Source organism: Polistes fuscatus, unplaced genomic scaffold, assembly GCF_010416935.1.
Source record: "Polistes fuscatus isolate 324 unplaced genomic scaffold, CU_Pfus_HIC Scaffold2, whole genome shotgun sequence".
In the NCBI taxonomy this organism is placed as follows: Eukaryota; Metazoa; Arthropoda; class Insecta; order Hymenoptera; family Vespidae; genus Polistes; species Polistes fuscatus.
This window is the reverse complement of record NW_025113096.1, coordinates 14,350,657-14,624,140: the sequence shown is the minus strand read 5'-3', so window position 1 is coordinate 14,624,140 and position 273,484 is coordinate 14,350,657. Positions and strand designations below refer to the sequence as shown.

The 273,484-nt window shown below is 30.5% G+C and overlaps 23 protein-coding genes and 5 long non-coding RNA genes across 30 annotated transcripts in view; 4 read left to right on the top strand and 24 right to left on the bottom strand.

Annotated features, from left to right (window-relative positions):
* Positions 1–5,980: 5,980 nt before the first annotated feature.
* Positions 5,981–14,786, bottom strand: LOC122516078 (serine protease nudel-like). Its single transcript, XM_043633631.1, has 24 exons — positions 14,642–14,786; positions 14,428–14,574; positions 14,288–14,341; positions 13,196–14,095; positions 12,896–13,102; positions 12,639–12,802; positions 12,423–12,550; positions 11,916–12,314; positions 11,518–11,813; positions 11,283–11,427; positions 11,042–11,172; positions 10,826–10,969; positions 10,323–10,452; positions 9,438–9,607; positions 9,240–9,353; positions 8,993–9,179; positions 8,570–8,902; positions 7,991–8,179; positions 7,766–7,913; positions 7,338–7,503; positions 7,075–7,254; positions 6,715–6,952; positions 6,428–6,544; positions 5,981–6,305 (listed from the first exon to the last, which is right to left on the bottom strand). The coding sequence occupies exons 1-24, from the start codon at positions 14,784–14,786 to the stop codon at positions 6,005–6,007; spliced, it is 5,133 nt and encodes a 1,710-aa protein (XP_043489566.1). The 3' UTR covers positions 5,981–6,004.
* A 5,658-nt stretch (positions 14,787–20,444) lies between these two features.
* LOC122516414 (neutral ceramidase) lies at positions 20,445–53,384 on the top strand. Its single transcript, XM_043634201.1, has 15 exons — positions 20,445–20,742; positions 22,310–22,486; positions 22,833–22,976; positions 23,388–23,564; positions 23,841–23,968; positions 24,242–24,440; positions 24,797–25,003; positions 49,298–49,420; positions 50,318–50,512; positions 51,094–51,327; positions 51,760–51,855; positions 52,005–52,175; positions 52,698–52,816; positions 52,926–53,094; positions 53,212–53,384. The coding sequence occupies exons 2-15, from the start codon at positions 22,340–22,342 to the stop codon at positions 53,254–53,256; spliced, it is 2,154 nt and encodes a 717-aa protein (XP_043490136.1). The 5' UTR covers positions 20,445–20,742; positions 22,310–22,339; the 3' UTR covers positions 53,257–53,384.
* Positions 28,724–33,680, bottom strand: LOC122516415 (cuticle protein 19-like). The gene is made up of 3 exons (XM_043634202.1): positions 33,596–33,680; positions 30,579–30,857; positions 28,724–29,071 (listed from the first exon to the last, which is right to left on the bottom strand). The coding sequence occupies exons 1-3, from the start codon at positions 33,602–33,604 to the stop codon at positions 28,802–28,804; spliced, it is 558 nt and encodes a 185-aa protein (XP_043490137.1). The 5' UTR covers positions 33,605–33,680; the 3' UTR covers positions 28,724–28,801.
* Positions 53,385–59,442: 6,058 nt separating the features above from the next.
* LOC122516309 (pyrokinin-1 receptor-like) lies at positions 59,443–77,741 on the top strand. Its single transcript, XM_043634002.1, has 3 exons — positions 59,443–60,359; positions 71,990–72,216; positions 76,760–77,741. Exons 1-3 carry the CDS (start codon positions 59,510–59,512, stop codon positions 77,363–77,365), a joined length of 1,683 nt encoding a protein of 560 aa, XP_043489937.1. The 5' UTR covers positions 59,443–59,509; the 3' UTR covers positions 77,366–77,741.
* Positions 77,742–80,544: 2,803 nt separating this feature from the next.
* On the bottom strand, positions 80,545–83,322 carry LOC122516308 (sorting nexin-4-like). The gene is made up of 10 exons (XM_043634001.1): positions 82,918–83,322; positions 82,466–82,572; positions 82,148–82,364; positions 81,969–82,074; positions 81,781–81,890; positions 81,568–81,705; positions 81,204–81,414; positions 80,970–81,102; positions 80,760–80,874; positions 80,545–80,671 (listed from the first exon to the last, which is right to left on the bottom strand). Exons 1-10 carry the CDS (start codon positions 82,993–82,995, stop codon positions 80,621–80,623), a joined length of 1,266 nt encoding a protein of 421 aa, XP_043489936.1. The 5' UTR covers positions 82,996–83,322; the 3' UTR covers positions 80,545–80,620.
* A 5,803-nt stretch (positions 83,323–89,125) lies between these two features.
* Positions 89,126–90,002, bottom strand: LOC122516463. The gene is made up of 3 exons (XR_006303573.1): positions 89,928–90,002; positions 89,428–89,516; positions 89,126–89,269 (listed from the first exon to the last, which is right to left on the bottom strand). It is a non-coding gene; the product is annotated as an uncharacterized LOC122516463 (long non-coding RNA).
* A 1,176-nt stretch (positions 90,003–91,178) lies between these two features.
* Positions 91,179–92,057, top strand: LOC122516462. Its single transcript, XR_006303572.1, has 3 exons — positions 91,179–91,253; positions 91,665–91,753; positions 91,914–92,057. It is a non-coding gene; the product is annotated as an uncharacterized LOC122516462 (long non-coding RNA).
* Positions 92,058–105,226: 13,169 nt separating this feature from the next.
* On the bottom strand, positions 105,227–144,272 carry LOC122516529 (doublesex- and mab-3-related transcription factor A2). 2 transcript variants are annotated; one of them, XM_043634401.1, is made up of 6 exons: positions 143,754–144,272; positions 134,688–135,027; positions 109,240–109,362; positions 107,114–107,388; positions 106,304–106,661; positions 105,227–106,063 (listed from the first exon to the last, which is right to left on the bottom strand). In XM_043634401.1, exons 1-6 carry the CDS (start codon positions 144,030–144,032, stop codon positions 105,738–105,740), a joined length of 1,701 nt encoding a protein of 566 aa, XP_043490336.1. In that variant the 5' UTR covers positions 144,033–144,272; the 3' UTR covers positions 105,227–105,737. The 2 variants fall into 2 exon arrangements, with proteins under 2 accessions (XP_043490336.1, XP_043490337.1); XM_043634402.1 differs by having other exon boundaries at positions 106,304–106,637.
* Positions 144,273–150,922: 6,650 nt separating this feature from the next.
* On the bottom strand, positions 150,923–153,034 carry LOC122516256 (protein THEM6-like). Its single transcript, XM_043633932.1, has 3 exons — positions 151,983–153,034; positions 151,453–151,667; positions 150,923–151,331 (listed from the first exon to the last, which is right to left on the bottom strand). Exons 1-3 carry the CDS (start codon positions 152,125–152,127, stop codon positions 151,095–151,097), a joined length of 597 nt encoding a protein of 198 aa, XP_043489867.1. The 5' UTR covers positions 152,128–153,034; the 3' UTR covers positions 150,923–151,094.
* A 3,752-nt stretch (positions 153,035–156,786) lies between these two features.
* Positions 156,787–158,717, top strand: LOC122516876 (F-box only protein 39-like). The gene is made up of 7 exons (XM_043635074.1): positions 156,787–156,978; positions 157,201–157,433; positions 157,510–157,674; positions 157,750–157,976; positions 158,112–158,270; positions 158,339–158,503; positions 158,566–158,717. Exons 1-7 carry the CDS (start codon positions 156,787–156,789, stop codon positions 158,715–158,717), a joined length of 1,293 nt encoding a protein of 430 aa, XP_043491009.1.
* On the bottom strand, positions 158,304–160,766 carry LOC122516877 (zinc finger protein 239-like). The gene is made up of 3 exons (XM_043635075.1): positions 160,567–160,766; positions 160,022–160,420; positions 158,304–159,860 (listed from the first exon to the last, which is right to left on the bottom strand). The coding sequence occupies exons 1-3, from the start codon at positions 160,764–160,766 to the stop codon at positions 159,341–159,343; spliced, it is 1,119 nt and encodes a 372-aa protein (XP_043491010.1). The 3' UTR covers positions 158,304–159,340.
* Positions 160,762–162,100, bottom strand: LOC122516881 (zinc finger protein 714-like). The gene is made up of 2 exons (XM_043635078.1): positions 161,888–162,100; positions 160,762–161,759 (listed from the first exon to the last, which is right to left on the bottom strand). The coding sequence occupies exon 2, from the start codon at positions 161,732–161,734 to the stop codon at positions 160,805–160,807; it is 930 nt and encodes a 309-aa protein (XP_043491013.1). The 5' UTR covers positions 161,735–161,759; positions 161,888–162,100; the 3' UTR covers positions 160,762–160,804.
* A 253-nt stretch (positions 162,101–162,353) lies between these two features.
* LOC122516077 (zinc finger protein 416-like) lies at positions 162,354–163,237 on the bottom strand. Its single transcript, XM_043633630.1, has 2 exons — positions 163,232–163,237; positions 162,354–163,088 (listed from the first exon to the last, which is right to left on the bottom strand). Exons 1-2 carry the CDS (start codon positions 163,235–163,237, stop codon positions 162,354–162,356), a joined length of 741 nt encoding a protein of 246 aa, XP_043489565.1.
* A 34-nt stretch (positions 163,238–163,271) lies between these two features.
* Positions 163,272–163,890, bottom strand: LOC122516885. The gene is made up of 2 exons (XR_006303686.1): positions 163,592–163,890; positions 163,272–163,395 (listed from the first exon to the last, which is right to left on the bottom strand). It is a non-coding gene; the product is annotated as an uncharacterized LOC122516885 (long non-coding RNA).
* A 1,069-nt stretch (positions 163,891–164,959) lies between these two features.
* LOC122516076 (zinc finger protein 454-like) lies at positions 164,960–166,468 on the bottom strand. The gene has a single exon (XM_043633629.1). It carries the CDS (start codon positions 166,466–166,468, stop codon positions 164,960–164,962), a length of 1,509 nt encoding a protein of 502 aa, XP_043489564.1.
* Positions 166,469–166,637: 169 nt separating this feature from the next.
* LOC122516883 lies at positions 166,638–168,401 on the bottom strand. The gene is made up of 2 exons (XR_006303684.1): positions 168,261–168,401; positions 166,638–168,184 (listed from the first exon to the last, which is right to left on the bottom strand). It is a non-coding gene; the product is annotated as an uncharacterized LOC122516883 (long non-coding RNA).
* A 568-nt stretch (positions 168,402–168,969) lies between these two features.
* Positions 168,970–170,977, bottom strand: LOC122516875 (zinc finger protein 135-like). Its single transcript, XM_043635073.1, has 2 exons — positions 170,891–170,977; positions 168,970–170,676 (listed from the first exon to the last, which is right to left on the bottom strand). Exon 2 carries the CDS (start codon positions 170,625–170,627, stop codon positions 169,356–169,358), a length of 1,272 nt encoding a protein of 423 aa, XP_043491008.1. The 5' UTR covers positions 170,628–170,676; positions 170,891–170,977; the 3' UTR covers positions 168,970–169,355.
* On the bottom strand, positions 170,930–173,499 carry LOC122516873 (zinc finger protein 271-like). Its single transcript, XM_043635071.1, has 2 exons — positions 173,398–173,499; positions 170,930–173,319 (listed from the first exon to the last, which is right to left on the bottom strand). The coding sequence occupies exon 2, from the start codon at positions 173,301–173,303 to the stop codon at positions 171,594–171,596; it is 1,710 nt and encodes a 569-aa protein (XP_043491006.1). The 5' UTR covers positions 173,304–173,319; positions 173,398–173,499; the 3' UTR covers positions 170,930–171,593.
* Positions 173,500–173,528: 29 nt separating this feature from the next.
* LOC122516879 (zinc finger protein 28-like) lies at positions 173,529–176,250 on the bottom strand. Its single transcript, XM_043635076.1, has 3 exons — positions 176,047–176,250; positions 175,053–175,943; positions 173,529–174,925 (listed from the first exon to the last, which is right to left on the bottom strand). Coding segments are annotated over exons 2-3 (1,101 nt in total). The 5' UTR covers positions 175,055–175,943; positions 176,047–176,250; the 3' UTR covers positions 173,529–173,826.
* A 908-nt stretch (positions 176,251–177,158) lies between these two features.
* Positions 177,159–177,919, bottom strand: LOC122516882 (zinc finger protein 319-like). Its single transcript, XM_043635079.1, has one exon. The coding sequence runs from the start codon at positions 177,820–177,822 to the stop codon at positions 177,175–177,177; it is 648 nt and encodes a 215-aa protein (XP_043491014.1). The 5' UTR covers positions 177,823–177,919; the 3' UTR covers positions 177,159–177,174.
* Positions 177,920–179,273: 1,354 nt separating this feature from the next.
* On the bottom strand, positions 179,274–182,528 carry LOC122516874 (zinc finger protein OZF-like). Its single transcript, XM_043635072.1, has 3 exons — positions 182,454–182,528; positions 180,767–180,937; positions 179,274–180,564 (listed from the first exon to the last, which is right to left on the bottom strand). The coding sequence occupies exons 2-3, from the start codon at positions 180,934–180,936 to the stop codon at positions 179,409–179,411; spliced, it is 1,326 nt and encodes a 441-aa protein (XP_043491007.1). The 5' UTR covers position 180,937; positions 182,454–182,528; the 3' UTR covers positions 179,274–179,408.
* LOC122516075 (zinc finger protein 675-like) lies at positions 182,246–184,267 on the bottom strand. Its single transcript, XM_043633628.1, has 2 exons — positions 184,224–184,267; positions 182,246–183,511 (listed from the first exon to the last, which is right to left on the bottom strand). The coding sequence occupies exons 1-2, from the start codon at positions 184,265–184,267 to the stop codon at positions 182,428–182,430; spliced, it is 1,128 nt and encodes a 375-aa protein (XP_043489563.1). The 3' UTR covers positions 182,246–182,427.
* Positions 184,268–184,309: 42 nt separating this feature from the next.
* Positions 184,310–185,615, bottom strand: LOC122516884. The gene is made up of 2 exons (XR_006303685.1): positions 184,541–185,615; positions 184,310–184,417 (listed from the first exon to the last, which is right to left on the bottom strand). It is a non-coding gene; the product is annotated as an uncharacterized LOC122516884 (long non-coding RNA).
* Positions 185,616–185,929: 314 nt separating this feature from the next.
* LOC122516070 (zinc finger protein 208-like) lies at positions 185,930–206,051 on the bottom strand. Its single transcript, XM_043633616.1, has 12 exons — positions 205,781–206,051; positions 204,726–204,899; positions 203,978–204,320; positions 203,680–203,863; positions 194,995–196,150; positions 194,824–194,843; positions 192,558–193,625; positions 190,736–191,773; positions 189,767–189,785; positions 188,080–188,910; positions 187,529–187,572; positions 185,930–187,403 (listed from the first exon to the last, which is right to left on the bottom strand). The coding sequence occupies exons 1-12, from the start codon at positions 205,910–205,912 to the stop codon at positions 186,062–186,064; spliced, it is 6,351 nt and encodes a 2,116-aa protein (XP_043489551.1). The 5' UTR covers positions 205,913–206,051; the 3' UTR covers positions 185,930–186,061.
* On the bottom strand, positions 187,265–189,851 carry LOC122516880 (zinc finger protein 239-like). The gene is made up of 2 exons (XM_043635077.1): positions 187,997–189,851; positions 187,265–187,403 (listed from the first exon to the last, which is right to left on the bottom strand). Exon 1 carries the CDS (start codon positions 189,130–189,132, stop codon positions 188,050–188,052), a length of 1,083 nt encoding a protein of 360 aa, XP_043491012.1. The 5' UTR covers positions 189,133–189,851; the 3' UTR covers positions 187,265–187,403; positions 187,997–188,049.
* Positions 206,052–213,589: 7,538 nt separating the features above from the next.
* The window catches only part of LOC122517040 (two pore potassium channel protein sup-9), a 61,219-nt gene continuing 1,324 nt past the window's right edge, over positions 213,590–273,484 (bottom strand). Inside the window, exons 2-8 of one of the 2 annotated variants that reach the window (XM_043635338.1) lie at positions 235,999–236,148; positions 217,800–217,932; positions 215,985–216,407; positions 215,479–215,634; positions 214,870–215,045; positions 214,467–214,796; positions 213,590–214,361 (exon numbers count right to left, since the gene is read on the bottom strand). In XM_043635338.1, coding sequence (XP_043491273.1) covers positions 214,047–214,361; positions 214,467–214,796; positions 214,870–215,045; positions 215,479–215,634; positions 215,985–216,111 — 1,104 coding nt within the window. In that variant the 5' untranslated portion in view covers positions 216,112–216,407; positions 217,800–217,932; positions 235,999–236,148 and the 3' untranslated portion in view covers positions 213,590–214,046. The remainder of the gene's footprint in view (positions 214,362–214,466; positions 214,797–214,869; positions 215,046–215,478; positions 215,635–215,984; positions 216,408–217,799; positions 217,933–235,998; positions 236,149–273,484) is intronic. The other variant, XM_043635337.1, reaches the window with a different exon arrangement.
* Positions 246,033–248,772, bottom strand: LOC122516069. Its single transcript, XM_043633615.1, has 2 exons — positions 246,846–248,772; positions 246,033–246,433 (listed from the first exon to the last, which is right to left on the bottom strand). Exons 1-2 carry the CDS (start codon positions 248,770–248,772, stop codon positions 246,033–246,035), a joined length of 2,328 nt encoding a protein of 775 aa, XP_043489550.1.
* LOC122516064 lies at positions 250,105–251,103 on the bottom strand. Its single transcript, XM_043633601.1, has one exon. It carries the CDS (start codon positions 251,101–251,103, stop codon positions 250,105–250,107), a length of 999 nt encoding a protein of 332 aa, XP_043489536.1.

Genomic DNA, 273,484 nt, shown 5'->3' with positions numbered 1-273,484 from the left:
GAAAAAAGAAAATTAATTAATTATGAAATTTTGCAAACGAGATTACATTTAATTTAATTCTTGTTTTTACGTATATGTAAGTTATTGTGAAATGAATAAAAAAAGAAATAACAAATCGTGTTAATGATGGCAAAGACGATTAAGTATTATACAATAACGATTAGGCAAAGTTTTGGCAGGGCATCGACCTGGATGAACCGTTCGAAGGCATTCGTCCAAAGAACGCGACGAATACAGGTGTATATGTGTCTTACCGTAATATGTATCGGAATTACGTGCAACGGCGTAGAATGATCTTTTTCATAAAAGAATTAACTTTGCTTATCAATTGCAATCGATTCGCAATCAGACATTTCTTTTTTACGAGAACTTTCTTATTTCGTATACGACCGTATAAATAAGGATAATTTGAGAATAATTTCACAATTTATATTTAACGTAATTTATTATTTTCTAGGTTGAGTTATATCCCTTTCGTGTCATGCATTTCTCTCATGCTTAAATGTATAATGACGTATTAGAGACAACATTTGACACGGTGAGATTAACTGTCGATTCATTTGACACAAATATTTTCTTTTTCTCTTTTATTTTGTTTTACATTTAATATAAACGTGATATTATACTGTGACATTTATGGTATAATTTATATTTAGTGTAACTAAAATTATTCTATATATGATAGAAAAAGATAGGGAAATAAAGGCAAAGTTGTGCTTATATATAAACTCATTTAATATATTATTAAATAATTAATATAAATAATATTGGATTAATTATTCAACAAATATTAATCATTGGATATAAACTAACGATTAATTTGTTTAGAAAAAAAAGGTGGAATATAAGATAGGACACATATGTTAGCGACTTTAAAAAACTACACATCATTACGAATAAATATATAATATTTAAATGTATATAAATAATTGTTTACTTCGATCTCTTATGCCAAGTAGGAAATAATTAAATTTAATTAGCCAAGGAAAAAATACAATATCATTATGTATGATAATTAAAAAAAAATTAATTTAAAAATTATCATTTATATAATAACAACACTAACAACATTTTGTTGTCAGTAACATGGAGAAAAAAAATTTTATTAATTACAATGTAATTTCTAATTTAATCAAAAACATTGTTTTCTTCTTTTTCTTTTTTCTTAAACTTATGAAAAGATTGAACTGAAAGTTATTCTGTTTAGAGTAACACTTCGTGTACCACGCCAGTGAGTAAGAACGTGCAACATGCAACAAGTATCACCAACCACCACCACCTCCTCCTTCTCCTCCTCTGGTTCGTTTTCCTCTCTATCACTCCTTCTTACCGTGTCCTACAAAACTCGAAGCGAATTAACGGCCGAGGTATTTACATCGTCCTCTTTTACCTCTCGTGTACACGCGCTTCGTAAATATGTATACATGTATACATATATATGTGTGTGTTTATACCTACGTACGTGCCAAGTTTTGCCGTGGAATGCGAGAAGTCCGGTGCGTTGGTAAAACCGGCGATTTAAAAAGTACCCATCGTCCTTGCTTACCTTTTCTCACTATCCTTCAAAGGACGCTTGGAATTCTGCTGCTTTTTTCTTTTTTTTTTTATTTATTTCTTTTTATTTCTTCACGGCTTGTTCCTTTATCGTTTTCCATTTCTAATCGTCGTATTAATTTATTTTTGCATTTATTGCGAATATGATTTATTCGTTAAAACAAACATTTAGGTAAAGGAAGGAGGAAAGAAGTGGGGGGGAAAGAAAAAGTAATGAAAATTTGCAAAAAGAAAAAAAACCGTGTAAATGGTAGGAACGTAGGTGTGGCATAAGATATATATATATATATATATATATATATATAAAGAATGTTGCAGCAGACTCTAATCAAGGAACGCGAGGAATGGGCACATAGTTCAGTCAATGCTACCTAACTGTAAATGTACTGAATCCAGTTAATCATACGTAGTATGACGTTCAGAAATAGTTTTTTTTTTCTTTTTTAGATATCGAGTAACAATGATTGTATAAAGATAATATATATAACAAAGATAATTAGAAATGATTTGTAAAATCATCTCCTTTATGATATTTCTTCCTTCTTAATACGATTGGTATTTTCTTAGCACATACAAAATATATATAATAGTTTCAGAAAATCAAGATATGAATATTAATTTATTTAATTGTATATAATTCTGACATAATTTCGTATAAAAAAAAATTATATAAATTTAATACTATACTTTTACGGACAGTTTACGTATATTTATTTATATTATAACTGGTCATGTGAACAGTCTTAAACAAAGTTTATAATTTGTACAATTTAATATATAATAATATTGCATTATTTATATATAATTTGATAACGAATTATATAATAAATAGAACAGTAATTATAATTATAATAATCATAAAGTAATAACATTGAAACCTATAACATTCGATAAATCACGGTGTACATATATATATGTATAAAATACAATTTTATTGTACATTATAAAAGTATAATAAAAATGAAAGATGACGTGATTTTAAGTGACTACGGGTTGTCCTAGTATGCAAATTTAATCGAGTCAAGTTCTATGATAGAAAAATTCACCATCAACCTATTGTGTACGCGTTGGTATGTGTGTTTTTGTATATTCCACGTACATATATTCAATTGAAGTAAAAGTGCGAGAAATTTAAAAGAATAGATGACAAAAGGGTGTAGGAAAACAAAATTAAGTACAATTGAGTAACTTTATACATATATATATATTGTAAATAAAATACAATTTTACTATACATCATAAAAGTATAATAAAAATGGAAGATGACGTGATTTTATATGACTACACGTTGTCCCAGTTTGTTAATCTAGTCGAGTCAAGTTCTATGATAGAAAAATTCAACCATCAACCTATTGTGTATGCGTTGGTATGTGTCTGTGTGTGTGTGTGTTTGCGTGTGTGTGTGTGTGCGTGCGTGCGTCTATGTTTTGTATATTCCATGTACATATATTGAATTGAAGTAAAAGTGCGAGAAATTTAAAAGAGTAGGTGACAAAAAGGGAGTAGGGAGTATGGAGTAGGTAATAGTAAGTAGTAGGGAGTAGGAAAACAAAATTAAGTATAGCTGGGTAACTGTGCGAAGGATAGTTGAATGATGCCAATGGAGGCCGACAATCTCTAACAGGCAGGAAACTGCTGTATGTAACGGTACATTCGGACCCTGACTACTTCGTAGCGATGCAAAGCCTCCTCCTCGTATCGTCGATCGTTTCACGTCGTCGGTAAATATAGGCAAACGTTTCTTCGTCTTTTACCGAACCCCCCCTAACCCCCTCTTACTCTCTTTCTTCCCTCTCACCTTGGAAAGTTTCTTTTCATCGAACTCAGTCAGTCGTTATCCGTTATCGTTATCTCCGCATCATTATTCAATGATTAATCCAAGATTTTTTTGTATTCTTTCTTCATACTCTTTGATTTGAGATACAATTATTATAAATAAAAAACCATTTTATATTTGGACCGTTTATTTCGAAAATGGTGTATGTAAGTCCATTTTGCGTTTTTTTTTTTTAAATCAGATATCACATAATTTGATATTAATTTAGCGTAAGCTTTTTTTTTTTATTTGTGAGTAGTTAATATTTGATATCTCTAAAAAATGCAAGTTACGTTTTTGTCTGACAATATCTTATGTTAAGTTTAATGTGATATATGAATATAAATTTTTCTCATTGAATGTTTGCACTATAATATTATAAAAAATTAATATCTTATTTAATGATTAATATTTAATAATACACTTATAATAATAATATTATTATTATTTTACATCATTTCTTTTCAATTGAAGCAACGAAATATTTCGACGAATATTCACTATTCGTAATTAAAAATAAAATAAATCCTATTCACCATTCGCCCCATTATTTCCTATTGAAATTATTTCTTACTGAAAAAAAGAAAAAATAAACTAAATTTTCGTAGATTTCCTTGAAAAAGTTCTTCAGAATTCTTTCACCAGGTATATATTATACATACTTTTATATAAGCATATTCAAATGTAATTAATTAAAGATCCATGGACGATAACTAGATCCAGTCTAACTTCATTATTCTTTTCTCCCTTCGTCCATGAAACTTCCTACAAGCTGTTTTTTTTCCTGTTTTTTCTTTTTCATTTTTTTTTCATACGTTATCTAAACGAAACCACATCATTCTACGAACCATGAATGTCATTTTCGTCCTAACGTTGATGAATCATTGAGTACGTAATAGTTCAGGATGCAAGACAGGATAATGTTCAGGGGTGGGGGGAAAGGAAAGGGTTGTGCATCTGTATTGTTGCGAATAGAAAACATCTGGAAGATGCACCATGGAGGCACGCGCTGATGTAATGTGGGTAATGCATAATGAGAAGACTTTGTACATTCCTCGCACCATCTACTGACTCGTTCTCTCGTCTTTTAACCGAGAAGGAGAAAGAAGATTTCTCTCTGAGTTCTTCGTGTCTTTTAGCCCGCAAGCCTGCCTTTCCCCTTCTACTTTTTCCATATCGGCCAACATATTCGTTTCCCATATTGGCAAGCACGTGCGTAGTTACCTGTGTAACCGCACGCTCCTGTGAACACGAAAAAGATATACACCAAACTCGATAGAAAAATTAACTAAATTTACCTACTCTTTCGATATTTCACTTTTTTTTTATTTGACTTGGTTTTTTCTTTCTTTTTTTAATTTCAATTCTATGAAATTGTTACTTTCTATAATATATGTATATATAGATTATGTTTATCCTTTATATTTATTTCTTCATCTTTATTTAATCGTAAGATTAACAGAATTATATATATAGTTTCGATATTTTACTTTTATTTTTTTTTATTTTTAATATTTATACATGATTGTATAAAATTGTTAATATCTATAAATGTCATTTTAATAATTGAATTTTTATCATCTTCCTTGTGTCGCGAGATTTTCATTTTTCTATATTTTCAATTTTTATACAAATTTATAAGATTGTTATTCATCATAAACGTTATCTTTATATTTTATACTATACATTTTTTGTTTAATAGCATTGGATTTTGTAATTTTTTAAGATAGTTACGACAATGGAAACGATATGCGAAAAACGTTATGAATAATTTAATCAATAAGTTCTATACTATGCAAGAAATGTTCCATATCGTCGAACGATGATACATCCTACGAATAATGTTTTTATAAAATTTTGAATTTTTATTTTAAAATAATTATTGAGCTTAAACGTACGACACTGGGTACATATTCTGATTTTTCTGGTTCTATGAACCATATTCTGATTTTTTCCAATTCGATCGTACACTCAGTTTTTGTCTTCGTAATTCGTATACTTTTATTTTCTAATTTAAAATAATTTTTTGCTATTTAATAGATCATCAGATCTGAAAAGAATTCATTGCACGTTACTGTTACTTCTGACAGTTATGATAGAATACTGACAGCAAAAACGAAGTTACTTATATAGACGGATCGAATAGAATAAATTTTAAAGGAAAGAGAGAGAAGAGAAGAAAAGGAGAGAGAGAGAGCAAGAGAGGGGAGAAAACGTGAGAGAGAATAAGTATTTATAAGCGGTATAGCGAGAAGCGGGATAAACGTGGATCAACGGTACTTCTTGGAAGAAAATTATACGAACCCAGTGCCGATTATACGATCGACGGTGCCTTGCACAATTAGCAAGGGTCTAGCACATATTATTATATATGTATATATATATATAATATAGCTATATCCTGAGATTAATTAAATAATCACTACTGATGAAAAGAAGGTAACTTTATTAAAGGCAAAATAATTAATTAGACATTTATTTTTTTTTCAATGTAATTCATTAAGAAATGTTATAAATATTTATCATTTACAAAATAATTAATTTTATATTTAATATTCAATAAATAATAAAACAAGAAATAAATTATTATATCAAAAAAAATATTACTGGTTTAAATTATGTAATAGCATTTTATTAAGAATTACAGGAAACGAATGCACGGTGACAGGGCTTTTGTGGTGAATTTGACAATTCTACTAAAGGTTTATCGGATCTCATTGCATACCATGTTTGATAATTTAGCCTAACTATATAAAATTCATCGTAAATTGGAACCATCGGTACGGTATTGTTTTGTATCGGTGCTAGTGTTCCGGATACGTAACCTAATGATTCACAGATCTTCGATGCATCATCGTTAGTGGTTATTGGATTTGGATAACATAATGAATGCCAGACACCGAAACTTCGTTGAATTACTTCTCCAATACCAGATCTGTGATGAATAATATTTTATTTAATTAAAAATTGATAGAGAGTAATAATAATAATTGTATTCACAAATGAAGATTAAACAATTGGTAGGACAATAAAAGTTTGTTACGTATAAATACTCACGTATTTTCCTTAAACGGTTTTATTTTTTTACATATTATTTCATCCTCATTACCAGGACAATCCTGTAGTTCGTCGCATACAAATTCTTGTGGTATACATATTTCGGTGGCATTCGGTCTGTAAATATATTATTACAATCGTTAAAAATATTTCTATATATATAAAAAAAAAAACAAATGTGAAATATAAATACAAATATTATTATATATAATAATAGAATTAATATTATATTTGAACGATATTAATATTTCATGGAAATGAAATATTATTTAACAATGTTCATTTACCCAGGACATCTAAAACTGTTATCATTGCAGGGACATATCATCGGTGATTCGTCCGTTTTATCCAGACAATTTCGTCTACCATCGCAAAGACGTTCTGGCGATGTCAATTTCAAAAAATTTGCGCAATTGCAATTTGTCATTTCGTCGCTTCCGTCAATGCAATCGATTTTTCCATCACAAAATCCTTTTTTATGTACGCAATCACCGTTTTCACAACGTAACTCTGATATAGTACATTCTGTATAATATAAAGAAAATAATAATAATAATAATAATAATAATAATAATAATAATAATAATAATAATCATACGTATTGTAATTTGATCGATCAATTTAAAGAATATTATATGATCACGTACTGTCAACATTTGAATCCTTTTGACGTAATTCTCTTAATTTTAAACAATTTTTAAGTTCCTCATCGGAACCGTCTCGACAATCTTGAATCCCATTGCAAGTTCGGTGCCAAGGAACGCATTGGCCAATCTTACAACGAATACCGTCGCATATAGGTTCTTTGTATGATTTTATTTTATCCTCTGAAATAATAAAATAAAAATAATGTTAGTCAAATTTTTTAATAATCGTTTATGTCGAAAGAAAAGAATAATACAAATTTTACCCATAGCTTGAGTAAGATATGCATTTAGGTAATCAATGCTTGTCAAAGCTTGCACTTGTTGAAAAGTGCAAGGTGCATTTTTTTCGTGAAACACTGCCGATGGATACCAGCCTTTAACTCCACGACAAAATACTACTCCGTTCCAATCGTTTGACGTGTTATTTGTCTGAAAAATATATGCATTCATTTGTTGTTGTGTGAATAAAAAATTGACAAAGGTTTATACGTGTATTGGTTAATTATAAAATTGAACTGACTGAGTTAGAAAGCTGAAATAATATTTTCCTTTTCTACTTTTTTATATAATGTAAATAATTTTTATTAATAATAAACTATAAAATCAATTAGTCCACTGTAGTCATAATTATCGGAGCACATATATTTTATGTATGTGTTCTCTTTTTTGTTATTTCATTTATAAAACTTACCTTGCAAGAATTATTCGGAGCATTGACAAAACAACGATGACACTTTGGACAATTTTTTAATACCGGTCTTAAAATAATTGAATGTATTGTAAAATCATTATCTGCTCCTACAGCTATGCAATTATCCTTAGTACTTGGTGGATAAATTCTAAAAAAACACGATACGATTTATTAATTTAATATTATTTGATATTGTATTATATATATTTAATATTTTATACATACCTTTTTTCAAGGAACAGTGCTTGCACATGACGCGTCATATTGACTGATGTCTTCAAATGAATAAGAGATGCACCAGTGTCATTTAAAACTTTGATCCCATCTACTATCGATATTTGTTGATGAGGTCCATCCGCGTAAATAAACGATGAGGAATAACCCAACATTGCTATCATATAATTTTCTGATAATCTACAATATTATTGTTTATATCAAGTTTCAATTTTTGTACTCGTAGGTAACATTAACTGTACATATTTATCCAAGCAACGTTTGTAATTAATAAATAAGAATAATTTCAATTACGATCACCAAAATGACGGGAAATGGACGAAAGAAATATGAAATATATAATGAATTCAATTTTCGACAGGTATTAATTCTATATTTATAAAAATTCTTTTGCGTAATTATTAAAGAAACACTTTGCAATAAATATTAACATAGATAAAATATCATCAATCTATTTTTGTATTAATATAATAAAAAATCGCGATAAAATGTCCCGACATTCTTCATATATATATTAATTTGAGTTTTATAAATAAAATATTACAGTAATCATATTAAACATAAACTTACTTGATATTCTTAGTACATGCTGAACTGGATAATAGCCAATTGGGTTCTAAAAGAATTGCTGAACATTGATAACGACCATCAACAAATATTGCAGCTAACCACGGCCAGGTAAAAGTACGACTTCCGGTTACTGGATCGAGAATCGAGTGTACGTTTATGCTACTACTTGGAACCGGTCTGCAACGAATGTTAAGACCTAGACAAGTTGGTAGGATTTCGCTAGGAGCGACGTACATCGGCATAGACCGGTAATAAGATTTGCCGGTTCCGTTTATAACATTCGTATCAATATCAATGTTCAATATCGTGACTTCTTCGACTTTATCAACATCCCTATGAAAAATGAATTATTTGAAATGAATTTTCATTACAATTAACATCATTATTTATCATCGTTTGTTTCCTCATTTGTATTATACTTACTTAAATCCGAAATACTCGCACATATTGTTAGCAATAAGTATAGACGATGACTGATTGCGAACTTTTATAGGAATATGACAAGTTGGATGCCATGTTCCATATTGAAATCTGGTGAGAACACCCTCGACGTTTAAAATTGGTCGCCCGTCATTGTCCAAATTCACCACTCCTCCATTACTCAATGTGACTAAAAAATTCGACAAATCTTTAATTGAAGTTATTGTTTTTTTTTAAAATCGATACTTACAACAATCTAATTCGTCTTCTTTTAAAGGACAATCGAATTTCGTATCGCATTTCTTCGACATTGGTATACAAGTTTTACTTTTACTACAAAGAAATTGATCATCCGAGCATATGTCTGAAAGATTATTATAATTTTGTTGAATAGAGAATTAATAGGAAGGAAAATCTAATAAAAAAAAAAAATACAAAAGAATTTTACTGCAATTATTTTCGTCGGTTTTATCTTGACAATCAACATATCCGTTGCAGATTGCTTCTGGTTGATATATAGATAAAATATCTTTACATGTACAATTTATTTCATCGGTTCCGTCCTCGCAATCGATAATCTTGTCACAGCGTTTACTTATATGTATGTTTTGAAGTAATCTATAAATTATATTTCATATTTTTGTCGAAATTTTGTATAAACATAAAATATTGCGCCTGAAAATACGCAACACTTTTTACTTTGTCGGTAATGTGGCGACGACGAGTGCCATCTATCGGTAAGAAATTTACTTTACATTAGCTTGTGTATTTTAAAAGAAAGAAAATTTTAACTCAATATGTTCGTGAACATTAGGAAACATTTTTAAGGGGCTTACGAATCCATGTATACAGTGTTGCCTATTTACAGGCGAGATATTTATAAATATTATAATATTAAACAATTGACAAATATTAAATAAATTTTTTAATTAAGTAATAAAAGAATTGATAAAAATTCACCGAATAATTTTGTTGTCTTGTAAAAATAATACAAAATATAAAAAAGTATTTTTATTATACAGTTTTATACAGAATGTTTTCTAATATGTTGGATTCACTTTAGAAGTGGACAAGGGATACAAAATAATGAAAAAAGTTCATATAAACATGTGTACTATTTGACCTGGTTTCAAAGTTATAGCCACTTTTGTGTTTCAATAATCCTTGACAGTTTATCACTTCATAGAAGATGATCGAAATGTTCACCCTTAATTTGTATCCAAGCTTGCAGTTATTGTGAACTTTTTTCATTATTTTTATGTTCCCCTCTGTGTCCACTTCTCGAATAGATTTCACATATTATGAAACGTTTTTCATATATATACATACTTACAGTTGGCACGTAAATACAAAAGAAGCAGAATTCTCTGTGGTAGCCGAAGTAGAAGTTTGTTCTGAAGTATCAGTATAAGAAGTTGTTATCAATGACGATAATACAATATTTTCCGTAGTTGATGCAGCTTCTGCAAACAATCAAATTCATAAAACAAATAAACATTACTTTCTATTTTTAGAATAATAATAATTATTATTATTAATAATTATAATCTAAATTAAGTGAAATCTTTGTATTGTTTATTAAAAGACAGTATAGATTTTTAACAAGATATTATGAAATGAAAAAAGTTTAAACGTCTCTTATAAGATTATAATTTTTCATTAATTATAAATAGTTAAACAAAATAATAAAGTAATTTTTACCGGTAAATGAACTTTCGATCGTAGTTTCATTAATCATCGATCCATCAGTAACAACATTATCATCCTCGTTTTTTATAATATACTTATCAGTTTTGTTAGCGGATGTTTTAAATAATTGCAAATCCAGCCAAAAATTACAATTTTCTTCATCTTCGCCATTCAAACAATGAATCTTTTGATCACACTGTTGATTACTTGGCAAACATTTTCCATCGTTACAACTAAAACCCGGACATTTGACTAAAGGTGTACCTTTAATACGATTCGTCATTCGCCCTTCTACACAATGAAATGAATTAAATTAATAACAATATATTCGTATAGAAGGATAGAACTATATAACCAATTTACCAGAAATGTCTTTGATCCAATCGAGGAAGTAGACAACTTTGGTATAAATGCCAGGTTTTCCTGGACGACCGCAACCTTCACCATGACTAACTATACCAGCTACGTAATAAGACAAATCCACCTTTGGATTCCTAAAATAAATTAGAAATTTGTAATAGAACATTTTCTTTGAATTTTTTTTTACATATTCTTCATGGAATATAATTAATCGATTATTGAGGAATATAATATTTCATCATACATGCATAATAAAGGACCACCACTGTCCCCTTGACAAGCATCTCGACCACCCATTGGATACCCAGCACAAATCTCACTTATATTATCATATATCGTATCAGAACAGTTCGACAAAATTGGTACTTGAACTTCTCTCAATTGATCAGCTTCATGCAAAATAAAATTGATTAATAATTTTGTTAAATTTATCTATCATAGTAAAATAAAGTAATTCGAATGGTTTAAAAAAGTCTTACTATCAGGACCCTGTTCTATCAAAGCACCCCAACCCAATACCACACACATAGTATCAACTGATGGTACTTGGTTCCAAATTGAACCTGATATTTTTTCTTCCGGAAGACAAGCGGGTCGTACCCATCGATTAAAACGTAATGGAGTATCTAACATTACCAATCCAACATCGTTTTTCATTAGATTAGGATCATAATCCGGATGTATAACAATATTCTTAGCGATTTTATTTTGCGTCATTGGTGAAAATGAAAAACGTCGTAATATACCAGCCTGTATTTCGTAATAATGTTTAGCCCTATGGGGAAAAAAAAATATTTCAAAATTAACATCATTAAATTATTCGAAAGATTTTCAAAACACAAAGAAAAAATAATTATGATATATTTTCAAATCTTACTGAACGAGACAATGAGCAGCAGTTAATATCCAATATTCGTTTAAGATAACACCACCACAATGAAAATAGCCGTCTTTGTACATGGCAATTAAATAAGGCCAAGCTTCTGGTGCACTGGCACGACCACCAACAATACCTAACATCGTATTTTCTTCCACTGATTCTGTCCAATTCGTTGATAATTTATTTTGTTCGATATCAACGTTGTTTTTCGTTCTATATTGTCCAGAAAAATAGGATTGGTTATCTTGTGTTGCATCGCAAGAATAAGGTGGACATTTAACGTATATTGTGCTCGTAGAAGAATTAATTATTTTAACTTCGTTATTTATCATCATCCAAAAGTTTCCTGGATAATCGTTACATTTAACATTCCTGATTTCAAGTTCCGGTTTATCACTGTAATCAATAAATAAAATATAATTATGTATAATACGTGTGTATGTATGATTATTTAATTAATGAAAAATAATGTTAAATTTGTAAAATATATATCTAAGAACGTACATGTTTTTCAACTTTAATTCATTTTTACAAGCTTCTTCAGCTAATGACATTTCTTCCGATACAACGGGATACCATGTGCCTTTGTAATTTTTATGTAAATAACCTTCAGTATAGCTTACTAAGTTAATCTGAAATAATAATTAATTAATAATTGCAACACCTAGATATAATTGCAAATAAATCATCAAATAAAATAATACAAATTAAAAACCATACATTCATATTATTGGTATATGTTGGTAATAATAAATTACAATCCTCTTCGTCTTTTCCATTTAAACAATTTTTAGATCCATCGCAACGTTTTTCAATTGGTACACACCTTGACAATACATTTCCGTATCCGGATTTGTAACAACTGAAGTAATCTTTTGGACAATCTAAACATTTAATTAAATAATGTTAGTAGTAAAAATTTAGCAAAACTTGAATAATCTTAATTAAAAACTTGTCATAATCAAACATATAAATACCAGAGCAATTCATTTCATCTTCACCGTTAGGACAATCAACGTATCCATCGCATAATCGATCTTTCATTATTCTATCCGTACAACTGCAATATTTCTCGTCACTACCGTCAGAACAATCAACTTCACCGTCGCATAATGTAAAATTCAAAATACATTTATTATTTGGAACGCATAAATACGCATTAGCAGGACAAGATCTTTGATGTTCTGTTTAACAAAATATTATTACGATAATTATTATCTACGAAATATTATTACAATATCGAATATATATTTATTTTAAATAATAAACCACATTACCAATTTTATCTTTATTCTTTCCTATATTCTTTAAGTCTGAAAAATCTCCAATATTCTCGGATTGAGACGACGAGGATTGTGGAAAGTACATGCAATAATATGGTAATGTTTTACCAGATTCAGTCAAGGAACTTTTCGAATTTGGTACAGGTAACCAAGGAATAATGTTATCAGGTGGATGAAGAACTTGAACATTTGGTGCTTGAATTTGTAAATAATTTGGTAGTAATCGATTTGACGATGATTTTTGATTTTGAGAAGAAAACCAAGGTTGTTGTGGAATTGGAGGATATGGGATTGGCGAATAGGATGCTGGAAAGTTAGGTGAATTTATATCGGATTGGGATGATGGAGGTAGTCCATAAAAACACTTAGGATATGGCATCCAATTATAAATTGACTTTGCATCAACTTGATTCGACGATGATAATTTAGTTTCATAATTCTTTGATTCGTCGTCGTTAATTTTATCCGTTGGTTTGTTGGTAAGTGTCGTTGAAAAATCATCACTCGTTTGACCTAAATTATCTCTTTTACTTTGAACAAAAGATGATTTTATTATAGGTTCTGGTATTATATTCATCATTATGGTAACGTCGGTTTCCTTTTTTTCATCTACATCCATTGATTGTAAATTATCATATTCTTCCATTACATCGTTTTTACCTTCTAATAAATTAATTATGATTTGAAAATTCTTATATTCGTCATTTTCTAAACACGAATCGTTGTCTTCATCGCTCATCGAATTATCCTCGTCATTTTCAGTTACCACGTTTTTACATTCTAAACATCTTATTATCTCTAAAAGCTTAGAATTTCTACTTTCTGTATCGCTTATATCGAAGCCTAAATTTTGTAACAATGGCGTCGAAAATAGTTCGCTGTTGGAGAGAATTTCTATAAATTTGTTTATCGATTCCAACATCGTATCGCAATTATTAGCTGTTTCTCGACAACTTTTCAACGATACGTTAGTTTCACGTTTCGAACGATTTTTAATTAGATCGTCAGGAAAAAAGGAATATAACATTTTTAACGTGTCCTCGTTAATGTCTTTAAATTCGAAATCGGAACTTTGATTTTCCTTACTTCTTTCACGAATATGTTTATACGACATGTCTGTTTTACCAACGGAGTAATCATCTACAATATCAATACACTCTTAGAAAATTTCTTTTTCAAATCTCTCTCGACGCATTCAAAATTTTATTTAAAAAAAATAATCTTACCTTGTTCTAATGACATGAAATAAATTATCGAAGCTAGAAGACACGTGATCAAAATCATAGAAGAAAGTGCAGCAACCAAATTCGTTTGGGAACGTTTTATCGCATTCAAATATTTAAACGGAACATAAATGTATCGATTTGTGTCATCTATCATTTCGAAGTTAACAATTAATTAAACGGATATTAATATTTCTTGAATAAAAATATAGCTTACCTTTTGGCGAGGATATTGTGAGACTTTCGCAACAATATGACTGATCTTTTGGAGCAAATTTTAATTTTGAAGTTAACAATTGCCAATCGATTGGAATCGATTGTAATTTTGAAGTTGATGCTTCAGGTTTATCACTTTCATCCATTTTTATACGAAAAAAACCACTATAAAATAATAATGTTAAAGATCCTTCAAAATGTTTAATTATAATATTCAATTTCTTACTTAAACGTAAACTTTTTTAAGTATATAAAATGAATTAAACAAAAAAAAAAGAAAAAACTTCAAATCGTTGCGTCGATCCTTTCGTTCGATGCTCTTAAAACGGAATAAAGAAATATTACACAAAGCAAATCTATTTGAAACTTATATAAACATGTGTCAGCGATTAAGTTTTATGTTATTTCAACATTCGATTGCGTGCTAATGACCGACCCGATTTGCACGCATTTTCCTTACGATCTTTCTCGCAAAATTTGCACAAAATAAGTGGGTGAAAATGTTTTTTAATATATGTCTAAGACTAACGAATGCATAACGTTTGATAATATGAAATTTTACAACGGATTTTTAACTATTGCAAACAATTAGTTAATAGATAAATATTTTTTTGGTGCACGTAAGTTTACACGCATCATGTTTAAAATTATAATAATTTTCGATAATTTGTACTATTTATATATATTTTATATATATATATATATATATCTATTCATAGTTCCATGTTATATGTAATGATAGTTAGGATACTTTCGTTAATGATATGCATGGAATAAGAATAAATTAAACATACAACTCAATTGAAGTTTTTAATTTCACAATAATTCATATCGAAATATGACACCTATGTTGCTCGATAAATAATTAACTGCATTTTTCATTTTTCTGATTTCCTACGGAATGTGCAGACTAGTCGATTACTCATTTCTTGACATAGTTTTCGTTTGATGAAATTAACAATAATGTTAATATGACAAAAAGGAAAGAACGCAAAAAGAGAAAAATGATTGATTTATTTAAACAGAAAATAATTATTTAAATATTACATGGAAGTTATATATTTTTTTTGTTTTAAATTTCTGCAAAAATATTTATCTGATAATGAGAAAAAGGAAAGAAAATAAAATCAGTTGGTCACAGAAGTTTAGAGCAAAAAGTGAGTGAGAATGGCCCTTACAGATGGCGCTTGACTACATTATCGACGGAGTATGAAATATTAATACATATATCAAACACGATATTTCATATTTGCACACACATATCATATATAATTAAGAATAATTTTGATAATAAATAATAAATGAATTTATGATATTTTTTTACTAACTTTATCAAAACTTACATAAGCATTGCGTTATATAAATATTATTTATATATAATAATAATATTTCCTGCATGAGAGATTCTATAATTGATCGTCACGTATGCACCTGCATTACGTTACATATTGTTTAATAATGTAGCGGAATTTTATTGTATCTATTGTATTTTATTATTTCCGCTATATAAAGATGATAAAATATGTTAGAAGGATGATTGGAAACGTATGATAACCTTCGTCGTCTGTAATGAATAATATTTGACTCGAAGGTTAGCCATTCTTTCTCTAAAAGGAATACGATTTACATTTATTATTATATTTATTATTATCAGATGAAGTATATATATAATTTGTCATTAAGTTTAACACTATTTTCAAACATTTTTGTCGATCATTTTTTATTATTAAAATTGTTAAAAATAATATATATATAATGTAAAATATTTTCACTTAAAAGGTATAACATTAAGTGTTATTATAAAATTAATGTTATAAAAGTATTTTTAATTTATTCAAGTCTATTATAATTTTTCGTGTCTCTCATATAATAAAATATATTTAATTTTTTTATAATTCTAAAAAAATATAAATTTCCTTTGCCAATTTATTACACGATAATTGAGAAGTTCAATGTCAATAGAGAAAAAAGTATCGCTTTAAAATCTCAATTTAGAATTCGATTATCGAGAATAGGCGTTCGATACGATAAATCGGCGAAACGATAAATTGTGAGAGCACGTCCCCGTCCGTTTGAATTATCGTTTATTCAAATCGTCGATGCTACGAGAGAAAATATACGTGGATGAAATTTTCTTTTTGTACTCTTCTCAAAGAAACAAAGAAAAGTAATGTGAAAATTAAAAGAAAAAATCGATTGCAACGCATTTACATTTGATTTTACTATTCGACATTTAACAAAAAAAAAAACAATTCTTTGCGTACTTTTTTGATGTATTTTTCAAATAAAAAAATAATCAAATGAATAAAATGTTACAACTCAATTTAGTATAGTATAATATTCATTGATCAGTTAATAAAAAATAACTGCTATAGTATTCATTGAGATGTTATTGAAGTTTGAATAAATATAATGAGATGTTTCGAATATGCAAAAGTTAATAGTATCGTTTTGTTTTCGTTTTTATAAAATTTGATTAATCGATTTATGAACACAAACGAATTAACAGAATACAATTAGATTCTAACTTTACACTGTAAAAAGTAAATCGAATCATCGAATGATATAGTGTAAAATATGAAATATGCGCTTATGTCAAATAAGTATAGAGGAAAATCACTATGTCGAATAAAATAAAAAGAGAAAGAGACACAGGGACATTCGAGTAAACCGATTGTGTATTACTTAGTGACGAATGTTGGTTACGTAATGTTGATTCTTTTACTTTCTCTCGAATGAGTATGATCGAAGTATATATTACTAGCATGAACGTTAGTCTGAGTTCAATAGTGTACCTAACACGTCAAGTTAAAGAATGAATCAATAGATTTTCTATATCATTTTTTCTGCAATCCGTTTTATATTTACTAGATTTAAATATATATATTGCAAATAATTCGTGATATGATAAAACTTATATTTATTTAGATCATCTTTATGTAACTTGTGAAAGTATACCGACAAATCAATTTTATTTCTCTTCAAATTATGTGTGCTATCAAATTATTCGTGTTGGAAAAAGGTTATAAAAATTGACCTTGACGTAATTCGTAATACTTCGTTGTAATGCAATTCAATTTCCGTAAGTAAATTTTTCATAGAAAACGGTGAAAGTTGCTCGCAATGAATTGTTTTATATATATAGATGAAAAGTGTTTTAACATGTGATATAGTGATTAATAATAATTTATGTGATTTTTAATTCAATATGATTTGACATTGAATTAAATTAGACATGGAAATATGTTCGCAAATCGATGTGCATAATAAAAAATAATAGATATTATAGAGTTAACGTTTCCGAAATTAAAATTAATGCACCGCGACATGATTTATAGTAATTTATATGATTTTTTACAAATATATTTAATAAAAGTAACTGATTTTAAAATACGTAAAACTATATTTATCATTGATAAATAATATCGAATGATGATGAATTCGATTATCGAATTTTCTAATTACCACAATATTTTCGTAAAATTGAACAATTTATGATGTACTAAAAAGTATAAAAGTTATCTGAATAATTTTAATAAATTCAAACTTCATTTGTATTTCTAGTCGTGTTTCCCTTCTAGTGAAATTAATGGACAGGAAGAAGATTGAAGGAAAACATGTAATGGACCTTGGCATTGGTTAAAACAAGATAATCGTGTAACCTTCCTTCCAACATCCGTGTTTACGAAATCATTGACATTTCAAACGAATTATTCTCAAAGTCAAATCATACGAATAAAACCATGTTAATGATTCCTATTAATATCCGATATATTCAACAATTTTTTGGTAAGTATGAACGTATTGATATAAAAATATTTTATTTTCGCTTCAATACTTACATATATATCACACTGTTGTAAATCCGGAGACAAAAAATACTTATGTTTATTCGTTTTAAAGCTTATCTAATCTCGAGATATAGTTTCTCTATTGATTTTGGGATTAAATAACATTTTCTCCGGAAACCATGAAAAAAATAAAATATACACGAAAAATATCTATTTCTATCCTTTGTAAATAAATTTTCTATAAATAGTACTATCGAAGAATATTTTTTTCTTATACTTGGGATCAAAATTTCAATCTCAGACTTTAACTATACTTGTAACAATTATTTCGAATAAAACGCAGGGTTTTTTTTTTAAACGATCTAATTAAAATTATAAAATTTTACATCGTCGTATACATATATGTATATAAAAGGTATACGTGATAATCAGAGTTTCCTTTTGATCTATCGTCTTTAAATGTTCTCAGAAGTAACTGATACTGAATGAGTTGAACAATTAGGAGCAATAAAATGTTTTTAACCCTTAACGTGATAGTTTCGATAACGTTATGTATGAGAATTAATTCATTATCTTTTTATTATTATTCAATGTTTCGTTATTGTCTGTTAAGGATACAAAAATTCGATAATTATTGTTAACTAGTAGATGATAATAACTCATGTGTATGTATTTTTTATTCTAATAGTACGCACCTCCGTTAGTTTAATTCACACGCAAATGTTTATAGTAAAGAGGAAATAATTGTATTTGTTAGACCATTAGGATCTGCTAGAATAGTTCTATTGAAATAGGTGTACACTATATAGGTTAAATGTTGCGTTAATGTGTGCTTTATGTTCGTAGATATTACATGCATAGCTTATACGAATGCATCGATGCAAATTAATTATTCAATTATGTATTGAATTTTTTGTTCTTTTCATTATCAAACAGTTCTAGTTTATGCTCGATTTATTTTTAATTTAACATATTTGATTTAATAGTAAATGAGAAACTGTTAATTATAGTTATAAATATGTAATGTGCATTGTGGTTATATTAATAATAATAAAAAGGAAAGATATAGAATGAAACATGAATGTATGTCAAGCTAATGCACAAATATAACAGTGTATTATTCTGACTCATTTCAAACAGAATAAGCTTTGTGTAGAAGCATTAATCATACTGCAAAATAGCTTTGAATCAACCTAAACAAGCATTCCACAGTTGATCAATGGCTCTAATCTCTTGAAATTACTCTAATAGTATAATACATCATAAATTTGTAGAAGATATTTACGATTCTAACGTATATGAGAATTCTTTATTTTTCCTTTAGAATTTATTTCCACAAATTACGAAATTGAAATTTTTATTAAAAATTCGCATAAAAAATTTTGTTCTATTCGTAACTTACTCAAGTGAGAGAAAAAATTTCATAACCCTCTTAAAATTCTTCTACCACTTGTTCAAAATTTCTTCAATTAATTTAATTTCTTAATAAAACATTCAATTAATACACATATACATATATATATATATATAAGAGAAAAATTTCTCAGACGTGAGTTCATAGATTCGAAATACCGCCTTTAAAAATTCTTCGACCACTTGACCTAGTAGCCAATTGTACCGGAGATGTAAGAGAAATTATCATCTCAACCAATCACGTGCTCGGACGAATACAGACCACCTGTCGCTTGACTCACGTGGTCTAGATAGTTGTCCTTGTTTCGCTCGTTTCGATGAATGGGGCAAAAGAACATGGTCAGAAAGAGAGAGAGAGAGAGAGAGAGAGAAAGAATGAAAGAAAGAGAAGAGAAGAGAAGTAGAGGAAAACCAAGATAAAGAAAGAGAAAGAAATATTTTATGAACAAAGCGTGTAACTGGAGCTAGTCCTGGGGTTAGAAAGAGATAAATAAAGGAAAAAGGAAAAAAAAGAAAAAATTAGGAAAATAATACCGAGGAGGTCACTAATTGATGTGAGAAGGATAAGAGGAGAGGATCTAGGGAGGGGAGAGAATAACCATAGAGTCGTTTCCGTTCCCCCTTCTCGATACACATCGCAGTATGTGAACCGAGGAACGTTTGACGCTCACGTAGTGTCATAAGCAGTTGTTAAAGGAGACTATCACGATCCTATTGCGTTCTCTGATGCTTTACTTCATAGTTCGTCTATAATTCAGTGACTACAAACGTAATTTCATTTATCCTTGATTATTATTTGTTATTCGATCAGATTTTTCGAGAAACGGATATCGACGATATGATTTGCTGATTGGACGAGAGGATTATTGATTACGAATTGGCCAATGAGAAAAGGATGGTAAGTTTTTCTTTACTTCTTATGAGAAAATCAAAAAGTTTTTTTAAAGTATTTTTGTTAATAAATAATATAATCGGTTATTGGGAAAATAGTTGTTTCTTTGTAACGCGTGTTTATAAGAAGATCCGTTTGATTATTATCGATTATATTTCATATTATACGGAATTTAAGATAAAAATGGTATAAGCAACTAGTTTCGCGCGCATTTTAATCAAAAGCGAAAGGTTTCTTTTTATTGGTCAATTAACCGGTGAAATAATCTCTGGAGTATTATGTGTATATGTATATAAACTGAAATTTTGCGAGTGAAAGATCACTCTGTTTGATTTGAACCTTCCTTGGGTAAGTATTCTTTATTATCACAAATGGGAAAACAGTGATATTATATTGCTATTTCAAATGATATTAGTTTTTGGTTTATCAGTAATTCAATCGAAAATTGTATGCTTTTCATTATCGAGGGAATTATTTTCTATATTTTTCGGGGAGGGGAATTTCGTTTGAATTTGTTTTAATTAAATCAATTTTTTTTCCGAATAAAAGGAGTTTATAAATTATTAATAATCATATTGAATAAATTCATAATAATCGTTTTAAATTTCTAATTCGAAAATAGCGAGATAACAAAGTTGAATAAGATGTTCGTGTCGTCTTGACTATATTTTTTGTGCTCACTTTATTATCGTACAATTAGTATTTATATTATAACATTTGTTAATTAATATTAACGATCCTAATATCATTTTATATCAAATTTATAGATGAATGTTAATATTTTTACTAAAATATGATTATAGATTACGTTTATCTTACAATTACGTAAACTATTATCTTGAATAAAAATATTGTTGATAATAATTAAAAACATGAAAAAATTGTGAAACATATGTATCTTTATATAAAGTAACATAAATGTAAAATCTTCGTATTACTCATCTTTTTAGTGTGTGCATGTGATTCATTCAACAATGCATATGTTACATTGCGAATAGTAACTTATAAAAAGAATTAAAGGAAAAAAGAAAAAAGAAATAAAAAAATAAGTTCAAATAAATTATTTTAAATAAAAAAATTAATTAATTAAATTAAATATAATTAACTTAAATATCATATCATCATTTCAAATAAATATGTTCTACTATTAATTAATATCAATTATATTATTTACAATGTAATATATACGTGGATACAAATACACACGTTTAATATAAGATAAATGTTAAAGAGAAAGAGTGAAAATATTTGTAAAGATTTATGTAATTACTTGCAGTAAAAGAGTGAAAGTTAAAAATTCTTTAGCACGCATGCAAACTTCAGTTAAAAGATCCGATGCTTAAACTTTAAGAAATCATTCGTGAATTTTTTTTAATATCTTATTTATGCCTTCGCGTACACTTACCTATCTATAAATCTTATCTATTACAAATCTTATCTGACATTTTTGATTATAAGATTAAAATAAATGAAAATTGAAATAATTATTAATTGATAAGAGTATGTTGATCGAAGAACGTAAACAGGAAATTTCAACTATTGATAAATCTAATGATAAATTATTTAATTACAGTTTGAAAAGGTTAGAAGTACAGTAAGCTGAATGGATACGAAGAGATTACGATTAGATGATTTATCCGCACTATGGATCGTCTTTATTTTATTCATAATATCTCCGAGCTGTCATGCATCTTACAGCATCGGAGTTGGCATTGCAGATTCAACCGGTCCATCTGCAGAAATCGTATTCGTAAGTATGCGCATGATTTTTAATCGTATGAATAAATGTTACGTCATTTTTCAATTTTTGTTTTTATTTTTTTTTTTAATCTATAATTTTCACATAATTTCGTATTTTAAATGTATATAAGTTTTCCTTATCTTATTGTTCAATTTTTTTATATAATTTATTTTTTACTATTAAATGAAATATGCCAGTAAATTATGACAGTTTAATAAATTAAATTAGTGTATGAATTATTTATATAATAATATAAATTTTTCATAAATATTTTTTTTATTTATTTATTTAGGTCACTGTCATAATTACCTGTACAAATATGCACTTTTACAATTGTTTCCTTTGTTTTCTTTAGATGGGATATGCAAAGATGGATCAAAAAGGATCAGGTATTCATCTTCGAACCTTTTCACGTGCGTTTATCATCGACGACGGCGAGGAGAGGTTTGTTTTCGTCAGTGTCGATAGTTCTATGATCGGAAATGAGGTTCGAAAAGAGGTACGTACTTAGATTGATTCATTTTTTTTTAGTGACGTTTATTGTCAGAAATTATAAATAGACACCCATGTAACGTGATAAACATGTTTCAGACGTATTACAAATTTGCATTTGATACAAATATAAATTAAAAATAGAATATTTGCATATGCGATAAAACTAAAAGTAAATCGTGAAAAAGTAACAAAATTGTGAACGACAAAGATAACAATGTTGATGTCCGATTAATGTAAATTTTTATTTTTATTATATAACGCGTTGAATGAAAATAATAATCGTAATATTTTAATACTATGTGTTACAGGAATTTTTATTTTAAGATTTTAAGAATATCTCAACGCACTGTCATGTGCATATCTAATTATATTTAATTATTATAAAATTATCTATTTGTTTCTCTTTTTATTTTAGGTACTAAATAAATTGAAATCGCAATATGGTAACTTGTATACGGAGAAAAACGTGATGATCAGCGGTACGCATACGCATTCTAGTCCAGGTGGTTTCATGATGGACGTACTTTTTGACCTTACCACGTATGGATTCTCCAAGGAATGTTTCAATGCCATTGTAAATGGTATAACAAATGTATGTAGATGTCGCTTATCTTTGACAAAAAGAAATATCTTCCATTTAAAATCAAACACTGATGCTAGATCAATTATCTATTACGACTTTGGTATTTGATTTTGTCACGAGTATTAATTTAGTTTGCAAATTAATTCTATTTCGCAACGATATGTAGTTAATTTCCTAATTTTTTTTAATTCATTTTTATTAATATGCAAATATAAATAATACAAATCTCAATAACACATATAAAAATATATTAATATTATTATTTTTGTTTTATAATATCGTTAGAGTATCCAACGTGCTCACGATTCAGTTGTACCTGGAAGGATTTTTATTACTCAAGGAGAAATTTTCGATGCAAATATAAACAGAAGTCCAATCGCATACCTTAATAATCCAAAAGAAGAAAGGGATAAGTAAGTGATTACTTTGTTGTATACAATTTTTATCTTTTTAATTAGAAAAAAAAAAACATTTTATTTGAATGAAAAAAACTAGTTTGACATTTAAGAATGATATTTGCATAAATTCGTACTACATTTACATTTCATTTAAATATATATCTTATGGTAATAAATATAAATAAACGTCTTCGAAAACAGAAAAATATTTATAACCAATTATTTTGTTTACCAACTAACATGTGACGTCATCAATAACTTACATATTTACGTCTTAATATTTTTTAGATACGATGATAATGTTGATAAAACGATAACGCAGCTACAGTTCGTTGGTGTTGATAACAGACCGTTGGGTGTCATCAATTGGTTTGCTGTTCATCCGACTAGTATGAATAATACTAATCATTTAATATCAAGCGATAATGTGGGCTATGCATCTATACTTTTTGAAAAAATGATGAATAAAGATGCTATGATCGGCAAGGTAAGAAACTAAGACCTTTATCGAATTTGCAATTAAAAATTCTTGAAAGATCTTTATGAAACTATACGTTGATTCATACATATAAAGTTTTATTACAATTTATTTTTTATTGTATTATATAAATATATATTCTATAATTACGTTTAAAATTTATTCTAATAAAATTATATGCATATTTATTTGATTATAGTAAGTGTATATATAATTTGTTCTAATACATTATTTTTTACATATAACATTTAATTATAAATCATCAATTTATAATAAAATTTTGAATTAGACCTTATGTCTATACTTTGTATAGGATATAAATATTTTTCGTTTATAATAGATTTTATTTGTATTAACTCAATTAGGGTCCATTTGTCGCTTCGTTCGCGTCAACGAACTTAGGCGACGTTTCACCAAATACTCGTGGTCCAAAATGCGAATTTTCCGGATTGAACTGTACCGAACAATCCACTTGTTCAGGGAAAAAAGAAATGTGTTTTTCATCAGGACCTGGCAAGGATATGTTTGAAAGTACCAGTATTATAGCAACAAAACTATTCAATAAGGCGACGGTGAGTACTAATTATTTTTAAGTATATTTATTATTTAAATTAAATGATTTTTCATATTAAAATAGATATTATTTAATAAGAATAATATTTAATTACGATTAAAAAGTCAAGTAAAATATGCATTTTTTCTAAATTTTACATCACAGTATCATAAATCGTATTGATCTAACAACTTTTTTGAACGCCGAGAAAATGTGAAAAAGTATCAAATTTATTTCACGTATATTTATTGTGCGTGTGTTGTTTTTTTATTATACAAGTGATTATTATGCGAGTGTCATACATATATATATATATTATATATATGTGCATACGTGTATACATTAGCATCATATATAAGAGACAAAATAAATACAACTAACGGAAATATAATTATTGAAACATTATTAATTAAGTATAGCATCGTTAGCAAAGAGAATATAAATTATTGTATCTATTGTAAATGAGAATATAAATGATGTAGAAAAATGTATAATATGTAAAACAGGAACATGTTTCAATCAGAAGCTGAGAAGAATGATGATTGAAAAGGAAAAGGTAAGTAGAAATTAAGTTAATCGAAAGAACAGTGTTTCTGAGCAGATTTTTAAAAACAATATTTATATCCTGAAAATTTATTTGTTTAATATTATTTTTATTAGTTATTCAAAGATGATCAATTTCTATGGAAATATATTAAGCTTAATTATAGATGCAATAATATAAAATGATAAGAAATTTTTCAAGGAATATTCATGATAGCTCACCTTGAAAAACATGTTGTTAATTGTTAAATAGTGAACGATACATTTGAAACATTTTATAGTTGAACTTCGTCTAGACCCTTTAATAGTTTTCTTCGATCTTTTGTTAATGCTGGTAATTCTAGAAGAACCCAAGGTTTCTCTTATTCCTTGAAAAGATACGTTTTATTATTTTTTTTTTTTTTTGACAAAAGAAAAGGTTGCCTAAAACATCTTAGAAAAATAAAATGTAGCCAAGTTTTCTTTCTAGACTATAAAACCTCTTTATACGTTGAGGTTCGATAAACAGGGAATTAGGATTTCTTCTTTTTCTATTCGAATAAAGAAACGCAATGAAAAAATTAGTGAGAAGGAATCAGCCGCACTTGAGACAGAATATTCCCTTCGTTGTATCTTTTGGTGTCTGGGTTTTCTTTTAAAGGGAATGTTTCTAAAGGATCACTTTGATTTCGAATTCATTTTGTGCAATACTTGCGTTTAACAAGTTGTTGGTTAAATGTTTTTTAGATCTTACTCTTCGAATAAACATTTTGGAACAATCTATTTGATCATTTTAATTACATGTATCCATCTATTTAACATTTTTGTTCTTTTGTTATATTTTTATTAATTCGTTTCGGGTTTACAGATTTCGATAATAAAAATCAAACCAACTAGACATTTCAATCGAGACATTAATCCAATCCTGTAATTGTGCATTGTTCTTTAATAACATTCTAGAATAACTTTTTAAACAATTCTCGTTAAAACTTTCTTCCTTCTCGGTGTTTAAAATTTTTAATTGACTTTACGGAAAATAAGATGGACAATTAAAGATGATACCCAACGAAATATTATAATTTCAAACGAAAGCGAAAGTTTACCTCTATACTTTTTATTTTCATTTACGAGAAATGATTATAATCATTCATTATACACACGACAAGTGGAAGATAGGAATCATACGAGTTGAGCAACCGTTTCTACGTTTATGAAGGGATTTTCTCTCTACCCTGCGTATTATAGTAGTCGAAAACGAATATTCTTTTTTTTTCTTGTAAATGAATCTAATTTTATTTATTATAATTTTATTCATTTGCGAAATTAGTCGAAATAAAAATTTGACAAATGTTTCTACTCTCGTTCGTCTTATCTTTTGAAAAATCGTGCTATTCGATATATAAAAAAAAAGAAAAAAAATTGTTCATCGCTTTTCTCCAACATTGTAGGAGAACTTTTCCTCATTCGAGTGGAATTTAAATATCTTCTTTGAGTCATAACGCAATTTTTATTTACATTAAGTCATTCACTCAGCTGTAAGTTAACGACACTTTACGATAATATTTTTGTTTTTAACGACTCGTTTATCGTAGTTTCATTCAAGGTTGTTTCTATATACATACTTAGGAACGCTCCTTCAAACTTTTATAGGTTTATATTAGATCTACAGTATCGAACAAAAGTATTGCAACAAACAAAATTATCCTTATCACCTTATGTAAATCTTTGCTAAAAGTACACTTGTTTTTTTTATAATTTATTGCTAAAATATATATCTCTTCAGTCGATAATTGAAAGGTGGATAGATGAAATGAATTTACGATAAAAAAAAATATTAATGAAAAATGTAAAAAGGTTTATTATTAGTTAAAAATTATTATTAATTTATAAACACATTTATTTTATATTTATTGTCAATACATTTAAACTTCAAATTCGTTGATAGATCAAAATTAAACAAACAATCGTATCTATTAAAAAATTAACTATTAACGATAATTACAGACGAATTTTTTAGTTTATGCCAATACTTTTGTCTGACACTGTATATACTATGCATTTATATATATATATATGTATAGTATTTTCTTTCCTTATCTATGATGTAAAAAACTCTCTTCGGTTTCACGCTAAATTCGTTCTACCTTACCAACAGCGTCAAATCTCTTTGATTCCAACTTTATTTCCGCTCGAATAACGAAATCAAAATCTCTTTTCTAGAGGGAATTCTTTCGCAACGAAAGCAATGGCTTTTCTATCTCAAAGTTAGATACTTTTACGTAGTAAATACTATGTCGACTGTATCGATATCGTGAAAATACGATACAAATGCACAGGAGAGCAAAAAAATAACGAGTTTTCTCGGGGGCAGGTAATGACCTGACGCTTTCTAGAATTAGATTGAAAAAGTCGCATTTTCGTAATTTTCTTTTTTTTCTCTCCCTTTTTTTTCATTTTTTATTTTCATTATACCAAATGTCATCGAGTATGCTACGATTTAATCTCTTTTAAAAGTATTTGTTACTCGTATATTTTTTCATTGATTTGTTTATAACATAAAGATATTTTCTCATAATTATTTAAATATATTTTCTTAATCGTAGATCATCACATTATCATCGGGTCAAATTTATCTAACGAAAAGATTGTGTAAAATTATTTGAAAGGAAGGGTTAATAAATCGATCATTTTTTAATTTTATCCATTTAAAATATTATTTTGGCGGGATAATTTATGTCGAAAGTAATTACTATTTGTTTATTTTTTAAATTTGTTGTCGTAAGTTGGGAAGATTTTTTCATTTATATATATAACTAACCTATAAAACCATTTCATATTAGGTTAAATAGAAAATAAGAAAAAAAAATTAGACGATATCAATATTTCTATATAAATATAATTAAATATTTTATTCGACATAAAAGAAGTACTTTCGTAAGATCTTACATTAGTAGTTGATCATTACGATGGACGGATAGTTAAACGCTCGTTACATTTACAACATTACACGAGGAGAACTCTACTCGAGTAGTCAATATGGCGGACGCCCGTTAAAACATTTGGCGCGAATTGAGGTACATTCAAAAAGGAAAAAAGAAAAAAGAGAAAAGTAGAGAGAGAGCGAGAAAGAGAAAGAGAGAGAGAGAGGGAGAGATGGGAGATAGAACAAATTAAAAAAGTATGTAATGTTTTTTCTTACAAGACATTGCGCACTGTGTGAATAAAATTAAATAAACAATATCTTAATTAATCGTCTAAAAATAATAATCTCCGTTTCTCTCACTAATCATTACGATTAGTCGTAATGATTGTAATATGCTGGCGATGATACGTATTTAGCGATTGGTACGGATTTTGGATGAATAGCTGGTCCAACCTTTTTAACTATAGCATTGAATCCGTTATGATCGTCTGCAGTATACTCGACGATTCTTACGCTTCCATCGGGCTCGTTGACGCTGTAAGAACCGTGAACTACATCACCGTCACGGACTTCGTGTTGGGTCTTTACATCGCCAGTGTGCGGATCGTGTACACCATAGTTGAAGGTGTATTTAGGGTGCGACTGAAACGAAACGTGTTTGCGTAAGATCAATGTTGTTGCACTGGGTGCGCCCCAATCGGCTTCGAAGATCAAACGATCGACTTTTATTGGGTTTTTTGTTTATCATTTTAGGCTTGTATCTTTTATAATCACGAACTTTTGATAAATAATAAGATTTCTTTGACAATATTTAATTTTTATTTTATCAGTATTTATTCTAATAATAATATCAAATATAAATAAACCATTTATCATGTATTTAAATTAATTATAGTCAATTATTTTTTTCAAATGTATGATAATAACGCGTTGAACGATTAATTGTATTATAATTAATTGACCGACACGAGTATTAAGATTCAACCTCGAACTTCGTAATTTATAATTTCAACATTCACCTTATTTAGTTGATCTAATCATTTAAGTGAGATTTAATACAATGAGAACGAATAGATTTAAAAAAGAATGAAACGAATGAATGAAAATGTCGTGGGAAAAAGTTTCAACGTGATATTTTTAATGTGTGCGTGTGTCTAACAAAGTTCGTAACTGAAAATCCAAAGAAGCATCTCGGCTTGTTGTTGTTGTCGTTATTACTCTCGCGAAACTATAGTAAGTTCGTTCGGTAACGTTCGCCAACGATATTTCGCTACTGGTATTCAATTAACATCGCGAGAAAGCGACGACAATGGGCGTCGCGAAACGTCGTCGACGTTAGAAATGAGATGCAGCACGGAAAAAGAGGAGTTACAAAACAAGATAGCAGTCAACCTGCCTAGTCTCTTTTTCTTTTCTTTCTTTTTATCTGTGTGAGTTCTTATGGTGACACACAGTGGAGTCTCTATTTAACATATGTGAAAACAGCGTGCGTTTTAAAAAGAACACGCAGCAAAACACGTTATAAAACCTGACTCTTTTTAATTTTTTTCGTTTCGTAAAAAAAAAAAGAAAAGAAAGCACCAATAAGCGTGTCGTACGTATTTTTTGAAATTTTCACTTTTAGCGATATTTTTTTTTTTTGGGAAACCAATCTTAATTAGGATTATGTTGATTTTATGAACGCGGTGTTTTTTTTTCTTGTCTTTTTCATTAATATTTCATGCAAAAATGCTACTTGATCGTTAACTGATTATATAATAATAAGATATCGATTGCTTTCTCCTGCCCCTACCCTTCATTTTAAAAATCAATTATTTAAAGACGAGTTTAGAGAATATTTTATGCAAATTGTGATAGGAAATATTTTCATTAAATTCGATAATAATGAACCTAAAAGGTAAATAAGTAATTCGCTATTATTTTTTGTGGGGGGAGAGAAAAATATAATATATAAATATAAAATAAAATAAATATAATATATAAAAATATAATATATATATGTGTGTAAACGTATACCTAGACGGAAAGTAAATATTTTTTTAATGGTGATATAAAAGTTTTCTATATAAGCATACTATGATCTCAATGATTCGATAATATTAATTGACGGAAGTAGACAAAGTAATAAAAAAGAAAGAAAGAAACTTACGTAATAGTCGTGGTCCTTGTCGGCGTGATGCTGTTTGTAGGAATGGAAAGTATGATCGAAGGATGAATCGGCGTGTAACGGTGCGGCCGAGACCGCGTGCACCGGAACTGCAATAGTCGGTAGAACAGCGTGTCTCTCGTAATCCGAAGATCCAGCATATCCCCCATCGAAGCCTTCGTAATCACCGTAAGGAACCGTGTGACCGGCTGCTCCTCCGTTGTAACCACTCACGAGAATCCCTTCGCACCACGCGAACATGGCACAGACCAGGTACAAAATCTACGAAAAATAAAAAAGAAAAGAAAAGAAAAGACAAAACAATAATAACAATCAAAGTACAATTCCAACGCGTTTGTCTCCGCTCCTTGTTTCTTTTTTCTATTTTTTTTTATTTTTTTTTAAACGAATATTCATCTGCCATTCACATTATTTTAAAAAGGTACAAAATATTTGTCGAACAAAAAATTGCCATGATTTTTGTTTTCATCGTATATTACGAGCGTAGATAAAAGTAAGTCCGTTATATTTATTTCTTATTATTTTTTTAATTAACAATAAGGATAATATTTTAACAAATTTCTATATATATTTCTTGGTTTTGTCAAATTACGTAAGTTTACGCGTATGCATTTCGTATGTAAAATATTTTATATTTAATAAATTAATTATCGATGCATTACGTACGAACGTTTATAATATACAAGTATACGTTTCTTATGGTTATATTATTATTATTATAATTATTATAACTATTTATTTAATCAATCTGGGAATCTTTTTAAAAAAGATCATTTTCTTTTTTTCTTTCTACGAATTATCAACGATAAGATATTTATCGATCCGTGAAAAAGAACCGCACGTATGCTATAAAAGCAACACATCGTCTCTATGGTGGAACCTTACAACGGAAGAAAGGGAAGGGAAGCGAAGGGAAGGGAAGAGAAGAGAAGGAAGGGAAAAGTTTCATAAATTTCATAGTATCTCTTCGCAGCAAGTTGTTTCAAACTATGCATCAAATATTCTCCTTGAGAAGTCTATTTACGAAGAGGCATTAGTTTATCCATTTCCCACTTTTGATTTATCACTTTCCCGAAGGATTCGCATAAAGGAATAAAGGAAACTTCTTTATTCGTTATTTCGCGAAAGAATAAAATATATCTTTTCGTATTCTGACGTTGAATAAAAACTAAATATGTAGCCTCTTAACGCGAACTTTTTGTTCCCCTTTTGTCTCATATCTTTTTTGGATTATTTTTCTATCATGAAAATGTAATAACACTTGAATTATAAAGAAAAGTAGAGAAATGTCATTTCCTATTCACGTGACACGTTGATATTCCTTTAATCGAACTTCAACGTTTGATATGAGTTTCTTTTTTTTTTTGGAAAAAGTTAGAGAGGTCTATCTAGTTTTCTTTTTCTCTGTCTGTCTCTCTCTCTCTCTCTATCTCTTTCTCATTATTTTATTGGGAAAATCATAAGAAATTTGTTTTCACGATTTTACAATAACTGTGTCAAACCTTGCACTTTGATTTAAAGCGAGAGGATTTATTGCTTGGCAATTTTTTTTCTTTTTTCTATTCTTTCACTCCTAGCAGTAATAATTATTGTTTTGTACGTAAATGGTGTACACGTATAGAATACAATCGAAAAGTATACTACGAGGAAGATATATCGGTGAGAAAGATTTGTTACAGACTTTCCTTTGGACTATTCGTTTGAAATTCAAATGGTTAAAATACCTGCTAACTATCTTTCTCTTTTTTTTCTTTCTTTCTTTCTTTCTTTCTTCTGTCATATTACACATTCTTATTTACATTTCTATCTCATAATCACACGTACTACGTTACTATATATCTATACGTATGCATTATGGAGAAATAAAATTAGAAGAAGTAATGAATAACTTGTCATTCGAAATTAAAATTCAATAAAAAGTTATTAAAAAATAAAAAAAACATATGGAATTAATTATGACGTATGAACTATTTTTTGGAAACAGATTTGAAATGAAACAATAAAAAAAAAGTAAAAAAATATATATATATATATATATATATATATATATATATCAACCTGATTTAATATTATATTCTCGAATATAATATATTGGTGTTGAAGAGGTGTGAAATGAAAGATGGTGGTGTAGAAAAAAAGTGAAAAAAATGAAGGAAAGAAACGCACACGCGTTTATAGTAAGAAAACACAACATCCGGGTAACGATTTTTCTTTCTCAAATATATCTAATATGATTTGTACGAAAAAGAGAAAGTGAGTAAGAGAGAAAGAAAGAAGCAATCTAAAGAAAAAGGAAGAAGTATTATATGAGTGAAGCACGAGGGTTGAAATGACTATTGACAAGAACAAAACGAGGGTTCTAAATCTTCAAATAATTTCGTCTTTTGTGTGTCACCCATAAGTGAAACACAATAACAAAAACATATTTTCAAAACGTACTAAAAATTCGTAAAAAGAAATGTTAGGAGAAAAAGAAATAAGTAGTCGTTATAAATTCATATGTGTCGATAGTTACCAATATTGGACTAACAATAAGTGAAAAAGAAAATTATACAGCAATTGACTTTACTATTTATAATATCACAATTATGTTATATTATTCTTATCTTATATTACTTATAATGTAAGATAAGAATTCGTATAATATACGATTAGAATTAAATAACAATTTGTAATATAAGAAATTGTTTACAGTTTTTATAGAAAAAAAAAAAAGTAACGAAAGTAATATTTTGGAATAAAGATTTATACGCACACATGATACATATATATGTATATTATTATAAAAATTGTTATCTTATTGTTAGTCAATTGCCATAATTACAGTCACGCATGATAATAAACATTGAAATATTTATTTGTATAAAAAAAAATAAACTAATATATTGTATAGTTGCATTAGTATATTGTATATGTGCGATAAATTAATTTTAGGTATTAAAAATTGAAAAATAAAAAGAAAGAAAAATGACAACGAATATGATGATATTTGTTCGTACCTTAAACATGATGTTTCTTTTCACAAAAGAAAAAAAAAAGTTTTCAGTTTTCTATCTTAGGTTATTTTATGCGAGAGAACACGAAGTCACTGATAGCATTATTCTCGAACCGATGTGCTTATATCCATCTCCCACCAACTATGCTTTCGTTCCGGGCAAAAGCTCTCCTTCGAACCTCCTCTTTTTACTCCCTTCCTCTTCATGTATTTTCTTTTTCTCTCTCACTCCCTCACTCTCTCTATCTTTTGCTTGCAATCACAGCCCCTTCTTCATTTTTTTTTTACCTGTGTTAGGTAGAACGTTTAGTGGCACGTGGTACACGCAACTAAAATGCGATGAACCACGTTAGTATGTAAAACTTTTCCCTTCTTTTCGAACGTGAACGATTCTGTGTTTTTAAATCTTATTTTTTTATTCTTATTTTTTTCTATTTTTATGGAAATTCTCTTCGTTTGTATTCTGGGGGGAGAAGGGAGAAGGGGGAAAAGAAAAAGTTCAAAAGTTTTATATACAATACAACTAACGCAGAAATTTTTGGAAGCAAGAATTAAATAATAAAAAATTATTTTTCATTGTTTAGAAATATTGTGATCTTTTCCCTTTTTTCTTTTTGTTTTTAATAATTTGTTAATTCTTTACGATTTATAATATACGAAATTGTCTCTATCGGTTTAATAGGAAAGAAAAAAGAAAAAGTAATATTTTGCAATAAAGATTTGATTAGCACAGTAAACGAGAATATTTTCACTCGTCAGCAGCAAATTCAAATTCTCAAAAATCTTATTCAACGATCTCATTTCGTAATTGGCTTTTAATCGAAAGACAAAAGATTTCACATTTTCGGTTCATAATCACGGTTAATAGGACTACCTTAAAAGTTCATAAACTAAAAATAAAGTTTCTTCGTATAAATACGTAACATCGTTCGAATTTTAACGAACCTAACAGGAAGAAAGAGAAAGAGATGAGATTAAACTCTATGAAGGAAGTAACTTTAGTTTTCTGAACGTTCTATTGGCAAATAACTTTTAACTATATTCATGAGTTTCGAGTTAGCCAAAAGTTGAATCACGCGTTCCGTTTGTATTTTTAAAAGTTCTCGTTATCACGGACACGTTATACAACGAACGAATGAATTTTGTAATAATTTCTTTTTTTTTGTACACACAAATTTCGACGCATGGGAAATGTAGACGACTGGTTTGGGAATATTTTATTTTGAACGCGTAATAGTCAATTATTCCTACTTCTTATTAAATTGTTACGAGTAGTAGATTTTATTACGCGAATGACATTGCTATGAGAATCCTGTAATTGAACGTTACTCTCTTATACGTTTCCTTGGACGATTTCGTTAACTTAAAAGAAATATTACAAGCTTTCTTCCAACGTTAGCCTCGATAAAATATTTCTTCCTTTTTCTTTCTTTTATTATTCTCTTACGCAGTTACTTATTATCCGTTGGCGTTCTTACGTCCTGTGGGCAATCATGTTTCATAAGGTATACAATTCACTACTCCACCGAATTAGTTTCAATTTCGTCAACTTTTTATTATTCCTTACTTTCTTCAATCCTCGCATACGTATAATAAACATATATATACGAATGTGTTGTTTAAGAAAATAAAATCTAACAAATTCTATTCCATTTTTCTTCCTGTACGTCCTCTTCCTTATAATATATATGTACATCATTTCTTTTCACATATCAATCCACTTTAGTTAACTAAAATTACGACAATATTATAATTTCATTCCAAGTCTTCGCGACCTTAGAAAGAAAGAAGAAAAAAAAAGAAAATTCAATTGTCGATAGTGGAAGTAGCTTTTCATTGAGTAGATATCTAGAACGAGGAAGAATGTGAATAGAATAAAAGAAAGACAAATAGAAAAAGAAGAAGATAGATCTTTACTTCGTTTCTATTCACTAAAAGGAAACTTTATTTTTTCTTTTTTTTTTTCTATATTAATCGAACTATTCCCACTAATAACTGTCTTGCCGCTCTTTGTAAAATTAATTTATTCATTATTTCACGTTAATCTTATGAGTACGCCAAAATCGACCTTGACGATGATGATTATTATTTTTTTGTTTTGTTTGAAATTAATAAAAAATCACGAACTTAATATTCGATGGATTTTGCAACTACAAATTCGTTGTTATTCGTTTTAAAATTGTAAGATTGTAATTTTCCTTTAAACAGGCATCTCATTTCGTCGTTTCACCTAACAATTTGCATTCTTATGTTATAATGCAAAGGAAGTATGTATATTTGCTTTCATAACGTTTCAAAATCGGTTAGTATCAAAAGGCATGGAAAACAAAAGGCAACAGAAGTAACCAGGTATATTCTTATTTAATGACTACCTCGCACCAGCTTCTTATGGATATTATCTCGTTAACTATACCCAACCCAGACGGCAATGTCCTTGCATGATGAAGATCGAATATAATAACCGTTTCCACGTTTACTCGACTTATCGTTTTATAAGGAAAAGATTCATCCTACCGTTTAAAACCGCACCCGTTGTTGTGTTGTCGTTTAGAATCTCATAAACGATACAGGGAAAAGTATACTTTTCAATGGTGTATGTATTATTATATGTATGTGTAATACACATCTGCCATTCAAGTCTTTACTTTCGAACTAACCGTGAGTTAAAGTTTACGGGGTGTATATAAATCAAACACCTATCGAAATTATGTTCTGTTAAAATGGTAAATAAATATTATTTGTTTTATTATTTAACAGATTTAATTAGATATTAATAATATATGATTTTATTGATTGATTAAATTATTATAACGATTTGTCGTTTATCTTTTAAATTAAACGAAGTTTCATATCTATGAGATAATTAAAATTATTACAGTCAAAAGTTTGTAATTAGTTATAAAAATGATTCTATTTTTCTATTTCACGATTAATAATCTTATTTACACCCTGTATATAAATATTTATATATATATTTTGCTTTTGCTTTTTATTTCTTGCTTTTACTAGTAAATGAAAGAGAAACAAAAAGAAAAAATATATTCTAACGCGTTCTTCGAAAGATTTAAATAAAAATAGAACAGTCTTATAAATATTAATCATTATACGTGTATTTTCTTAGCTCGTAGTCTCTCGTGAAAGTGTTTTATTGTCCGAGCATTGGCCGGAAGATCAGAGTAGTAACTGTATATACTAAATAAGTATGTACATAACACGTTTCCTACGTCATTTTCGATTTCGAGAACGGAATTGTGCTTTTGTTCTCTTTTTTTTATGTTATTTTTCTTTTTCTTTATATTTTTTGTTAATCCAGTCAAAGTAAATATATCGATCCGATTTTTGAACGAATTTCCGCGGGGCCGTGAAAGCTACGAACAATATCTGAATCCACGAGATGTATCGAATGTTTCCGTATCACGTTTGCTATTAAACATATGTGAGTGTATGTACTCAATCATTTCCAATGTATATATACATATAAAACAAGTAGGTGTTGCGGTATGTCACGAAGAAACCACGTTCGTGGTGTTTCGTTACATGGGGGATTGACTTGGAAAAGAAGACAACAACAAAAATGAAAGCCTTTACGTATGCTTTTATCATCAATGTCAATGTCCCCTACGACATAACAGCATCACACCACTTACTTAGAAGTACACTTTCATCTAACAATAAATGTAAGATTTTATTGTTAAACGTTTTTTTTTTAAAGAAATTCTTATTCTTCGTTCGATATCGATTCGATGAATTAACATTCGAAATTGAATATTTTCTGTATAAGAATTTGGTTACAATGATTTTTGAAGACAAAAAATTAATAATAAGAAAAGAATATTTTCGATAAAATAAAAAAGTAACACGTTAAAATAAAAATATTTCCAAGTTTAATTACGATATTTTCATACTATTCACGATACAAGTTTTCAAGTAATTCAAAAGCGATACGTTAGAAAAGAAAAGAATATCTTCGATGAAATAAATAAATTACGTACGAATTATTTTGTTTTTTTTTTTTTAATTAGATACTCTCGAAGTTAAATTTTATCGAGGGATAAATTATTTTAGATAATATACAATAAGATCAAAATTAATTAAATCTTTTTTCTATTAAAATAAAACTAGGATTCTATAACCGATAATAAATGTTTCCATCGAATTTTATTTATTATAGATCGATCTATCGATCGATATAAGTTTTTTCTTCTTCTTTTTCCAAAGAAAGAAAGAAGCTCTTTTAAAAATCGCCCACACTGTTACGATTCTAACAACCGTGAAAGGTTGCCTCGTGACCGTAATAGAAAAGAGGGAGGATCACAGTCACAGATATAGTTACATATCGATAAAAGGAACGTGACATGTATGTCGAAAACGTTGTGCACGGTTACTTACGGTATTTAGTAAGTATGGCAAACTTCACCATAGCAGCGCCAACTCGAATACACACACACATATATATACGTGCATCGTACTAACATTATAAAACCTATGGAAAGCTTAGCTCCCACGCTGCATTCGACAACACATATGAAATGCAAATAATCTATTCCTCCTACTCTTATTCTTATCTTTAAGATCCTTTCAATAAAATATTCCAACTTATAGGACCCTGAAAATCTACGATATAATGATACATCAAATACTCTTGAAGCATAACATCAACAGCTCGTTTTCGTATCGTTTTAAGATTAAAAGATTGTTGATTTAATGTAACTTCAATCTCATTACCAGATTCTTGATTATGAATCAACTTAGATAGACCGATTAAAAATGTTGGAAAAATAATTATACTACTATTTAATCAATTGCTAGATAAAGATACATTTATTAGAAACGTTTTATAGTACGTCGAAGTTAGATCGGTGTAGTAGCGTTTAACGGAAGCAAATATGCGTGTAATATCGTCGTCTTGATGTTTGTTATTTTTTTCTATCGTTCTCTCTCTCTCTCTCTCTCTCTCTCTCTCTCTCGTATGTCTTGAAAATCATATAGGTTTTTATCTTCGTTGCACTTACGTCGATTGAATTACACAATGCATTGTTTAATGTTGTAATTTCAATACAATCGTGTGAAAATAAAAGTCATCCAAGAGAGAGAGAAAAAAAAAGAGAGAGAGAGAGATAAAATAGAAGGAAGGAGAAGAAGAAGAAGAAGAAGAAGAAGAAATGTTTCGACGTATCCTTGGCACGGGCCGATGGAACGACACGAACCGTGTATTTGTGTGTGTATCCTTTTTTTTTTCTTTTTTCTACTCTAGTACCTTGCCTATAGTGTATGAAACGAAGGCTTTGCTTCACCGAGGCCAACTTTTTCTACCTTGCCGTTTAGTTTAGTCTAACATAAAGTCAGTGTCGAGTAATTTTTTTTGTTCTATCTATCTTTCTTTCTTTCTTTTATTCAAGGATATATAAGGTGCGTGAATTAAAAGTCGTTGACAGTTTTCATGCAATTTTATTTTTTGAATGCGATTTTTGATCATTTTTATATAATATCCTCCTTGTTGTCTTTGAAACAATTAATTTCTTTTATTTTTCTCCTACCCATGCTTTTATTTATTTTACACATTCCATAACATTAATTTTTATTACCTATGCAACGTGTTTCTCAATTTTTTCTTGATAAAATTGATATATTTTTTATTTTTTTTTTTAAGTTATTTAAAATATTTTATAATATTTACTACCTATAATATATATTACTATCCGAATATTTATACTATTTATGTCTTTGACGAATTGTTTTATATATTTATTGCTTAGTACGAATTATTGATATATACTCTTATTGTAATAGGTTTGTTTCATCAAGTTAGTTATCTCAAGTTTAATCTCACGTTTCAACCAGTTCTCCTTCGTCTTCTTTTATTACTACCTTTAAACTCGTTACTTTGTCGAAGCGTGAGAAGCGAGTATATAATCGATCGTTCGATAGATCATGACACTTCGTTTTACTACTACTCGTCGTTGATTTCATTGATCGAGCACGTAGAATAAATATGATTCATTGTGATTCGTATCACGTATACACGGTATGTCTTCGATCATCCGTTAGCATTTCGTTTTTCTTTTTATATCATCGATAATATTTGTTACCTATTAAAATGCGATTATTAATAAAAGAAAAGATTTATTTCAAACTAACAAACAAATAAAAGAATTAAAATAAAATTTACAATTAAATAACAACTAACGTGATATTAGAGACGAAGTGTTTTGTATAATATAATATAATATAATATAATTATAATAAATATATATATTAATTTTTACGATGATATAGTATTCAAACATAATGACTAATATACAAATGTATTATTTCAAAAATAAAAAAAAAATAAAAAATATTGCATCGAATCTAAGTAAAAGGAAAAAACGTAAATATATATTTCATTGAATTGTGATATAGAATTGATTTAAATTTAAATTGCACGTAAAAAAAAGTTGGTGATACTATAGTAACGTTCGAAACTATCACATAAATTTTAGTGAAAACGTGGAAGGAAGAAGCATGCCAATATTCTCGTTAGATATGGCCAAGATTAGAAAAGAGAAGTGCAGGCTGGAGATGATGATGTACACTTGTTATTCAAAGCCGGTTAAGAAAGGAAGCGTGTGTAACGTACGAGGTTGTGAATAGTTAATGTATGACTGCTCCCTAGTTCGATTTCATGCGAGACTAACACAGCAAACACTTCTAAACTACTTTGTAAGAAGTGAAACCAACAACAACTACTACAACTAATACTACTATACTATACCAATTGAATAACCATAGTTGTCTCTTAGTCGTTGACAAGAGGAAGAAGAACCACTTCCATTATTTCTTTGTTTATTTGTTTGTTTGTTTGTTTTCTCTGTTTTTCTCTTCCTCCCAATCACATCACTTCCCGATATCCTTCTTCTTTCGTATTCATAGCGTACGCACAAAATTTCCAACGAACTATCACAGTTACGTGAAGATTTCGTAACCCTTTCTCGAGCATTTCACTAGTAGAAAGGGAGAAGGAAAAAAAATTAGAATAAGAAGGAGGAGTTGTAAACGCATGATCAATTTGTGTCGTATTAGTTGAATGACATCTTTTAGATTTATGTTAAATTTTATTTATTGAGAGTAAAGGAAAAGAAAAATTAACGAACGACAGTTGGAATTTGTATTTACTTGGAATTACATTGTTTTTTACATTTGTGTGTCTAATTAAATAGTTATAAATAATTCATTAAATTAATTAAATATAAAATTATATATATTAAATATATATATATAAATATTTTTTATAAACTTTTTGATATTATCGATGAAAAAAATCGATAAAACTAAGAAATTGTGAATTACTTCAACGTTCTCACATGAAACATGACTTTTCTTAACATGCATCGAAACCTGAATTGCATAAATCAGATCAACGTGAATTTAAAGACCACCAATTGCGCTCATGAAGAAATTTCGTCTCACGATGGTAAGAAAATAAACGATAGAAGTTAGAAATGAGGGTTATACGTTTTGATATTAGCTTGAAGCCGCCTTGTGCAAGGGTCGATTAGCATAGGGTGGCCGTAATTCTCCTAGAAAATAGTCTTCTAAAGTAGGGATAAGATGAAAATGAAAAAGAGAGAGAAAGAGAGAGAGAAAGAAGTCGAGAGAAATAAAAATGGAACGAGTCACCACTCACTCACTAACGATCCGACGTATTTACACGTTCCTGTTCCCACGTCTTAAAGCAGGACATTGCAATCATGTAGCACCTCTGCCTTCATTATAAATCGTATCTTAAGATCTATTCCAGTTGGCACTCAGCTTCCGCGCTTAAAAATCCTTACTACCAAGTTTTATCTCGTTATTTAAATATTTAATCTACCAATGATTTATATATATATATTAGCGATCATACGAAATAAAGTTAAATTTGTTTTTTTTTACAATTGAATACAAATGATAGGAAATTTTGTACTTGTTTAAATAATACAATATTTATGATAATTATAATTTTATCAAACTGGACGTACACGATTGATCCTTAATAAATAAAATTATATTTCTTTTTTCTTCACAATTGAATACAGATGATAAGAAATTTGTATACTTGTTTAAATAATATAATATAATATTTATAATAATTGTAATTTTATCAAATCGGTCGTACAATTGGTCCTTAATAAATAAAATTATATTTCTCTTTTTGTTTACAATTTAATACGGATAATAAAAAATACTCGTTTAAATAAAATAAACATTTTTAAAAATAATAATAGTAATATAATATTCATAATTATTATGATCGTAAAAAGTCTTAATGGCAAGAACAAAGGAATAATATCAAATAGAAAATTTTAATTAAAAATTCCAAAATAATTTGAATACATTTTGATATCAAATATCCTCTTTCTCGATTTTTTAACATTTGCTTTTTTCTTTTCTTCTGCAATCCTTTTTATTTCTTTTTATTTTTTTATTTTTTACTTTAAATGTGTGGATTTTCTTTCATATATTTACTCCAATCTATCTTTCTCTTTCTCTCTTATTCTTTACCTTAACTGTTTATCTCTGTCTAAAACCGTCTAATCTATCTATCTCTCTTTTTCGTTTTATTTATTTATTTCTTTCTCTCCCCCTCTCCTCGTTTTATTTCATTCCCTTGTTTATTTGTCTCTGTCTATCTGTATACTCATCTCTCTCTGTCTCCTTGTCTCTCTGTTTATTTATTTGTTCGTGCCTCTGTCGTCTGTACTTCCCCTTCTTTACTTTTCCTCTATCTCTTTTTCTACTATCACAATTGATTTTATCGAATTGTCACGGTGATATTTCGTTCTTACCTATTTAAAGAGTTAATAATTATCCCATCGAATCGTTTTCCAACCATAAATATAATCACATTCAAATCATTTTCGTAATTTTTGCAAAGTTTATCGATTTCATTTAATCTCTTCGTAACATTTAATTCGTTGTTATTTATTACATTGCATTTATAAAATATTAATATGTCAGATATAAATCCATTTTTGCTTATTTCTTATGGTTTTAATTATCGTTTCAATTACATGAAATATTTAAACGACTAATTACATTTTCATTTCACGCACATCAGATATACCTTTCCCCCCTCTCGTAGTAGAAACGCAATTTTTTTAATAAAGAAAGCATACGAGAAATAACGAGCTGGAAAGGATGAAAAAAAAAGTAAGGAAATGAGAAAAAGAAAGGGAAAGAAAATGAAGATCGAGATAGTAGTAGGCGATGTGCAAAATGAAATTAATGGATTACTCTAATTATTCGAAATATCTTCAGACTTATATTACTATTTTTTTGTTTTACAGATATATCTATCTGTATCTGTATGTATGTAAGTATATATATGTATGTGTGTGTATATTGATTTACAAAAGAATGATTAGTAAGCAGCTTGAACCATCGCATAATCAACGTGTCTCATTAAAAATGTTGAAATATTTACCTGTTAATATAACTTAACGTGTATTTGTATCTGTTTGTGTGTGTACGTATGTGTTTACGTGTTTGTGCTCGTTGTCTCAACGAACGATAAAAATGTAACTCATACAGGACAACGAAAATGAAATAGTTTCGTGATTCATTTTTCAATCCTTCTTTTTCTTACCTTGCCCCTTCCGGGAAAACAAACCACACCTTTAACTAGACGAATCACAAAACGAATGGTTCTTTAACAATTAACTTTTACAACGGATTGGAACGATAGGATAAATGACGATCCAATATTCTCGCGAGAATTACTATGATGACCTCGTGCTGCAAACCTTAATGACGTTAAAATCGAATGAGACTTGGTGAGTACTTCATTTTCAGTTCGTCTCTGATCGTTTACGTTAGCAAATAATACTCTTTGAATGGAAACAAGTGATATATACATTACATTCATATATTCGAATGTATATTATCGGTCAAAATTATTTTACTGCATTACAAAATGATATAACATTGATTTAAATTAATGTCGTATTCAACATTCATACGTAAATCGATAGTTTGTACAAAAAAACATTTAAAATCACATTTAATTAATTATCATATAAAAATGTCGTAATATATAATAAATCATTCACTTTTTTTACAATAATCAATAAATAAAAATTTGTGTTTTAACGTTTTAGATTTTATAGTTTGAAAAAGAAGTCAAATAGGATTAATAAAACATTACGCAAATTAAAGTGTATTCCGATTATTCTGAGATAAATTAAAAATAAAATATATATATATATAAGATGTTGAAAAAAAAAAACAAAATAAAAAAGCGATCTATTGATTGGATTTTCTCACGACTGGCTTCATCGCGGAAACCAGCTTTACGACATTAACGTGAAGGATTAACGCGTAATGTAATAACGTCCTTCAATGACGAAGAAAATTGCAGAAGCGTAACAGGATTGAATAGTATCGATAGAAATAGTGAAATAGTTCAATGTCGAACGGAAGGAAAGTTACGAAGTATAGTAAATGCGTAATAGATTAATTAAAAGTATATGCGTGTGAACGAGATGACTCCATTGCACTCGCTTTGTTATTATTAAATATAAATTACGATTCGATTTGTCATTATTATTACGATATTTTATAGTTATCAATGTTCATGTAAAGTATCATCATAGATGTGATTAGAAAGAAAAGAATCGTATGATTTTAGCATTGCATTGATAGATTTATAATCAGATAATTTGAAAATTTGGAATGGTCCAATTTTTATGCGTGAAATATTTGCTGAGCTTTTTTTGTCTTTTTTAAATGAACAGAAACCATTAAAAAATAATCACGCGATCTCTATAATTATTATTTCGTAATGATTTTTATATACGTAAGAAAGTAATTGAAACGTTCGATCGTTTGTGAATGTATTCGTGCTGAAAGTAATTAATTTAGCGGAGTTTTTTTTTTTAATTTTAAATAATACAATTGAATTCGGTCATATTATTTCATGAAGATATTTTTAAACGAATACAAAGATAATTAGAACATTTCGTTGAGTTTTTATTTTAATCGATCTAATGGGTTTTCAAAAGATTTAAGCTAATTAAGAAATTATATAAATTAATAATATAATCGTATTTTAATATTATTTGCTTGGAATAATTTGTGTCGACTTTTTTGTTGATAATTAAATAGTGAAATTTTAGTTATTCTACGTTCATCGTACTTTAATCGTTATTCATGTACTCGATATCGAGCTTACACACCTGTGTTGGAAATTTTTCCGAGCAACATGCTTTTTCAAGTGGTACTATAAAGTTAGTTGAAGTATATACCATTCCGCAAATTTTCCACCCCGACATAAATTGCGAATTCCGAGTTTTCGCACGACCCTATTAGAAATTTAGAGAACACGTTTTAGGGACTAAGGTAAAATGTTTTTCGGTTTTGAAGTTACAATGGTGAAAGAAATTTAACGAATACATACTACGATATACGAAAACGCAAACGATCGATAGAGTTTTTTTCGTAATACGATACGCCAATACGACGGAAAATTTTTTTAATTGAAACGATTTAAAAAAAGAAAAGGAATTCTAATTAACATTGGATCGGATTAATGTCGGTTAATATAAAACGAATCTAAAAATAAAAAATAAAAAAATTGAAAAGTACTAGGATACAAAGACAACTTTATCATCGTAAAAATAAACAATTAAATTGACCAATCTTTTTCTTATTATAAAAATTTGTTCACAATGCAAAATGTACTTACATTAATATATATACAAAACTTATATACATATTTATACGTATATGAAAAGAGATCAGTGTTCGTTACGGTGATCGCTACGAATACACGTTTCTTTCCTGTTAATCAAAGTTATACTCTAAGAATAATTAAAACCAAGGAAGAAGAAAAAAAAAAGCAAGAATATGTGGACCAAGATTTCACCAAGGTTTCTCGAGCGTAACTTACATTAGTGTATTATATTGAAGATGCGTTATTCGTATACTAGCTTCTAGATACTTTGGCGTAATTTGTTTGTTAATGACGTTAAAATCGTATACCAAGACTGTCTAAGATGTTCATCGTAAGGGATTAGTAATCGAATTATTATGCTGGGTACTGGTGTACGTGTCTTGTTTTGCAAATATATAACCTTTCACCTTTCACCGATACGATCCACGAATTTCAATAAATCCATTTAAACCCAAAATTTATTCGTATGACTAATTTAACACTGCTTATATTCATTCTTTGACGTTTTTCACTACAAACAATTATTTTTTTTTTTTTGTTAGTATTATTTGTACCTTCTACTTGACGCTAAATTAAATCGATGACATGAAATTTGGACAAATGCGTCAGTAAATCTTTTATTAATGAACCGTATCGAATATGGTAAAACCTCTATATAAAAAACGTATATATAAAACTCATTTATAATTTTTTTCTTTTTAATTGAAAAAGTTAAAGTTAATAAAAATTGCATGAAAAATTCCTCATAGTCGGGCGTAAATAATATAATGAAAATGTTACAACGAGAAGTGGCACGCCCGTGCGATAAATCATTTTTAAATTACATATTTAAAATAATATATTACTTTTTTTTTTATTTATAAATCATGAAACTTATTTATCCGTATAATTTATGAACACGGCTGGAATTCTTAGATTCGACGTATTATTTTTCTTCGACATCATGGTCGTTCACTTTAATTTCGTTCGAATCCATATTATTTCGGTGTCTTATGAAAATAAAAAATATGATAAATGAGTTGAGTATATTATAAAACAATTTCTAATGTTTTTTCCTTTAAAAGAGATATTTTTTTTTTCAAGAACATTAAAATTCATGAAGAGAAATGTAAATGCATATTTCTTTAATACAACCATTGATATAACCAAACGAAATTTTATTTCTTGCTAAACAATCATTGTGAATTTCATTTATATGCTAATCATTTAAAAAGCATTACGTTTGTTAATATAAATTTTATTAATGAAACCTCCAATAGGAAAAAGCAAAAACGTCTGAATGATTCTTCTTTTTTAAAGTCTCACCCCTTGTTACTCCTACTCGTTAATACTGGAACGAAAATTAAATTACTTAAGGAAAGTAATTAGCACTGATCAATAACCAACATCGATCACTATTCTGTCGTAGGTAGTTAGAAATGAACCGGTAACATTTAACGTTATTCACCGATTATTTTACATTTTACATTTATTCATTCACAAAAAAAACAAAATATACAATAAAGAAAAGTATATATATGAACTATTTAAATATAATATCCAAGATTTAGTTTATAACTTGTTCACATAATTACCATACTAATTGTTTGCTTCCTTTAACATAATAAATCTCACTTTTACATCTTCTATTTTAATTCTCGTTAAGAAACCTTTACTTTTGCATAGATTCATTAAGAATTTTTAAAAATATTTCTACATTTTTTATTTTTTCTAGAGATTATCTTTTATTATTCCTCGAATAATGGCATATTGAAAAATATTTAATTAAGTTCTTCTTTCTCTATTTAATTAATATTATTAATTTTTTTTTACACAGTACTGTACGATATAATTCAAATTTGTTTTATAAAGTTTGGAGTAAAGTTTTGTCATCTTGCAAGGAACGTTAAATTATCTTAAGAATCTCTGACTTCAGCTCGGTACTTCGTTTAAAGTTTATAATGATCTGTCTCTTAAGACGTGCAAAAAACACTTAATGTGGTTGTGCAAGGGAAAGTGGTGTATCGTATGTATGATGTTCTCTTTCTCTCTCTCTCTCTCTCTTTCTTTCTGTATTTACTTTTATCTGTCTCTTTTCAAAGTGGTGGTCGGATCTCTTCCAACACGATCTTTACTTAGGTCACTTTCCCTTTGGGTGTTGTGAACTTCGTCGGAAATGGTATCGATAGACCACTTCTCGTGAGACCACGAAAATTTCCAGTTGCTAAGAAGACTCTCTTCGTACGACCAATTGGCGCAGATGATTTTCCCCGCTATTTGATCATTAAATGAAAAAAAAAAAAAGAAAAAGAATATATCCTTCGTTTATTCCTTCTATGTCGTTTTTATTTCAAACTGTTCATACTGTTCAAATTTCTTGTATACATTCTAAACATAATCATCAATTTAAATGATTTCATTATTTTTCCATTAAATTCTATATAAATTAATTTTTTGTTTCTTATTTTTCTTCCGTTCTCTCGTTTAATCGTAAAATAATACAACGTAAGGATCGTAAAAATAAATTTTGATACGAAGTAACGATAGAATATGAAATTACATTTAAAATCGTATAACATAATGTAATAGATTAAACATTGATTCATATAATATTATTACAAATGAATTCGATCATTACAAAATAATCTTATGAAATTACAACTAATAAAGTAATTTATTTAAAAACACGTATAAAAGAAAACAATATTGTAAGACATATAATATATCTCTACATTGTTTTTATATAATAGGTACTCATAAAAACGATCCGGTCAACGATCGGATTGATTATTTTTCGATAAGATCAAATAATTCTTAAATACGTGGTAAAATGCTGAGTAATTCGGAAAGAAACCGTATTTTTTTTCTTATAACACATCCCCTTGAAATAAGAAGAACGTTTTGCGTTTTCTGTTTATACGCATACTCTGGCTTTAGTTTGACAAGCAATGGGTCGAAGTTTGAACTAGGTGGGTGTCTATACCTATATATATATATGTGTGTAAGATTCGCAAAGGGTAAATGTGTCAAGCATTGAATCCTTTATCATCCTAATCCCCCATTTCTGTGGAAAATTCTTCGAGCTGTATACGTTATGCGTTATAAGCCTGATTCCTTCGTCACGGATGAGAAACACTCGAATGTATGTTAATTACAAAGCCATTGCGTCGAAGCTTCTGATTCGTCGATTTCAGATCTCTCAACATCCGTTTAACAAAGTCTTTCATAAGTGTTTCAATTTTTCACGATTATTGAAGTAATGAAAACAATATAATAATACGTATAATTATCTAAATAAATAATATTAATAATAATAATAATAATGATAATAGTATGATGATGATGATGGTGGTGGTGATGGTGATTGTGTTAATAATAATATTAAAATAATATTGTTATACAAATAATAATAAAATATTTGAGAAATATATGATGTAATAATATTATAGTAATCATGATTAGAATTAAAATAAAATTGTTATAATAATAATGTAAGGCTTTATGTGAAACATTAAAAGTAATGAAGATGGAAACTCATAAAACTTGTCGGACAAGTTTAAAATGTAACCACAATTGTACTGGTTTTTTTTACCTCGTACCGTTCAAAGATCGGAAACTCTATCATACATTTATCCGGCAAGTGTTACACAAGAATTATGCTAGTACCTCAGTAAAAAACCTATGTTCTTGAATCATTATACTTTGAATAACGTTGATATAGTCGAGTAAACTATAGCATTACCATGTAATACATACAATACTTTTTTCTTATTCTTTGATGAATTAATAAATAATAATACTTATATTAAACATACATCAATCTTTACAGAAAGATGGAAGCAGGAAATAGGTCAAAAAAATATTACAATACATAAAATTGTGTAATAATATCGATATCGCATAATCATATATATATGATAGTATCATTTTTTTAAAATAACAAAATTAATTACGTTAATTCAAAGTTTTATAATAAAAACGCGAAGGAACTATTGAGAAATTGTAAAATAATAATTGTTCGTTTGTTTATTGCAGGATCTTTGGAAGAATGGTCGTCCGAAGGAAGTAGTCGGTCCGATACGTGTTGTACATCAATTTGTTGATATGCCTAAGGAATCTGCGACGTTCTATAATAAAACTACAGAAGAATTCGAGAAAGTAAAGATATTTTTTTTATTAGAAAAATTTAAATACTTCTTAGTAAATAAATAATTCATATTAATTTAATCAACACATTTCTACAATAAGTCGAAAAGAAACAGAAATTAATTTGTATTTCTATGAGTCATTTTAATTCAATATATAGTAAAACAATATATTTACATAAATATTTTAATTTCCAAAGAAAAAAAAAAAAAGAGAATTATTACATGGTTGACCAAATATTTTTGTCATTTAAACGTTCAATACGAAACGTTTTCATTTGAAATTGTTTTATTAATTTTTATAGCCATTTATTTACACATGACAAACATTCAATTTATTTTGGTATTATATTGTTCAATCATTTTAACAACAAACGTATCAATTTACATTCGATCGCGCGATTCTTGCTAAACGTTATTATTTTGAAATTTTTCTATAAAACCTTTCACGCGATTCATCGGTCGGAACATGAAATATATAATATATATAATAAACATATATGTACATACGCGTTGCATATAATAATGATATCGATTAAACCGTACGTCTTTCTTAATTCTGCGAAAATTTCCATTTGTATAGAATTATAGCGTTTGCCGAGTCGATGATCTCGGATTACATAAAATCATTATACTTCACCGTACCAAGCGCTAGTAGTATTGGTATTTGTGAGATAATTATTATACCGATGAATATTTTTTTCTAATATTTGAACTAAATAAGAGAATTCATATTTTTATTACCATTATTGTATTTAGAGCAAAGCGAAGGATAGAGAATAAATTCCTAAGAAAGAAAAAAAGAAAGTAAATAAATAAATAAACGGGACTAAGGCTCTTACTTATATAAAAATGTTTTTATTTTCTTCTCTTTTTTTTCTCTTATTCTTATTCTTATTTTTTATTTTAGGTATATGGTTGCTTACCAGCAATGGGTTATAGTTTTGCTGCTGGTACAACTGATGGGCCAGGATCATTTTCTTTCGAACAAGGTACCACGACTTCTAATCCTTTTTGGAACGCAGTACGAAATTTTTTAGCTGCTCCTACGGATGAAGATGTTCGTTGTCACAGTCCTAAACCTATTTTACTTGCCACAGGTCGAGTAAGTATAATATACAATAATAAAAAAGTCAAATGATAATTCGTTCATCGATTCGTTTATTTCGATAAAAGTAATATGTAATTAAATTATATAGTAAATGATAGGATGACATTCAAAGAATAAACATATTTTACGTAATAATATTTGATAAATTATATAATTTAATTCTTATTTAATTGTTTTATTTTATTATATCATAAACTTTATATATGATTTAGTATTGAACAAACAAAATTATATGAAAGATTAAATTCGAAATTGATTTTTTAACGTATCGTTTGTAAATTTAATTACAATAAATCGTCGCAATTAATTCATTATCGAATGACTGTTAAATAAAATATATTATCTTTATATAAATGAATTCATAATACGAAGTATCGAATGAATGAAACATTGTTAATTACAATTATATATATATATTTATATAATCGAATAATAGTATTTAATGAAATAACGAAAAATCAGTCTAACAACAATAACGTCATTCTTAATATCTTTGTGATTTCTCTTTTCTCCGTTTCTTTATTTTTCCTCTTTTATTTTTCTTCTATATAACACATTAATCTTGTTTGCCGAAGATGAAGTTCCCGTACCAGTGGCAACCGAGAATCGTTTCGACGCAGGTCGCTTTTATTGGAAATGTTATTATCGCTGGAGTACCAGGTGAATTCACGACAATGTCTGGAAGAAGACTGAGAGAGGCTATTAAAACTGCTACGAATAGCGTCACATACGATGAGGATTACACTGTGATAATCGCAGGCCTTTGTAACACTTACAGTGATTACATTACCACCCCAGAGGAATACCAAGTACGTCTATTAATTTAGTAAAACCTCTCGGTGTAACGAGCATTTCTCTAACATCAACTCTTATGATTCTTCTTCTTACAATTCAGGATTAAAATTTTTTTAGTTTTGTTCGTTCAACGTTATCTCACAGATTTTTCCTTTTCTTTTTACATTAACATTTTTTCCCCAACGAATACGTAATATTCAATTATTAATGACTCTTAAATATTTGTTTTAAAAATTGTCTTAAGTATGAAAACCGGTTAAATGAATAATTAAGATCATGACATTTTTATCTTGTTTCACTTTGAATTTTGATAGATGAATCTATCATGTATACTTTTACAGGACATGAAAGTTATTATCGTACCAAGAATGTTAAACATACTTTTATTTTGTTTTATATCATTATCATTTTATCGTTATAAAGTGTTGTACTTTATTGATTTTTAGATTCAAAGGTATGAAGGAGCATCCACTATATACGGTCCACATACATTAACTATTTATCTTAAATTATATCAAAATCTTGTAATGTCTGCCGTTCAAGTAAGTAATTAATAAAAAAAATAACATATATTATAATTCGTTTATTTAATTTTATCGATTATTATAAAACTTTTTTTCTTTGACTTATTATATTCCAAATCAAATCTGATATTGGCTAACAAAATAAAAATCTATTATATTATTCGCAGAAGAAAGAAGTTAATCCGGGTCCAAGCCCGCAGTATTTAAGCTCGAAAAAAATGATCAGCTTTATCACACCGGTTCTTTTCGATGCGGCAAACTGGGGATACAATTTTGGCGATTGTGTGGTACAACCGAATTCTGTCGTTTATCCCGGAGATATCGTCAAAGCATCATTCGTGAGTAACAAGTTGGAAATGTTATTTATTTTTTTTTCTATAGCGATCATTTGAGACAAAAAAATATGATTATCATTCTTCGAATAAGAAGTTGCAATAAAAAGAAATAGATATGTAATCAAATCATTATAATGGATTTAAAAAAAAAAAGAAAACTAAATAAAACATTTTATATAAATCATAAATTTTAAAACATTTTATATAAATCATAAATTACATAACATCCAATCGTATTGAATTTATAATTTCAATACTGTTATCGTTTCGTATTACATACATACGATTGTTATGAAAATGAATGAATAAATGTTGAATAGTTCATTATATATATCAATACTCTTTTTAAATGATATAAATCAAATATAACCACATTTACATATTATCACGTAAAATGTAATAATACAATTTCTCGTATTTTCAATGGGCGTATTAACGAGATGATAAAATCGATAGAATAATAATGTTTAAAACGTGTATCATTTATTGTTTATATCAACATTTGATCTAATTTTCATTTTCCAGATCTCGGGACATCCGCGGAATAACCTAATGACGGATGAAACGTATTTGATAATCGAACGATTAGCGATAAATAACAATACTTGGATTACTGTTGCTACGGATGCTGACTGGGAAACAAAGTATGCGTTTCAAATAATTTAATAAACAATTTAGATTAAACGAATTATTTTTCGAATTTAAATATAGAAAATAGACACGACTCGATTATATTATTTTGTTTTATCGTAGATTCGAATGGGTCAGAAAATCTGTTGTCCTTGGTTCGAGTCAGGTTTACATTACCTGGGAAATTCCAAAAGATGTTAAACTTGGTGAATATCGTATCAAACATTTTGGATATTATCGTTATATTCTAGGAGGCATCTATCCTTATCAAGGAACCACTAATAGCTTCAAAGTAAGTCAATTACCTTATAATAATAATGATTTAGAAGTATGATTAATGGATTAACGGATTAATTCATTTTTTTAACTTTTCGATTAATTAATAATTTTTTTCTTTATTTATTTTTAGGTGGTCCAACCCGATCCTAATATCAGTCGAATAAGATATGCCTAGAGACCATCAATTTGCCACGTAACATTTGTTATAATCATTTAACAAATGAAACGAATTACGCTTAATTATCTTGTCTACGAATGTATATATTATATATACATATAAATATGAACAAAATATTTACCTATTGTGGGCATTTGTAAATTTTAATTAACTTTCGAAACACGAAATTAATTCTTTTATCTTTTCGTTACAAAATTGAGTAAAGAAAATAATAATAATAAAAAAAAAAAGGATATCTATATATATATATATATAGATGCATAATTTTTTTTTCTAAATAGAAAATTATTTGAAATACAATACATTTCCAAAGAAACTAAGCAGAACGGTAGCACGTAAAAAGGAAGAAAGTAAAATGAATACGAAAAAGAAGACAGGAGTGGATTACACGCGATTAAAGGGGGAAAGCTTTCTCGTGATTCATTTTAATAATATCTCCAAGTTTTCTTATCTCCAAGATAAATTTATTTTAACTCACAGAAGAAAATCTTTTGATCGTTGTAGAAAAGTTTGATTTAATTCTCATTGCGATAAATATTACTCTTTTTTTTAAATATCGAAGTAAAAATAAGTATTGCCGATATGATTGATTTTTTCTGTTGTTATTTTTTTTATTCTTGCATTTCTAACATTTATTACTATTTAATATCAATTTTTACGAAACACTTTTTTTTAAACTGGTAAATAAATAATTACATTACATATACATGTAAATATGTGTATGATATACATACATAACTCTCTATATTAAATATGCAAATTATACAAATTATGCGAATTATCGATGGGAAGCTTATCGTTGCTTAATTACGTTAACCTATATAGATCTTTTATTATAATTATTTCTATCCCCTATGTCCTCTCATTTATATATATTTATTTATTTATTATTTTTGTATAGATTATCTTATCATAATGTTCTTTACTGTTGTCCGGTCTTAAAATGTAATTTAATTTCGTTATTGCTTTTTAAAGTTCGCGTCGTTTTATTTTGTTACCGTTGGAATTGTTTGTAGATTTCATAAAAGTTTAATACGAGAAAGAGTAAAAAGAAAAAAAAAAGAAAAAGGTACAGAGAAATATATAAATATAAAAAGACAAGATAAATAATACGCATATCTCTCGTTGAAAACGCAAAATGGGTTTTATACTTATAGTTTCCTGCAACGTTTTAGGTCCTTCACTCATGTATTCACACGTGAGTTTGTATTTAAGTAAATCTAGGTTTTCGTGAAAAGGAATCTACTGAAAATTATATATATATGTATATAAAACTACGATGTATGTGTGTCACATAGAAAACAACATTCAAAAACGTCATACGAGATGACTATAAAGTAGTCACAGATGTTTATTAAAATTCTGTGAAAATACGATTGCGAATAACGTCAACTCTTGGCTATTTTTAAAGAATATATAATGGAAAAAAAAGAAAACATTCTTAGCTGAGACGAAACATTTTCATCAATTAATTTATGAAAGCAGCCTTGTGTTTCTGTCAATTTATTAAAAAAGATTAATTGTAACTTCGAAATATTTTTACGGAAAAGAAAAAGAATCCTACTATTATACAATAAGTTTTACGATCAATCTTATTTTTGATTATTGTTCTTTGGGATAACAAAAGTATATATATAAAAATATTTCAGAACATTAAATCTTATCAAATTAAATTAATGAATATTATTAATAGATTATTCGAAGGTTTTATCGAGAAAAGAAAAAATTAAAAAAAAGGAATTTCAAATTTGGCTAAACTTAGACATGCAATAGCCTTGATTGTCCCAATGATTCAAAAGTTTCCATCGTTATTTTAATTACATTAGGTATCCACGGCGACACGAAATTATTACTTCATTTGCACACAAACGGTATGAAATTTTTTGTCTGCATTAATTAATTTCCTTTTATCGTCGCAACACAAAATTTCTATCCCCCTCTTTTCTTTCTTTTTATTGTAAAATTCTTAAAAAAATAATACGAAAGAAAAGATTGTAAATTTTCAAAGTCCTAAAAACTCGTGAAACGTTTTATAGATAGATAAAATTTTATTCTAACCAAGTTATAAATTATTAATAGTATAAAATTTTTAGAGAAAAACTTTAGGAAAAGAAATTCCACTTTGTTAACGCAAATATTTAAATAGTTTTATATATATATATATATGGTTTTTTTTTATATTTTCTTATATAACACCTGACATTTATTATCTCGATATCTTTATAGGTAAGTTATATCTACTTTTATAATATCCATTATTCTGATTCGATGAATCGTTGAAAAAACTTGAACTTTTTTATTTTCATTTTTTAATCCTCATCATTTCGAAAACATTTTTTGATACTTTTTTGTTGACCCATCTAAATATAGCATATTGAAAATATTTAGACAGTTATAGATGATATAAGATGATATCATATCTCGAAATAAAAATGATTAAATTTGACCCTTTCTCTTACGTTGTGTTTTATCCATTCCCCCATAAAAAGACGCATCCACAAATAAAAAAAAACAACAAATTTTAAAAAACTGACAAATCTATTTTCAGAGCTATCCAATTTAGTCGTTTCTCAACTTTAAATGACTATTTTATTTTAGCGAGAAGGAAAAGCACGTGCGTCTCGGACACGTGCTACTCACACTAACTTGTGTTTACATATGAACGAATTCAACTAACCAATCGAATATTACAAACCCATCGTACGTGAAATGCAATTACTTTACCGAGAAATTAATCAGTGAGTTATGAAAAAAAAAGTAATAATTCTTTTTTTTATATTATATATTATAATGGAATAATAATATCTTAAATAAATGTTACTTTTTTTTTAGGAAATTATTCTTGGATACTTTTTTTTGTAATATTATGCACTCAGCAAATTTTATCGTTTTACTATAATAAATTTCAATTTATAACTTATTAACATATTTTAATTATGAATCAATTTGATATACGTAGAAAATGATTAATTCCTCAAATATTGTTTAATATTAAGAATTTAATCCCTATATATTAAATTTCTTCTCGTTAATAAAATATCGTAATTTATAAATTTGAATTCATAAATAAATGTTCATTTTATTGTAAGAAATTCATTTTATATATAACGGACACTTGATTATAAATCAGTGCAACATATTTATTTCTGCATCTATCCTAATGATTTATTTATTATTATTATTATTATTATTATTACTATTATTATTATTATTATTATATTTATAATATTAATATCTGTCTATTTAAATCCACATATACGATATCGTATTATGGTCGCTCAAGTGCACGAAATCCAATTTACAAAGTGTCAACTAAGTTTTAACCAATACTGATACAATACTATCACTAAAGTTTCATTATTTAGCTGAGGAAAGATTAAGAAAGATTTGGGACACTTCCTGAGACCTTTCAAATCTATCAATCTTTCCTAAACAATGATTGTCATGAAAAAATAAAAGCTTTCTTCTTTATAAAGGAATCAGACGAAAGAGTTAAGAATGCAATTTGATTTACAATTTAGTGACGTTAAACCTTTGAAATTCTTAGGACCATATTTTGAAGAAAAATAAGAATAATTTCGAACAGTATATAAAAAAAATATACTTATTCTAACGATAATTGTTAAATAATAAAGTTACACCTTATTTTATTTTAACACGAACTTTATTTTTACACGATCGACTCAAATTTTAAGAAGATAATTTTGAAAACTCATGATTTATCGTATTATTTTTAGCCGATTTCTTAGAACCGAAACTACCAATCTTCTACTATTCGATAGATGTGATATATTATTTTACACGAATACTTTTAAACGTATTCTTCGAAAAAGTATCTAAAAACAGAATTAGATGTATAATATAAAATAAAAATGAAACGTTTATTTTCCATGTGTGTGTGTGTGACCTGTGTCTATTTTAAATTTTTCCCTGAAATGTTTTTTTTTACGACAATTAATTTCCAATTGTAGATATTATTACGGTCAACAATAAAAATATTAAAATGGACTTAGGCAACTTTTAAAATAAAACGGTTGCCATATGATGATACGTATTAAGTTTAGAATTTTAAGTTTAATTTTAAGTTTAATTTTAAATTTAGAATAGCTCTCAGGCGTTAGAAACTACCAACATCAGCTGATCGAATCTTCGTGTGCACTGGAAAAAGATTCATGGTCCAATCCGCAAATTGTGGAACTCTGTTACTTCGTTACGCCACATTCATTAACCCTTTGACTGTTATGGACGCATATATGCGTTTGGTAAAAGTTTTCAGCGTAGTTTATCAACGCATATACATGTTCGTCAATATGAAATGATGTAAAATACTGTAATGTTACGTATTGATTATTGTCTTGAAACTTGTCACACGAAAATTATATATAAGAAACAAAAATTTTAATTATTAAATATAATTTATTATTAGAATCTAGTTAATAATATCAATCAACGGAAACAGTCGCATTAATAATAAACTATACTGTTTCTAAAAAACATTTAAGCTAAAAGTATTCAGCACTCACATAATTTAATTTAGCTGCAAATAACAAACGTAGGAAGGTAAAATCGGTATTTGACTGACGTGTACTGATAAGTTGCAACCCCTTAGGGGGTAGTTACTGATCAGAGAAATTAAATTAGAAATTAACATTAAACGTATCGAAATTCAATATATTATGCCTATTCCTACCGTGAACAGTTAAATGACCATTTCAATTGGACAGTGAACAATATATACTTTCTTTTATTTCAAACTGATTAATGTATTTACATTATATGCGTTTTCAAAAAAATTTTTTTACAAATTATTAGAATGAACCAAAGTTCGTGCTTTTTTTTTATTATTATTTCCAAAATAAATTTTACACAAACAACAATCCATTATGCAGTTTATAACACAATAAACTCACGAACTTTTGGTTCAGCTTAATAAAAGATTTTTACAAATTCTAGGACGCGATCATTTGACCAAACCTGTTGGTACGTTTAGTGTTAAAATTAAAATTAGTTAGTACCTTCGTCGTATTGAGTTGTTGGTTGTTGGGCCTGAATAGGGCATACGACCCATTAACCGCGGGTTGGGGAGAGTACTGATTTATTACTGATAAGTGGAATACCCCTCTTCGCGAAGAAGAAGAAGAGGAGGTGGTGTAGAAGGAGATGGAAGAGGAGGAGGAGGAAGAGGATGGTCAGAGACGACGCAGAAAGTGCCGGCCGGTATTTCCTCCTCTTCGCGGTTGTGTTTAACGTCTCAGTCGCGATTCGTGCGGCACTCGTGACGGTCTCGTGTGCGATATTATAAAACGATAATATCCTTTTTTATTTTTTTTCAGCTCAATATTCCTTCCTTCATATTTCATTTTTCTCATTATTTCCGCGTACCTATCTTACACATCCGAAGAAAATCACGTTTGCTTTAAATGCAAATTTCTTGTATAGAATTATATAACATTTTTTTTTGGGAAAGGGGGAAAAAATTCCGATTAGTTTTCTAGTTTCCTTTTTTTCTATTTGTTTTTTGTTTTTAGTCGGTCGTTGTTGTTCTGTTTTTTATTTTTAAACGTTCTTTTTTTCTTTTTTTCCAATCCCCCCCCCCTCGTCGTTACTTTATTTTCGTATTTTTGTTGAATATTGTGTATTTGTAAGAGAAGTAAAATAATTTATTTATATATATATATTTTGTATAATAGAATTATAGTTCTCTTTTTGTTTTCTTTCCTTTTTTTCTTTTTTTATTTGAACTATTTTTACTTTATCTTCTCGAGTGTCATTCTCGAGGTGTCACGTGGATATCAAAATCAATTTACAAAGGGGGGAAAAAAAAAGAAAAGAAAAGAAACGATCTCGATCTCTTTCGTATCCCTCCTACGTATTTTTACCAATATCACGTGGGAGCAAAATCAATTAGAAGGCAACAGAAGAAAAATAGCAGAAAAATCCTCTCAACTCTTCTTCGAGATCTTAAATAACACAAAAGCTACGTTTATTTTCGAACGAATCAAAAGAAAAAAAAAAGAAAAAAAAGAGCATTGCTTAACGGAAAAAAAAATCATAAGTGAAATTAAACGTTCATTTCGACCGGCTACAAGTTTTAAGTAAAGAAAAAAAAATATTTATATATATATATATAAAGTGGAGAAAGAAAAATAACGAAAAGATCGAAGAATGTTTATAGAAGAAAAATCAGAAATAAAAATCAAATGTCAATTTGAAAAGTTATGATCTTAAAGAAAAGAAGATAAAAGAAACGATGGATAATACTCTGTCAGCTAGTTTGGTAGCACCAACAAGTACATTTTATTCAACGCTTAAGGATAATATTCTTCCACAATTAAACTGTGAATCGTGTTATCATAATAATACTTCAAGTTTATTAAACGAAGAAAGTTCATCGACGATAATACGAAGGGATTCTTTGTACATAGTAATACCCGTTACCATAATCTATGCATCGATATTCATAAGTGGTACTATAGGTAACATAAGCACGTGTATCGTGATTGCACGCAACAAGTCGATGCACACGGCAACGAATTATTATCTTTTTAGTTTAGCAATATCGGACTTGTTGCTTTTAATATCCGGTTTACCGGCCGAAATGTATCTGGTATGGTGCAAATATTCGTATATTTTTGGGGAAGGTTTTTGTGTTATTCGTGGATTGGCTGCTGAAACGTCAACCAACGCATCGGTTCTAACGATTACGGCATTTACCGTTGAAAGATACGTTGCTATTTGTCATCCATTTTTGTCACAGACCATGTCGAAATTATCACGTGCCGTTAAATTAATCCTAGTTATCTGGTTAGTTGGATTGTCATTCGCGTTGCCTCAGGCATTACAATTTGGTGTTGTTAATCCTAATCAAGATATCGTTATGTGTACGGTGAAACGAGTTATAATAAAACATTCCTTCGAGATGTCAACTTTCCTATTCTTCATCGTACCTATGAGTTTAATAACCGTTCTATACATTCTTATTGGTCTTAAATTAAGAAAATCTAATATGATGAAGAGAAAACCTGGAAACGGTGGAGAATCACAGAGGAGTTGTAGGCATCATCCTGGCAGAAATTCGAAAAAAGTTCTTAAAATGCTCGGTAAGTTTTTATTTCATATCTTAATCCTCTAATTAATTGTCTTCAATTTTTATACAAAAAAAAAATGCACATATAACGTGAAACTTATAAAAAATATATTTATATATATTGTATAATATGTAGAATTTCGATTATACAATTACTCGCACTGAAACATTTTGTCATAAAAAAGTTCGATAATGCTTGTAAATTAGATAGGTTTATAGAAAAGTGGGGAAGAGAAGTAGGGGTAGAATAATAATTTTTTCTTTAATTGTGAAATTGAATTCCAAGCTTTTGAATCATTTCCATTGTCGCAAAACATCGCTGATAATAAATGATATAAATTTCTATTTATTTTTTTACATTCAATATTAGATAAATATTTAAAAATGAACTATTTAAATGATTTTAACACACATAATTCGATTGAACAATTAAATTTTATCCTTCACATATCGCAACCAAATCCACGATTACTTTTTATATCTTCGAAGTTTGTTTTTTTTCGTATCCTGGAATTTCTTTGTTTTTTTAACAAACAAATTTTAATTACGAATAAAAAGCAATACAAAGATACGTTTGTAACGATACGCCAAGGAATTTTCTCGTCACACACACACACACTCTTGCTTTATTTATTTTAATCAATCTCGAAAACAATAAACGAGTTTGTTGATTGCTTTGCATTATTAACTACTAACAATAAGGTCAAGAAAATAAAAATTTATCTTTAGTTTCACCAATAAAAGTAATTTAGTATATTTAAAAGTAATATATTTTTTTTCACTCGAAAACGATTCGAAAGGCCAACACGTTCGTTCGAATTTTTTTGAGATAAATTTAAGTTATTCGATGATTTTAATTTCTCTCTTTCTCTTTCTTTTTAAGACTTGATTGTCACAACATGTTGAGTAGTTTTGAAATCATCGGTGAATAGTACTTAAATTTTGAGGCATAATTTGAAAACATTTTTTTTTAAATTACCTTAAATTAGCGAGATTTAATAAATTAAAAATATATTTTTTGATGATGAGGGTAAAATAAAAATTTAAAAAAAAAGTATAACAATGAACTGTCTTATATCTTTCTGTCTAGAAACAATTACGATAGTTATTGTATAATTCAATTTTAACGTGTTCATTATTATTATCAATTTTTTTGAATTTAAGATATATTTATGAAAATATAAATAATCAATGGAAAAACCTAATCTGAATCTGAATCTGAGTTTGTCATCAAACGATAAATTGTCTTCTCGATAATCCATCTCAATTTCATCCTCCTTGAATTTGCTTCTAATTGTTAGTACGTACTCAACGTACATGAATTGGCTTGCTCGTTAGTGGTTTGGTTTAATTAATATATAAATCATCCTAATCAAATTGAACACAATGAGAATTTAAATCGACCGCTTAGTATGTCTCGGATTTACAATTGATTAAATTAAAGTTGATTATTTGTGTGCAACATTTGTAATTTACGAATTTCACTTATGCCTGCGTATATAGGTAATAATATACATTACTATCGTTAAGTAATACTCGAATTTATTTCGATAAATCGAGGAAAATTATTTTTACGTCTTGTTTGTCAATTTAATATCTCGAAATTTCATTCCCTTTTCGGGAAATGTAATACTGACATTTATTACGTAACATTCGAAATAAATTTACGCTATTTTGTAATAATAATAATAATAATAATAATAATAATAATAACAACCATGCCGCGAAAACATAACCGAAATTTATTCAACTCGGGCAGATTCTCGATCGATGCTTCGAAGTTACGAAACTAACGGATAAAAGGAAAGTAAATTTGCGAGGATTTCGAATAAACCGGAAAAAGGAAAGGAAGATATTTGTACGCTTTTTATTTCTTGTTTACTTACGTTCAAGCATACGAGTAAATAGTGAAATACGGAAATATTTCTGTTCATTTCTTTTTCTTTTTTTTTTAGGATGGAAATTATACAAGAGACATATATGTCGATAATTATTGACAGTGGAATATGTCAATGTTTTTAATATCATTTTGGTTAAATTTAATAGTCATTCAATTTTTGATTGAATAATAATCATCAATTGAAATTATAGAAAATTCGTTTCATTTTTGGGAGATTAAAAAGCAACGGTCAAAGGTCAAAGATCGTATTATTCTTTATAAAGGTATAAGAGAAGAGTTCGTAAAAGACAATGACCTCGCTAAATAAGTTTCAATGGTAAAATTATTAACAATGTTGTAGTATGCTCGTTGTCAAAGACAATCAGATGGAGACAAGATAAAGAGTTAAATGATTTCACCTTCTCCACTTTTACCCTACGCACGTAATAGCAAGTAATTGTGAACAAAGTTTCACACATGCTTATAATTCATATATATATATATATATACGGATACCCCTACAGAAACATCTATCTAATGTTAAAGGAACTTGTTTAGGCCGCTAATGTGTTCGCAATATCGATTAGTTTACTTCTACGACTCACCTTTTCTACGGATGAGAATGCAATGAGAATTAAATGGGTAAAGTTCTTTCCAAATTAACCTGTCTCTTCGATCACATGACCCTTTATCTTGATCTATTGACACGATTTTATTCGATTAAATAACGTAATCAAGTTCATCGATGAAAACTAATAGTCCTTAATATGAGAAATTTCTACATCCATATACGATATAAATTTAAAGATATGATTATTAAAACTTCATTAGAAATAATATATTTTAATATTTTAAAAGTAATATATATATATATATAAGTATTTTGTATATATAATATTTCTTGAAAATTAATTATTAAATTGAATATTGATTAATACATATGACTCACAGGTATGATTTTGTGTAGAAACTATTTAAGATTTAGTATCATATAATTTATAATTGATGAGTTTAAAGAAAGTGAATACAAAATATTATATAGTACAATAGATTTAAATATAATATATATATATATATATATCAAAAGAGTTAACGTATATCTATTTTTATCAAAAATAACAGTGTAAAATATTACCAATGTAAAATGTAACCAATCGTAATACGTTTAATGTTCGAGATTAACCATGAAATTGTCTATACATGAAATGGTATAAATATGGTTTCTTCCTTTTGAAAAAGAAATTGGAACGTTGATTTTTGTATTTATATTTTTACATTAGCAACCCTAGTAGACCTAGTCGATGTGAAGTGTAAATACAAAGAAAATGTAAATATTATAACGGAATGGTCGACATCGATCGGCCAAAGTTTTCTAACATGATCGCGATCTCTTATGATTAGTAAGTACCACGTTATGTATATATATATATATAAGAAAAAATGAATATAAAGTATTATATTCGAAGATGTTATACGTAGAACAAAAATGCATCGATATTGATTTTTAATTCTTACAATTTCTCTTACGTTCTTTTTCTTCTTGGTAAGAAAACTTCTAGTACGTCTTAAAGTTACGAAACAAAATTACGTACGATAGTTATATCGGTAAATGTAATACGATATTAAAAATGCATACTATAATAATATTTCACTCATTAAAAATGCTTCTTAAATTAGATGATAAGAAAATGACAAAAATAATAAAATAAAAATAATTAGCCCTTAGAGTGTATCATTTTTATTTTTTATTTTTCATGTATATTAAACTAACTAATAAATAATGTCACAAGTTTTCATATTTTATATCGACAAATATAAAAATTTTATTATATAACATTATTTTTATTATATAATGTTTTATTTAATAATCAATTGTAATATTAACGAGATTTTTATATATTAATATAATATATTATGATATAATATAATAAAATAGAAAGTTGACCTATTACTAAAAACGGAATTTCTAATAAAACCTATTATCTATCATTGTTTATTTAATCTTTTAGATACCTTTAAGAGTGTATATGTGTTCCACATTACTTGAAGCAATGTATAAAAAGTGCATGTTTACACGCTATAGTTGGGACTTGAATTAAAATAATTAATCATTTTGTAAAATAAAATAAAACAAATTTTGCAATTAATCAAATGCTTTCTTATATTATAAAAAAAAAGAAATAAATAATAACATTAATTTTCAATTATTATTAATTTTTTACTTCGGTGCCTAAACGAGTACCAGATACCGAGACAATATAATAAAATATTAAAATTAAATTCAAGACAATATTAAAAATATATTTTTAATATTATTCCATAAATATTTTCATATATGTATACCAAAAGAAATATGATTTATTTGATAAAGAAAAAATTAACGATATATATGTAAATATAAAAAATAAAATCGTATTTTATAATCTTATCAGAAAGTTTCGAATAATAATAATAATCTTATTTTAAATGACGCGATTGAAATTTATTGCTTAGCTTCCCTCGTAAGAATGGCACTCACACAAATCAAGAAATCTAGCATAAGAAGAAGAGGGTTCATTTAACAGGAAAGAAAAAGGTAGAAGGGAGAAAAGAATGTTGGTACGTTGATAGAAAAGGAAACAAAAAGGAAAGAAAGAAAAATGTTGGTCCTTTGATATGTTGGAGAATCAATGTGCTATTACACGTTGGGGGTGGGTTAGACATGTGGACGGAAAAAAAAAAGGGATAAGATAAAATGTTTTATCTGGAACAATCGTTAGCAATTTTTTTTTTTTTAACGTAACTTAAAAAGCTCGAATGCCATTCGGAAATCGATTTTTTGTTACTATTTCAAGCTATTTTATTTCTTTCCGTTCTTTTTTATTTTTATTTTATAATAATACAAATGTACTTTCTTCCATTTCAATAAAGTTATTGTATATAAAATTGTTTTCTTTTTCTTAAATTTAATATATATACAAGTTATATAATTATACTAACACGTTACATTCATGTTTCACATTGTATAAATTTCTATTTAAAATATAAATTTTTATTTTTTTCTTCTAATTCCAACTATAAGATTTACTTTTTGATTTTGTCTTTATGATGAATTCGTTAATTCGCATTGACATTATGTTCTAGTTCGTAAAATTTTATTTCAAATTGAAACACACATTTTCCATAGATTTACATACCATCCGATTATTTTTCCACTTAATCGATTGACACGTAACAAAGATATAATCTCTGGTATTTAAAAAGAAAAATAGGAAAAGAAAAAAGAAGCTATAATTTTCACTAACAAGATATATGCATCATTACGTAACTATATCTACTAAAGAAATTAAGAATCGCGAAGACGATAAATGCATTGAAGATCTCGTTCGTATCTTTTTTTTTTCTAAGTAGATACATGAAGTGCATAAAAATTAATTGCTTTGAGTTGCAGAAAAAAAATTGATTTAGTACTGAAAGGAAATGGGTAGCGATTCTATGAACGCGATAATGTGCTATTATTATAGTCATTATATTATAGTACTGGCTTTTGTTAAAAAATCGCGTAAAAATTGTTTCATATTGTATTTCATTTATTTTCGTTTCAATATTAACATTTAATATGTATATATATACATTTTTTTCATTAATGAGTAAATGGAATGTTTCATAGAATATTATTATCGAATAAAAACCGAGTATTATTTTTTTACTAATGTATCAATGTATGTCTAATCAATCATGTAAATCTCGTTATCGGATTGTTAATAAAATTAAATAATAGTCCTGTAAAATTTTTTTATGTAGTGTAATTAAAGAAGATAGATAAAAAAATAAATATATATATATATATATATATATAAGATGGGACATTGCAACTGTCATTTTCAAAAAGATTACAAATGAAAACGAAAGCTATCGATTATTATATTAAAATTGTTTTCAAGTATTATCGTGCATCTATAAATTTACAAATGCAAGTATTTTTAATTAAAATACACCCACCCTGTAAAAAGAAAAGAAATATGTATATGTATAATAAGAAAAAGAGTGTGTTATCGTTGTGATAAATTTTTAGAAGGAAATAATTCATACGTAATGTATGGATAACAAAAGTCAGTATAGCCATATATACCGTGTGTATCGCACAAATATAAAAGAATGAAATGGTGAAACGACAATGTTATATAAACACATGCATTAATTCAAAGTCACGATCACTTTCTCATTCATAGAAACACAACGGTAGCATAACGTATCTGTATTTTCAGCTAGATCCATCATTCAAGTTTCATCGAGATTTAACGTAACTTTAGTTCAACTCTTTGATCATTCATTAAATTCAGGAAATACGTATCGTTTCATTGACACTTACGTAATTAATATTACGTATATTTTGTTGGAATAATCTAATTTGTTATTTACTTTCACGGTAATCGAACGAAACAATCTACCAATTACGTTCGAAATTACTTTTATTTCAATTAGACGATTTAATTGCCATGTGTCGTATAATACAATAGAAAGAAACAGAAATAGAGAGAGAGAGAGAAAGAGGGAGGGAGAGAGAGAAAAGAAAAATAACGATATACTTTGAAAATATATACAATAAATAATTTTAATATTTATTTTTTAATAAATTACATATTAAAATAACTGTACGAATCAGATTAGATTAATTATGTAACTTTATTAGCCCTTTGCGAACGAGTATTGTAACATCGTATACTAAATCAAAAAGTTCCAACGTAAAAAAATAAAAATATTTCAGATAATACTGATAATAATAGCGATAACAAAATCATTCTCGCAAAATATTATTGCATATAAATGACACTGCATAATTTCACTTTATATACAACAAAAATATATTCAAAGAAGGAAAAAAAAAATAATAATAAAAAACATTCTTATCCCGTAAAGCGTTTTTAAATTAGCGATAAGATAGATAGTATACAAAATTAAAAAAATATGATATAAACTAAAAAAGATATATCTCCTGAATATTTAAGTATCTTTCGAATAATAAATATTTATCTTGAATTTTAAAATAAATATTTTTTCCCCGAGAAAAATTAAGTAAATTTGCAATTTTAAATAATTTTTTTAGTAAGACAAATAATCAACACAAATAAAAAAATATGATATATATAAAAATTATCTATTGCAGTGTTAATGATACTATACAATATCTTATCAAACGAATAAATCGAATTTAATTCAATGCTAACATTTCCATTGAACCAACGTGGAAATTTTTCTTCGAAGTAAATTTTCGAATTCCACTTCGGAGCCATTGTTATACAAGAATCGGTATATGCAAGTACATGCATATTCATCAAATACACTTTGACATAATGTCGAAGAAGTCGATATACAAGTTTAGTGTATAATATTCAACGAATCATCATGTTAGCTTTAAAAGGAATTGTTGTTTTTATTTTTGGACCATTTTACGCGTAAATAATCGATGCATTTTTTATTTTCTGTTTATTTTTATTCTTTCTTCGTCGCATTTCAAGCTTGTTGAAGAAGTATACAAGTTTTTGCCGTTCAAACTTTGACTTTGCGTAACGGTTAATTAGCATAAAAAAACAAACGTTACTTACTTAATTAGCTTATCATTACTATTAATTCCAAGGCGTTACTTTCAATGATTTAACTCGAAATGCACAGAAGAAGCGTTTAAACAATGACAATTACCAATTTGTGTACATTAATTGCCATGATTTAAAAACGAAAATAAATATTATAATGTGCTCTCTTTTAATAGATTTATATTATTCTAAATAAATTCATCTGCATTCTTTATACGTTATAAAAAATTTTTAATAAATATTTATATTAAATAATTTATTTATACATATCAAGATCTCTGTTACATATTTCTATATATTGTATATAAAATATGGATATAAATTTTGTTTGTTTTTTTTCTTATATATTTCTTTTTCTCTCTTTTGAAAAATATGGTAATTAAAAACGAACGTTGGAATTGTTGAAAATATAGAAAACGTTGTTAACGATCGAAATGCAATCGATAGACGCAAAGGTCGCTGAAGTGTAATATTTTTATTATATTTCTTATACATTATCTTTTCCTATTGTTTTACATAAAAACTTCGATCGCGATAGTTGTTATCGTCTTGTAAAGTAGAAATGGGAAAAACAATATAATTTTCTTGAAATAGATACCTTCTTATATAAAAATGTAAACACACATCTAAGTGCATACATGTACATACACACATATATATATATGTACTATATGTAAGTAGCTATAATTCGAAATGTCGATTTGCATAACACGTTATATCGACCTAGTTACGAGAACGGATGTAAATAATGTGATACAAAAAAAAAGTAGATAAAATTATAAAAGTTTAATAATAAGCTGATGACAATTTTAAATTTTTGCGCCATTGGGGATCAACGCGCTTGTGTGGCCCTCATTTTAATGAAACGCGAACGCGCGCGAGAACAAAAGCTTTTTTTTTTTGCGAATCCATATTGGATAAATCGTAAAAAAAAAGAAACGGAAAAAAACGAAGAGAAAAATAAAAAATGCACATTAAAAAAGGTTCATGATTTATTTACTTTTTATTCGTGTTGCAATCTGTACACCTAATAATGTTCGAGTCATTTTATTTTTCACGCTGTTATATACGGTATCCGGTCGAATAACATATACGAGCGGACAAGAGGATAATACCTTTTAAAAAAAATAAGGATATGTGGAATAAAAATTTTTCTTATTTTTTGTTTGTCAATGATCATTTATATAATATTCAGACGGATCTTGTATATAATATGAATATAATGTACTTTTATTATATATCCACTATATATAATATATATAGTATTCATTATATATATTATCTACTATATATCCTAAGTACGAAATAATTTTTGTCTACCTCTGTTCCTACATTTCTTCTACGAAAAATATTGCATTATTCTACACGAGGTCCTGACTACTATTCCTTCTTCGTGGTAATGCATAAAATTGGTTGTTTTTTTTTAACATATATTTTTTATTTCTTTTTTTTTGTTTTTAAGAGAATGGAAAAAAACCTTCGGCAATGTTATGCATACGTATGTAAAAACATATTTTGGAAATTTTTGTACCGGTGAGCTTTAAAATAAATAATATAATTTTGTTGAGTGAGAAGCATCCGAAAACAGCATTTGGCGACAAAAAATGTTATAGCACGAATATAAATGATATAAACGTATCAAGAAGTACGTGAATATTCAAGTCACGGATAATACTCTCTGGTCGTATAATTTTATATCATTTTTTTTCTATTTTTTCCTTTTAATTTTCATTTCCTCTTTTTCTCCGCGTAACGTTGAACCCATCTTCGTTCGTAATAATTGCGAGAAAACGATTGCACTTTCTTCTTTGTTTTTTTCCTAATTGAAAATTATTTCTCGATTTAACCGTATTATAATGTACCGTCGATTTTTGTTTCATAAATTGAACACAATCATTTATACATACAGTATTAGTATATATATATCAATTATATATTATAAAAGAAAACTTACTTTTAATATAATATTAATTTATTCGACGCTATATCTTGATTGTTCATTTTTAGAAGTTTCCAATACTTTCGAGTACCAATTTATTTTTAGAATTATTTGCACAGATACTTTCTTTTGTCAAAAAAAAAAAAGAAAAGAAAAAGAAATTTGATAGAAAAAATAAAGAAACATATTAAAAAAAAAGAAAGAGAAAGATAGAGAGACAGATAAAATATAAAAAAACATACGAACACATAGTTCAATTTCATATCGACTTAGGATCGGAAAAGTTGAACGAGTTGAATTAGGTTGAGAGCTCGATTTCCACATCGGAAATGCGAATATCGTTTGGGGGTATGGGGGTACAGCAGGTAGGATGAGGTCAAGAAGAGGTCAGCCTTGATTCGAGTGGCCGACGGAAAAGAGGCAGAATAATAAATCGAATAAAAAAGGGAAAAAGAGAAAAACGATTGCGATAAGAATTTTTTTACAGAAATTACAACGAAAAAAAGAAAAGTAGAGAATAATACGCGAACTATATAATTTTTATTTTTTTACTTTTTTTTTTGTTTTATTACTTTGGTCCGAGTAAATTCACTTAAGAGATGTAATACTTTTTTTTTATCTACTATTTTGTACATTAATAATATGGTTAGATAGATCATCGTCGTAAGGAAAGTAATGTAATTGTATATAAATTATCAATTTAGAGAGATTAATATTTTATTTATTTCGTACAGAAATTATTTCAAATGAAACTAAATATTCAAATTATTTTTTCGTGATGGGTTTTTGAAAACAAAAAAATAAATATTACGTATCGATAATATATATAAAGGAATAGTAAACACAACTTGCTATGCATCATCGTTTACAACCCCAGTGCATTCTTGATGAAAGAAAAAAACAAACTTAACAAAAATTGAAGATCAAAAAGATTGTCAAGAATATAATCAAGTGTTGTGCGCTCTTACCTTCAAATATTATTCCTTCCTTGACACTTGATATTTAATATCAATAATTTAATCTTGTTGACGACATTGGTTTGTGACTCGTACATGAACAATAGGTTCGTTTACAACAAAATCTTTGAAATGGACTTTAAAAGGATTTCGTATAATCCATTGTAGAAAAATAAGAAAAAATTAGAGATAAATAACGATACGTAAAGCTAGTAACAGATTACCCATTTGATTTATTGATCACATCAAATGTCTTTCAACGAGTTACTGATTTATTTCAATCGTTTGTAATTCAAAACTAGAGAAGAATAAGAAGAAAACTAAATATTTTGTTAATTAAACCCTTGACATATGAAACTTGAATACGTTTTGTTCGTGTAATATTTTCGTCTTTAAAAAACATTTACATCTTTGAAATGACAAAAAAGTTTTTTTATATCAAAAATTAAATTTACTCTTTGCGCGCTTATAAATCAAATATTAAAAGAAATACAATTATATATGAAGCTACGGTGACTAGCATAAATATATTCCGACAGCATCTAAATCCGAAAAATCATTCCCACATATACATATATATATATGTCTGTCATTTATAAAAATAATGACTTTTCTCTACTTTAATAAGTTAGAACATTTGTTTTAGAAGCTACAAATATAACACTTATTTATATAACTATATTTTTTATTAATAAAATGTAATTAAAATTATATTCAATTTTAACAAATCGTAAAATATTCTATTTATTGCATTTCAAATAAGTATTCTTACTTAATTAAAAAACAAAGAAAAAAAAATCATTATTTCCATAAAATATAAAGATATAAGATAATAATTCTTTAGATTACATCGTGTCCGAATATTTATACCAGCCACCGTATACATTTACATTTATTCAGTATCAAAGTATGAACATTATAAGAATAATTCCTGTAACTTATCCTAAAAAATTGTTATGTAAATTTTCTATTATTTGTAAAGCTTACATAAACTTAAATTAAGTCAAGGTAAATTAAATACAATTTTGTTTTTTTAAACAATCCATTGTATTTCATATTATATATACAGACAACGTGAAAAAAGTTGACGAATGTAAAAAAAAAAAAACAAAAAAATCTCGACGTATAAAATTTTTTTCTTGAACTCGTATCGAATGGTAATATTTTATAATACAAAATCCAAAAAAAAAATCCACCACACACAAAAAATTAAAATTTATCTCTCCTGCCAAGAGGAAGAAAAAAAATTGATATGTATTTATTTTCTAAGAGTGTATTTATTTTGCATGATTATAGTCGCGGTCGTCGTCGCATTCTTCATCTGCTGGGCGCCATTTCACGTCCAACGATTGATCGCCATTTATGGTACCAATAGCGAGGATCACTTCACGTCCTACAGTAAATGGGTAGAATCCCTTAATCTGTTGATGACCTATGTGTCTGGAGTCCTCTATTATGTCTCCACTACCATCAATCCGATTCTTTACAACATCATGTCGAATAAATTTCGAGTGGCTTTCATGGTGAGTTAAGAAATCCTCGCACACAAGATCAAGTTCATTGAATTTCCTCTTTCTTTATTTCTTTCGATAGAATATTTAAAATAATCGATAGGTAGGAGATAACATCAAATTGCTTTTTTTTTCTTTTTAAAATAACACGCGAAGGTACATTGTTATTCAATTTTTAAAGATACTCGTTCTGATCTTTCAAACGAATTGCAATAAAAAATATTTAAAAAAAGAAAACAAGTAAGTTGATTGGTGTATTGAAGACAGGATTATTATTATATCGATATATTTTTTCATTAGATCAAAAAAATTTTGTTTAAGCCTTAATTGAATGATATATAGCGTAGAAACCTTAGGAAATAAAAGTGATGTAAATTATTTGATAAAAGGAAAAGATAGGAAGAATAAAAAAAAAAAATAAAATAAAATAAAATTTTGAATTTTCTTATATACTGTAATTTAAATACCATAATCCTGATCGCGTAGTTGTGATATTTTGTTTTTCTGTTGCATATATTAGAATATTGTTCGAAATTTGAATACGTAATGCGTAAATCGGAATATCAAATTTAAGGATGTATCCTGGAGAAAATTCTGAAGACATGTTCAAGTGTGTGCATAAGTATAATACAAAGATGATTTACATTTTGTCGAATCTATAGAATAAATAAAACTTTTCTCTCATTCTTTCTTGTAATAAATCTTATTTTATACGTTATCGATAGAATTTAATGATTTTTTGCGATTTACGACGTTATATGGAAATATTTATACAACCTTTAAAACGAAAACGTATTTGTACGTACATATATATCGAATTTCAAATACGTGAATTTCTATACACATACATATAACCATAGATTTTTCCTTAACTTTTTCCAAACTCGACACAAACTATGAAACAGACGTTAACTCACATATATGTATAATACGTATATGTATTTCATATATTTACGGGAGAAAATATAAGAGATCAAACTTTTTTCCTTACATCTGCAATGTTTCGTTCTTTTCTTTATCCCTCCCTTCTTGTTTCTTTCTTTTTTCTTTTTCTTTTATTTTAACAAAATTTTACTTTGATTTTCATATAACTGAAAGTGCATTAGCGGAAATGATAAAAATTAATATAAAAAAAATCGAATAATCAAAGAGGAAAAGATTTATCGATTATTATTCGAACTTTTAAATTCAAAAAAGAACAAAACAAAACAAAAAACAAATAGCCAATATATATGTAGTTATTCGTATACCATCTTGCAAAATGTAAAAATAATTAATATTCGTAATCGAATATATATATATATTAGACTGTGCCAAATAAATCGACTATTTTTTTTTTTCGGTCCCACATCAAAATTTCGTTGAGAGTGACGAAAAAAAAATTGTGTCAAAATTTGAGCCCCCTATCTTCATTTTTCAGTTAGCGCTCGCTAAAATAAGAATTTTCGCCAAAAAAAGTTTTCTTTCACTTATTTTTTGGTTATAGACAATTCAATATACCAAATATTAAAAAACCCTTGGTATGGTTTTGCAGGAAATTAAATTCTCTACAAAGATGATTTTTTATCGAACTTAAAAAGTCAACAGCTTTTTTTTTTATAGCTGATTAAATTATATTTCGTTCTATAATTTTCATTTTTAATTATTGATGAACACTTATTAAACTACTTCCTAACGAAAAGAACATACTAATGCAATTTTTCTAGGAATATTTATGATCTAAAAAAATAGTTTTTATGCTGTAATGAATGTAAATACTGTTGAGTAATTTATATTCTTTACTTTTAAAATAATGAATTACATGTCAATTCTATTTTTTTTTGTTTTTCACCTTATTGATTCAAAATTCGGTGAAATTTTTCTGTTTACAGTGAGAATTGCACAAACCTATGATTGTATAAAAAATCATTAGTATTTTAATAGAAATAGATAATTACTAAAAACGAAATATCTTAAAAAATTTTAATAAATTAAAAAAATGATATGCTAATCTTTATTATTGTCTTTATTCATATGTTTTACTAGTTTTAAAGAGCTTACATTTTTTAAATAAACATTAATATAATTATGATAGACACACTTTTAATCTTGTTATATATAAATGAAACTAATAAGATCTTTACTTGAATTATTTTAAAATCAGTTATGAGATTCGAGTAAACATATTACTCACATAAATTTCGTTTGTTACAATTGGGATATTTTTTGCGATGCTCAGCAACAACTTGTAATAAAAACTGTTTTTGTTCTTCATCACAAGTGAGACTATCATTATATTTATCAATTAACGCTACAGCTCTTTCGGCAATATCATTTACAACTTTTATCGATCGAACAATTTTTAAAGAAGCCTGGTACTCGTCATCGAATTCCCATTGATCTACAGGTAAATCAAGAAAACTTGTAGATAAACCGAACTTCTCGAATAAAACCATCGACTTTTGAGTAACAAAATCACTTATATCTTTTGAGCCGAATGATTTTAAATCTTCTTGTTTTGTGTGTCTATCATAATTATATTAATGTTTATATTCTAATTATATCATAATTATATTAATGTTTCTATTTCTATTAAAATACTAATGATTTTTTATACAATCATAGGTTTGTGCAATTCTCACTGTAAACAGAAAAATTTCACCGAATTTTGAATCAATAAGGTGAAAAACAAAAAAAAATAGAATTGACATGTAATTCATTATTTTAAAAGTAAAGAATATAAATTACTCAACAGTATTTACATTCATTACAGCATAAAAACTATTTTTTTAGATCATAAATATTCCTAGAAAAATTGCATTAGTATGTTCTTTTCGTTAGGAAGTAGTTTAATAAGTGTTCATCAATAATTAAAAATGAAAATTATAGAACGAAATATAATTTAATCAGCTATAAAAAAAAAGCTGTTGACTTTTTAAGTTCGATAAAAAATCATCTTTGTAGAGAATTTAATTTCCTGCAAAACCATACCAAGGGTTTTTTAATATTTGGTATATTGAATTGTCTATAACCAAAAAATAAGTGAAAGAAAACTTTTTTTGGCGAAAATTCTTATTTTAGCGAGCGCTAACTGAAAAATGAAGATAGGGGGCTCAAATTTTGACACAATTTTTTTTTCGTCACTCTCAACGAAATTTTGATGTGGGACCGAAAAAAAAAAATAGTCGATTTATTTGGCACAGTCTAATATATATATATATTTTTTTTTTTTGGGTCGATTCACAATATCGATTGATGAAACTTTTTAGGGTAAAATTTTACGCGTCACGTTTAATATTTAACTTTATTTCGCGGGAAACGATACGAAATAGGGTGAAAAATTCGTCAAGTGAATAGTAATCGTGGAAACACATTTTTCTCTTTTTCTTATTTTTTTTTTCTTTGAAGAATACTTCACAAATAGAAAATTACATTGAGATTACTTACTTCTAGCACGAACTAACTCCACAAATATTCGAACCGAGGAAAACCGAGTGTTAACGAACCTGATATGGAAATAAGATCATACGTGCTAGGAAATTTCTTTAGTCCTACTTGTTTCGATGAAAAAAAGGAAAAATATCGATGAAAATTAATTGAAAAGAAAATGTAAGATATAACGACATTACAGAGAAATATTCGATTGATTAAAGGAATACGAAAAAGTCAATTAAATAATTACTATTATTTCTTATAATCACTATTACATTTTTTCACTTGTCGGATCTCATTTTTCCCTGAACGATTTTTTTTACTTTTAACAATTTCGTAAGAATCTAATACGATGGTATTTTAAAAATTAAAAACCAATCACTATTTTTTTGTTATTCATTGTTGTAAAAGTTCATAGTTCAATATGCATCCGTAGTATAAATAATAAAAATATGAGAGAAAACGTTTCGATTTAGGTGTCCTTGAACGACACAAGATCTGTTTAGATAAAAAAAAAAAGAGACAAATGGTTCCGTATGGTCTTTCTTTATCAGATGATCTTAGGCCAAAAATGGATAGAGATCGAACCTACTTAAGAAATATGAGTGAAAATGAGAGAGAATGATAGTATGAAGAAAGAAAGACATATGTACTTGGTTAAAGAATAGACGAAGGACAATGCTAACCTGAGATGTAGTCACGTACGCATCATATTGAATAAATTGAAGATCATATTTTAGAACATAAGTCAGTTAATATTCCTCAGAAACCCCTTCCTTAAAGTATCTATCATAATATCATTAACCCTTTAGCTACTGGCCATGACAGTACGGTGGATATATGCTTTCGTACGCCATATAAACGAAAATAAATATGTAACTAGAAAAAATATTTTCGACAAAAAACACTTTACCAAAATGAACAACAACAGTTTTTCATTATTTATGTACATAATTTTTTATAACAATGAAGATAAATAAAATTAGTTTAAAAATATTGCTTTGAAACAGAATGATTTATAGTAAAATCATTTAAAGTAGTTTAAGGATTAATGATATTTTCAATGAGTATCTTTCTGAAAATATATTAATAAAACTTATGACAAATAAAATAATATAAATATTTCGATCTCTTTTTTATATAGGAAACTTTATCAAGAAGCTGCAGGATGTCAGGTCTTAGACAAAATCAACGTTTTTATTCAAGTCTATCCCGTTCCCAACAAAGAACAGTTGGTTCGAGAACAGCAGCAACAGCAGGAACAGGTATGGTACAGGATAGTACCGAATGTTCTGGAAATTCGGCAAGAGATGACAGTCCACGTCGTTCTTTTAAATCGTCTATTACTACTACATTGGAAAGATCCACGAAACAAACGACGGGGTTGAACGTAAACGAAAAAACAAAACGCGACACGAGAGATACGAAAATGACCAAGATCGAAGAAAGATGTTCTTCTGAAAATAAATCGACTGACGAACGATCAAACAACGAACTTAGGTGGCCTGAATCAACGAGATATACAACTCTCAAGGTCACCAATATTGATGATCAAGATAAAAGATGGCGACGTTTTTTTAAATGGCTACCTGGCTTAAAACATCTCAAATTTCCACGAAGAACAAATTATTCTTTGTCGTCCAACGACGAAAATATATCGAACGTCATCAATACAAATCGACAATGCGAATTTTCAATGACTTTGTGGAACATACGCGAAGGCAACGAGCATGATCGTGTTAGAACGTAAATAATAATTAAATATGCGTTCGAAAAAAAGCGCTCATTCATTTAATCCGAGGGATCTGTTTTATCGATAGTGCATCTAATTTTCAATATGTATCATTAATAATAAATTCCTGCAATTAAATATCTCGATAATATTCTTTTTTTTTTTTTTTAAAGGAAGCGGCTTGAAAAAGATAATGAACTTTAATGAACTTTAATCAGTGCGAATGTCAATTTCGAGTCTAATTATATGTACAATGTGATTTAAATAAAGTATTACAAGCTGTTCTTTTTTATAAACTAATTAAGATAACAATTTCATTTTTAGGATAATTAAATAGTACAAGGTAGATAATGATAGTATGCAATATATTTTATGAGGTAACTTTTAAAGAGAAAAAGGTAAGGGAATGCACAATATATAATAACAGCTAATTCGATTCGAACAAAAAATTAATACTACGTTCTATGAAAATAAAATCTAGGGAATCACCGTATCATTTAATTACTGCAAAACTGAACTAGATATCTTCATAAGTTTCTAAGAAAATAGTACGTAATACTTTATTTGAGCCACACATAAGTATACTAATAATTATATATATATATAATATATATGTATGATTAATTAATATCACTGATAATGAATTTATTGTACGAATGTTTATAACAAAAATACTGTAAAGGAAAAATTATTAAAATGACAATTACTCACTGTGATAGTTAGAAAATATGTGAGAAAGATTTATCGTTAGAATTAGGAATATAATGTAAAGATAAAAATGAAATCACAAATATTATTCAGAAAATTGTTAATTAATAACACTCGAAATCACTTTTAATGAACTTTAGTTTTATGAGCTTTTCATAACAAATTTTTCGAGTTTAAATATTCGATAGCCGCATCATCGTCCCGAAGACTGAGCATTCTCGAATTATAAAAACACAATAACGTGTAATATACGTAATTTAAGGATAAGGGAGTGGGAACGCAATATACACAAGATTATAACCTTTTCTTTTTTTTTTTTAAATAGCTAGGGAAGGAAAATCGATCGGCTTAAAGCCCACCCTTCGTATTTTTTCTCACGAGTTAGTTTTCATTTTTACTTTAACATTTAACGCTCAGCATTATGTATATGTTATTATTTATATAAATAAAAAAGTTAGTTGTAATAAGCATTATACTACGTATAATAAGTAAAATAATTTTTTCTTCTTTCCTTGCCAATAAGAGTGGTATCTCTCTTTTTTACTATACTTGTTTGTATATTGTAAATAATCAATTAAAATAAAAGAATTTTTATATAAAGTCATTGTTAAGTAAGGATTTGAAATAATCGCACGCTTAGAAAAATATTGTTACAATTGAAAAACTATTATTACACTGTCATAAGAGAAATTAAAAATTCTAAAATACTGAATTATAAAATAATTATTTGCAATTAAAATTGCGAACATTTAGATATAATGAAATTTATGGAATGTTCTCTATCAAAACTCGTCACGTTTAACTTGTGACAGTATTCTTCTATGATGTATAAAATGTATAAAAATGAATATTTTTAATGTAAATATATATAATTATATGTTAAGACGTTCTAGATCTCTGACACTCTCCTTTTCCTCGTCGAATGTATTTTAAAAAAGAAAAAAAAAGAGAAACATGTCGTTTACAATACACTGAGGTGAAGAATATGTCAAGGATAAAAAAATAATTATGTTAATTAATAAGCGCACGTGTATCATTTATCATCCTACAAAAAATTACTCCATATAATGCTTAACAACAAATCGATTACATTGGTCATGGTGTTGCTAAAACAAGTATGCCAACAAAAAAAGGAAAATTAAAAAAAAAAGACTGCAAAATAAATTTTTTGTTCTTAGCGTTACAATAAAAAAACGCTTCTGTGTGATAATGAGTTCTGAGAATATACATTATTTTTTATTTTTATTTTTATTTTTATGTAAGATTGAGAGAAACATTTTTTTTCTTTCGTGTGAAATTAACAGATAAAATTTCTTTTTATACGTAAATATAAAATAACTCATAACAAAAGGATAAATAAAGACATATTTCACAAATAAACAAAAGTATCATTCATTTGGTACTTTTTCTCCATAGGAATATATATATATTATATATACATATATATACATATATATACATACATACATATACATATACGTAAATATATGTACATATATATATATATATATAATTATTTATATATTCACTGACAATAAAGATTAGAAACATTGTGACATATGTATAGGAGATTGTCAGACGATGCCTGATGGAAACAAATTTCGCAAGATTTTTCGGAATTTATAACGAAAATGATCAAAAATCTATATTCGTAGATTATTTATTATTTTTTTTTTGTTTTTTTTATTATATAAAACAATTCATTTCAATCAGGCATCGTTTATTTGCTTAAAGCACTGGAGGTTACATAGTGAATTTTGTAAAAATACACTTAGTAAAATGCGCAGCGTTTGCTTTTAAATAAAATAATGATATAGAGATTTGGAATTATTTGCTATGCTAAATACAACAAAGTTTGACTCGTATATATCAGAGATTTAACGAAATATACGAATATACGGAGACATTGAACGTGCACGAGTTTAATTAAACGATTTTTTTGTTTTTTTATAATATATAAAGCACAAAATACAAAGCTTTTTCTTTTAGCGTTGTTGGAGATAATGATAAAATGATTAAAAAAAAAAAAAAAAGACAGATAAGTACCGATAAATTTGGTACGTCGTATTAATCTCGAACAAAAATTATGTATGTTTTTATGCATGATGTATTTTGCAGATTCTGCAAGTAAATTTACTAATAAATGTGATAATGCTTTTCCACATATTTAACATGATTAAAATGTGTGATCTTAATATAATAATATCTTCTTTTTTGTTTTTAGCGTATTGATTAACGAATACGTCACGTTCGATTAAATGCATATAAATACGAAATAACATTGTATCATAAATTTATACATCCAAACACGATGGTAATAGTATACACACACATATGCCTGTGTGCGTACAAAATAACCAGTACGCACGCACCCATATGGAACTAAACTAATGATAAAAAAATTCTTATATATCAATAATATTAATAAGCGTACAGTTCAGTGAATCCATAAATATATATATATATATATATATATATATATTTATATATGTGTCACGCGAAAAATTGGAATGATTAATTTTATTTTCACATCGATTAAAAATCGCGTTTTAAAATTACTTTTACTTACGGTATACTTTCCAGACATTCCTTAATATGCTGCCAAGTTTGGAGACTCTGCAAATAATGATAACGAGATTATTCAATAAAATTCATACATAAATTTATAAATGAATACATTTGTTTGTATAAATTCAACTTTTACCTTTCTAGCTAGTTTAAATTGTAGAACACAGTAAGCTGCCAAGGTTTCTTTTAAATCGACAACCTTTTGGTGTTGAAATCTTTCTATATCTACCATAGCTTTGCTGGAAAATGATCTACGCATATGTTATAAATAATAATTATATTATTGTACAATTTAAAAATTACAGATAAAAAAAACGAGTAGAAAATAAAATATATGTGTATATACTTTAAGTCCTCATCAACTTGTTTCACCATCTCATTTTGCTGTGTGATTCTATGCTCCAATCGAAGAATTTTTAATTCTCTTACTTCTTCTGTATCGACCGATCCAAAAAGTCTGGACATTAATCCTGCTTTTCCTGTAATAATTTCCATGTATTTTACATTTATATATTTTCATAAGATATTAAAATATTATGCACTTTAATGAATATATATTCACAATTAGACAAAAATGTACCTTGTATCACCCTGTCCTTTTGTTCGCATGCAGCTATTAACGCATCTTGAGCTTCATCCCTAGCCACTTGTAAAGCTTCTCTTCGTCTAACGACAGCTTGTAAAGCTGAAGCACCAAAGAGCCATTCTTTTAATTGGTCTGCTATAAGTTCTTCTTCTTCAAGCGTGGTGTCAATCGTAGCTGCTAATGAGTCCAAGTAATGGCCTGATTTCTAAGAAAATATGCTGTAATGCAGTGTGCTTATAACCATCTGATTGTTTTTAATAAATTTTCATATTGTAGATGCATGACAGCGTCTGTTTCAAGATTTTAAGAACAATAAGGTATCATATATGTATACATATATATATTAAATTATTACTACCTGCAAACCATCTCCCATTTCTTTCTCTATAGCACTCCATTCACTGAACACACGACCATAATTCGCATGTAGTTTATATAAGCTGTATTGCTTTTCCACAAGACGGGCTCGTACTCTAAGAAGATTGCAAAGGTTGTTCTAAAAAAAATATTACATACTTTTAGAAGTATTATATTTCATAACTTTATTGTATTGAAATAAATTAAAATTTACCTGAAGTTCAATTCCATAATTCTTTAATGTTTCAAATCTCTTATCTGGTTTTCTTAGACGAACAGCTACGCTAAGAGCTTTTAACTTGGACTCTGCTAAACGTAAATAACCTACAAAATAAAAATGGATCATATTTAATATCGTAATAAATGTAAAAGTAATTTTAATAAAATTATTTGACTACTTACTTATCTCTTGAATATGTTCCCTCCAGCCTTCCCGTTGTTGTAAAAATCCCATGAAGTGTTCATTTTGAGAGAGAACAGGATGCGATGCTACTCTTAATAAGAAATTCTGCGCATAATGTAAGAAAATTTAATTAAAGAATAGAAGATAATAAAATTAGTTAGAATGATGAGTATCATACCTCTAATCCTGCTCTTCGTCGGTCTACAAAATCTGGATCAAATGTATCTGTTGTGACTTTTTGCCATGCATATAATACTCTTTTCTCTGGCAATGGTGGTAAAACTATATATGGATATGCAATGTCTAAGTATGTTCTTAATAATTCGAAATCAGTATAACGTCTCCATAAAGAACTTGTGATACTTAGAGCACCTTTGAAAGTAAGATCTGTAACTCTATACAAGTATGCAACTTTTAACTTGCATTGCTCTTGCAAATTGAAACTATCACAAATATATTCTACGATAAACATAATGTCAAATACATTCATACATACTTGGTTTCGATAAGGTACACAGTATAGAATTCTCTTAAATTTAATGGTCCATTAGGTCGCTTTTCAGCCTCTACTATTAAAATTTCCATATGATCCAATAAAGAATCCTAAAATAAATATTTTCATGTACACAATTTTCATTTGTATAAAACATTAACACACCAAAATGATATTAAGAATAACGATAAAAATTAATGTAAAATAATATGTAATAAACAATTGAACAATCCAAAGTGTTTTAAAATAAATGTCTTTCTAACTGAATAAAATGTGAAATAAATGACTATCGACGAAATCAATATCGTGTATATTACATATACAGTCAATAAACACACAACACGTTTGTATTCTATGTGAAATGAAGGGTAATGAACGTATTGATTTTACCACATAGATTTACTAAAGTTAAATGTAGCACGCACGTATACATGTTTAAAAATATCTATGCGTACCTCTTTCGACGCCTCCGAAGTGCTCATATTTGCGTTAGCCTCGTTACAATAATTACCGTTTTGAAATACGTCTTCCATGACTCCGAACGTGGAATTAAACAGTTCGGTAATAATTGAGGACTCGTCAAACAGCTTTCATATCACTCCGTTCTAGACGCGGGACAGAGCGGGATACGCAGGGACACGTACGTGCAGGCTGACCAAACGTCAAACTTCAAGGGAGTCAAACTTGTGCAACATAAATCTTTAATCAATGAATACAGAAGTACAAAGAAGCCCACAAATCCTTTTTTATCTACCCAGTTTAATTTTAGTTATTACCGGGACCACCAGTAAGCGGTAGTAAGCAGAACAGTGTATTCATTGATAGTATTATACCGTTTTTTGATATTATTGTACCGCTCTTTGATAGTGTATTCTCATCGCATTAAGTACATACTATTGCCTACTGGTGGTTCCGGTAGTAACTAAAATGAAACTGTGTAGATAAAAAAGGGCTTTTGAGTTTCTATGTACTTCTCTATTCTTTGTTATCAGCAGTATAAAAAAATTGGCATAAAACTTCATAAACTCAAAAATATGAATACATGCACTTAGTTGCTAGCTATTCGCTAATTCAAAATCCATAACTGATAATCTTTTTAATTATCTATTTAATTAGTTATTGATAATTGAAAATGTGAAATCTTTTTTTTTATTTCTAAGTAAAACAACGTAGTTTGCAACAGCAGAAAAAAATGAATAAGTGCGCTAAATTGCTAACAAACTGCTTAATTAAAATCCATAATTGCTAACTTTGTTAATTAATTATTTAATGAGTTATTGATAAGTACAAATGTAGAAACGTCATGAGTAGGAGATTTTTTCGAAATGCGCTTGCGCCTTGAATTTGTGGTTGCGCATGAGTATAACGTATTTTTAACAACTTTTTAATGCAAGACAGAAGTACATAGAAGCTCACAAGTCCACTTTTCGCGTAACCACATCCATCTTAGTTACTAACCTGACCATCAATGGGCGATAGTAGATACTTAATGCGATGACGGTACAATACTATAAAAGAATGCAATATTCTTTGATAGTATATGATAGTATATGACATATATTTTGATAGTATATATAGTATAGTTATATTGTAATATAGAATTTTATATAATTATATTTAATTTTTAATATATAAACATGTGTGTGCCTTCAGAAATGCATTTCTATATATATTTTAAAATGAAGCAATTTAAGACACTCAAATAAAAAAGAATCCAGAAGGTTTGATGATAAATCCAACGATGATCACCTGTAACAAGAAGAAAACTATATTAATCATACAATCAAGTGATACAATAGCCTGACATATAAGTGGTCCAATTCGCAGATGCACTTTTCAATTGAATCCTTTATTTACTTTTATCTAATCTCAAATTACCTTTGCAATAAAATTAAATTTAAACGCGTGATTTTACATTTATATAAAATAAATAAAAATCAAGAAATAGGAAAAATAAGAACACTAAGTTACTGAAAAAATAATATCTATTAATTATTTTGAAATATTTTTAAACTGCATTATATAGAAAAGAAAAATTGGAAATTTAATAAAATACAATCAAAGTGAAAAATTTTAAAGAAAAAAACAAGAAAAAAAAACAAGAAAAGAGAAATTACTATAATATTTACCGAACGTTATTTAAGCTTCAAAATTTAATAATACAAAAATTTTAATATTTCTGACTCTAACTAAACACATATGCATCTTTTGGACGATATGGCACACAGATTTGATGTGCCAAGGAGATGGAATGATCCATCATCTCCAATTATAATTACAAATTAATGACGAGCAAATATAATACAATAGAATATAAGATATGACTAAAGAGCTATTTTCGAAAAGTTCGAACTTATTGTTGAACCTTTGAAAATAACTTAATAGTCTATGTAGTTGCCCTCTTCAGCCACAATTAAGTGGGGGCCTCTTCGGCATAAGCCTCTTCGGCATTTAACCTCTTCTTTCTTCATGCCCTAAACTCTGCTGTGAGGCCTTTTTTAAGCGCATTTTACAATAAAAACCGTAAAATTACATTTACTCGAATGCCTCAACAGATATTTGATCTAATCGATGTACCTATTATTAACACTTTGCATTTAAAAAATTAAATAATATCGAAGAAAAGCAGAAACTTTGTCATACATCATATATGGTCTTATTTTTTTACTGGACCACTTTTATCTTTTATCTTTACTCTACTTTGTATTTACTATACATATATAACAAATAAAGTATTCAGTAGGAATTACTAAAGAGCAAAGCGTTAATATACTTAATATTAAGTAAGTATCCAACGTATTCAGCTATCTTCGCTTTTTCGAAAAAAAATTAATTTTTAAGAAAACGCAAAGACTTTTAAATCGTTCGATACTGATTTATATCTCGCGGTACAGAGTATCAGCAATATATGGAAAAAATACAAGAAATATTTAAATGAGATAAATGAATCTAAAAGTTGCTGAAACTTTGTATAATATTCGGAGAAGAAATTGTCCACTCCTAAGTGGAAATTACAATCGCGCGACTTCTCCGGTCTCTACCTACTTACAAATTAAATAAACATTCACACCTAAGTATGCTACCTGCCTATATATTGGCAATATCTAAAAAGATCAAACATACATGCATACCCACCCACTCACTCCACGATTCTCTCACATACCACCAGGGTGCAAAAGCCTAAACTAGAGAGCATGCCCCGGGGCACCTCCGACACCCTAGTTCAAACGCGTGTTTTCTAAACTTATGGGAGTACGTACCAATTGCTGTAATCGTCTGCCAAGGCTAATGATTATTGCATAAATGACTAATGCAAAAATACAAGTATAAACTAGTATATATGCATACTAGTTATATACGAGTATATTATAGTTTCCACAAATAAATGCGGTAAACTCTACTATGCAAAACGATTGTTAAAGAAAAAAAAAGAAATTCGTATCGTACGCGTGACTCTACAAGTTATTTTATTCAATAACTTTAAAAATAATAAGCGCGGTATTACGTATCGCGAAACGATGTACAATGCACACACCTAACGCACACACAAGTGCAATGTACACCGTGCAATCACTAGCATAATGACAGTCGCCAATAGGGGGGGGGGGAAACTTAAAACTAAACCCATACTAACCGTTTCTCACCCATACGCGTAGCACCTGGGCACACGTATAGATGAGAACGCAGAAAGTATAGGGGGGAGAAACGGGAGATTAGTACATTAGAAGCTGAAAATCCTGATCTAAAAAATATGATTAAAAATACATATATACATTACATATAAATACATTTTTATAAAAATTCATCTAAGCGGCTAAGGACTCTACAATTTATTTAATAAATAATGACTTTGAATATCTTTTAATATCTTGTAATATATTTTAAAACCTCGGACGACTCCTTTCATTAAGTTGGCTGTTCTAATAAAAGAACTGGGCTTTGAGCCACCACTTAACTGCTAGAATCTATCCGCCGCGAATGAGTTTGTCTTCTTGCTCATTTATTTATAATATCGAAGTATCGATATATTAAAATTAATCGCGATTAGATAAACTAAGTACAGAGCAATGCATGTAAGACATTTATTACATGCTTTTCTGGACGAAAACGAGTAAATAAATGCTCGATCTCATCACTACTAACCACGAACAAAACACGTAATAAAAAGAAAGTGCATTATTCAATTGCATTATTAATTAAATGAATTTAACCGGTGAGACAAGAAAACCTATCCTGAACTAATATAAAATATACAATTCAATATACAATACAATATACAATTTTCATGAGTAACTCCTAGAAAGGAATTATTCATGTGCTCGTCACTAATTTATTGGAATAATTACAACCAGTACCTCGTGCCGATTAGGACCTTTCATCCTCGACATGATTGAGCACCGGAGGGTCTTTAAACTTTTTGACTCACTGCGTAAGAAGTTCTACGATGGCTCCAAAACACTCCTACTTCGCAGCAAGTATCGTAGTCTGACGATCGAAGAATGCCTCGATTTGGTATTGAAAAAAATCCATCGAAGATCCATCGATGATCCATCGAAGAATTTATTCCACATCTTTGCAAAGTAAGGAAATCCATTGTCTTATCTGTAACATAAAATAGAATATAACGATAAGTTATCTGCAATATAATCCAAAATCATATTAAAATAAAATCAAATAAAATGTAAATAAAAATAGATACTTACAATGCATTCCAATGGGATGAAATTCAATTGCACCATGGCGATGCACCTCGCGTGAATCTAAAAACGCGGTATAAACGAAAACAAGAAACTATAGATGAGTTTCTTATCGCGAAACCGAAATTTTATTATACGGCGAACAACACTGGCTCTAATTCGCGTATGATTTTAATTTATTATGCGCCCGATCACTGATTCTACAACTGCTTCCAAATACTGCTTTGTACACAGTCAATGCAAGTAAAAAAATCTTCATTGATGCACTGACTCTAATACGCGAACAGTCTGTGCGACTGTTTTAAAATAAAAATACAACTTTTGTCGAACAAAATCTAATGCACTTACTGCTTTGGTCGCAGTTAATTTAATATGAAAAATTTCTAATACAATCGCGTAACACGAATGAATTGAAATGAGCGAACGAACGTGCTTCTAATCCGTGATTTTAATTATATTCAATCGATACAACACTCCCGTATATTGCTTCGCGCACGATTGCAATCTGAAACAGAAATAAAAAACAATACTATTAATATCATTACTATTACTGAAAACAATTAAAATGTTTGTTGAATTATTAAATACAAAAATATACTCACTTTGTATCTCCATCGATGAATGCACGATGGGTCTCCTACCCTTAGGATGACGATGACAATGCACTAACACTGATTCTACAACTGCATTACATGCAGTTAATTCAATTAACACTAGATTAATGGACTAACAATAAACCAATTTGACTCATATCAAATTTCTTTGCTACATATGTAGCATATATATAAAATTTTAATATTATTTTTTTAAAATATACGTTGATTTTTAATACCATAATGAAATATATGTAAATATTAATTCCTCCCCTCTACCCATTTCTTCATGCAAACAATTTTTGTAAGTTTTTAAAAAATAGTAAATGAAATAATAATGAAAAAATCTAGTTTTAAACGAATTTCCAAATGAATTTAATTAATAAATTGTAACACTATTCCAACGATAATCTGAAACAAAAATAAAAACAAGATTATATAGACCATTGATATAAAAACATTATTATAATTATTGAGAAATAGTTTAATATAAAAATTGACTTACGTTTATTCTTCAGTGATGAATGCACGATGGGTATCCTACCCTTAGGATGACGATGAGCACACGTTTAAACTGAATAAAAGAAACTTACGGAGTTTCTTAACCGAGCAAACGAAACTTTAACATGCGACGATCAACACTGATTCTACTTTCCGACTTTTTATATTTTATTTTAACGATGCAACACACGAGTACAAGTCATTGCCTACGCGCTCGATTGCAATGATGTTCTGAAACAGAAAAAGAAAAAGAACAATTAATGTCATCGTCGTAATAAAAAACCATTGAAGTTTTTATAGAAATTTTTGATAAAAAAATATACTTACTTTTAGTCTTCATTGATGACTGCAGGATGGGTATCCTACCCTTAGGATGACGATGAATAAAATAAAATTAAATAAAACTCTGAAAAGCTGAAACATACTAAAAATTATATTATAATACAATATTCCCTGTGAATCATTTCTGAAGGTATAGCACACTTTAAAAAATATTCTATCATAAAGAATTAAAATTATTAAAAGTAAAAGTTAAACGATATTTAAGGAATTTATCAAAGTATGCAACTATTTGTTTGATAGTGCTTGCTTTGTATTTTAATATACAAACCAAACAATATCAGTTGCCTAAATCTCATTACTTGTATAAAATTGCATATAAAATATAAAATATTATTAATAACTGATAATAAAAATCTTTAAAGAAGTCTAAAGAAGACAATAACGTAGTAGTAAACTCAATAAAGAATAACCTAACAAGTGTATTAATTATTATGCTGTCCAATGCTATAATAAACTTTTTAAACGATTAATTCAATAATGATAAGATTAGAAATAAATTAATTAAATTGTTTATATATATAATACGTCACGTTCGTTAGATCTTTACTTGTCGAAGGACGGAAGAGGAATGATGATCTCATACTGTTTATCCTTGAGAGTATCTAACGTTCGGTGCTTGGCTGTTTACGTTTTGTTTTCGGTTGTCTTTCTTCTGTTTTCACCTCGAGAAATTCCTACAAATGTACATACACATTCATAGTTGCTTGTAGGTGAATGTTTTATTTTCTTTCTCTCTCTCTCTCTCTCTCTCTCTCTCTCTCTCTCTCTCTCTCTCTCTCGTTCTCACTCTTTCTGTACATTCTATATGGGTTAAAAAAAGAATAACGCTTACCTCGATGAATATGAAGATAAAAAAAGAGTAAACCCAACTGTTAGACTGAGTATATGTATTCCTGTTGGACTTTCCCAATGAACGATAACCTAAAAAAGGAAAAAACAGATTACATTAGTATAATATAAAGGAAATTAAATATATGAGTGTGTGTGTACGAGCAATCTATACTTATGTATATATGCCTGTATGTGTGTGTGTGTATTAATTTAATACGAAATATTATCTTTGAAGACACAGTTATGAAAAATAATTAATTAGAGAATCATTAGAGATGGTAGTAAGTACAGATATCGTGAAAAAAAACTGGAAATTAGAAAAAACTATTGTTAAGTAACATTGGTGAAATTGGCGGGACGCCGAGATATATCGAAGTTACATTGTCACAGATATCGTTCGAACTTCTTAATATTTCGTTTTGAAAACACTCACGTATGAAAATCTTGTGTATAGCTATCGTTTGATATATAATAGGAAGGTGTAAAATACTTTGCAATTACCTGAATTAAACGAGATAACGCAGTACGCTGGAACATACACAGCTGACAGGTTCTTAATATGGCGGTGCCTACGTCACAGTGATCGCCGCTGTGACGTACAGTCCATGCACGTAGTTGTATACGGGGTAGTCACCCGCAAAAAGACATAGCGTCATCTGCTGACGTCACGGCTGCATGATGATTTTGCATTTTTTCCATCTATTATAGAAAAATATCGAATAGTTAAAAATAGTATATAGGAACACAAAAATTGTCGAAATATATACTTTATTAATCCAGACAATCAAAATTGATCATTATAAGTCGATATCTATAGAAATGATGCCGTATATATATGATTGCGTAGAAAAATGCATACCAATGTACATGGAATTTTTTTCTACGCAAATATTCTTTATCCTCGACATTATCGTAATCTTTCGATTATATCATTTGAAAGTCATTTGTTAGAATAATCGATTAGTATATAGGAAAATTATTTACGTTAGAAAATATTTTTGAGATTAACGGGACGACGTAGCATCCGTGTGAGTATCAAGTATCCGTAGCAAATATTTGAAGATTTGGAAAAGCACAGCATCTATTAGGCTTTCTTATTGTTTTGCGTATTAAGTACATACATAAAAGAAAAGTTTACAAGATTTTAAAATGAATCCAGGCAACTTTTTTCGTATTTAAATGAGCAAACAACTCAGCTTTCTTCTATCAATATGGTAAACTTTAATAATTCACATTTTCCATTAGTATATGGTTTATTAATTGTTTTAATATATTTGTTGTATAATTGTTTAGAGAAATGTAATCTCATTTTTAATCTCAGGTAATTAAAAAATATTTTCTAACGTAAATAATTTTCCTATATACTAATCGATTATTCTAACAAATGACTTTCAAATGATATAATCGAAAGATTACGATAATGTCGAGGATAAAGAATATTTGCGTAGAAAAAAATTCCATGTACATTGGTATGCATTTTTCTACGCAATCATATATATACGGCATCATTTCTATAGATATCGACTTATAATGATCAATTTTGATTGTCTGGATTAATAAAGTATATATTTCGACAATTTTTGTGTTCCTATATACTATTTTTAACTATTCGATATTTTTCTATAATAGATGGAAAAAATGCAAAATCATCATGCAGCCGTGACGTCAGCAGATGACGCTATGTCTTTTTGCGGGTGACTACCCCGTATACAACTACGTGCATGGACTGTACGTCACAGCGGCGATCACTGTGACGTAGGCACCGCCATATTAAGAACCTGTCAGCTGTGTATGTTCCAGCGTACTGCGTTATCTCGTTTAATTCAGGTAATTGCAAAGTATTTTACACCTTCCTATTATATATCAAACGATAGCTATACACAAGATTTTCATACGTGAGTGTTTTCAAAACGAAATATTAAGAAGTTCGAACGATATCTGTGACAATGTAACTTCGATATATCTCGGCGTCCCGCCAATTTCACCAATGTTACTTAACAATAGTTTTTTCTAATTTCCAGTTTTTTTTCACGATATCTGTACTTACTACCATCTCTAATGATTCTCTAATTAATTATTTTTCATAACTGTGTCTTCAAAGATAATATTTCGTATTAAATTAATACACACACACACATACAGGCATATATACATAAGTATAGATTGCTCGTACACACACACTCATATATTTAATTTCCTTTATATTATACTAATGTAATCTGTTTTTTCCTTTTTTAGGTTATCGTTCATTGGGAAAGTCCAACAGGAATACATATACTCAGTCTAACAGTTGGGTTTACTCTTTTTTTATCTTCATATTCATCGAGGTAAGCGTTATTCTTTTTTTAACCCATATAGAATGTACAGAAAGAGTGAGAACGAGAGAGAGAGAGAGAGAGAGAGAGAGAGAGAGAGAGAGAGAGAGAGAGAGAAAGAAAATAAAACATTCACCTACAAGCAACTATGAATGTGTATGTACATTTGTAGGAATTTCTCGAGGTGAAAACAGAAGAAAGACAACCGAAAACAAAACGTAAACAGCCAAGCACCGAACGTTAGATACTCTCAAGGATAAACAGTATGAGATCATCATTCCTCTTCCGTCCTTCGACAAGTAAAGATCTAACGAACGTGACGTATTATATATATAAACAATTTAATTAATTTATTTCTAATCTTATCATTATTGAATTAATCGTTTAAAAAGTTTATTATAGCATTGGACAGCATAATAATTAATACACTTGTTAGGTTATTCTTTATTGAGTTTACTACTACGTTATTGTCTTCTTTAGACTTCTTTAAAGATTTTTATTATCAGTTATTAATAATATTTTATATTTTATATGCAATTTTATACAAGTAATGAGATTTAGGCAACTGATATTGTTTGGTTTGTATATTAAAATACAAAGCAAGCACTATCAAACAAATAGTTGCATACTTTGATAAATTCCTTAAATATCGTTTAACTTTTACTTTTAATAATTTTAATTCTTTATGATAGAATATTTTTTAAAGTGTGCTATACCTTCAGAAATGATTCACAGGGAATATTGTATTATAATATAATTTTTAGTATGTTTCAGCTTTTCAGAGTTTTATTTAATTTTATTTTATTCATCGTCATCCTAAGGGTAGGATACCCATCCTGCAGTCATCAATGAAGACTAAAAGTAAGTATATTTTTTTATCAAAAATTTCTATAAAAACTTCAATGGTTTTTTATTACGACGATGACATTAATTGTTCTTTTTCTTTTTCTGTTTCAGAACATCATTGCAATCGAGCGCGTAGGCAATGACTTGTACTCGTGTGTTGCATCGTTAAAATAAAATATAAAAAAGTCGGAAAGTAGAATCAGTGTTGATCGTCGCATGTTAAAGTTTCGTTTGCTCGGTTAAGAAACTCCGTAAGTTTCTTTTATTCAGTTTAAACGTGTGCTTATCGTCATCCTAAGGGTAGGATACCCATCGTGCATTCATCACTGAAGAATAAACGTAAGTCAATTTTTATATTAAACTATTTCTCAATAATTATAATAATGTTTTTATATCAATGGTCTATATAATCTTGTTTTTATTTTTGTTTCAGATTATCGTTGGAATAGTGTTACAATTTATTAATTAAATTCATTTGGAAATTCGTTTAAAACTAGATTTTTTCATTATTATTTCATTTACTATTTTTTAAAAACTTACAAAAATTGTTTGCATGAAGAAATGGGTAGAGGGGAGGAATTAATATTTACATATATTTCATTATGGTATTAAAAATCAACGTATATTTTAAAAAAATAATATTAAAATTTTATATATATGCTACATATGTAGCAAAGAAATTTGATATGAGTCAAATTGGTTTATTGTTAGTCCATTAATCTAGTGTTAATTGAATTAACTGCATGTAATGCAGTTGTAGAATCAGTGTTAGTGCATTGTCATCGTCATCCTAAGGGTAGGAGACCCATGGTGCATTCATCGATGGAGATACAAAGTGAGTATATTTTTGTATTTAATAATTCAACAAACATTTTAATTGTTTTCAGTAATAGTAATGATATTAATAGTATTGTTTTTTATTTCTGTTTCAGATTGCAATCGTGCGCGAAGCAATATACGGGAGTGTTGTATCGATTGAATATAATTAAAATCACGGATTAGAAGCACGTTCGTTCGCTCATTTCAATTCATTCGTGTTACGCGATTGTATTAGAAATTTTTCATATTAAATTAACTGCGACCAAAGCAGTAAGTGCATTAGATTTTGTTCGACAAAAGTTGTATTTTTATTTTAAAACAGTCGCACAGACTGTTCGCGTATTAGAGTCAGTGCATCAATGAAGATTTTTTTACTTGCATTGACTGTGTACAAAGCAGTATTTGGAAGCAGTTGTAGAATCAGTGATCGGGCGCATAATAAATTAAAATCATACGCGAATTAGAGCCAGTGTTGTTCGCCGTATAATAAAATTTCGGTTTCGCGATAAGAAACTCATCTATAGTTTCTTGTTTTCGTTTATACCGCGTTTTTAGATTCACGCGAGGTGCATCGCCATGGTGCAATTGAATTTCATCCCATTGGAATGCATTGTAAGTATCTATTTTTATTTACATTTTATTTGATTTTATTTTAATATGATTTTGGATTATATTGCAGATAACTTATCGTTATATTCTATTTTATGTTACAGATAAGACAATGGATTTCCTTACTTTGCAAAGATGTGGAATAAATTCTTCGATGGATCATCGATGGATCTTCGATGGATTTTTTTCAATACCAAATCGAGGCATTCTTCGATCGTCAGACTACGATACTTGCTGCGAAGTAGGAGTGTTTTGGAGCCATCGTAGAACTTCTTACGCAGTGAGTCAAAAAGTTTAAAGACCCTCCGGTGCTCAATCATGTCGAGGATGAAAGGTCCTAATCGGCACGAGTTACTGGTTGTAATTATTCCAATAAATTAGTGACGAGCACATGAATAATTCCTTTCTAGGAGTTACTCATGAAAATTGTATATTGTATTGTATATTGAATTGTATATTTTATATTAGTTCAGGATAGGTTTTCTTGTCTCACCGGTTAAATTCATTTAATTAATAATGCAATTGAATAATGCACTTTCTTTTTATTACGTGTTTTGTTCGTGGTTAGTAGTGATGAGATCGAGCATTTATTTACTCGTTTTCGTCCAGAAAAGCATGTAATAAATGTCTTACATGCATTGCTCTGTACTTAGTTTATCTAATCGCGATTAATTTTAATATATCGATACTTCGATATTATAAATAAATGAGCAAGAAGACAAACTCATTCGCGGCGGATAGATTCTAGCAGTTAAGTGGTGGCTCAAAGCCCAGTTCTTTTATTAGAACAGCCAACTTAATGAAAGGAGTCGTCCGAGGTTTTAAAATATATTACAAGATATTAAAAGATATTCAAAGTCATTATTTATTAAATAAATTGTAGAGTCCTTAGCCGCTTAGATGAATTTTTATAAAAATGTATTTATATGTAATGTATATATGTATTTTTAATCATATTTTTTAGATCAGGATTTTCAGCTTCTAATGTACTAATCTCCCGTTTCTCCCCCCTATACTTTCTGCGTTCTCATCTATACGTGTGCCCAGGTGCTACGCGTATGGGTGAGAAACGGTTAGTATGGGTTTAGTTTTAAGTTTCCCCCCCCCCCTATTGGCGACTGTCATTATGCTAGTGATTGCACGGTGTACATTGCACTTGTGTGTGCGTTAGGTGTGTGCATTGTACATCGTTTCGCGATACGTAATACCGCGCTTATTATTTTTTAAAGTTATTGAATAAAAATAACTTGTAGAGTCACGCGTACGATACGAATTTCTTTTTTTTTCTTTAACAATCGTTTTGCATAGTAGAGTTTACCGCATTTATTTGTGGAAACTATAATATACTCGTATATAACTAGTATGCATATATACTAGTTTATACTTGTATTTTTGCATTAGTCATTTATGCAATAATCATTAGCCTTGGCAGACGATTACAGCAATTGGTACGTACTCCCATAAGTTTAGAAAACACGCGTTTGAACTAGGGTGTCGGAGGTGCCCCGGGGCATGCTCTCTAGTTTAGGCTTTTGCACCCTGGTGGTATGTGAGAGAATCGTGGAGTGAGTGGGTGGGTATGCATGTATGTTTGATCTTTTTAGATATTGCCAATATATAGGCAGGTAGCATACTTAGGTGTGAATGTTTATTTAATTTGTAAGTAGGTAGAGACCGGAGAAGTCGCGCGATTGTAATTTCCACTTAGGAGTGGACAATTTCTTCTCCGAATATTATACAAAGTTTCAGCAACTTTTAGATTCATTTATCTCATTTAAATATTTCTTGTATTTTTTCCATATATTGCTGATACTCTGTACCGCGAGATATAAATCAGTATCGAACGATTTAAAAGTCTTTGCGTTTTCTTAAAAATTAATTTTTTTTCGAAAAAGCGAAGATAGCTGAATACGTTGGATACTTACTTAATATTAAGTATATTAACGCTTTGCTCTTTAGTAATTCCTACTGAATACTTTATTTGTTATATATGTATAGTAAATACAAAGTAGAGTAAAGATAAAAGATAAAAGTGGTCCAGTAAAAAAATAAGACCATATTATGATGTATGACAAAGTTTCTGCTTTTCTTCGATATTATTTAATTTTTTAAATGCAAAGTGTTAATAATAGGTACATCGATTAGATCAAATATCTGTTGAGGCATTCGAGTAAATGTAATTTTACGGTTTTTATTGTAAAATGCGCTTAAAAAAGGCCTCACAGCAGAGTTTAGGGCATGAAGAAAGAAGAGGTTAAATGCCGAAGAGGCTTATGCCGAAGAGGCCCCCACTTAATTGTGGCTGAAGAGGGCAACTACATAGACTATTAAGTTATTTTCAAAGGTTCAACAATAAGTTCGAACTTTTCGAAAATAGCTCTTTAGTCATATCTTATATTCTATTGTATTATTTATTTGCTCGTCATTAATTTGTAATTATAATTGGAGATGATGGATCATTCCATCTCCTTGGCACATCAAATCTGTGTGCCATATCGTCCAAAAGATGCATATGTGTTTAGTTAGAGTCAGAAATATTAAAATTTTTGTATTATTAAATTTTGAAGCTTAAATAACGTTCGGTAAATATTATAGTAATTTCTCTTTTCTTGTTTTTTTTTCTTGTTTTTTTCTTTAAAATTTTTCACTTTGATTGTATTTTATTAAATTTCCAATTTTTCTTTTCTATATAATGCAGTTTAAAAATATTTCAAAATAATTAATAGATATTATTTTTTTCAGTAACTTAGTGTTCTTATTTTTCCTATTTCTTGATTTTTATTTATTTTATATAAATGTAAAATCACGCGTTTAAATTTAATTTTATTGCAAAGGTAATTTGAGATTAGATAAAAAGTAAATAAAGGATTCAATTGAAAAGTGCATCTGCGAATTGGACCACTTATATGTCAGGCTATTGTATCACTTGATTGTATGATTAATATAGTTTTCTTCTTGTTACAGGTGATCATCGTTGGATTTATCATCAAACCTTCTGGATTCTTTTTTATTTGAGTGTCTTAAATTGCTTCATTTTAAAATATATATAGAAATGCATTTCTGAAGGCACACACATGTTTATATATTAAAAATTAAATATAATTATATAAAATTCTATATTACAATATAACTATACTATATATACTATCAAAATATATGTCATATACTATCATATACTATCAAAGAATATTGCATTCTTTTATAGTATTGTACCGTCATCGCATTAAGTATCTACTATCGCCCATTGATGGTCAGGTTAGTAACTAAGATGGATGTGGTTACGCGAAAAGTGGACTTGTGAGCTTCTATGTACTTCTGTCTTGCATTAAAAAGTTGTTAAAAATACGTTATACTCATGCGCAACCACAAATTCAAGGCGCAAGCGCATTTCGAAAAAATCTCCTACTCATGACGTTTCTACATTTGTACTTATCAATAACTCATTAAATAATTAATTAACAAAGTTAGCAATTATGGATTTTAATTAAGCAGTTTGTTAGCAATTTAGCGCACTTATTCATTTTTTTCTGCTGTTGCAAACTACGTTGTTTTACTTAGAAATAAAAAAAAAGATTTCACATTTTCAATTATCAATAACTAATTAAATAAATAATTAAAAAAGTTATCAGTTATGGATTTTGAATTAGCGAATAGCTAGCAACTAAATGAATATATTTATTGTCTCGATTTCTTGATGTTCTTTGTCAACTTTTTTTCGCTGTTGTCACCATATTTTCCGATCATATTTTCATCCGTATTTGAAAATAATTTTCGATTATTTTTATTTATTTTAATTATTAATGATAATAAGTACTAATTACAGTTTAAAATGATGCTCATTATTAAAAATATTTATAAATATTAAGAAAAATTTCGATCTAATCGAAATACTGATTGGAAGTTTTTGTACTTAATATGCTAGTTCAAGGTTTAAATATTAAATGACAGGACAGTTTTTTAGATCATATTATTATCTGCAATCGATCGATAAGTTATCTATGCATATAATAATTTATGAATACTTTTTATTAACTGTATTGTTAAAACACATATGTGCACCCTTTGAGTTAAATAAAATGTACTGTATTTTCTAGTTTGTAAGAGGATTTAAATTGAATATAATTTAAAATTTTTCATATATATGTATATGATAAAATGTTTTGCGTTATTAATCGGTAAGATATTAAAATATATACGAATCATTGCAACAGTAAATTCGCTTTAATTAATATTTTTTCAAAATGCATTTTTCTCGAAGTTCGAATAAAATGAAATTCTATTATTATTATCATTATATTATTTACAATACTCATATTAATTAATTACAACAAAGAATAATAGAACGCGAATGAAGCTTTTCGTTTTCCTCATAAACAAAAACAAAAGAAAAAATATCTGACTCTAATGGCGTGAACGATAAAGAAATAAGGAAATATGTTAGTGGCGGTGGAAAGTTGGCGCTAATTTACCCATCGATCTCCATTAGAAAAGCGGCTTAATTATAGTACAAGCTCGGTGGGGGAAAATTCCCTATTACTTCTTCCCGTACCCGTTCCCATCCGCGCTTTGAGTTGAAAGTTCAACTTCATAACCTTGGCGAGGATAGATATAAATCTCAGGACTTTATCCCCGCGAACCAACCTTTCTCTCCGCGCCACGGCCATAATTTGAAAAACTTTCGACGGGACAAAAGTGAAGACTTTCCTTAAAAGTTTAAACTCTCTTCCGTCGTCCTTTGGGTTTAGACGCGGTGGCCCACCACTACCGGCGGAGTGTTTGCACCAGGGTGACACCCCGACAGTATTTTGTTCCCTTTGTCTCCTTCTTCCTATTACTTACATTACAATACCTGCTAGGACTACTACCTCCGCAATCTTCTTTTTCTTATAATTTTTTTATTTTTTTTTTGTTTTCTTTTAATTTCTCTTTATAGGCCTTTTATACTCATCGAGGAACAATACGCGTGACTGTAAGAACGGTTTAGATTATTAGAAAAGGATTAGATAACATTGAACATTTATCTTCCTTTTTATAATCCTTTTTATAATCCTTTTTTTCAATTGTACAGGTAATTACGACAGCGAATTGATTAATCGTTCATCGAGAAATTACAATAATAACTAATTTTATGATTTATTTTACGGCATCAATAATTGCAATATAATATAAATTACAGTATGAATTTTCTTTTGTTATTTATTTTATCGTCATAATTACCTTTACAATTATCCGAAGAGTTTAATTACTTTAATTATTTAATTATTTCTTTTCCCCCACCCCTTCATTTAAAAAAAGAGATAATTGATTTAAATCAGTTTTATCGCGTTACGAGTACTATACAATATTATATCTCGATGTACATATATATATAGTACATATATACATACATATGTATACATATATGGTATACATATATCCATATGAATGATTAATATCTGAAGCGTAAAATGCATAATAAATAAGTGACAAAAGAAAAAGAGAAAGAAAAACAAGAATATGCGTCGAGGTGAAATGATAGGAAGAGGGGGAAGTATACGAAGTGAGATACATAAGGACAAATAAATGGAAAGATAGAGAAAGCAAGAAGGGACAGAGATATTCGCCAATTTAATTAATATTTCGTTTATACGTCGTTTCTCGCGCCTTCGCCACCTCCAACCCCCTTCGTATCACCACGCTACTACTACCGTCACTAACATTACCACAACTTTCACACTCTCACCCTCAAATGTGTACTCGTCTTGTTCAATACAACTATATTAGGATATAGAGAAGAGACACAGAGAGAGAGAGAGAGAGAGAGAGAGAGAGAGAGAGTAAATGCGGACACATCAATGAAACGGAGATTAGTAAGCGACTTGTGCATGAATACATGATATACACGCTGTGTGTGCGTGCGTGTGCATTCTATCGTACGGTTGTATGAGAAGGGTGATCAGGACAATGCTGAATTGTCTGTATTTCAATTTAGCACGCCCATTGTTAGACATTAATATTATCGAGTTTGAAAATTGTTTCGCGTAATCCCTTTTCTGGGGGTTGAATTGTCTCATGTATACATGGACACACAGATAAAGACACACAAACTCGTGAAGTAGGATTGATCTCTCGAAAGATACGCATAATTAATCTCTTTTCTTGATACTTTATCTTTTATATTTCTACTGTTCATTAGTTGTACATCTTTGTCAAACAAAATTGTTTTTTTTTGTTAATAAATAATTAGGAAATTTATTTTTGTTAGATATTCATAAATTTGATCATTTCACATTATACTTTTGCAGAATTCTTAAAATTGATTCGGATTATTAATATCCGGGAATGGATATTATTTTTTGTTTTAATTGTTTTTCAAATAAAATAAATCGAAATGTTTTGTATTCTGAAATTTAATTATTTTAATTTTAATAAAAAGAGAAATTTAATCTTTTGATTACAAAAGAAAAAAGGAAACTAAAAAAAAAGAAATAAATTTGTATTTAATACGTTTTTATTTCTTTCCTTCTTCTTTTATTATATATATATAACCAAAAAAAAGGATAATAATAAAGAGATAAAGAAAGTATTATCATAATTAATTAAATAATTAATTGAACTCGAGAAAAAGCACCTTTCTTTTTTTCCGTTATCTTAGAAAGTATAAATCTTTTAATGTATTATAAAATGGATAAAACGTAGACATTCGAAAATTGTACATCGATATACACCGAAGGACCCGGTTGTGTCGGCACGTACCAATTCATTACATCAACAAGAGAAGGAAAGAGAGACAGACAGACAGACAGACAGAGAGTGAGAGAGAGAGAGAAAGAAAAAGAGAAAAGAGTTGGGACGAAAGGGAGGGAAGAGGTTAGCGCAAGAGGCAGATGGAAAATCCAATATAACCGCACATACGTTTATAGGGTCGATAGGAATATATTGGAACGGATATTGAAATACTTGTTGGTAGTTTGAGTCGAGGGCGAGAAATGCCTTTCTTGATGCCACCTTGATTGCGCCATCGTGGAATTGGTCCGGGATATACAGAATTTGTCGTTAATGAATCGTACAGATTATATAAATCAATGATGAACTATTCTCTCATACTATTTCCTCTCTTTTTCTTTCTCATTCTTATCGGGGGGGAAAAAAGGTAAGACCAAGAAGTGGTTCACCCTTTCTTCCTATTTTCCACTAGCGTTCCAATCGACAATGAAAAAGTCAAATTAATGTGAGAACAAGTAAGCGAAAAAAAATAATAAAAGAAATAAATCTAATTGTAAATCGGGGAGGAGCGGTGGAGGGTTGGGCGTAAGAAAGAGAATCATTTTACGATGTTAAAAATAAAAACCAATCGATATAAATATAATATATCGATATAAAAGATCGATATTACATTATTAATCTTCATTATAATGTATTATTTAATAACGATCGAAATTAAAAAATCTATAATAATTATTTGAATCGATTTTATTGTGAGTTTCGTAACACAGTAATATCATCTCAATATGACGTATTTTAATTGTTAAATATTATATATAAGACTGGCAAAAATGTGATGAACGAAAGAAAAGAAATATGTTATTATATTGGGGAGAAAAGTGTACGGAAAAAAGAAGTAGTTTTGGGCTTCTGTTGTTAAAGATGATGAAAGAAGGCACGTAGGCGTTGCTTTCAACACGATTTGCATGGAAATCTTTTAACGTTAAGGCCAAAAGCAATATCTGGCAGATGCATCCGAACGCCTTTCGTTCTCGATGATAATACTTAGCTATATATATATATGCATTTATATATATATACATATACATATATATAGAAACGGTGCGATAATGTTGGAACGTGTGTCGCTAATAGGTTCAGTCGATTATATTCCTCTGAGGCGAGACTATACCCGTTTTACTCTCGCGTTCAGTGTTGAGAAAGATCCAGAGTGGGAAAAGGGAGTTAAAGAGAAAGAGAGAGAAAAAGAGAGAGAGAAAGAGAAAATAAAAGAGAAGGAAAAATAAAAAGTAGTGGCGTAGCAACTGGAACCCACCCTTATTCTGTTCCCGGTTGCATGGTGGAAAAAGAAATTATGATACCGCATATACTACTTCAACGCTACATTATATATTAATTTTCGTTCCCTTTCTTCCTACTTCACCCTCTCGTTCTCTCTCTCTCTCTCTCTCACTCACCGCTCACTCACTATTCTTTTGTCATATTAAAAGCGGTTTTCTACACAGCATAAAACTATTCACGGAAACTCGCGCGTAATTCGTCGCCGTTTGCTTACACGAGGGTCGTTCAAAAAGTCACGTTCACTCTTGCTGTTCCTTATCGGCTAATTTTTCTTTCTATCTTTTTCTCACTCTCACTCATACATTCACTTTCTCTCTCTCTCTCTCTCTATCTCTCTCTTTCTCTGTATTTCTTTCTTTCTTTCTTTCTATGTTTCAGAGGCACGCACGAAAGTCGTTCGAATTACGCGAATATTCTTTTCATGCCACTCTGTGTTACCCTTTGAACAAATACAAGTAAAGCTTACGAAGAAAAAAAGGGAGATTATTGTATTTGAAAGTAAGCGAATTTAAGAATTCTTTTTTAAGAGGTATACACAGACGAATTATTTTTAATTTGTATATATATATATATATACTTACTTTGATAAGACAAAATATAAAATAAGAATTATGAAATAATTATTATAAGGATTATAAAGGCTTTTGTGTTAACGAAAGAAATATGTGAAACTATAAATAAATAAATAAAAAATATAAATAAAGAAAGAAGAGAATAAGAAATGAGATAAGAAGATTAAGAAGGAGATCAAGAAAAAAAAGAAATACCTACAAAAATTGACAAATAAGAATAATGTACGCACTTACCTTTTTCTTTTTTTTATTTAGAAGATAAGAAAATTAAGAGTGCAAGATTAAATTATTTAGAAAGAATAGTATCAGTTAATGTAATTAATTCATCATTGAGTATCAATATGTTTATTCACTTTTTACGTCCGATCTATACATTTTTTCTTTCTGTTGTTGTTGCTGCTGGCTGGCTGGCTGTTGCTGCTGCTGCTTTTTCTTTAATCTTTTTTCTTCTTTTAATTTTTCGTAACATATTTATTGGTAACTACAAAGTACGACGTGCGTTCTCGAGGCCGTATAGACGGAGAAGTATAATCTAAGTATATTGCAGATACATAATTATGATGGCGCCGCGCGTCTCTTTCGTAAAACATGTATTTATGGTATGTATAACGAGTGTTGTACATGGTCGTCAAACTTTTCATATTTTATTTTAATTTATTTTTTTTCCTTTTTTTCTTTCTTTTTTTCGAGGGGCAGAAAGGGGAGGATTACTTTACTGCATTTTTATCCACCTTTTTTTTCAAGAATATTATTTTTCGATTAAACATTTTGACGCTTTTCTTTCTACTATCCAATTCTTCTCTCTCTCTCTCTTTCTTTCTCTCTTTCTCTTTCTCTTTCTCTTTCTATCTCTCTTTTTCTTTATCTTTATCTTTCTCTTATCTTTTTATTCTTAGCAATTTTATCGAATAGTAAGGGCGTTTAATCGATAGGCTACACGCAAAACCTTGTACCTCGTTATTACGAGATCTCGGCCAAAATTCTAAGGATTAGGATACGGAAATAAATGAAATAATGATAATACATATAACATTCTCCTTGTTCGAGTGCTCGCACGTACTTTCTCTCTCTCGCTCAATCATTCTTTCTCTTTCTCTCTGTAATTTTTTTTTAAATGCATACATATTATACATACATACGCAAACATACGGGCACGCGCGTAACAATTATACTGGTCGAACATGTAGAGAGAACGTCGTACTACAAATGCGACAAATCGCGAAAAAAAAATCAATCTCAAGGTCGTCCTCGTAACATAAATCAATCGGCAACACACACACACACACACGCATAGTATTATATTTACAATTCATCTCATTTTTGGGCCTATTTTTATATTATATCCAACATACGTACTTATTAAACTTTAATATTACGAATATGCGTACTTCGAATAACGTAGTTCGCATTCTCTTTATACATGTATAAAGTATAATAATCTTTATAACGAACCGAATCTATATGTATAATTATAGTATACTATTTTTCTTTTCTCTCTCTTTCTCTCTCTCTCTCTCTTTCTCTCTCTTTCTCTCTCTTTCTCTCTTTCTCTCTCTCTCTTTCTCTTTCTCTCTTTCTCTCTCTTTCTCTCTCTTTCTCTCTTTCTCTCTTTCTCTTGATCGTATATCTTCGTGATCAAAATGATTTTCCATCAACGAGATCGATCATTTATTATTATTATCGGAATAAAATTTCGCATAAAGCATCGCGCTATTTTTTTTATCTCTCTCGTCAACATTTGTATTTTTATTTAATTTATTCATGAGTAAGTACGAAAACGAATCGTTCGTTCGTTTGTTCGTTCATTTCTCGTAGAAATGACGGCGAGTTTTGCGGACAATTTGGGTTGACAGGAAGTTATAATATTTATCGCTTTACTCGGGCGGATTGTCATGTGCACATCCAGACGTAATCGTATCGAGGGGGGAAGGGGCTTCATTCGATGGTAATTCATTCATTGCTATAATATATATATTAACGAAAATTAATCATAATTATGCTGGGGGAGAAATCTAAGAAAATTTCTTTAACATTTTTATAACAAAAATTATTATTTATAATTAGGGAATTATGCAGTTTTGTTGTTTTTCCTTTTTCTTTTTCTTTTTCTTTTTTTCTTAAAGCGATAAGAAATAGGATCGTATAAAAGTCTTTTTCTCGTTTATTTCGTAGCCATTTGTAAAAAAAAGATAATAAAAATAAAAAGATAAAAATCTTTAATAATAATAATACATTTTTCTCTGTAATAATAATAATAATAATGATATTTATTTCCAACAAAAAAAAAGATTGATCGGATTAATTTCTTTGTCACAAAAAAAAGAAACTTATTATAGTTAAACGTTGTTTATCGTGCGTAAATCTATCCTTATCGAAATTAAAACTAGTACGAAACTGTTTCTGACATTGGTACGGATAAAACCAGCTTTTCCTACGCGCAAATTCTAATCCCTTTGATGTTGAATAGAGATCTACTCCGTACGATTTAAAATCAGCTCGCCCGTAAGCAGACCAGTCGATTTCGTTCGCGCGCATTAGGTTCAGTGTCGCGGACAAGTACGAAAGGGTGGCCACCCCTTCTTTTCTTCTAGTCTTTATTCACGTCAAACCACGCGTGTCTCTTCAAATCTTTGTTTCCTAATCGAACGCGAGAGTAACTTATTATTTTTCAGAGTGCCGTAAACGTAAATCGAAAAAATTCAATAGCAAGTTCCATTATTTTGTAATGTGATTATTATTATGAAAATAAAAATATCGATAATAACAACACGATTAATATTTTACTAAAAATTTTGCGAAAAGAAATCTATATATATATATATAAAAAAAAATACAAATTCGATGGGGGTAGGACGTGATTTCTTCTATACAACCGCCATATTGGTATCGAGTCCGAACCAGAAGAAAAGTTTGATCGGAGAGAACGATGATAATTCTTTCTTTTTTTTCAAATAACGGCTCTCCTTTTTTTTCTTTGATTTTTATTAGAATAGCCTAGGTATAGCTCGTTCTTCTCGGAAAAAAAGAATAATGAAAAAATGGCGGTCGAAATACATCTTCGACTACTGCAAATACGACCAAACAGTGGTCCTATCTTGTTCAGGTCACTCGGAATAACTGGTCTTATCACTGGCATCATCCGGTGAGGTTTCTCGATAAGCATCACCAGTACCATTTGCGTGAATACTTTGATTAGGTGGTTTTATCACGGTTGGTAGGTAACCGGTACCAGCGTAAGGTGCTGCGAGAAATCTATGTCTCGTTGATGGGATCGGAGTTGTACAATAAGCACTGCGTGTCGTGTAACCTGCTGAAACTGATGCCGAAGCAGCTGCTGCTGAAGCCAAAGCACCCGCCAATGGTGAGAACGCTGATTTTGGTTGAAGACTGTCCTCGCATACAAGTACTTCCATCGCTGATACCACGTCACCTAATGGTATACAATTTTATTTCATAGGGTTTCTTTTTTCATTTTTTTCTTCCTTTTTTCTTTTTTCGTTTAATTAGACAAATATATTTGTCCACTTTTTATCAGTTTTTCTAACTATTTATGTTAGATAGAAATTTTACCAATATATTGATTTATTTTAATTGATGGTAATATAGTTGATAGATGATTAATAATTATATATTAATATCTAAAACGTTATTCTCGAATAATAAAACTCACCCTTATATCGATGTAGAAGGGCTTCTACGTCGGCTCGACGTCTTCCAGGAAATACGCGAAGTAAAACGTCGACTGGAGACCTTTGTTGTTGCTGCTGCTGCTGTTGTTGTTGCTGTTGTTGTTGTTGCTGTTGCTGTTGTGGTTGTTGCTGTTGAACTTGTATACCGCATGGTTGTTGAATATTTTGCATTTGCATTTGCATTTGTATTTCTCGTGGCTCGTGTACGTTCGGATGATGTTGATGTTGATAGATTGCCGGGGAACAATAAAGTGAACTAACCGCTGGTCCATAAAGTGGTGCATATGTAGGAAAATGTACCGACGTTGCTGCTGCCTGAAACATAGAATACGGATTTTCCTAACAAATTTTATTGAAAAAATTCAAGAGAGATAAAAGGGATAAACGAATTAAAGTTATTTCAATTATTATTTAACGAGGACATCGTTTTTATTTTATTCGAATATAGACGAATTAATTCATGATTGTTTGTAATTAGAAATATTGTTGTTGAAAATATATTTTTATATCGCTCTATATACTTTGTTCATAATGTTGCTTATAAACGATATTTATAAATGAATATTATTAACGAACAATAGAATAATGTTTAATTTCATATGCAACTTCGAATAAATTATTTGTAAATTAAAAAAAATCAATAAATAAATATAACGAAATAACGATTAATTTGTGAATAAGATGTTATATAAAAAAAAATGTAAGTATTATAATTCATAGATCGATGACGTTAAATGAATAATTTTCATAATTGTTGACATAATAACATTAAAATAATTTATTGAACTCACTGCCAAGGATGCTAATGGCGGACTTGGTCTGGGTTGTACGAGATCGACCGCTTGCGGAGTTTGCTGTGTCTGTGGTGGACTTCCGCTTTTACGCAAGCTTAGGTTCTCCGGTGCTGGTGTACTTTCTCTTTGTGGTGTAAGTGCAGGCGTTAGGGGTGGTGTATGTGTGGGACTCGATGAACCCGGCTCCGGGCTTCCTTCTTCGGAATCGTTTAGGCTGTTTGTACGCATTCTTGCTACTTCAGCGTCTTGACTGTCAACGGGACTGGAAACAACTATAATACAAAACAAAAGTAAATTTAATTAAACATTAGAATATACGAATAATTATGAACGAAAAAAAAAGTACATATTATATTATACAAAATAATGATTTTAATCAGACATAGACAAACTTATTACAAATGATCAAATATATAATAAATAAAATTATTTATATGATTACACATTATCAAAGATAATTAAAAAATCGTAGAAGAGTGTTAATAAGAACTACCCCCTCGTAATTTCTATATTAAAAATACTTTCACTTTACGAATAATAAAAGTAATACACTTTTTTTTATAAAAGATCATCGTAAGATATTAAAATTATATTTAAAAATAAATAAATAAAAAACAAAAAGGAGGGTAGGGAGAATAAAGAAGAGGAGTAATAAAACCGTATCGGTTGAATGTAACGCGAGAACTATTTCGAAGATGTACTGTACCATAATATATACCTGGAACAAGGATAGGACCGACACGACCAGTCTAAAACCCTTTTGTACCCACCGGGGTTCTTTTCTTAAGAACGACAAGGGGGTAGAACGATCTTCAAAAGACGAATAGGGAGAGGTTATGGGAGTGCCGGGGTTTACCTCGGAAGGTGGGAACTCGAAGGAAGAGGAGTAGCTCGAAATGGGATTTCCTCCACTTGTTAGAGCTTCCGAGAGAGAGGATTGCTACAGTATCAAGGGAATTTGCTATTGGAGGAGGTCGGTAGACGAGATTGGCGCAAACTCGCGTAACCGCCAATCATGTGGCTTCGTCGAGGCCGCGAGAATGGCAGAGAATCACGAGTGTATGTGTGTGTGTGTTTTACGTGAACGGCGAACGTGTACACGAGTGAGCTTCTCTTTAAAATGGTATTCGTGTGTGTTGGCCGAATTGTGTGGAAAGGGAAGGGGAGAGAGAGAGACATGTTAGAGGGAAAAATTACCTTGCCTAGCTGCCCACGTCAAACTTTTCACACTCAAATTTTAACGCCGTTCGCGCATCTATTCGTCATGTTTGCGAAATCAAGGGGCTTGGCTCGAAGATAACGCGCCTGCGCGCACTGCAATTTTTTCCTTTCTATTCTTTTTCTCTACCTTTTTCTTTATCTTTTTCTTTTTGTTTCAACGATGTTACGGATTTATTACATCCTTTATCGTATTTGATTTCTCTAATTGTAAGATAAGTAATTTTATTAAATTTCATTTTATTGTAATTACGTTGATTGAATTTATATTATGATATAATATTAATATATCAGGATTAATATTCATATTATTCCTTAATATATATATAATATCTTAATATTAATCCTTAATATATTATATTAATATTAATAAAATCTAATATATTAATATTAGGATTATATTAATATTATAGGATTATATTACAGAGTTTAATTCAATTGAATTTTCATTTTTTATGAAAGGAAGTTAGTTAAATTTTTATTACAGTACCGATAAGTCCTCATGTATAATATATATTGTATTACGTTATTAAACTTTGTGTTTTGAATTTATTGCGTTCTTCTAACTTACTAACGTCATTTAAACTGTAAAAAGATTAAATATATCGCAGGAAACTCATTTAATTGCATTCCTCTTGTATGACCCAGTTTGCTAAATATTTTATTACTTTAATTAAAAAAATAATAATCACGAGCGAAGTTATTAAAGCAATCGTACAAAATGTATTAAACGTTGTGTACAAATAATACATACTTCTTTAAAATGAATATATAATTGGTGAAAACAAATAAGGTTTTAAATCGATGAAATAAAATATTGATGAAATTGTACTTTTACGATATCTTTATTTATCGGTAATAATAATAAAAATAAAACAAATCTTAAATAAGATGAAACCACTTACCGAGTGGATGATTGGCACGTAGCTCGCCACCTGAATCTGATTCACGATCGTCTTCGTTTCCCGTATCATCCCCAGCTAATATCGTTCCTTTAGCATGATCGGAAAGTCTCGTTCTCTTTGAACCTAAAAAAAAGAACATTCATTATTCACATACGATTTTCTTTTAATAATTAATTAATTAATTTCTTCGTTCTAATACAAATGACAATAAAAATGATCGTAATATAATATCATAATATATTAAATAACAAAAAAATTGTCACACATAAGTGAATTACGATTAACAATAAGTTAGGATTTAAATTTAAAAATAATCTTTTATCATTTATTCGATAAAAATAAATATAAGTAATTTGTATTGTCAAATGAATCGTAAAATAAATTTGTGTTAAAATTTTTCGGATTAATAATTAGTCAACTATATTATAATTATCAGACACATACTTATGCCTTCGTTAGAATTTGGATAAAAAGGTATGAAAGATATTATTTGTGATAAAGTATCTCATCTAAACAGTAACTTTCTCTCTCGAAACGCGGTTTCGATCCCTTTCGTTTCTCTGTCCTTATCTTTCTCGGTGTGCTTTCAAAGAGCCCGTTATTCTAAGCATTACCCACTCGAAGGTACATCCTAAGCAAGGGGAGGACACTTTAGTTAAGAAGCTATACCACATTCCGTTTCTATAACAGCACTTGAAAGTTAGACGCAACGGCACTCGTAGGAAACTCATCGAGCGACTGCTCAATACGATAATCGTATAATGCTTATTCTCGGCTACTAATATCTTACGATTAGTATAATGATTAGTGGAAAAAGAATGAAATAAAGTTGAATCGAGATAATTCAACTTTTACTTTAAATAATTATCTTAAATTGAACTATACACGAGTATAGTTTGCTATTGTTAATAATAAATCGTGACAGTATTATAAGTATATTAATATTCATTTATGATATTATAGAAAAAAAAGAAAAAGAAAAAGTGTATAGAAATAGTAAAGTTAGTATTCACGTTTTAAAAAAAAAAGTTGATCACCCTATATACCATTCATATCTATCCCTGGCTATAAATTAACCCCACGCTTAGTTCCACCCTTTTGTCCATTCGAACGGAGACAAAAGACCAAATGTTTAGCAGCTTCGCTACTCTCTACCATTCAAAACCTTCCTTTATCATTATATTTATGATAAGAAATGCAAAAAGTTAATTATTATAAATTATGATTAATCGAATGAAATATTTCAATGATCATTTTAAATAATATAAACATATTGCTATCGAGACACAATGTCAACTGTTTCTCACTTATAATCATTTTTGTAATTAATAAACATTAAAACTTTTATTTAAAATTAATCAAATTATTTGATTATATCATATATATATAAAATATGTACAAATACTTGTTTAAAATAAATATAAAAAAGTTGACTAATTACAGGTTCAATTTATATAAACACACACACACACACATATATAGTAGATATAAAATATAGTAAAGAAATATTATGCTATTACTCGTAGGTAAAACGTGGAAAAGTACTCGTGGTTGGGGTAACGAAGAGAAGAGGTTAGAGGGTAAGTTAGAGAGAAAGAGAAAGAGGAAAGAGAAAAGAGGAAAAGAGAAAAAGCTGGCTTAGACTCTAGCTACATTTCATTCCACCCCCAGGAACGCACTTCTCGTACTAATAAACGAACGGTTAAACTTTTTAACGAGCGGTCAGCCGAGTTACGTTTCCACCACCTAACACAGAGAAAGCCGAGTCTTTCAGGCATTACCCATTTATATAAACTCGATGGCCGTGCACGTGCACAAGTGGCCAGAACAAGTTCGATATTATAGCGTTATTCGCAATGGTTATATCCTTTTCTCTCTCTCTCTCTCTCTCTCTCTCTCTCTCTCTCTCTCTTTAGATTTCTCATTTACATTGTCGGTGAGTTCATGAGGCGCCTCGACTTTGCCAGTCTATACAGCAATTATTTCTAATAAACCAACCCTTGATAATCCTTGACGTGGTTGTGTTGTTGTGGTTGCTATACAACTCAGCTCTCGATTTATTAATACACAGATAATGGTCGATTCTTAAATTGATGCCTGATATCACGGTCACGATAACGATTAGAGCAACCCCTATCAATATTGGCAAGCTTTTATTTGAGTATTTTTGTTTCCTCCCTCTCCCCCCACCCGGAGGAAATAGTGTTACTTTTTTTTCATTTATGAATATCATTTAAGTTACGTTCAATGTGTATGCATAAATAGTACGATTGAATAATAGAATTTCTGGTTTACAGGGATCATTCAATCGGTCATCACATAATTTGTTAATTAATAATACTATCGTAATCAAAACTTTCCGAAAGAAATGATAATGTATCAATTATTATTATTATTCTAATTCAGACTTTTTAATTTTGAATATTTAAAATTGAAGGGAAATATTATCCGACAAAATTAATAATAGTACATTAGTATTGAATATATTTACTATCAATAATGGGCGATATCAATCGATTTATGACACATCGATAAATTCGCATTGACTCGGGCACCGAAGTTTGTCGGATTAACCGTTAAATTCCAAAGTGAAGAAAATTCCACCATCCACTGTGTATTTCTCTTCCATTTCTCCTTCTACGTGAAAATGATTTCCACGTTTCCTATCGTGTGCCAGCATTCAGATAATGATATTACTCTACGTCAAAGGAAAGGAATGTAATATCGAGGCGTAAATGTAGCTTCTGTATTTGAGACACAGATACATGTACACACAGCACCCACAGATGCCTACATATATATATATATATGTAAGAAAGAGAAGAGAATCATTTTGAAGCAGCGTACTGTGTATCCGTCTATTCTCTGTTCGCGTACGCATAAAATTTCAACGCAGACAAATGCATACCCGTCGTGCCTGCAGAATTATATGCATTATGAACTCTTATTAAAATGTTGTCCACGTATTAAACCGACACACTACCGTATATCGTGGATAACATAGAAGAGACACAACCCCCTTTACTACCCTCCCTCACGTATATACACTACTTACGTATGTATATGTATAATATGCTGGTGGATAGGGTCCTAAACCCTCATTCAATACAAGAATTACGATACGTTGATTCCAAGTATTCTGTGCGCATCTAATACAGAGATAATGAGCATATGCTAATCGATTAATCGAGGAGTGTAATTAGTGGTAAATATTTCGTCTAATATTGTGATAACATTTCTTTTTGAAATTGTTATTGAATCAAAAGTTCGTGCGTTTTTTTTTTATTAACATTTCCAAAGTAAATTTTACAAAAAACAATCCATTGTGCAATTTCAAAGTAAAGTTTCAACGCAATAAAACGCACGAACTTCTGATATACCTTAGTATTTATTTTTAATTTTATAAAATTTCTTTTGTTATTATTATTATTATATACAACTCCTTTATTATCATATTATCATATGTACTCTCTTAAAATGAACGATCTATTTTTTTGATATTATTTTTATATATTTTACAATTAATAAATAGATATATATCGAGTATAAATATAAATAGAAAAAATAAAATTGTAATTCAAGTAACTTAAAACATTTCTTTTTATATTTCATAGAAATGAATAAGATCAATGAACTTTTAAATCGTTCGATATAAAGGTATATGTATATAATATAAAACGACGAAAAGAATGAAGATTGAATGACTCGCCTCCCTTTTTTTTCCGAGTTAGAGTCTCTTGAGAATTTTCGAAAGAGAAAAGATCATCGGTAGGAGGTAGCAAAGCTTTCTTCTCACGCGAAAAGGTTAAATGCTTTGGGTATTAGGAAATCGAAGCGACTGATATGCCTGGCCTATGCTTTTTTTTCTTTTTTTTAATTCTTTTGGAATCTTTTTCTCTCATCTTTTTTTTATACGAATGTATACGTATATAAATATATATGTGTGTGTGTGTGTGTATATATATAGAAAGTATGTATATATAAAAGGATCATCCTCCTCATCGCCCTCTCAAACGTCTAGCCGTACCTGAAGAAAAAGCGAGCCATTATACCATCGCAGGGCTTGCCCTTCGGTGAGGGCCAACGCAACGTATCATAAAAGGAAGCACATTATAGTAGTGAACACGAGTGTTTTTCGTCTTTCACTTTTAGAAACGGTACTCCTCTTGTATTTCAAGAAGGGTTCGTTCGTGCAATTTTATTCTGATCTGATTCTCTCCCCAGGGCATATATGCGGATATAGAAAGAAATTTAACTTTTATCGTTTCTTCCCTCTTCCCATTCTTAAAAATCTCTTTTTTCATCTATTTTCTCTCAATCATTTTCTATTTCGCGTTCTTTATTTTCAAACAAAACATTGAGATAAAATGTTCCTGACAAAAGGAAAGAAGAAAAAGCAAAAATAACAAAATAAAAATACATATATAACAAAATATCGATCGATTTAAACAAATTTTACACTCAATGGGAAATCTTTCTATTACGATTGTCAATTGATAACGTAATGTAACGTTAGTCTATCGACAATCAATTTATTAATTTTCATCGAATATCATTCAAAATTTAACATAAGATAATTAACTCGTATTCATTAATCTTTCGTTTCCTGCTTTATTCCCCCCCTCATAATGTAACCTAACTGCAAATATAAAACTTAAATATTAATAACAAAATAATATATATATATATATTGATTTATGAGATTGGAAAATGAGTGAAACTTGATGGAGAAAAATGAATTTACTTTCCAGATCGGTTGTATAAGCCAAAGAGCGTGGACGTATATAATAGAGGCACTTCTAAACTCCGAATTTCGTTTGTGTAAAAGGGAGGAGAAACAGATAGAGAGAAAAAGAGAGAAATATATATAGATATAGATATACACAGAATAGTAGGGGGAGGAAAGAGGTAGATAGAAAGAGAGAGAGAGAGAGAGAAATAAACGAAAGGCACGATACCGAAGCAATTGACACGAGCGAGGAATGAAAATGCGTGCGAATGACGACATCGGCCTGGGGTGGATGACGAGTGTCAACGAAGAAGAGCGTAAGGTACGCTCGTGTTCTGCGATAAAAGAGAGACAGAGAAAAAAGAGAGAGAGAGAGGGAATAGGTAGGGTAGGGGGAAGAAGGGGTGTGAAAGGGAGAGGATGGTTTGAAAGATCAGGTGATCGTGTGAGATATGAAGAGTAGCTAGCTAGATGGAAAATTATAAATCAATCTTACTCCCATTTGATTCTTCTACTTTTTCTTAATTTTCTTTCATTTTTTTTCCTTTTTTTCGTTATTATTCGTCTTTTATCCGTTCGATTTTGGTTTGGTTTTGGTTATAAATATATCCTTTCTGTATGAATAATTTTTCTTTGTATCTGGCAACCAATTCGATCGGGTACTAATTAATTTTATTAACCTTGCAATTTATTTCTAACGAAGAAAAGCAACGAAGGTGTTTAATAAGGGTTGGTTGGTAGGTGGTGATACAAGTGGAAGTAGAAATAATGGCAATAAAAGGAGAGCTTTTGTAAGGATATCTTAATTCAAGTGCGTCCTCAAAACTACCGTCTCTAGCCATGTACCATTTCTTTCGCATAATTTTCTCAAGAATTAGAATCTTCCAAGAGTGTTTTTGTTGTTTTTTACGATTAGAAAGAGGACGATAAAATTTGTAGAAAACTTCGATAATTCGAAACTTCTTCTAAAACTTGTTTCAATTAATTAAATTCTCACGGTGATTGAGTTTTCGGGTTTTCTAAGTTCAATACAAATAACAAAGTGTTTGCGATATCTTAGTAGTACGGGATAATATAAAAGGAAAATATTTCTCTAAAGAAAATAGTTTTTTGAATAGAACCAACCCCTTTTAAAGTTAAATCTAACTTTTCGTAAGATCCCCGTTCATTATATATCAAAAGGATAAAAACTATATAAGATCTTGGTAAGAAACTTCAACTTGGAACTTTTCAATCACACTTTGTATGGTAAGCGAAAGGAATAAAAAGAAAAAAGAAAAAAAAGGAAATATATTGTAATGTACATAGGAATTTTTACTTGTATAAAAAGAATTCCTTAAATTTTTAATTTCACATCTATCGATAATTCGAAACGAAAGAGGTCAAAAAGACATTATAGAATCCCATTTTGATAAGACAATGCAGTTAACTATTATAATCTCGTGTTTAAATTAACAACGAATAAATACATATTAAAAAAAAACACGAATGATTTTGGAGATTAAAAGGAAATAGAAATACATAGATCGGTGTTCGTGTAGCTCATTCTCTCTAATTCTTGATCGATGACAGCGGTATACTCGAAACAAACATAGACAAGAGAAGGACAACCTAGAGATATTATAGTTGGAAAGGACTACGATCAACACACTCAGGTGTGTTATACTATATGGTTGTATGTAGAAACAAGCACATATATATCTATCTATATATCTATATATACATATACATACATACATTGAAGTACTCGAGGTTCCGTCGGAGCTTGCGTGTCGTTGTGGGTCTACGCCCTAACTTGCGGCATTGCGCATCACCGTACGGTGGTGGAGACAGACGCGGACAATGGAATCATGCGAGTACAATGCCGAATAATTTAGAATGGCATATAGATATCGGGTGCTCTCCAGCCTACGATGGAACTGCATAATAGAGGATAGGAGTAATAGGACACAGCCTGCGGGGTAACTGTGGAGGACACGAAACATCTCTATAAATTAGCCTAAGCCAAGCTTACAATAAGACTAAGCAAGCACGCATAACCACACTCCACAATGATATTCGACTCTCTCTCTCTCTCACTTTATAGATATATATATATATCTGTTTCTCTCTTTCTCTTTCTCTTTCTCTCTTAATCTTCTTTCTTTACGTATACTCTATCTCTTTTTCTACTTCCCTCCCTCTCGTTTCTTTCTTTCATTCTTTCATTCTTTCTTTCTTTCTTTCTTTATTTCTTTCTTTCTTTCATTCATTCATCCATTCTTTTTCTTTTTTCTTCTTCTCTCTCTTTTTTCTTTTCTTTTCTTTTTTTTACGCCCACCCTTACCCGCCCTTTTGGAACCCCTCTTTTACTAGAGGGAGTAATTTGAAATTAATAAATACTCTTTCGTTAACTGCCTTCCGGATTTATTACTTCCGTTTGGTACAACTACGTACGGGAAAATTTATATTTCAATTTTACACATACACGTTTAGTTTCACGAACGTTCATTGGAAATTAATTTGTAATTAATAAATGTGTCTCGTTGGATATCATTCAACAAAGTTATAATTTTTATTTTAAGAAAGGACAAATGGAAATTTATATTAGAATTGAAGTACTCATACAATTTCGAAAACGTCATTGGAAGTATGAAGAAAAAATTAATAATTTTTTTCTATGCCAGAAAATTGGAATTTGAAGTTTGTACGTAATGATTTCTATAAAATAAGATTTAGAAATCAAAAGATTTCGTATCTTTTTCAAAAGTGATAAAAGAAAAAACGATATTTTGACATTGGGAAAAAAATACAAGTAAGAAATTATACGTAAAAATTCTTTCGTTTTTTTCTTCTTCTTCTTCTTCTTCTCGAATCTTATATTCGAGAATTGACAACGAACCGAACACCTTAACGGCGACAGCTGCAGAAAATCGTCGGCAATTTTTGTTCAACTTCCTCCTCCCGTCACCGACTCCGGGGTCTCCACCCACTGACATAAAATTTTGCAGAAGGATTATCATAAGAAAGGGTCTCAGATCGATTCGGTTCGCGTTATCAATCTCTTTTCCCTTCTTCGTGGGTATCTTACTTACGACTTTCTCGCGCTTTGTATTCCGCATAAAAAAGAATATGACATAGAAAACTATAAGAAGAAGATGAAAGATTTATTTGATATTATTATTATTAATAAATATTAATATAATTTTAATGTGTTTTGTAAAAATAATTTTGGAATTTAATTTAAATCGTATTAGTATATAATAAATTAGCTTAATTTGATAAGGTTAAATATATATGTATATATGTGTATATATTTGTATTGAAAACCAACCCTTCGGATTGAAAAGGGACAATAGGTGACAGTAGCCGTGTCACTTCACAGGAATCATATGACTTCACGATCACGCGGGCTTGACGTATTGATACAGAGGACGACCAAGGGTTGTGTGCGCTTAAGGGCTATAGGAAATGCGGGGATAGTGAATTATCTCGGACTTATTATCCGTAAGGGTTCCAAAGTATCACTGGTAGCGAAAAATTCGAACCATTTTAACCCCCCCAGTTTATCGACTTCCCATAGAAAATATTTTATTCGATTACGTATAATACTATATAAAATAGGAACAAATTATTTTTTTTTTCATGTATTGAGTTTTATATTTATCTATATATTCGATTAATATATTTATTAAATATTTATAAATATTTCGTGCACACAATCCGAAAAAAAATTCGGGCCGATTTTCTACAAGAAAAAAAAAGAGAAATTATAATATAAATTAAAACTATAAATCTATTCCCTAACTTTTCTCCAAATCTAATATAAATATATTTTGTAAGTTTTAAGTATCGTATAAATAATTTAACGAATACTTTAATTGAATAATTGTGTTTAGTTTAAAAGAGCAATGAACAAGAATGAATACAAAACTAAATAGAATGAAATAAAAAAAGTTGCCAGGTAATCCGATAATATTTCAGTAACTCGAAACGATTCGGGGAAAAATAGATTCATCTTCGCACGAACCTTAAATCATCATCTTGTTCAGGTACCTGCGTGTTTTTGAAAAGCTCTTTCACGGATACAGGATAAAAAAAAATACACAGAAGGGTCTTTCTTCTTTCGGATTAAACCGCGTGTAAAACCAAGTTATTCAAGTTGGAGATTTAATACTATTTCGATCGACACCTTGACGGAACTTTTCGTCAAACTATTTCATATTAAAAAAAAGATCCGTCGGAAGATTTCCGGTCCGTGATATCGGAGTATCGTATTGTGGGAAAAAAAGTATCGAAAATTTTCAAATTATAATCAATTATCGATTCACACATTTTTTTTTCTTTTTCGAATGCGATAATGTAGCAAAAAAAAATTATTGCATAATTACAAGAATCAGTTTACTCGATATTATCTAATATTTTTCAATTTAATTTCATTCCTTAAAATGTATTATATAATTATCTCGAAATAAAAAAAATTTTTAATAATAATATATCGCGAGCTTTTACATTGCAAATTCCCATGAAGAGTCAAAGATATTTCTTTCTTCATTTTTTTTTCTTTTCTTAAATTAAAATTTGCATTAATTGTGCATTACATTCTTGTTTTCTTTTATAATTGTTTTTTTTTTTTAATTATTTCTGACCTAGTATATTATTAATAATAGTTTGTAGAAAAAAAGAAAGAATATTTTCAACATTTTTATCCAATACATAAATTCTCGTGAAAATAATAGTGACTTATAACGAAGAAAAGAAAAATTTCTAATAACAAAAATTCATTAACAATGTTTAATATAATAATCGTTTTATACAAGATAATCTATTGTACATTCATATTTGCTATCAATCATTCGGCAACACTTGATACATTCTCATAGTTGTAGGATTCTGATCGAGTATATCGTACATTTGTACGTCATAGCAAATTGGATTGACAAAAGTGTATCACGTCTATTGTAAACGATGTGTTCGATTGCAGCGAGGGGGTGCACTGAAAATGCACTCGACGTAACCTGATCCGATAATATAAACGTCCAAAATATCTCGTCATAGAGAAGAATGATCGAGGTTGAAGTGTGGGCGTTACGAAAGCGATACCCAGTCGAGAACCAGCGAAGTTTTCCGCATCATTAGAGACAATATCCATATAATTCCAAGGTACTACACTAGGAGAGGAATTCTGAGGTTACGGACTAAACCGGTAATTATCGGCAGCTGTGTCGAGGTACCGTAATTGGAGTAGGATCCAAAAACCCCTATAGTAAAGGAAACTTCTTCTACTTTTCTTTTACTTCTTATTCTTTTTTTTCTTCTTTTTTTGATAAACGACATTGCGTTTAACCACCGACTAAAACGATCCAAAATGGAAAAAAAAACGTATTATTTTACCTCATTTGTCCCCATGTGATTTTTTTCTTTCTTGACGTATAAAACGATATTCATTTCAATGATCGCGTATAGATTAAAGAATCGTACTGACAATGACAATATTTGTAAATGTAAAGGAAAGATAGATGTATGAATAGATTCTAAATAAAAAAGAAAGGTAAAGATTTAATTCTATTTGATTACATTGACCGTCTTACAAGTTCGACACGTTTTGCCTAGAACACCGCACAATATTAAAAAATAATATATAAAAAGATATAATAACACCGGTCATGGATGAATCTCAAACCGCCGATTATAAGTAACATAAACATGTTAAAAAAAAGAAAATAATTAAATCATTTTAATCGTAAGTTTTTCAATAGGAATAATCTTATTATTACAATTTTGTATTACACGCATAAATACATACATATATATATTGTTATAATTAAATAAAATGATTAAATATATGCTACCCCTAAAGGTCAGTATGATTCGAATAAAAGTTCTCTAAACGTGGGTAGATTTTTGTTAGCATGAGTTTATAAACGTATAAATGTGTACGTCGACAACTCGAGTTTCTCCTTTTTTCACGAGCGGGCTATCTCGAGTACGTAAAAATTCGTGTAGCTTTAGAAACGAAACGAAACGACGACTCCTCGAATCTCACGCAAATTACTAAACTCCATTTCTCCGTGCATTAATTATACCTCGTTTCGCAAAAAAGCTTGTTCGTATCGAGCATACATAATGATCGTTCTCTCTCTCTCTCTCTCTCTATCGCGCGCACACACACACACACACATACACACACACAGAGATACATATACACATACACCCACCACACATCCACATGCTCGCACACTATTTCTGTGTTTTTTTTTCTCTCGTCGATTAGAAAAAACGTCGTTTTTACGGGGGACAGTGCAACTTTTCTCTACGTCTCTGTATTTGCAAGCGACAGAGCAGAAATCGACCCAAGCAATCGGGCGGTAGTTGCTTGAGCTCAAAAATAGAAAATCCGAAGGCTTTTTAGACGAATAAAAAAGTCTTGATGATGACGGTTCTATTCACGTGTGTTGGTACAACAAAAGCTTCTCATTATCACGTATCGATAAGCCTGTACAATAGCAGCTGCTGGCCGATATCCTCCTCCTCCTCCTCCTCCTCCTCCTCACCTCTTCTTGCTGACTTCGGAAAAAAGTCAAGGCTTCGCGGGAAAAGAAGAAGGAAAAAAGGGTGAGAAAGAAATCAGTGCCGGAAAACAGAAATTCCTTATTCCAAGGGAAAATAGGAAGAAAGAAAGGTAGAGAAAGATGGAAAAATCCTAGAAGAAGAAGAAGAAGAAGAAGAAGAAGAAGAGAAGTGAAAAAAAGAAAGAAAGAAAGAACGACAGAAAGAGAAAGAGAATGATAGAAACAGAACGAGAGAGAAACCGAGAGAGAAACCGAGAGAGAGAGAGAGAATGAATGAGAGAAAAAAACGTTGAGATCCTTGAAGCCAGCAACGACAGCAACAGCGAGCAACAGCCCGATCAGTCATTAAATCGACGCGATTCCCTTTTGTTTGTTGGGCGACAGTGCGCGCGGATCGGCAGTGGTGGGAGTTTACGACCAAGAGTGGGGGGAGGGTTAGTAGGAGTGGGGGAGAGTAAAAAAGAGTAGGGGGAGTAGCAGCAGGAAGAAGAGGGGGTGCAGGAGAGCGCGCAGACATTGCTGTGTTTTCGTTATTGTGCGGCCAAAAAGGGTGAAAACGAGCGGGGGGTAGGTAGGTAGGTAGGTAGGTAGTCCACGAGCTGGCTAGGGTTGCTGCTTTAAGGGGGTGGGAATGAGACACAGAACCGCAAAGAGAAGGAGAGTGAAGCGTGGCGGGGAGGAAGGGAGGGAAGAGAGCGATCGGGCGTAACGTTTTTAATTGTTTCGCACCCAGCCGTCTTTTGTTTCGGCGTTTATGCGTCGTAAACGTTTGCCCTGAGCACCAGGAGGGATTGCGGGAACGGGCAGGAAGGGCAGAAGAAGTCGCCCTTCCGCTTTTCCTTCTATTTTGTCGATTTTATGTATATATATATATATATATATATATATATATATATATACATGTATATATGTATTTACTTATATATATGTTGAAGAAAAAGAAAAAGAGAGAGACGAACATGTATTTACCTATGCATTCGCGCGTTTTCGCTTCCCCAAGCTTGGAGTGACTTCGTCGCGAGTTTTACGAAACCTCTAACTTCTCCTCGATGGAGGAAAGTCGAGATCTGTAAGTAAGTAAGTGTATATATACGTGTATTCGTTATACGTGTGCGTGCGTGCACGCGTATTGGGTTGTCCCGAAAGTTAATGAGAAGGATTTTTCGAACGATTTTAACGTTTTTGACAATTCTATTATTCTTGAAATAATGTAATTAAGTTTTCAAATTAATTCGGTATCATTTTATCATATCATTTTGTTAAGTTTTCACCGTTGAGATTGTATTTAGATTGGCAATACAATATATAGTTTTATTTTTTTAAGTAATAATCTCGAGTTTTTAGAAATAATTTCAAAGATGCTTGAAATATGAAATTTCGTATTTTAATGATACCGTACATTATACTTAATCTCTTTCGATTACTTCTCGTTATATGATACGTATCAAATGTAACAACTAGCCACTTCTTCTAACGAAAAGAAAAAATGCGAGGATGAGAAGCACCCCCCGTGGTAAGAGGAGCAGCAGCATCCTTATTTCGATAGCTTTGGATTTCTTCTTCATGGATTTTATATGGCTTTCTTGGAGTTATATATACATACATACATACATATATATATATATTTATACATTTTTCGAATTCTTTGAAAAATTCTAAGAATCGACAAACTTCGTACACAGTCTATTCAATATTAGATCGTAAACGTACCGATCGAGAGAAAAAACGAGAATTCTATATACTTTAAAATCTTTGGAAAAAGAAACACGTAAATAAAAAAAGAAAAATAATAAAAACGTCGATACATTTATTTTACAATGCTCGTGGAGAAGAGAACTTGAGATAAAAAAACTCCGGCGTCGATTTAGAATTGAATAAAGTAGAAAAAAAAAGAAAGAAAGAAGAAGAGAGGATCTGACTGGTAAGAACATAGTCAGACCTTACTCTTCAAGTTCAGCGGGTTGGAGGTTGAGGGGGTTGAGGGGAGTTCAGGGGGGTGGATACGCGGCGTGATGTACCGGTAGAAAACGGTACTTCTGGTCCATCAATTTGTAGTACTCGAGCGTACATTGGCTCATCATCCTGGACTGCCTTCACATAGAAAAGGAGTGTTCCAGATATAGAAGAACTTGAATAGACGTGCTAACCCCCCTATGCATACTTCGATCGCAGCCACCAACCAACTCTCTCTCCCACCCTCCTTGCGACCTATTATGCTTTCGAGATCTGACAATCACAGAATTCCGTATCGAGTGCTGTTTTCTCTCTCCTATCACATTGACACAGGCGCTCGCGACTAGCACCCACAGTACTCAGTCGATAATAATGTGAACGATCGCCGAAGCATGGACGTCCATGATCGCCACCTCCTACGTCTCCGGCGTTAACGCGTTTAACTACTACCTCTATATATATATATATATATATACACAAGAGCATATGCGTATATATATACAGACGCGTGTGTGTGTGTGTATATATATTTATTTCGCGTGTATGTATATATACGAGAACCAACATTTCGATGATAATAACACCGCACTCGAATATCACCGGGAAATAATATTCAATATTCGAAATAGAATAATAATTTATTATAGGGACGCGTGCGCGCGCTTTAACCATCCGTCTCTTCCCCTCTTCCCCTGCCCCCTTTCTACTACTCCTCTTAACTATTAACCCCTCTCTCTAACCCTTGTTTTCAGCCGTCACTATTGTTCGAATAAATCGCGAATCGAATTCGTACCTCTATATATATATATATTTATTTATTTGCATTCGAACCGAAATACGTATTAGATATGTTAGTATGTAAGTACACGCGTATCTCTCGGGGGGAGGGTGGAAGAGGGGTGGGACTGAGGGAAACAAACAAAAAAGAATAGTATGAATTTCAAATTTGACTTTTATAATTGTTCGTTAATTGTAATTAAAGATAATTGTTGATCATCGATATGATATAAATAATTTATATCGTAACTTTGCTTGAGTAATCTACACAATTGATTATGATTAGTTCGATCAAGGTATAACGTAAGTTTCTTATTATACAATAATATGTTTTTTGCTCATAAACTAAAAAAAAAAGTTGAATTATCTAGTTTATTGTTTATTGTTTTAAATGCAATCCTTGCTTCTTTTACTCATACGTACAAATAACACGATCCTTTTTTTTTTACATACTATAATAATAACCGGGTAAAAAACGAGCGTAACAATAGAATAAACGAATAAAATAATGAAAAGAAGAAAGAAAGAAAGAGTAAGAGGAAGAGAGAGAGAGAGAGAAAGAGAGAGAGAGTGAGAGAGAAAAATCAGAAAAAAATTTCAAGCGGAATTTTCTATTGGAATATTTATTCAAGAGAAGTGTATCTTCGTTTCTTTCATTCTTTATTTATATATATATATATATTTTTTTTTTCTTTTTATTTCATTCTTCAGGAAGAGACGATCTTAGCGTGTGCGCGCGCGAGCGCGCACCTACCTACTCTCGCACTTACTCGTATTCAAAAAGACGAAACAAAGAACAAGAGTGCGCTCTGGTTTTCGTTAACAATACACACCATGAATAAGAACCAAAGCGTAGGACTATAAAAATATGTTCTCTCTCGTAGTACTTGAGAAGGAGGAGGCTTTTTTTCAAAAGAGAAGCCACGCGTCTGAGAGTAGTAGTGGTAGTAGTAGTAGTAGTAGTAGTAGTAGTAGTAGTAGTAGTAATACGCGTTCGAAAACGTGCAAAGGGCAAAGAAAAAGATTTTATTATATGATCCGTCGTTGTTGAATAGAAACGATCCGTTTTTTACGAATCGTACCTTACGATTATATTGGTACGTACACACGCGTGTGCGTATACTATTTTTACTTATATTTATATATATATATTGTATGTACCACACGTATTTTACATTTCAATTGTAATTGACGATGATATTAAAAATATACGTATAAAATGATGAGGAGGGAAGTTTATTCGACGGAAAACAAAAATTTTTCTTCAATTTCTATCTTCAGATCTGGTATTCTTTGTTTTCTGAAGAACGAAATTTAAAAATTATTCATTTAATAATGGAAAAGAAAGAGATGCAATTTATCCTTATTCGTTTTGTAATATTTGATATTTAAAAAGTAGAATTAATGAACCTGTAGACTTGACAAATTTTATAAATATTATTTAATTAATATTATTTTTTTTTTGTTCATTAATTTTTATTGAACTTTAATACGAATGACAATGGGCTAATAATACGTCAATGTGCAATGAATAATATCCGTAAATCTGTCTTTTACGTGAAAAAAAGAGAAAAAAAATTATCTTTGAATAATGGACAATTTGTTGAAAATAGTTAAAAAAAAGTATAACTCGTATAGATTGAAAAAAAATAATGTAGACACAGACGTGCGGTTGGTAATATTGTATTACTTTAAAACGCGCTTGCAGAGCACGTCTTTATGCATACAAAAGTCGAAGTACGACTAAGTTAGCGAAGAGTCTCGCCGAAAGAAAGAAAGAAAGAAAGAAAGGAAGGAGACGTTAACAGAAGTTTAGTTCAAACACACAAGGAAACGTGCTCTTCCCGTGGCGGTGCACGTGTAAACGTTCGTACCGAGTAGGTACACCTATGCAAACAGGTAAAAGATTCTAACTCAATTGTACACGTCAAATCTCTTTATATTTTCTTCGGCTACAACTACAACGAGGACATATCGATAATCCTGAATCTTTGCAAATAACGCCATCGGCAAGGCACGTTTTTAAAATATAAATATATGTATGTATACGTATATGTATACGTACGCGCAAGGTGCACGTGTTTATCTATCATTCCAGCAGTCAAGTAGCAATCGTATTTGCTTCATTAAACTATTGAACGTAGAAAATAACCAAAGAGATAATAGTTATTTGATCTACGATGCAATATAGCATATTTCATAGAGTACATCAAGAACGATGATCTTTTAAAATATTCTTTAAAATAATGTATTATTTATCGACAAATATCATTATTAGAAACATACATACATACATACATACATACATACAAAAACGAAAAGATATTATTCAAACATATATATTTAATACTATTTTGTAATATTATTTATTAAAAAATTATTAATCCTATATAATGACGCAATAATACTAGTTATAAATGTATATATTTTAAATTTAACATTCAATATAATTGATACACATAAATACAAAACGATTTATAATTTAAATTCTCATACAATTTATTGATCTATTTTAAAGAGACATCAGTTATTTCAAAGAGATGAGGAGATCAAAGTAACTAAGATAAATTTAAGTCTATAGTAAGATAGGGTAAATAAGATCACGATCGATAAAAAAGAAAGAAAAAGAAAAAGAAAATAAGTTTAAAGTCCAAAGGTATCCTCCTTTCGCTACCAGCATAGTTGAGAATACATAAAGAGAGAAAGGGGGAAACAGAAAGAGAGAGAGAGGAAGAGAGAGAGAAAGAGAGAAAGAGAACGAGGACCACCAAAGTATCGGTGGAATGGAGTTTCTTGGACACTGGAAGGAGCATCTCTCCATCCACCCACCTCCTTTTGGTGTTCCCACTCAACCATACGAGATAATGGTCTACGAAAATGGAGAAGGAGAGATAGATCCTTCGGAATAAACAGCGTAACCCCGCACGTGTATACTCGAAGGTAACCCTCTGCGTGTGCGCGTACCGTGCAAAAGAGAACAACCAAAGAATAAGTGAATGAGAGTGAAAAAGAAAGAGAGAGAGAGAGAGAGAAACACACATTCACGACATATCTTCTCTCCCTACTTCGAAGAACTCACTTGGAAATCCAAGTTCTCCCGTGTTCTCTCTTTCCGACGTAACGATTCTCTCTCTCTCTTTCTCACTTCTTGTACATTTCATGCGTGAAAATCGATGCACCTTAACGGTTAAGCCATCCAAGGAACGCGAAAAAAGTCGATATGTTTATACCTTACAATGGATTCTATAATAGGGAATGAATGGAGAGTTTTTTTCTTTTTTTTTTGAAGAACTTCTTTTTTGTTCCCAAATTTTTATTCCCTTACGAGATTGTTTAGATTATTAGGGTGAATCAAAAGTTCGTACGTACTTCTTTTTTGTTTTTTTTTATTAATATTTTTCTAAAGTAAATTTTAAAAAAATAACAATACATTATGCAGTTTATAACACAATTTGTAATAGAAAAAAGCACGAATTTTTAATTCATCTTAATATTTATTTCATACAAGACTTATTACGTCGGGGCCAAACGTAGTCTTTAAGTTTGTAAGAAATGTGTAGTTAAAATGTATAAAATAATACATTTTCGTTTGTTAATAAAAGAAAATATATATTCTTGTCACTATTCCGATTGGATTCGAATTTTATTCTATATTAAGATATATGTTTTTCTTTCTGCTCACGATAAGAATAATTATACGTAAAGTTTTCGATAGGTTTAATATTTAAATATTTCGAGAGATCACGTTCATATTAAATAAATACAATCCAGAAATATTCTATACTTATTTTAACGCAAATAATAAGAACAAAACTTAAAGATTTTCGTGAATTTAACAACGATATTAATTAATACCGATGGACAAGATACTATATATTGTTTAGCATTGTACTCTCGTTATGACTAAGAAAAGTAAAGAAAGAAGTAATAACACAAATGGTTTCAAAAATGAAAAAAAAAAGCAGAATACAAATAAGAAGAATTATAGAGAGAGATCCGAGTATGATCTCGCGGAAGATTAAAAATATATACGAATTAACCAGTTTAAACATACGTTTTTACCTACTTACTTTGTGCGTTCGATACCGAATGGTGGCACGCTAGTCACTGTCCTCTTCCACCGACTCAAATATTTACTTTCACTTAACGGCGAATGTTAAAAGAATGCTTCAAATGTAACCAGACACTCTTACGTTGGCTCTCTCAAAATATCACTTCTTCACGTTTTTTCCTCCTCCTCCTTTTCCTTCATTTTTTTCTAAAAGTGTCAACTCTTTTTGACCTATTCGAGATGAATGTGCATACCACACTAACGTAACTATACATCTCCCTATTGGAAACAATAATCGAATCAAATATAAAGAATAGGAAATAGAAAATATGAAAAAGATCAAAGAAGAAATTATCAGTTTGCTTAAAATTGAGAAATCTAAAAGCGCCGAAGGATAACTAGAATAAATTAGATACATAAATTCGTATCTTCGTCAGTTAAACTTGCTGTAAACATTTCGATAGATAATGTAGTTTGATCAAGTACGAAAAATAGGAATAAACAATAAGAATTAGGTTTTGAAAAGGTAACGATCAGTTAGCAAAGAGTTAAGAAGTCAGGAAGTTCAGGGAACCAAGGAATACCCAAACTTGTTATTACATACATACGATCGTGTTTTCGCCAGTTAAACTTATTATGGACATCTAGAAGTGTCTCCAGAAACGGCAGTACCCCCTTGTGCAAAACCGTAAGAGCTCGATTTCCGTAGCGGTCCTAGTAGAATGGAGAATCACCGCGTTTCTCTCCTATAGATACCTACAGGAGAGTACACACAATACAAGTACTTCGAAAAGCTCGTTTCTCTTTCTCTCTCTCTCTAACTCTCTCGATTTCTCTTCTTCGTAGGTCAGAGATCAAGAGAGAAAGAGAAAGAGAGAGAGAGAGAGAGGCAAGCAGCCAACCAGCTAACCAGCCAGCCAAGCAACGAATCAACCAAGCCCCGACATCCCCCGCGGTCGAAGGCACTGGCCCGAGAAATTCAATTACTGCTGAACTTCTCGACTGAAGTCTTGGTTCGGCTCGTACTTTACTGTAAGCATTCTGTTTCGGAGATCGAGTGAAAGACATCTTACGCGCCGTCTCGTCCTAGTGTAGAAACGTGTATACATCTTTATAAGTAATGTATATATATATATATATACATATACATGTACGTGTATATGTGTGTACTTCGTTCGCAAGCTTTAAGCGTCTGCGTGCCCTTATATAAATTGAAATGCGATATATATCGCGCGTAGTCTACTCTTCCTTTCCTTTTCCTTTTCCTTTCCTTTCCTTTCCTTTCCTTTCCTCAACTCACCCTATCATCTACCACCCCACTACCACCACTACCACCATCAACAGTCGGAGAATAAGCAAAGGGAAAAGAAAGGAGATACGAGGAAGAAGAAGAAGAAGAAGAAGAAGCAAAAGGAGGAGGAGGAGGAGGGGGGAGAAGTACCACGCGATCTCCTCCTACGCTCTTGAGAAGAGCCCTGAGAAAGTGTTCGTACCTTTTAAAACGCGATATTGCGAAAGCAAGGCTAACGGAAACCACCGAGGGCCGCGAAAGAATCTGCCGTTGTCAGAGTCTTTTCTCTTCACCTTCACCACCCTCCCTTAACCCCTCTCCCTCCTCCTCCCCCAGTTCTACTCTTCTTCCTCTTCTTTCTTTCTTTCTTTCTTTCTTCTATCCTTCTTCCCTCTTCCCCTTTTACTCTTCCCCTTGTACTTCTACTTTTCTTTCTTACCCTGCCTCACTCCTCGATGAATTCTTCCTTCCTTCCTTCCTCGTTTCCACCCCGTTTCTTTCTTCGTTAAAACGTGCCGCGAGATAAAGTTTCAAAGAACGATAGAGATATTCGTGATAGTACTTTTCATTGAGTTCTTCGATCAAGTAATCGTGAGAATCACGGATTGGTTAAACGAATTTTTTGTATATCCTTTGGGTATCATTATTTAATTACAATTATTGAAACTTATTAATGAATAATACAATTTAGTTATATTATTTTTGTCAAATAAATTAATAGTTAATATTTTAAAACCATTAATTTGACGTATTTAACAAGTGTTTTATGATTCCCATAATACACATGTTATTTGATACGAAGTTTATTTTTTAAGTTTTGTTCACGATAAATCGAACTGTATTTATTATTACAGATTTATTATATTTTTTAGTTTTAAAATAATTTGATCTTTTTTTCGATTTTTTTTATTCGGTCGAAATTTATTTTAATTTTTTGCTCGCATTAGATAATTTTTTGTTGCTTTTACACAAGTAATAACAAAAATCGGTTAAATTTATTTTCAATTCGATTTGGATTTTGTCTTAGATTGATACGGGATAGAAAATAAATTTCTTCAAAATAGATATCAGATTAAATATGTTGGGAATTTGCATATCCACTTTTTTTCGTTTGTTATCCTTTTCTCATTCTTAACGGCACACGTCTCACAATGCCAAAATGAGAATGGAACGGAGAACGAATGGTGAAAGAAGGTGAAAGAAGAAAAAAGATATCCGATGGTAATCGCACTCCGGGTGATTGTGGAGTGTACAAGAAAGAGGTCCACAGTGACAAAGAAAATTATGACCGAACATTTTCTTTCTGAGGACTTAATCTCTTTCTCTTTTTCTTTTTCTTTTTCTTTTTCTTTTTGTTTTTTTTATTCTTACGGAATACCATATTTTTACCAAGATATTCGTCCAATTACACGCATTTATTCCTAATTAACATAATACTATTTCTACAAATTGATCAAATTAAATAAAAAAAAAATATAATTTGCAAACATTTGTAATATCGTTCATTTATCTTGGTTCAATTAACTATTATTATTCCAAGAATATTTTCTAGCTAATTTTCTATACAAATGTCTCAAGAAAAGATACTACAATTTTTATATAATTTTTTTATAAATACAAATATGAAACAAAAAATTAAATCTTAAAATACGGTCGACTAAATTATTATCCAAATTAAATAATATAATGCATTAAAAATGTATTATAAATAAAATAAAACGAAATAATTTTGACAAATTATTTTTATAATAAATCGAATAAATATTAAACCTTAATTTATACAAAATTTGCGCCAATCAATCAATTATTACGTTCCTATCATTTGCATCAATATCTACCCCCGAGACCAATCTCACCCCCTCCATTTTTAACCGTGACCGTACAAAAAGTCGCATTAACTAGTATTCGTTTAATTCGAATCAAATGTACACCACCCTGAGAAAGTAATTGAAGCGCGTTGCCCACGAGGGGTAGTAGTAGGGTAGTGGATTTAAACGGCACGCGTCCTGCTATCTTCGCGAGGGCAAATCGTACGGCTTCCTTCCTCACGGAAAATACAGAAACTGGACGGTGAATTTGTACAGATTGGTTTCCCCTTCGTAGATGAAAACACCGTTAAGATTCAATGGCAAACAACTTCCAATTAAAGGGACCATCTTTTTCTCTCTCTCTCGATTATTATTTTATTTTCTTTTTCCTTATTTTATATCTACCGAAGAAAGGCATCAAGATTCTTATCGTCATCTAATATTTTTTATTCCTAATTAATGTTAACACTTTTGATAAACGCGTTTTACTTTAAAATGACGATCGATTTTTTCCTTTCTTTATAATTCTAATTGTAAGATTAATCGTAAAATATCTCAGCGTGAAATTGTTCATATTTCGATAAATGAGATAAAGGTTTATTTTTCTCACAATAGTTAGTATATCGGTCAGCTATATTTTTTTTTGTAGGCAGAGTTACAATTTTTTTTATAAATTTTTCTATTTTATATTACAGACAGATCTCATCTCATATAATTAAACATGAATCTTTATTAAAGATTCTTCCTTCGAAAGTTTGCAAATAGAAATTGCGGTTTATTATTATATATATATATAAGTAACTAATTATTAACACGTTACCCCAACGTGAATTCTCTAGGGGACACTTCAGATTTACATGCTAATAGACTTTTCACGTGGTAGTATCGATTGATAGCGAAACGAAAAGGGGTTGCCGAGTTTTTCGAGTGTTTCTTTCAAAATGAAAAACAAAAACAAAAAAAATAGAAAAAAGGAAAAATAAATATGGAAATCCATGGTTCGAACGAGGTATTGAAAACATTTCTTTTAGACAAATTTATTAAAAAAAAAGAAAGATAAATATACAATTCAGGTATCCGATGAAAAAAGAAAAAGAAAATAAAAACAGTTTAGCATTAACGGATAATTTTGTCGAAGTTTCGTGAAGGAAGAAGGACCAGTGAGCAACAAAAAAAGAAGAAGAAGAAGAAGAAGAAGTAGAAGAAAAAAAAAGAAAAAGGGAAAGAAAGAAAAAAAGAGAAATAAAAAAAAATAAAAAAAGAGAAATAAATTGAATTTGCGCGCGCGCAATGCCAACGAGCGAATGTGAATTGAAAGGAGGGTTAAAGGGGAAACCGAATAAAGGAAGTCGGCTATAGTGAAACGACGCTGACGTATTCTTTTGGAACACACTACTGCGTGTCGTTAATAAAGATGTCCTTGTGTTTATATCGCGTAGAATGAAATTCAGACAAGTGTCTTAGAAATATATATATTTCGGTTTGCCCAAAGAAAGAAAACTGTCATTCTTTTCTTTTAAACGCGTTTCATCACACAAAGGTTAGGAACAAAATGATGATGATGATGATGATGATGATGATGACGACGACATTCGTAAATATTCGATTAATAAAAATAGAAATGAAATTAATCATAAAAGGGTGTCTCGCGAATTATTATAAATAATTTAAAAATATAACTCGAAATATATATTTTTTCTACAAAGTATGATATAACATTTTAATTCTTACATATGTTAACTATTCGTAGGAAAGTATTTATAAGAATATTCGAAATAATTAATATTTTATTTATTACAATTATAAAATATTTACTAATTACTTATTTTTCTCTATGAATAAGTATTCTTTATATCTTTTTTATTTAGGTTGAATTTAAAATACTATATATCAGTAGTTCCCAAACTTTTGAATCCAGAATTTTCTCAAGATAACCTATGTGTGTCAAATTCGAACAATTACACTTTAGGAAAATAGCCTAGACTTAAATAAAAATAAATACAAAAAAAAATCCATTGTAGGGAGAGAGAGAGAAAGAGAGAGATACATAAAGAATTTAATTAAAGAAATTCAACTAATTCCAATAATTACTGAGGTAGATGAGCTCGTTGGTCGCCTAGACGCATACTTTAAGAACCACTAGCACAAATATTTCAGAATTGTAATAAGAGAGACAGAAAAAGAGAAATAAATAACTTTCCTAAAATAAAACAAAAAATAAAAAAAATATATAATACAACCAAAATTATCCATATTAATCAAGAACAATAAACTAAACAAATCCTCTTATACTGACAACCAATATATACATAACTATCAGAATCAACCTATAACAATTGATCTCTGTAAGATAAATTTGTAAAACTCGTGACCTTGAGACTCGAAAGCTAAAGAAAAGAGCAGCTTACTTAAAAATGTCTTATCTTCGTTCGCATAAAATTTCTTGGTAGCAGTAGTAGTAGTACCACTACTACTACTACTACTACTACTACCATTACTACTACAAATATAAGTACCAGTTACCAGAATAAGTAGTATTAATCGTTGAGAACGTCAAGCAATTAAGTTATTAATGTAAAGGAGAACGGCGATAAGAGCAGCGAGCAAGCGTTGAGATTTGGAACAGATTGAAACGAAAGCAGCAGCAACAGCAGCAGCAACCAAGTCCTGGCACGCGACCGTGCAAGTATACGCATGCGTTTTAAGGCTCGCACGCTTTAGTCTCGGAATATAAGTGCCCCATTAGGAACGTGCGTATATATGCATAAGTAGACCAAGTGGCTAGGGCCATAATGTTAAGTAAATAATGGCCAAACTCGTGGCCTCTTATTATACCACTCAAAGCAAAAGTCGCACTCGTTAGTGACGGCGTTTAATTCTTTCTCTCTCTCTCTCTCTTTCTCTTTCTATTTCTTTCTTTCTTTCTTTCTCTCTCTCTTTCTTTCTTTCTTGCAATGTACCTCTACCTCTCCGCTCCTTTATCGAATTCCTTCCAACCTGACTCATTCTCACCCTTCCTCGAGTGCGCACACGCGAGCCTACGCACCTAAGTGACAACTAAGAAAATGAGAGAGAAAATATATATATTCCCCCCTTCATACGTATACGTATATTGTTATTCTTACTTTTCCTCGTCACTTTCGCTAACAAATATATGGCATTTTTTAATGGTATGATTGAAAATAATGAATTTGGATATTTTTAATATGTGTAGACGTAAATATGATTGTAGTATACATTAAATTTGGAATATAATGGTTATTCTATTATTGGCTTTACAATTTTCGCTTTGGAAAATCGGATTTGGATTGAAAGAAATTGAACCTCTTAAAATGATATAAATTGTTATTTAGACATTAAAAGTAATCGATATATTCATGTTTTCAATTTTCAATTCAATCAATATACATATATACTTTCGGATAACAATTCAAATTCTAAACCCCTGAAGTATGTACTTGAATGTTGTAGATACTAAATAGAAATATTCAATATTAAGAAGAGAACATCGATATCGATTAAATAATAAAACGATCTAAATTAAAATGGTTCGTTATAAATGATGAATTAAAAAAAAAAGCATGTCCTCCAGGGTCGTTCGTTGGTCGTCATACAAAATATTCCGTCAATTTAAGAGTTCCCATTCGACGAGGATCTTTGAAAGTCGATGCCACGAGTCTCGTCGTCGTCGTTCTTTTTATTTCAAAAAAAAACCCGGGAAAACGATCTATGTAAGCCCCTACCCCTAAGTTGTGCGCGAGACCCGTCGGGTACACTTATGTGTAATGACTCACAATTGGTACTCCGTTCAGGCGGAGCTAACCTACAGCAAATTTACATGGCTGCTACGATACGAGAGTTCGTAGACTCTTACGATTATGCAAGTTCCACAGTAATTGCTTCTAATTCTAACAGAATAGAGACCAGAATAATATTCTCCATTGCACATTATTATTTATACATTATAGAATAGACCAAAGATTACACGAGCTTACTAATCCTATACGTTTAATATCGAATATGCGAAAAGAAGACATAAAATGGTATTGTCGGAATGATCGAAATGTTTCTATGTTGAAATTGTACTTAAAAAAAAATTAAAAAACTGAACGAATTGTCCGGTCTTGAAAAATGAATAAAAATCGTAAATGTGTACCATTTGAAATGAAACAACTTTAAATAACATTAAATAATAAAACAAGCAAATATTTTTCCCACCTATGTAGAAGGAAAAAAAGAAAAAAATGATTGAAAGAATCACAAAGATCAAATGGAAATTGGTACTCACCGCCAACGATCATGTCGGGTTTTTCTTGCTTAGGTTGTCTGTAATCGTCTTGAATCGATCTTTTTCGTTGTATCATACCACATTCAGGTTGAGTCAATTGCGTTTGAATATGTGCCGCTGCAGCAGCTGCAGCAGCAGCCGCGGCCGCTGCTGGAATAGCCAAGCCCGTCGGATTCGTTACGTGGACCGGATGCGGTGATGGACTATCGGTTGGTGTCGTTGCTGTGGCTGATCCTGACAATACCGGTGTACCAGTGCAACTACCGGTATTGTATTGTAATTGTAATCCAAGTTCACGTGCTTCGCTCTCTTCTTGAGCCTGTTGTCTTCTTAACGCGACCTGGGCACAAATATTTCATTCATTTACAATTAAATCTGTTGTTTCTTTATACGTTAATGATGAAATTTCTTACAATTAGTTGCATTTGTTTGGTTTGAAAAATAATCTTCATTCGAATGATTTTGATCGGTGATAAGAAAATTATGTAAGTTTTGATATGCTGTATTAATGTTTAGAATAATATCAAATTTCGTTTCCTATTCATTATTTTGTTATTAATATTTCAAACGATATTCAATTTTGTAATAAAAAATCAATCACGTATTTGAAAATATTTTCAATCAAAATATATTTATTATATAATATAGACAAATATTTTCATAAACATTACATTTACAAAATCATAAAAAGTACAATCGATTAGATAATATTTGATTACATATATAAAGTAGTCAAAGACACGATGATAAATGATTTCTTATGAATTTTCAATTAGATATTAAATTTATGAGGAATCATCTATAGAAATTATATCGATATGGTTACAATCGTGTCTTAGAAAGAAGAAGGAGGAAGGAATAGGCAAGCAATTTAGAAGTCAATAAACGAGGACGTGCCTCGTGTGCAAAGATGAATTGGGGGCTTTTTCATGGGAGGCCGCAAAGTTTCTGTCAAGGGAGGATCACGTCTCCTAGTCTGTAGTGGTGGTGGTGGTGGTGGTGTTGTACGACCCTTCCGGCAATATTCCGAGCCCTTTTCAAAGAATAGATACATGCACCCACACTGGTGTTAATTGTACCGAGTAGAGATACCTCATCTCCGAAAGGTAGTTTGGTATGCTGGAATGCTGCACGTTTCAAGAACGATCTCTTTCTCTTACTTTTTCTTTTTTTTTTATTTATCTCTTTTGCTAGGGCAACTCCCTCGAAAATAATCCCATCATATTGGTGAGAGTACTATCAAGAGATACTACACTTAAATCTCTTGTAAAACGTTCCCCACTTGCTAACTTATTTCATTATCCACTTCATTTTCTCTCTTTATTCGATCACGACCTAACCGTGTCACGTTATTAATTCGATATTAATATCATATCCGATTATTTATTGAAGTAAACTTAATAAGTTATCTTGGTAATTGAGGGTTATAATCTTGATTTTTATATTTTTTATCAAATAATTATTACTATAGATGATCGGAGGAATGATTGCAAGACAAAATATGTTCAGTTAGTTTTTAACTGCATTTGAGATAAAAATGTTATTTATTTAAGATATTTATATTTAAATGTGAAAAATTTCGAAATGAAAATAATTGTCATCAATATTTGACAAAAGTTTATAATATATTTTCTACATTTTACAAATATTTTAATAATATTGCTAATATAACCTTTCGATGGAAAAGAAAATAGTGTATACCGAATTCGCAATATTAATTATTATTAAATTTCTATCTCCTGTAAAACCAATTACAATAGCAATTGAAATGAAAATAAATGAAGATAATATTCCATTGAAAACGTTAACCGTTAAAGTAAACAAAAATCTCGAATAAATAATTTCTTCTATAATGGAACAAACAAACAAAAAGTGGTGTTATCCAAAATGGCGTGACGCGAAGAAACTTTTCAACAAAAAGAACATTTAATACAATAGAAAACGCGATACCCATGACACGTCAAGAACAAAACTCCGATGATCTTTAAAGTAGTAAAGATCGATGACTCTTACCATTCTTCTTGCCATTCAACTCCGATCTAAACGAAATCAAAAGCTGGCTGGTTTACCACACCACTCCTGGGTTTCGAGCAATTTTCGCGTCTAAAGACGTTCAAACCTTCTTTTCTCTTTTGTATTAAAATGCTCGAGAACAATGGAAACCAGGAAACGAGCTGAAGAAACATAACGACGGAAAAGAGAAAGAGAGAGAAAGAGAGAGAGAAAGGGATGGTCAGAGGGCGAGGAGAACATTGTTAGAAGAGTCGAAACTGGGGTGACTGGCCCGCTTGCTGGGACTATTGCGTTTCTACGATTGCCTGCGTTTAAAAGTTTTAAACTCGACGTATATATATATATATATATATATTACTATCCCCCTAAAAAAAAGAGAGAAAAGAAAAAATTAAAAAGAGAAAAAGAAAGAATGAAAGAAAAAAGAAAGAAAAAAGACATATGTTCCTTATTCATACGCATATACCTATATACGTATACATATATACATATATATACCAGACACATTTTTTAGAGCAACACTGATGAATGATCGCTTTTGTATTCGATTTACGAATAACCATGGCGCCACGGGGGATGGGTGGAAGGGTGTTTTTCGTTAAATACCAAGGATCTGAAAAAAGTTTATACTTAGGCCCGATAAATTTCACCTATTGAACGATCTACAGATATATATATGTATACATATTTTACATACGCCAATGAGCGACGCATTAAAGCTCGAAACGGAATAGCGAAACGATTTGGAAACTCCGTACAAATTGAACAGACCATGGTTGCTTTTGAAAGGAACGCGCTACTGCACCCTGGGTTGGGTTTTAACAGCGAGAAAAAACGAGAGAGAGGGAGTGAGAGAGAAAACACGCACACGAAAACAAAAACGAGAAACGAAAAAAAAAAGAGAAAAAAAAGAACGCCCGCGCGGAAGCAACGATTAAAAGTGGATCATTCATCGCGTTGGCCGCCCACTTTCGCGGCAACGAGTTTTTATTTTCATCCATTGGCTGAAAATGCCGGCAAATTGGTGCGCGCGCGAGAGAGTGAGTGAGTGAGTGTGAGTGAGTGAGTGTGAGAGTGTGAGAGAGAGAAAATTTGCGCGGACGCGCACCGTCGGCCAGAAAAATGAAAGTCGATAGAAATGCAATTTACTCTTTCTCTCTCTCTCGCACACACAACACACACACGCACATACACGACGGATGCATCGCGTACGCATACAAACTGTACACATTTGCCGATTGAATCCAGTAGAATTTAAATTTTTAGCGTTTTCTCGATCAAACTCGACGATTTTTGCGAAAGCAGAGCGAGGCCATTTTTCTTTTCTTTTCTTCCTTTTCTTCCTCTCTTGTATTTTTTCCTACTCGCCCCCCCCCAACTCTCTCTCTCTCTCTCTCTTGCCATTTTTCTCGTTAATGATTATTTTTTCCTTTAAAGATGAATCTCGATCGAGTGGTTGTGTGATTGCAAGGAATGTGTAATGGGTTTCATGAGAAACATGATCGATAAGGATAATGTTAGAAAGAAATAGAAGAATGATTTTTGAAGACGATAATGAATAAGTATGACGAATTAAAATGGGTCATTTAACAATTGAACGAATAGTTTCGAATAAATGCATTTTGTCCAAATTTTTCGAGTTATGCAGCCAAGTGCATGCCGTCGGACGGGGTCACGGACGATAATTGGATATTCTTCATTTCGTGCTATTTCGTTAAAAAGAAAAGAAAACGTTTCTTTCGTATATTGCGATGCAACGTAAATTACGACGAGGATTAATTATTTTAAAATTAAGTATGTTTTATAGGATTTTGATTTAAAAATTATATTTAAATGAATGATTTCCAATAATAATACGAAATAATTATTCTATTCAATATTATACGAAACGTGTGTAAACATTTTATACTATTATTTGACTAGTGTTAATTTTTTTCTAAAAAGTTTTATAAATGTCGTATCAGTAAAATTGATAACATTAGTGCAAATATATGAAATATAGTAAATACGCGTGTGTTTGGAATTATGAAAATAGAAAAATGAAAAGAAAAAAAGAAAAGAAACTAATCCGCATGATTCTTATCAGAAATAACAATTGTTCATTTGATTAAGATATAAATCATAAAGTTAACGTTTAATATTGTTTCATTTAATTACCTGTCATAATTATCAACACGTATATGCACTATCTCAGTATCTATATCAATAACAGACTTAACAAATTAAAAAATACCAAGCCTACAAATGTGTTATTTAAAATGCATACAATCCATTTATAGATTTATACCCACCCTACAAAAAATAAAAATAAAAAAAAAGCCAATGTCCAATTTGATTCTAGTCAATGAAACTTTTGTGTATAAAAGAAAAATAAGAGAGAGAAAAAAGAATAGAAGAAAAAGAAGTGTTGGATGCAGCAATGTGGCATGGACCAGACCGCAATAGAAGAGGAATGTTCACTTTGATACGCGACCGGGAGAAGAGTAAGAAGAAGAAAGAGAGAAAGAGAGTAAGTGAGAGAGAGAGTGTGAGAGTAAGAGAGAGAGAAATGAGATGGTGAAATGGTAGTAAAAAAAGAGAGAGAGAATCACGTCTTAGAACGTGAGGCACTCTCTACTACTGGTTCCGAGGAAACGAAGATTCACGCCTACCCATGAAACGTTTCACCCACCTTTTGAACCTACCCCCTGTCGACGCGCCTACCACTTTGCGCATCGCCGACGTAGTCGATGGCGCAATTATTCTTCGAGTATCGAGCATCGGGTGACGCCGATCGATGGCATTGGTAACGGTGCATGAAACGACCGTTCGTTCGTTCGTTCTGAAACATCGTCGACGCATATCCCTGATATTACTCCAAAGATAAAAATATTCGCACGTAATAACTACCCCACCACCCACCAACCACCACCCCCCGTCGTCTCTCTTTATTTCTTTCAGGTTCTTTTTTTCTCTTTTTTTAATCTTTTCTTTCTCTCTATGTCACTCTTTCTCGTTTACTTTCATTTTATTTTCCTTTAACTAGGTCTCACGATAAACCTGTATTTATATTGTCGAGTATTCGCGTATTTCACGTATGTACGATTCATTAAAATGTAATTAACATATTTTTATTAGCTTTTTTACGTAGCTTCTAAATTTGTTTTTAACAAATGTAGAATACGAAATACAAAGATCAAGAAACGTAATAGATTGTAGATACGTATGTCTACTTCTAAATAATATTGATCAATATTAACGCTAAATTTAGTGAGCTTTATGTATACTTATTTCTATCATAATGGATCAAATGATCCATCTTCAAAAAGTCATATATTTTACGATTTATGTATAGCAAAAAATATACCATTTGTGCAATAAGAATTTTTGACTCACGTCATTTGACTGGTCATAGTACGTTTGATGTTAATTTCAATTATTACTGATTTTTTTAAGACGTTATTCTAATTTTACTCGTTCAAATAAAAAATAAAGATAATAGTTCTAAAGTTGCATTGTCAATGGTTGTATATTTGACATTGTATGCTCCTAATCTCTTTTATCTTTTTTCTTTTTGTTAAAAGATCGAAAAGTGAAACTATCTTTTGCATGGATATATCATTCATCCCACGATACTCTAAAATCACTTCCTTTTCTTCATTGTCATTGATGTGAATTTCCAAAGATTTCTTATAGAAAATAAGTCCGATGAAAACGGTGAGAGAAGATGTTTATCGTATTCGTTTGACTACTATTTGGACTACAGTGTAATAACGTTTGAAACGTGATAGAGGGTGGATTCTTCGATCGGATTCTAAAGTAGTATTTTCAACAGAATAAAAGATGTATGGAACATTCGTTGAAATAAACTGTAATACTAGTCTGACAATTATGACGTTAGATAAATATCAAACGATAATATTTATATACGTATTTGCAAATAGTTTGACAATATGAAATAAATTATTAAATCTAAAACATTATTAAAAATCACATTCGAGATATATTTGTATAATACGATTCTTCGATTATATCAATTTAAACGGACAATTTGTAAAGATATATAAACTCCTACTATATACACTCGCGGAAATCATTTAAGTAACTTAAAGCAAAACGTAATGTATACGTACCGTTTAACCCCCATAGACAAAGTGCACACATGCGTTAAATAAGAGGGAGAGAAAGAGAGCGAAGGGTTACACGAACCATAGTAGGGAAAAAGAGAAAAAAAGAAAAGACAGGGGTCATATATCTATTACAAACCGAAACTAGGTCCTTACAAGCTCGATATATATCATACATCAAAATATGAGAACGGTACGCGTCGAGATGAATATAAGAAAAAGAAATATAGAATGAAAGAATAGAAATATGAATATAAATAATATACGACGATTGTCAAAAGCGACTATGTAAATGTGAATTCTTATGAGTGACATAATATATTCTGTGAATAAAATTCAAAAAAAATATAAAAAAGATTTGCTTTTATGATCACCAACATATCAAACAAATAAATACGGTGAACATCTAGCTGAAGATGTTTCTAAGCTACTAAAATATTCTTGTTTCTACCATCGATTTAACTGAACCTGTTTTCTTTTTTTTCAATTTATTTCGAGGAAAAATCTGTTATTGTAAAAATTTCATATCATTCTAATACAAATTAATGAAACGATATACGATTTTTTGTACACAAATTCTATATTAATTAAAGATTCATCGTCCTGTTAACAATATCACAATGTTGCATAAGAAACCAAAATTTTCACATCATTTTATCAAAATTATATTATTAAAACACACACACGCACACAAGTCATATAAAAATGATTGGTTATTTGGTACCAGCTGTTTCACTATTCCTACATAAAAAAAAAATATCATAATTTAATTTTATATTTTTCTTTTTATTTTTTTTCCTTTGTTGTACCCTACATCAAATCTCACCAGAGCAAATTACATCCGATCCTAAAGCTATAGGTCTTATTGGTCCTAGGTGAGGGTGAAACAGATACAATGAAGAGTTGCGAGGAAAGGATATTAAGGTTTCGAATGAAACGGATCACGGCTGCTGAGAATAAGCCTATCACCAAATGTAAGTATACGGTGTCACAAGTAGGTCAATAAACGTTGCACGAGGGAACTCTCTACTCTCTCTACTCTCTCTCTCTCTCTCTCTCTCTCTCTTTCTCTCTCTCTCTATCTTCCTTTCTCTCTATCTTTCTCTCTTTCTCTCTTTCTTTCAAGGACGTATAGTATTACGATCCTGTAACGTTACGCGAGGCGGTGTGCCAAACTTTGCTGGAAATTTTACCCATCGTTCACCCCATGATCATCTTTGTAACGTTTGAATAATGCTAAGAAGTTATATAGAATGTCAAATAATTCAAAAATACAATGGTGGGACGGATCCTTCTAAATATTTGATATATTTTTTTTCTTTTTTCATCACAATACCAGAGTGAAATGCAAGATCTATACAATTTTCAATAGACTTTAACAATTGTACGAATAATACGATAGAATATTATTATATGTGTAAAATATATATCTATATATGTAACAAAAAAGGTGTATTCATACTAACATTTTGTAATTTATTAATATCAAAATGAAATAAAAAGATAGAGTTAGATGAAAGGATTAATATATAAAAATGGTACTTAACACATTTGACGATGACAGAACAAAAATATAATTGAAACAAAACGTCTTCCAAGAGTACGCAATGGGCCACCTGAAAATTCGTGAAATCACCCTTACGTACGTACACCTACTACCTTGTAGGAAAGTTAAAAAGGGTATCCGATGCAAAGCTTACATTATGGTATGCCGATATTTCATACTCGGTTGACTACGTAAGGGCCAAGGGAGAGCTCAGTAGAGTCTTTATGCACGGCAGAGAAGTGGAAAATGCACGCTCGACGGTGCAGTAACACCGAACGCTGTTTTATTAATTACTTTGCAAATGTAGAAAGAGAGAGAGAGAGAGAGAGAGAGAGAGAGAGAGAGAGAGAGGGAAAGAAAGACGTAAACAAAAGATCAGGCAAAATAAAATGCGAAGCCCTACGATACACGCTTCGTTACGTAACAAACTTTTCTTGTTTTTTGGTTCGCTTTTTTCTTTTTTCATATTCTATCTATCTTCCTTGATTACTCTTATTAAAATTTTTTAACGAAAGGAAGATGATACGGTGTTGTCATTTTTCATGATACCAAAATATGTCACTTTTGAAAATTACAAATAAATTTGATTTACCTCGATTTTTTAATGTTATATTTGCAACTAAAATATATCGAATATCTTATCTATTAGGATAGTTAAAAATACGTAATTTTAAATTATTCTCCATTTTCTCGAGAGACCAATAAGATGAAAATAAAATAAGACAAAACTTTTTTAACGAGATGTTCCACGGGATGTTATATAAAAGAATAATCAGTTCTTGGAAGTTTTATCTTCGGGGGGGGGGGGAGTTTGTAAGATCAGTTACATTTGATTCATTGACTTTGTATACTATGATAATAAGAAAAAAGAACAACTTGGCTACCCTCCAAGTGCTGCTATTGCCACCCTCGAGCATTCGCATATCTATATCACGAAAAGTAAAGAACTTTTTTGCCACGGTAACATCTTCCAGACGTTTTCATGAGCTTTTTTGTTTCGTGCATTTACAGAACTTACACGGATTTAAAACAAATCGTTCTTATTTGTTATTCGAATATATTATAAAACTAAAATACGAGGAAGAAAAAAGAAATGACGCTATTAAATATTGTCTAAAAAATAATAGATAAAAAAGAGAAACAAGCAAAGCTAAGGATGAAAAATCTTCATTTTAACAAAAAAAAAACGTTCAATACAACTCACGTCAATTTGAAACTTAGTTTAAAAAAACATTCTTACTCATAATCGTCGCGAACAAAATACGTTTGCAGAATGATCTAATCTTATCTTAAAATAAGTTAAACGTTGAAACGTTGAAACTCGGACTCTAACTCGTTAGGGAAGGAGAAAATAAAATAAAATAAAATAAAATAAAATAAATAACATAAACGTTTTCTCACCTGAGCTGCCATGACGCGTTGTCTCTCAGCGATAAGGGTACATTTCGCACACACGCAGTCCCTCCATCGACAATAACGCTTGTGTCCCTTAAGGGCGGAAACGACTCCGTGATTACGACATCTAGCACACTTCGGTGTCCTCTGATATCTTTCGGCACTGGCCCGTAGAAAAAAAGCTGCCGGTAATACGTGATGCTGTTGTTGATGATGTTGTTGTTGCTGATGTTGCATCAATTGACCGACATCGACGCCGAGTCCGACACCTCGCGGCAACGACATCCTTCCGAAATCTTCTCTTTATATTCTTCTTAATCAAAATATTCCTCCTTAATTCTCGTGTCTTCGGTAAGCATTGAACAACGAAATCCTAGATCTCCAATCTCTCTCTCTCTCTCTCTCTTTCTTTTTTCTTTCTCACTGTATTTTCCTGTTATCCATGAGCGATCAAAGTTCACCCGACGGAAACGCGACACTTCGTTTGACCACACGAATATACAAATAAAAACGATGACAGATGTATATATATTTATTTATATACATATATAAATATATATGTAGAGATATGTATATATATATATATATATATATATATATATATATATATTTATGTGTGTGTATGTATCTATATATAATATAATATATATATATATATATATATATATGTATATATTATATATGTATATATATAGATATAAATATATATCTGCCACGTACTTAGATCCAGCTCGGAGAAGAAATGAAAGTGACTATACGAGAAAGATAACTATGAGCCAGGAGGGTCGCGCACACTTTTCGAAAATGTCTCGGAAGTAATCGGAGAGAGAGAAAGGAAAGGACCCGCGCGTTCGAGTGTCGGGGAGCAAAATGCGGGATCGGCGGGTCACCTCGTTCTGTCTCTCTCTTTCTCTATCCCTGTCTCCCGGTACCTACTCCCTCTCTCTCTCTCTCTTTCTCCCTTACACTCAGAGTCTCAACTCTACTCGCGCTCCGCCACTGTCAACAATTGCAGCATCTCTCGGCTGAGTCGATTCAGGTATCGTGCGCCGGCAGAGGGAGGGGGTGAATGAGAGATAGAGATAGAGAGAGAAAGAGAGAGAGGACAAGGAGTAGGTGGAAGAGAGGGTGGAAGAGGAGGAGGGTGGATGAGGAGGAAGAGGGTGTTGAGACTGGTATTGCTATTCGGAGGGTAAGCTAGTGATAGTCTGATGGTGTGGTAGTGTCGACGGTGACCGCGTAGAAAGTGGAATCTTTCGAGTGGGAGAGGGAAATGAAAGAGGGACGGGGGAGGGGGGAGGGGCGGGAGAGAGGAAGGGAGATAGAGAGAAAAACATTACCTAGAATGATATGAGAGGGGAAGGGAGGGGGGGGATTGGTTTGAACGCAACGAGAGCCACCCCGATAGAATTTATCGGTGTGGGATAGGGCCGAGAAACCGCCAGCCCCTCCGACAACCTCTCCGACAACCCCTCTACGCAGGAGAGAGGCGCGCGAAATAAAACACTGTGCCACAGTGTTCCACCCCAAGCTCTCAGCCAAACACAGGGACGGTTGCCGGGGACGCCACGCCCGTGGCAAGCTCCGATTGGTTCTCCGAGTGGTTCCCCGGAGATGTTAAGAGTTTATATCTGCCAGAGTTAAAAGGGGACATACCTAGTCGCGTACCCACCTCCGACCCCACTCGCTTTCTCCCTCTCTATCTAACTCACTTATAGGTGAATACGTGTGTAAGTATTTCTCTCTGTACAATATACATCATCAATGTGAGTATTATATTTGTAGAGAGAAAGAGAGACAGAGATATGTATATATATATATATATAGAGAGAGAGAGAGAGAAACATTCGTACCACTACCATCATCATTACTACTGGCAACGTCTTTCTTTCTATTTCTTTCTTTTTCTCTCTCTCTCTCTCTCTCTCTCTTCACCACCCCCGGAACGATGCAACGAACCAACACATTACTCTTTTATTTAAAACCCGTTTTAATGTAAAACACACAATGCGGACCGATGCTCAGACGTTTCTGTATGCTCCGCCTTTTGTTTCGACCAACTGTTTTTAACTATACACGCCTTCGTCGTTCCTTCCAACCTCCTCCTCCTCCTCCTCCTCTTCTTCTTCTTCTCTCACTCACTCTCTCTCTCTTCTTTTCTTTCTTTATTTCTTTATTTCTTTCTCGACGTTACTAGTTCCTCTCTCCCTCACCTTGCCTCTCTTACCAACGTTGCACCCCGTCGGCAACAACACTACCACCGTAATCGTAGTCCTCGTCCTCGTCGACGTTCGTCGTCGTACTGTATTGGACGAACGTATATTTTTTTTCTCCTTTCTTCTCTCAGCGCGTACTATAAATGTTCACCTATAAACCACCACCACACCACCACCACCACCGACACACTAGCATAAGCGCCGTCATCCTAGCCGAGGACGAGGACGACGACGAGGACGACGTCGACGTGCCTTTGAATCATACTTCAGAAGAGGAGATTTTCAATGGTCGCTAACCCCCCATTGTCGTTACCAATGACGAACGATTTTATAGTGATCTAATGTACAGATGTTATTTACCCGCAATAAGAATGAAATAAAAGCATTGTACGCATTATGATCCCGTATCTTTGCTTACCTATGTCCTTTTTACCTGAACCACCACTATTCACTACTCTCAATTACTCGCACACACACATACGTTTATATACTTTCGTATATGTAAGTATGTATGTTCTCTCTCTCTAAACGCGGCCAACCACGAACGGCTACCGTTCACTGAACAAGGATTCACATGAGAAGAGGCTCGTGGCTTTACGAGAATCAGATTATTTTTGAATTTAATAGGCGTGAGGGAGATCCAAACCGGAAAACCGATACGCGTTATGTATATATGTATAGAGTACTCTACTCATCATGGTTCTTTTCTATCTTATAACTTTGAGAAAGCAGAAAAGGGTAGCATGTTTGCGTAGATGTTACGGAATGATAATTTATTATTCGCTTCGGGAAACGAGATAAGGATCAAAGGGTTGACCGCGAAAATAGAAGAGGCGTTACGGAAGGCTCATCGTCGAGAATTATAATAATGGCGGCGTGGAAAAAAGGGAAGGGAAACGCTTCGATGACTTTCAAAAGGGAAAAAACTTTTTATCCGAAACGAGGCTAGAGAAAGCTTTCCTTGCGTATTATTCTTTTTCTTTTTCTTCTTCTTCTTCTTATTCGTTAATAAGAAAAGACGCTTTTGAGAATGTTTGCTTATCTCTATCGATACAAAAAACCTTATGCTTTGTGCATTATTTTTTTCTTCTTCTTCTTCTTCTTTATTTCATTTAAAAGTGCAGTTTAACTTTATGTAATGGTGTATAGTTCTGATGTCACCTATATATACTATATTTCTATATATAGGTTATATGTTTTGAAAAAAGTTAAAAAAAGGCACAGAAAGGGAAAAAGAGATCTTTTTGATACTCTTAATAATGTGGCTACTTTATTTTTCAATTCGAATATTTCCACGAAATAATTTAATTAAATGTAAGAGTTTTTCTACGAATGTACTAATTGCTCGACGTAATCCTATTAAAAATACCTTAACGAAATATTATTTTATTTAATACGCAATATCTCGATGAACAATTTTAGATAACAACGATTTAATCGGCAATTAAATTTTATCGATATCCGAAAATATTGATTAGCTAGGAAGTATTTACATTCTTTCTCAAAGAAATTATCTCAACTATAGGGTATTACCTCGAGTCAGGAAAAACAACTTGACAGCGTTATGCAAACAATTATTGATATAAGAGTGCATTTTAGTGCGCATTAAAATACGTTTAAAATACACAACACTAGGACAATCAAGATTATGTTTCAATCCCGCATAAAAATCTATTTTTAAATGAGTCCGTTAAATTACTCTTAACAAAAAAAGATAAAAGCAGAAAAAAAATGAATCATTACCCCGTCTAGTTTTACAAATGACACTGCTACGAAAAAACTATCGAACGTTTTCTCACCTTTCGGAATGTTCTTTCTCTATCCACCCTCTTTTCCATTCCTTCTTAAGGGAATAAAACGGCTTTTACGGCGAGCATATAGGTGTGCCATCTATAGATACAATTATGAAACTTCCACGTAAGCGGCATTTGAATTCTTTGAAAATGCATAAAGCAAATACGAACTTTGTATTGTAAAGGAAAAAGCAAAAATAAAAAAAAAATTGCAATACAATTTGTCGCACTTTTGCGATAACAGTAAAGTTTCTGATAAACGAGAAACATTTAACTGAAATTTATTATAATTAGTTAATGATATCTATCAAATTTAATGTTCCATGAATAATAAGAGATACTTATAAGAAAGAATAAAAAAAATAAGTAAAATACATATACACAGAAAAAGTATGGAATAAAAATAAAGAATGAAAGAAAATCAAAATTTATCTTCGTTTCTACGAATTATCTACATCTTAAATATTTCATAATAAAATTAAATTTTTACATGAATCTCTGTTTCATAGATCATACTATATATACATATATATATATATATATAGGACAGACACATAAATACACATACAAAAACGCATATACGAATCCTACGTATCATTCGCTGCTCTTCCGCTGGCGATGCAGCTGCAGTGTCATCGGGATTCACCGTTGCAGTGAAATATCGTATGACTTTTTGACGTGCTTTTAACAGATTGAATTGAAAATGGCTCTCTGGCTCCGACATATTTGCGGGCATATCCATATCCCGGAAACGACTGTACGAACAGGCAGGCGACGAGGGAGATGACATGCGTATATATATATATTTATAAGTATGTGTGCATGCATGCGTACGAAGTGTGTGTGTGTATATACTTGTCACATATACATGTATATGCATGTACAGACTGATACATATATGTAGATCGTATGTATATGCATATATATATATATATATATATATATATATATAAATACATAGAAATACACATAGAAAGTTCTCTCTCTCTCCTTTTTATTTTTACACATTCGCTGATGCCGCACATTGCAAGCTATGCTCTGGTAGAAACGACGACGACGACGACGAGGAGGAGTGGAACTGGACAGGTCCATCGAATTGGCATCCGTAGAAGGGTGGAAAAATAATGTCCTGGCTTATTTTTTTAAAGTTCCGAGGTCAAAGCTCAGAGAACGTAGTAGAGAGAGGACCAAGCTTGCGAACCTGTCTCTCTTTCTCTCTTTCTATCTTTCTCGGGGGGGAAAAAAAAGTGATAGATATCTAGACATATATATATATATATATATATACATAGATAGATGTGTGAATATATATATATATATATATATATATATATATATATATATATGTCGATATTACGATGCCCAGTAAGCATAGACCAAAACTACATCCGAGTGAAACGCGCTAAAAGCTAAAAGCTCGGCTGGACCTCGGTTATATATCTTCGGCAACCCTTCAAACACAGATAACTAACTAAAGCCACGCGTATCCTATCCACCGTTCAATCTTCCATCTTTCTCTATCACTTTTTTCTATTTCTTTTTTGTTTCCCCCACCACCACCCTCCAACCTAAATTTCTTTTATACGATCACCAAAAGTCACGTGCATCGAATTGTCCATCGAATTGCCCAATGATGTTTCAATATCACCCTTTGTGCGAAAAAGGGTGTACACACACGCGCGTGATAAGATTTTTATACACTCCTACGTCAGAATAATTCTGAGAATTTAGGGTTTTTTATGTCCACGCCAAAAACAGATATATTCCTCCCACCTCCCCCTCCCCTGCTCCTCTTCACGGCAACGCCTTTCCTCGATTTTTCAATATTTTCCTTCCTTCCTTCCTTTCGTCCTTTCGAACGTACAGCATATTAATTTATTAGGGAGTTTTGTAAAAGTTTTGCAAAAGTCTTTTTCATGATCGGACGCGACATGAATTAGACATTTCGATGAAATTATTTTGATACACGACAAATTTTTTAATATAATAGTTGTTTTTCAATGTGTTACTGCTGTTTAAATATCAATTATTAATTTATTATATCATGTTTCATTGTAAATCTAATATATGCATAACATAAAATATTTACATTTACGATATATATTTTAATACAAAGTTTTTTTATTATGTATCTCTGTAAATATATATGTAAATGAATTTTAAGTTAGTTCTCTTCTTGATCGAACATCGTACTCCTAGTGTCATTTCTCGATTAATTGCTGAAATTAATTTGAAATATTTATTATATCTATTGGTGATAAACAATATCTATCTTTAACAAATATATTGGTATTTACTTTCAGACAATTAAAGATTTAGTTCACTGATAGAATTTATCGATAGATAATTTTATAGTTTTCATTTTAGACAGCAGATGGAACTGGTAACGTATTCTATAAAACAAGACGAATTTTAAAAGTCTCGGGTTTATGTAACATTAGGTTGTCGCATAAGTTCCTTTTTTTTTTTGATGCGACTTCAATAAACGATACGATAAAGAATCGTAAAATTTATTTACATTAAAATATGTTAGAGTATGTTAGATTGAACAGTTTTCCAGATATCAAATCATATATTTATTATTATTAGGAAAATAATTAAATATAAGGAAAGAAAATATAAAGTTCTAAGGTCAACATGTGGAGGCTTTTCATAGAATGACCTGTTATTTCCGATTGAATGAGAAGCTACATTTTATGAAATCACAAAATCGTTTCGAGTTGCTGATTTATTCGAATGAAAAAGGTCATAAGTGTAAAGAGTTAATAAGATGTCAGCTCGCAAAATAATATTTTATAAAGAAGCGAATCTCGTCGGGTCAAATTTAGGTAGCCAATTATTATGATTGAGAATTGTATCAGTCAGAACATATTGTTTGTATAAAACAGATTTCGTTAAATATAATAAAAATTCAAGCTTTTGATTTTAAAAATATATATCTACAATACACAAATACAAAAATATACATCTAATCATACCCTGGGAAAAAATATTTCCTTCATTAAATAGATATAATTGCTTAACATTCGTAGATAAGAAATAAAAACTGCAACGATTTAATACAAATTATAATATTTTAATTATTCCCTCTATCGTAAAAAATGTATACCATAAGAATAAGAAATAATACAATATTAATTTACATTACAAAGATAAAACACATTTGTTTTTTTCTTACATTGGAAGAAAAGTTTATTGATTAACAAAGAGACACTTGATAAAGAAGATATGTTTAATTAAAAATAAATAGATATGCTAATAAAAAAATAGAATATATATATAATCTAAAAAACTTTGTAAAAAGTTTAAGAAAAAGAAAAAAAAAGAAAGAAAGATCCCTAATCCTTTTTTCTTAGTTTTTGAGAGGAATATTCCATTGATTCCATCCATAATCGGAGATCTTCTTGTAATTCAGGTAAACGAATTTCAGGTTCAAATGTTTGTAGAAACTCGTTAATTGGCATCTTCATGCCTATCGTTGTCTGCTTAGAAAGAATGACCGTATGAATGAAATTATTTCGAAGATTTATGAACTTATGCTCGAAATAGAATGATTTCTCGTCCCAATAAATCAACTGCAATGGAATAATATCATTTTTTTAATCGCTACAGTTCTATCAATATGGATATTTAATCTATTTCTTTACGAGATTTCTGAAATTTTTTTATTTAAAAAAAAACATGTTTAATCTATACCTTAGTCGTGATTTTGTACATCATGAGAAAAGGAATCGGTCGTCGATATCTCGCGTTCGATCCACCGAGAACTGCTGTTATACCTATTTTTCTCATAGCAGAAAACAATTCGGTTTGCATAAGATAATGGAAACGAGAAAAATCTATTTCACGTAAATATCTTGAATTACTCATATTTGATAATATGGCATCCAAGTCTTGAGGGGTACATATACCTGCATTAGAAACAAACAAATCGAATCATTGTTGTGTTTTATCTTTAATTAAATACATATGAATCGTATCCAGTATTTTCATGAGATAATAGTAATTTTAAGTAACCTCGAAAATAAAATATAAGAATATTGTAATAATATTACAATGAAAAATTAATTAATTACTTCGTGCTTTGTTATAATGAATAATATTGTGAATATAAAATTTGTATGATTATCAAATAATAATTTTGACGTCGAGAATAATTAAAATTAAACGAGACACTAAATTTAAAAAAAAAAAGGAAAGAAAATTTGAATTTTTTAAACGCTTACCGTAGATCGTAGTTTCGTCCATTATTTTTGCCTTTTTTTGGAAAAACTTAGTCGTAGAGAGCGTGAATAATAGTCGGAGAAAATAATTAATGTCCAGCAAAAAATACAAAATGGGAATAATCACCAAGAGACAACAGCACACCATTTTTTATTATTTTATCGGAATATTTCAAAAAACAGAAAATCATTAAGTTTACTTTATAGAGGTAAAAGAACGAATGAAAGTATTTTCTGCGTATAGAAATCAATTCAGCAGAAAAAAACAGTTACGTAACAACACTTTCATTAATATTCCGGACGGTGCGTAAAAGAATACAACATATTTACATTAATTATAATAATAAGCCTACATAGTTATTCAAATACATTTATTTATACTTTGTGAATATATTTGAATATTACTTATAAATATTTAAATAATAATCACAATTCTGTTCATGTAAACCTGTTTTAGAAAAAAAGTAGAAATTACCAAATAAAACTGATAAAAATTCGCATTATATTTGTGTAATACTACAATAAAACCATCATTTTTAATATTTAAACATGTTTTAAATTGAATAAAATAATTTATAATACGTGATTATTATTAAGTAAAAAAAAAAAGTAATTATAGTAGGAAAGAGAACAGAGAAGAAAAAAAAGTGAGAACGAGGGGATATACACATCCAAATAAAATTTAAGTGAAAAAATTATCCACCCACGAGCCCCTCATAAGGGTCCCCACCCTTCGTACCATCCAAAAATTTAAGTGTGAAGAACTAATTGTAAGAACAACGATACATTGAGTGCAAATTTTTCATAGATAACGTTTGTAATTGTAAAGTGTGTTGAAAATCTACGTAACCGAGATCCCCTTTTTTATCTACCCAGATTCATCTTAGTTACTACCGCGATAACCAGTGGGCGATAGCAGGTACTTAACGCGGTAACAGTACAAACTATAGCGCAAAAAAGTTGGTACACGACCACCAGAACTAAGAAAAATGAAGATATACATTTTATTGCTAGCTATTTGCTAATTCGAAATCCATATGTTTTAAAATTTTTTATTAATTATTTAATTATTTATTGATAATTAAAAATTTTAAAATTTTTTTGTATATAAAAGTATATATTGTAAATATAAAAGTTATTAAAAAACATTATAAAGTAATTAGTTTCTGTATATTAAATGGATAAATGAAAGCAAGGAAAGAAGTACAAGAATATGGTATTAATTAGGAAGTAAAAAGAAACTAATTACAATTATAATGTTTATGGTAAGCGGTCTTTGGCTAGATTTTACTTGCAATGGAATGAATAACATATAAAATATGTTAAACATTATACTGAAAGTAAAACACCATTGCCCAGGTCTAACCACGAGGAGGTAACCGCTTCTGAAGACCCGGGATGTGCATCCTGAAAATGTCCCCATCCGAATTAAGTCGAAACCATAGAGAATGAAAGTCCCGAGAAGGGAAATCCTTGAAATTATTATCGAGAATGAAGAGAAAAGTGGAATACCAAATAACAAAATGATAAGCGAGAAGTGAAAAATAAATAGAATCGAAATATCATGGAACCTGTGAACAAATAAAATACATTAAAAATAAATATCACACGCGTGCGATGCTAAAACTAGAAGAATAAATAGATAAAAATTATACATTTAATTATACAAATAATATTATCTTACTCAATACTTAATTATAACTAAGTCCTCGTGCTGTTCTGGTGTGGTCTTCGACTAGTTCTCTTCTGGTCCTCGTGTGGTCCTCCTCCTATGTAACCTGCAACAAAAAAAACAAAAGGATAGGGAAGAAGAGGAAAAGTAGGCTCTTTAAAGTGAAACATTTTACGTTTTTTTTTAAGTGGTATCCCACCGGTTGGATTAATCCACTGATTCTAATCTATATTACGAGGAACTTACGCTGCACGTACAGTTTGCCCACCGGTACTATATTTACTACAAGCTTAAGGAACTGAATCCCTGGGCCCGTCTTACTAATAGCGGTGGTAGACATCCCTTCTAATGCAGTTTCAGTTCCTATGCTACGTGCACATCTATGCTTGCAAAATCGCGAGTTAAAAAAAGCAAAGTAAAATAAAAAAAATAAAAAAAGAAGGATAGGGCGTTTCACTTTAAAAAGCTAAGGGAAGGACATGATTCTATTCTTGGAAGTAAGATAGAATCAAGGCTCGCGTGGGCAGGGTCGCATCCCTGAAGTAGACTCTTTCTTAGCAAATGGCACCCTTTGCGAAGAACAAATCCACCCGCTACCCATTAAATTGCTTCTAAAAAAAGAATAAAATTTTAATAGACATTTAAAGGAATTTTATTTAACTAGTAACAATGATGAAAAAACAATCTAAGTAATTGGAGAAGTTTAAAATTATGTTTCAATCTAAGAACGCAACCAAATTGAAGACACAGTCATCTAAAATCATAAAAATAAATTCATATTAAAATTATTTTCTATTCAAAATACGTCAATAGGAGAATATGTAATATTTAAAATAATGTATGTATATGTTTAAGCAATTATAAGTATTATTAGAGAACAATACTTTGTTCAATACATCTTAAATAATTGTTAATTAATCGATGGAAATGTATATTGTAATCTAAAAATATGGATGTACCTTTTGATGTACCTTCCTCTTCGAAATCTATTGTAAGACTGACATGATGTCATATAAAAAAGTTTTTTCTATTCAATGTTGTTTACATTGCTTTCCGAAAGTTTCTTATGTATGTAACGAGAAAATTAATTGTAATAAATAGAAATTAAAATTATATAAAGTTATGATTTTAGCTATATTTCAATTTTTATGTAATTGTTTAAACTAATGTAAATTTGTTGTAACTGTCCTGTGCAGTGGTGACTTCAGAGGGAGAAATTTTCATCGAAAAAAATATCATATAGAAATTATTTAATATTCAAAGTATGTTAATAAGTATGTAATGCTTATATATATATATATATAAACTAGTACATATATGTATCTAAATAGTCTGAAATATTAAGAGAGTGTATTAAAATATTAAAATAATTGTTAATTAATCGATGCTAGTGTCTAGTGTTGTCTAAAAGCTCGGAATATATGATCTGTGTACCGTTACTACCGTTGAATTGAATCATTGTTTTCTATGAAATTTCTTTTATTAAATGTTGTTTATATGATCTTCCGAACATTGCGCATGTGTATAAAGGGAATAATGTACCCAATTAATAAAATTTAAGACTATAACGTTCTGATTTAAGCATTTTTTATCATTTTTATGCAATTGTTTAGATAAAACTACACTATAAAGATGTAATTATTATATATAAATTACAGCTTTATAATTGTAAATATTGGATCAATACTAACTAATAGAGTAACATGAAAGAATTAAATTACTTTTCGTCGCATTTATTAACGTATATGTAAATGAAAAAAAAGTACATTTCTTTAAACAATTATACGACCAATATATTAAAACAATGTATAAAGAATATACTAATGGAAAATGTGAATTATTGAAGTTTACCATTATGATAGAAGAAAGCTGAGGTGTATGTTCGTTGAAATACCAAAGAGATGAACTTACCACGACGAATATGAAGGTTTATTTATTTATTATATATTTATTAAGTGTTCACGTTCCTTGTTAATATTTAAAAAATAACGAATAAAATAAAAACAATATACACTAAAAACTTTGTCAAATCGCACAGAAAAACACAATCGTATAGAAAAAAACCTCGTTGCTGATATTTTTAAAACAATTGACATAAAGTAATCTAGCTATCCTTAAAAAAATAAAATAACAAGACTAACTGGAGTAGTAATTTGGTACCTAATCAATAAGACAGATCAATAACACGAATTTTTCAATAATTTGTTATTGTTATTGCAAGTGTAGATGATTAATATAGTTTCCTTTTATTATAGATGATCTTCGTTGGATTTAAAGTCGATTTTTTTAAAGCGGCTTAAATAGCAACTTTTTTTAAATACAAATGTTTTTTATTTTTATATGCATTTCTGAAGGTAGACAAACAAACAAAACAAAATTAAATGCAATTACCTATAGTTTTATAAAAAAAAATATAACTTCAAATATTTATGGATGTACTAAAGATTTTGAAAATGTTTAATCATATGATTTGTAATTAATTTTATTTTCACGGCTAATTTAATTTTTACTTTTAAATTTCGAGTGAACGCGCGAGGGGTATTTAAATTTTATATTAAAAGATAGCCCTGGAATCATAGATGATAATTCATGCGAAGCTACTATTCTATGTTTTGTGAAGATATTTTATGGTGCAATGTGTTTTGATAAAAGATTTGAAATTTGAAATGTTGTGTTCATATGCGCGAACGATTACATTGGAGGTAAGGTGTAAATTAATTTTAGAAATTTCATAAAAATTCTTATATTTACTTACGTTTATTGCTTGGATAGCGGAACGGGTAACAGCGCGGTCTTGTATCCTTGATGTCGCCGGATCGAATCCTCATATTTTTTATGACTATTTAGTGAAAATTATACTAATTAACGTTATACCTAATCATATTTTTTATTTGATATTTTTTGTTTCTCTCGTAATTAAAAATTTAAACTTGTAACAGTATTCATGATTACTAATGGTTCAATTTGACATATATCACGAATTATTCATTCGTATTTATCGTCTGTCTTATGTTTATAAAAAAAGTAGGAAAGGATCGCGAAGGCCATAAAATCTGACAAGAAAATACAAAGTTGTTATGGTAGTAGATGTTTTAGTTTAGAAGAAATGAAGAAGGGCCAAGCTGAATCTGGGAGATGTGGGATCAGCTGCCGGAGCTGATATTAATACAAATATTTAGTCATCTCGATCGTGGAGATCGTGCCAGTGTATCTCAAATTTGTCGATCATGGAATTCAGCGCTTTCATCACCTGTTTTATGGCGTTCTGTCACAGTCCTCATTGATCGTGATCTTAGAGGAAATTTCCCTTTGGCGGGAGAATTGGCTGTACGTACGCGACGATTTTGTAATTTTCATTATTTTATATACTTGTTCATTATAAACATTTATTAATAAATAAATTTATTTTCAATTAAATTTATACATGTAGTGCTTTTCATTATAAATATTTATCTTTATCGACGATTTCTTTTTTATCTACCATCAATAATATCGTTCAAAAACGGCAAATTCCAAATAATTAAGGGAAAATTTGTTTTAATTTTAAAGGTAAAATATGGACAATATATGAGAACTTTAGAACTCGCTTGGTCAAGATCATATACCTTACCACAAGAAATACGAACTGCTCATCATATTCAGGCAGAAGCAGGCGCAGATTTTCTTGCAGTCGTACGAGCTAAGAATGTACAATTAAAAGAACTTATATTAACTAATTGGGTTTTCAGTTATAAATGGGGAGATAGAAGCAAACTATTGTACGCTCTTGCAAATTTTCTCGGGTAATTTAATATAATTTCTATAGTTTTTTCTAAATTTATTAAAGTTAAAAGAATAAATATCCGATACTCTTTTCAGTTATCAGTATAATCTTGAAACTTTGAGTTTACTCAATGCTAATTTTGGAGTAAGCGATGTTCTGCGTCTGTTAGGAACTGTTGCAAGAGGAAGCAGTGAAAAATTAGCATCTTTGGATCTTCGTGGTGCATTCAGACAATGGCAAACTCCTCATAGCAATCCTAGGTTTGAAATATACATTTATAAAATTTACTAGTATTCTTTTACATAAAATTAATACGTTTTACTTTTCTATTTTAGATATTTACGCCTATTGGGTCGTCTTCATGCATTAACTATATTGAAACTAGATTATCCAGCGATTTCGGATCATACTTTAAATGCTTTGGCTAATGGTGCTCCAAAAGTTCTTAAAATTTTGCATATATCCATCCGTGATTCTGATTCCCGACAGCATACTGTTACTGATAGTTCTTGGAATAATCTAGCACGTTCCTGTCCAAAATTAACAGTTGCTTATACCATAGGTAGATATATCTTATTATACAATAGGATAAACGTTTTTACATGTATTTATTTGTTAACTTTTATTCTCCAATAATATGCATTTATATATATATATATATATATATGGTACTCAGCTTTTTAAAATTTATTTTCAGTAAATATTTCACATTATGAAGACATGTGCTACTTGTTGCTCCCTAGTGTTCCACTTGCCAAGTTTCAATTATTCAGTGGATATGTTTGGGACCAAAGTAGATCTCGTAATTTTCGAGGCACTGTTGGGCTGTTAATTTCTCATTACACAAACACACTAGGTATCTCATTAGGAAAATAATTCATTAAACAAATTTGTAAAGAATAAAAAAGTAATTTTTATTTTCAGCCGAAGTAATGTTACAACTTAAAAACAATCGAGAGTTAATTGATGATTTACTCATTTCTATGCTCATTCAATGTAAAAATTTAACTAAATTGCAATACGATGGAATTATGAGAAGTCTTGATACTTTGCGTGATATTTGTCAATTACAAGCAGAACGCAAAACCTGTGAGCTTAACATTAGCTATTAATTTAAGTGAAATTATAAATTAAGACGTTTTTTGTTACAGACTTTCGTACGATTCACATAAAGCCACGTATTATAAATGTCAAGAATCGTGCCATATTGGACGATGTAAATTATCAATATGTTCATAAGATGTTTGAGCAAGAAGTCGACTTTCGTATAGAAGATACAGCTTCTTTTTTTATGTACTATTGATCACACATTATGTGATGTCTCTGTAACGATCCCCGATCTATTTATCCACGTCTCTCTAAATTTCTAACATCAGAAAATAAAATACAGCCAAATGCCATTTCAAAGTGTATGTTTAGGTACTTTTTTAATTTACTATTTTTCTAAATGTTTGTTTATATATATTATGCATATATTCTATTTTTTACGTTACTTATTTCATTTTAATAGTAAAGAGAGTTGCACGGAAACAAGTTTAATATAATTTACAAAGATCATTTTTATATTTAATATCAAACTTATATAATTTTTATTTGTTTCGTTGAATTTATACGAAAATTTGAAAAAATTGCACCTTGTTTAACTTCTGGTATATTTGTTTTACTTTCCGATATAATTAATACTTTAGTTTAATTAGTACAAATCAATATATATATATATATTTTTTTTAACGATTAAATATCATTGTACACATAATATATAAAAAACTTAATTAATACGTTCGATCGTTCAATTTCATCTGGGAAGAATTTTCATGTATTGTATACAAATTTATTTGGCAAGTATAAATGTAGTTATCAAAATCCATATGCATGGAAGTGTGAGTAGAAAGATCAGATTTTTTTAAATTACAAAAGTATAATTTTTCATCGACACGATTTCATGTGAGTATTCAAAACCGTTCTAGTGACAAAACCCTTACCACACTGAGAACACACATAGGGCCTTTCACCTGAGTGATATCTTTTGTGAACAACAAGTGTGGATCTTTGCGTGAATGCTTTACCACACTGATCACATGAATATTTTCTTTCACCCGTGTGGGTGACATTATGAGTCCTTAAAATAGTTTCGCAAGCAAAACACTTGCCGCAAATTTCGCACGTGTATGGTTTTTCACCTGTATGTGATCTGTTATGAATCTCGAGACCTTTTGCTGTTTTTAGTTCCTTGCCACACAAAGCACAAAGATATCGACGTTTCTCATAGTTCAACGAATTGCCGTGGGCCTTCACTTTGTGCTGTTTTAAAATGGATTTGTATTTGTACATTTTTCCACAAATTTCACATTTGTGATCCGAACTTTGACGATCCGATTGCACATGCTTGTTGTCTATCATTATACTGTTGGGATCGTAATGATGCAAACGATTATGTTCTTTCAAGCTGGAAGAACGATAACAGTAAACTTGCTATAAATTTTTTTTTAAATTTTAAAGAAACTTTCACAAGTTAGAATTAGAAGAGATATATTATGTTAACATTTTTTACAAAAATAAAAAAAATATGTATATGATTGATAATTATTAAAGAAATAAATTGGATACCTTAAAACATCATTAAATGTTCCACCGCATGCATTACACTGATGATGCTTCATAAAATTATGCATAGTCGTATGAGCGATGAGTGCATCCTTCTCAGTAAATATCTCATTACATATCTCACAAGTAAACTTTTCTTCTCGATGATGACGCTTTTTATGTCTCTCTACGTCACTCGTATCAACGCCCATAAAGGTACATTGCGTACACAGTACAGTTTTTGGTGTGTGACATTTTTTTACATGAGCATTTAGCATAAATTGTTGAGGGTAGTTTTTTTCACAGATCATACATTTAAATGGTCGATGAATCCCATGAATAATTCTTAGATGAGCAACCAGTCTTGTTACGAAGAGGAATTTTTGTTCGCATAGATCACAGACTTTCTCGTTCGTCTCGTATCTGTAAAAATGCGATATTAGTTATTTAGACAATGAAATTATTAAATTTTGATTGTATCATCTTCTGAACATTCATTTTTATACATTATTTTGCTCTAATCTTATAGTATTATAGCTTGTACTTGAAGATGAAGAAATAAAACTTACAATATTTGAATTGTAATCGCAGAGTTAATTGAATCCTTTCGATCGATACGTAGAGATATTTTATTAGCCAGTGCATTAGACATCATTCCATTTATCAAGGAGGTAGATCGATTATAGAGAAGAACATATCTATTTAATTTGAACAAGCCGTTCAAACGAAGGAAATATTTAACACTGATATGAATAAAAAATACATGCATGTAAATTGCTTTTATTTAGATAGTATCAGATCTTTTTTTTAAATCAATGGATCTAATTCTATACTATTGCCGTCCCTTATAAGTACTTTGCCAGTATTGATAGAGCCCTTGTCATGTACTTTACGATGGTTCTTAAGAAACGTACTGGAAATAAAACTCTTATCACAATCAGGACATTTAAATGGTCTATCTCCCGAATGATAACGAAGATGCATAACCAAAGATGTTCTTTGTGTAAAACGTCTACCACATTCGGAGCAAATGTGTGGTTTTTCTCCAGTGTGAATTCGCAAATGAATTTTTAAATTCTCTTTACTAGTAAATTTCTTAGCACACATTTCACAATTGGCTATTTTTTCACCAGTATGTACACGTCTATGAATCGCTAGTCTATTATGCGAGGATAACGCTTTACCACACAAATCACAAAGATATTTCCTAGTGATTACCTTAGAAGATTTGTTTTTTAACAACTTTTCATCGGACAAGTAGATTTTGCCAATGAGTTTGTTCGTTGTTGGACTTAGAACATTTGTATTAGACGATAAATTCGCATGTTGAGTTTTCAAATGCCTAGTCAAGTTTTTCTTATATAAATACAATTTTTTACAGTATTCACATTGATAAAATTTATCTTTTACATGTACATTAAAATGTTCTTCATATTCTGCCCTATCGAAGAATCCTTTGTTACACTTTTCACACTTGTAAACGTAATCCTTTCTATGCCTGCGAAGATGAGACTCTAAGTTTGATTTTTGATTAGAAGCGTAATCGCAAATATCGCAAGTAAATTTTTTTTGACCAGTATGGATCAGTTTGTGACGAGTTATGTTCATTGGACTACGAAAAGCTTTTCCACATTCGTCACAATGGAATGCACGTTCAATACTATGAAGATTTTTCAAATGTTCGACTAATTTCATCATGTGACGGAAACGAGCACGACACTTGATACACTCATGCATATCTTGCGATTTCTTCTTCTGTTGCCTGAAACAAGAGACATATAATATACATATGACATAATCATCGTTTAATATTATTTGATTGTCTAGTAATTAGGATAATAATGGACTTGATATATGAGTACATATATATATATATACATATGTACCTACCGATCAAATATGGATGAGGAAATGGTATAAATCGTATCTTTTTAATTATTTGCCCCATTAAATATAGAGTTAATAAAAACTAGAAAATAGTTCGTTATAAGATTATTATAAAAAATAATAATTTTGAAATTAATAGTATATGTACATTGTGATTTAGTCACAATCTTATCACTCGGTGTATTATTTACAAAAATATGAAATAAATTAACTTACTTATTAGACGTTTGTGAAATAAATTTTTATTTTTGTTGTTGTAGTAACAAAATAAACATATTGTTATCTGCATTAATTTAAAATACCAATGAAACTATTATAATTAATTTTTGAAAAAATGATTATTCTAAACAATTTTTATGACATATACTCTAAAAGAATTTAATTTTTTTCAGTGTAAAAAAAGAAATGAAAGTAGCACTAATTGATCGAAATCCAAACCAGACACACAATCAAAGCTCAACGACGTAGTTCATTCTATCTTTATCGTATTTTTCGTTGAATATTCTCTAGTGAATTCAGTAACTATATTTTTCACAGACACTACAGGTAGAGGTGGTAAAGGACCAGGATGTCTTTTTCTATGACAAATTAGGCCAGGTTTTTGTGCAAAAGCCTGTCCACAAATATCACAAATGTAAGGTCTTTTTCCAGTGTGTATAAGAACGTGTTGTTCTTGAGCAGTTTGTCTTCTAAAAGATTTACCGCAAACTGGACAAGGAAAAGGCTTAACACCAGTATGTATTCGCATGTGAGAATCGAGATCACGACCTCGAAATCTTTTCCCACATGTAGGACAGAGAACCTTTTCTCTGTTCTCGTGCCAAGCTAAATGTTGTTCAAGATTTTCACGAGTGGTCATACCGCGTCTACAAATACGACACACGAACTCAGGTTTATAATGTCTATACTTCATGTGAGCCTTCAATGCATGAAGATTCTTGCTGAAGTGTCCACAAACATCGCATACAATGGGCGGTGCGTCACTGTGATTCTGTTTAACATGATGATTCAAAGCCTTTTTGATCTTGAATAATTTGCCACAGGTATCGCAAGAATAATCGTAACTGTTGGTGTGTAGACAAATATAATGATTCTTTAGGGTACCTTTGTTATTACTTTTATACTCGCAAACGCTACACTCGTAGATCTGACGATGATGAATTCTCTCAATGTGAGAGATTAAATAACGTCGAAGACTAAATGTCTTCGAACAATCGGTACATTTATGTTTGTGTTGTTTTAAGTGTTCTATCAGATTACTTTTTTTTCTGAATCTTCGTTGACAATGATCACATTCCACGTTTTTATCTACTTTCTTTTTCGAATTTCCTTTGTTATTTAATGTACTCTCATCTTTGAAGCGATCTACAAAGAGAACAGATATTTCTTTTTGAGAGTTATCGTCGTTATCAGCTTGTTTCAAGGATCTTGTTTCGTTGTGTTCGTCATATTCAAGTTTCAATGAAGACAGATGAGCGGATTTAATGTCCACACTCAATGGATCGGATACTCTAAAACATACAAGCGAAGTACTTCATTATTGTAAGTTTCAATTATACTAAGAAATAATTTCGTATCTTTTGCTTTTTTACGATAGACGAAAAATCTATAACAAACGAAACAGTCTCATTTTCTGTTTAAGAAGTTTGTGATAATCATATTTGTTATAACATCATGCAAGACAAAAACCTCCCCTTACTTACTTACTTTTATTTTTTTTTTATCTGGAAAAGATGATTTTTGATAGGTTTGGGATTCGCTATATATATTATTATTACATTTAGAAATTTAACATCTTTAATTTGTCTACATGTTTCAAATACACATTCAAACGAGTGTTAAAGGTACATTATTATCATCGCCAATTATTCCATCATTTGCAAATATTCGATAATTTGGAAAATTGTATTCTTATCGCTATCGCGTGGCATCAAAATTATTTTTTAATAGAATAAAGTAGTTTATCTTTCTTCTTCTTCTTTACGTTCTTTTTCTGTATTAAAAATTTATCCGTGTGTCACATTAAAATAAAAAATCTTTGTCATCGCGATCCTTAATAAAAAAAAAATTTGACTCAATTCGTTCATACTAATGAACAATGTTCTACTTTTTACATAATTATACTCTGGTAAAACGTAACTATATTAACAGGAAAAGACGTTTATTATTATTACTGTTCTTCTTCTTATTATTACTATTCTTATTATTATTATTATTTTATGGTAACAAAAAACCCAAGATTCGGTTAAACGATGCTGTCGTTATGTGATGTTCGCTAAACTTACAATAATAATTTCAAAATTATTAAATACAGCTCGCCTTACTATTTTAGTATAAAATCTGCTTGAACTATAAGATGAATGCGATAGGTTAAATTTTCACAAATCTATATACACTTATAATCAAATATATTAATTAATCATATAACTATAAAACGTTATTCTTTACTTTTATTTCAAAAGAAACCAAGTTTTAAGATTCAATCAGTTTTCTTTTAATTTAAAAATTATAAACCCTTTGGCTGCTCCGGGCTAATTTATCAGTACCGACGTGAAAACAGCCACGATTAGAAACCAGCAGATTAGAGATTGATACTTCTATAAATTGTTTTATAAAGAAGAAAATTATGATTTTTGTCTTTATTAATAATACGATATTACATATTAGAGATACATACTAATAAGCATGAAGGCGAAAGGGATTATGCGTGAATGAATGTAACCTGACAATCAAAGGGTATTGAGGGACTATAAATCAGCCCATGAAAGCCAAAGAGTCAAACATTTTTTTCTTTATATATTTTGTAATCAGAAAAGGATCGCGAGAGAAAAATTACATGAGAATTTAAAAATGGGATAAAACATTCATATATTTGTATATGATATATGCATATATAAAAAGAACAAAAAGTCGTCTTTTTAAACGAGTTTGATTCAAAAGAAATTGTTCCATGGATTTTTATATTTTTCGTAGATACCATGTTTAATTATCTTAAAAAAAAAAAACCTTCGCTTGACAAACCCGAATTAATATGAATTATAATTAAATGATCCGAATTAATAGAATGAAGACACTTTATGTTTCTTCCTCAACAATTCTCTCATCATTTTCACGAGCATTGATTTCTTGAACATATTCCTCAGTAAATTCCTTAACGATGTCAGCAATTGGCATCACAGGTAATGGTGGATGAGGACCAGGATGTGTCTTTCTGTGACATATTAGACCTGGTTTTTGAGTAAAAGCTTTTCCACAAATGTCACAAACAAATGGTCGCTTTCCTGTGTGTATTAGCAAGTGCTGTCTTAGTTGCGATCTTCTTGCAAAAGGCTTTTTACAAATTAGACAAGAATGTGGTTTGCATCCAGTATGGACAGCCATATGTCTTTTAAAGGAATCTTTTTTTGTGAAGGTTTTACCACATTCCGCGCATACGATTTTTTCTCTCTTTTCATGTTGCATTAAAAGATGCTGATCAAGATTTTCCTGAGTCACCATTCGTCTTTTACAAATATGACATTCGTATTTCGGTTTATAATGAGCCCATTTCTGATGAACATAAAGAGAACCACTGTTTTGACAGAGCTTTCCGCAAACGTTACAATTTAATGGTTTTTCTTTATGATGGAATCTTACGTGATTCGTGAGATCACCCTTAACTTTAAACTTTTTTGGACAAAATTTACATTGATGTTCATATCGATCTGTATGTTTTCTTATAAAGTGTGACTGTAATGAGTGTTTGGACCTACATTCGAATCCGCAAGCATCACAAGGAAATAATATATTGTTCTGTCGTTTCCTAGACCAAGTTTCGTGTTTTCTTTCAAGATGTGCTGCGAACAAGCTTTTCTTTAATGTTCTATAATCACACACAGCGCATATGTAAGCACCGTCCTCCTTTATACACACTTTTTTTTTGTGAGTCCATGCAACATGCTTTCGAAAGGATATAGCTGAGTTGAACATCTCCGAACAGAGTTTACATTTTAATGCAGTGTTCGAAACTTTCTTTTTACTTTTCGTTGGAGATACGGGATTATTAGTAGATCCTAAAATTTCACTTTCGAGGTATTCTACTTCTCCTTCATCTTCAGCATCTTTGTTATAAGTTTCCTCAGTTTGAAAAATATTTTCAGATTTTACATTGGCATCTGTAGAGAAAAGCTTTTCGAGAGTTACTGTGCTACCTTGGAGTTTCAACTGATATAAATCTCCCACCGTGTTTTTACTATCTATTCTGTTACTACCATTAAGTATAATCGGTTTTACATCCACTTCTTCTTCCTTTTGCTCGTAACTCCCATTAAAAATATTTCCTTCTTCATAAAGGCTCTCATCTATCGAATCATACTGTAAACTTTCTTCTGCATAAAAGCATTCAACTTTTGATTCTTTATTATATTCTTCACCTTCTTCTAATTCATCTTTCATTTTGTCCTCTTCTTTCAAAAATTCTTCTCCACTCTTTGTGATCTCCTCCAATTCTTCAGGAATATTATCGTCTAGTAAAGGTATGTCATCCTCTGGTACAAATGCATAATACCGCTTTCCATCGAACTCTAAAATCTGCCATTTCCTCATTATCACTGATTCTTTATCGTAGAAGAAAATACCGCGACAGTCGTAAGTAGCCTCGTGATCATATCTGAAACATCGATGGATTAAACGTGTTATAAAAGCGTATAAGATAAAAGTTATGATCAGGTTTTGTGATGTCGAATGTATGATTTAACGACAGTAGTTTCTTTTGTTTTGTTCTAATTACGTTAATACTAGGGATTGTCAGATTTCTCTTTTTTTTGTTTTTTTTTTTTAATTTATGCAGGTGTACGTTTCTAGCTAAAGTTACGTGTGAATAAATTCTATATCGAAAAATACATTGTAGATGTGTTATCGCCTAGTTTTTGTGCAAGAATTGGTATATTCTTGTGAAAAAGAATCATAATGCGAAAAAAAACTCATATTACCAAATTCGGCTTCATGAGTTTCTTTAATAAGTTTTTGATTTTTATGCAGAAGACTTTATACGACGTGATAACGCATGAATTTTTATTAATGATAAAAAAAATATCAAAAATAATTAAAACGTTTCCTTGAACATGTCTTTTTATGTTTGTAAATCGCATTCTTTCGAAGAATAGATTTTCAAACTATTACAAGTGTTACTAACTACAAAGGCAATTACGATTAAATTATATAAAAATATGATAATTAAATATAATATATAAATATGATAATGAATAAATTCGTTGACAAAATAGAAAAATGTTATTAATTAGGAGAATTCAAGAAATACAAGACAAGAATATTTCGATCGATTTCGTTTCTTTATGAACTCTTTTAAGATGTGATCGATTTGTATAATATGTAGTGGTAGTAGAGTTCCTGAATAGATCTTCCTGTGGCATATAAGATTTTGTTGAGCGAACGACTTGCTATAAACGTCACAGGTGTAAAATTCGTTCGCTGGTATGTAGGAGAAGATGTTGGTTGAGACTACTATGAGTAGTACAAGCTTTGTTCACGAAGATTATAATTTTCAAAGTTTTTCTACATTCTTCACAAACCGATTTTTCTTCTTTCTCGTGTTGAGTCAAAACATGTTGGTCCAGGTTCTCCTTGGTGACCAATCACCTATGACACATTGGATATTCAAACATTGCCTTATAATGAACATGTTTCCGATGAATATACGAACTACTGTTTTTACAAACTTTTCCACAAACATCACATATCACTGGTAATTCTCGATAAATTTAGTCTTGTATGTGTCGAAAGATCACTTTTGATTTTGAATTTTTTGCTACAGTATTCGCAGAAGTAACAATAATGTTAAGTATGGTTTCGTACAAAGTGTGACCATAGCATTTCTTTTCTTGCCCATACCAAATCACAAACGATACAAACAAATTTACGTTTCTTCTAGCAACTTTCATTTTTGCTCGTTGTACCATCTCCATTAGAATTCTCCGCCATAAGCGACCATGATCGATCTTTTGCTGCATCTGAAGTAACATATCACATAAGTCAATGCTTCTTGATTTCCAGCAAAATCTGAAATGTCCTTCGTTGAAGAAAATTTTACTAATTATTCTCCAATGTCAGTCTATGTTTTCATAAAGAATATTTGTTTTTCTCAACTCTCTTATATAATTATAATAAGATATTTGCTCTGATTTCTGGTCTTTTTTTATGTTTAATTTAATATGTTGAAAATGATCAGTTCTTTTTTAGACACTAATTTGAAGTATTTTTGTGTTTTTCAAGTGATTATTATTTATTTACTTTGATGTATCTCTAAAACAGAAAAGAGAGTATAACAAATATATGATGATTTCATTCTAATGGCAATTTCTAATCTATAATTACTTACTTTCATAGTAATAATTAACGAAGATCATGATAGAAATGATCTCATTCCCTGAATTAAGGGCTGTTAGATTGTTTTTTGAAAAAATATTAGGTATTATATTAAGGTATTTATTCTTTTATTTTTTTGTTATTTTTTTTTCTATTTGTGGTAATAAACAAATAAAATATGATACATAATAGCAAGTAAATGTATTATTTTACACGTGATAATAATAATAGTGATGCTTCATTTTTCACATTTGTATCTTTTTCTCACCATTTGTAAGGTTCTTGAATGATTATTTTCGTTGAAGTCATTCATAATTTTGTCAGTCACTCTGAAACAAAATTTGTCTAAAATATCTGTTATTAAAATAATATATAACATTAAAAAATTACTTACATTTTCCAAAAACCACTTCTAAAAAAAGCCAAAGAAAATAAGCTGCAACATTCTTAAAACTAATTAGTATCAGTTTTATTGTAAAGTTTTAATAAAAAAAATGTTTATATATACATCAAAATATATTTTACTTACCATAAAAATAAATTTTAAAAACTTACTCTTATTTGTTATATAAAAAAACGCATATTATATATCTGTCTAAAATCATACTTTATTAAAAACGTCTTGAATTAATATTTTCATACTAATTTATATGATTACTATAATTAAATATGTTATAAATGTAATATAATAATATTTCTTATTACGATAGAAGTTAGAATCAACCAATTAAAATATATTGTAGCTCATTAAATTTACAAATAATATTATCACAATTAATTACGTGATCAAAAATGCCAAATCCTTGCTTTTTCTGATCATATAACTTAGCTTTTCTCAAAATACAAAATTTCAGAAAGACTTATATAACTGAAGAAAAACAGTAATTTTAAATACTTGAAATATGAATATATATCAAATATAAAACTTATTTTTTGTCATCCTAAATAAAAATCTTTTAATATAGTTAAATCTCATATTGCTTTATAGTAGATCTTCTTTTCTGCCTTAAACATTGCAATTTTCGAGAACTATATTAAATATTAAATAGTTCATTGTTTTATATAGAAACTAAGTACGATGGACTGTATTTTATCTTATAAATTATTATTAATCCTTTTTCATAAAATCGCTAAGTATGTGTTTGATGTGTACAACTGGTAAGGGTGGATGAATTCCAGGATGAGATTTCCGATGACAAATCAGTCCAGGTTTCTGCGTGAAGGCCTTACCACAAATATCACAGATATATGGACGTTTTCCTGTGTGTATAAGAAGATGTTGTCTGTAAGCAGTACGACGAGCAAACGCTTTGCCACAAATGTGACAATCATAAGGTCTATCTCCTGTATGAGTCATCATATGTTGCTTCAATCGATGATTTTCAGAAAAGGATTTTCCGCATTCTTCACAAACGAAACTTTCACGTCGTTCGTGCTGAAGAAGTATATGCTGATCAAGATTTTCTTGGGTCACCATTCTTCTCTTACAAATCGCACATTCATATTTGGGCTTGAAGTGAGCCCACTTTTGATGGACGTACAAGGAGTTACTGTTGGAACAAGTTTTACCGCAAACGTCACACACTATTGGGCCTTCTTTATGCTTGAAACGAACATGTAATCTCATATCTCCTTTAACTTTGAACTTCTTACCACAAAATTCACAATCATACTTGTATTCTGATGCATGCTTACGTTCAAGATGTTCCTTTAAACGTCTTCGAGTCTGACATTTGAATTCACATACATCACAAGCATACTCTTCCTGTTCAGAGAGAATTCCACGATTAGTTTTTCTTCTACCAGTTCGACGAGTTGAGTGTTTTCTACTAATATGAGAATAGAGAGTAGATTTATTTGTACTCTCGTAATTACAATAATTACACATATACGTTAGGCTCTCCACGTCATCGATGTTCTCTTCTTGCTCAGGTTTATGTTCTAAGGCTACATGCATCTTGAAAGCTATCAAGCTACGACAAATTTTAAAACAGACTTTGCACTTGTATCGCTGGGCTTGTTCATGTACGGCATTTTTATGACGTTTCAACATTTGGATTACTGGAAAACAAATGTTGCATTCTTCACAAGCATACATTTTGCTATCTTCGTCGTATGTTTCTTGATCGTTTGTAATTGCTTGTTCATCCATAAAAGATTCTTCTTTCTTTATTTTCATAGTGTAAAATGTATCATGTTTTTCAGTGTACGGAAGATCCTTTTTATTTGAAATTCGTAGTGATTCCTCGAAAATTTCTTTTTTAATCCCCCGAGTTTCTGAATTAATTTTGTTTCTTTCAGTTAACTTCTTTTCTTGTTTAGCTGGAATAAATGCGTAGTAAAGACAGCCTTCCAAATCGACGACTTGCCATGGTTGCATTTGGATCGATTCTTTGCCATACACAAAACGTCCATCTCCGTTTAGAATCCTGAAAATTATAGAGAAATATCAGACTAGTATCGAATAGATAAAACAAAGATTATAATAATGCGTTAATATTCCTTTATTTTAGTTTATCATAAAAACATTTAAGACTATAATGGGATCTTTCTGCCTTTGAAATATTCAAAGTTTATAATTTTTCTATTTAAGTCACTTATATTACAATAAATTGGTAATAATAATGATGAAATTAAAGTTACCAGGGTGAAGATGTTCGTTAGTAATTATTAAACTAATTGTTCGCATCTGAAATAATTTGGAGAAATTTTAATTTCCATTGATATATCGTACATGCATAAATATACACCCAGAAAAATATTTGTATATCAAAAACCAGTGTTCTAATCAGTGAAAGACGCTAGTTTTACTGTATATATGTATATATATCAAATAATTATTTTTTTTCAGTTAACTTTTTATCACTTTGCGAATGATACATTATATTTAATTAACCATATACTAGTTCACACATGAATGTAAATATAGATATAATAAATGTAAAATATGATTTCCTCTTTTTTTAAATGTGAAGAACATCGATAATTCAGAAACACTGTAAAACAGATGTGGATATGTTACTATAAGAAAATCCGTGAAAGATTACAAGTGAACTATTAAAATGGATAATAGTCAAAACCCAATAAACCCTGTAAACGGTATTTTAAACATTGCACTTTAAGTAAAAAGATATCTATACACGTATGTCTATCTAAATATTAATAATAATTAAAGAATAATAACATTAACGTATTTTCCTTTCGACACTTTTCTTATCTACGTTTTTTAAAATGAGCTAATAACAAAATATTGTAAAAAGCACAGGTTGGGCCATATGGCTATATTGAAAAAGCACTAGAAAAGTAGTAATTTGGAAACACGTAATCGGTGGAAAATCAAGCAGTCTTAATTGTTCATAACGTCATTCAATATATGATCGATGAGAACTCTTGGTAAAGGTGGATGAGATCCAGGATGAGATTTCCGATGACTGATTAATCCAGGTTTCTGAGTAAAAGCCTTTCCACAAATGTCACACACGTATGGTCTCATACCAGTATGTATGAGAAGATGTTGCTTCAATGCAGTTCTACGTGCAAAAGCTTTGCTGCAGATGGTACAAGTATAAGGCTTATCTCCTGTATGAATTCTCATGTGAACTTTTAATCTGCTGTTTCTAGAAAATGTTTTACCACATTCTTCACAAACAACATTCTCCTTTCTCTCATGCTGTCTGATCATATGTTCATTCAAGTTTTCTTGGCTCACCATTCGTCTCTTGCATACTTGACATTCGTACTTAGCTTTGTAATGAGCAAACTTTTGATGCACGTAAAGAGAATTGCTATTTAGACAAGTCTTTCCACAGACGTCACAAATCACTGGTTGTTCTCGATGACTGAATCTTATATGATTCGTCAGATCACCTTTGACTTTAAATTTCTTTCCACAGGTTTCACAAGAGAATTTAAAATCGTCAGTATGCTTTCTAGCTACGTGAACCTTTAGTTCATATTTGTTCTTATTTTTGTAATCGCACTGGTTGCAATAAAATAACTCTGGTTGGTCATTACCAGTACAAGATCTTGTAGTTTTGTGCTTTCTTTTAATGTGAGAATACAACGACGTTCTCTTAATCGTTTTGAAGCCGCACTCGTTGCAAGCATAAACCTTGTTCAAGGCTTCAATTTTATGTTGACGTTTGTGTGAGTAAAGTGTACTCTTCTTTGCACATTTGAAGTCACAAAGATCACAGCATTCTTCTAGATTAGTTTTGTTGTTGTGCTTCTTGGCAACGTGACTCGTCATAGTTGATCTCTTTTTACAACGGAATGTACAACATGAACAAGAAAAAGTCGGAGAATTTTGTTGTACTTCTTTATCGTACTTTTCTTCCTCAGCTTTTGTGACTCCACAATTCCACTTGGTTGACCTGCTTGATAAATTTTTTATTCTCTTCTCTGATTTTCGATGGCATTGTGCCACATGTGCAGCTAGAATGTCACCCTGCTTACACTCAAAATCACAAATGTCGCAGAAGTGATAAACTTTTTTATTTCTCGTAGATCTTCGTTTGCTTGAATTACCTTCGTTGGAAGAATATTTGCGACTTTTCGAAACAGATTTAACTTCATTTATTCCGTGTTTTCTTTTCAAATGTACGGTCAAATTGATACTTTTTCCACATGCAAAATTACAGAGATTGCAAGTGTAATCGCGTTTTTCAACTTGTCCAAATACAGATTTACTGTACTTCAGTAAATCCGAGTTTTTAGAGTATCCATATTTTTCTCTTGAGCATTTGATCCTTGGAATAGAACGTTTGATATTGTGGGACAATCTGTGTCTATTCAACATCGTTTTCAAAGGAAACTTCATTCCACAACGATCACAATTATGGTACTTTATAATTGCATTTCCTTGAGCACTAATGCGATGTTCCCCCGTTTCTTTCTTCACAGATAACAATGATGACATTGTGTTTATTTGATTCTCCACTGTTCTTGATATAGATGAATATTGCAATTTGATGCTGGGGCAATCATGTTGTAGTAATAAAAGAGAATCCTTTTCTTCAACTGGTTGTCCAAGTTTATCCATTTCTGAATTCTCCATTATAAAATTTTGATCTCTAAAACAGAATGACAAAACAATGATTATTATCTTGTGAAATTATATGATGTTGATTACATATTGAGACATTACTTACTCCGCGACTATAAGAGCCAATTGTGCAAAATAATTGTCGATGAGATCATTTAACAAAAAAAAATTGTAAGTAATTTCTGTTTGTTATACTTAGTTTTCAGAATCGACCACTAATTCTTAAGAAATCATACATGTATAAAATATATATATTTAATTTATATCATTACAAGCGCGCACACGCGCGTAAATATAAATACATACGTAGATATTTAAGATATGACAAGTATTATGATTTAAATATATATCTAAGTATGTACAACTGTGATATTTATATTATAAAATACATCATATAAGCACATTAACTAATTTCTATGTTGATTTATTAAATAATATAAATATTATTGATAAAAGAAACATTAATGAAAAGCATTATTAAGTTACATTCTCCGATTTAGAATCAATATTGACTTCTAAAATGTTTCTATTTTTTTCAAAATGGTATAGGAGGTGAGGATAAATGAGAATCTGGATGTTTTCTTCGATGTTCAATCATGTAGTATCGTCTTTTGAAAGCTTGTCCACAAAGATCACAAACATGAGGCCTGTCCGCCGAATGTGTTAATAGATGCGTGTTTCTCATGTGAGATGTACGAAAGTTCTTCTTACAAATTTGACAAACGTAAGGTTTAACACCCGTATGAGTGGTCGTGTGTGTAGCCAAATATCTTTTTGTTGCAAAGATCTTGCCACATTCTTTGCATTCGTACGTTCTATCGTGTTGACGCATATGATTGTCAAGATTTTCCTGAGTTAAAAGCCTTTTGTTGCACACGTCGCATTGAAAATTGTATTCATTCAAATGAGCAACCTTTCTGTGTTTATAGAGCGAGTAATCACTAGTGTAAAACTTTCCACAAATATCACACATATGTCGTGAATTACTGTGAGTACCAATATGAAACTTCAAATCCCATTCCATTTTGAAGCGTTTGCCACAGTGTTCACATGCGAACTTGTAATCATCGGTATGTCTTCTAATGTAATGAGACTTTAAGTTATTTTTCGTTTTCGTACGATAGTCACACTTGTCACAGCAATGAAGCAAACTGATGTCCAAATCCTGATGAATCAATTTATGTGCCTTCAAATCACATTTGTATTTGAAAGATTTATTACAGCCGTTGCACTTGAATGGTCGATGAAAGCTATGCTTACTCATTATATGTCGTAATATCTTGCTCTTTTGCTCAAATATTGTTTGACAAATGTCACATGTGTAATTACCATCGTTTCGTTTCTTGTAAAGAACTTCCTGATTAGTACGTTTTTCATTACTTGCTGATTGCGATTTATTATCGTTTTCAGTATTTTCTTTTACACGATTTCTTTTCGTTTTCAGTGTGCTTGATGACCTCAACATTTTTATTGCTGCTTTACGTTCGTATCGAAAACTGATGCTTTTGAGATGAGAATCCTTTGAATAGGAAGTTTGTGATTCGTCCAGACATTTCTTAACATTCCATTTCGTGCGTATTGCCGAATTTCTTCTTTTGACCAAACTTCTTTTGTCTAATTGATGAATCGATTTCCTAAAACAAGAATTATCAACATCAGTATACGTATTCTAAATAAATTGCTACGTCATATGATTAGAAATATTAGCATCGTTTTCCAGAAATAAGGAGTATTCTTCTTATGATAAGGACGTTTTCTTACATTCTGAAAATAGCACACACAAGTACATTAACTTTCTTAAATCAATAAAATACATTCTTAGTATCTGCAAGTAAAGGTCTAATGAAACATATCAAATGTGTTAATCATCCTCTTGCTCATATTTATTTTCATCTACAATGAAAATTGCATATTGCACTACTTAAATCGTTAAAGTCAAAATATAAATATTAAAATCTTTTTAAATGCAATACAGAATTATCAAAGTTTACAAAAAATATAAAAATATAAAAAGACTGTTCTTTTCTTTGAGAAGACATCTGAGTTAGAGTAATTACTATATACTTCTTTTTATTATGAATTAAACGTTCTGTTTTTGCATTTCATATAACACTCTCAAAGATGTCCTTAATGGACATTAATGAAGTAGCCTCTGAATAATCAATATGTTTTTTTCCTCATTATCCAAAGAATATTGGTTAAGTGAAATTTTATCCATAAATAGAAAAAAATAATTTCTGATATATGTGTGAGTCAAGAAATGAACTTTCTTGTTCATTGCATTTCCAAATGTAATAGAAATATGATTTTTCATAGGAATATGTTTCAATGTTTTTCTTCACTTTCTTCGTTTTACATGTTAATTCCATTCTATGTTTATCGCACATATATGGTAATTGAAGTTGACGTTAATGAGTGTTTCAGATTCTTTTGAGACTTAAATTTCCTGTTACACATAGGAAATTAATACTTCAAATCTTTTGTTCTGTCCTCATAATTCTTATAGAAGTACAAGAATATCTTGTTGGATAAAAGTGATGATGCATTGATCACAAATACAATTTTCTTTCTCGTAAGTAATCAAATGTTTCATATTTCGATCACATATATTGTATGCGAAATAAAAAAACTATTGTTTCATACGAAGTGTACCTACAAAATGACTTGTCGTTAAAGAATAGTTTCTTTAAAGTTGTGATAGATTTTTATTTAATTTTTTTGTAAATAAAATTATTTAAGGATTAATAGTTCTCACCTGTAGGTAAAAGCAACGTATTATGGTAAAATTATAGTATGGACATGTATAAATTGGTGTCTCTTCGTGTACTTTCACTTTGAATCTCTGCATATTATTTTTATATTGGTATTTCTTAGCACAAACGTTTAATTGTGCTAAATAAAAATTGTAATACTTTAATATATGTTTATGATATTTCGATCTTTTTTTTATTAAACATAATCTTTGAGATATTAAAAGAAATCTGTTTTCTCCTAATTTATAAATGTTCGTTTTTTCTTCAATTGTCTTAAAAATTTATTAAATTTCTCGATCATATTTTAATTTCTTTTATTTGATTGTGTTGCATCCATCAAAATTTTTCTTTCTTTGTTCCACCTTTATCTTCTTCATTTAATTTGAACAGGAAGAATGTAATTGTTGTATCAATGTTAAAATTCTATTCAAACTTGTATATACATATATAGTATCTTAAATATTTTTTGTTCGTAATAATTATTCTACCGTGCAAGTAGTTATTCAATTACTTGCACTATATGCTATTGGTTTTAGTAACATTTCTAACTACAATTTTTTACATGTAAAAATTTGTTAATGCGTAATATTTGATGATAAAAATACAGAAAAACAAAATCAAAATTGAACGTTGAATCAAGATATGTATATAAAATATGTATTGAAGTATTTTATATTACAATATCCTTAAGTAGATAAACACAATAAACGATAAAACAGATTTGCGTAAATATGTGGGTACTATATACATATTATATACCATGTAAATTTGTATTCATATTATAATTTAAACTTACAAGGAGACATTAAACTGAAGCACTAACGGATTTTAACGATCTTTGGTATTAAAAAAAAAAAAAAAAAAAAAAAAAAGCTCATTGTCACAAATACCAAATACCAAATCCCGCCAGCCAATGCTTCCATTCTTGAGCAAGATCCCTCTATTCGCGATCCTATATTATCTTTCCACCTACGTCTTGGTCTACCCTACATTTTTAAATATTACAACAATAAATCAATAATTCGAACATTCTAAAATATCAAATTTCTTTCGATTAATTTCTTTTTAGTCCTTTTTATAGAATTTCTCCTACCAATAACAATATTTCCTTTTCTCGTAATTTAATTTTTTTAAATCTCATGTAATGCTTTGTGCTTCAAAAAAGAACCTTGATATTTAAATTTCGCTTTACAGATGTCGCATGAAAAATTAAGCGAATATCGTAGCTTATGTTTTTCGAGAACGGAAGCATTTTTGAAAGACCATTTACAATGAGGACACTGATGATTATTTTTAGATTTATCTCTCTCGTTTGCTCTTAAGATTTTATGTTTCCAACCAATAGGTAATGGATTTGTAATGAGCTTACTATTCTTATCAATATTGTCCATAGGATAAATATCTTCCATATACTTTTTTAAGACATGTTTTATATGTATATGTCTCTTTACATCTCCTTTGAAATTATACTTCTTCGGACAATATGGGCAACAAAATCGAACTACTACTTCATCTCTAACAAGTGTATTCTCTGGTGAAATGCAATCATTTTGGTAATGCTTCTTCCTTACATGTCTTAGTAAATCTTTTTTGTGATTATAAAGATTGGGACACTGCGGACAACAGAATCGAGAAATTTTGAAATAAGTACTCGTTACGTTTTCTTTCCTTACAGATTTGAATTCACAATTTTTACAATAACGCATCTCAGATTTGGAGCCATTTGTTTTCATATGAAGTTTCGAAGACTTTTTGTTCTTCAACAAAATATTACACATTGAACACTTGTAAAAATTCTTGTAATCGTATGTTGTGATCCATCAGGTGAAACTGCAGGTCCGAATTTGTATCAAAAAACTTCTTACATACGTAACATATAAATACATAGGTCACATTCGTTTTCGATTGTTCAAGATGCTTGGTAGTTATTAATGGATTTGGCACATCTGGAATAATGCACTCATCTGCAGGTTGTTCTACTTTTATTTCGATTACGGCTTTTTCTGAGTTCATTATTTGTTCATCTATCGATAACGAGTTGTTCATCGTTATTGGCACTGCATAGTACTCGTCAGTTCTGTGTATTAAGAGATAATTTTGCTCGAGTGGATCTTGGACTGCGAACCTAAAAATGTAGGATGATATATTACTATTAATTTCGTTAGAAAAAAGAAAATATACTAGTAAATTAATTTAACTATGTATGCAATAAAAAATAAATTGTATATATAGATAAATATTCTTACTAGAACAATAAATTTGTGTATATGTATATTAACACACATATACAAATATACGTAGATAATAGAGAAAGGGACATAAATTCTCTTACGTCAGAAATTTTATAATGTTAATTGGATTATCTTAGGATCAGAGAAAGATACCAATTTAAATTATGCAGAAGATCACAAACACTTTCCTCACTTGCAATTCGAATAGTCGAATAGCTATGGAGCAGCTGTAATAAATCTATTTTGTAAATTTTATTGTTATATTAAAAGTAAATGTATTTAAGTGCACTGTAAAAATTGTAAAAATCATAATAATCAATTTCATTATTTTTAACATAAAATATTATAAAGATTTCCTATTATATTTTATAATTTTTCTAAATAATAATAGCGAATAGTTAGGATATAGAGTATTTACAAAATTATATTTTAAATATAGACCAATGTATTTACAATAAAATGATCATCAATGGCAGGGTACGAGCAAATATCGCAAATGATATCCTTTTTAAAAATCTTATTTTATATCGACTTATTTACGTAAGAAGATATAATATTCCACTGTTTGTATATAATAAAAAATAAATACAAACATAAAAAATCATAAAGATATTCGACAATACAATTATTTTTGCGATAACAGTAAATATTATTTTCATTTATCAAAAACATACATTTAATTCAAATACATATCACATAAATTCTATGCTGTACATTGCATCATCCCAGAGAAATATATTTTATTAAAACATATTTTACTGTTCCTTTTTTTCTTTATACGCTAGAGAAAATAAATTTACATTTTATGTATATATAGCAGTATAAAAAGTCATAAATTAAATTCACAAGTCATTAGAAAATATTATAGTTTAAGAGCGTAGGCTTAAATAAACTTGTGACGATTTAATGAAAAAAAGAATTAAGTAAAAATAATCTTAAACTTTGAAATTACGAGTTACTTATCTGCATCTTCTTTTTTTTTCTAAGCACGTTTTTTCTTTTTGTGTAATTTTCAGTTAATAACAATGCTAATAAATAGATCATAATAATTTTTAAAGACATTAAGCTTAATGTACATACATAATGAACTTTCTTTGTGCGTTTATCTTGTTGAGAAAAAGATATTACAAATCTTATTTTACATTCGTGTTTATGATGATCTTGTCTTGTACACCGTGCAATAGATTAGTGATTTTGATTGGAGGTGGTGGTGGATGCACACCAGGATGTTTTCTTCTATGCAACATCATTGGAGATCTCTGTGTGAAACTTTGACCACAAATATCACAAACGTAGGGACGTTCGCCAACGTGTTTGAGCAGATGTATTTTTTGGGAACTCAAACAACCAAATGTTTTCCCACAAATCGCACAGAGATAAGATTTTTCACCAGAATGTGTTCTCAAGTGTTTCGTTAGGCCATACTTAAATTTAAATTCCATTCCGCATTGTTCACAAACATATTTCATCTTATGTAACTCTGCATGATTATCAAGATTCTTTTGACTTTTAAATTTCTTTCTACAAGTCGAACACTCGAATTCCTTGATTTTGGTCTTATGTTTGTAATGTTTATGAAAGTAGAGAGAGCTTTTGCTTGGATATGAAGATCCACAGATATCACAAACGCAAGATTCAGTATCATGATCCTTCATATGTGTAGTATAGTCTGATTGAACTTTAAACATTTTTCCACATTGTTCGCAACTGTAATTGTAATCCTCCGTGTGTTTACGAATATAATGAATTTTAAGATATGGCTTTGTTCTCGCTTTGAAATCACACAATGTGCATGCATGTAATTGTGCCGGTTCGTCATGTATTTCCATATGTCTTGATAAATAAGCACCAGTTTTAAATCCTTTCGAACAAATTCGGCACTTATGAGGCCTCGAATTACTATGTTTGAACATATGACTGGTGAGTTTACTCTTGCGATCGAAAGTAAAGTGACAAATCTCACAGGAGTATGGCTTTTTTTTTAATCTAGCCAATCTATCAGACTTTGTTTTTAAATTCTTTTCTTCGCACATTTTTCTAAAATCAAGAGGAGTATCGTCCAAATCATCCGTAATATCAATATTTTCTTTAATACGTTTTTGTTTACTTCTCGTTTGTATAGAACTATCATTGTTCTTTTCTTTCACTACATTTTTCTTTACAGAATCATTTTCGTTTGGGTTTGGTTCCTTCATCATAAAAACGCTTAAAGATTTTGGAATGCGAAAGTAGTCATCTCCCAATTTCACTGTGAGAAAAGATGGACCGAGTGAGTTGAGTGAGTTACACCTAAAAACATTTCAAAGCCAATTTTCCAATCAGTAATTATTCTAAAGATTAACTCATCTGATTTATCGTCATGTATGTGTTGACTTCTTTTACAAAAAATTAATATCATATCTAGCATGTGACAATTAACAAAAATCTCAGTTTTCACATTTTATTTCTTTAGAAGAAAAAAATGAAATTTCTTATTAATCAATCATCCTACCTTTCGGATTGAGCTGCAATATTACTTGACGATGTATTAGGAAGTTCTACTGTATTATCATCACTGATATTCTGTGCTCCATTCTGAGTAGATGCTATGTAGAATGGCTCATTACCCACCGTCATCGTTACACGTGGTTGGATGTATAAAGGATCGTTGTTATTGGTCATCCTAAAACAATGAAATGTAATTAGAATCGAATGATCACAATTTTATTTTCATTTTTAAATCATCCGGTCAATGGACTCACAAGTATCTGCAATTTTTTTTCTAAATTATGATACTTCTTATACTTGTATATATATATATATATATACAAATATATACATATACATTTATAATACTCATAATTTCACAGTAGTAATAAGAAAACTTACGCTTAAAACGTTTATTATTCATATAGAAATGTAATACTTGCAAGAAAATCACCATGTTTTTGTCATATATGTATTATCAGCAATCTATAATATAAATATATACACATTTAATTTTTTTATTTCATAATACATATCATTAAACAATATATAACACAAATAAAATTCATATAATGCATACACAAAATAACATTTTATGACCGTTCATTCTTATATTTTATTTTTATGCGTATCTGTAATCACATGTATGTTTTTTTCAAAAGTCTGAATACTTTTATGAAATATTTATATATATTACGGTCAATGTAGAAAATCCAGATATTGTATAGAATGCCCAAAGGCAATCTAGAATATATGCTTAGGTTGGCTATGTTAAGAACATTGTGAAAAAATTTTAAAATTTTCGGTTTATTTCAGTTACACGAGCTTAAAAATACTTCCCTCCCCCTTAACATAGCCAATGCTCTAAACATAACCAACTGAAGCATAAATTTTAGATTGATCAAAACCCTCTAGGCATTCTAGAGCTTGGCCGGGCAAGGTACGAAAAATATTCTCAAAATATACATTGCCCAATCTTAGTTGGACATTCTATACAATGCTCGAATTCTGTACATTGACAGTAAACATACATATATATATCCAACTATAGATTGTATAATAATTGTAACCCTAACTATAATCATACATGATAATTAACTTGAGTTTCATTCTGTACATCTTCATTTAAGCACTTGTGGTGAAAAAAGGAAAAATATTACACTTCGAACAATTCTTATGCAAAAATTAATTAAATAATATTGTTTGATATATTTATACTTATTAATTGTTAATTAGACCACTTAAAAATGATTTTGATTTCATCAATCTATTTTTTTCACAAGTTTTAGTTACATTTAAAATATAATAAGTTATCAGAGAATATTTCTTCATAATTCATTTTGAACAAATCTTTAATTTAAGGGATAAAATAAAAATTGACTAACTTTAAATGTATTTGTATAGATCAACAAAAAAGAAGTTTTCTTATTAATAAATTTTCTGTTATATAAAATTTAAATATCTACCGACTTGAAAAAAGACAAAATCTCTTCTTTTTTTTTACTGTCACTATTAATTGATTCATTGTGTAGTATACAAACACACAAATACAAAGAATATTCTGTATAGATTAAAATTTTAAATAAAAGTAGATTCCAAAATATATATATATATCTCTTTAAAAAATAAATTATTCCAATCGAAGCACGTTTCTATGGAGAGAGACTCGTAAACGTGTATGCACGTTTAATGAGATGTTTTGTCTATCTGACCGTTTTGAAATTTCTGCATATAACTTCTGGCAAGTTCTGCAATTTGTGGACTGGGTAAGACCAGCGGTGGAAGTGGTCCTGGATGATTTCTACGATGTCTTAGAAGGCTGGATCGTTGCGTAAAATCTTCTTCACAGATGTCACACTTATATGGTCGGATTCCAGCATGAGTTAGAACGTGTTGATGAAAATTGCTAACGCATGTAAACACTTTTTGACAAAAAATACAAGTAGAACTACTTGGTCTACTGTGTTTAAAACGTTTATGACTTTTCAACTCTCTACTTCCAATAAAACTTTCACTGCAATCTGTACACTTGAATCCATTTTCGTGTTGCAACAAATGTCTATCCAATCGACTTCTATGACAAAATTTTTGAGGACAGAGATGACAAGGAAAGTTGTAGAGCTTCTTATGAGCCTTCCTTTGATGAATATATTCATGTCCCTTAACATCTCTTACCTCCTTACCGCAATACCGACAAATTTGTAACTCAAATGGATGAGCTTTCTTTATATGATTCGTTAAATCTATCTTTAATTTATAACTTCTACCACATTGTTCACAAACAAAAACTGGATTATTCCTGTCATGAGCACGTATATTATGCCGTTTCAAACCACCCTCGCTTTTATACTTCACATGACATTCCATACACTCGAAGAAATAATCTGGTCTATGTATCACCTTGTGCACATCAAGAGCAGTCTGCGTATTGTAAGATCTCTTGCACATATCACACTTGTATTGTTTTTGATGGACTACCATTACATGCCGTTCAACATTCTGTTCGTTACTAAATTGTTTATCACAGAATGGACAAACGTTCCGTATTTTATCCAATAAATCAACTTCGACATTTTCTTTGTACATTTTTACTGAAGAATCCATTGTTGTCCTCTTCCTTATCAATGTATTTGTTTCTGAAATCGATTCACCGGCATTAACAAATTGGAAAATCACAAATGTACTTTCCTGATGCACTCTTTCCTCTTCTTCTTCTTCTTGTTCTTCTTCTTCCTCCTCATCCTCATCTTTTAAATCTTTCAAATCTTCTTCTTCCTTCATTTTCTTGATATTCATTTTTCCTTCTTCTTCTTCTTCTTTTGATGTTTTTTCTCTTTCAACGTCTCTTCTTTTTCTCTGCTTCCTGATATATTTTTCTCTGAAACAAGTATAAACACCGTTAGTAGAATGAAAATCACCAAATTAGGGGGGAAAAAAAAATACGTCTCAACATGCAAATATTAAAAAAGAAATCAAAATTTCGTATATGTACACGGGTACAATTAATTTTATTTAGCCTTTACGTCCAATCTTTCTTTCTTATATGTGAGTATCTGAAAAAAGAAAATTAATATATTTTGTAACGAAGAATATCATTTTTGTTTCAAATTCTACCTATTTTACTATTTATTATTCTAAAAACTTTAGAAAAATTTTGAAAAAAAAGATAAAAAAAAAAATAAAATTAATACATATTAATTAATAAAGAAAAATAGTATTCTTTTCCACTCTCTCTCTCTCTCTCTATCTCTCTCTAATAGATTTATAATAAAGAGAAAAATATTTTAAACCACTTCACAATAAAATCAATCTATTCTGTCAAAAAAAAAAAAATTTAATGTACTTTTACTTCTATTCTAATTATTCTTGCCTGAATACTTCCTTGGATGTTCAAAATTTCATCGTCCATCTATAATTTCATTTAATAATATTTCAAATTTCTTTTAATAATTTATAAGTTATAAAATCAGATATGCTTTAACATTGCATTGCTAGAAGTTTTATTTTCATTCGTTTTTTCTGTCATCTCATTTCAGATTACATCACGAATAATGAAAAATATTATATATTCCTTTTAGTACTCAATTTTATTTCTTATTTTCTTTACAGTAATACTATGTGATTACATATTCTTCTCGATATTTCTTCTTATCAGTTCTCAATAAATATCAATTATCTGAAACATCCAATTAATTTAGTAAATAAAAAAAAGGAAATAAAAAAGATAATACAATCGTAATAATATGTAGAAATAATGAGAAGCTTACTCTTATTAGGAATTTTTCTAGGATCTACTAACCTTTTTTTTTAATAAATCTTCTGGGTTTGGCCTGAGAAGATTTTCATAACTTATTTAATAATCTTTTTTCTTCTTTTCCCCTTCTCTCTCTCTCTCTCTCTCTAAATCTATATATATAGTTTTATATGTTTACTTTACATAACTTACTTTATACAAAGCTAGGGAAAAAAATTGAAAATTTCTAATTGACCAAACAATGATGGATCTTTAACAAAATTTTCTTAATTACTTATATTAATCATACAAAGTATTTCAAATTAGAACTTTGCAGTTTTCTTCTTTTCTTGGCAAAATAATATTAAGTACAACGCAAATTAGTTTACTTTTTTTTCCTTTACTTAAGCGCAAAAAAGGACTTATTTAACTTTGCATTATTATTTATATTGATAAACTGATATACCTTACATCATCATCGTAACTATCTAACTGTTAAATCTAAACTTCTGTACATACATTCAAATATGTCAATTTATGAATACTTTCACTCACTTATACAATACTTTAGTGCCATTCCTTATTCACTCCTTTTATCATACACTATGCGAATTTATATAATAGTATAAAATCTTGTGACTGCTTTGAATTATTAACCATTCTAAAAGCATACATACTTCACTCTTAACATACATTCGACTGATCACTAGCATGAACGAAATTTTTATTTATTTCTTACGTACTCTAAATAATAATAATTATAATAATAATAGTAATAATAATAATAAATTTTTAATACATAATGAAAATCAAGTGCACCCTGTTTAACTCTCTTCGTTGTGTCATTGAAGGCATGTTGAAATATTCTTTTTAATTCTTTACTAATTTTAAAGAGATTTTAATTTTACTTAATAGTTCAAAATTAACACAATTCCTTTTTCTCTCAAAGAATATGTATTATTCCTTCCTTTCTTCCATTCATTCTTTACACTTTCTCTTTCCCATTTGGAATTTCTTTGATTTCTGATATATACAATAATCGATGAATTACTCTTCAGGAAGACTCAAGAAGATAAATTATTTTCATAATGAAAGCATTCTGTGATATAAGCACATAATAACAATAGTAATAATAATAATAATAATTTATATATCTAAATAATTTACAAATATTGTTGTCGCTCGTCTCTTTATTATAAAAAAATGTTCTCTACAAAGAATACAAAAAAAGTATAATTGTTAGATGTAACAAATATACAAAAAGAGAGTAATACAGTGTAATGTATGAAGAAAGCCATGGAACACAGTCTTACAAAGTAATGGCAAATATTTGAAACATTGAAAAAGCAAAGAAACTTAAGAAAATGAATACAGGTACGAATTAATATACAAATCAATAACTAAACTATAAAATTTGTTAGAGAAAATGAATTTGATCGATTTTGTTAAATTAAATTTTGTTTAGCGAACATATACGTGCATACATATGCGCAATCTTACACACCAAACATACTCACATACATGCCTGCCAAATAAACAACAGAATCGAACCAAAAATGTCATTGTTGAATGAATATTGTTTCTTTTCTAAACGCAGGTGGACTTCTGGTGTGCCGTGAGATTACCCTGACAGGAAAAGCCACGATTACAAATTTGACAGACGTAAGGTCTCTCCCCGGTATGTCCGCGTCTGTGTATAGTCAGAGTCGATCTTTGTGAGAAAGCCTTAGGACACTGATCGCATTGGTATGGTTTTTCGCCTGTATGAACGCGCCTGTGCATCCTAAGATTTTCTGAATCGGTGAATCCCTTTCCACATATGTCACATACGTAAGGTTTTTCGCCGGTATGAATTCGTCGATGTTTCTTCAAATGTTCAGCACTGCTAAGACTTTTGCCGCAATAATCACAGAGATAGAGTTTGGTTGGATTATGACTCTCTTTATGGCGAAATAATGATCTCTTGGTAGCAAGAACGCGACCGCATATATCACAAGCAGTACTGGTCACCTTGTTGGCCTTCATTTCTGGATGCATTCGACGGCAATGTGCTGAGAGTTGTCTTCTTAAGAAAAAGGCCGTTCCACAGATTTGACAGACAAACGGCTTGTCACCAGAATGAATATTATAGTGTTCCTGCAGATCAATAGCCTTGCGGAAATGTTTGTCGCATTCGTTACACTTAAACGGTAGATCAGCCTTGTCTGTGTGCCGTAACATATGAATGCTGAGAGCAGCTAATACAGTAGTCTCGTAGTCGCATTGCTTGCACATGTAACTTGGAAAAAAATGAGTCTTCTCGTGCCTAGTGAGATCACGAAAGAGACGGAATTTTTTTGGACAGTGCTTGCAAGTGAGATCACCAACGGTATGCCGTAACAAGTGTTTTTGGTAATTGCTCTTGTGCCGGAAAACCTTGTTACAGGTTTTACAGAGTAACTCCAATTCTGGTTTCTCTTTTTTCACTTTTTTTAAAGACGCAGATCGACTAACCATCTTAGTTCCATTCGTTTTACGTGTCCCTTTACGACCGTTGTGCTTTTTCATGTGTTTTCGTAGATTAACATAAGTTCGAAATACTCGGCCGCACTGAGCACAAGTATTTTTACGTTTACCCTTGTGCTCGATCTCATGATTGTCTAAAAGAGTTTGATTGGCAAAAAATACGCCGCATATTTTGCAATTATATGTAAACGAAAGATTCTCCTCTTCATCATCTAAATCTACTTCCTGTTTTATCACCTTCTGTTGTCCATGATTACTGTCGGCAGTAACTGTTAAATTCTTTCCTGCTTCTTCGCTCCCACCTTCTTTCGGACCCTTTGCTACGGTTGATCTCTCGGGCTCCACATCCTTCTTTACCAGGTCGAGTTTCGTTAACATTACCATTTCGTTAACATTACAATAGGGCGGTAGCCGGTTGTGGTACCTGAAATGTGAAAATTCAAATGGCCACATCAGTATCTCATATCTCCTATTATCTGATGATCTGTATGTGTTTGTTTGTTTCTTTCTTAGTGATTCTGGCATCCGACAAATTGCAAGAAATCATACCTCCTGAACATTATTTGACACAATTCAATATAAGTAAAATGTAACTATGTATTTTAACTGCGATTATAAATCCATACTAGATTTATTTTACGGTCGCAATATTACAGGACTTTGATGATGAATATCGATCGAAATTCTTCGATATCGATTCAAAATATTTCTAAGAAAATATAAATATCACGTCATATTATGTTACAAAATTTTGTTTACAACAGATTTTTTTAATTCAAAACTTTTTTCTTTCTTTTCTTTTAACAACACCTCGTATTATAAGATATTTATTCTCTCTAATTTTAAAAGGATTACAAAAGATACAAATATATTTGTGATTTTTTTTTCTTATGTAATCAGACAGAGTTAAGTTGGTGATCAAAAAAAAGAATAATATTGTAATGCGAAACGCTGTTTAGACAAAAAGAAAAAAGAAATCGCTCGAGATCCATAGATATAGTAGAAGATACGAATCACCTTTTCGACGAAGATTTACACTTTCTCGGTAGCACTTAGTAAAAATTGGAAGTTTATTTAGGTTGAACAATCATAACATTGACCACATGTATTTTGTTATGAGCATTCAAGAGTGCTCTAGAGACGAAAGATTTGTTGCAAAGAGTGCACTGATAAGGTCTTTGTCCAGTATGATATCTCTTGTGAATGACCAAAGTGGAATGTTGAGTGAAAGATTTGCCACATGTATCACACGAATATGGCTTTTCTCCGGTATGAGTTCTCTTGTGAACAACGAGAGTAGTCCTCTTGTGAAAAGCTTTGCCGCAGACATCGCAAACGAGTGATTTCTCGCCACCGTGAAGTCGAAGATGATCTTGAAGTGAACCTTTAGAGGAAACTGATTTTCCACAAAGATGACAATCGTATTTGTTTTCGCCAGTATGTGATTTCACATGTACAACCAAAGAATTCTTATAAGCGAATATCTTGCCACAAAATTCGCACTGATGTTTCATAGGCTTGAAATTAGGATCGTGTACCTTCGTATGTCGTACTAATGTATGATTATTAGGAAACGATTTTCCACAAGAATGACATACGTGTTCCTTGGCACCATGCCTTACGTTCATATGACCATGTAACTCAGCATTCGTGAAGAAGCCTTTATTACATACTTCACAGTATCTAGTATATTTTTCAAAGTGTCGTCTTTGATGTGTCGCCAATTGTGAAGCCTGAACGAAAGCTCGACCACAAACGTCACAGACGTAATTCCTTTCTCGTGTGTGTATTCTTTTATGTACAGCTAAAGTGTTAGTTCTCTTAAAAGATTTGCCACAAACATCACACTGATATGGTCTTGCATCACTGTGTGCAACTAAATGTCCTTCGAAGAGATTTTTCAATTTGAAACGTTTAGTACATTTGTTACACTGATAATAATGTTTTTCTGATTCTTTTAACAAAGTAACTGTACAATCTTCGACATTTTCCTTCCTCATTTCTTCTTCTTCTTCATTATCATTATCATTATCATTATCATTATCCTTATCATTATCATCATCATTTTCATCATCTTCATTGTCATCTTCATCATCTTTTTCTTCTCCTTCTTCTTCATTAATTTTTTTCATCGATGTGTCCTTTTTTATCATCCAATCGTTTTCCTCTAAAGTGATTTCTTCTTTTATGATGGATTCTATCAGTAACGTATCTTTAGTTGTTTCTTCGACATCTTCGTTTTTTCCCAATAAGCTTTTACATCTGGAATGAAAATAAAATTTGCGTGGGTCAGTCGTTAAACGTAATGATAACTTTTCTTTCTTTTTCTCTGGATCGTTTATAGTTCTGGATGGTCAAATACAACATTGGAATGATTGTTAAGGACATATACGATTTTTAGGGATGTTATTGGGGAACATAACTTTTTTTTCTTATGTTTTAATCAATACTGTACTGTAAATCTATATATATATACATCTTCTTTCTTCTTTTTTTTTATTCTATCAGACTCGCTGTGTTATCAGCATTTTGATACAATAGTTTCCTTAGAACTATTAACTTCATCAAAAGTTACAATATAAAACTTTTTGTTTAGATTAAATGAACAGTTTAATCAGTTACATCAGTCGATACTCGTTTTACTTTTAGTATCTGGAACTTTCATTTAGGAATCTTATCGAATCTCACGAGTTAGCTTCCTTTTATTACACAATCTAAATCTGAAAATACAATTATTAATAAATATACATGTTTTATCTAATTGAAATATTTACAATAAAAACTTACCTGATTATAACGAACAATACTAATTGAAATCGAAATAATGATATTACGGGTTATAAAATCAAAAGAACGTATTGGTATATATATATATATTTTCTTTTTTGATGAGTCGCTTATGATTTTTATTGATTGATTACAAAATATATCATTAAATAGATTAATCTATACAATTAGAATTTGTTATTTGTAGAAAAAGCACCATAAGAGTAATTATCTAATATTATAATTATAGATCTAATATAATGCACTTTATAAAAAAAAACAATATGCATCGAACAAGTATTTCTAAAATGCTATATGGTGAAAAATTGTTTCTGTAGTGGCCATTATTTAAATTATTCATTATCGAAATGAGTCTAGATAAAATTAAAAAAAATAAAGTGACACAAGAAAAATGCATATTTAGAGAATACAAATAGTTTTGTATACAATAGAATATTTATGACTCATAATATCTATTTCAGATGCATAATATATATTTAATTTATGATCTTTGCAACATAATCCTAATGTTTTACATCAATCTATGATTTAATCAAATACTTTACTATAAAAATGTGAAATGAATATTTTTTTATAAAGAATACGAGCTAGTAAATATATTTTCTGTTTCAATGATAAAATTAATGATAAAATTAACCATATTTCTTTATATATATAAGGCACTATATAATTAATAAAATAATCAAATTTCATTATAAATCTAAATTTGAAGTTAAGCTAATAAACCAAATTTTGTCAAAAAGATAAAATAATAATAAAAATAAATAATAATAAGCGCCTTTCACACAATATACGAATTTCATTAGTTGTAATAAATTTAATATAAATGATATAATATGCACGGTAAGAGAAATTCGTTTATCGTTTTTATATGCTACATTTTACATTTACAATTTACATAACATTTGCGAGCAGAATCTTTTATCAGAAAATACTACTAATTCAACACAGATTCTTTGGTTTAATTACTTGTTGTCATTGTGCGACTTCATGTGAGAACTCAATGATCCTTGTTGGGTAAACCTCTTCTGACAGACTTTACATTCATACGGTTTTTCTCCTGTATGCGTTCTCAAATGAACAACGAGATATTTCTTAACACTAAACGCTTTTCCACATACTTCACAAACGTGTGGCTTTTCACCTGAATGTATTCGCATATGAATTTGCAAATAAGTTTTACTCGATACAGATTTTCCACATATTTCACAAGTTATTTGATTTTCACCATTGTGTATCTTCAGATGTACCTTCAAAGCAGCCTTCCAGTGACTTTCAAAACTGCAGATATTACACTTATGTGTCTCACGTTGACCATGAGACTTGACATGCATATTTAAATAAGCTGAACTTGCATAACAAGTATTACAAATTTTACAAACAAATGGTTTCTCACCAGTATGCGTTAATAAATGTCTCTCTAGTGTCTGATTTGTGTAAAATCCTTTACCACAAATTTTACAATAAGTCACATATTCCTGATTATGCTTCTTTTTGTGCAAGCGCAAATCGTATCCAGACACTTTTGAGATACCACAGACATCACAAGTAAAACGTTTGCTGTGTTGTTTTAAATGTGTCTTCAAGAATTCTTCGGTTTTGAAACATTTACCACAGAGAGCACACTGATATGGCTTTTCTTGTTGATGAACCTTGATCATATGTTTATGTAACTTCTTTTCATTAAGAAATACCCTATCGCATTCTTCGCAACGATTATCGTAGTCCGTAATTTCTTCAGATTCATTTTCATGTTCATATTTGTGCTTATCAAGTTGAAGTTTCTTTCGGAATTTCTTATCACAAATATCACATTGATAAATGGTTAAATATTTTCGGTTTGGTAAACATTTGCTATGATGACGTATATTACTTCTTTCTAGTTCCGACTTGCAATATATTTTTCTTGTTTTCTTTGAATATTGCAAAGGATCGTTCATTGTAATATCTTTATTTTCGTGTTTAGATAATTCCATTGTATATCCATCATGTTTTGTCTCGTCGCACCTGCAATAAATAACATACATCAACATATGTGAAGAGTTTAAAAAAAAAAAGAGAGAAATGTACATGTTCTTGGTCAAAATCTTTTCTTCCTGCTGTTCGTTTTCTTCCAATAAAAATTAGATTTTCAAAGTGGGCATCTAGAAATAATAGATGCTTCTTTTTGATGTGTTAATGAACAAACATCACTTCTCTTGATGGTCAACATCAAACAAGTAAACTTCTACTTTAAACTGAAATTTTTTTAAAGAGTTGACACATGTCTTTTTGTGGATTAAAATGAAAAACTAAAAAATACAAAATAATGTATACACCAATCTTTTGAGAACGTTATCAGAATTTGTTTCTTAGCATTCTGTCCTTTACAGTGGCGTATTATTTAAGTAAAATAGTAATACGAAACCATTTACAGATTATAAATAATACTTATAATTTATTTTAAATGTTATCAATATGATTGAACTATTTACAAGGTCTTTTGAATACAATTTACAAAAACAAAAGATGAAATTTTTTTTTCTTTAAATAGATCATAGAAAAATATGTTTGATTCCCCTTCAATAAAATCAAAAAGTATACGATTTAATTCAGCAATTATTCTAATAAATAAAAATATTTATAGTTTATAAATGATTGTTAGTCAATGTTGTTAATTAAGTCCATGCAGAAAAAATATATATTACTTTACTTCAAAGAATAAATAAACGTGTATAAATGAAATATTTTTTGTTTAAATATTATAAGATGATTGTCTGAGTTCTAATTACAAGATCAACTATTAAATCACTTAATGCCGTCGTGTCTACGGAGATGTGCACTCAAAGTACCACGTTGTGTGAATCTCTTCTCACAAATCTTACATTTGTATGGTCTTTCACCAGTATGAGTACGTCTATGCTTGATCAAATACTTTTTCGAACTAAATGCTTTTCCACAAAACTCACAAATCTCAGGCTTCTCGCCTGTGTGTATTCTGATATGAGTCTTCATGTATTGCCTTCTTATTAATTTCCCACAAACTTCACAAGCAATTTGACTCTCGCCTGTATGTGTCCAAAGATGTTCCTTATAGCAATAACTATAGAAAGTCTCGAATCCGCAAATATCACACTTGTACTTCTTCCTGGTACCAGGATGACTATGAATTTTCATGTGACTCCTTAAATAAACTCGATTGCCAAATGATTTATGGCAAATTTCACAAGTGCATGGCTTGTCATCAGTGTGAACGCTCATGTGAGTTTTTAATGTTGCTTTCAGATAAAATCCTTTGTTACAAATCTTACAGAACTCAGTGAACTCCTTATTGTGACGTCTGATATGAATTTTTAGGTAATACTCGGAGGTAAGCTTGGCCCCACACACATGACAAATGTGTGGAGCACCATGAAGAGTTTTGTGGACATTCAAATACTTTTTTTTTTTAAATACCTTATGACATATGTTACATTCAATCGGTCCAACACTTGGTTCAGTTATCAGTCGTGGCTTCGATTTCAATTTTGTTACCTTTTCTTGATTACTTTGTTTCTTTCGTTCAATAATATCCTTGCAATGTGTACGCCGATGCTTGATTAACAACAATTTCTTGACAAATTTTTCACCACAAGTATCACACTCATACTTCTTTTCAGCCATACGTAAAGCTTCTCTTGTTCTAAGAATTGATTTTTCGGTTCGATGCACTAACAAATTTGCTTCAGTATTAAATTCCTCATTACAGGACTCACACTGGTATGTGAAATTAAAGTCAGTAGTATTTTCTTGATGGACAATGATCGAATATTTATCATTTCCTGTGTTCTGTTGTTGATGCGATGATCTCGTTCGTACTGTTGTTGCTATACTTGTATATCTGAAAAGACGAGAAAATCGATTGAGAGTGATTACGAATCGTCATTGATTTGACTTAAGTGTGTTGTCTTAAATGTTACTTTTATTTATTTTTTTTATCTTAAGATATCACGATATGTGGATGCCTATATAAAAAAAAAAAGGAGAAAATAAAAATTTCGTTCTTATTTCAATCAAGGTAATTATTTACTTAAAAATTATATCACGCAGTGTATATTCAATTTGTATTATTACTTACTTCGACGTGTTTGAATAACCTTCGGTCAACGATGAATCTTAAAAGCCTTCTCTAAAAGTATTTCTATTTCTTAGAGAGACTATAAGAATATGGATCGTATGATTGTTATAAATATCATAAACGAAGTGTTACATTCAATTATCGAAAGTATTATATTAAATCATAATTCATAAAAAATAAACTTTCTTTTTAAAATATAACTATTTATTTAATAAAAAAGAATACGGTTGTGACTTTATTTAAGATTTTCCTTACATTAAAGTACACCATAATATAACAAAATATATGTATGAATAAATATAGATTTATTTGTAAAGACAATTTTTGTTCTACTTGTTTTTCTATTTTCCGCCACTTTGAAATTTCGTGTAATTTATAATTATTATTTTTATTATTATTGTTAATAATTATGAATAAATGTATACGTGCATTGTAAAATACGATATTAGAAATGATATAATCGAGAATATCTCGATAGTAAGGCACTATAGTTTTTAATCATTCGAAAGAAAAATGTATTCGATAGAAACTTCTATTAACGCTCGAGTAAACAAAGTGGCATTAAATAAATTAATTATCGCTATAGAAATAGGAACGAAATACGAGTATGCATGATTCTAAATCTACTACAATAACTAGAAGCAAAATTGAGTATTAAAGATAAATAGTGTATGCATAAAAATTAAAGACAATATGGACGGCTCAACACTTGGAATAGGCCAAGTTAATAACATCTGTCAAAATAATTTTTTTAATAGTAATAAGAAATACAATAAATAATCTTCAATAAAACAAAAGATAATAACTTGGATAATCATTACGTAGATTATTGCTTATCCTTTTTTTCACAGATTCTCATAGCACGTAAAATTGTTGTTTTTTTTTTAAATAATTTAAAATAAAATATAATAAATAATAGATAATATTACAATTTAAATTTAAATTTAGTGTCAGTATTAACATTATACTTTCAAGTGGTCCCTAAAGTGAAAATTTAACAAATTTACGTCTTTGACGTATAACGATGTGAAGAAACATAACATAAAAATAAAAACAAATTTATAAACAATGAAAAAATACCTAATTATTTAAATGAAGCAACATTTCGAGCCAATCTTTTAGTATTAATTTAACTTGGCAACAAAATCGTCACAGTATCAAGAGATTGTTGTTCATGTTGTTGAAGCTGTTGTTGATATTGTTGCTGTTGCAATTCTCTTCTTTGCTGTTCTTGTTGTTGCCGTGCATTTTGTTTAGCGTGAGTCTTCAAATGAGAATTCAACATGGTCTTAGAAGCAAAAGATTTGTGACAATAAGTGCAAGGATACGGCCTGTCTCCGGTATGTCCACGTAAGTGTACAACCAAAGAGGTACGTTGTGTGAATTTTTTTTCACAATGTGTACACTTATGACGTCGTTCGCCCGTATGGGTGCGTCGATGAACACTTAAATAGTTTTGCGATATAAAACCTTTCCCACAAAAATCACAAACGTGTGGTTTCTCACCGGTATGTTTACGCAAGTGTACCGTCAAATAAGTTTTACTGGAGACAGCCTTACCACAGATAGGACAGACATATTCATTGGACGGTCCTACGTTTCCATGTGTCTTCATATGTACTAATAATACTTGTTTTCTAGAGAAACGCTTATTACACAATTCGCAATGATGTTTCTTCTGAGGTGGAATGTAATCAGGCTGATGAAGTTTAGCATGCAGTCTAAGACCCTGACAATAACGAAACGTTGCATTACAAATCTCACATTGGAATGGTTTTTCGCGAGAATGCAACAGTTGGTGGTCTTGATAGCTATTACGTGTCGTGAAATCAAGACCACAGATCTCGCATTGAAATCTTAATTCAGGATCGTGACGTCTTTTATGAATAACGAGACTGTGTCGATGTATAGTGACATAATCGCAAAATTCGCAACTGTAGTTTTTTTCCGGTGTCGCGTGTTCCTCCTGATGTTCTATCAGTGCTAATGACGTTGGATAATTGCAACCACAGTGCTCGCAAACAAACGATTCATCCGGTACCTGTTCGTGACTTTGTAGATGTAAAACTAAAGCGTGTTCATTGACGAATACGTCACCACAGAAAGTGCATCGAAGTATTGTTTCCTCAGGCATCATTGCTTCGGCATTTTCCATCTTTGCTACATCCAATGGATCATTCATCAACGTGTTGCTGCTTTCAACGCTAAAGACGTTTTTCATTTCGTTGATACCACATTGCTGTTGTTCCTGAGGCTGATGATGTATCGTGATCTTTGAGTCAAAATATCTGGAAAGAAGAGAGACACAAATAGGAATCAATCAATGCTCTAATTCTGTCAATCTTTCGTGTACTTTTTTGACTTTTTTCTTCTTTAAAAGGATTCTTACATCTTAAGCAGGATATTTACAAGGATGATTACCGTATACACGAAATCGTTTTCATCGTTGGACAATAAAAAGTACTTTGATAATCTTATACCATATTTTGTGTTTAATTAATGTAGCTCTCTCTCTCTCTCTCTCTCGCTCTCTCTCTCCTTTCTCTTAGTGCATACCTGTGTCTCTCTTCTCGCATTTAAAACTTGTATATGTCGTAAGGATTTGGAGTAGTACTTATTTATAAATCGAGGAAAAGAAATTGTATCTCTTGTATTATCTCTTGAGTATTTATTTATTCATTCATCGTAAAGAATAGTTTAAATCTGCTTAGCCATCTATTACCACGAAAAACTGAAAAATATTTGTTAATATTATTAAATTATACATAAAACTACATAATATACGATAACCGAAGAAATAAGATGATTTCTACTCATTCTTTTGAAATAGTAGATATACTCTATATATAGATACGAGTGATTACCATACGTCGATAATTGCAAGTGACTTTACCGACGTACTATTTAACAGTAGAATACTTTACTTTTTTTATATTTTAAAAATTTATAACTTTTTTTTATATTACGAGCTTAAATTTAAAATAAATAATAATACTTATTCGTGAATATATTTATGATATAACATTTACAATAACTTTAATCCGACATAAAAGGTACATCGATAGGTGATGAAAATAGTTTTTAACGATTATTCACCACCGATTATACGTATATATAATTATATTAAATTTTTTCTTGCAGTTACTAATACTATCAATTAATTAGGTACAAATGTATAAACATTTTTATACTTACGTTTTATAACCACTTAGTGTATTATAGCGGCAAAATTTGGCCCGCTTGCAGTCATGAAAAGCACCTAATTTTGTCGAAAGTTTATTTACTGCTCGACTATTGTGATACTACGCAGTTTAAACCTAAGAACGTCGCGTCTTAAATTCGTATATATATACTGCACATGTCAAGTTAAATTGCATTTAACTTCATAAACTTCTCATTAATTCCCGTAATCTCAAAAGTTACGTACACAAAACGTACGTGTCGCTCTCTTATATATTCATTAGTTTTAATCCACATGATGTTTTAATAAGATAATTAAGAAAAATTAGGCACATGTCTTAGGCACGTTAAACTTCAAATGAAACCTCAATATATCCTATACAGGTACAAAACACAATTCTCGCGAGTAATTAACACACTCGAGCGAGATAATTACCTAAACGTATATTACTCTGCATTATCCATTAATATTCCTGTTTAGTTATTTTTGCATTTCTACCTAAACATGTATTTTATTATATGCCTCTTTACGTTCAACGATAAAAATTTCTCATTTGATTGTTTAATAATATGATAGAGGCATTTCAAACGATATCACAGAGATCATATTAGACACTAGAAGCTAAGTATCAAATAATTATCTCATTTTTTGACGATATTGTATTACAACTAACACAACCTGTTAGAGTCTTCAAAACTCCTTCTTATAAAGTTAAGATCGTTATATACAAAAGACAAATAAGAAAAAAAAAATAATAATAATCCCAGGTACTTCGAATATAATATTAATAAAAAAAAACGTTCAAAATAATCATTCTATCGATTTATCTTACCTTAAACTTCCTTGTTTTTCCAATTTTATATGTGTGTATATGTATATACACATAAATATGTAACCAAAAAAATCTTCATTTAAGCTATCACGAGAAACAATTGTTTAGATAAAATATTCTTTTCAATGTTTCTTCATATGATTAAGCATAATAGTTCTAGTAACGAATCCCTTCCCACAAAGTGTACAAGTGTATGGTCGTTCTCCAGTGTGATAACGACGATGAACCGTGAGGGTAGATGCTTGAGTAAATGATTTACCACACATGGCGCATAAGTAAGGTCTCTCACCGGTGTGAATACGTTGATGAACGACATAATATTTGCGATGAGTAAAACCCTTGCCACAAACATCGCAGACTAATGGCCTGGACCTGTGTACAGCCTTGTGACTGGTGAGGGATTCAATGGTGGTGAATTGTTTTGAACAAGAGTCACAAGGATAAGAGACTGTTGTCAACGATTTGTTGACATTAGCAGCAACCACTGTTGAAGATGGAGGATAACTAACAATGGAAGGGTTAGTTCCAGTAACCGTAAGATTAGGATCTGTTAAAGAGACTGCATTGCTGTCTATTGCGAGTCTGTCGTTGACATCGATGCTAGGTTTGTGAGTTTTAGCATGATGATTGTAAAGATTACGCGTTTCGAAACGCATAAGACATCTTGGACAAGAGTAGGGTTTCTCCTGTCCGAGTTCATGCATCCTTCTGTGACGTTCCAAGAGTGTACGGTATCGAAAACTCGCTTGACATCGATCACAGCCAAAAGTTTTCTCGACATTACCAGTAGCAGCACCAGCAGGTACAACGACGGACATACCGGACATCAATCCGGTAGTAGAGTTCGTGCCACGAGAAGTAGATACGTTCGACGGAGGTGCACTTAGCATCGATGAGGAATGCGGCGCGAGTTCGTGTGTCGTCTCGTGCATCCTTAGGTGCGCAAGAACGAAGAAACTCCTCGGGCAAACGGAGCACGAGTACCTCGCCGTAATTTCAACATTTTGTTGCTCGTACTCCGGCCGCCTCGGGTGACTCGTTTTCACGTGATAATTTAATTTCAGTGTACTACGAAACTCAAGACCACAGGTAGGACAAGGATAGGATTCCGGGAGGATGAGTTGCGACTGATCCATCAGAAGACCACCTTGATCCGGATAGATCATTGAGAGATGAGATGGTATCGTTTGTAAAGTCGCCGAGGATAAAGTCAATGGCATCATCGACGATTGATTCGGAAAGATCGAATTTGTCTGGAGAAAATTACAACCGATCGCCGTCATACCGGCCTCTCCCGTCTCGGGTGAAGGCGACGGTGAGAGTATTTGACGTAGCATCCCTGATAATCCTCCGAAGGTTTCGCCACCCCCTCCTTCTCCTCCATCCCTGAAATCGACAAAAGCCAAAGATATTGCGGCAAAGAGAAATAACCTTCAATTAACGCAGATGGTATGCTTTTTGTTTCACATTTGATTCTTCGTGTTCTTTGCTTGCTTTCATCTTGCAACAAACAGTGAGCCAGAGATAGATAGAAAGAAATAGAAAGAAAGAGAGAGAAAGAAATAGAAAGAGGAAAAGAGAGAGAAGAGAAAGAGAGAGAGGAGAGACAGAGAAGTGTGAGAAAAAGAGTTGATGCTTGAATACGTGTTTTTTCAGTTTCATCCACGTGTATGTGTATCAATGTAAGTGTATTATTTTTGCAAAGTGATCATAGTGCAAAGTGCGTAAGTGTTATTGAATTATTTAAAAAAAAAAAAATATATATAAGACATGTAAAAAACGAGAACACATGTGCGAAGTTGGAAAAGTCACTGTCTAGTTTATCTTTGCCCGTTATTGACTTATGATTAGAGCTCGAATTATTATATTCAGCAAGGGGAAACTGCGAGGGGAGAAAGATAGTATATATGTAAAGAAAAGAATGAGAAGTAAATAGAGAGAAAAATAAAAGAGAATAGTAAAGAATAAATATAAATAAGAATTGTAGCATAATCCGATATTAAAAGCGAAATTTTAAAATATTGCCTATTGGTGGTATTCTTCGATCCTTGAAAGAGATAGATTATATATAAAAATATGTTAAATATCAAATAATCGAAAAAAAAAGAGCAAAGTCTCACCTTTGGTATGGCATTTCTTGTGTAATCTTCGACTGGTAATTCTTAAAATAGACTGCATATCAATTTTTCTTATTCGAACACTTATATTCTTCTTTTCACTACAACCTCACGATTGAATACGTAAAACGTAAAAAAGGTACGTCTTAACGCTTCAGTGACGGATTACATAATACAATTGTCAAGTTAGCTCTTATATTTGTCGGAAGGGTGTGGAAAAAAATTACACCGGTATAAAACCGACGAGACAAATTAAGTTCGTAAATAATTACAAACCAAATTGTCGTCGAAAAACGCGTTCGTTCTTCGCTAATTTCGAAAAGCGGAAAAGTACCCGAACGCTGCTATCGCTGCCAAATGAAATGCGGCGCGAAAGCGCGAAAACGCGAGAAATATAAAAATGTTATAGATCAATGTATGGCGCAAAATGCAAGCCACGTGTGGACGAAAGATTAAAATAAATTAAAATAAATCGGATGCTCGTAAGATTTTTTTTTTAAATGGATTAACAAAATGAGCGTACTCGCGTATTGTATATTGCAATCGGATAAAGTCCACGAATTAGTTGATATCTCAACGTCAAGATGATGAACAAAATAAAAGATCTAACGTCAAAATAGAGACGTCACGATCGATCACCTTCTTGGAGATATCAATAGAAATATATAAAACAAATATATGCATACGATTACTCGTTAAGCATATAATAATATAAATAAACAAAAAAGAAACAATTGAACTAATAAACACTAATCACCTTGTAGATTAACAACATAAATTAAAGAAATACTCGCCTGAAATAAGAGTTTCTCCATGTAGAATCCTAGTTTATATTTTGTTTAGAGTGACGTATACACTAGCTTGTTTCCTCTTCTCATCTATCTTCCTGCACTTCGAGCAATTTTAGTGTCGCGTGCGACTTCCTTCGGAATTCTCGTCGAGTGAACGTATGTTTATATCAAGGGATACGTTTCATTCTTATTTTTTCTTTCATATGTTTTGGTTTCTTTTGATTTGCAGATTACGATGCACTATTATCATATTTAATTTCTTCATATTCAATAAAATAGAATTTAACGAAAACGTATTATGTTATATATGTATCGTATGTAAGGAGACAAATACATCTCTCGACGAATGACATGTCTCCATGTATATTCAAAGAATCGTCGTCGTATATCAAGTGATTGCACTTAAAATATAGAGCGCAATAAAAAGAATCAATGTGATCTTTGACTATAATTGTAAAAGCGGAGGCATTCGAAAGCACGAGAATAACGATATATATGTATATACAGTCGCGTTGGTAAATAAGTTAACGATCAATATGTAAAAAAATTGAAGAAATGAATGGAATATGTTTAATGGGATGATTTAAAAATATATATATAGTATAGAATTGTATTATGAATAAATGGGTATTCAAAGATAACAAATTTGTATAGATAAAGAAAATAAAAATAAAATATGCAATATAACTACAATAATAAAATTGGAAGTAAGTTAACGCATTTTCTTAATTAATTTCATAAATGCTCGGTGAGACTCAAGCCTAAATATTGTAGTAGTACTTTCAATACATTTGTATTGGTTACATGTTTGTATCTTAACAAGCTAGTATTGTTACCTTGGTTTTATGCTTAAAATCATTTCCCTGCTGGAAAACATAATTATTTTGTACTCCAATTTTCTATATAGAAGAAAACAAATAATTTAGCAATTATTCTGCTATCAATGATTACCAGGTTTAGTTACCAGGTGTATATTAAAACATCATGACATAACAGAATTATATCTGTGATTAATCATTTTTTTCCTTTCTTAAACATACTGATGTCTATTATTATTAAACATTTTTAATTGTAACTTGTCATTCCAAAAAAAAATAGAAAAAAAATAATTTCAAATACTCAATTGGATTTTCTAACTATTTGTGGCTGTGAATTTTAAACGTTTCAGTAATAATTATTTTTTAGCTTATAGTCATGTTTTCTTTCTGCTTTTGGGATTAAGTGAAACATCCCTTCTCTTTAATATGATCATATATTTAATGTGAACTCCTAATTTTTTAAATTTATATATTTACTTTACTTTATCTTATTGAAGATAAGAAATATCCATCTTTATTGGGCTTAAGCATCCTCAATTTCACTTTAGCAAATCATTCTCTATTTCTTATCATATTTAACAAAATAATAATCATTAGTATTTAAAAGTAAGTTATAGATATGATGTGTTCAATGTCTTGATAAATATAAAAATAAATGTTGCAATGATTATTTAGAACAAAATCCAAAAAAATTATACAATCGTTAACTTACTTTCCGATGATTAAATGCATTTTTTCCTGAATGATCGATTTTACAAATTTTTTGTACTATTATTAATAACAGAGTACATTCTGTCATTACTGTCAAAATTAATAATTGACTTCAATTATTTATTACATAATTAATAATTTTCAAATATTGCATTAACATACTTACTGGCGCGACTATATTGAAACGAACGTTATATTCATATTAATGTGGAAGAACTTGGCGATATTTATTCCTCTGATCGACCAAGCATTCATAATGAGCGTGAACGATTAAACTTATACTTAATCAATCGATTTGTGACTTTTTGAATCGACCGATTTGACGGTCGTGTGCGGCATTTTGTGCCTTCACGTAAGCGTGGGTATATTAATATCGACAACATGTAAACATCTTCCTTTTCGACTGGACAGAGAGTGCCATAATATGTTTGTTTATTCTAAGAATTCAGTATATTATTCCGATATAATATTTCATTTGTAAAGTTTCTACATGTTTTCAAAATAAATTTATATGGAAGAACCCTCTGTCCACTGATCATACACGTATATACAATAACTAGGATAGTGATCGTTTTAATGAGAATTAATAAATAATTATGTGTCAATCCCTGGATATTATATTTCGCGATTAATATGGAAATATTATTCTGGTTCCCCTTAGAACGAGCACTATATACATGCGAGAACATGTAAATATGAGAAGGTATTTAGCAATTTAAAATTTTTATTTGATATACTTTTTTTTTATAGAATTTCTATGTTTTTGATTGACATAATTTATATAGAATAAATAAATTACAAAAACTTGTGAAGGATTATTTTTAATAAGAACTTAATCAAATTGCTAAATATCCAGAGCCAAAGGTGGTTGTGGTTAGTGTAAGAACTTACCTTAAGTTTATAAGAATTAACCTCTTAATATATATATGGATATCTTTTTTAATTACCTACGAGTTTAACTCGGAGAATTTCTATACAAAAATAAAATTAAGAAATTAACTATTTGTATATTTTTAAATTCGTATAAATCATTTATATAGAAATAATTTGTTCACCTATATATTTTCTGTACGTAATTAGAGTTCAATGAACATTGCAACGTAAAATAAATAAATAAACACCATATAAATATTTTATAAAGTTACAATGATCAAATGATGAATATAAACAAATTTTTTTTTCTTTAAAATCATTAAGTCATTTAATCTGAAATATTGCCTTTTTATTATATGAAAGGCAAAATTTGGAATGTGAAATGAAATAAGTTCAATGGTTTTTATATAAATGTTTGTGTGATTGTTTGTAATTGCCACAACCTGTACACCTTTGACCTTTATATAATTAAATTATATAAAAAAAAAACTCACCCAGATTTGGGATCTCCTTCTGCATTTTGTTGCATTGCCATTTCAGGTATCTCAGTAACTTTCTGCTGTTGAAGCCCCGAAGGTCCAGCTTCGTCACACGCTAATGAAACGTTTACAAATGTTGTTGGTTCAATGACTCTGCTATTGTTGGGATCTTCTTCATTTTCTTCTTTAACAGGTAGGCCTTAAATATAAACATAATGTTCGCATTTAGACAACTAAATCCATTCGTGCAAAAATATTATTTGGACTTGAAAACAAATAGATAATATTGATTAAAAAATAATAATAAAATTACCTTCATCTCCATCACATTCATCTTCCGAGTTTTCTTCTTCTTCGCTACTCTCTTCCTCTTCTTCTTGTTGATTACTCGTGTTAGTTTGACTTTGTGTGATTTGTTCGTGTGTAGATTGAGTACTTGTACCAGGCATTTCTTGCACAGATTGTACAGAACTAACGCTTGTGTCCATAGGAACTGAGGTTATTTGTTGTTGATTGGTCGAGGACATTATCATGGGGATACTCAGATTTATGTTGTCCATCATACCCATACCTATATTGTTTTGATGCTCACTTACTTGTTGCATCATACTTCCATCTAATCTGTTACCACCGTTTGGATCTGATTTCATTATGTTCTGTGTAATCAAAAGAAAGAAAACATATTTTAGTAATTAATTTCGTTTGCGAACAAATCACTATATAAATAATATTTACAATCCTAATTGAAGAAAAAATGATTTTCTGTATTGTATTCTTGTGAACACACTATATAGAATGAACTATAAGATGGACAACAAAAGAAGAAAAAAATATTATTTAAAGAATTCCCACTTAAAAGAGACAACTATAAAAATGTATTTTATCCACTGCTTATAGCAGTAGTCAAGGGAACTATACAAAAGAATATCCGAAAAACAAAAAAATATCTATAATTTCTAATGCTCGATCGATAACTTACTTTATTGTATTTTTTTAATCTTTCATATAAATTAGAAAATTGTTTATAACATTCAATATCCCAACAAGTAAATATCACGTACCTGATTGAGAACATTTGTAGCATAATTTGGTTTGTCTTCCAATCCATCTTCTCCCAACAATTCTAAAAATTTCTTTTGTGAACTAGCAGATGTATTCCAAAAGTCATAAATAAATTCTACTTTATACACGCAGTCATTACATATTTTCTTAGGTAACTTGTCTTCTCTATCAACCTGTAAATAAAAAAAAATAAAAAATTGTTGAGCTCAAAAACATTTTTAATATACATAGTGTATATAGTTTACTTCTGACCGATTAACTTATTTGTAATATGTGTACAAAATGCTTAGGAACAATCGATTTTGACCACAGTAAACACTTCTACTTTGAGCATTTCAAGTATGTTTATGTAGTGATTAAATCAAAATCTGATCATTTCTCTGAAGAAATTAAAACATTGGATTAAAAATGAGAAATAAAAAACCATTAATTCCTATTTATACAAAAATGAGCATATTTTTAAAATAAAGAGTATGCATCTGATTCAACAAAATGTCGAAAACATTCGCAAGATCAATGTCCTCCATTTCTCAATTTTGCCAAAGTAAATATTTCATGGAATGATTATTCTACGTTTATATTAAGAAACGAATTATTAATTTGGCAAGACGAATCGTATAATAAGAATGTTAGAAATGTATCATGAATAATTAAAAAACAAGAAAACAAAATGCGCGGTAAAAATGTATCAAGGAATTTGTGGCGTAGTGAGGAAAAGAAAGATGAAGATATATATACATACACAAGTATGAGTCGGATAAAGATAGATAGCTAGATAAAAAGAGAGAGATAGAGAAAAATGAAAGGACGTATCCACAGCATAACAGCATTGTCGTTGTTGGATCGCCTTAATTTCGCTTAAAGGCATTTGAGGCGCGTTTCGTGTCTGAAATGTATTTGCATCTGGTAGAAATATACCGGGAGTCCAAAAAGTTAGGACATTGATTATAAGAGCGTTGAAGCGGTAAGGCCGCGAAAAAGGCAACACCAAGATGGCGATTTCTTTGTGGAGGGAGGGTTCACGTATGCGATGACTATGGCGCAGTTAGCTTACCTTGACCGGTAGGCAGGCGGTTATCTTGAGATAAATTTGTCTTGTATCACCCTCGCCCTCAAAAATCGGCACAGTAACACGTTCCTTCACGAGACAGAGTCGACACAAGTCGAGATAGTTAAGGGAAGACATTTTCCCATGTAAAACGCCAGCTCGAGACTCAAAAGCCGCGCCCGTAGACGCGAACACTTTCTTTCAACCGAAGCCGAAGAAGACCTCACAGCGTCGTTCGCATACGCGTCTCGTTTCCTCCCTTCTACGTTTCGTTAATGCTCGGTACTTTCCGTAATACTTCGACTCCCTTCGGTACTCTTCGTTCGAATTCGTTACTCCGACGACGTTCGTTTATCGATCGGAACTGCTTTGTGATTCGTTACTTAAGCCAACCGCCTTTATACACGAGGCTTTCCAAAACGACGTGTAATGTTCCTTTTTCCTCTCGTCCTACTTTTGACCAATAGCGTCGCTTCTCTGCGCATTAGTTTTACGCGCTTTTTTTTAAATTTATTTTTTAATTGTTACTTGTTTTCTTTATTTTATAAAATTTTTCTTTATATTCTGCTAATGTAATTCTATATTGCGTTTGACAATTAAACGATGTTATATTACAAATTATTTTTCGTATAATACAAATTATAAAATTACAATAATTAAAACGTATTTAAGTACAAAAGTAAAAGTAACAAAATATATTGAAATATCGTTGCAATTGTAATACTGATGTAAGGAAGAAAAAAAACGAAGAAACTAGCACATATCCATTTCGATTCCATCGATCGAACAGGTGTTTTAGAGGTTGTCCGAGTTACCGCTGTATATTAAGTTTTCATGCCCTATTACTCCCACTGCGAGAATATGTACGATCGAATAAAGTCTGTCAGCAACGATTTTGTCAAAGCTTCAGCATGATAAATCGTCTTTCTCTCGAAGCATCGTAGAAGTATAAGAATTTATACGTATTTAAAATAAAAAATCTAATTACCAATAAAAACGAAGAAAATATTATTAGAATGATATTTAATAAAATAATAAAGATACGACGCCACGTCATTGATGCACAAATAAGTGTCTCAGGATCTCATAAGGTTGAGTACGGTACTGCGCGTATAATGATTCAACAATGGCTGCACGGAATCGTGGGAGGAGGATAAACATAGTACCGTCACGTTTCTTTGTCATTGCGGCTCAGCAAGTAACCTCTCTCGATGCTGTTAAAGATATCAATGACCTGTCCTGCCCTTTCCAACTTGCCTCAGCCTTGTTTTCGCATTCATAATACTTGTATTCATATACTGTATATATGTATATAAAAATCAAATGCGAAAAATCTGATAAATTTTGGCTGACTTGCATCTTTTGGATTTATTTCTGTTTGGGTCACGTAAAGCACAACTGCATTTTTTTTAGATTAGAAAAAACTGCTTTATTGTGGCAGAGCACATGTATTTACGTATAATATATATACGTGTATACACATATACAATTTTATATTCGTATTTTATATGTATGTGTATACACACATACATACATATATATAATATGTATATATATACCAGCATATAATTAGGAAGTCCATAGTAATTTACAAAGTACGATCCACTTAAAACGTCAGTACACGTGGCGGTGTGTGCAGGCAGATTTTTGGAACCTATTTCGAATCGCACGAACGCGTTTTTAGCCTTTATCTCCTTTCCCGTTTTATTTTTCTTTATTTCTTTTGCCTAATAATTCAGTTGTTCAACTCGATGTTTTTACATAATTTATTTTATTTATTTATGTACGTATTAATATGTGTATGTATGTATGTATATGTACGTTTGTATGTATGTATTTATATGTATTCATGTATTTACGTTTCCCTTTTTTTCTGTTTCTTTTTATTACGAATATTCGGCGTTGATGCGTTATCATTGTCTTATCATTTTGTGAAACATCGTGTTTTTTTTAAATAAAAATTACATGAAAGTGAGGGATATGTGGTTTCCTATCAGATTTTGTTTATATCGAAATCGCTCTTTAAGGCGCGTAAGCTGAAAGAATTAGATTTCTTTTTTAAAATTTTCTTCTTTGTTATCATTCATCTCGTTCGTTCGTATATCCAGTAAAATTTGTTACTATTCTTCTTTATCTTACAGATAATTATACGGATAATATTATAAATACGTAATGTGTTGTGTGTGTGTGTGTGTGTGTATGTGTGTAAGTTTTCTTTTTACAAGTTTCGTTTTCCGAAATATAATTTATGTATATATGTAAATTATCGACTTCCTTTTCTTTCTTTCTATTTTTTTTCTTTCGCAATTGTCGGGGAGAGGAAACTGAACGAGATGAATTTTACTATTTCTAGCGTTATAATGAAAAATGTTGCATGGTTTTTTTTTGTACAAACTATCCATCTATCATTCATTTGATCGAAATAAGTACCGTTAATAATTCTTAATAAGTCTTAATTATATCTGAACATATTTTTCTTTTAAATACAAGGTCTGGAAGATCAAATATGGTTTTTCTGTCTCTTTTTGTTCTTTTTTTTTCTTCATTTTCTTTTCCTTTCTTCACCTTTCTTTTTTTATTTACAAAAATCGTAAAATAAATAATTTGTCGCAACAGCGAACAATGTAAGTATTATATGTAAGTATTTTTATATATATATAAATATATAAGGAGAGAGAATAATATTAGATAATAAATGAAAAAGCATACATAATTTGTAAGGAAGCATAATAGATTGTATTGGCAAAAATTGTAGTGATACGATCACCATGAAGATATTGTTAATCTTATTATTATCATCGTGAACTAATGGTTGTCCCTTTGCACGAATTTTTTTTAACATTTGGTCTTGAACACCCTCTCCCTTCCCTCAGCATTTCTCACATTCTCATCCTATGAACGAATTAATTAAGATTACAATAGGGTTTGCATGCTTTTCTTTCAAATGATCGTGACGAATACATAATTAACGAATTTGTTATTTTTGTTCTTTCTTTTGCTCGTTTTTACTTTTTTACTCAATTATATTCGTTTCACTTATAAAATTTCATAACTAGTTATTTTCTTAAAGACTACTTATGCTATAACACTAATAGCAACATTGCGCGAATAAATGTGTCTTGATTATTCATGGGTTCCTTTTTTTTGTTTTGTTTTTTTCCTTTGATAATTAATTTTACACACTCTTCAACAGTTTTAACGTAAATTTACAGCAATCATAAGTATTACCGTATTACTGCGTGTATGTATGTAATTATATATATGTGTATGAATTAATGCAAATAGTGCTTCTTATATTTTTTATCTTTTCTCTTTCTCATTTTTTTCTTCTCTTACTTTCTTTCTTTATGGTGTTCGTTATTTGCTAATGTAAGATTCAAAATTTTAATTTCTTTTTATTTTCACATTGCTAAATATTGAATTTATATCATTATCGTTATTTAATTTATATAGATGCGTTTACGTTTTTGTGCATTAAGAAAAATGTGTGTAATGTTTGGTTGATTTAAAGAAATTTTGGCGGAAAGTCTACGAAAGATTCAATCAATGATTACTCTCTTTTTTTTGTTTTTTTTTTTAGTTCACGTTATCGCGATATGGTAATCGAAAAAGGAACATTATCTTACAGCGAGACGAAAAGCATAATAGAAACTAGACAATTTTTAAATGCAAATATTATTAACAATTTTTTTTCTTTCTTTTCTGTTTTTTGAAGTGCACATAATATTTTCATTTAAAAGTTAAAATTTTCTTTTTAGATGAATTATTTAAATTGTAAAAAGGAAATATTTATGATTATTATAATAACTTATTTTTTTACGATTGCATTAATAATATACATATGTTATGTAGAATTGTTGAATTGAATTACATAAAACGCACCCAAAGAAAAAATTTTTATATATCAAACGATGAGAAATTTTGAATCGCTCCAATCATTAATTGTTTAATTATAACATACGATGTTAATAAAATATCTTATTTTCACATTTTTTAGACAAACAATTCGACATTTTTCTTTCTTATAAGAATCCATTTTTACACAAATTTGTTTAATAAAACTTGCGAAGTGACTCATTAAATATTCTCAAAATACATTGACGACGTACTCAGATTCTTTGAACATTTCTTCTTTTTTTTTTTGGTATTTTTTTGTTTGTTTTTTCGTTTTTTTGTTTTTTTTATAAGAGAAATTTAAATATATTATATTAGAGATAAAATGCGCGGCGATCTTTGCCTCTTTGTCTCGAGTAAGCGGTCATCTATGATTTTAACATTAAAGTTTAATTGTAATTACTAAAAAAAAGAAATTTGAAGAGTGAGCTTTACGTTTACATTAACATATATATGTATATATATATAGAGTTATATATATGCATATACATACATGTATAAGTCATAGAATTCTAAATATATCGGCATATTTTATTGTACATATCTTATTTCTGTATCTTTGAATTATCCAAAACGCTTATTTACAAGTTGTCAAACTAGATTCGAAATTTTAACTCCCATTCCTGTGTATCTTAATAATATATTACAACATTATATTACAATCGATAGGTAGCGTCTTACGAAGAGCATATTTTATGTATTCACCCTGGTTGTAAGATTATTTTTAATAGATTTGTTCTTCTCTTTTTTCTCTCCTACTCTCTCTCTCTCTCTCTTCCATCTCATACGTGATATTTCATCATGGTCGTTTCATAATATTGCGATAGATAAAAAATCATTTTTTTTTCTTTTTCTTATAACTACCCTGATACACTGAAACATAGTAAATTTCGTTTTATAAATACTAAACGTGTAACGTTCTATTTTATCAGAACTGATAATTCGAATCCTATCTATAATGAGAATATGCGTACGTTAATTGTTGTAAAAAATAATGAATAAATTAATTTTATGTGAACTGTAATCAATATAAGAAATATATTACATATATTTATATATATTGTTACTGTTGTTGTTGTTGTTGTTTTGAAGTAACAAGACTTTACATAGGAATCATTACGTAACGCAATAATTGATTATTTTGATCGATTTGATTGATATATATTTATTATATTAGAATATCGAAATTTTTCACAGGAATAATATCATTTTTTAAGTTTGTAAAATGGTGTAATTAATCAGCTCGTTAATTAATCAATCAATCAATTAATCAATCTCTCCTAATAATTGTTTATCATTGTCACATGACTTGTTTTTTGTTAACATGGTGCAGGAAAAATTCGGATTAATTTGTCGCGAGATTCGTTTGTATGTATATATGTATGCATGTAAGAAGTTCGTATCAATGGGAGATATAGATTTTGATTGATATATTTAACTTTAGGTTAGCTATACGTTTCGAATGAACGTCCGAAATAAAATAAATCGATAACAATGATTAATCGGATGATTAACTATAAATTCGCATACTCGTGAAATTCTTTATCTTCTTTTTCTTCTTACTATCTACGGGTTCTTTTTTGTACTTGCCCGCGCTAATAATATAATCATTTAATCATCGTTCACATGTTCTTTTTTTTGTTTTGACATTTAAGCAGGCACATCATTTATAAATTGAACGTGATTTTGTTTCTAAAGAAATTCTTTACGTATAAGCCGATTACGCGGCCTTTTTTCTATTTTAAACATTAAGCGAAGAAATAAGATTTGACTTATTAGCGTTAAATAACGATTTCTGTGTAGCAATCGTTCTTTCTTTCTTTATTTATTTCTTTCTTTTTATCGTTCTCTATATTTTTTATTTTTTATAATTTTTTTTCTTCATTGTTTTCATTATTATTCTGGATTCGGATTTTAAAACGCATTTCGGAATCTTATTTTAAAATATTGTGTATTATCGATCGATTAATATTCATCTTAAATGGTTTTTAAAAAGAAGGCATTTGGTGCTACCAATAATAGAGAGATATTTCCGGGAAAACGGGTTCCAGGGTAGACAATTTTCGATGGTCGTTCTATTATTATTATTATTACTATTATTAGTATTAGTATTATTATTATAATTATTATTATTTTCATTTTCTTTTCTTCTTCTTTTGCATCTGGCATCGTTTTTATAAACGAAATATCGTACTATAAAGAAAAATTATTCACCGTATATTTTATGCGAATCTTATTATTTTCTTGTATATTTTGTCAGCTAATTATTATAAATAAATAAATAAATAAATAAATAAATACTGAAAAAATATATACATATAAATAAATAAATAAATGAAAGCAAAATTATCCGTATATATATTTGGTCGTTTTATATTATCGATTTAAAACGCCGTTTAATATCTGCGTTCTATTACTTTAGTTCGATCTCTAATTTTAAGTAATGAATAATTGATAATGTTATTTCTCCTTGTCTTTTTCTTTTTATTTTTCGTTTACCGATCGAATAATAATTATTTTATGAATCTAATTATAAAAAACAGATAAATAAATATAAATATTATTCGTTAAAAAAACTGGGCTATTAACGTCAAAACGTACTTGGACTTAAGATATTACATAAAACGTAAATGAATTACAAGATATCTTGATTTTCATATGAGAGAAAAGAAACGAAGTGCCTTTTATAATAAGTAGAACGAAAATGAAGATGTACAAAGAGTGTAAGCTAAAAGTTCAAATTTGTTCTATCTCTTAATTTCTTTTTCTGTTTCATTTATTTATTCATTTTTTTTTCTATTTTACTTTTCTTCGTAACGCTCGTGTGTATCTTTGTATTCATAAAAATGACTTTCGACCTGTAAGATCGTTGTGTTTCATATATGTAACTATAATCCTAATATATTACAAATCTTGAATTTATACGTCTCTTGCTCTTTTCTTGTTGTTGTTGATTTGTAGTCAATAATAATGAAGAATAATTAGTTGACTTCGTCTCTCTCTCTCTTTCTCTTTCTTTCATTTTATTATTATTTTACTATTATTATTATTATTATTATTATTATTATAATATTACTATTATTATTATTATTATTATTTTGTGATCGAACGAAATAACGATAAGTGACAAGTTCAATGCATCGAATCGTTTGGCTTTTCATCGAATTCTATCGATCACGAATCGGTGCACGATGCACGACATAGATAAATACGAGTTCTCATTAGAAACATACTGAATACCGTTATCAGTAATTTTTTTTTTATTCTTTTTTTATTTTAATATATTGTTTTTTTTTTATTGTAACGAGTCATCGAACGATCCGGGATTGTTATTTATTAGATTTTTTTTAATTTTTTCGGTTGGTCGTCTTCATTAAAGCTTTCTTTTTTTGGTTTTTCTTTGGTTTTCATTTTTTTTTCCTTCCTTGAAATTTTTGAATTTCGTAGCTATGATACACGCGTGAAAAACGTTCGGCTGGCTCGCTACTACTGCTCTTCACATGGATACTACTTACGTATACCTCATATACATATACCATGTCGAAATTTGAAATACTAAAGATATATTCTTTGACATTAAAAAATATTTAAATAGATACTACTTCTCGATGAAAGGCAAGAAAATTGCTCCGCATGTGGAACACCTATCTTTACCATGTGTGTTACATATATAACACGCCTGAGCTTTATAATCAGAGAAACTCGAACGATTGAATTTCTATTTCTTTCTATTTTATACTTTACTTCTTCACAATTATCTTGTTCATTGACTTGTTAATTTAAATAAAATATCAGATATTTACCGTGATAACTTGTGACACGCATAAGTATGTACATATATACGTGTATTAGAATAATTTTTGATAAGAAATGAATTTATTTTATCGGATGTAAAATGAAATAAATGATTTAACGTATTAATTCGAGTGAAATGACATATCTTTATTGAATATCGTTTGACCGAGTAGAAAACGAAAGGAAGAGCCGCTAGACTGTACGTTATTGTTTCACACTCCACCGACGTTGTTTCTTTGACGTTCGAGCACAAGGTGCTGCTATACACAGCAGATAGAACAGACAATTTGTTTATTTTCGGTTTGTTTTGTTTTCTTTTCTTTGCTCTTGTCTTATCTTTTCTTTTCTTTTTTATCCATGAAAAAGCTGAAGTTGAACCGTTGACGTTACAGTGCAGATTTTTAAAAATGACATTGGAACTGTTGACGGCAACGACTAAAAGAAAACAAGATATTGGACTTGATACGGTCGTCGACTTAATTATTGATCGAACATCGAAATAGTTAACTTCTACGGTGGATCAGACGGACTCTCGTCTCGGCTGAAGTTCTATGGAAGTTAACGAAGAAACATAAGAACGTTGTCAGATACTGGCACGATGTTGATGCAACGTTTGTAATTGTAGCAATGGCGTCAGCTGAGGTGATCTCAATTCGGTTTCTTGAGTTGGTTCTGGAAATTGCTGCATCGGTAAGAGGTGAGAAATCTTGCCGGGTGAGCGACGAACCGTGAAACGTGGTCTCCGGCGTTTCTTTTGAAAGCCGCTACAGCGACAACTACATACTGACGGCTCGTCGTCAAATGAAACTGTTTCACCGTGATTACCGACTCGCCCTGATAGTATCGAGCCGTTTGCTGTTATCACATCACCTTCCAAGCGTACTGCGTCCTGTGCCGCCTATATACAGTTGACAATAAATTCTAATATTTCTTAACAAAGAAGATAAACAGGATTTGCGTGTTAATTATAATTTATTAATAATGAATAAAATGAAACTATCACCTGCAAAGCCTCGGCCTCGTCTCGTCTCTCGTCTTCGGTATTCATCGTGACGAATCTCAGGACCAATAAATTAAGGGAGGCCGCAACGATCGCCAACCCGAAGAGAATGAAGATCAAGGCAAACATTACGTACTCTGGCTTATTGTTCAGAGCATTGTCCTTCTGCAAAGCTACCATATCACCGAAGCCAATGGTTGTCAGAGTGATGAAGCAATAATAGATGGAATCGAAATAAGACCACCCTTCGTATCTGGAAAACGCTGCTGCACCACCAGCGATAGTCAGACATGACAAAGTTGTCACAACGCAGATCAGATTTATTTCTGAAGCCTAAAACAATTAATCCATTAATTCATTATTCACGTAGAATAAAACAAAGATGAGAGATCTTAATTATCTTTACCTGGACATCCTTACAATTGAGAAGCATTTTTACGTTCCGTATTACAACGGATGAGAACTTGTTAAGGCGTTCACCTATGCTTTGGAACATTACGAGTCCTAACGGAATTCCCACGATTCCGTAGAACATCGTGAAAAGCTTACCGCTTATAGTATTTGGCGTAGAATGTCCGTAACCTATTCAATAACAAGCTTATTAGGAAGATAATATCGTTTAAAGAATAAGATAAAAACGTTCGGGAGTACCAAAGTTAATTTATGTTTTAAGTATTAGAGATCTTATTACTTTTTCATATTTTTAGTTCTTTATAATTGATCTGTTACAATTATTAACATTTGTAAAAGTCACATAAAACGCGTTACCAATTTAAAAGACAGTTTTTGAACATTCGCATATCCACAGAGTAAAAGAAGTTCGTATGCAAAGCTTTTTATATCCTCTATCAAACTCGAGTTCTTGAACAAGCTGAGAAAAAAGTTTGTGGGAAAGATTCACAAAGCTAGACAGACATTCATTTAACGATAGTGCCATGACATCGACTAAAAGTTTTCCTGTTTAAGACTCTTTCAAGTATAACATTAGAATGTACTCCAAAATAGTAATAATCACCAATTGTGGTGAGAACCGTGGTTGCATAGTAGAAAGCACCCGCAAACTTCCATTGTTGGCCTGCCTTGTGCGGCTCCGTTTTCAGAACCACGGTTTCCATGATTTTAAAATCATCCTCGCTGATATTGTACTTGCGTATAACCATTTTCTCAATGGCTGTTAAACAGATTAAATATAAAAATTAGAATCTCGCAAGTGATCACTCTTTTCTTCTTCTTATAATTAATTTTTGTGAATTATGAGTATTATATATTTCACCTGTAAAAGGGTGAATTTGATTTACAATAAAGTGAACATGATCTGCATGAATCTTAATTTGGAGTGTAGAAAGGATTGATTGCATTGTTCCTTCATCTAATTTTTTGTACAACCAAAGAAACATTGGTAACAAAAAAAAGCGTGTTTCTGAAGGGGATGTAGAAAAACAAAGTATGCGTCGACATGTTAATTTTACCATGCTTCAAATAGTTAGAAACTCGATATGATATTTTTCTTTTCTTTTTTACCATCCAGTGCTTCCTTGCGTCGTTTCTCCGTCTCGGACTCGAGAACGTCGAAGATTGCAGCGCCGACGAGGAGGTAGGTGAATGTGGAGACGATTAACGATAGGGTCCGGACGTTTTGTTTCTTCATTCTCTAGTGAGCCACATGCTCACTAGCAGGGCCCCAGCCCCAACTACTTGCATCGCTCAGTGAGTTACGTTTAGCTCTTTTGGGCCCATAACGAGCCTCTTTTTCTCTCTCTATCTCTTTCTCTTTTTTTCTTCTTTCAAAAGACAATGCCGAAAAATAAAAAAAGAAAGGAAGCACCCTCCAACCACTTTCCAACGCTATAGTTCCTGTTCCTCTTCGGTCCACTTTTTAGGTCTGCTGTCTTCTTCCTTACCAGGATTGTTCTGCAGTCGTTCTCGTTTATCTGTAATACAGATCTTACGATTCGATTTTATGATAACTTAATAACATATGATCATTTCGGATAAAAAATAAATTGCAGAAAAGATGAACACATCATTGTAGAAAAGTATTCATTTGATTATTTTTAAATTAAAATATATATATCATATTTATATAAATGGAATCAAATGATTGATCAAAGAGTTGGGATTAAAATGTGTATTCGTTAAAATATATCATCTTGAAAGGAAAAATAGAACTTTAACAATGCAATTTATTATACACGTTATAAAAAAGAAATGGAATAAAACTACTAATAGTTTTTATCATGCATCTTAAATATACTACTAATACTTTTGATAACAATTTTTAGAGCGAGTCACTTTATTTGGATATATTTTCGAAAGGATTTTTCTTTTTTTCTTTCTTTCTTTTTTTTTTCTTCGTTTTTAATCATTTTCTGCAATATATTCGCGCGCAACCAATTTCGAATACGACAGACTCCTTTCGGCGACGAAAACAAATTATTTTTATCGCACCAATCGAAGTGATCAGGTGGAATTGGATTCAAGTAATAATCTTTCCGGTTTTGCGCGTTAGAAAGATTGAATTTGATTGACGACAAGAAAGAAAAAAAAATAGAAGCAGTTGCAATGTTTTCAGAAGTCCATTACTGTTTCTATTCTTTTTTTCCGATTAAAACACATGCCGTAAAGAATAAGAAAAGGATAAAGAGTTAAAAAAAGAAAAACCTGATTAAGTGGACTTCTTCACTAATATACAATATTGATTATTTTAAATTTTAAAAACGCTTTTAACTGTCAATGTAAGTAATAGTTATCTTTTATTTAAGATGCAAGTTAAATCAACCGACCGATCGATGATAATTATTATTAGAAAAAATAAAATGTATTGCAACACTTTATTTTTATCATCCTTCTATAGAAACAAATTAAAAATAAAGTTGAACATTAGATCGGCAGACTGTTTCAATCGTCAATTTACTTTTTTCATACAACTTTTAAATTAAAAAAAAATCGATCGATCGATGGATGCATTTAATATTTTTATCCTATAGTCTAGACTTACCTTACTTTGGTCTAGGAAACCTATATGAATGGTGTCTGGTAGAAAGGCCCATGTTAAATTTACTTGTTGCATATGTCACAAGTTTGTAATACGTAACATAGGCTTTTCTTCCAGACAATCGTTCATATAATATATTATTATTATTTATAATATAATATATATATAGGGTATCCTGTAATTGGTGGTACAAACAAGCAAGGGATGACTCTACATGAAAAATTAAATCGAAAATGTAAAATAAAGTGCACACGTAATTGACAAGATTTCACAATTAATTATATTTTTCTCAAAAACAAAGCCTCATATGAACAAATTTTATTCTTTATTTTTAATCTTACCTGCAACTTGTCTTGGATTTGTCTTTACACGCGACCAAGGATTAAGCAAAATAATATGGCAGTGCTTTCGCTGCTCCCACTGCCACGTTCCCTCCATTCCTTAATTTAGAGTGCCGGACGGTTTTAGTGTCGACTAAAAATAATAAGATTAGAAATTATTAGAACAAATGAAAAATACCAATTTTTATCATTCGATATATTGCATAATATAATATATATGTCTTCAAAGTATTTCGTAATATTTATGAAAAATATTTCTACTTCTAAACTTTGTTCGTACGAAGATAAATTGAAACGAAATTGTAAGTTGGTTTGTAAACTTTCAAAACATGTCTGACCACATAATGCTTATACTACTTAAAAATGTTTGAACATATAAAGATACTATTTCTTATACTACTTAAAACTGTCTGACCATATTCCCTGTTCATACTACTTAACATTCCGCATGTCATCTTATTTCTATTTCGACTTTCCTTCACCTTAATGGATCTATCGATTGGCAAAAACTTACTCGAAAGATTCAACTATCGGTGGATTCCGATGACGTTTCTCATTTAAAACTGATAGAACTTTTAAACTTCGATCATTGCTATATATTTTCTTCATTTCAAAATTAAATATTAGAACGAAGGAAATGAATTTTACTTTACGTACCTAAATCCTATTTCTTTTTCACAAAGTGTTTCAAATTAAAAATCCAAACACTTGAATACTGTGCAATAATATATATACGTACATAAATTTCGATCGGTGTAACACATCATATACACATAGTTTTGAAAATGGTCGATCCTTTATTTGCTCTCCTTGTCTCTCTGACTACTCGAAAAGCTTGATTAAGTAAACGTTGCTTGAGATTCGAAACAGGAGGGTAACGTTTCTAGTAGTCGTTTCTTCCTTCTTCACAATGTATATACGACATATACATACATATAAAGAGCTCAACTCGTTCGTATTACAAGTGGATGTTTGCGGTTCGCTAGCCAAGATCGCATCTTGTGATATCAAAGGGCTGAAACTACGGTTTTCGAGGGAAAGCAGGAATGTTAAGGCACGAATGAGAATCTCGGTAATTGGCACTATTTGGATCTTAAGAGATACCTTCTTTATATCCTATCTCTGTCTCTTTCTCACATACACATACAAACACATATTCTCCAATTTAACAATGTATATAAAATTAAAATTGTCGATTGAATTGCATTCGAAAATAATATATTTCTTTGATATATTAATTTTCATTTTCGTAGAATAAGACAAAAAAATGTTTAAGTAAATATACTTACTTAATTACTATTGATCTTGAACCATTTTTTTCAAATCCATTCATTTATTCCAATTCTAAAGTTGACAGACACTAGGCAGATTCGTTTCATAAAAAAGTACCGATATTTTCTTTATCGAATTTATGTCTCAAAATCTTAGGTCGCAAGCTAGGATAAAAACTTCAGGGGGTGCATATTTTAAGGGGGTTTCGAATTATATAGAAATCCTCTTATCCCGGTCGGTGGTATAATTTCGGAAGCTAGAAAATTCGATTTTACGCCTGGCAGCATATTTATCGAAGAAAAATAGATATAAAAATCATTATAGATAATGGTCTTCTTATTTCTTTCTTTTTTTTTTTTTTCATAAGAAAAAGACAAAAAATAAATAAAAATAAATTGTCATCCCTTGTTAAAAAGAAAGCTAAAATAAAAATTCAGTACAAGAAGAATAAGAATAAAAACAAGAATAAGAAGATAGAAAAGTGAAACAAGAAAAAAGGAGAATATAAAAGTGCAAGAAATATCACTTGAAAAGTTGCGACGACATTGCCTTGCAACTCGTCGAACGAACGATCTATTCCCAAAGAGAAATGAGTAAGTTTCAACGACCTTACAGAGAAGAGTAGAGAGATAGAGAAATAGTTAGAGAAAGAAAGAGAGAGAAAGAGAGAGAAAGAGAGAGAGAGAGAGAGTCAAGAAGTTTTAAAGTCATAACTCTTTAGGAAGTTGCACATATATTTGGTAACTTCCGTGAGAAAGTTTATACGATTCATTCTACGAGTAAAACTGAAAGAGGTGCTCGTCTAATTTGACTATCCTTTTGCCAATTGACTCTTACTATTGCCTAACTTTTACTACAAGAATTTTATCTAATCAAAAGTAATTATATTTTCCACATAACGCTTTCTCATCTATTCTATTTTGTTTTCAATTGGATTTTTAATGAATAATTTTGTATTAGAAATATGTTAGAGATAGGATATCAATAGTTAATATTTATCATACTCTTTCTTATTAATATAATTAAGTGAATTTGATACTAACGTGCCCGAAACAAGATAATTCATGAATTTTTGTTTAAAGATTGTAATCGACTACATTAGTCGCTTGAGTCTTTATCATAAATCTGTCAGATATAGTATTATTAATATTTAAGGGATATAATACTCATATTCGAATTAGTATAATCAAATGAATCTGTTAATATGTGACATAAACGGTGCCACCCCAACATTAATTAATCCACGCTTTGAAGATCGGCTTAAGTACTCATCATGTATAATTATAGTGAACGTGTTAATGACATACGGTATTTATGTATTGAAAATTACGATTGATTCAACGTCAGTTCACAAGTTACAGGATCGAACACAATAAATGTAAGAACCGTTGAAATGATTTACTTTCTTTTTTTTTTGATTATTTTTTTATAAAAGACGATAATTATTTTTGGATGATGAATAAGAGTAATAAAAACCAAATCTATCTTTGTTTGCAGTAATATTTATTTACTCCTTTTTATCCGTCACATTTTTCTTCGTACAAAAAGGACAAAGAAAGAAACCCACTTTTCTTTTTCTTTTCCTTTTTCTTTCGAGATAATACTCGAAGTACCCCGTTACAAAGTTGTTACATTGTATCGAATGGATCTTTACTCGTATTAACTGAAACTATTAACCTACAATCTCACGAGTTACGTCTACAAGAATGATACCCCAAGACGTATCCCAACTATTGCATATTTTTATGTTTTTATAACTTTGAGAGAATACCTTGGGTAAAAAGTATTTTTCCAATAAAACTTATTCCCTCGCACATACGTTCTATTTCAATATACAAAATAAATTCAAAGAAAATAATACAGAATTATATAAGTATAGGATAAGTCAAAAGTTTTTAAATTTCTTTTTTTTCTTTGTTTTTAATAATAATTATAACAAGTTTCGAAAAATAGTACGGAAATGTTTAAAAATTATCTAAGAACTTATTAGTCCACAGTGTAAGGATAAATAATTTTTGACATTGTGGTTTTTTCTTTTATTATTATTTTTTTAATTTAATTCATTTTATATTTATTTTGCGAAATTTATAAATCTCGATTTATGTTCGTGAACGAAGGAAGTCGGATTCAAGTTTGAAAACGTAGGAGATGAGAAGGCGTAGCTTAAAATTGAGTTTTGGGGTAGTTTAAATTAAAGTCGTCTCGTCTTATTGAATGTAGGATTCAAATCTTCCTTAAAAGTCCGAGGCCACGTTTTCCTCTTTCGGTTCTTTCTTTCTTTTTTTTCTTTCTTTCTTCTATTTATTTTTATTGCTTTTCTCATTCTCATCCTCGTTCATGTTTTCCCAGAACAACAAAAAAAACTCTCTTTTTCTAGAAAGTAGTTGGAAAACGAGCGTACAGGATCGTTCGCTCGCATAAATCAGAATAACGGCGACGATTACTGCAGAACTGTAGTAAACGATTTCTCGGCTTCTGGAAGCTTGATATAGTTGAAAGAATCTGAAAATGATACCGTCTCTCAGTGGTTTCCCCTTTCTCGACATCCTTAAATAATGCCTGATAAGATTGCGAAACTAATACCCTAAGGATAACGTTCTTACGACTCGTTTACGAAAACTTACTTTTGAAATGTGTTTAATGTTTTATAGGTCATTTCTCGTTTTTCCGAAAATAAATTAAAAATCATTTCTAATTTGATTTTTATTGAGGTGTAATTTCGTTACTTATTGTTAGTTACAGCTGGAATTTTTGAGGTGAATTCAGCGTTTTCTCCCTGCCAAAACACAAACGAAAAATTGTAACATTTTTGATATCGACTGAACAGACTGCACGTACTTGTGCACAGGTTATTGTACCATATTTCTACTTGTAAAATGTGTAAAAAATAAAATTATGAAAGTTTTGTAACATTTAAAGTTGACGGGATACCGATTCTTTTTAAATTCTACACGATTAATTGTAGAGGTCTATCAGGATAATACACTGTGCAAGCAGTAAGATACAAAATTCAACGTTTCCAAGAAAACCAAGGGAAAAATTTCATATGCATTTTTATATACTAGTTCGTTTCATGTTAGATGGAAGAATAAATTTTGTACAGTTTAATTAAAAAGAAAACCAAAAAAAAAAACAAATTATAGAAGAACATGGTTAGGCTGAAAAAAGTTCTGAACTTCTAAACTTAATAAACGACGATAAATTGAAAAGTTTCGTGCCTAACACGAGGAAAGCTGAAAAGTTTTGAGCTTAACACGAAACAGGGTTGAAAAATTCTGACAATGATCCTAACACAGCGTGAAAAACTATAAAGCTTTAAGTAACATACGGTATAGTAAAATGGTAATATAGTAAAATTGATCTATATTATTCAGTAAAATTATATTAAATAGAAAATAGTATGCACGTAAAAAAATTACTAAGAAAAAGCAAGAAACTTTCAGGATGATTTGACATTATAAAGATTTGTTTATTTTTCATGTTATATAATAATGAAAATAATACAATAGTATAGTATAGTGCAAGTAGTAATAAAAAATATAATATTTTCTATAATACAGTATAATATGTAAGTGTCATATTTAATAACAATAATAATAACAATAAAAATAATAAATATATATTATTTTACAGTATAATATATTAATATAAATTCAATGAATATAAACTTTAGTTACCAATTATGAAACACAAATAATTTGTTTTTATTTTCAATTTTAAAATCATAGTTGTGGGACATATAATCATGAGCATGTGTATGTAAACCAACACATAAATATACATTGTCATAGAAGGAGTATGGGACACAGTACTGCAGCATATATACTCGATAGTCGATGATAACGACAATGTAGCGTTTTACGATATCGGTTCGCCATTATTCCAACTACCTCAGACATATCGTCGGTTAAACGACATTGGCTGTTGGTAGCTGTTACATACCTACATATGTAACTTATATACCTTGGACAATGAAACGCTTCGGTAATATCGCTTATTATTTGCCTGATTGCACCTCATCAGATCTCGTTACTTCCGATAAAGAGTTATTAGCTCCGTTAAAGTGACTAAGAGAATAACTAACAGTGTTGCTAATTGAAAGACGTAAGTCAACCATTCTGATTTGAGAGTTCTTTGTCTTTAATCAAGATAAGCTTCATCCCGAGTTTTCATCCCGAGCATTTCAAACAGTATCTTAGCTTTGTCATTGTGTTTCTACATATTCAACAATACATCTTAAAATAATTCTAATTCACAATTTTACCAACATTTTTATCATTTCAATCTATTTTTTCCCGTTAATTTGCATTTAAAAAAAAAAGTATATTTCGAAGCTCGTTTATTTGATTTTCTAATTGATTTCTAATTGATTTTTATAATATTACGATAAATATGTAAAATGGTGTATAAGACGGTGTATAAACGACATACACATACCTGGTTAGATTGAATAATCTTGAACATAACATAAAAACAATACTTTATTTCGATTACTTATTTTTATCTTTCGACGTAGTCTCAAAAATTTTCAACCAACCCTAGTATGTATATTAACGTAAAGGTTAATTATAAATGATTCATCGAGGTTTAAGAGATGTATTTTATCAATAAAATACTGAATGACGTATGGAACAAAAGAGAACGAGAGAAACCCTGACGCAACCCCTATGGATTATTTGTAATTACCTCGTATATATCATATTGTAATATGTATTATATTTTTTATTTGTATTTTTATATTATATACTATAGTTATACCAATTAAAAGTATACTAATTGCAAATACTCATATCGATATACGAATTTCATAAAATGCATTTGATATAGAATGTTAAAGCTCTCATTCATCGTTTCTGACAGATATCAGCTTGTCTTTATGGTAAATCTTTCGTTAAATATACATGGATCCGGTGTAATCCTAGCGAATTCATTTTCAGCTCTTTGACAATATTTCATTTTGGGCCAATGCTTCTTCTATCGTGTGTGTGTGTGTGTGAGAGAGAGAGAGAGAAAGTGAGAGAGAGGGGGAGGAGGGATTAAAAACAATCAAAAATATTTGAACTTTTCTCTCTCTCTCTCGGATTTTGTATAAATGTAAAATGATTGTGATACAATTTAGATGCAATATTACTTTAGAAAGTTTACGTTATATGTTAATTGAATCCTAATTGGTAACGTGTCTTTTATAAATTTAAAACAAACTAAATTATTTCCATTTGATATAATTTTAATAAGTGTTAGAACAATATTTAAATCCTAATTAACCAGTTAGCTATGGTGATCTCTTTTAGAAAAGTGTCTACCTAAATTGTGTCGCATAAAATGAAACGATGACACCAAATATAGCCATTTTTTTCATAACGAGTTTTTTGTCTACGAAACAATTTAGACTTAATACTACTTTAAATAGTAAGTCCTAATTAATGAATTTCTAATAATGAATATTTTTTTGTACAGAAAAAAAAGTAAGAGAGAGAGAGAGAGAGAGAGAGAGAAGAAAAAGAAAAATAAAGAAATTACTAGCTCAAGGATGGCCTATTAATCAATAGTGATAGCACTCGAAGAAAATCGGTGCAAAATAAAAGAGAGCTTCGAGTTACCGATTGAAATACTTGCAAAGTCTGCGCGTCATCCTACCATTGGCAGATATTTTTCGTCGACAAAGAGAAAAAAAAGAGAGAGAGAGAGAGAGAGAGAGAGAGAGAGAGAAAGAAAATAGTTACGTAATCCCATCTATGAGCACTCACAGGCTTGCAGGGCATCTTTCAAAGCAAACTCGAGTCGTCTAATGATTAATGGTTCTCATGAACATGAGAAAAAAAGCTTTCGTGTTTTCTTTCTCTGTGGCGGCTATTTCATTTTCTTTCACGTATCTCACCAATATTCCAACGTAAATCAACATCAACGTATGGTACGTTTCTAAATTATCTTACATTAGATGAACTGAACCATGTGTTACGCGATCCTTTTTTTTTAATTTTTTTTTTTATTATTTGTATCTCTACCCCTAACCTTACCACACTTTTTCCTTCCCTCCTTTATAGATATTATCTTCGAAAAGTAGATTCATTAAATTGGAATAAATGGAGAATGAAGGATGAAGAATTGGAGATGAAGTATTTGCACGAAGTGAGGATGCTTTCATAATAACGTAGAGAAATGAAAAAGAAACTTTCTCAACGATATCGCTCGGAGTCTACAATTTTACTTGAAGAGAACTACTCGGGAAAAAAGGAAAAGAGAAATGGAGAGGAGGAGGAGGAGGAGGAAGAGGAGGGGGTTGAAAGAGGGTAGGCTCGGGAAGACATAATCCCGCAATGCGGCATCTTTTTCTTAACTTGTCAAATTATTTCGCACAATGATAACTTTTCTGGAATACATTTTGGTTCGAATAAGATGCAAGGATGGGGAAGTTGTTGAACTTATCAAATCCAATTATTTCGTTTCTCATAAACTTCATTAAAATTAATTCTAATAAAAAAGAAAAGAAAGAAATATAGAAAATATTTTAACAAATAATATCTTAGAGTTAATATCGTAAAGACAGCAAACTTAAATAAATTTCATGTTAAGTTAAGATTTAAATCTAATAAACTTTTTCTAAGCTTCAAACGGAGACGCTAAGTATGTTAAGCTATTTGAATACAAATTACTTTTCTTTCTTTTTCCTTTCTTGAAAAATTACCAGAAAAAAAACAAAAAGAAAAAAAGAAAGAAAATGAAAAGGGATATTTTCATATGAAACGATACCTTTGAGCTTGCATTCAAAAGAGTAATGGTATCAAGTAAACGTCATGTAAGCTTTAAGTTAAATACGATAAACTTCTCTTTTTCTAATTTTGAACACCTTTACACGAATACACACAAATGCTAATTGTAAGTGATGTTAAGCCGTCCAGATCCATGCAACACAACAAAAATTTATTCACTTACATTTTTCCACTTGTTCTACTTTACTTTTGAACGTTTGAACAACGTTTGGAAACGTTGACGAAACGATTACCTAACTATTGAGACCACTTCCATCATTTCCAATGTGCAAACTTATCCTCAGATTTGGACTCGGTCCAAAAAGTTCATTCATCATTTGCATCTTCATCATAAAGTTTTGCCATGATTTTACAAAATATACTAACTTTCTATCCATTATTATTCCTGTAATTTCTATATTAATCATAAATTCTATTAAATAATTGATCAATTATTACATGTGAAACGAATAGACTGTTCCATTTATTAGTTACAAAATTAATATCATGTAATACTATTTCAATGTGTGTGTGTGTGTTATTATTTATATAAGTAATTTATAGTTTATTAATGTATTATTCTATACTATTATATTGGTAAATAGTATAGATGTAAATACTAACAATGAGTATTCGAAATAAATAAAAATAATTAATATAATATAAATTAACACACACACATTTTCTCCATCTTTATACTCAATCCATTGTTGTAATTATCAGGAAAAATAAAAATCACAGAATACATAAAATATCTATATAAATATTTCTTATATATTGTATAGAATAATATTTAATTCCCGTAAAGTTCGTATTAATTTGTTAATGGGTAAATATATTTTTTGTTAATCAATTTGTATTATATAAATGTAATGTATAAATAGAATATAAAAATGGAAACTAAAATCGGCATAAATTTTCCGGGCAACTCAATATTAAATTACTAAATAGTAAAAATCGTACTATTTTCAACAGATATCTAAGATATGTGAAAATTTAAAGCAAAAATAAAGATTAAGTGTTAGATCTTCTAGTTTACTTCTGAAACTACAACTTGCCGTAATTCATTCGGTCAGTCGAACATCAATATTGATAGTACTTTCAGAATCTACTCCATCAATTTGATTTTTGAATACCCAGTTATCCTACTGGCGAGCGAATACTATACTGAACTAATTTCTTTTTATCTTATTTTAACTCTTTTTCACTGATTCAAACAACATTAAAGGGGGAATAATTTATTCTTTCTTCTACTCAATTTATAAAATCATTTTAATATGTGATATTGAAATTGATCTACTCATTAAAAAATTGACATTAATTTAATACGATCGTAAAACTCCAAAAACTTTTTCTGGTTTTCATTTAATTCTTTCAAAAATGTCCAATAACAAAGATGTAATAATATTCTTGTAAATAAACAAATTTTTCGAATCAATGTAACTATTGTACTGATGAAAGATAATTTCAACTAGTGTGTTACCTTTATATGAATGTATATTTGTGAGAAATATGACCACAAAAGATTGATAACAATTGGATATATTTGATAAATAAAAAGTAAAAATATATTGATAACTTCAGTGAGCGATATGAATTGAATTTTTCGAATTTATCGAATTATTGATTGCATGTTTAGTCTAACACACAATGGTTATTAAAAGTTAAAATATTTACTTTTCAAGTAAAATAAAACAATAACTTTTTAATATATAAATAATTGAATATGTATAATAATATTTGCGTAAACATATACATTTTTGTATTAAAATGTAATCATTCTATCGATTGAAAATAATTCCAATCAATTTCATTTTCATGGTTTTAGCAAAGAATTTGATGAAATCCAATACATGCGCCATTGTGAAAAATGCGTTCGATTTTCGAGTCCTGTTCAATACGTGAAAAGTATTCAACTCTTCTGTCAGCATGAATATCACGTCTGGTAGAATTTCTTTGGAAAGCAACAAGACATGTAGTGACATGTGCGATAAATGGTTACACGCTTTCAGTATCAGATGTCAATACAAGACTCCTTTATTTTTTTTTTCCTATTTTTTTTTATTTTTTATCCTCCTTTAGTTTTCTTGAACTGACAAGAAGTTCTGGGTTACGATCGCAGCTAAAAAGATAACGAGTTTTCTTGCTGGAATAATAATAATAAGAACTCTCTTAAGTCAGCCATTTTCACGATTGGCATAATCCCAAATTGGTCGTTTCGTATATCTCAAAAGCACAATAGCAGCGATGTGTTTAAGTATGTAAATAAACGTTAGCTAGTTTCTATGGACGCAACAAAAGAAAACAAAGTGTTATTTTGCAAATTTTACAAAATTAGAGCGAAAGAGTAAGCTAAGGAGGTTATAGTGTATCCAGTTCACTGATAACATTAATCAAACCATTCTTACGATGAAAGAAACAAAGTTAGGAGTATCTACAGTGAACATTCGAAGGAAATTCAAGCAACAATGTTTACCCAAGTAAAACAAGATGTATTTGAACTCCAGGGAGGAGGGGGGATGGGTGTGCTTTGTTGAGAAATTTCAATAGGAAACAAACAAAAGAAAACGGATAACTATCGGAATGATTAATAGCGGAGTCAACGGAGAGAAGTTCGTTCCTAAGGTGAGACTGTCTCGATTTTCATAGATCCATGAGAAACGTTATGCAAGAAGTCCGAGAGTGTACTCTCTTGTTCAGCTTGTCGAACGTGTTTAGCGTAGCGGGGGAGTCAACAGCATTAAGTCGTACAGTCTGATGCACTAAGTGCACCCATGTTTGTGATACGTCTCGTTCGTTTCTCGCGTGCATGGTCTCGTCAACTGGAAACTTCGTGTTAATCCTAATCCTAATCCTTTTGTCTTGGTCAAAATAGCAGATAAATTCGAGTAGTTTAGTTTACTATTGATATTCAAACTTGTAACGAATATGTAAGTATTTAATTAGGAACGATCGTTTATAGAACATTATTTGTCTCTCGATAATAAAACACATTCATTTTAATCTAACAATTATGCTCTTGTAATATAAATGTAATATATCAAAGTGAATATTAAGACAATATTTTTGTGATGGTTTTAATGAAAATTATTGGTCTAATCTTGTATGAGCCAGGTTGTATATACAAGCGAACTTATTGTGTCTATATACACCTATATCATAGGATCAGATTTATGTAATCTTGATAAAGGGCAAGTGTATTTAGGATATTGGCCCGTGACCATACGAAAACACAGGTCTATGGCTACTCACCAAAATTAATAATCAACTTTAGATAGAGAATATTAAGCCTGAGTCACTAACGAAGTTTCCGTTTCTATCATGTATTTAATAATATCCTGGAGAATAGATGAATCAGTATTAACGTTCTAATGAACTATTTAATAAACAACACCCGTTGGGGCAATAACTATAATGTCTTTTATGATACTACGTTACAGTCTTTTAACCGAATAATTAAAATTTATTCTTAAGTAATATAAATCATTATTCAATAAACTTCAAACGTCAGATAATAACTATTGCATGATTCATAACATAAAAATCAATAACGTGTTCGACGAATAATTATTGTTATTACTCTCCTTTTGTTTTAAAAGAAAAAATTGTTCTTGGTTAAGGAAAATTCGAGTTTCTTTATTCGAGGAATAAAAAAGCTCGACAGAATGTTTTTTACAGACTATCGTGTTTTCAAGACCATTTTATAAAATTATCTTAACTTTCAGCGAGGAAATACGAAGTAAGTACAACATGGAAGGTTCTCGTGGCCATGTAGTCGTTGTTGTTGTTCGAGAAAAAGAGAGGCAAGAGATTTAATTCAATCCTAAGGTAGGAGTGCCTTTGGAGCATGCATCCGGTTCTTATGTGTCCTGTAGCGCAGGACTGGGATTGAATGCTAGTTACAAAAAAAAAAAAAGAAGAAAGAAAGAGAAAGAATAGAAGGACAAGGGGTAAACGCAAAGAACGAAGAAGGAAGGATAAGAGAGTTGGGACGAGTGGGGGCTTGTACCAGGGGTCGGTAGGGGGTAAAGTGGGATGGGTACGGCCAGAGGGGTGGAACGTGCAGAAGGGAAGCAGGGGACGGCTTACGAGGCTGTGGCCCATTTTCACGCAGTGACGTCAAACCGTATCCGAGGATACGTCACCGGAAAAGCGGTAAAACGCGTTAAATTTTACTCACCGGTTTAATGCTGAGGTTTGGATTCCGGAAGGATTCATTTCTTTCCTATCCCACCCCTTTGATAACATTAACAGCTTTTTTTAAGCTGTCGAACATTTTTCCGTTTATCCAGTGACATTGTTTTCTTATCTAATTGTAAGTATATCCAAGAATTTTAGTTTTTAGTATCAAAAAAAATTGGATGAACTAAAGTATTCCGAAAAGATGTTGATCGGTGTCTCACACTTTCTGTATATTTCTGGAGGCACAGGGAGGAAGGTTGGTTCATTGATTTGTTTAGTTGTACCTTTGGAATGTCTTTAACACAATAAAATCCCCTCAGTGTCGTTTATGTTTTGTCTTATTCTAACTTTTTTGTTCTCTCTCTCTTTCTCTTTTGGATTTTATTCAACATGTATGACACGTCGTGTAGATTCCTGATACCAAGGATTACTCGACTTACTTCAGATTTATCCCCAGAAATCCACTTGGGTTAAGGAATTTGGTCTTCTTCTTCTTCTTCCTTTGCTGCTATTGCTGCTGCCTCTTAGTTTTTCTTTCTTTTTCCTTCTATCCTTCTTTTTTCCTTTCTTACCATCGTACGTGCTTCGTAAAATTATCAAAGATACTTGACTTACACAAATCTATCGGTACGTTTTCTTCGTCGATTATGGACGAGTTCGTTGCAATTTCTATCTGACCCTTTGGCCCAGTTCTTATTAGGATGTTAGTATATCGTTATTACTCACGTACGACGTTTCTTCAACATATAAAATACATGCATGTATGCATCTATGTGTACACGTATATACGTTCGAATATCTCGTACAAAATTTATATCCAATCGACTGAATCGAAAGCACTGCCCACAGAGACGAAGTTGGCTGAAAGATTGAATTCCTTTTTCTCTTTCACCTTCAAAGATTTATCGTTCACATTGTAAGGGTACTCAAATGACCACCGTACCTATTCTATTGGCAAGAGGGACGATATTTTCCCATCGTTACTCAATTGCATAAATTATTAACAATTATACAGAAAGAGGGAGGGGGAAGAGAGAGAAGATAAAGATAAAATAAATCAAAATAAATTTTAATTATCATAATAAAATAAATTATTATAATACTCTCTAAAACGTTATCATATGTCCTATTGGAGTTTAACTATTAGTAGATAAATCCACCTATCTCTATTTTTTTCTCTTTGTTATAACATGAGGAAGCTTTATGATTTAGGTATCCAAAAGGTTGGTCAACCGAATTGAATGAAAACAAGGGAGAGCCGATGGACGTATTGTATATAATCGAAAGATGATGCTCGATGGTGTGATAAGGTAGCCGCATTGCGGCATACAACCACCATGCTTCGGGCAACGTACGTAACGAACACGAACGGCGTCGGCAGTGGCGGCTGTAGAAACTTCCTCGACCTCTACGACTCCTACTCTCCCTTTTTCATACCCTTCTACTTCATTCGGAAGGGGATTGGCTCATTCCACTTTCCTTCGACCTACCTGAAAATGCCTAAATTGAGCAACCATGCCACCATATATACAGGGTATACACGCGATCTATCACGCATCAACTAATCGATCATTATTTCAAATATTAATAATCAAGACAATATATCAACGTATCTTCAAATGAATTGCAATAGATAGAGTACTATTTATTTAAAGAAAAACCAACCAAATTAGAAATGCAATTAATTATCACGAAGTACGATAAAGCTTCATCTCCTTCTGGAGAATCGAGTACGCTCGTTAAATGAGCAGATGAGCAGATGAAGAACGTGAACGGTACGATGTAAACCACTTAATGAACTATTAACTACAACTCAAGGTGTTAACACATCTTTAAATAAGAAATAATTTTAATTATAATAACGATGAATTTTTATTAATAATAAATAAAACGATTAAATATCCTCAATGTTTCGAACGAACTTCATTATTAGATCCAATTTATAACTTTATTTCCTTTTCGATGATCTTTCTCCAAACTTTGATACTTTAGACATCGAACGATTAATAAACGCAGTGAGCACGTAACTCCTATAATTGGATACAGGTGTAGTAATTCAATCACGTTGATTCATGATGGATCGATTCTTAGAGCGAATCTTGCTTCCAAGAAGAGATAGAGGAGTAGGTTGATAATATTGAGTTCAACTGGATGGTGACAAGTCTCCAAACGAAATGAAAGATAGAGAGAGATAGAGATATGGGAAGATAGATAGGTAGATGATAATGATGAGATGAAGATGAGAGAGAGAGAGAGAAGAGAGAGAGAGACTGTTATCTCTCGTAATTAAACGGATTCGAGCTTTTCCTATCGATCGTAGCTCAACGAATTACGTGCGCAAGAGTATATAGTATATACATACGTACATATGTTATAATAGTACATAAGCATTTGGACTATTAACAAATGTGATAATAAATGGACAATTTATTTAAATGGTAGCAATTCGTTCTTTTTACAGAGTCGATCTTTTAGCTGATTTATTAGCAGCTGCTTCCAATTTTTTTGCCAAAAGATAGCTCAATGAACTTCGATGGGATCCAAGAATAATTAATCTTTGCAGACGATATCGCATATATACATGACACATATGCATTCTATGCAAGAGAGTCCACGTGTGCTATAGTCATTTCTATTTCTCTCTCTCTCTCTTGTTCTTTATTCTATCGATCGTATATTTATACGAATCCAAATATTTGGGCCTGACGATGACGTCAAGAAAGAAGAAAAAGGATCTTTTTGGAATGAGAATGAAAGATTCATGCGAAAAGTTATCTATTCTATTCCTATCTAGAAACCAACCGAGAAATAGAACTTCTTATATATATACATATATATATATGCATCGTACGTGGTACATAGAACAGGTAAATTCTGTTAGTATCCTTTAACACTGGAGTTGTTTACATACTCATAATACAATTGCTAAAGCGGCATACATATATACATATATATTCGCACGCATACACACTATGTATACTACAGACTGTTTTCTTTACACAATTACTTGATTTCTTTCTTATAGTTACATCATAATATTCGTCTAACTAACTAAAACACATATAATAGAAAATAATAATTGTCACTATATAAAAATCATCTCACAAATAATTCAAACTCGATCCTATTTATATAATAAATGTAACCAATGAAACATAATGAAAATAACTTTCCCTTAAAAACGTGAATACATACATCTATGTATACATCTCATTGAAAAATCCGAAGGAAAAATAAAGCTATATAATACATAAATGTATAAATAACATGTATCTCGAAAGATTCGAGTCAGGGGCAAATGTGTACAGTGCTTAAGGACGCTGAATGGGGACTGTATTTTCGCGTAAGAGCAGAGAGAGAGAGAGAGAGAGAGAGAGAAAGAGGGAGTGAGTGAGTGAGAGAGAGAGACGCATTGCAAGGAGGGTGGGAGAAGCTGGCCTGGTTTCATTGAACCTGCAGCTACCCCTGTTACCGCGTAGCACCCCTCTATGTGTGTGCTGGCTGCGTTCGTAGCAGCAGTGTGGTGCAACGTTGCTGCTGCTGCTGCTGCTGCTAGTAGTCAATCTCCCCTTCTCATTCCCTCTTCATTCCCTCCTATCTCTCCTCCTCTCCTCTTCACCCACCTACACAAGGAACTTGTGAGCTGGCTCGAGCTCACAGTGGCGTTTCCGACGGTACGAGGGGGTGTATAATCTCTTCCCCGGTTGGCGGCCGGGGGCAAGCTATGCATAGCCCGCGACGTCTATATATAGGTCGTCGTTTCTATAAATAGAACCACCGCCGGTACCCTTCACCTTCCACCCTTAGCCGCGGCCAACTTGAGAGAGTTTTACAACACCGGTCACGACAGTTTCAACGTGTCAAACTTTGCACACACAAATGCAATTCTTTTAAATAAATCGCTATCTTTAAGTGTACAACATTCATTGCGTGTTTGTTATTCATTTTGATAAGCTTCATTTGTCGTATATAGTTTTATTCTATTTCTTTATCTTCAATTAAGGTTTCAATTAGTTTTCGAATAATCAACTGTCTATATGTTAATCATCAAATATTGATTATATTTATATTATAATAAAAAGTAAGTTTGAAATTTAAAAAAAAATATATATATATAATGAAAAAGATACAAAAGAAATCTTTTAAATGATCTTCGAAACGAGAATAATATTCGATGTAGAACGCAAGATAGTTCGTGAAAGCAATTGTGTTGCTTACTTGCTATCACTAACTTGTACAATGCTTTGTCATTTCAAAACGAGTTTGACGCGCCCCTATTGCGTATATAATACAATACGCATTTTGAAAGTTTTCTATTTTACTTGGATACGATAAATTTGGCCTAATTAACGTTTACCCCGATCATGCGTACCAACTTTCAGCTGCGGCAATTTTCCGCAAAATGTTTGTCGATCAAACGTGGCTCGATGGAACTAGAATTGTTTGTTTAAGTGTCGCTAGATACGACAATGACGTTCAACATTTCTGCTTTTTTTTTATTTATTTTCTTTTTTTCCTCCCAACTTTCAAACTCATTCTGATTTGACGATCGACTAGAAATTTGATGAGAATTTAACAAAATAAAAATTAAAAAAATAAAGAACGTATAAAATTAGTTTTTAAATATATCGAAGATATTCTCATGAATATTCTTATCTATATTTATTGTATATATCATATTGCTGGTAAGTATACACATACATACATACTTATTTACTTACGTAACATGTATTCTTCATCATTTTAAGTACTTTCCGAACCAAAAAACTATCTTACAATAGTGGCAACGTTTTAACGTATCGATCAGAGCTAGTAAGCGATAAATAGAGTCGAGCTGAGAGTCTGACGCCCGTGAGCCTGATTAAACTTCACTCTTCGCTAATGGTTTATAAATAGCTACCTATTTTTTTCTTCTTCTTTTTCTTTTTCCTTTAAACACGATAACGAAGAAGGGAGTGCACCAAGCACACGTCCTTCTTGCTCTACTTTTGCTGCACCCACGTTTCTTCTCTCTTATTCACTCACTCACTCACTCTCTCTCTCTCTTACTTTCTCTCTTTTCCTTTCTCTTTCTTTATTTTTTTATCCTTTTTTCTTTCACGTTTCCACCAACTTTTATTCCTTCGTCCTTTTCGATAGAGTTCCTCCTATACTGGCAAATTTACTTCCTTCAAAATCTAACGCGCACCAGAAAAGCCTTTGTTCGATCGTCTTCTTCATCTTCTTCCTTATCCAAGCAATTTCCATATTACCTTCTTACGTAACTTACCCTCAAGTTCGAATAAACTTTCAACAAAATTTTCAGATTTTTTAATACGTATCAAAAGTACGTATATTTATATTTCAATTTGTTTTTATCTAAAGTATATATGAGTATTAACCGATCACGTATTGGCCTTCTATAGTGTTACAATAAAACATTTATTAAACTTATTTCAAGTATTTTTAGTCTCTCAGTAATATGATTTATAGTAATCCATCTGAATCCGAAGTTCATTATTCTATTCTGAATTGTTCTTGAATTTCAGGATTGATTAAAATGAAATGTTACAAGCTTACTTTCTCTTTTCTAAATGATTAGATCGACTTTATCGATCGATCAATCTTCTATTAGTCACGTACAAGATTTATAAATAGCTTTTAAAAGGCAGTGCATTTTTAAGAATAAGGATTCAGGCTACGTTTATGACAGCAACCTCTTATAAAAGGAAACAGGTGGCCTGATTTACGCGTACTAAAGCCGATGTTCTACGTTTTATATGTAGGTGCGCAAGATAAATACATACACACATATGCACATATATACACATACACATATACGCATACATACTTAAATACCCGCAGAGAAAATTAATTCATTATGTCGTTTAATTCATATTTGCTTTTAACCAATTATTACTTCGTACGCTATTGTATTCACTTGATGTATGTATTTTATTGAATTGTTAATATAAACTAATTACTTTATCTTTCATATGAAAAACTTAACAACTTACTTTCCAGTGAAAAGGATTTCTTCTTCTTCTTTCACGTGCCATGTCAGGCTCTCCTGACGCAGTTTTGTCTTCTATTATCCTGATAAGATGCTCGACCTTTCGAATTTCGATTCAATCGTGGATATTTCTGATCCAGAATATCTGAGATGCCTGAAATAAATAAATTTATTATTTTCCGATAACATTGAATCAATCAAAATAAAAAGAATAATCGTTATTATTCAATAATTTCGTCTTTAAATGAGGAAAATGAATGAAATGAATTAGTTTGAGATGAATTATTATGGAATGAATTAATTAATAGAATTAGTTTGGATTCTGTCAGACGAATCAAAAATGTTTAGAGAAATGTTAACGAAGCATATTATTGAAATTATTTAATGAATTTGTTTTTAAATGAAAAAACAAAAAAGAAAACGATTTAAAATTTACTTATCACAAAATATTATTGCTCGTTTATGTACATTAAAATGTATAATTTTATCCGTGCTTCTATGTCTCTAGTTGTTCACGGATCGTGTCTCACGAACCACAGATTTTCCGGTTCGACGTGCTCACTGTCGCTAGTAATTTTCACTATCGATCGATCCCATCCACTTCCGACCACATCACGAGTACCAAAATATATTTGGATTAACGGGAAGCCAAATCCCAGTGTGACTCGTAACCGATCTCACGATCGTTTCGAATGCAAATTGAATCGAGAATGGCCGATTTCTAATAATAAGTTTAGAGCGAAAATTAATCGATTATTTATTCTCTCCTTTTTTTTTCATTTTACCTTTTCAGTTAAGAAAAATATGTCACGTTTAAATCAAAATGAATTATTATTTATCTATATACAAAAATATATTATGATTATGATTATTATTATTATTATTATTATTATTATTATTATTATTATAGAAATGTAATTAATTCAATTATATATATTTATACAGGTAACTCTCCTACAACACGGTTTCGCTTTAACACGAAAAGAAAATTGCGAAAACCTTTGTATATAGCACTGGATATCATGATTTTTACTTAACATATTTAAAAACTAAATTACCTTAAAATAATGATGCGAAGGAATAATGAACTCTGGATTTCATATGACACGGTTTTATACACACGGCATTTTCTAGGAACCTATCTACCGAGTTATTAGTTATCTTAAGGTTACCTGTATATATAATATATTTCTTTTTCTTTTTATTTGCATTAAGAAAAATATTCAATTTCAAGATCATCATCTTTTTTCTTAACGTTTTTAATTTTACTCATTATCAATTATTTTTCAAATATTCGAAAATTGTCCTATACATTTTGAGATAAATAACAAAAAACGAAATAATATTTCAAATCTAATCGAATGATTTATGCTTTATTTTTATTTGCGTTATAAGGCAACAAATTCCATAGATCATCAATTAATTATACTTTTTTCGAAGATTTTTAATCCTAAATATTTTCATTCTCTTCTTATACTCGAGATCTTCGTTTTTGTGCATATTTAAGATTGAAAGTTATGCATATAAAAGTTACTTCTTCTTCTTCTTTTTCTTTTTTTTTCAACGTTTACAATCACAGATATTTTCTTTTTTTCTGTATAAATATAAGTAAATAATAAAAATATGTTTAATCGGGACAATTAATATTTCGAATATCTTTTTATTCCCGTTAAAAAAGAAAAATGATTAATTTCAAGATCATCACCCTGTTTTCTTAACATTTTTAATCCGTTAGCAGCCATTTTCATTTTCATCCAATACTCGAGAGCTGCAAATAGGCTGAATATATAGGGGCGTAGGTCGAACGATCGCGAGATAAAAGTGAAAGCAAAAGGGTGATCGATAACGGTCGTTAGATAGCACAACGAATAAGTCGTTCGATAAAAGATTAGGATAGGGGTAGGAGAGATAGGAAAGATAAAAACAAAGAAAAGGTTGACTGATAGTTGAACGGATGGAAAAAATGAAAACGTTGAATTGTCTTTTGTCAACAATTTTTCCAACATGGACTTCAAAATAATTGAAAAAAAAACTAAAAACCAAAAAAGGAAAAAATAAAATACTTGGTTATTTGATTTAAAATTCTTTTCGAATACAAGAATATTGAATAACATTCAAGACGCGAAGTATTAAAAAATTGACAGAATTTTCTATTTAATTGATAGTCGAATGCGTCGAAGTGTATAAACTGGACTAATGAAAGCACGCTAAGTGCTTGAACGGATAATTTGATTGTCTTCTAACTGCCGTTGAAGAGGTTGTTAAGATTTTAATTACAATATAAAACTCATCGAAAGTACATCATTTATTACATATATATATCTCATACTTTCTTTCTTCTTTTTCTTTCGTTTTTTGTCTACGTTAATTTCTGTAATAAGAAAACGTATAGAAGATTCGTTGATGGAAATATAGAAGAGGTAAAAAAACACAACAAAATAGAATAAATAAATAGATAATAAAAATGTAATTTAAAAAGAAAAGGATAAGTCGTCCTTGTATATACATCGAACGTACTTGATAAGTCGCAATTATCTTTCGATGGGGCTTGGCTGTTTGTTCGTTCGACCGTGCAAATATGACTTCCAACGAACTGGAGAAGAATAAGAAACATAATAATAATAATAATTAAAGATAGAATAATTAAAAAAAAATTAACTTTTTATAAACATCGACCTTCGACTCTCTTGTTAATTATTATGATTATTATATTAGGTTGTTCATAAAGTTTTATTATAAGATTCATATGTAAGGATGCATTAGATATTTCTTTTTTATTTATAATTATGTACATACATATTTATTTGTATATATATATATATATAGAAAATAAGAAATAAAATGAAATTAATTTAATTTATAATATTTATCTTGTTATAAATCGGTGCGAATAGTTCGAAAAAATACAAAATTATTATTATTATTAATATTATAATGTTATTGAACATCAAAAATGATAGTCTTTCGATCTTGACAAATTTATTTAGAAAAACTTTTCTTTCAATGAAACGTACATTCTCGTTAAGCAAATGTATTAAATAAACGTAAAGAAAAGAAAAGAAAAAAAATTCCTGGTAAAATTCCAACGTAATTCAATGTAAAAATGTTAAAGACGATAAAAGTGATCGACATTAACCGGTCCAACGCGTTTATTTAATCAGAGATTATTATTTTTCCAGGGCAAACGTTTGGAAGTAGTGTGTCATCGAAATAAGGACTTATCGTGCTCTTCCAGTCGAACGAAGCTTGCTCGTCTCGAATGGACCCGCCGCTGTTCAAGATACTGCATTGCTCGAAAAAGAGGAAAAGAAAAAAAAATAGGAAAGAGAGAGAGAAAGAGAGAGAGAAAGAGAGAGAGAGAGAGAGAGAGAGAGAGACAGAGAGAGAGAGAGAGAGAGAGAAAGGACACGATTTTTCATGATTTTTCACGCTCCCTTCGAAGGACTTTGATGTTTTTCTTTCAACATCGAACGAGAGCGGACGTAAAAGAAATTAAAATAAACTAAAATATAACAAAGAAAAACTTGTATTTGGTTTCTTTTTAAAACTTGTCAAACACGAACGTCGTATTTCTTTTAGATCGAAAAGAAAAACATTTTTTTTTTGAAAATGGTTCAATATTTTCAGATTTATATTTCATTCCCTTCGTATCTTTATATATCTTTATATATATTTATACTTTGACAAAAAATAATTTTTAAGCTAAAAATTGGCATCAATTTAGTCAGCACCGTAACGAAATAACCCGCGTATCAGTACTAGGTAAAATCAAAGTCGATGACATGCAAAAACTGACAATGAGTTGATTTTTTTACTTACTTTCATCATGCATTATGTTGACAGAAATAACAAACAAATTTATATAGCACACAATACTTTTTTGTTTTACATTAAAAAGAAGATGAATCTCACTGAATATTCGAGAATATGGATTTTGTTGCCTACGATTAATCTTGAAATAAAATTTAATACGAAATAATATAGCAAGTAAGCATGTTTTTGAAACATTTGAAAGTCCCTGCTTAAATAGGAGAGCGAACGGGAATAAAATAAAAATCTGAAAAAGTTAGGGAATTGTTTCTTTTTTTTTTACCATTCGGAACCGATTAGACAACATGAAATTTAGTTCAGTCCTCATATAAGGATCACCCTAATATGCATATACACGTATGGGTGATACATATATGCATGTATCATATATGTGAGATAGAATCGTAGATATTAGTGAAAATATTATTTCTTTTCTGTTTATAAATAAATCAAACTTTCTATCTATGTTGACTTTTATTCTATTAAAAATGACAATAGTAGTAGAGATGGATGTTGGTTTATTGAATGTTGATTTAAATATGGAAAAAAAAGGAAAAAAAAAAAAAGAGAAAACCCCCAGTTGGCGAGTAAAAGACTTTTCGTGAAGTCACCGATATTCCGTCAAACGCCATTGTGTGATCTGATAGGTCGTTCCATAGAAATATTATGACACGAGAAAGGAGCGAAGAATCGGGAACAATGAAGTCGAAACTTGGAAGCGACCTTGCCTTTTTTTATCGCCTTTAAATATTCATCCCTCGTGTCGAGAAAAGAGAACGAGTTTGTGTGGACGGTCAAAAGTAACGAAGAAGGGATGAGAGAAAACGAAAGATAGAGAAAGAAAGAGAATAAAAGAGAAGAAAGAAGGATCGATGTACCACCAGACTACTACGTAATTCAACGAAAAAAAAGTTCATTGTCGGTAAAAAGAAAGATAAAGACGGTTGTATCGTGAAACTTTTAACTACAACGTGGGTACAAACTTCCTAAACGGGCTAACAATTTTTTCTTTCCGTGATTTGACAAATCAATTATTTGTTTACAAGATTCTTTAATTTTATTTAGTTTCATTTATAATTGTACATTCTGTTAAAATCAATTCCACTGAAAATTCAATCGAGAAAAGGAAAAAAGGAAAACCAAACTTGTAATTGATTCGGCAAAATTATATAAACAATTTTGGCCCGCCCAATATTATTAAATTGCAGATGAAATCCTAAGATTGAATTTTGTTTTACTTTTAATTAGAGATGTTTTTCACCCTTTTTATGATATTATTCTTATCCTTTTATTTTTATATACCCTTGAAAAAGGATAAAACGTTAATTCTTCGTATTAAAACTTCACATTTTTCAATCTGCGACTGATGGTATAAACTTTCAATGCAAGCCAAACGAGATTCATTATTTTTTATATTCTATGGTAACGTTAACGATCCAACATATCTCTTGGTCCTTGTAACATTCCTAGAATATTATTAATTGGGTCCTATGATTCTCAACGTATCTCGTTAAATAAGGATATTTCCTTTTTTAAAAGAAAGTGTTACCTGCACGCAAGTGCTTCGTTAAAGATCAAAAATATGGATCGTTTGTATGTTCTATTTTTAGTATTCCATTTCTTTTTTTCTCTTTCCATAATTTATTTTTCAAAAGGAGGATCAAATTTTCTTCTCAAAGGAATGCTGAGAAACGTGAAAGAAAATTTTTATAAGATAGGATCCTTTGAAAATAAAAAGAAAAAAAAGAGAGGGTAGAAAAATATCGACGAATGGAATCGATTTTTGTCGAATTATTTTCAAAGTTTTTCTGTTCTTTTTTTTCGCCGATTAATTTCGTAGAGAACGACAGCCATTACCAACTGATTAGTTTGGAAAACATCGGAAACGAATTCCCTTAAGAAGATCGATGCTTCTTTCTCCTGCAAAGGACACTTCTTAAATTAGGCCAACACAGACCAGATTGGTGATCTATTATCTTTACGGTAGAAAACTTTGACAAATTTCGTAAATGAAAATAATGAATGTAAACGGTAATTAGTTAGGTTTAAGTTTTATAGGGTTTATCGTGTGTCTAACAAATTAGAGTATCAGTGGGTATCGACCGAGAAGGGAGGACAATTAAACAAAGTTTAAACTCGTATGGTGATGCTATGCCGAGCTCAAACGAATAAACGTACTTTGTGCCTCGGGCAAATTAATTATTCTTATTATTTTTAACTATCCGCTTTTTCTTTTTTCATATTTTCTCTTATAAAATTACATATACCGATTGTATTCAATATTTATTTATACTTCGTTCAATTAAATCTATGAAAAAATTATATTTTTATTTATTAAAAATTTTCTATTGTTTTACGATAACACAATTATTAATATAACTTAATGAAAAGAATACGATAATATCAATAAAATAAATAAAAGAAAATTAAGAAATAATATTGGAAAATCAATAAACACGGTTGTAGGCTAAAAATCCGAAGAAAATAATATTGACCACAAAAAGAGGTCGCTATCGGATGAGAATCGATATTAGTGACAGTTGTAGAGTGATTACGTAAAAGTTCTCTTCATTGGTGGACCATGAAACAGGGTAAAGAGATGAATAGAAAAATTCTGGATTGGGGATTAGGGGATGTGTTTATAGGTTAGAAGGTAGGGGGTAGTAGGCTTGAAGAAAGTTCCAAATGGACGAGTCGTTAGATCGTGACATCATTGTGGCGCCTGATACGCTTCACTTCCGTCCATCGAGTTGAGTGAGTGAGTGAATGGGTGAGTCAGTGAGTAAGTTGTGCTTCTCGACTAACCCCTTTTACCTTACTACACTACTACTATTACTACTACTACTATTACACAACTACTGCAACAGCTACCACCAGTACCACCACTTTCTGGTTAAAGTCTCGAGGATAAGAGAAACTCGAAGAATAAACTAGCTTCGAGAGAAAGAGAGAGAGAGAGAGTAACTTTTTCGTAGCAACTTGTTATACTCCAAGCTTTCGAACGCCTGTTACACGTTCTTATAACTATCGATACTATAACAGCTACTGTTTACTTCGATTCGATACAAGACACGTGATAACACGATCTTTTATTTTCTTTCAAGAAATGTTTCAAGTGTTTTTTCTCTCTCTCTCTTTCTCTCTCTGACAAATGAGACTTAAAAGTCCGCTACCTTTTTCTATCACGCGAATACGAACCGACTAAGATATAGACTCTTCCAAACTGTTACGATCAACTTTTTTCAATTAAAAACTAAAGAATATCATTCGAATTTTCTTGTTTTTGTTATTTTTTACATTTCGATGTGACAATTTGTAATTATTATCCAGGTATGTGATTTATTTTCAACGTAAATAAGATGAAATATAAAAATCGTTGTTTTTTCTTATCATTTATAAAAAAAATGCCCTATGTGAATCGTTGTTAGGAGGTGTTAAATTTTGATTTTTTATTAATTGAAAATAAAACGAAGACGAAGAAGAAGCGATTGCACAAAATAATTACGATTTGGAATAGAATAACAAAATTTGTGTGTGTGTGTGTGTTTATACGTTTAGCGATTAATGTAACTTATAAGACTTAACGGGAATCTATAAAGGACGTTCAGAAATATGTACACGTGCTCGTAGTAATACGAATAAAATTGTTAGATTTATGAGTTCCCATTTCTTCGAACTCGTTTCATCGGCTAATCGACGATTGCTCTATAGAGTAGGTGTAGGTTGAAACCAGTGTCGTTATAAGGAGTCCATTAAGCATTTGTAAAAGAGAGGAAGAAAGAGAGAGAAAGAGAACGTGGAATAGAAATATTTTGCGTCCCACTCGGAGCTTTTAAAGAGTTTCAAACCGTCACTAAAGAGAGTACTTTTTAACACTTTCCTTCTCTCTCTCCCACATACACATACACACACACTCACACACTCTCTCTCTCTCTATTTCTTTCTTTCTGCTCACTTCCTCGTGTCCCCGGAATTTAAAAGGTTCACCCAGTGAAATTGCGTACCAGTTTCCCTCGTCTTTAAGACCTCTTGACTCATTTTTTTTTCATTTTTGAATCGCTTGATATTTTATAACCGATCGATCGATCAATGTCTTTGTTGAAAAATTTTCTTCAATTTTCTAACGTGTCGCAACGCGTCGAATAAAGAAAGTATTATATCATTTTCTAATAAAAATAACAAAGTTAATATATTTTAATTAATAAGATTAATGTAACAATAGTATAGTATAGTATTGTATATTTTGTATTTTTCAACTTTCCTTTCATTTCTATTGTCGCAAAATATTATATAATAACTTCGGTCATATAAAGTTTTAAATATTGTTTAAGTATTAATCGCATTAAGAGTATATAAGTATAATTATATTTATATAAATAATATTATAACTTTCTCTCGAGTAGAAACTCTAACGCGATCCCTCGTGTAATGGGAATATTTTGAAAAATATATGCGTATAAATAAGTCAACACGTAAAAGAATAAATTGGTGGAATCGTATGTGAGAGTTTACGAAAAAAGAAAGGAGGAAAGAATAAAACCGGGATGAAAAAAAGAAAAAAGAGAGAGAGGGAGAGAGAGAAAAGGGAAGATAGTAAAAGAGAATAAATTAGGGAAAGTTATGGGAAGCCTGTTTCTTTTCTCTTGCGAGTATGGTAGAACTCAGCTTCCCTTTAGTATCGGTTGAATGTGCTTGGGTCGATATCGGGCCGCAGGGAAGAGCCAACATCTACTCGAGTGCCGCGTCGCTTTGGCATCCCCCAACATTGCCCCCAACATCACCCCAGATCCCCCTACACCACTACCACCACTAACCTTACCATCCACCCTCTACCTACACTTCCACATTCACCACCTTTACTTCCTCCACCCTCAACATTTTTCTTCTCTTCTTCTCACCCTCGCATCTTCCGAACCTTCCCTTTCCCTTTTGCCGCTCTTTCGTCTCCATAATCTCGCGAACTAAAAGGTAGAAGGTAAAATACGGAAGGTTCTACTACTACTGCCACTACTACTACTACTACTACTACTACTACTATTACTACTACCACGGAAAAGGATACGAAAAAGAAATAGAGGGAAAAAAAAATTGGATGACCCTCTTTCGTCGGCTCTTCTGTTTTTTCTTTTTTGCTTTTTCTTTTTTTTTTCTTTTCTTTTATTTTCTTTTCTTCATCTTTTTTTCGTTAACTAAACCTCCCACTATTCTTCCCCTTCTTCTTTGCCCCATTCTTCGTTTGCTAAGAAAAATTTACTTTCACCTGGTTGGACAGTTTCCAAGAATTTTACTATTGGTACGATTAGTTAAAATATTTCTATATACCTGTATGACCAGTGTGGTGTTCAATGTTGGTCTTTCGTATAAAGGAAATGTATTTGCCAAAATTCCTCCAACACGGAGTCCTCCGGCGATTGGATTAAGCTTATTATAAGGAGGTGAAAAGGTGAATTAGAATAAATAAAAACACGTGGTTGAGCCAATAAGTGCAATGCTTTATTGGCTCGTCAGGGAAAAAGCCTTGCGGCAAAAAACCCTGGTTGTTATTAATACAATGGACGACGATGGATAACGGACATAGTCCGTAATCACTTCTCGTCACGATCACCCGGATGGGTAATCAAGTTGAAAGAAATAAAAATTATATCTCTCACCGTTAATTGTCGCCTCTACCTCTACTACCGGGTTACCACCTCTACGTCTATTACCGGGTATATCTCTAAGACGTATTCGTCTCAACAGATGAATTCTTTGCCTCTCTCTCTAATATTCCTCTCGCTTGTAGTCTCCGATTAACTTGTCTCCAAGTGTCCTCGTAGGCGTCCAGCGGTTGAATAGACCGAATGTCTTTTGTAATGAGCCCTGCAGGGTGCTCTCACTCGACGGTCGAGTGGTGGGTTATGCATGCTAGTTACTAGTAACTCTCTATCGAATTAGTGGGCGCATAGTAATCTCGTATTTTAGTTACAATCGATTTTCGGCTATGATCGATTCCGATCGTACATACTCCCCCCGTTGAGAGGGTACCTATCAACAATATTCTTAACCTACGTAGGTATGACGTTAATTTCTTAATTTAGGTTACAATGGGTTTGTCGTAGATCGTTTAGCGTCGTTATAATGTCGCTGGCCAGGCGACTTATATATCTTGTATATCTTGTACGTACAAGCTTATCTATTGCAAATTACATTATGTCTTAATATTTCGTTTAGCGTGCATATTTAAACTATTCATCTATCACTTAATAAAGGACAGATGGTTGTCGCGTTTCGCTTGATGTTTCCGTGAGTAGTTTTTATGGTTACTACCCGAACCACGTTGTCTTCTCCGGGATGGACGTCTATGATCCGTCCCAATTGCCACCTCATGCAGGGTTGATTTTTATCGATGAGGATGACTATTGTGTCCTTCTCCAGTTTATATTGGGAATTATTCCATTTCTGTCGTTTCTGCAGCTCGCGTAAATATTCGATGTACCACCGTCGCCAGAAGTCTTGTCGCACCTTTGTAATGTGCTTCCATGACGATAGTCGATTTATCGGCGTGTTTTCGTAGTTTTCTTCTGGTAGCATATTAAGAGGTCTTCCTACTAAAAAATGTGCAGGTGTTAGAGCTGTCGCATCGTTCGGATCTGACGAAATAGGGCATAAAGGTCTCGAATTTAATATGGCTTCGATTTCGATCGCGAATGTGTTCAGTTCCTCATATGTAAATAAGGCTTCTCCTACCACCCGTCTAAAATGGTGTTTGAATGACTTAACCGCGGCCTCCCATAGACCTCCGAAATGAGGTGATAATGGGGGGTTGAAGTGCCACGAGATTCTTTGGTCGGTCGCGTAATTATGGATCTTTGTTTTGTACTCTTCCGATTCGATTAACGCGTATAATTCCCTTAATTGGTTGTTCGCCCCGACAAAATTGGTACCGTTATCCGAATATACGTGCGATGGAATCGCTCTTCGCCCCGTGAAGCGTCGAAAGGCGGCCAGAAAAGCGTCTGTTGTCAATCGCTGACTAACTCGATATGCACGGCCTTTATGCACATGCAGACGAAGATGCACCCGTATACTTCACGCGACCCTTATTTCGGTATTTCTTTTCTTTCACGTAGAGTGGACCAAAGAAATCCACTCCAGTGTGGGAAAACGCGATGGTTTCTTGGACTCGAGATCTCGGTAGATCGCCCATTTTGTATTGTATGCCAGATGCACGGAATCGAATGCAACGTACGCAATGACGTACGATTTTTCGCACTTGATTCTTACCGTCCAAAAGCCAAAATCGTTGGCGTATAGCGTAGAGAGTAGTTTGTATGCCGGCGTGAAAATTTTGTTCATGGAATTTCCGGATGAGGAGATCGGTCACGTGGTGGTGCGATGGTAATAATATTGGACATTTCTCCTGGAAAGGTAAGTTCGCATTCTTTAATCGGCCTCCTACGCGAATCAAGCCCGTTTCATCGATGATTGGGTTTAACGCGGCGAGTCTTGCGCCCTTTACTCCCCCCGATTCAGTTAATCTATCCTTTTCGGCGCGAAATTGTTCATTTTGTATGAGCCTGAGTACGTGTCGTTCTGTATCTATTATTTCCGCGGTCGAAATTTCTCCGCGATATGAATTGGTTTTGACCCATCTTCTACATCTAGCTGTGATTCGTAATAATCGCGTGTAGTTAGAGAATCGCCGAAAGATGCTCTCCGGTTCGATCCGTGTCATCAATAATGGAATTTTTTTAAGTTCGGGTAGTTCGTCTGTCTCTGTTTCGGTCTGAATTGGCCATTCAAGTTCCGGTCGGTGAAGCCAAGAAGGGCCATGAAACCACGAATTGTTTTTTATGAATTCGCGTGGAAGTTGTCCGCGAGATAATGCGTCCGCGGGATTGTTCTCTGTACGTACGTGCCGCCACGTGATCCCTACACAAATTTCCTGGATTTCGCGTACGCGATTCGCCGTGAATTGTTTCAACGTGTTGGGATCCTTTCTTAACCAACCTAATACAATCGTGGAATCGGACCAAAAGATTATCTTGTTAGGTCTTATTCCGCAAGATGCCCGTATCTCTCTATATAGTCGAGCAAGCGTTAATGCTCCACACAATTCTAATCGCGGTATGGTCGTGTCCTTAAGTGGAGCCACGCGGCTCTTCGCGCAGAATAATCGTATGTGTACGTTACCAACTTGATCTCGCGATCTTACGTATAAACTGCCACCGTAACCCGCCTGACTCGCATCGCAAAATCCGTGGATTTGTACTTCAATGTGATTATCAATGATCAAACGTCTTTCAATGGTCAAATTGTCAATTAATTTTAATTGTTCTGCGAACCTTGTCCAGGAGGAATGCAATGCATTAGGTACCGACTCGTCCCACTCGACCTTAGTTTTCCAGCAATCTTGGATCAAGATTTTAGCTGTTAAGATAATGGGGCCTAATAATCCCAGTGGGTCATATATTTTCGCGATTTCCGACAGTATCCGACGTTTTGTGATTTTCTCATGAAGGTCTATCGGCGCGACTGTATAGATCAAATGATCATGATGTGTATTCCATGAAATTCCGAGTGTCTTTAGGATCGATGTTTCTCCGGAGAAGAATTCGACGTTAACCTTTTTTGTATCTAATTTATCGAGAATCGGCCTATAATTGGAAGCCCATTGCCGTATGTTAAAACCGCCTCGTTTTAATATCTCGATGGTCTGGTCTCGTATTCTCCCGAGTGTCTCTACATCGTCGGTTCCCGTGATGAGATCGTCGACGTATAAATCTCGGTTTAGAATCTCAGCTCCGAGGGGATAATTGACGCTTTCATCCTTCGCTAGTTGCTTTATGGTCCGAATGGCGAGAAAGGGTGCTGACGCTATACCGAATGTAACCGTATTGAGCTCGAACGTACGAATTCGATCCTTATGTATCCAAAATATACGTTGATATTGCCGATCGTCCGGATGTATCCATATCTGTCGATACATTTTCTCTATATCCGCGGTTAACACGTATCGATATGTACGAAATCGCAGTAAATGTTCCACTAATGTGTCCTGTATCGTAGGCCCGACTAACAATGTACTATTAAGGGAAATGCCCTGACTATTCTTTGCAGAAGCGTCGAATACGACTCGAACCTTGTCGTTGTGCTGGTTGATTTAATAACGGCGTGGTGGGGAAGATAACAGCCGCCCGTCGGGTCGTCCTCGACAAGCGACATGTGTCCTAATGTTAAATATTCCTGCATGGTGCGCTCATACTCTTTCCGAAGTTCCGGGTTCGCGTTCAACTTTTTCCATAGGTTGTGGAAGCGGCGTAAAGCTATATGATACAGCTCGCTGTAATCGTGTCCCTTTTCGCGGAATGGTAAACGCACTATATATCGTCCCGTTTCGTCGCGTTTTGTATTTTGAGTATAATGGGTTTCGCATTCTACTTCCTGTGTTCCTTCCGTTCGCGTCACGATCGCGTCCTCGATTAACCAAAACCTTTCTAATTGGTCTCTCAACTCTGTGGTCGCGAACAGTGCGGTTTTTCTTTTGATTCTTCCGAGTCGATTCCGCCGACGACTACCCAACCTAACTGCGTCTTTTGAAGTATTAGATCGCCGCGGGCGCGTGACAAACGAAATTGTCCAACGGACATAAGGGATAACGTGGCTCCGGAACCTATCAAAATATCCACTGGTCGCGGTAAGTGAAACTGAGGGTCTGCTAATTTTCGATCGATTGGAATCTTAATAAGTTCTCGAGGAAAGACTTCGCTTGGAACTTGGTCGGCTATCTTGGGTACGATGAGTAATGAAAGGTTCCGTTTATATCGACTATCTAAGGATTGAATTGTTATCTCGATAATACCCGTCGATCGAGTTCGTGTATCATTAATGGCATTGATAGGAATTGAATACGGTCTGATTGGTAAACGTAATTCCTTCGCGACGTCTTCGGTTATAAAATGCGCTGCTGCGCAGGTGTCTAATAGTGCGCGGCATTGCTTATAAGTTCCGTCCCCCCTTCTCACGCGACACATCGCGCTCATGAGTAATTGAGGCGTTGTGCCTCGCGGGTTAACATGAAAAACTGGCCTAAGTCACAATGTTTTAGAATCGGTTTGAGACGCGGTCGCGACAGCTTCCCTTTTTGGCGACGGGCTTTCATAATTTTCCGCGTGATTATTTGAATCAGTTCTATGTAACGATGTATGATGCGGTCTGCAGCAAATCTGACAAAGTGGACCTGAACAGTTTCCTACATGTCTTTTTAAACAATTTGGACATAATCTCCGAGATTTTACTACTGTCCATCGCTCGAGCGGTGTCATGCGTCCGTATCGACTACAACGAAATAGTGCGTGAGAATTCTTTTACAAAGGGTGCATTTCTGTTTAATCTCCGTGAGAAATGTACGCGTGGGTCTTACAATTTGTCGTTTCCGCGGTCGTAACGCGGTCGGTTCGGTGCGTTTACGTTTTTCGCGGGGCTCGTCTTTGATATCCGTCGTTAGCTTCTCCGAAGCACTGTATCGGTGGTCTATCTCTTTTAAAAATTTATAGAGTTCCTTGAGGGTAGGGTAATCGTCCGAATTGAGTTGTCGATCCCATTCTTCCCGAACGCGACGAGGTAAAAGGCGCTCGATAACGCGCACTGTTAGGGCATGAGGCTCGTTAAACGAATCAATCATGTTGAGATATGCCTCCGTATCTCTTATGAGTTTTTGAATCCCTCTTGCCGAATCATCCTCGGAGTGTGTTAAATCCAGAATCGCGTCGAGAAGTCTTGCTAGCAGTACGCGTTTTCTATCGTATTTTTCTAATAATGCTTCCCACGCGAGTTTGTAATTCGACCCGTCCCCTGAATATAGTGTAATCACTTCGAGTGCACGGCCCTGCAATGCATCTCGAAGATAGGCGTGTTTTTCTAGATCGGATATGTCCGACCGCGCGTCTATCAGAGTTAAAAAACCTTTCTTAAATTCTAACCATTTTTCTAATCTTCCATCAAATTTAGGTATCTCAATTCGTTTTAATTTAATCGGTCGGTCGGTCGTACTCGTCTGATTTGAAATTATACTGTTATCGTTCGGAATGTTAGCCGCGGGTATTGGATTTGGGTGAACTCTTGCTTCTATGGCATGGTACCGGCGTAATATTAACATTACTTCTTGTATTTCTTCTTCCCCTAAATCCTCATCATCACACTCCAGTTGTGCCTGATCGTATGCTTCTAAGTGTTTCGTGATTTTCTTAAATCGACCTACTAATGTTGTTTCATCTAATCTCTCCCCTTCAATTTCTTGTTCAAAAATTGTCAATTGCATTTTTAATGTCCTTCGTAACCGATTCAAACGTTCCTTCGGTTCCATCGTTTACCGGTTTTAATTATCTTACTTTTCGAAGATGGGTTAATGTAAATTATGTTGAATACGAAGATTTTAATATATGAATTTTTGTTATAATGCGTCGGGTTTCCGATTACGCGGTTACGGTCCTGAGCTGTGAGTTGGTAAAGAAGGGGGTGGGGGTCCCTTATCTATCGGCTCTATCGACGTCACGATTTCGTCGTTGCTTAATCTTATGTTTGAAAAAGTATCGTTGCTAAGCGATGTAACCGTGGAAACTGTTATCGCTCTTTGTCCGAAAACAAAGCGATTTGAAAATATGTATCGTTGCTAAGCGATGTAACCGTAGAAACAAAGCGATTTGAAAATATGTATCGTTGCTAAGCGATGTGACCGTATAAACTGTTATCGCGCTCTTTGTCCGAAGACAAAGCGATTTTCAAATTCTATTAATATACGTTACTTCGGTTAAAATTTGAAGTGGATTCGAATGAGTTGTTTCCGATTTTAATATACCAATTTAGTAAGAAAGATGAGAGAAAATAATAAAATTTATATTAGAAATTACGAACTTCTACGGGGTTCGAAGACGTAATTTCCTATAGAATATTTTATAATATTTAAAGTGGATACGCATAAACGTATGCACAAATGATGCAATCTACTTATCTCCCTTTCGAATCCTTTGTGATGACTAGCTCGACGTGGCAGCGTGTATGTTCAGGAACTAGATTTTCTCAGTGGCGATTCCGTATACGCAGCTTCACTCAAACCAGGAATCAGAAATTCAGACCTCACAGGAGGCACCAAAATGTATTTGCCAAAATTCCTCCAACACGGAGTCCTCCGGCGATTGGATTAAGCTTATTATAAGGAGGTGAAAAGGTGAATTAGAATAAATAAAAACACGTGGTTGAGCCAATAAGTGCAATGCTTTATTGGCTCGTCAGGGAAAAAGCCTTGCGGCAAAAAACCCTGGTTGTTATTAATACAATGGACGACGATGGATAACGGACATAGTCCGTAATCACTTCTCGTCACGATCACCCGGATGGGTAATCAAGTTGAAAGAAATAAAAATTATATCTCTCACCGTTAATTGTCGCCTCTACCTCTACTACCGGGTTACCACCTCTACGTCTATTACCGGGTATATCTCTAAGACGTATTCGTCTCAACAGATGAATTCTTTGCCTCTCTCTCTAATATTCCTCTCGCTTGTAGTCTCCGATTAACTTGTCTCCAAGTGTCCTCGTAGGCGTCCAGCGGTTGAATAGACCGAATGTCTTTTGTAATGAGCCCTGCAGGGTGCTCTCACTCGACGGTCGAGTGGTGGGTTATGCATGCTAGTTACTAGTAACTCTCTATCGAATTAGTGGGCGCATAGTAATCTCGTATTTTAGTTACAATCGATTTTCGGCTATGATCGATTCCGATCGTACAGGAAATTAATACATTGAGAAGCAGATATTTACTTGTTGTAGCAGTGTTTTTTTTTATAATACAAGGTAATTACAAATTATTCATCCAGTTGTATTTTGTAAAGTATTATCAATAAAATATTAAGTGACGTATGAAAAAAAATGAAAAAGAAATCTCCCTAAATCAACCTGCAATTATTTTGTATTATATTTCTATATTCAGTTATATCGAGGTATGTATATTAATTTAGATCGTAAAATTTGTTAAAAAATATTATATTCCCTTAAAATTTTACCTAATATCCTATGAACTATAATATCAATCGTTTATTATAAAAATGGTATAAACCCATTTTTTAAAAAAAAGAAAAAAAAACATTTGACAAAACGCATAATTTAGATAATTTATTCATAATTAATAAAAATTATCTGCTTTATTAACGTTTTTTTCTCCCACGAAGAATTAACACCACTTTCATAAACGATCCAATTATAAAATTCCCAACTATACAACCGATAGTGCCTCAGAGACTTGGATACACTCGAATGAAGTCAATGGTTGGATCAATACAATGTAAACTGATCTTGATAACAATTGTGTTTAGATTCATGTTTACGTGATTGAAGTATTTGTCACGCAATCCTAAATCCCCAGAGTTTACCTTCCAGATCAGTACAATGTTTGCATCCATGAGCTTTAAATTCGTGTAATTTAAAAAATTTATAACAAATACTAAATGAAATAATATTAATAATAATAACATAACAATAATATTATTATTGTTTTAATCTAATCATGATTTTAGGTTCATCGATAGTAAAGATTTTTGTTTGTTTAAAAGAACGATAAATTTACAGCTACAATTACAAGAAATCGATGATCAAAAACGTCTCAATGGATCAGACTTTTCAAACGTGACCTCGATACATATAACCAAATCGATGAACAGAGAAAGAGAGAGAGAGTGAGAGAGTGGAAGAGGAGAAGAAAAATATCGGAAAACGATCCGTTTCGTGCAGTATAATTCAAGCCCCACGGATTGCAAGATACACCTTTCGGTGCAACGAACATGAGATTCATTAGAACTTCTTCTACTCGATAGAAAAAGAGAGAGAGCGTTTCCTTTTTTTTTTATCGTTTTAATAAACAACCGTAACAATTTCTTTTTTGGTTGATGTTAACGTTTAAAAGATATGGTTTAAAAATATTTCTTGTATAATTTTATCCAATCGCAAATCGTTTAATCTATCTTCATATTATTTACCCAACCCAGAGTATATTATTCATACGCGTATATCATATTAAATTACAAATAAAATTCGAATATTTTGTAAATATTTATTTTGTTTCTAATTAAATTTTATATATTTTATCGGTGACTATTTCGTATTTTTATTTGAAACAAAAACATAGCATATATACAAAAATACATATATAAATGTTTTCTTTTAATTTTAATATTTCATACAATATTTTAAATAAACGTTTTATCTGTTCCTCTTTTAATGTAAAATAATCGTTATTATCGGTGAATGAGTAATCTCTTTTACCTCTTGAAAAACGTTTCCCTCTTATCAATATTCAAAGATTTGATTTAATATCGGCTAATTGAATTTTTACCTTTCAATGTGCTTATCCTACTACTACCGGCTACTTATCGCACGTTTTCTCGACGCGAGAAATAAAAAAAAAAAAGTTAGATGTTAATGAAGCACTCTGAGGCAGTTCTTGATAACGGGATGGTCGATAGCTATCTTTGTTAGATACAGAAGAGATCGGATAGAATGGTAAGAGTGGTGGAGGAAGGTGATCTATTAACTTGCTGATATTGCTGTGAAAAGTTGAGCGATTTTTAAGTGTACTCTGGAAAAGATAGTAGAAACACTAGAGCAAACGAGTTGAAGGGCTACGTGTTCGAGGAAACATAAAAAAAAAATAAAGATAGAGACAGAGATTATGCGTCTGACAAATAAACAAATTTTTAAATAAACTTTAATTATATTTCTCATAAAATTATCTTAAATTTACGAAATAATTCTATTATTAGATCGTCATTTAGAATAATTACGTACAGTGAGTAACGGGAGCATTAATCAACTTTCAAATTGATATTAATTTTACTGTAAAAAAAAATCATTTTCTTTGTAGAAAAATATAATGTTACATAAATGATAATAAAATTGATCTCGTTAGAATATTTGCATCTACGTGAAATATAATAAAAATACAATTATTATTTGTATAAGTAATACTTGATTGATCTTCCTTTGCATCTTATAATGCTTTCATGACGATTAGACATATCTTGTGAAATCAATTTTCTTATCAGCTATCTAAAAATTTACTTTTCTAACAATAAGAATAAAATATTTTTTAACAATATAATTGATATCAATTTAAAAATTTAATAATCCTAACATATATATAATATATCTTCGTATAAGAATTTTAAAAACAATTATATTACCAAAAAAATATTGAATATTTTCAATTGACAGTTATAGTACGAATAATTCCGTGACTCCAATTGTACTTCGAATTCCAAAAACGTACATAGGTGATGAATTAAAAAAAAATTATTTTTTACACAAAATTCTAAATTCTTTGTAGATTATTAAAAGCATTGTACTGATTAAATAAGGTAGGAAAAAAAAAAGAAAAAAATATATATCTGACAAATTGAAAATAATAAGTATACCGGACTCATTGTCAGAGCCAGTAAAAGATGCTTATCCCGTTGCTTCGTTAATTTCCGCTTAATTATCAGAGACTTGCTAAGCGTATCCATCGTGTACGTGAGTTTCTGTCTGCGTATGGATGAGAAAGAGAGAGAAAGAAAAAGAGGAGGAGGGAAGAAAGAAGGTGTGTAAGAGTGAGATGGGGGGAGAAGAGGGTGAGGGAGATATGGAAAACAGTAGAGGAGTATCTGCTTGGTCGGCAGGACGAAATGTGAAAGTAGATAATTCAACGTGCTTTAACGGACTTCTCGTTAACTCGATGACGGGGCTAACGTCCACGAAATTTACCATAACATGCCACAAAGCCGCCCGTATCTCGACATTAGTGGGCCACTTTGTCAATATCCGAGAGAAACACCGACGCCTCTCGATGTTCATTTAACTACAAGGAGAAGAGATGAGAGAGAGAGAGAGAAGGAGAGAGAAAGAGAGAGAGATAGGAAGAAAAAATCCTTAATTTTATTTTATAAGAATAAACTTTAACAGCACCGTTTTTCGATCGAAATTATCTCAACAAGTTAATAATTGGTAAACTCGGCTGACGTCATCCAACGATATAGTAACATGTTTCGGAAAAACTGGTTTCGATGATGTCGTTAGAAACTTTGTAAAATAATTATGAAACAGGATAGAAGTAATATCCTGGAATTTTGTGTTTTTACCACGAGGTATAACGCTGAATCGAATGATAAATTATATTTTCTTTTTTTAGATCTAACCGTAATAACTAGGTCAGTGGCAAATTTAAGTAAATAAATTTTTGAACAGATAGTAAAAGGAAAAAGTGATGCTCGCAGATATTGCATTTTATATTAGTCATTTACGTAATTAATTTATTACACTGTATCATCGAATAGCGTGGGATTAATGTTCATGAAAAAAGAAAAAAAAAAGAGAGAGAGAGAGAGAGAAAAAAAATATATTAAATAGATTAATATTCCTTTGAAGTTTATCTTTACGTACGAACGTATTTTTAAAAAGAATCAAGAGAAAAGAAAAATTAGATGATTATTAAAGAAAAGATATTGTTTTCTTTGTAATATTATTTGCCATTGTTGAGAACAGTGATTCAAGCGATCATTAATATACTAATGACGAGTTTGACGTGGTAATAGTGAGCACGTGTGCTGTTCGTGTTACCAGCCAATGCCACTGTTAACAGTTCCCTTTCTCTCTCTTGTTCTCTCTCTCTGTCTCTCTCTAATTCAACAAGCAAAGTGAAGCTGAGAAGCTGAGAGAGCCCTGGCAAAGCAAGGCAAAGCCTTGAACAGTGTTTGCACGATGGGTGAGGTTTATTGACATTCGTACACTCCCTTATGTTCACCGAAAGATATGCAAAGGGCCAATGCGTAAACGATCAACTTGTCAAACGGAATATGTCAGTTCGCTGCCGAGTACTTAGTAGTCTCGAACAAAAAGAAAAGAAAAAAGAGAACAAGAAAACAGAAAAATACAAATAACGTAATTCAAAAATTATTTTCGATCAATCGATTATATTAAACTTCCGAAAAAACATAAGTAACAAAAATTTGTGTAATAAAAAAGTACACAATATCGAAGAAACGAAAAGAACTTGTTTATCGATTTCAAAAACCCATATGGGTAGGAGGACTACACTTGTTGAAGAACAAAAAAATACAAAAAAAGTTTTATTTTTAGGAAAGGATAAGTACTCAGGATATGTGAACAAGCATGCGCATACTTACTTATAAAATAGTTCATGGCGTTACACCACTTCAGTGCACGATAAAACTAGTATCAAAATTTTATTCTTATGCTAATATTTCCGAATATCAAGGTGGTGAAACTCACGCAAACGTTTTTAACGTTAAAACTATTATAACCAGTCAAAATGATTGGTTAAATTACAGCTAGCCTTCATTATTTTTTTCTTTTTTTTTCTTTAATATTTTTACACTAAAAATGATAATTTACAATAAAAAAAAAGAAAAGATATGAATGAATATTTTGATTATTCTAGTGTTAATTAATTGTATTTAGAAAACCAAATCGTTGTTCGAACCTTAAATATATTATTCCGATACGACGAATGTATAATAATAGGAAAATGAGGGATTGTTTGAGATGGTCAATATCTATCCGTTCGTTCATATTTAAAGGCATACGAAACGACATAATTGACTAAAATGGAAGAATGTGACTAATGAAAGTGGAGATGAAGGGAGACAATCGTAAATAAGGACGATCAATTTTCTCTTCTCTTTGATACAATATTCAAATACTCTGAGGGATAATTTCACAAAAATAGAATATTGTATATACAACATATAATTGTACGTATCATTGATACTGTTCTATTTAATGACACTCATATAGTTGATTACCCTAAATCTCTCGAGGAAAATTATATAATGGAAAATGGAAATTATAAATAAACTCCATTACTCTTTTGTTATTAATATTAGCAAACCGTCAAGTGAAAATCGAGAGAGAGAGGAAGAGAGAGAGAAATTCTTCTCATTCGTACCGTACTATCAATACCCGGATCTTCTTGGTAAAGTTCGTGATCTAAGGTGCTATCATACTCGGTTTAATACCTAATTCCTCCTTTAGAATTGTACGAGACGATCACAATTAAGAGCAGAATAATCTTGATTTCTCTATTGTTATCACCGACACTATGCTGAATTATTATGTTCCATTTATATATCAATCTCCTCTTATAGTGTTATTACTCCCTTTAATACACGATTCTTGTTTTTGTCTTGGATAATTTTACCAATCTTACCTATTAAATTTTAAAATTTATCGGTAATTCTTTTTCTTTCTTTCTTCCTTCCTTCCTTTCTGTTCTTTTTTATACATATTACATATCTTAACGAAAGTACATTAACTTCTATTTTATAACAATAGATAATGGTCTCTCGGATGAAGAAACTCTTGCGATTAGTCGTTTATGCAAAGTACACATTTGGTTTTTGAATGATAAAAAATTGGTCTAACTAAGTACTTACGTTTTGCGAAGTTACCGTCCAATTACAACGCGCTTTTGTTCCATTAAAGAAACTCAACGACTTTCGTAAACCTTGTAAGTTATTATTCCAAGCTCTTTTATAAACATAAGAAATTTCTAGAATTCCTACCCTCTTCTCCTCTCCTCCACCCCCCTCTCTCACTCACTATTAATCTGTCTGTCTGTCTCTCATTCGCTCACATTAGTCTCTCTCTTTCTAGTCGAAAGAGAACTCTTTTTAAGTCCTCTTATCCGTCTGACCTACAATACGTGGCTTTGCGTCTGAAATTTTCCCTACGTCAAACGCAAGTGAGAACAGATTCCCACGGGGATATATCCTGACTTACTTTTGATTGGCGCTTTAAAGAATAATAATTCTTACTTACTCGAAGGAAAAAAAGAAAAAAAATTAAATTAAAACATAAATAAATCTATCCTATTTGTCTTTTTTTTATGAATTATAGAAAGAAACGAAAGAAACGTTAGATATTTCTAACGGAACGATTAAATATCAAGAACGAAAAACAATACAATCTATTTAATAGGCCAGTCAACGCGGGCCTAACTTCCAGATTCTCTGGCAAACGCGTGCATCTTTGTCCTAAGGGTAAGTTGACGACGCTGAATCGAATGGTGCTAATTTTATTTAAATTTGATCCCGAGGTTTTGAGAAAAAGGGTAAAAAAGGGTAAAAAATGGCCTTATCTTAGAATCTAGGCATTTAATCGAAAAAAGTTTCAAACAAAAGTTGTAGAGAATTGAAAAATACTAAAAAAATGTTCTATGAGTTATCTTCGTATTTTCAAAAATAAGCGCATAAAATTGGATTGAAGATGGGAACAAAATTGTAAGAGTGGGAGAAAGCAAGCTTATCCCTCCGTCGCGTTTTACACGCGAGCGAGCTAGTATGCGTGCGAGCGTCCGTGTGCACTAATACACAAACGAAGGATCTTCGGCAATCTTCGGGACTCTCGGTCTTGAATGAAAGTGCGAGTGAGAGAACAAACCAATACTTCTCTCTTTTATTTATCATGCGATAACGAGTATTATTGTCCTTGGCCATCGATTGTTGTGCGTTCTGATATTTCTCTTTTTATATTTTTTCTTTCAGTAGCAAGAATTTTATGTCTTGGCCATCGAGCGTCGAGCGTTTTGTATACGAGTGCGAGTGAGAAAGGAAACCGATATTTCTCTCTTTCTATTTTTTCATTCGGTAGACAGAATTTTACGTCTTGGCCATCGTGTGTCGAGCGTTTTGTATATCTATATATATCGGCGTATAAGCGCGGCATTTTTAAATCGAATCTTGATGCTTATGGCACGCCGTTTTTTTATTTATTGTGAAAAATAATGAACCTTGAGTAAAAAAAAAAATAATTCATTTTAACAGAAACTATTATTATTTAGTTGAGAGTAAAAATAATGAATTAATTTTGTGTCTCGCCATAAAATTAATTAGAATAATTAATTGATATAAATTCTTTGCCTCACAAAAATTTATTTCTATATCAAATTGAATACGTATTCTCTTTAAGACGAAATTTAAAATTTAAATATTTTTCCTATTAAATTATGTATTTTATAAAATTTTAAATTACTGACTTTTTGTCTCGTAAAAATTTATTAGTTTATCAATTAAATACATATTTGAAAAAGAAGAATTTTTATCCACACATAAAATTAATTCAAGATATATATGAAAGGATATTCTAAAAACGTGGAATTTATTTTTTGTCTATACATAATTTTAATTCATTTTTATTATGTTATAAGAAAACAGTAATGCATTCTGATTCATCTTCGAAGTCTTAAGAATTGTACGAAAAAATTGAACAATTACCAAGTGGTGCGTTAGCGTAAGTAGTAACGTCTTCGCTTCTCGCGCTGGGTATTTAACGTTCGATTCTTCGTGGGGGAATTATTTTTTTTATAAGTTTTTCTATCCTTAACAAGGAGACGGTCAGTGAGTCCAACCTCAGATTTTTTTCAACTTTTGCAATAACGATATAAAATTTATTAAGAAATCAACATTATTACGCGAGTAATAAAGTTACTAATTATAAATTAAATAATATCCAATAAATAACAAAAATTAATTTTTAATGTGCCGAAACGAGACATTTTTTAGGATGGTATTTACAGGATGAATTTGTAATTTAAGTAATAAATCTTCCTTTATTTGTGCAAGATGTAAAAAAATTTATTGCTTTTAATTTTTTTGTAATAATTTTAATTTTTTTCTATATATAATTAGAAATTAGGAAATTTATAACAATTTATATAACCTAAGGATAGAAAATATGATAAACTAATAAATTTTTACGAGACAAAAATTAGTAATTTAAAATTTTATAAAATACATAATTTAATAGGAAAAATATTTAAATTTTAAATTTCGTCTTAAAGAGAATACGTATTCAATTTGATATAGAAATAAATTTTTGTGAGGCAAAGAATTTATATCAATTAATTATTCTAATTAATTTTATGGCGAGACACAAAATTAATTTATTATTTCTACTCTCAACTAAATAATAATAGTTTCTGTTAAAATGAATTATTTTTTTTTTACTTAAGGTTCATTATTTTTGACAATAAATAAAGAAACGGCGTGCCATAAGCATCAAGATTCGATTTAAAAATGCCGCGCTTATACGCCGATATATATAGATATACAAAACGCTCGACACACGATGGCCAAGACGTAAATTCTGTCTACCGAATGAAAAAATAGAAAGAGAGAAACATCGGTTTTCTTTCTCACTCGCACTCGTATACAAAACGCTCGACGCTCGAAGGCCAAGACATAAAATTCTTGCTACCGAAAGAAAAAATATAAAAAGAGAAATATCAGAACGCACAACAATCGATGGCCAAGGACAATAATACTCGTTATCGCATGATAAATAAAAAGAGAGAAGTATTGGTTTGTTCTCTCACTCGCACTTTCATTCAAGACCGAGAGTCCCGAAGATTGCCGAAGATCCTTCGTTTGTGTATTAGTGCACACGGACGCTCGCACGCATACTAGCTCGCTCGCGTGTAAAACGCGACGGAGGGATAAGCTTGCTTTCTCCCACTCTTACAATTTTGTTCCCATCTTCAATCCAATTTTATGCGCTTATTTTTGAAAATACGAAGATAACTCATAGAACATTTTTTAGTATTTTTCAATTCTCTACAACTTTTGTTTGAAACTTTTTTCGATTAAATGCCTAGATTCTAAGATAAGGCCATTTTTTACCCTTTTTTACCCTTTTTCTCAAAACCTCGGGATCAAATTTAAATAAAATTAGCACCATTCGATTCAGCGTCGTCAACTTACCCTTAGGACAAAGATGCACGCGTTTGCCAGAGAATCTGGAAGTTAGGCCCGCGTTGACTGGCCTATAAAGAAAAAAAAAAACACGTGAAAGTCGTTAATATGGATTCCGTAGAAAAATCATAGTTTTCCCTCGACTCTTCGCGATGATCCGTTCTTTTCATTTCGAATAAAATGAATAAATAGAAATATCTTTTACAACGGTATCGAAACTATTAAATATTAGGTGAAAAAGAAACAATATATTCCCATCAAAACGCGAAAGTCGTTAATTTTTATTTCATAAAAAATCAAAGTTTTCCCACGACTCTTCGCGATGATCTGTTTTTTTCATTTCGAATAAAATGAATAGGTAGAAATATCTTTTACGACGGTATCGAAACTATTAAATATTAGGCGAAAAAAAACAATATATTCTCATTAAAACGCGAAAGTCGTTAATTTTTATTTCATACAAAATCAAAGTTTTCCTTCGTAATTTTGTAATTTTCTCTTTTTTTTTTGTTGGGATAAAATAAATAGATAGCAAAAAAAAAATAATAATAGATTGTTAAATCTCCAACACTTGTTTTGATAGATTCGTGAAAGAGAGACATTAGAGCGAAAGGCTGCGCAAATGACGAGAAACGAGACGAGGAGAGATATAGAGTCACCCTTAACGGTACAGGGGGATAGTGGATGAGAGGAGAAATAGGAGGAGAAGGTGAGGATGGGAGAAAGGGAAGATGGGGGTGGGTTGGTTTGATGACGTCATGAGGAACGCGCAAGCGCTGACTCGGTTACGTGTTGATCGTTATCCACTTTCTGCATCCTCTAAAGTAAGGTTCCGTTTATACATACATTGGCCTATGCAAAACGATGTGCATTCGATCATACCAAAGCAAAGACGAGAATAAAACTAATTCGTCAAAAAAAATCTTATCGAATGAATTTTCTAATCGAGCTTTAACTCTTACAATCGAATCAATTAGAAAATAAACTAGATTAAGAGTAGTCGCATAATTAAAATATCATTTATGCACGTAAAACTTTATAATATTATTACTTAATAACAATAATAATGTTAATTATTCAATGAAACTGATCAAATATATAAATTCACTAAATTGAACTAAAATATTTTATATCGAACGCGCGCGCGCGTGCGTGTATGTGCGTGCGTGTATGTATGTTTATAATTTTTCTCGAAAAAGTACAATATTAATCAGTAATAACTAGAAATATAATGATTATAGAAATTTTTCAAGAATTTTATTAATATAATTGAAAAAAAATGTTATGAAATTTGACTGTGAATTTAATAAAATAATGTCGATAAATTTTGGTGAACTATTGTACCTTGTTCAAGGATTTTATGAAAAGTACATTGTTCGTTCTTTCTTTAAAATTCATTGTCAGAAAAAACAGAGAGAGAAAGAGAGAAAGAGAAAAAATTCCTAGGACAAAATGCTTTTATATGATCACACGCGTGCTTATCAGTTCATACTTATCAGGTCAATAACCTTGAATATTGCTGTCATTTGGAAATTTCCAGAGAAACTTTAGCCACAACTATGAAAAAGAAGAAAGTCTGTACTCAGGATGAGTGGATATACCACGAAGAGAAACAGCTAGAGGTTGCTTGCATGGTCTCTAGCTTATATACGTTGGAGATGCAGTTAAATTTGCATCCCGCATATATTATGCAAATCTTGCACCCTCCCGTATGGAATATCGTAGGGGCGTACTTCTAACTCTTTCTTTTTCTCCTAAACATACTTTCTCTCTCTCTGTCTGTCTGTCTATTTGTCTCTCTCTCTCTCTCTCTCTCTTTCTTTATCTCTTTGTATTTCTTTCTTTCGACGTTTTTCACCCCCGTACAACTTAATCGAATTTCTTTTGGTTTGCCCGCATTCGTGAATCTAGCTCGATCTAACAATCGACAAAATAATTTCGAGAGATTTTACGTCTTTTTAGAAAATTACTTGTTAAATCCAAATGAATCTCCCCCGTCCCCTCTAAAAAAAAAAAGAAAAGAAATAAAAATGAAGGTCCAATCGCAATGATGCTCGAACTGGCGCGAGTTAAAATCACTATGATGGATACGAACGATCTAAAAATAAGCAAAATAAAAATAGATATCTCACGTGGGTTTAAACTTTCAATTATAACAGGGTGATATTTCAAAATGATTCGATAAAAATCAAGCTGGTTCATGGAAAGAGGTCTAAGAAAAGAAAAAGAGAGAGAGAGAGAGAAAATGAGAGAGAACAAATATATATATCAACAATAGTGATTTCACAAATGTTTCAGTTATGGAATACCTAAAGTAGAACGACGGAACATTGTTCATTATTGAAAAAGATCCTGAGAGTGTAAAAAAAAAATAGTATCTACGCACAAAAGTTACGTGACGTGCGATACGCGTGCCGTACGACCGAGCTTTTTATAGGTACCACAAGCTGTTTTTCTGATGTATCAGAGGGGTCTGCGACTTATTAATGAAAATCAATATTTCCTGGACGTGTGTATGCGATGAATAAAACAAGAGAGAGGAAAGAGAGTGAAAGAGAGAAAGAAATAAAAAGAAAGATGGAGAGAGTAAGTTAGATATTTACGAGAAATTTAACACTATACCTACAGCACTATAACACGCGCGATCAAATGATCATGTCCCGTAATTTGTAAAAATCCTGTAATTTGTAAAAAAAAATGCGATAAAAACGCATAAAATGTGTGTGTACATTAAGAATTAAAATATTTTATTCACTATCCAATCGGCTAAAATTTCATTCTACATAAATAATATACAGTTTTGTTTTTTCTTTACAGCCATCATTTGACCGCTCACGATAGAAATATGTATATATGAAATGTTGGTAGATTTAGTGTTAAGGGTAACTATCAACGAAGAAAAAATGTTCATTTCAACAGGTTTCATGTTGAAAAATTAACTAAAGAGAAAAGATAAGATTTATATTCTTCAAAGTTAGGTAAAAGTTTGGCTTAATCGTACGTATCATCCGAAAATTGAACACCCAGAGAATGAAAGCAATGTGATCTTTCGAATCCGATAGTCCCTGCTCGATCAACCTAAAAGATTTATTTCTTATGGTTAGAAAGTACCAGAAGACCTTTTACTTTAACACTCGCTTCCCTCCCCCTCTTCCCCACCTACTAATCTACTCTTCTATCTATCTACTTCCGTGTAATTCGAGGAAAGTAAGCAGTGAATCGTGAAACATATATCCTACGATTTTTTCCTCTATTACGTGGGAAAGTTTGACGAAGAAGAACCGATTACATTCGACTTGGAATTACCCAAGAAGACTATTAAATTCGTCGTTGTTCGATCAAGCATATATCTTCGTCGTCTTTCTATTATACTTCGCGAACAATCATACGGATTTTCTTTCTCCGAGATAAAAAGGTTTTTTCATGAATGATTTTAATGTTTGATTAAAATGACTGGATAGATTTGTATATACACAAAAAATTAAAATAATCGTTTAAAATTATCCTATTAGTTAGATAAATATATAATAATAAAAAAAAATTAAAAGATAGTAATTTATCAACTTCATTTTCTTTTTTCTGGTAATATAAAAAAAAGAAATACGATTTCTGGGAATATTGAATTTTAATATAAAAATCCTGTATTTTTAAAATACGAAAAAAGAACAAGTTTGTTTGACCAAGAATCAACTCGATAGGCTTGTAAAACAGCGATCAATTTTATTATTTTTATAATAAATACCAAAATAAATTTGTATAATAAAACATAATTAAAAAGAAATCAAATTATCTAATTATTAAGATATATATATATAAGAATCAAGAATAATTTATTTAATTTAATTTTACGTAAGCTTAATAGTTCGAAAAAATTTATTTTAAATATCAATCAACTGCTTCAACACTCAAATAAAAAATGAATTCTAGAAGTCCAGTTAATCAGTTTTTTCTTGTGAACGGTTCACCTTAGATAAAATACGACCTAAACAAAAGTTCATCAAACTTTGATAACAAACGTCAAAGTTTCAGTCGACTTTTAGTATCCGATGTAATTACTTGAAAACGATGTTCTCATTGTTCAGAGATTAAGCAACCCCTTTCTAGCATTGACTTTACTTCACGTTGTTTCTATCAACGCCATTAATTTGTAAGATCCAATCCGCTTTTAAGGAATCGTTCGATAAAAGCTGTTAATTATAAGTAAAAAGAACAAAAAGAAGAATAAGAATAAGAAGTAATAGTAGTCGCAGGTCTAAGTTATTTTAATTAAAATCATTTTCCTCTTAAAATTGTTCTCATGATTAATTTAATTGTTTAAAATATTTTTTTTTTTTTTTTTTTAAACAGAAAATCAACTTTTTGCTGTTATAGTTCGATAGTAATACAAAGATGAAGGACTTCTTGGAATATTACATGAAAAAGAGTATCAGTGAACTACTTCTTCCCTTTCTATTGCTTAAGGGGTTATACGCAGTTAGGATTTTCAAAAAATCGATTTTTTTTTTGCATTTTCGGAATGTACATATATTTAAGTATATTCTCTGAAAATTTCAAATCGATCCGACAAATATTCTTCATTTCATGTAAGCTGCAAACAAAAATTTTTAACTATGTGTAAACGTCTCTTTGAAACTTTAAACGCGTTTTTCTCAAAACGGTATTTTCAAAGTCGGTGATCTCGATTTCTCAGAAATAACTCAACCGATTTGTCTTATATTTTTACACAATATTCTTAGATATATTCCTCGGGTATTAACGAGAGGAATAAGATTTAAAAAAATTATTACTATTTTTTTTTTACAATTTAGAGCGAAAATTTTAGTCAAAAACAACAACTTTTTTCAAATAGACGCCATTATGTCAAAAATCAAAATTTTTAAAATTCCTCTCGTTAATACCTGCATTAATCTATCCTTTAAAAGAACCCACCATATTTTTTAATTTCAATAATCCAAACCGCCAAAATGGAGATCACCGCCAAACGTCTTTTTTTAGAGGACGTTCAGGAAATCATCTACAGGAGCAGTGCAGATTAATATTTTTACAGAATCGACGCGCTATTGTATTCTCAAAAGTTCACTCTATTTGAATTACCAACAATTTTTTTTGAGAAATAAAAACTGTTTCTAGAAAAAATTCATGAATATACGTCTTTTTCGAGCCTCGCAACTGCGTATAACCCCTTAAGGCCACAACTTAACTCACTTCGTTGTTCCAGCTGTATTCATAAGAAAAGCAAGAGAAACAAAAAGATAAAGAGAGAGAAAAAAATAAAATACAAAGAATAAAGGAATGACAAGAAAGACGTAAATGTTGGAACTGACAAAAAAAACAATAAAAAAGAAAATAAAGAAAGATAACTAAGCTCTCGTGTATACGTTCAGATTTCTCTGAAATCACTGGCTCTGAGAGCTAAACGAACCTACTTGAAGATAGATAGCAAGATAGGTTGATAGGTAGGTGGATAGCTAGCCCAAGATCTCTTCTTCCTTCAATATTTACACTCGCCATTAACTTTCTCTTCGACGATCGAACTGACGCTTTCCCTAAAGTCGATTTACCCTCATCAAAATTCGAATACTCTCCTTTGAGACCCGAAGAATCTTTTCAAAGCATAGTAACCAAGTCAATATTTGGTGTCTGGTGTATAGTTAATAAGTATATTTAATTATAAGTTGATCAAGAAATAAGATTATTCGATTACAATTAACAGAAATAAAAGTCAATATTTGGTGGTGTCTGGTGTATGATTAATAAATACATCTAATTATAAGTTGATCAAGAAATAAGATTATTCGATTACAATTAACAGAAATAAAAATCAAAATTTAATATCTGGTTAATAGGTATATATAATTTTAAGTTGATCAATATATAAGATAATTCAATCTCAGGTATAAGAATAGCATCAGAGATTCGTAATAGAAGAATAAATTTATTTCCTATTCGAAATGACTTTTATCTAGTGGGAGCAATAATCTTTGATCCATCCATCCTTACATTCTAAACCATCACTCTGGATTCTTCTTATCCCAACATTCCTAACTTTTCACCTACGTAGTTTACCAATTTTCCTGCATGCCACGAACGTACTACGCTCAATTTGCCAAAAAATATTCAAAAAATCTTTTGTTATAGTATTCGATCAGAATCCAGCGCAATCTTACTTTTTTTATTATTTTAAAAAGATTTTAAAATTATAATCAAGTCGATATCTCTTAATATGGTTCAATTTATTTCTATTATATTCCTTTTTCTTCTTATTCATCTCGAACATCATTCCGTGAAATGAGTTCTATATTAGAAATTATTATCTCATTACTAGTTTCTTCATTTTCCATTAAGAATTCCGCCAGCTTGATTTTCGTACAGCTGTCTACAAAATTGAGCTACTCTAACAAGCATTTCGATAAGATGAAACTTGCAACGCAAGGACATATCCCTTCTGTAATTGAGTCGTCTCGGTGTTTGCTCAAAGTACCGTTCCTAAAGAAGCTTCTACTTCCTATAGATTCATCTATGTAGATATGTATATCGAGAAATGATATTATCCATGAAAATGCTTCAATCGTCTTATCAGTGAATAACTAAGTAACTGATCTTGATTGAGATGACTCTGTCAATTATTCATAATTACACGAGTAGGTGAAAATCAAAATGATTTAAATCATGAAAGTGATTAGATCACTGTAGATCATTGAAGAACTAAGAATGAAACCTATAAAAAGGTATATATCATTTTCACCAAAATCTTGAATTTAATAAACTATTTTAATTCTCCCGTCGACATTACAAAATAAAATACGATACAAAATCTTGTCCCAAAAATTAACACGACTGTAAATCATACGAAATCTATTGGACTATCCAATAAGTAATGTAGAAATTTGTAATACGTTCTTTTTTTTTAATCTAAAAATAAACGACAATGTGTTCTCAGTAAGTTACAGTAAAAATATCTCGACATTACTTATTAGCTAATCTAATATTATATATGATATTTCACTTAAGTTAAACCGACGAGAAAATTGAAAATTTCTCGAAATTGCAAAAGCTTTCCTCTTCCTTCCTACTACACTTACCACTTTCGTTGTATTTTATCTTAGCATGAAAAGCATTACTTAGACGTAACACGTACCTGACGTGCCCCTTGCCAAGATCCTTGACTGCAAAATAGTCTCTAATATAAGGAGCAGCAAGGAAAACGAGAGCATACTCGAGGGAGCCCGCGCATATTCGAAATCACATTACACACCGACGCACGTTCTCGTCTTTAGATATTCTTGATCTCATTACGTTCGAATCTCTCGAAGCATTTGCAAAATTAAGATCTAGGAAAAAACTGCAACGTTAGATTCGACATTAACCTTAATCGATTAAATAAAAAGTACGTATTTTGATTTTTCAATTTTATTTTTTCTTTTTCTTCATTTTTATTTTATTTCTATAATACATTTTCATATTGTATTATAATGAAAAAAATTAAAATTCTATGTTGATATTAATTTTATTTTTCATCCCAGTTGTTCAATTTTTCTGTATCCTATATTTTTAATTATCCATTTTCATATTATTTTAAAAAGTAAATATTCGTTGTTAATCTTAAATTCGTAAATTAGATAATCTCCATTTTGATGTTTCAGGATTTCTTTTTATTTTTGTATTTTCATATAAATATTTTTATAATCTATTTGAATTTTTTCTTCAAATTCCTCTTTCGTACTGAATAATTTTCGTATATAATAAAAATGTAAGGAGTATACTTTATAAAATACACAAATAGAAAAAAAATGAAAACACTTTAAAAATTCTTCGAATATCCTAGGAAAGAAGTGACTCTTACTGAAAGAAAAGTTTGAATGAACTAGAACATGAACTTGTCGACATTTTTCTTTGTGTCCACTACTTTTCTATCGATACTACTTTCATATCGTATATTATAGACTTTAACTACTTCGACCGAAGATGATTTCACGTACGAAATATTCTATACATACCTCGACGACTTCAATGCAATTTTAAATCAAAATTATAATAGAAAAAAAAAACAAAAAAAAAATACTTTTTACAATTCTAAATTAAACATCAAAAAATCCTTTCTATCGTTGTTAAAAAAAGAAAAAAAATATGAGTAGTAGTTGATGATTGATATTTTTAACAAGAAGAAGAAAGACAAGAAAAAGAAAAAAAAAAAGAAAAAGAAATAGTTTCTTTTCAGGATGGAGCGGGTTTTATCTAAAATTAAAACTTTGAAAGCTTCTTTGGGTCGCGAGATTAAGTGGATCGTCCATTATATAGAAAAGTGTATGGAAGAGTAGTGGGGTACAGAGATGGACTGTGGGGAGTTGAAAGTGGGGACTTTTTGCCGGTGCGTTTAACTCGCGAAGAACGAAAGGAACGAATAGATAAAGAAAAAGAGAAAGAAGGAAAGAAAGAGAGAAAGAGAGAGAAAAACTACAAAGCTGTCGTGGGAGTAAAACGAAGCGCTTTTTCTTGCATTTATGCGAATTCATCGAGTGGAAAAGATGTCCGTTCGTTTCGAACGACAAAGAGAGGGAGAAACACTGCTAGACATATGTATACGTCAAAATACACACCCACATACACGCTTATACATGTCAACTTATATTCACGTATAAGTAAATATGAAAGTATGGGAATACATATGCAAGATTACGTCGAATAAACTTTCCTTTCTTATTATATGTTCTCGAATTTTATGCAACGTTTCCTTCATTGAATAGCACGTTTTAATCTAGTCTATCGTTTCTCTTCTTGAGTTTCACTACTTGATACCATATATATTTATCTGTTAATCATAATCTCGAGGTGGAATATATTTCAGTATCTTTTTAAAACTATTGTCCATGTTATTTTTTATTTTTCTATTTATCTCTTTTTGTCTTTCTTCTTTCTAGTTGACAAAATTCTCATAAATCATCTAATGCTACATCTTTTGTATCGATAAGACAAGATATCAATCAATTTTTCTATAGTATACATTTTTAAATATTATTCTTTCGAATTTTGCTACTTCTTTCTAGCTCTAAAATAAATAGCTCGTTGTAAATGATTCATTGTTGGCAATAACTGGAAGTTGTAAGTATTAAAAATCATAAATTTGAGAAGGTCGATCGTAAAACGAGTTATAAAAAACAATAATCCTTAAATACGAATATTCAGTCGACATGTAATCGCTCGGTAAACCGGCTTACGTCGAAACGAATTATTTCCCTTTTTAATACGTCAGCGATTCAGCAAACGATCCTGTTGAAAATTCGACATTTTGTTGTTTTCTTTTTTCTTTTTAGACAAACGGTATGAAATATTCTCGTTCAAAATTTTTGGTTCAGTTTATACCTATAATATTTTTTTTCTGCTGGAATTTCTGCTTTTTTTTTTACTGGTTTACTATTTTTATTTTTATTTATTTTTTATTTCTTAAAATATTTTCTTTTTAATATAAAAAGATTTTGATATAAAATAAGTATTCGAATTTTTAAAGATAATAAATGAAAAAAATTGTAACGGAACGAACATAAAAATGAGAAATTTTGTATAGTTTCTGTTTTTCAATCAAAAAAACGATTTCGTTACATTTCTTTGTGTTTCTCAAACAAACGCGTTTTAGTGTTTTACAATTTTCTGTCAAAAACAAAATAATGAAATTGTATTAAAGACTTTGTTTAAAAAGAGTCAAGTACCGATTATGTTTCCTCGAATGATATTTACAAAATTACATAAATCAGAAATAGCCAGTTTGAGATATTTCCTTCTTAATATTTTCCTCCCTTTTTATTGTATTGGCTTTTTTGTTGTTCCTTTCCACTGTCTTTTTTTCTACTCTCAACCTACACCCCAATAAAATAAATAATTCCCTAACTCATAAATAATATGATAACGAGACGCCTTACTTTACCATTCAACTCGCCAACTCGAAGAAATGACAAAAAGGTAAATATAAAACTAGTTCTTTGATATTAACTAGAATCTTTCTTTTCTTCATTTCAAAACCTAGTCTCGTAAAACTTTTTGGGTAATTAAAAAAAATTTTAATATTTATGTTCATGTCAAAGTGACTGTAATGTACCTTTCGCACAAAATATTTACCAATGAAATTCAAATGTAAAATTTATACATATTTTTCTTTCTTGAACATAAAGTTTTTAATGAAAATATGTTATTCTTTTTTTGTTTTTTTGACTTATTTTTACATATAAAATCACTTTCCACTTGATTTTACTACCCTACTGAATACACTCTCTACATAAATCACTGTATATGTATATCAATATTTATCTAATATTAATAATGTTATTTATGTGTTGCAACATATTATTGGAACTATAATACTTTATGAACTTCATATTTGTTACACTTTACGCGAACCCACCCTAGTTCTATGCGTGTATATTTTTAATAAATTTTCTTCTTTTTCTACATTACAAATTTAATAAAATAAAATCTATTTTGCGAGCATACAATTACATCGTTTACAATCCCCATGGGATTATATAATTTGTATAAAATATATACAAAATAAAGGAAGATGTTTTACATAAAATGATTACAAATATTAGATTTATAAAACAGAGTTGTACCATCTGAGATGATTATTAAGTCGAGCTTGAACGTTCGATCTCGAACGTACTGGTCTCGATATCGGAGCCATTCGACAAGCCACTCGACGATCAATTTTCTCTTGATTTTCGATGCGACCGGGTTGCCTTTATCATGGTAATACGTTCCTTCTTGCCATCTTACGAAGGAGCTCGTACAAGCTGACGCCGATCGCATAGAAAGAAAAAGAGAATGAGAGAGAAAGCCGATTTCACTTTGAAATAAGATCGTATGCTGCATCTACGACAGTTTGCTTGATTTAAATATCATTTTTAATACTTCATCGTTTTGAATCGTTTCAATGAAAATGAAAATTATATTTAAAAATGATACCTTTGACGTTGATGTAATGATAATGATAATGATGATAATAATGATAATAATAATAATAATAATAATAATAATAATAATAATAATAATAATAATAATAATAATACTAAAGAAAGGAAAAATAAGATGTACATATTTATTTTCTCGATGAATATTTAAATATGAGATTTTTTTTTATTCCTGTTACATGTTACATATATACATAGATACATTGCACGTAGTCACGACAAGTATTGAGATTCAGGACTCACGCAAGCAACGAATCTATTTTTGACATAACATGCCATAGTTATACGTAAAAATAAAAAAGGAAATAAAAGAGAAGAGAACAAAAAATATAAGTACATACAATCACGATGCAAACGTTAACGGTCCTGCGAACACGCGAATCCAGATTTATAATAAAACTCCAACGGCTATAAATTACATTCGAATACCTTTTAAATGCAAAAGTTGGCGCGCATTTTTCCTTCTTTTCTTTTATTTTTTCCCTCTCCCTCCTCTTCCCCTCTCTCTCTTTCTCATTTTTACTCTGCGTCACTATGAGAATGAAAATTTACTTTAAAATCGCTTGTTTCACGTTGGCTTTGTAACTAAAAGACCGTATAAACGTCGCGAACTTTTTTCTTTTATGATCACTACAGGGTGGTCTCGTAAAATCTGACGATACGACTTACGGATTTTAAGTTTATGAGAACGTTTTTACTTTGCCCTAGTCTTTTGTTTTATCTTTTTCAAAAAAAAAAAAAAAAGAAAGATAAATCAACTTCGAAATTGTTTACATTATTTATTTCACATATTTACATACCTAATTACATATGAAGAGAGAAAAGAAAGAAAAAGAAACGTGATTAGTATTACTTTGGAAACATTTGATATAGAAAACGATCGAAATTTCATTATTAATCTAATATATTCCATAAAAGATCTCTGATACGTGGGATTTTCCGTCGTTTCTGC

Bases quoted from the DNA above. Each gene is read 5' to 3' on its own strand.
- LOC122516876 (XM_043635074.1), top strand. From the start codon at position 156,787: ATGTGGGATCAGCTGCCGGAGCTGATATTAATACAAATATTTAGTCAT. The intron at 157,977-158,111 runs GTAGATATATCT...ATTTATTTTCAG, and splicing joins AACAGTTGCTTATACCATAG to TAAATATTTCACATTATGAA. The intron at 158,271-158,338 runs GTATCTCATTAG...TTTTATTTTCAG, and splicing joins TCATTACACAAACACACTAG to CCGAAGTAATGTTACAACTT.
- LOC122516874 (XM_043635072.1), bottom strand. From the start codon at position 180,936: ATGACCAATAACAACGATCCTTTATACATCCAACCACGTGTAACGATG. The intron at 180,565-180,766 runs GTAGGATGATTG...AAATGTTTTTAG, and splicing joins ATTGCAGCTCAATCCGAAAG to GTGTAACTCACTCAACTCAC.
- LOC122516529 (XM_043634401.1), bottom strand. From the start codon at position 144,032: ATGTCGTTGCCGCGAGGTGTCGGACTCGGCGTCGATGTCGGTCAATTG. The intron at 107,389-109,239 runs GTAAGTGGTTTC...TTTGTATTATAG, and splicing joins ACGTGCCAATCATCCACTCG to TTGTTTCCAGTCCCGTTGAC. The intron at 106,064-106,303 runs GTGAGTTTTATT...GTATACCATTAG, and splicing joins CCTTCTACATCGATATAAGG to GTGACGTGGTATCAGCGATG.
- LOC122516256 (XM_043633932.1), bottom strand. From the start codon at position 152,127: ATGGTGTGCTGTTGTCTCTTGGTGATTATTCCCATTTTGTATTTTTTG. The intron at 151,668-151,982 runs GTAAGCGTTTAA...TTTCTAATGCAG, and splicing joins GGACGAAACTACGATCTACG to GTATATGTACCCCTCAAGAC. The intron at 151,332-151,452 runs GTATAGATTAAA...ATTCCATTGCAG, and splicing joins TGTACAAAATCACGACTAAG to TTGATTTATTGGGACGAGAA.
- LOC122516880 (XM_043635077.1), bottom strand. From the start codon at position 189,132: ATGATAAAAAAGGACACATCGATGAAAAAAATTAATGAAGAAGAAGGA.
- LOC122516076 (XM_043633629.1), bottom strand. From the start codon at position 166,468: ATGAGGAAATGGCAGATTTTAGAGTTCGATGGAAAGCGGTATTATGCA.
- LOC122516875 (XM_043635073.1), bottom strand. From the start codon at position 170,627: ATGCAACCATGGCAAGTCGTCGATTTGGAAGGCTGTCTTTACTACGCA.
- LOC122516414 (XM_043634201.1), top strand. From the start codon at position 22,340: ATGGATACGAAGAGATTACGATTAGATGATTTATCCGCACTATGGATC. The intron at 51,856-52,004 runs GTAAGTAATTAA...TATTATTCGCAG, and splicing joins TTGTAATGTCTGCCGTTCAA to AAGAAAGAAGTTAATCCGGG. The intron at 52,817-52,925 runs GTATGCGTTTCA...GTTTTATCGTAG, and splicing joins GATGCTGACTGGGAAACAAA to ATTCGAATGGGTCAGAAAAT.
- LOC122516070 (XM_043633616.1), bottom strand. From the start codon at position 205,912: ATGTCTTCCCTTAACTATCTCGACTTGTGTCGACTCTGTCTCGTGAAG. The intron at 196,151-203,679 runs GTGAGTTTTTTT...TCTTCTTTCCAG, and splicing joins GAAGGAGATCCCAAATCTGG to ATATTTTGACTCAAAGATCA. The intron at 187,573-188,079 runs GTCAATGTTATG...TAAAATACATAG, and splicing joins CTCATAACAAAATACATGTG to TTACATTTTACTTATATTGA.
- LOC122516881 (XM_043635078.1), bottom strand. From the start codon at position 161,734: ATGCATGAGTGTATCAAGTGTCGTGCTCGTTTCCGTCACATGATGAAA.
- LOC122516309 (XM_043634002.1), top strand. From the start codon at position 59,510: ATGGATAATACTCTGTCAGCTAGTTTGGTAGCACCAACAAGTACATTT. The intron at 60,360-71,989 runs GTAAGTTTTTAT...GCATGATTATAG, and splicing joins AAAAGTTCTTAAAATGCTCG to TCGCGGTCGTCGTCGCATTC. The intron at 72,217-76,759 runs GTGAGTTAAGAA...TTTTTTATATAG, and splicing joins AATTTCGAGTGGCTTTCATG to GAAACTTTATCAAGAAGCTG.
- LOC122516069 (XM_043633615.1), bottom strand. From the start codon at position 248,772: ATGTATCGACAGATATGGATACATCCGGACGATCGGCAATATCAACGT. The intron at 246,434-246,845 runs GTGCATAAAGGC...CTATTTCGTCAG, and splicing joins GGGTGCATCTTCGTCTGCAT to ATCCGAACGATGCGACAGCT.
- LOC122516064 (XM_043633601.1), bottom strand. From the start codon at position 251,103: ATGCAATTGACAATTTTTGAACAAGAAATTGAAGGGGAGAGATTAGAT.
- LOC122516873 (XM_043635071.1), bottom strand. From the start codon at position 173,303: ATGGAGAATTCAGAAATGGATAAACTTGGACAACCAGTTGAAGAAAAG.
- LOC122516415 (XM_043634202.1), bottom strand. The intron at 29,072-30,578 runs GTAAGTTTCTTT...GTTTCGTTTCAG, and splicing joins ACAAGGACCACGACTATTAC to TCGCACCCTAAATACACCTT.
- LOC122516308 (XM_043634001.1), bottom strand. From the start codon at position 82,995: ATGGAAGACGTATTTCAAAACGGTAATTATTGTAACGAGGCTAACGCA. The intron at 81,415-81,567 runs GTAGTAATAATT...ATATTTTCTTAG, and splicing joins AAATGGGAGATGGTTTGCAG to AAATCAGGCCATTACTTGGA. The intron at 81,103-81,203 runs GTACATTTTTGT...AAATTATTACAG, and splicing joins AAAGGACAGGGTGATACAAG to GAAAAGCAGGATTAATGTCC.
- LOC122516078 (XM_043633631.1), bottom strand. From the start codon at position 14,786: ATGGATGAAAGTGATAAACCTGAAGCATCAACTTCAAAATTACAATCG. The intron at 8,903-8,992 runs GTAAGTATAATA...CATTTTTCATAG, and splicing joins TGCGAGTATTTCGGATTTAA to GGATGTTGATAAAGTCGAAG. The intron at 8,180-8,569 runs GTAAGTTTATGT...ATAATATTGTAG, and splicing joins GCATGTACTAAGAATATCAA to ATTATCAGAAAATTATATGA.
- LOC122516877 (XM_043635075.1), bottom strand. From the start codon at position 160,766: ATGCATGTATTTTTTATTCATATCAGTGTTAAATATTTCCTTCGTTTG. The intron at 160,421-160,566 runs GTAAGTTTTATT...GCATTTTTACAG, and splicing joins GCGATTACAATTCAAATATT to ATACGAGACGAACGAGAAAG. The intron at 159,861-160,021 runs GTATCCAATTTA...TCGTTCTTCCAG, and splicing joins ACATTTAATGATGTTTTAAG to CTTGAAAGAACATAATCGTT.
- LOC122516882 (XM_043635079.1), bottom strand. From the start codon at position 177,822: ATGTGTAATATTTTGTTGAAGAACAAAAAGTCTTCGAAACTTCATATG.
- LOC122516075 (XM_043633628.1), bottom strand. From the start codon at position 184,267: ATGACAGAAAAAACGAATGAAAATAAAACTTCTAGCAATGCAAT. The intron at 183,512-184,223 runs GTTAAAGCATAT...AATGAAGGAAGA, and splicing joins AAAACTTCTAGCAATGCAAT to AGAAGATTTGAAAGATTTAA.